Below are 288,358 nucleotides of genomic sequence, written 5' to 3'. Positions count from 1 at the left end.
ATACTTCAATATGGAATTTGGGCATTCCAAACAGTGTCTTAACCAGCATGCCAAACACTTGCCCCGTGAGTGATTCTTTTACCCAACCCCTGCACTCACAGATGAGGAAAATTGGCCCATTTACTTTGTAGTAAAATTAAGATTAGAACTCAAATTATCTGATTTTTTTTCTCCTGGGCTGTAGCTAATATTCTGTATTGATGAATTCTTGAGTTGTGGTCATCATATAATTCACATACAGCAATGTATAAATAAAAATAAACAACCTATGGGTCTATATAACAACACGGCTAATCCTCAGACACAATATGTTACATACTGCATGATTCCATTCATATAACATTCAAAACCAGACAAAAAACAACCTACACTGACATAAATTAGATCTCTGCCCCTTGGATGGGTAGTGAATGAAAGAGAGAATTGAGAAAATTTTCTCCACGTGTCAAAATGTTCTAAATTTTGTTTTGTGAGATAGTTACATGGGTGGATACGTATGTGGAAATTCATAAAGCTACATGCTTAAGATGTATACATTGTAATGTATAGAAATTATACATTCATAGTTAACAGAGAAAACCAAAGCAAAATCAAGACTTAGCTATTCCTAACTCATGTGATGGAGATTGAGCAAAAGAAGATAATTTGGGCCCTCCAGTGATTTTTATCTGAATAATTCTTTTTGGCTGATTTGCTCTATTACACAAACAATGATGTTGCCAAATCTCTACTTCTTTGAATAATTTGGCTCCATCTTGAACAAGCTGTGGGTTGGGCTAATTGACCTTCAAAGTCTCTCCTAGGTCCAAATTTCTGGGAGTTTTGGAAAAACAAATGTCAAAATATATACAGTCTTCGAGGAGTGGGAAGGAACATGAGAGATTTCTGGTTCTTAACTGCTAGTAAGAAAAAGGAGCAAGCTTGCAAAACGGAAATGACTTGTCCAAGGTTGCACTAATAATCATTCTGTGCAGATCTACCGAATTCATCTCGACTCAATACAGTAAATAACCTTTGAGTGCCAGCTATGTGATGAGCACTGAGGTACACACTATGTCGGGTTCTTGTACTCTCTAACATCACAGGTAAAGACTCTAGTGTATCACTTTGTGAAAGAAGCAGTGAGCTTATCTCCCACAAATTCACATGAGGGTACCATAGACAGCATTAGATGGCTTAAAAAGGAAGCAAGACCAAAGTCAAAGCACCAAAATAATGTAAACACATGACATCTTTCCCTGTACTCAACCACACCACCATTAGATGAAGTCTCTCCTTGTCCTAAGGTAGTGGGATCTGGGACCATGATAATGGCAAATAGTAATATCAGAATCTACTAGACAGGAATTCTAACTACACAGCCTAAAGTGATATGAGTCTGAACTTCCCTATTTTGGAAATTTCTACTTCCTTTCTGGTGAAACTTGCATTTTTAAGCAAAGTACTTTTTTTTCTGTAGCAAGTTTAGCTGAACTAATTGCTGTAGCCTTCCTACCACGTGGTTTTAATACCAAACATGATGTACAATTTATCCCTCAAAGCATGCAAATCATACAAATTCACCATTTCAAGAACAGCATAGTTCAGTTGACACAGAGAGAAAGTCAAAACATGGGTCTGTCATAATTCTACCATTACATAGTTACACAAATTTCTCTGTTCTCTGCAATCACTTCCCCTCTCTAAGCCTCCATCTTTACAAATGGAAGGCATTGGACTGAAGAATCGCCAGTATTCTTCTCTGCTCTGAGGTTCAACAAAGGCTGCGAATCATGGGCCCATCAAGAAACTGCTGAGTCCAGTGGAATTTTCAGTTGTTTACGGGAGCACTGTGGGGAACAACGGTGACGAGGGTTAAAGAGGAGGAGAGAGGAAAAAGGAGGCATGACGAAAGGGAAAATGGAGATGATTGGAGAGTAAGACTTCACTGACTTCTGCCTTCTGTTTGTATCCTGATCAGGTCAGCCCGCTAAAGTCCTAGGACCTCACCCTGGCTATCTTCCTGTACTTTCTCATTTTACCTCCCACACCTGTCTTTTCAATACCAGGGTGGTCCATCCCAAAACTACTGCTCTGTGCTCTGAAGGCACCATAATCTGCGCTTTTCTTTCTACAAGTATTCGAGAACCTAAAGGACTTGAAGTCACATACCTCTCACCCTGGAGCCTAATGGAAACCACGTGAACGTATAACCCGCACCATCAAGTCTCCCTGAAGTCTTAACTCCCTGAAGCTCTACATGTCTCAGAATTTTCTTGGGTTACAGATGAAGATTTTTCAACAGAGAGTAAGAGAAGTCATTCATTGTGTCTCTGAGGAAAGAAACAGGAGTGTTTGGAGCTGAGTTACCAGGAAGAACAGTTATTCTGAAGGCACACTTGAGTTCACTTCATGGAAATATAGTGCATTATCCCTTCCTCCCAAACAGGAGTGCACCAAGCATATTTGGTCTTGCTTCTTGACACCACCATCTAATCACACTAAAGAGAATTGAGAGCTTGTAAGAGCTACCTCCCTCATCTGTTCTCCATTACCTGCAATGCAAAAACCAAATTCCTAGTGATGGGCTTTTGGTACGCTGATTAAGATGCCACTTGGGATGCTTGCATACCATTTCAGAGTGCCTGGGTTCCAGTTCTGACTCCACACCTGATTCTACCTCCCTGCTAATGTGCACCCTGGAAGGCAGCAGGTGATGCCCCAAGTACTTAAGTCCCAGCTTGAATTCTAGGCTCCTCATTTTGACATAAACAGAGAGGTAGCTAACAAGGGAGAATTGTCATCACCTGCCCTGAAGCCTCGCTCAAGGTGCAGCCCATATACACCATCCAAACTCCACCTCCTTATGTGCAAACAGCAGCTACTGGGGTCTCACTGCTTAAGAACCTGTGCAAGCTTTAAAAAATCCAATACAACTGCTGACTGCATACCTGTAATGGGCTTTAGTTCATCATAACAAAATTACCATTGTCAACACCCCTACTGCCAGTATGCACTGATGTTTGACCCTTTAGAGACTTCCAAAAAAGAGCAAGGAAATGGGTGGCACTCAAGCCCTGCCCCCAAACTCCACCTGTTTTGAATATTCAATTACACCTCACTTCCGCATCCTCTTTCCCGCCCTCCCCACTCAGATATATAACAGGCGGCCTCAGGGCCTCTTAAGCCTTTTCTCTTCTCAAGCTTATTCATGCTTGGTTATGAATGCATGCATTTTTAAATTTTGTTTTTCCTGGTCACGTTTATGCTTCGACCTTGAATTCCTTTTTGGGTTAAGAGCCTGGACCTAGCCAGGCAGGGGCCTGGGCATCCAGGGAGTGAATCAGTGAATGAAAGACTTTCTCTCTCTCCCTCACTCTCTTCTGCCTTTCAAGTAAATCTTAAGGGGGGGGGGGGGGCAACATTGTGGTACAGGAGATTGAGCTGCTGCCTGTGAGGCATCTGAGCATAGGTTCGAGTCCTGTCTACTTCTGATCCAGCTCCCTGCTAGTGCTCCTGGGAAAGCCAGCCAAACTACATGGGCCTGGGCCACCTACAGAGTAGACCTGGATGGCGTTACAAGCTCCCAGCTTAAGCCTGGCCCAGCCCAGCTTAGCCCCTGCCATTGTGGTTATCAGGGGAATAAGCGAACAGATAGAAGATACCTAATCTTAAACTCCCTAACGTGGCAAGGGAAACTTCCACGAACCTCTTAAATCTCCTTCTTAGCTTGCAGCGGGTCTCCACATGGTTGCTTTGCCTTCCTAACCTGGTGCCCTGAACATAGGGGAGCTTGAAAAATGCAGATGCCCAAGCTGCACCCCGGGCCCATCAAGCAAGGCTCTTCAGCTATGTGGCATCAATACCTTATGAAACTTTGGTAACTATAACCTACTCCTGTAGAAAGTCACTGTTGTAAGTGGGCTGGGCATAATCAAGGGAGCTGGTTAAAGGGGGAAAAAATAAAACTATGCCCCTACCCCTGAAATTCCAAATCATTACAAATTGGGAATTTGCGAAGTCTGTTTCCAACAGTCCTCCCTGAGGTATTCCTTTGCAGATGGCCTGTGAACTCCACTTGGGAAAATCGCTGCTCTTGGCTCACCAGGCTACTCGGTCCTGGTTGCCTAAGTACAATCAAGCACTCCTGCTCTCCTTGGCTTTGCTCTGACTTTTCTCTCTGCCTGGAATGCCCTCTCCTCCCACTGACCTCGGACAGAACTTTTGATCACCTTCCAAATGTAAACTCTTCTCTGACTTTTCCTGACCCTTCCCAGGAGAAGTTAATCACTCTCCTGAGTTTCCATAGCATTTAGCACATGCTTCTGCTAAAGCATTTATCACATGGTGTTATGGCTGTTTCTTTGTGTGCCTGTCACACCCTTTAAACTGTACTTTCCTTTCTTCATTGTGCCAGCATCTAGCACAGTGCCTGGGACATAACTCAAGTTAGTAAATGTTTGAGTTAAGTGAGGTTGTTTGTGGAGTGGGTCATACCAGATATCCATCAGTTTGTGGCAGGACTAGACGCCAGGGTAGGGAACTGGAAAGATCTTAGTGCCAGAGAATTGGCCATGGTGAGATGGGGAAAGAATTGCCAGGTGCAGGAACAGGGTTAAGACAAGACTCCTCTAACATAGAAAGTATACAACAGTTTCTAACACCAGAGTAAATAAAATACATAGGACGGGGACTGAAAATTAAAGTTAGCTATGAAGCAGAACTCCTGGCAGTTGGATGTATTAGAAAACAAGAGGCACTGATAAACTCCTGAGCCAAAACCCAAACCTACCATCAAAGTCTTCATGAGACATACTAAGAACTCCAGGTGATCCTTATGATTTGCCAAGCTGGTGAAACACTTGGTTAAGCCAACCTGCATGCCGGGAGTAGATAGAAAGTTCTAATGTGAAGGTACTCCAGAATCCTCAAGCACTTAATGAAATGTGCTACTGTCACCAAATTCAAAGTCTAATGGGAGATAAAAAGTTCAAAGTTCAGGGGGCAATGGCAAGGGGTCACTCCAAGAACCAGGAGGACCAGGGTTGACTTTGGAGAACTCTTTTCCCCTGCCCTGAATTGTGCCAGTCTTCCTATCTGTCCTGCACACATGAAGCCTATAGATGAGGTAGGGAGTGAGTACAAGGTGAGAATTGTGGAAAGAAGGACCAGATAGTGAGAAGTAAAGCTAGCGTTGACTGAAGGGGTGGGAAAATACATTGGAATCCAGGCAAAGGTCTGCCCTGTCGCTCCTAATCTTATAGCAACAATGTTGTACTTCAATAACACTTCAAACTTCGGAAAGAGAATGTGGATGGGCCGTTACCTGGAGTTAACCAGGCTCAAAGTCGAAAGGCACAGTCTGACTTTGCTCACAGCTGACATTAACTAAGCTTGGAGGAATCCCCAGAGAACCCACAGGCTTGATAATTCCCTAGAAAGATTCATGGAACTCCCTGAAAGCTGTCATACCGGGTTATGATTTATTACAGGGAAATAATTAGATCCAGCCAAAGGAAAAAACACGTAGAGACACAGTGTAGGAGGACTACACAAATGTGAAGCTTCCACTGTCCTCAGTGAATTATGCTTCCAGCACTGATGGGTGACAATACAAATGGAATAGTTCCATCCCAGGAAACTGGGCTTTAGTGTTCAGAGTTAACTAGTGCCTCGTTACACAGGTGTAACTGACAACCTAGGTAGCTAACTCAGTCTTCAGCAGCACTCCTTCCCCAGAACTTGAAGGTTGTGCTCAAGAAGACCTAAGGGATGGCAGGTGCCCCTGGTCCTAGATGTCCTCGAGATGGAGTTAATGCCTACAGAATCAGCTGGATTTTTTCATGGAACTTTAGGGCCCTCGCCCACATTGCAGTCAAGGGGTTAATGCAAGAACAGATTAAAACTATAGATTTACTGAAAGCTTGAAATGGAGGTTAAAACATTCAAGTACATACACCTGTGACTCGCCTATACAAGTATTCCAGGTTCCTAAACTTCAAACTCGGTCGAAACTCTTAAGAACAATTGACTACCTGCTATATGCCCAGTACTATCCCAGGCATTAATCTACTTGAGTGGTGGGGAGGAATACTATATAGATACAATGAGGATTCCAGAAACTAAAAGCTAGTTGAGGAAGATAACTCGGATAAATAGATGGTATTTTCCAAATAGAATGTAATGGTGTATCAAACTCCAATCACTGCTGATGAGACATTGGTGATGAGGTTGTGTGAACAGGACTGTGAAGGCAAAAATAAGTTTTAAATGCTGCCGGAATAAAATAGCTAACAGTACATAATTAAAGGTTTAAATGTGAGGTACAAGCTATACCTGTGAAATGAGCTCAACAGAAAACAAGTAAGGTCTGGAAAAAGTTTCTGAACCAAACTTGAAGTACCAGGATGACTTGCAAGTTCACATGTATAGTGTGTATATAGTGTATATATATGACTTGTCAAGCTGGTGAAGCTAGTATGTATGTGTATATATAGTACGTTTATATATAGTATTCTAGAAACTAAAGCCCTAGGTAATGAGAGAAGGGCAGTAGTACTACATAAGGAGGACAGAAAACAGGATACTCCCACCCTGCTCTCTATTTAACCGTGGGGCAAGATGATGTAAGAAGACAAGGCATGTGGCTATTTGGGAAAGACTCCAGGTAAGAATAACAGCTAGTGCAGATTCTAGAGCCTGGAATGAGCTTTACCTGTAAATTCGAATGTGCTAAGCAGTGGGATAAGAGGCAATCGGGGACTAACAGTCTTAAGCCAGAACAAAGTTTGGCTCTTGGCTGCCAGAGAACCTTCTGGAGGGTTTCCCTTAATCTTATGTGCTCAGAAGCAGAACTGGTGGTAAAATGCAGATGTTTTCTCTTCCTATGTGTACCATCAAACCGTGACTTCTCTAGGAAAGACCTTGGTGGATATTTATCTCTACCCTTTACTCGTCCTAAGTTCCTTTTACTTATCTTCAGAGGACTGGTGTTCCTACTATGGAGTGACCCTCTATTTTTTGAAGGATCCAAGCTCTCAAGGATTCCTGCTTTAGAATACTATAATCATCCCTTCAGTTACTGCTAGACAAGAAAATCCCATGAGGTTCCTCTGGATTTCATTTTTTCTAATATGCACTGTGCATCAGCATATATATCAGAAACCTTTAAAATCAGGAAAGGTCACCCCAGCCAGTACTTGAAAGTATAACACGTGTGTGTCCTGGTATCTGTCTTCACCAGTTCTCCAACCCCATCCTCTATTGGATTAATGGAGAGGGATTAGTGGCTTAACCCTTCGTGATCAGAGTTCCCAGAAGTCAAACTGGGAAATGCGATGACACATTGCCAATTTGGCTATTCCGGAGAAATACTGTCACTAGAGTAAAGTCTTTGACTCTCACTTAAACTGGCTTCCTTGTCCAGGATTACTTGGGCAAGAAAGATTATAAATATCCAGCACTATGCAAGAAGACACTTGGGGGCCAGTGCTGTGGCTCAGTGGGTTAACACCCTGGCCTGAAGCACTAGCATCCCATATCTGTGCCGGTTCTAGTCCGAGCTGCTCCTCTTCCAATCCAGCTCTCTGCTATGGCCTGGGAAAGCAGTGGAAGATGGCCCAAATCCTTGGGCCCCTGCACCCACATGGGAGACCCAGAAGAAGCTCCTGGCTTCAGATCGGCACAGCGCTGGTCATTGCAGCCAACTGTTACTGACTTGCAAATAAGTCTTAAAGACACTTACTGACCTTCTGTGTGCCAGGTGCAGCCTTGGTACTTCCCAAACATACTGTGTTCATATAACTTCCTAAGGTTGCAAGCACTAATCTGTTTTGTAGATAAGGAAACCAAAGTTCATATAACTAAGGCATGCACAACTATTGAAGAACCCACATTTGATGTTAGAGCACCCAAGACCACACCAAAAACCATTTGAAAAGACTAAGGCAAGTAAAAGCAATCTTGGTATAGTGTCCCAAAAGGGGTCGGAGCAGGGGAGGATCCCTTAAAACTAAATCAGACCTGATTCTACGATGATTCATAAAGGCTGCAAATAATGGTAGGGATTCATGACACTGGGTTGACTAGAGGATTCTGGAGCCTTGTCTGCCATTAGTTGCTTCCCAAACTCTTCCATACTTGGATTTTCAAAGACCACCTAATGTAGCCTAAAGAATGGAAACACTACAGTAAATAAACAACCTTGCATGAAAGCAATTCACTTGTCCTGATTTACCTATTGGAGATGCCTGTGATTGACCTCATCTAGGAGTTGGGGAAAGAATGCATTGTCCCCACACCTGTTGCTTTTCCAGGACATATACCTGTCTTTCCATTCAGATCTGACTGGGCCTCCTCTAAAGTTGTCTCCTTCACTACTTGGTCTATTGGTCAGTTGGGCCTCAACAGTTAATTGGGCACCAGCCCTTGGCCAGGCACTTTACCAACTGCAAGGGCATTTCAGAGGCTCAACTTCCCTCCAGAGTTCAAGGGGAATGCCAGGTTGATGGTAAGCTCAGCCCAAGTTCAACACTTTCCACTGCACATGCCCACTTATTCCGTGTGTATTAAAAAAATTGAAAGTATGAGACAATCCTTTCCTGGCATGGCCTGTGACTGAAGTCCCCATTAGTATGCTGGTCTTTCTGCCAAGCCTTTCCTGGAAGTATCCTAGCTTAGGGACTCTGACTTCCTCTGTTTAAACAGTTAGATCCATCCCCACCTCCTACTTGCAAGTGAAACCATTGTCTCATGAGAAGGGTTAGGGCATAAATAGAGGAAATTGGAGCAGGCCTTGCTCTGAGTCCCTGGAGAAGCCAGGTTCTTTCCTGTTATCTATCTTCCCGCTCCAGCCCATAACCTAGGTCCTCCTAGAGGATGTCCTTTTTCCTGTCTCTGGACTAAACAAACCAGGATACTGACTTTTGGTCCTGAGGGCTTTGTTTGTAACCCTGCCTTTACTCTGTATCCTCTGATCTTGACTCTTCCTGAGTTTTCCTCCCCGCCCCCCCCAAAAAAATCAAGCTCACTTTTCCTGCCGTCTTCCTGTGCAATGATCTTGGACTATTGTCCCAGGAATGCAACAATCGCCACCTTACAGATAACCTTGGCATTGCCAGCTCACATCTGACACAGCTGTAAGTTTCAAACTTTCTCCATCCTAGAAAATGTCACCTTTCTCACGCACTCATTCGCAGAACACATCTGCATTTTAAAGATAGTTATTGATCCCTACCAAGTCTTTAGCCAATGATGGTTACTTTTTCAAGAGTCAGTGCAGTCTTTCCTAGACAGAGCATAGACAAATCTACATAGCATACCAGAAGTACTGCAAATACTTGATACGATGCTAAGGTCAGTATGTTTCTAAAAAACAAGCTTTTCTCATCCCTCTTAGTCTCTCCAGACCTGAAAATAGCATCAAAACCTCTCACAATCTCTAAGGAAATTTGACATATTCCTGGTCTTATCTACTAATGTCAAGTTAACTAAAAGAAACTTATCACTTAATGGCAAGAAAAGCATATTTTAGAATAAAAAGCAACTACAAAATCAAAGTGTGGAACAACTTTGAGGCATGATGTATCAAGACAAGTGGGAGAAAGTTGAGGCAGAGTGAACTGATTTGTTTGGCTTTTTGGAGGTGAGTGTGTAAGACTTCTTGCCTAGTCAGAAGCTCTGCTAGCATCAGTTCCACATGCATCACAAAACTCCAATAATCTAAAGCTACCCTGAGAAAACTTAGGGACCAGAAAGGTCTTCATGGAAGCATCAAATTTTAGAGCTGGAAGGAATTTTAAGATTACTCAATTAGATTATGAAAGATAGTCTATAAAGTCAGTACTAATACAGGATAATAAAATGACAGTTAATGCTTATTACAGAGACAGGGAAGTCCTCTTTGCCAAGTATCATGGGCACATTATTTGCTTTCACTTCACAATAGGCCTATGGTGTAGGTACTACCAACTTTATTTTGCAGGTAAGGAAATTGAAACAGATTAACTCTTTCAGGACAGCAGCAGAACTAGGGTACAAATGAAGGCACCCTGATTCCACAGAGGTCTGGTCAATTCAAACCTCAGGTTAAACTGCTGAGACTTAGACATTTAGGAATGACACTTCAGATTTCTACTTATGAGATGCTAGCATCTGTATGGGTCAGAATAACAATGGTTGGGCTAAAGTTAATCTCCAGATCTCAATGACTTATAACAAAGGTTGGCTTTTCACTCATGCTATATTGACTTCGTACTCTCTGTACTCAAGACCCGGGCTAGCGAAGCCTCAACCCTTCAGGATGTTGTTGGTCACCATGGTTGGAGAAAGGAAAGATGCAGACTCATACTTGCCCTAGAGCCTTCTGCCTGATCAGAATACTTACCAATTCTCATTTCATTGGCCAAAGCTAGTAATCTGGACGTACAGGTGGAGATGCAGTTAACTATGAAGATATTATACTAGCATTGGAACACTGCAGAAGTCTGAAAACGGATGAATACCACACTAACATTCACATTCACAAATATGCCTTATGAGTTCACTTGACTCAGTTGTATTGACTACCCTAACTCTAATATGAACTTGTGTAGTTTGAATTCCTGTAGTTCGTGAATAAATCCATGTTTACCACTTTGGCTCTTTCAAGCTGCTGCCTTCCTCCAAGTACAAAATTACATAGTCAACTTTTCAAGCCAAGTTAATAAAAGCAAAACTTAATCCATATTACAGGCCGGCACCATGGCTCACTAGGCTAATCCTCGACCTGTGGCACTGGCACCCCGGGTTCTAGTCCCAGTTGGGGCACCAGATTCTGTCCCAGTTGCCCCTCTTCCAGTCTAGCTCTCTGCTGTGGCCAGGGAGTGCAGTGGAGGATGGCCCAAGTGCTTGGGCCCTGCACCCGCATGGGAGACCAGGAGGAAGCACTCGACTCCTGGCTTCGGATCGGTGCAGTGCACCGGCCGTAGTGGCCATTTGGGGAGTGAACCAACAGAAGGAAGACCTTTCTCTCTCACTGTCTAACTCTGCCTGTCAAATAAGAAAATCCATATTACAACTAATCAGAAAACCGAAGCTTTATGACAGACAACATATGCATGAGTTCATAATGTTTCCTGGCATAGCATGAGCACTCAACAATTTCCTTAAACATTGCGGACTAATTTTTCTACAAGATACATTTATCTCAATGACTCTCAAAGACTGAGGTCTAGCAACACTTCTGGCTCTAACATGGACTACCCTAGACACATGGCATACTGTAAAACTCTAAAGACTAGGTGTGAACTTTGGGACAGCATCTCCCAAGGGAAAATGTTGACAGTTTCTTTCACATAAGCAGGACTTCCTAAGGCAAATCTTTCTAATTAACTAGACCAGTTCTCAAACCCTCTTGACATAATGCTGGTCATCACTACCATTGTCTTTGTCATGCAATTACATATCAGTATAGAATACAGGTCAATAAAAGTTTTTTTTTTTTTTCCCGGGAAGAAAAAGCAAAACCACAATTGATACAATGGAATTTTCCTAATTGTCACTGGAGACTTGGGTGTCCAAAGACAAATTTCAAGAGACTCCACACACAAGTGGACCATAGCAATTGGCATTGTAGATCTTGGAAAACCCATGGGTATGAGAGCAATTCTTCTCAGAATTTTGAAAACATAGGCAGTGCCAATCACATAATCCTATTCATCCCTCTGATCAAAACTAGGATAGAAGAAATGCTAGAATACTTTCTACTGGTTGCACTCATGAAGAAACTTTGGAAGATACCCCACCCCTGACTTCAATCTACCTTACCTGACCCTAAATATGAATATTTCTAATTGAACCCTAGCTTTTTCATTCTGCAGTGTGAAGAAATAATTGCTGGGGGAACTTTCTAGCTGGATACCCTTGAATGCACTTCCGGATGAAGTGGGAGATATGCCAGCTGCCACTACAGTTGCTGAAAGAACTGGGAACAAGTGAAGCTGATTGTAATAATATGTTGCACAGGCTGAAGGAGCTATGGTGATAGAGGCTCAATACTGTCTAAATGCCATGTAGCTAAACAAAGGTAAAGGCCAACATTTGACCCACTGCTCTAACACCTATGAAGACCACTTGCTAATATATTACGTGGCAAGGGAACCCTGCAGAACATCTCGAGACCATTCTTTTATAGTAGCATCCAGGGGAAACAATTTCTTGTTCCTAGAGATTGAGGGGAAATTTATAAGTTGTATAGACCATGATTTCAGACAGAAGGCTCTCAGACAAGAAATATACCAGTTAAATGCTTGCAAATGCTTTTATTTACATCATTAGAGATGTTTCTTCAAGTCTTGTTCTGTCATTTAAAACTAAAAATTCAGATCATAGTATATCAGCATCAATTCACTTAGTTTACTATGAAATGATTACTAGAATCTTATCCTAAAGACTTGCAACATTCCCTGATAGCAAATTGAAGGAGAAGGTAGTACTTCGTGTCTGAAGGGGATTTTCCAACAAAGAACAGGTTATTATAGACTTCAAAAAGATCTTGGGAGCTAGGTTTCTGGGAACACATATATAACAGGAAGAAAACAGAAGGCAAAGCTTTTTCTCCTTCACTTGAATGTTTCAATAAATTGACTAACTGAACCATTTTAAGAAGAAACAAACTTTAAGAGTTACAAGGGCCAGCATTATGGCACAGTGGACTGATTCTGCTTATAACTCCAAATCTCATATTGGAGTGCCAGTTTGAATCTGATACTTTGCTTCTGATCCAACTACTTGTTAATGTGTCCAGGAAGGCAGTAACACATGGCCCAGCTTCTTGAGTTCTTGCCACCTATGTGGGAGACCAGAATGGAGTTGCTGGCTTCAGCTTGGTCCATACCCAGCTGTTGCACCCCTTCGGGAGTGAACCTGTGTATGCAAGATCTCTTCCCTCATGCATGCCCTCCTTTTCAAACCTTAAAATGTCATGCTGTAGTAAGCAGGGCAGTGATTTCCTTTAAATCACCACATCTCTTCACTTGCCCAAGATCTAGGCTAGGCAATATTGAACACAGTAAGAACTCTCCAACTGAACTATTATCTGAACTCTAGATGTGTATGTTAACTTTCTATTAACTCCCAGTTTGATATGCAATATGTATCTGAAACCCAACAAAACTAAAGATGTCTTGCATTCTCTAGTCATCACTATCTCACTTGGAGGTTCTCCATGCCCCTCACTGCTTATGCAAGAAATCTGGGATTCAGCTTTGATTCCATTCATCATTTTAACCACCAAATCCTACCTATCAGTAAATCCTTGCTCAACTTATCAGAACCTAACTGTATCATTTCAACTTACAATGGACTTAAGTCAAATGCATTAAATAGACCTAACTGACCAAACATCATAGCTTAGTCTAGCCTATCTTAAATATGTTCAGAACACTTACACTAGCCTACAGTTAAACCTGACAATCTTATAAAGTACTGAATACTTAATGTAGTGCAATGACTACAAGGCTGGAAGTAAAAATATAATGGCTGTATGCTTGTGCTTTTGAACCACCATAAGATCCAAAATTCATAATGTGAGTGATTATGAGTGGTGAGAACATAGGTGTATCTAGTCTTCCACTGATCCTACCTCTACCACTCACATCTAACTCATGTAGACTCCTGAGCCACTAAGAGCCTCCCAGCTGGCCTCACTGCTTCCATTCTTGACAAGAAATCTAATCTTCAATTGGCATGACTCTTTTTCTAAACTGCTTGTTTTTAATGGGTAATATAAGCCACTAAGACCTCCCATTACTTTAAAATCCAATCTTTTATCATAGGGCACAGTCCTGACCTGGCCTCTACCTCATTTTTAACAACTACACCTGACTCAACTCTGTTCCAGGCCCTCTGCCCTACCCACCATTCCCAGAACCACCAAGCTCATCATAGACTCATCCCTTTACACTTCGTATTCCTTCTGCCTAGAATTCCCTTATCCCAAATCTTCACACTTCTGATTCTTTCAGTCTCTTCAAATGTCCTCTTCCTATCAAGACACTTCTCAACCCTAGTCGACTCTCCAACCCCAGTTTAATTTATCCACAGGACTAATCCTATCTGAAACCATAATGTTCTTGCTTGTCCACCCCTAAATCTAGAATGTCAATGCCACGAAAGTATGAATACTGTTCAACTTAAGCTAGAGGCAGGAATAATAGCTGACATAATAGCTCAATGATAAATATTTATACAACTACCATACAAGGCTTATCTGATAAGTCCAGATGTTCTAGACAAAGAAGCATATAGGAGATCATCTGATACATAGCCACTTCCTGAAGTCTAACAATTGCGAAGGCTGAAAAGTCCTGGAACATGCCATCTGCAAGCTAGAGAACTGGGTAAGCTAGTAGTGTGGGTCAATCCAACTCCAAAGACATTAAGACCAGGGGAACTGGTGGTGGAACCCCCTGCCCGCCAAAGGTCTGAGAATCTCAACAGAGGGAGGCAGCCTGGTGGAAGTCAGAGTCCAAAGACCTGAGAACCAGGAGTTGCAATGTCTGAGGAGGCGGATGTTCTAGCTCCAAAAATTGCCCTTCCCCCTGCCTTTTTGACCTTTGGTCTCTAACAGACTGGTTGATGTCCACCCACATTGTAAAGGTGGATCTTACTCAATCCACTGATTTAAATGTTAATCTCCTTAGAAACACTCATTCAGAAGTAATGCTTTTCTAGCTATCTGGCCATCCCTTAAGCAAGTAAGTTGAAATACAACTGACTTTATAACAAAGATTTATAGCCAGATTTACACCCTTCTGAAGGTAAGGGATGGCTTACTGTCATCCGTTATAAATCAACTTAGAACTAATGTCTCCACACAGGCCCACTTAGGATACTAATTGCCAGCTTGCTGGTAAAGGTATCTAAACAGGATGTGTATCATTTCACATTCTCCTTAGAATCCTTAAGTATTTGAGAGAGAAATATTTCCTTAGGCATGTGAAAGAAGACCTGAAATAAGAGTATGTGGTCTCGTATATAATCCCAGCCAACACTGCTAAGATACAAAAAAAATGTGAGCTGTCCTCCTGTGCTCTCTGCTTTGAAAAGTGTGGAGCCCATTGGAAAAGAGACAAATTCAAAGCATTCTTATCAAATTCCCATAATTACTTTATGAGGCACAATCCGTGCATAGATGGTGACTAAGAAATGCTACAATCAAAACCATATCATGAGACTAAACACACAAGAACTAAAACTGTGCTATCTTTTTCTTGCGTCTGGATGCTACATAGAAAAATGCAGTTCTACTCTGCAGACACCACTAAAATCTTCCCACATATTTTTAATCCCTGGCTTTTGGAGGGCAAGTGGGGTCAGGGAAGGATGGGTGGTGACAAAGTGGGGAAGAATCCTGAATGAAGTTTGGGATTTTAGATAAGCTTTCATCATGAGATGGGAAAATAACTATTTTCTCTTAAGAACAGTCTAATCAGTAAACCAGATAGCTCCTGTAGTCCAGCCAAGCTATCTAGAGGACAGAAAGACCTGGCTGAGATTCCCCCATTTACACTGAAGCTGTGATTATTTTCCTACTTGGAGTAGATGAGGAAAAGAAAGATAATGTGAAACTCATTTTACTTGACTGTCCATGCAAGGCCAATGGCGTGAATACATAGTTTATGTGGATGCAACCCTATGTAAATGATAGGTTTTCACTTGATTTATTGCCAACTAAGAGGCAGGCCATCCCAGGCAACAGCGGAGAGCCAGATCAGAAGTGGTGCTGCTGGGGCTTGAACCGGCACCCACACAGAATGCCAGCACTGCAGGTGGTGGCTTCACCAGCTAGCCACAGTGCCGGTCCCGTGAACATTCTTTAGTACTGGTAGTATGTATGCTATGGTTGTATTGGCATCTTGTACATGTTCAAATGAAAGTTTTTACACTCACTACCCTACCTATGTCATTCTTGGGTCTGGTTTCTCCACCATGTCTTCTAGACCACTGTCTCACCTGACCATGTGGATCATCCTGAAAATGGGAAGAAATGGCCATTTCCAGGCTCCTTGACTTAAAAGTCAGATCTTGCTGGAAAGGCATGAGATGAGCTTCATTCAATAAATGTTAACTGTAAAGCTACCACATGCCAGGCACTGGGCTGGAAGCTAGAGAAATCGGGTATGACATTGCCCTGTACCTTAGCACAGTTTTGTAGAAGGTAACACATGTGAATAACTAAGCACAGTAAGGTCTGCTGGGATCTATGATAGAAGTGAGCACAGTATAAGGTAAACACACATTTGGTATATTCAAGTCTACCCCTAAGTGTCTGACAGCATTGTCTGAAAACACTCTAACACTAACTATGTCAATTCTGCATGGATTAAGAACAAGTTCTTGATTTGAGAGTGGTAATGACCAGTATTCGTCAGTTTGGAATTAGCAAAGAACATGAAGATCTGAAAAAGTAAACTCCTCTCAGACATCTGAATGTCTTTACCACAAACTACTCCTACTGGGCCATAACCCAAATCTGTGGCAGTTAACTCGTGCCTCCTTGACGACTGAAGTGGAGACCTAAGACTTGGCGAAATAACTTGAACAGCATGCCACCCCTCCCCTCTCTGCTACCACAGTGATTCTAGACTTGGTGCAAAGCTACCCTAAGCAACTAGGGACCAAAACTAAGGAAATGGATTTCCTTGAAAAGCAAATGAAATGGAGTTGCCAAAAGTTTCTAGGAGGACATGCCTGGAATTTGGTATTTGATTTGTGTTTCTACAAACCCTGGGCAAGCTGCCCTTCTAAAATTGCCATTAAGTTGAATTTATGACAAAATAATGGTGCACTTCTCATTACAGATTCTCACTATCTGTCTGGGCTTGAGTGTGACCTGCGTGGGAAAATAATAAATCATGAAACCTGTGCTGTTCTTTCATGTGCCTTGGGACTCAAAGGTGGAGGGGGTTGGGTGTGCCAAAATGGTTAAGGTCAGCCTTGTGACTTGTGTCTCAGGAGGGCAGAAAACCCAGTTTGAAGATTCACTAAAGGATCAAGAAAATAATAACTAGTGCGCTGGCATGATTCTGCAGTTGGAATGCCTTTGAAATGGCTACCAAATGGCACCAGAGATTAGGGAAGTTTCTTGAACACAAAATGAGTTATGTGACCTGAGGTGTACTTTAACTCTGCCTTTGACCTGAGTGTCATTGTGACTAACACTTGGCCCCAGTAACCTCCTCATCTGTCAAGTAGGTAGAATAATGGCTGCATTCCAGATGGAGCATGCAAGGCATCAAGAGACATCCTCCAAAAGCTGTCAGTGACTTCCTTAAGCTTCCTTAACTTTGTGATTAATGATAGGTTTTCGTCTAGTTTTTATTTCTGACTTCAATCCTCAGTACCGAATCATGGGATACTGAGAGTTGACATTCTTGCTTAGGTTTTCCAGTACTGCTTCTCACTCAGATTTCTACCCAGAAGTAATGGTAACATCTAATTCATTGACTGTTTCAAACCTCAGGCCAGGTACTGCACTAAACCCTTTACCTGGTCTCCGCAAGAGACCCTTGCCTAATGCGGTGAGCAGCCAAATGTGCTTGCGGAGCTAGTTCATTCTACACGGGTAGGTGCACTTCCAGAAGAAGCACGACAGCAGGGAAGGTATCTTCCCCGGAAAGGGAACCATCCCTAAACGACTGCCAGCCACGGGATCGCTTGAGCCGCAGTCTGCGCTGCGAGGCCACAGCATGACCATGCTACTTTCTGCACGCGACGACATTCTGAGCCCTCCCTCCAGTGCAGGGGAGACTGTCGTGTGGGCGCGTGATTCCGGTTTGGCTCTGCTCCCTTTCAGTGGCAGCTTAAAATCCTTGTCACTATCCCAGGAGGTGGGAATTTGCAACTAAGCTGCAGGGAGACACCTGGGGTTTATAGAAATCAATCCATTAATGGATGGTATTGAGACTCAAATCCATACTGGGATACACCTACTTTTTATGCACTGAAGAGAAAAAAATATAAAGGAAGACTAAACTGCAGCTGTTCAGATTTCTAGAGCAGGAGCCAGCATTGTGGCTCAATGAACAAGGCTGCTCCCTGAAATGCCATCTCTTATCAGCATTGGCTCCAGACCTGGCTGCTCTTTCAACCTAGGTTCCTGCTAATATGCCTGGGAAGGCAGCAGAGGATAACACAAGTGTTAAGATCCAGATGGGAGATGGCGCCATGGAGTAGTAGGTTAATCCTCTGCCTGCAGTGCCGGCATCCCATATGGGTGCCAGTTCTAGTCCCAACAGATCCTCTTCCAGTTTAGCTCTCTGTGGCCTGGGATAGCAGTAGAAGATGGCCCAAGTCCTTGGGCCCCTGTACCCACATGGGAGATTAGGAAGAAGCTCCTGGCTTTGGATTGGCACAGCTCCAGCCGTTACAGCCATTTGGGGAGTGAACCAACAGAGAGAAGACCTTTCTCGCCCTCTCACTGTCTAACTCTACCTCTCAATCTTCAAAAACTTTTAAATCCAGATGAAGCTCTGCGTTCTCTGGTTATGGCATGGCCCAAGCCCAGTCATTGAGACACTTGGAGTGAACCAGTGCATGGAAGATCTTTCTGCCACTCTGCCTTTCAAAGACATCTTAAATTTCTTAAATTTGCTCTATAAACTCATTTTCTAAACTAGACTAAAATTTTTAATTAGAACTCTAATAATCGATTACCTGGAAATTTCCCTTTTCTATCTTTGCCATGATAAACACATTCAATATCTTATAACAAATTGTATCCCTCTAGACTTAGAAATTTAAGTTGGCATTTAAGATAACTCCATTCAGCACTGCCTCTGTTCTTTTGCAGGTTTATACTTTTATAGCTTCAGCTTAAGTCTCTTGTCAAGAAAATTATGTTCCTCAAAGTTCTATTCCTTTAAAGAGTTATTCAACAACTCCTGACCTAAATTATTACAAACTTTATGACTAAACATCCTCTGGGGAATTTATGCTTATAAGGCTTTCTATAGAGATACAAAATAAATCCAGACTTCTGTGCACTGTAGTTTTGGGATCTGTATGTTCTCTCCTCCCACTGTTTTAAACTGTTATTATACATGCTGTCAGTGTGGGCTCACTGCTTATAATCTTTTATAAATTGTCGGGATAAGAGCCTGAGGGCAGATCTGTATGTCTACTTCAGAGTTAAGAGTACAGGCTTCATGACATGTATTCTCACATTATCATTTGGTTTACCCTGAATTCGCAACAGTCTGCCCAACACTTGTGTTTGACCAAGGACATAATGTGAATGTAATCTTGATCTCTTTTTCCAAGTTGTGCAAACACATCCATAGAAATAGATGGATGTAGCTGATATAGATATAAAGCTATAGGATGCCAAGCATGGCTGTTTTAGCTTAGTCTGAAGTTTTAGACTAAGCATAATGCTATATGAAACCATGAGTCTCCAAATTAGAAGCTGTTCTTAAAACTTTGCTTGAATCCCAGAATTCAAGTTTAAATATTACTTACCACAATGCTTATACTACAATGTTCTATGCACAAAAGTTGCTCAATAAACGTTCACTGAAGAAAACTTTACAAAATAGGCACTTGATGCCAAACCACGGAAAGATTTGCTGATACTTCTCCCAAGATCCACCTCTGCTCTTCCTTGAGCTCAAAAGCTAGTAAAACATTTCACATCTGTTAAAATGTTAGCAACGTCAAATTAAAATGAAAATATAAGTCACAGCATTAGAGTATCTACAAATTAATACTTTCATCTAGAATACATCTTCTAAATACCTTAATTCAAAAATTAAAGATGGATAAACGATTCAAACACCTTAGCCAAAGAAATAATTACCAATAAGTACATGAAGAGATTTTCAACACCATGAATTAGAGGAATGCACATGAAAAATGATACCACTACATGTTAGAGCCAAAATTGGCCGGCACCATGGCTCACTTGGCTAATCCTCCGTCTGCAGCACCGGCACCCCAGGTTCTAGTCCCGGTTGGGGCGCCGGATTCTGTCCCGGTTGCTCCTCTTCCAGTCCAGCTCTCCACTGTGGCCCAGGAAGGCAGTGGAGGATGGCCCAGGTGCGTGGGCCCTGCACCTGCATGGGAGACCAGGAGGAAGCACCAGGCTCCTGACTTCGGATCAGCACAGCGCGCCGGCCATGGCAGCCATTTGGGGGGTGAACCAATGGAAAAAGGAAGACCTTTCTGTCTCTCACTGACTCTACCTGTCAAAGCCAAAATTAAAGTTGATCACATAATGTTCAAGGATATGAGGGAAATTGGGTTTGGTGATTTTCTGAAACAATTACCATATCATACACACATCCTCCTAGGATGTGTTTTCTAAAGAAAAATGAAGTGTGCATACATGAATGTTGTTAGCTTTATAATAGTCAAAACTTGGAAATGACCTAAATGTCCAATAACAGGTAAATGTATAGGTATAGCAACCTACTTATCCAACAGGATACTTTTTAGCAACTTAAAATAAACTGCCCATATATACAACAATGTGGTTATCTCAGTCATGCTGAGCAGAAGCCAAAGAATACTGAAGGTGGGTTTTTGACACGATGCTTAGAATAGGACTTGGAATGCCCCTGTTCCATATCAGAGTGCCTGAGCTGAGTCCTGGCTCCACTCCACTTTCAGCTTCCTGCTAATGTACAATGGGGAGGGAAGGGTCTATCTAGAAGATAGTACAAGTACCTTGGGTCCTTGTGGGCCCACTTGGGAGACTGAGTTTGCATTCTAGGCTCCTGGCTTAAGGCTGGCTCTTTGGCTAGTGTAAGCATTTGGAAAGTAAACCATAGACACAAATTCTCCCCTCTCTACTCTTTCAAATACAATGAATTTTTTAAACGATCCTGACTGTTTAGGTTCCATTTTTCTGAAATTGTTTACTGAAACATAAAACAATTTAGTAGTTGCCTGGTGTCTGGGATGGGAAATGGTGAAGGGTAGACTTACCAAAGAAAATTGGAAGGAACAACAGATTTTAGCTACTTTGATTATGGCAATGGACATAAATATCAAATTCTAAGTATACTTTAAATTCGTTCAGTTAATTATACCTCAGTATAGCAGGGGTGGTGACATAGCAAACAAAGGGAAGGGAATAAAAGCAGTTGCAGGATTAAAAGCACAGATCTGAGAAAGGTTGATCCATCAAATCCATCTACTTATTTTATGGGTTGTCAATGAAGGACTAGACAATGGTTACTCCATAGAGACTAAATAGGGACACCAAAAGAACAAAATAACAAAGTTGACATTTGACTCCAGTTTTAATCCTGACTAGAATGCTGTCACACTTATTTCCAGTTAGAGTTCAAAGCATCATAAATCCAATCCCTAAGATTCCTAAATTTCTTCATCCCACTACATTCCTAAGCATGTCAAATGGCTTGTTAAGGCTTCTCTCATAAGTACTAGAGAAACAACTTCTGTTTCCAGAGTCTCATTTCAGGATTCAAGACTCGGAAAACATCCACAGATTTGGGAGAAAGGACTGCCTATGGAGACCTAGCAGTCAGAGGACATGATGATCAATGACCAGAAAGAAAAAGGATTATACAGAGGCCAGTGCCGTGGCTTGCTTGGTTAATCCTCTGCCTGCAGCGCCTGCATCCCATATGGGCACCAGGTTCTATTCCTGGTTGCTCCTCTTCAAGTCCAGCTCTCTGCTGTGGCCCAGTAGGGCAGTGGAGGATGGCCCAAGGAAACGCCTGTCTCCTGGCTTCAGATTGGCGGAACACTGGCTGTAGCGACCATTTGGGGAGTGAACCAACGGAAGGAAGATCTTTTTGTCTCACTGTCTATAACTCTACCTGTCAAAAGGATTGTACAACCCAGCATAATTATATCTCGCTCACATGCCAAAATCTGCCCTACAGAAACTACTTTGGGAAAGGATGTTCAAACTTCCATTGGTCAAATACGTTCAGCTTGGGTTTTCCTTGCTGCCAGTAGGAGCAAGCAAACACAAGAGATAAATTATATATATATACACACACACACATAGTCTTCAAGAGAACAGTTCAAGTAAGAGGAAAAACAGTAACACAGAAGCATCTAAGAGCCTCTTATCACTCAGGGATTTGCAAGTGTTTTCAGGCTTCTACAGCTGCACAATGACCCATCCCAATTCATAGTGGCACAAACAATGACGGACTTGGCTTAAGAACCTGAAGTTTAGGAGATCTCCTAATGGGGACAGCTCAACTCTGCTCCACATAGCCTGGGTGGAGTTGGATGAAATGATGTACCTGGAAGATGCTTGGTTGGTAAGTTGATGTGGCCAAGCAGTTTCTTTCCAGATGAACCTCTCCATTGGGATGTCTTAGGCTTCCTTACCATCTGCAGACTAGATTCTAAGAACACGCATCTCAAGAGTCAAGAAGTGGAAGTAGCTGGCCTTCTGGGATATGGTTTTAAGATCTTAACAGATCAAGGGCCAGTTTGTAGATCTATATCTTGGAAGACTGGCTGTTCTAGTCCTTTGGTTTTATGACTACTTGACTAGTAAAACATATTAAAGAGTAGAGGCTACAGGCTATTCCCTCCATCTGTAGAAGGAAGGAGTTTCAGTGCATTGGGGGGGGGGCACATTTTAAAGCCATCATACCAGAATATCATATAATCACCATAGTTAAAAAGTACCTGGACACTCTGGTCTCTCTTCAAACCCTTGTGCTCTGAGAATGTAAAAGCCTGTGTATCAACTTGGCCACAAACCCAGTATTGTAGACAAAACCATTCTCTGCTGGGATGACTTTCTTGGCACCTACTTTTCATACTTAAGTAGAAATGGTAATAAAACAGCCTGGTCCTGGCACAAAAATGGCTGGATAGACCAATAAAACAATAGAAACTCCAGAAGTCAATCCATGCATCTACAACCAACTTCTATTTGATCATGGAGCTAAAACCAATGCCTGGGGCAAGGTCAGACCATTCAACAAATGGTGACAAAAACTGGATCTCCACATGCAGAAGTATAAAGCAAGATCCCTACCTTATACCTTACACAAATCCACTCAATGGATCAGAGCAAAATATATAAACAGATACCATGAAATTATTAGAAAATATTGGATGGTGCTGGCACTGTGGCATAGCAGGTAAAGCCACTGCCTATGGTGCAGGCATCCCACATGGGCACCAGTTCAAGTCCCGGCTGCTCTACTTCCAATCCAGCGCTCTGCTGTGGCCTAGGAAAGAGGTGGAAGATGGCCCAAGTCCTTGGGCCCCTGAACCCATGTGGGAGACCCAGAAGTTCCTGGCTTCAGATCTGTTCAGTTCCATTGGGGCCATCTGGAGAGTGAACAAGCAGATGAAAGATCTGCTGCTCTAACAAACAAATCCTTTAAAAACTGGGGAAACCCTGCAAGACCTTAACATAGGCAAAGAGTCCCTGGAAAAGAACCCCAAGACACAGGCAATCCAAGCTAAAACTGACAAATGGAATTATCAAGTTGAAGCTTCTGCATTGCAAAAGAAACTCAGCAAAGAGGCAACCAACAGAACGTGAGAAATTATTTGCAAAACTAAGCAACTGATAAAGGATTAATATCCAGAACATATAAAGAACTCAAACTCAACAAAACAATCAACCCAGTAAAGAAATGGGCAAAGGACTTAAATGGGCATCTTTCAAAACAGGAAATCCAAATGGCCAACAGATGCATCTCAAAATTAAAAAGGTCTCTGTAGACTGGAATTTTAAGTGCCCCAAACTTTGACATTCAGTGATATTGCAAACTGATAAAAGCCAAGTTGTCTCTACACAATTGTTTCATGGTAGTATATTTCACTGGAATATTTGTATAATTATGTAATGGCCAGCACCATGGCTCACTTGGCTAATCCTCTACCTGTGGCACCTGCATCCCATATGGGTGCCAAGTTCTAGTCCCGGTTGCTCCTCTTCCAGTCCAGCTCTCTGCTGTGGCCTGGGAAGGCAGTGGAGGATGGCCCAAGTGCTTGGGCCCCTGCACCTGCATGGGAGACCAGAAGGAAGCACCTGGCTCTTGGCTTCATATTGGCGTAGCTCCAGCCATAGCTTCCATTTGGAGGGTGGACCAACGGAAGGAAGACCTTTCTGTCTCACTGTCTGTCAAATAAGAATAAAGTTATGTGAAAGCTGTGACCACTTCCCCTAACTGATCGCTAAAATCTCAGATCACATTCTGCCATCTAGAAACACTTATTAACAAGCTAGCTCCAAAATACTTAGAAAAACTACTCTTGTGGGTCTGAGGAAGTTTTGGAGTCTTTCGGGCATTCCAATAGGCTTTGCTGATTTTTCTGTTAGATTTTCATTGTTAAGCTCATATTTGAAACGAGCTACCAATTCTTGATTAAATAGAACCAAAATTCTCAACCCACGGACATTCTGAAGATGTCAGCATGCTAGGCTCTTCAATTTTGCTCCTTCAAAGAATTGCCTGTGTGATCTTTCCAATCCATAGCTTGTATACCTTTACTTACCCACAAGAAAGGCTACTATCCCTAACATTCATCAGTGAAACCTCTGATCCAGAGTACAACATGTGTTGCTATGTACACCTGTAATTTGGCTTTGTACATAGAGTACTACAGAGGTCATGTGCAGTATGATTTCAAGTCTCAACTTGAGCACATCCTAGCTATTTGACCTCAGATTAATCATTTTTGAGCTCACTTTGTCTGTAAAAAGGGCATGACAAAACAAGGTCATCCATGTAAAAGCATTTGTAATTCGAGCAATCCTGCCAAATGTTGGTGACTACCATGAAAGTACCTCACAAAGTACTAGCTTCTGACACGTTGGGAGTAGGCCAGGAATGCACTATTCTTCCCTTAAAGATTAATAAAGTTCTTACATAACTTCTCAAATTCAAGCTTCTTTAAAGACTGAAGTCAGAGACAGAGCTCGATCTTCCAACCACTGGTTCACTACCCAGATGAACCAGGCAGAAGCCAGGATGCAGGAGCTTCTTCCAGGCCTCCCACATGGGTGGCAGGGACCCAACATTTGGGCCAGCCTCTACTTTCCTAAGCCATTAGCAGCGAGCTGGATCAGAAACAGCAGTTGGGTCACAAATGCCCTTTGGGGATGCCTGTGTCAAAGGGGTTTTGGCTTACCTGCTATGCCACAATGCTGGCCCTGAAAATTCAAACATAATAAATTCAACAGAACAACCAACCCAGTAAAGAAATGGGCAAAGGACTTAAACAGGCATCTTTCAAAAGAAGTCTGTTCTCTTGTTATTTTCTAAAGCTTTGTAAGAGAAGTAGCATAATTAATTCATAGTAAAACTAACTTGATACAAACTCCTAAATATAGCATCAGTAAAACCTGAGAATAACATGTCCTTCAGGAAGATAAATGCAAAATACATGAGCAACCTTAAACAATACAAAAAAGCATATATGTAAAATCATGAACTAGTTAGGTTATTCCAAGAGCTTAAGATTCTAAGAGAACTAGTTATATCACCATGTTAATAGGTTATGGGGGGAAATCCTGACGCGGACAGTGGGATTGAAAACCTAAGAATCCTTGTCTTATTTACTGTGCATCCAAGAAAAATTACTGCTTGATCCATTGTTTTCATAATCATATTACAAACTCATTAGGAAACTTTCATTGAACAGTGTGTCCCATGAACTTTCACAATCACATGGATCAAGTCTATTAACTGTTCGCTTATTACATTACATGATTCTTCGGGAGGAAGGGGGTGGTTCTGTGTCTTGTGTTCTGTAAGAACGTGCAATACTTCTACGTGTCACGAGAACAAACGAGCATCCACAACCTTATTAAACGTCCCAACTGATTCTCTAAATGTTGTACAAACCACTTTGCTGTCAGTGTTACAGAATCACTATGTCCCCACTATTACCTACCAGAAAGGAGATGTTTTACAAAAGGAAGTATCTGCAGGCCATGTTCCTAAAGCTGCACAAAATATGCTTGGTTCTGCAAGTTAGTATGTATGGTTATTACTCACTTTGGTTAAAATACAACACAAAGAAGAAAAATCAAATCTTTACAATGGTTATGTCAAGAGTATGAACTCAGTGCAAGAATAAGAGTCCAAACCTCTTAAGTACCTGTCTTGCTTGAATTATACAAGCTTATGCTCTCCTGTAATAAACTTTGCCAAAGAGCAAAATTCATAGAAATAGGATTAAGAACACTAATGCTTTCACATGAAATTCTCCAAGATACAACCCTGTCATTCACAGGAGTTCCCTGCCCCACCCTATGAACACTGACATTGCTATGTGAGTAGTGCCGTGTAGTGGTCAGAGCACAGCCTGCATAGCTTTTCAGGTTGGTACTTGCTAGGACCTGCTCTTATCAATTTTTGAGAAATGATTCTACTAAATCTTAAAGGTCAATTATTTAAATAGCTTCAAAGCTGGAGGTTCCTAGACCTTCCTCAAAAATGCAGATAATACATGGCATTCGGATGCTTAATACCCCCACACCATGGGTGATCAGGGTATAATGCTCCAGATTATTGGGCTGAAATTCTCAAATGATGAACTGCGTTCCTGCTCCAGCAACTGCCTTAATGTGCCTCCATGCCTTTAAATATATTGAAGACAGACTGATGCGATGGTGCCCTTTACTCGGATTTGGGACTGGCAGTGGGAGGACGTATGGCTGCTGTTCTGGCAGGCCATTCTCAATATCCTAGAGATGCTCTCCTGATCCATGGAGAACTTCTGAGGAGCAGCCTTGTAGAGCTGCCCATACAACGGCTGCTGCAGTGGAGTCCTTCATGTGCTTGTACTTCTGGTGTATCCTACCTCAGAGGGGAGATGCTACCTGAAGCAGGGGATGTGCAGTAGTCTCTGTGCCCCCCCCACCGCCTGGAGCTCTGGTTTGGCAGCTACTATAACTGAGGAGTTATCTTGCTGCTTTTGTTCTTACTGGTTTTGCATTCCAGCCCAGCTTTTTCTAGAGTTCTACAAAGTACACAGTCCTGCATCCACCGGTGGACACAGCTGACATCTCAGAAGGCACCAACAACTCGGAGCCTTCTGAAAGTCAATATTTCATGTACAGGCTCTGGAGAGTCCTTTGCCTTTGGGTTCCTATGTGATAACTGTGCACAACTTACATCTGTTGCTCTATAGTCTAATGCTATTTCCTGCAGCCATAGTTCTCATTCTGGTAGTGGACTTCTGTAGATTCCTCATTCCAATGGCACTGGACTTTGGAGCTAGGCTTCTCTTGCAACACCTTGCTTTATACTTTGGCCATGACTACTTGAAGAGGTCTGTGCAGCAGTTGAGAATGTGAGCTCTCCATTAGCTTGACAGCTTCCATCCTGCTGCTGTGACAGAAGGGAAGGTACCTGCCATCCTAAACCCTTGTGACTAAGGTGCATTAGAAGCTGCTCCTAGAATGACCGCTTGTCTTGGTAATTCTGAAACTGTTGTGGCTGCAGAAGATGACTTCCCCAACCATTTTGTTACCTCATTCTCCAAAGCGCAGCTCAGTTCCTTTTTGGTGCCTAGAATCACAGCATCACTTGAGCCATCATGTTCACTGGGAACCTTCTGTGCCTTCTGAACAGAGTAGACAACTTCATACTACAGTCTCCTGGGCACAAAATGGCCTGCTCACTGGCAGAGTTGGGAGGCTCTGCCCAGGTACCCTGGAGCCTTACAACTGGGTATCCTTGGACGGGAAACTCGGTTTCTTGGCAGCAAATAACCTGTGTCTCACTAGCTGGTAGTCTGGCTCTTATTTCAGAACCAGGTATCAATTACCAATAACATACTTGATGGGCCAGTTCTTCTCTGGCTGTAAAGTCAGTGTAAGGATTCTGTCCAAATGAATAAGCACTTGTAATTCAGCCTTGATAAACTTATGTCATGGCTTTCCTTCTGCTTCGTGCATGGCATTTTTCTTCTGTCTTCATAGGCACATCTGTTGGAAGCCATGTTGGGAGTCTTAAAGAAAATGACAAACTCTAGTCCAGAGCCTTTCTGAGTAATCCACTGCATATCTTTAAATACCTTCTCTGTCAATATCAAGTCTACTAACGTTTTCTGGTCCTGAGATTGCAAAAAACTCACTAGAATCGCATCTTCTAACAAACTGAAAGTCATTGTCCTCCTGGTACATAAGGACTGGCACAAGCTAAGGTTCACTGTCCTTACAACCAGCTCGCATCATGCATTCACTGCCTGTCACCAGTATAGGTTGTGGAATCTTCCCCAGTGAAGTGGATATTCATTTTTCTTGCTATTTACTTTCCTATTACAAAACACTCCTCCATATCCCACTCCCTGCCACTGCCAGGCACACTTAGGGGAAAAATTACACTGAAGTATCCATACTTAAATATTTTCCCCCAAACACTCCTATCTTACCTCACCTAATAGTCACTTGAATATTATTTGTATTCCATTTAGTTCTTGTATTTAAAAAATTTTGAAGAGAACTGGGCTTCAGAAAACTTGTTCAAGGCTCACGTAGTTCATCACTAATACAGCCAATATTCTCATTTTCCTTCTATCACAATATCTCTAGAAGTCTTACAAATGACATCATAGACTCAGAAATCAGACTATATTTTAAAAGGTCTTCTAGGTAATACAATAATTCTATGGTTGAACCCTCTATTTCCTATTGGACAGTTTTAACATAAGTGCTGGTTATTCTAATACTGCAAATGGATACATTAAGAGGATGCTTTCTTGGGGCAAGAATTGTGTGGCGGATAAAACCACCTGCAACACCAGCATCCCATATGGGTGCTGGTCTGTGTCCTGGCTGCTCCGCTTCTGATTCAGCTCCCTGCTAATGGTCTGGGAAAAGCAGCAGAAAATGGCCTAAGTATTTGGGCCAGTGCCATCCATGTGGGGAAACCCAGCTGAAGCTCCTGGCTTGACCCTGGTCCAGCTCTGGCCATCATAATCATCTGGGGGATGAACCAATGTTGGAAAGTCTCAGTGCCTCTGACTTTCAAATAGATCTTTTTAAAGTGGAGATCTTTGTTCATATTTGAACTCCAAGGGAGTATTCCAATGTTGACGGAAGGAGTAATGAACAAATATTTGCATTTTGATGAACCTCTCTGAAAGGGCTGTGTATCCTTGTCTACCCAAATGCTTCCAGTGACAGGGAAGGCACTAATGCATGTGGGAAGCCATCACCTACAAATTACTTGGCTAAGAAAAAAATGGAATGGGAAGAGTGTCAAGGGGAGCCTCCATCTCTGCATATTTTCCTAACAAGATGCCAATGATCAGGAAAGACAGACTTACTGCCTCCTTATGCACCATCTCAAAACAATCTGCACTTGGTAACACTTTTTTCCAGTAATGGCTAAGATTCAGAAGAATACATGGTTTTCAGTAAATAGAGATCTTTCACTCTAGGCCACACAATAACACAAAGTTAACTATGAAAACTGAGTCTGCTTTTGAAGTGAGGCAATGTCAAAAGGTGAAATAAAAATTAAAACCTAAAACTTCTTGGAATAACACTTAAGAACTTCAAAATGTCAGTTCCAGAATATGTTAGGTGCACTAATTCTTCAAACATGTGTAAGCTGCGAGTGCCTGTTTACTCAACAGGGTTCCTAGAAGGTATCTTATAAATAAAATCTAAGATATTTAAAACGCATTTACATAGCTATTTAGTTTCTTGTCATAAATCAACTTAGCAATCCAGATACCTCACAATGTTTTGTAACTTCAGGTTTTCTTTTATGGCATCTTGTAAATGATGGTAGCATTTTTGTCTTCTCTGGAAAAATTACCAAGCCCAAAGATTCAGACATGAATCCAAGGGTAAGTACTGAATTTAATAAAATTGCTTGACATTGATGTGAATCTCCAAGCACTGCTTCATATTCTTATACCTTCACTGTGATTATAAACAACCTGTTTAATTTCTGGCCTCTTCCAGTAGATTCAAATACCTTATTGTACAAGGGAGACAACAGGAGCCCCGAGAGGGGTTGGTGGTTTTCACAGCTTCTTGAAACTAGACTGCTCTGGAGTCAAGGACAGTGGAGACTATTGGAAGTCCCCTAGTGTTCTCTGCCTCTGAATTCTGCTTCTTACCACTTTTTTCACCTTAACAGGTACATAAAAATCGTACATATTTAAGGGGTACTATGTTGATACATATATTGGATAATGGCCATCTGAGATAACTACGTCTCCTCAAAGACCTAACATTTCTTTATGGTGATAACATTCAAAATCCCATCTTGAAGTAAATCAGAATGTTGACCTTATCTATATTTTACCTACTGTGCAATAGAATCCCAGAATTTTATTCCTATATAAATGTGACTTAGTGCTTCATCAACCTTTCCCCATTCCTACCTTGCCCCTTGCCTCTCCAGCCTCTGGTAACCTCATTATACTCTTAAGTTTTACATGCTTCTCACAATTTAAACGTCACAGGCTTAATTCCTGATCCTTAAGCATAAATCAGGGAAGGTATCCTTTGCCCTTGATTTATTCCAAAATAGAGAAACTATTCCACCACACGTCCCAAGTTTCCCTGAAATTCTGAAGAAACATTTCAACTTAATTTCTCCAGTTAGGGCAAATGATCTTTGTCTATTGCACAAGGCAATAAGTGTGAGAACTTCTAAGACCTGTGGAATGAGGCAATAGCCCAACTTTGAACTATTAAGATCAAAAGCTCTGGAGCCGGAGTGTCAGAATGAGCTCAACATGAGACCCTTCTGGGACTACTGCTGGTGTTTTGAAACATACACTTTTCAGCTTTAGGGCCTTCACACACTCTTGAGACTGCTCGTCTCCCACTCTTCCACTGGTTTCTTCCCACAAGGTCTTAGAGTTTAGCTATTACTTCCTTGGAGGTAAAAATCAAGTTCTTATATATGCTCTTCAGAGCACCAATCACAAGTAGAATTAAACTGTTACTGGTGTAGTTGGTTTCTGCCTCCACCCCTTGTAAAATATTGAACTATACAAAATTAACCACTCTTGTGACTTACAATATCACCATCACCTAGCCTGGGGCCTGGTATATTGAAATGTACTAAATTTCATCTGATCAAGTTTTATTAGATACTCACCATCTTCTAGTCTTTGTTCTGACAACTGGTTATACACTAGCAAACCACTATGAAGCTCACATTCTAGTAGGGGAGAAACACAAAAGTCAAATTCCACTTAGTATGTCATCCCATTTCCTTCATATCACTAACTAGACTTGAGGAGATAATACTGTCTTAAACATAGGGATCATGATAGGCATATGTGAAATGGCAACACTCAAGCTGAGATCCAAAGAATAAGATGACACTAAAAAGTAATGGGAAAGAAGTTCCAGGCAGAAGATGAGTGGCAAGTCTAAAGACCTTGTGGCAAGAAAATTTGGTGCAATTAAGGAATAAAGATGTCCCCATAGTCAGATAGTAAGTGGGGGAAGTAAGTGGTCTTGCCTGAAGTTGCAGAAGTAGGAGGGGCCAGATCATCCAAGGCCTTTCAGGTCATGAGGAATAGGGATTTTATTCAAAGGGCAATGGGAAGACTTTGAATGATTATGAGCAGGGATTTGACACATTCAGATCCTATTTGTTTTTAGAAAACTAGGTTTGTTTTGACCTTGGCTTCTGGGAGGGTGATGCAGATGAAGGGGATAAAAGTAACAGCTGCAAGACCAGTTCGCTGGTTGACACAGAAATTCAGGCAACAGATAATCCGGACCACACAAGCAAAAATAATCATGGAAATAAATAGCTGTACTTATTTTAGTCATAAGATTAATAACTAAAGTGGTTACTGTTGCATTGGATGTGTAAAGGAGAGAAAATTGGGACAACTTGGATTTCTGTCTCTACCAACTAAGCAGACAGTGGTACAAATTTAGATAAGACAACAAAAAGTTGGGAAAAACCAAAAGTTCCACTATGGATACACTCACTGTGAAGCATGGATGAGTCCTTTAGGTATACGTTTGATCAGAACACTTCTCAAATCATTGAATACAGTTCTGCTCCCACCTAGGATGTACAACCTGTAAAAGAACAGTATCGATACCCAAACAGAACAACCTGATATCTACACTCCTAAATCTATGCTGCCTTTGAAAAATAAAGGTCATCTACAAAACTCTTATTCATCAGTGAGCTAAGGTTGCAAAATAGGGAATTAAGTTCCAAGGGGTGAAAGGGTCCTCTTGGGCAACTTAGGGACACCAAGTACTCCACCCTTGAGGGACCCCAGGAGGAGAAAGGGGCAGCCATAGGAACGGGAAAGACAAGAACTGCTGAAATTTAATGCAGGTTAAAGAACAAGTGTGAGATAGTGGGCCATCAATTCTCCAAGAACTTCAAGCACAAAGAAGTCTGTACCCCCTCATAAGATTCTTGACAGATCAGATCTCCACCGTACAATCACAAAATGATTGGGAACAGGTAGGAAACTGGAGAAAGCACCACTTGGTGGCACAGGTGTACAAATCCTGCTAAGGTCTGAAAGTAGAGCAGGAGTGCCTACAGAGTTTTTTCACACTGCATACTGTGTTAAGTACAGTATGGTAAGCAGCTGACTGCCCACAGCACAGAATTTTCTCAAAGTAAAATCTGTAGTACAAGTAACCTGCCCATACTGAGACATGACCGTGCTTTTACATGAAATAAAATGGATCTGCCACTGAAGAAAACAGAAATCCTGTCATGTCCCTATTTACATGCAAAGGTTGGCTTGTTTGGGGAGAGGACTTGCTGGTTCTCAGGATCCTACATGATGTAAAAAGGAAGCCTGCTGTCATAGGTTGCACCTGCAGGACCCAGAGGAGCAGGGAGCTTAATTCATGGCTCTGCCAGTTGGGAAGTCTTATCAAGGTTCTGCACAGTGGTCCTGGCCCTCCAACCTCGGGCAAAGAGTCGTCAGGACTATTAAAGTGGTGGTCCTATTGACTTTTAGGTCCCTTTTTATTTTCATGAAAGATAGCCAAGTAATTCTATCAACTCAAACACAAAGAATCTTACAACCTTCATTTTGTCCTGTCTCCACGTGCTTTAGTGTAAACTGGCAGTGTTTTATACTTGTATTATCCCAAAAACTATCAACTGGTAGTCGAGACACACTTTGACTCCTTCTAAAATATGCTTTCTTATTTGTTGTAACATAGCCTATGAGTCCTATGATCTGTCTTTGTTTAACCATTCCTTCAACTTACCTGTTTGTCTTAGTATTTGCAATCCGGTAGAGACAAAGCCACTCCTTAAATACTTAGAAATATTCTCAAACATTCAACTTCACCACTTGCAAAACCTACCTCCCACAAAAATAATCAGAATTCATTCTAATTTTTGTCATTTTTTTTTTTTTTTTTTTTTTTTGACAGGCAGAGTGGACAGTGAGAGAGAGAGACAGAGAGAAAGGTCTTCCTTTGCCGTTGGTTCACCCTCCAATGGCCGCCGCTGCAGCCGGCGCACCGCACTGATCCGATGGCAGGAGCCAGGATCCAGGTGCTTTTCCTGGTCTCCCATGGGGTGCAGGGCCCAAGCACCTGGGCCATCCTCAACTGCACTCCCTGGCCATAGCAGAGAGCTGGCCTGGAAGAGGGGCAACCGGGACAGAATCCGGCGCCCCAACCGGGACTAGAACCCGGTGTGCCGGCGCCGCAAGGTGGAGGATTAGCCTATTGAGCCACGGCGCCGGCCCTAATTTTTGTCATAACAAAAAATATCTTCCAGTTTTCAGTAATGTTCCTTGCTTCAATCTGAGTTCAGCAGAATTGCTCCTAACAGCCATATATCTAATATACATTTCAAAACACTTCTAGCCTCTACCCATTATCCAGTCCCAAAGCCACTTCCAAATGTCTAGGTATTAAGCAATTCTTCACTTGTACCAAAACCACATTGTTATGGATTCCCTGGAGAAACAGAACAAATGGGAAGATAAATGAAGTTGTAGACAGATTATAAGGAAGTGACTCATCTGATAATGGAAGACAAGATGTCCCAGGCACTACAGCTCTAGCAATCTAGAGAACCATTAAAGCTGATCATATACTTCTAGTCTGAATCTAGTATCAGAACCAGCAGAGCCAATAGTATAACCTTCAATTTGCACTTAAAGACTTGAACAAATGATACAAGTTCTGGTCCAAAGGCTGGAGAAGCCTGATATCCATCTTAATGAGGTAGAGGGATAAAATTCTTGTTCTTTTCCAAGTCTACTTATTCTACATAGGATTGGATGAGGTCACCTACAGTGGGAAGGACAAGCTACTTTACTCAGTCTGTAGTAATTCCTTTTTTTGCCTGTTGACTTAGAGATGTTAGTCTGAAATATCTGGGTGGTAGTCCTATCTTGCCGTTCTGTGGTAGCATTCTTCCATTTGGAACTAAGAGTTATAGGTAAACAGAATAAGATCATAGGAACAAGAAGAAAAACTTACCCCTAATGAGTCACGAGCAGTAACTGTATGGTCCCAGCTGCTTCAAGATAGTAGGCAACATGGTAAGAGGAGACTTTCAAAGGTATGATTCCTTAGCAACACTTCTCTTGCTATGAAGTTGAGCTCCTTGGTCAGAAGCTATGCCTCTGAGTGCTTGACAGAGTGGTTAAGACACTGCTTGGGATACCTACATCTCATCTTCAAGTTTCTAAGTTCAACTCCTGGCTCCTCTTTCAGTCCAGCATTCCTGATAATGCACACCCTGGGAGACAGCAGGTAATGGTTCAAATACCTAGATCTCTGCCACCAAGTGGGAGACTGAGTTCTGGGCTCTTGGATTTCGCACAGTCCAATCCTATTTCAGGCCCTTGAAGAAAACCAACAGGTGGACATTCTTTTTTGCTTGCTCATTCTTTCTCTTCAAATAATTTTAAAAACTGGCCAATTACTTTTTAAAATACTTAATGGAATACCACAACAGTAAATATAACATTCTATAAGCCACAAATGATAGTTCTGGCAGAAGCTCTGCATGCAGGGAAAGCAAATCCATCATCAGCATAATTATCTATTCCAGTAAGACCATAACACTGTCCCAAGATGGAAGTGGTCCAATGTATTCAACCTGCAGCCAGGAATGAGAGCCCCAGGGAATGGTGGCCTATGGAAAGACTCAGCATTGGTTTATGCTGCTAGCAGACTGGGTACTTAGCAATAGCCACACCCAAGATGGCCCTAGTGAGCAGAAGTTCCTGTTTCTTCCATTCTTGTCACCATGGTCACTTCATTTATAAAATCATTGGTTCATGGCAGAGATGCTAGGGAAAAGTGACTAGTATACACAGAATAAGTCTATCCATTTGATTATTAAAATCTGAGTTTGAGTTGATGATATTCTGGATATTAATCTTTTGCCAGATAACTTGCAAATACTTTTCTGTTGGATGTCTCTTGACTGTATGGATTCCTTTGTGCAGAAGCTTATGAGTTTTACATAATCCAACTTATCTTGCTCTACTTTTGTAGCCTTGCTGGGGGGGGGGGGGCTTAACCAAGGAATCATCACCTACAGCAATGTCTTGAAGTGTTTCCCCTACATTTCTTACAGAAAATTCATAATCTCAGGTCTTAAGTTTAGGTCTCTGATCCATCTTGAGTTCAAGAACTAGGCAATGGACCTCAATAGTTCCAAAAAGTACAAATGGCCAAAAACATTTCTTATAAAAAAAGCTCAATATCCCTAGCAATCAGAATTGCAAGTCAAAACCACAATGAGATATCTGCTTACTCTTGTCAGAATAGTTACCCAAAAGACTAACAAATTCTGGTGAAGAGAAAGGGGAACTCTTATACACTGATGGTGAAAATGGAGATTTCCTTAATCCAGAAAGACTTGCCATCTGATCCTACCATTCCCATACTGAATATATACCGAGAAGACATGAACATACTTTATCAAAAATACCTATACCACCATGCTTATTGCAGTGCTAGTCGCAGACAAATTAATGGAATCAACTAAGGTATTGCTCATCTGATAAACAGATAAAGCAAATAAGATATACACAATGGAATACTCAGCTATTAAATTCTATCATTTTTTCTGGTGGATTTTTTTAGTAAATTTCCAAATTACAGTTTATGGATTACATTGGCTTCCCCCCCCATAATTTCCCTCCCACTCACACCCCTCCCATCTCCTGTTCCCTCTCCCATTCCATTCACATCAAGATTCATTTTCAATTCTCTTTATATACAGAAGATTGATTCAGTATATACTAAGTAAAGATTTCATCAGTTTACACCCACACAGAAACACAAAGTATAAAAATACTAGTTATAGCATTACTTCACATTGGACAACACATTAAGGACAGATCCCACATGAGAACACAGTGACTCCTGTTGTAGACTTAACAATTTGACACTCCTGTTTATGGCGTCAGTAATCTCCCTAGGCTCTAGTCATGAGTTGCCAAGGCAATGGAAGCCTTTTGAGTTTGCCAGCTTTGATCTTATTCACACAGGGTCCTAGTCAAAGTGGAAGTTCTCTCCTCCCTTCAGAGAAAGCTACCTCCTTCTTTGGCCCCGTTCTTTCCACTGGGATCTCACTCGTGGAGATCTTTCATTTAGGTCCTCTTTCCCCCCCCCCCAGAGTGTCTTGGCTTTCCATGCCTAAAATACTCTCATTGGCTCTTCAGCCAGGTCTTAATGCCTTAAGGGCTGATTCTGAGGCCAGAGTGCTATTTAGGCCATGCCATTCTGAGTCTGCTGTGTATCCCGCTTCCTATGTTGGATCATTCTCTCCCTTTTATTCTATCATTTAGTATTAGCAGACGCTAGTCTTGTGTGATCCCTTTGACTCTTAGACCTATCAGTGTGATCATTTGTGAACTGAAATTGATCACTTGGACTAGTGAGATGGCATTGGTACATGCCACCTTGATGGGATTGTATTGGAATCCCCTGGCATGTTTCTAACTCCACCATTTGGGGCAAGTCTGAGCATGTCACAAATTGTACGTCTCCTCCCTCTTATTCCCACTCTTATATTTAACAGGGTCACTTTTCAGTTACAATTATTCTTAGGTGTTTAAATTTTGTGTTAGAGTTCAACCAATAGTACTAGAACAAAAATACTAAAATGGATAAAGTATTACATTGTACATTGTCGCTCCCCCTCTTCATGGAGGAATGACACAGGACCCTGCGCTGTTCTTTCGTCTGCTCGGCCCTTCCCGGGTTTGCTGCTGGTTCTTCCCGGGTTGGCTTCCGTCCCTTCCACCTCCGTGGAAGGGCGGTTCCCCCTGCCACTTTCCCCACTTCCGCGGGGGAGCAGCACACCGCCAGCCGGCGCTCTCAGGGGCTGCACAGGTGTTCCTTCAGATAGATGTTCCTGGTGCATGTTGTCTCTCTCCTCCTTTATAGTCCTCTTCCACCAATCCCAACTCTGCTACCCACACGCCGAGTACGCTGCTCTCCTCCAATCAGGAGCAGGTCCTGCTGCTTATTGGTTGAACTGGAGGCAGCTGTGTAGAAGCTGTTTCCTCCTCTCCAGCGCCATATTGTGGGAGAGCAGATGCATAGAATAAGTCTTAATTCCAGTAACTTAGTCTAGTCCGAGTTGCTCCCCACAGTACATCAACAGTCAGGACAAGAGCTGATCAAGTCACTAGTCATAGTGTCATAGTGTCCATTTCACTTCAACAGGTTTCCTCTTTGCTCAGTTGTCACCAATTGGGGAGAACATGATATTTGTCCCTTTGGGACTGGCTTAATTCATTCAGCATAATGTTTTCCAGATTCCTCCATCTTGTTGCAAATGACTGGGTTTCATTGTTTTTGACTGCTGTATAGTATTATAGAGTACATGTCCCATAATTTCTTTATCCAGTCTACTGTTGATGGGCATTTGGGTTGGTTCCAGGTCTTAGCTATTGTGAATTGAGCTGCAATAAACATTAATGTAAATTCTATCATTTTTTTCTATCACTTGCATCAAAATGGCTTCAACTGGAGAACATCATGTAAAGTGAAACAAGCATGAACACTTCCTACATGTTCTCCCTTATATTTGTAAGGTAAAATAAAAATAGCTACACACAGGCATTTCTGTTCTTGCTCAGTTTTGCTGCAAGTAGTGTTTTGTCAAACTTTGAATTTTGGGAAAATTGTTAGGAGTTTGTATTAATTTGTTCAATGAATATAAATTTCCAAAGTACAGCTTTTGGATTACAATGGCTTTCCCCCCCATAACTTCCCTCCCACTTGCAACCCTCCCATCTCCACTCCCTCTCCCATTCCATTCACATCAAGATTCATTTTTGATTATCTTTATTTCTCTATATATCAATTTAGTGTATATTAAGTAAAGATTTCAACAAGACACTCTGGCAAAAAAAGACCTAAATGAAAGATCTCTGTGAGTGAGATCCCAGTGGAAAGAATGGGCCATCAAAGGAGGTACCTTTCTCCAAAGGTTGTCTAAAGATCAGAGTTGGTATACTCAAGGCTTCCATAGCCTTGGCAACTCATGACAAGAGCCTCAGGTGATTACTGATGCCATAAACAAGAGTGTCAATTGTTAACAACAGGAGTGCACTTACTCCTCATTAGGATCTCTGTCCTTAATGTGTTGTACATGTGAATTAATGCTATAACTAGTACCCAAACAGTACTTTACACTTTGTTTCTGTGTGGGTGCAAACTGTACTATACTTTTGATCTGTGACTATCTTAAGTTTACTGTATATAGTATAGCTGATACCTTTTCAGTTTACTGTTTATGACCCCTGTCTGTGTTCCTACTGAACTATGGTCGTCTTGATTTTGTGTTTTGAACTCTATTTAGTGCAATATTAAGCCTTTGACTATAATGTGAAGTGAAAATGTTATCTCAAACTTAAAAAATGGGGGTGGCAATGTAGCATAATGGGTAATGCCACAGCCTAACATGTTGGCACCCCATATGAGCACTGTTTTGAGTCCTGGTTGTTCCACTTCTGATCCAGCTCACTGCCATGGCCTAGGAAGGCAGTGGAAGATGGCCCAAGTCCTTGGACCCATGCACCTTTGGGAGACCAGGAAGAACCTCCTGGCTTCAGATTGGCACAACTCTGGCCATTACGGCCATCTGGGGAACAGACCAGCAGATGGAAGACTCACTTTCTCTCCCCCCACCCCACTCCCTCTCTGCCTCTCTTCTGTGTCTAACTGACTTTCCAATAAATTTTTTAAAAACCCTAAATACAAAAATTGTGTTCCATGTCAACGCTCAAAGGGTGATCAAACATCCTAAATGTTCCCCCATTCAGAGGGGTCTGTCCATATATATACCTTCCTTACATTTCCTTGTCTCCAATCTTTCAATCATGATCCAGCCATATCCATTTTATCCAGCCATACCATTGGTCACAAACCGTGAATCAGTATACAATCAAATGCCTGGCTTTTTCTCCTTCCAAGCAAAGGGAACAACTAGGTCACTACTACTTCCTTCTGGCAAGATTTTCCTTTACTGATGTCCTTTATGAATGTTCCAAAAAGAGGCTGTAGTGCTAAAACTGTACATCTTCAACTAGCAACATCATGCAGAACCATTGGAGACCAGGTCCAGGTCTCTTCCTCTGTGAATTGATCATAAGGAACTCCTCATGAACACATGGCTTTAGGTTGCAGAGAGAAGATAATGTATCAGGAGTGAAGATCATGGGCATCTGGGCCACTTCACATAACATAGCTTCTGTTTGACAGTGTTACTGTACATATCAAATCTTATGACTTTGTCAGCGCTCAATTTCAAGATAGGCAGTTCAAGTTCCATGGTAACTCGGTAGCCCATAGTTACACTCTAAATCCCGGTAGTAGTCCAAGAGATTTCTCAAAAGGAGAGTAATTACTAGAGAGAATGATAAAGCTGTAATCCAAAATCCAAAATGCACTGCAATTTACCTAGAGGAGCCTGCCAAAGTCTCCAAACAGAAACTTTATCTGCTGTAGATACTTCAAGTGTCATTGTCCTGTTGGATAATATGACCCAAAATGATCATCTTCCAAAATGGCCTCGTTTTGTTGCATAGTCTTCTCTCATCCTTCCAACCTCTCATAACTAGCAGTATCTCGGGTCACGTGCTAAATGGTCTGGAGAGGTCTATCTTCTGGACCCTTCCAGTGTGGGCAAATAGGTCCCAAGTAACAAGCCTGCTCTAATGCTTCAACTTCCCAAGCCTTTTTATCTGTTGCTCTACATTAAACCAAGGCAAGCCTGTCATTTCTAACTTACTCACTGTGGCACGCATCTTGTTCCATATTTCAGCCAAACTACTAGAGCCCTTTCTAACTCCTTGAGCTTCGATATTAGGTGTAGATTCTGCTTAGCCCATATCCATACATTCAGCTTGACCCAACTTAAATTCCTTTGACTGTTCTTACACTCATTATCCTTTCCTATGATTTTTCAGATTCTATCTGTATAAACTGTACCTGCCATGTGTCATACTTTGTGCCTTACCTTTAGGGGTCTGCTAGGACTTGAGCTGGAGAAGTTAATTGGGTATGGTTAGGGTGGGTTCTGGGGAGGATCAGTATTGTTTTACTTGTCATTTACCTCAAGGGAGGCCATTATGGCTTCCCCAGGCAATGCAGGGTTAATCACCTCAGAAGGGGGTGGAGGGCCACTTTTACCAGAAATGGAGAAGCCATGACCACTAGAGTAGAGTTGGCAGTTGTTTTGGGGCTGAGAGGGAGTTCCTGCTGAGTGTGAGAAGGCTGCTTCCACTGGTGATGAATTTATTTTCAAGGGCCAAAGAGTCATCAAAAGTTAGAGACTTGGTATCCTCAGCTTCATCAGGATCTTCTTACACACTCCTATTTCAACTTGCATGGTCCCATTCTTCCACAATTAATGTTCTGCTTCTAAGAGTAGATGTCCCATAAAGGTGGGCAGCTTGCAATATCCTTCAGCCAGTTACAGGATGAGATTTGACACTCAAGTTTTAAGTCTCAGCCCAGTAGTTACAGGAGAATAAGGGTCTTCTGTGTATACACAGGTTTCGGTCCCTTAGGTTAGCACTTGTATTTTTAATTGCTGAGAAACAACGCATTGTATGGTTATACAATACTTGTTTATCCAATTACTAGTTGAAGGACAATTGAGTCTGCAGTGATTACGAATAAAACCAACATAGACATTCATGGACAAGTTCTTGTGTAGACATGTTTTTCTCCTGGGTAAACCATCTAGAAGTAGGATTTGGGTCAAATGTCGTAAGCGTATGTTTAAGAAATACTTTCCAAAGTAGCTTACCATTTGCCACAAGAACTCTAGGTACCACGCATCCTACCAGTATGTGATGCTGTCAGATTGATCAATTGACTTAATTTTAGTTACTCTTATAAGTGTAAAACTGAATGTCACTGTGGATTTAACCTGTATTTCCTAATTACCAGTAGTGAAATTAACTTCAAGTACTTATGCATCATCAGTATTTTTATTGCCAGTTTGCTTGCTTTATTTCTTAGCCATTTGAGATGTATTTGTTTGAAAGGGCAGAGTTAGATCTTTCCCTATCCGTTGCTTCATTCCCCAAATGCCCACAACAGCCAGGGCTTAACCAGCAGGTTAAGCTGCCACCTGCCATACCATCATCCTATAGGAGCACCAGTTCAAGTCCTAGCTGCTCTACTTCCAATCCAGCTCTCTGCTAAGGTATCTGGGAAAGCAGCAGAAAATGACCCAAGTGCTTGTGTCCCTGCCACCCATATGGGAGATCCAGATGGAGTTTCAATCTTGACCACTGCAGCCATTCTGGGGAGTGAACTAGCAGATGGAAAATCTGTCTCTCCCTGTCTCTCTAACTTTGCCTTTCAAATCTTCTAAATTCTATTTCTGCTTTCTCCTTACTCTGTACCTCCTGAGGTTTGAGTTATTCTAAAGGAATTAAAAGAAGGCTAATCTATTTTAAATTCTTACATAGTTCCTCCCCCTCTATCCCAAATGCAACCCTACTCGCAAGACCATTTTTTAAAGTAATTTGGTTTATTTTTTCATTTAATTTTTATTTAATGAATGCATTTTTACATAGATAACAACTTTAGGAATATAGTTCTTTCTCCCATACTCATCCCCCAACCCTGTTCCCATCCCACCTCCCATTCCGTCTCCTGTCTCTTTCATTATGGATCATTACTCTATGCTAATCATAGACTTCAACTTGCCCCCAAGCCTCCACACAACAGTACAGTTTGGGGAGAGAATTTGCAATATATTTTCATATTACAATTCAATAGGGACAGAGGTCCTACCTAGGGAGCAAGTGCACGGTGACTACTGTTGTTCCTTTAACAATTAACACTTTTAAATGACATCAGTGATCATCTGAGGCTCTTGTCGTGGGATGCCAAGGCTATGGAAGCCTTTTGTAACCACAGCCTCCGTCAGTATTTAGGCACAGCCATAAGCAAAGTGTATGTTCTCCCTTCAGAGAAGAGTGCAAGACCACATTTTAAGCTTGGTCTGCAGTGCCTATCTTCTACCAGACCTAGGACAGTCAGCTTTTCTACAAAGCACTCTCTGATCTATTCCTTCACCCATAAACTGGTTTAAGATTTTTCTTTGCTACCATCACATACTACTTATTCCTTTATAAGACTTATCACATTGTTGTATTTATGTACATGTCTTTCCAATAGACTGTATTTCCTACAGGACTACTTACAATCTTTCTAACCCCAGTGCTTAAAACATGCCTGGTACACTATAGTCACTTTATAAGGTTATGATAATTGAGTTGAAAGGAAGCTATATTCCTCTAACAGTTCTAAGTATAATCCAAGAACATTGAAAGCCATATTAATCAATAGGCCATGAATTTCAGTGACATATGCCAGGAAAGGCCTTTTCTAATCCTACCTTAAAATACATGCATTTCTACTTTCTAGTTTCCTTGGCTAATTCTTATTCCTTAATTGAATACTCTGCCCATTCCAAGTTTACAAAGTTGAGGCCCTTAAATGTCCTACATATGGGCAAGTGTTGTGGTATAGTGGGTTAAGCCAGTACTTACAATATTCACATCCAACATAGGAGTGCCAGGTTGAGTCCTGGCTACTCTGCTTCCAGTCCAGCTTCTTGCTAATGTGCATAAGAAGGCAGCAGAAGATGGCCTGAGTGTTTTTGTCTGCCACCCATGTGGGAGATCTGGACAGAGTTCTGGGCTCCTGGCTTCAGCCTGGTTCCACCTTGGCTGATGTAGTTCCTTTTGGAAAATGAACTGGTAATGGAAGATCTTTCTCCCCTCTCTGTCTTTAAAATGTATTTTTAAAAAAACCTATACACACATGAACACTATTCTCCCTAGCTCAGGAAAAACTGCAGCAAATCAAAGGGACATGCTGTGTTCTTTCCTCCAGTTCATCCATCCTGGAAACACAAGCAGAGGCAGGGAAATTGCATACCTTATACTACTCGTACTCTTGCCCATTTTCCATAAACTAACTTTGAAACCTTAGGTTTCAAGATTCTAAAAAATAAACACCTCCACATAGTTGCTATTTAAAAGGTTTTCCAAGGTTATACTCTTGGAGGCTTAAGTTTATGTGCCTTCAGCTTCCACAAAACCCACGTCAATCTGCTGTTCTCTGCTCCATATGGTCTGGCAAGGAACTCCTCCCTTTCCCACTGCAGGGAGTTAACGCTACAGAAGAAACAGTGAGTCACAAGGACAAGAACCAAATGATGTGGATGACCCCATCACAACAACTCAAGCTGGCATAAACATTGTAACATGGCAGGTGAATTAGACATAGTGCAGTGTTCCTTCTTCCCAGACCTGAGTCACCTTCCTATGGATCAGATGCAATGGCAGCCAGCTTTTAATTGAAATCTTTGGAGCACCGTCATTTATTTTTTCCCATCGCTTACAATGAAGTTTATGCCATAGAAGTTGATATAACTATACAAAGAAAATACGCTTTATCTCCAACCAGCTTTAGATTGTTAATCGAGCCACTCTGAACTAGTTAGTGAAGAGAAGAAAAAAAAAGCTCAGTGATGCTGATCTCCTGCTGAATATAGATGGTTTATGCCAAGAAAATTCTAAAACCAGAGGATTACTAGAAACATGTCTAGAGAAATGCAATGGTAGTCAAATTTAAAGTACTCATAGAAAGTAGGGGGTCTGATACCACTGGAATCAAGCTGAACTAAAATAACTGAAGACAGATGGTGAAACATGAAAGCCTGCTCAACACCTTTTAACACCTAGCAAATTATTAAATGATTAAGATATCTTCCATTTTACAAATAAGGAGACTTAAGCTTAAAAGGATAAATAATGGACTGAACCTTTAATTAAATGAATTTTTCAATTAACAGAACTGAAAGTAGGAATGGAATAGTTTCTTTCAAACAAATCATTCTGATTCCTATCACCATGCCCCATGCAGATATATACTGTAATTTTTCATCTAGGTATCTTTGCTTCATACCTCCCTATGTCCCTACACTGCCCTCTGTTAATCCAGATATCAGACTCCAAATCCAATCCCATTTCTTAAAAGGTCTTTTGAATTATCCGTGGACAAGGACTGTCCCTTGCTGAATCCCATGGCCGCTCTACTCTGTCCACATTGCACTTGTCTTATTCTGCTAGGTATTGGAAGCTGTTTTCCCAACTGTCTTTCCAACTGGTTTATAAGTAACCTAAGATTCTCCAGTGTTCTCCATTTTAAGGTTTGTTTGAAAGGCAGAATTAGAAATGGAGAGACAGATCTTCCATCCTCTGGCTTGCTCTCCAAATGGCCATAATGACCAGGGCTGGGCCAGGCCAAAGCCAGAAGCTTGGAACTCCATCGGGGTGGTCTTGACCATAGGCTAGAGAGCCCTTATAAGGCTTTATTTTTCTTTGCTTTTCTAAAAACAAATTATCTTACAAATTGATAGGCAAAATGCAATCTGCCTAATGGTTCACAATTCCCTTATGTGGTCCTGTATTCAGATCACAAGCTCTATAGAGTCATAGGGGGCTAGAGAGGGTAGTCAAAACTCTCAACTGTCCCACAGTGAATAGAACAATGACATAGGGAAAGCCAAAATGGCTTACAATGAGTGATCCACCCCTTCAAGAGAATTGTCCATTCTTGGGAATTATGAATCCTCATTCTATCCTGAGTCATTGCTACATGATTAAGTCCTCAGATTAATGGGAAACACTTGACTTACTGTGTTCAATAAATTCCCAAGGAAAAGCTAGAAATAGGAAGTGTTTTCAGAATTAAACTACTTAAATTCAAGAGCATCCATCAAACCACTCTGCATAAATAGAGGCATTTAGCACCAATCTGGCGACCTGAGCCATTTGCCCTCTACTGTCCATAGCAAGCAAGAAGCATCTAAGAATACGGAAAGCTCATCTTCTGCTTCTTCAATAGTCCTTACCCTCAGGTCAGTCCCAATGCAGCCTGGAATGGAGCTTTAGAACCAGCAGATATCCCGGGTGGTGGGGGGGGGCTTTGAACACAACCTACATATTTATTGATCAAATTACATTACTATCTAAGCATTTAAGACAAAAGTAGAGAGACTCCAAGACTGCGAAATAGCGACAGGGCTGTCTGCTCTAGGCTAGGTGAAAGAAAATACTAGGAAAAGTGGAGACGGTGCATACTTGGGAAAGTTGCATGGAAAACTGCAGTGGAGATTCTGCAGGAGAGATGCCATGGGATCTGTGTGGAAGGTGCAGACATGCGGCAACAAGAATGGACAGAACAAACACATCCAGCAGCCCTGAGCTGGAGAAAACACTACCTCTGCTGAGCAAGGTGAAGTCAAGCTGCACACTTGTGCCACTGTTGATATAGCCAGAGGGTGAGCCTAGTGGACTACACTGAGTCCAGCCCAGAGCCCTCAGGGGGACAGGGTACATGCTCACCCAGTGGGGAGGGGAAGAAAGCACATCTTTCCCCCATCTCTCCATCTCTCCCCAACCTCCACTACAACTATACCCTGCAATTAGCACCTGCCCTCTCGCAATCATTTTTGGACATAAGTAGGTAGCAGCTGCTGCAGTTCTGTGTATGCACCCAGCAACTAACAGTCTCCATCCTGTTGGCTGGGACAACCACGGTAGTTCAGGTGCAACTGGCAGGACGGTCTCCACTTTGTCAGCAAAGGCAACTGAAGCAGTTCCACTGCACCTACTCGGCATCAGGTCAGGAAAGGGAGGCACTCTGACATAAGTACTGCCTACAGAGAATTTGTGTTTTTAATAGAAAACTTGTACTTCCAAAATTTGTTTATTAAATAAAACTCCTGGATTATAGTCTCTTCCCCCCCCCCCAATAACCACCCTCCCACCCGCAAACCATCCCATCTCCTACTCCTTCTCCCATCCCATTCTTCATTAAGTTTCATATTTAATTATCTTTATATACAGAAGATCAACTCTATACTAAGGTTTCAACAGTTTGCACCCACACACATACAAAGTATAAAGTAGTGTTTGAAGATTAGTTTTACTGTTAATTCTCATAGTACAACACACAAAGGACAGAGGTCCTACATGGGGAGAAAGTGCACAGTGACTCCTGTTGCTTTAACAATTGACACTCTTATTTACGACCTCAATCACCTGAAGCTCGTCATGAGCTGACAATGCTATGGAAGCCTCTAGAGTTCACAAACTTCATCATTTAGACAAGGCCATAATCAAAGTGGAAGTTCTCCTCCCTGCAGAGAAAGCTACCTCCTTCTTTGGCCCCTTCTTCCCACTGGGATCTCACTCAGATCTCTTTAGGTCATTTTTTTGCCACAGTGTCTTCATTGAATCCTGTAATGAATTTAGGTGTTCAAATCCAAGTGACAGCCGGCGCCGCAGCTCACTAGGCTAACACTCTGCCTGTGGCGCCGGTACTCCGGGTTCTAGTCCCGGTTGGGGTGCTGGATTCTGTCCCTGTTGCTCCTCTTCCAGACCAGCTCTCTGCTGTGGCCCAGGAAGGCAGTGGAGGATGGCCCAGGTCCTTGGGCCCTGCACCCACATGGGAGACCAGGGGGAAGCACCTGGCTCCTGACTTCAGATCAGCACAGCGCGCCGGCCGCAGTGGCCATTTGGGGGGTGAACCAACGGAAGGAAGACCTTTCTGTCTAACTCTGCCTGTCAAATTCTAGTGAAAATTGATCCCTGTTAAAAATGGGTATAAGAGGGAGGAGATGTACAATTCGGCACACGCTCCCTCGGACTTACCCCTAAGGGTAAAGCTAAAAACTTGCCATGAGACTCCAAATCCCATTAAGTTGGCAGGCACCAATGCCACCTTACTAGTTAAAATGATCAGTTCAAGTTCATAACTGATCATAAAGATATGATTAAGTGTCAGACTTTCATAAGCCCAGCATGACGTGAAACAAGTAGGGCTCTGGCTGGTGGGTACTGTACATACGTTTGATCCAGGGATTTTACCAGAAGGAAAACCACATCCCCCACTGATCTCTGAATCTGGCCAGGAAGATTGACATGGGGCTGGGCATCTACATATGACTGAGGTACCCCCAATCTCAACAAATCACAGGCTCTGGGGTTCACTCCACTTAGATGGAATACCCACAGGCAGTGTACTCTGGGAACCCCTCAGCCTCTGTAGATGGGTCAGTCTAGCAGGGTGGAGTGGTTCCTCTTCCACCGTGTGACTGTGCAAGCTCCAAGTGCCGAGACTGAACACTGACTGGATGAGAGGAGGCAGGGCATAGCTGGGTCTTTGGGCAATCACTGAGCATCCCCACATGCTAAGAGATCCCTTATTGCCTGGGGTGAGTCACTGCAATAAGATCAGGGCTCACACTGAGGAAAATACAGAGCCTTTGTGCAGTCCATATGGAAGCACGGATAAGTACGTCACCCTCTGAGGGCTAACACCTGGGCATTAGTCACCTATGGAGAGAGGTGACCATACCTCTCCCCTTCTAATAACAAGAGTAGATCTAACATACCCAACTTAGATGTCACCCTTGCTATTCACCCCACCCTAAAGCACAGACTAGAACTCCCTGGCTACACCCAGCATACACATCTGGGTATTCACTGAAAGTGTAGACATTCCATTAAGCCACAGAGGAATAGTTCAAAGATTAAAAGCCATCAGGGGAGGCCGGCGCCGCGGCTCACTAGGCTAATCCTCCGCCTAGCGGCGCCGGCACACCGGGTTCTAGTCCCGGTTGGGGCGCCGGATTCTGTCCCGGTTGCCCCTCTTCCAGGCCAGCCCTCTGCTGTGGCCAGGGAGTGCAGTGGAGGATGGCCCAGGTGCTTGGGCCCTGCACCCCATGGGAGACCAGGAAAAGCACCTGGCTCCTGGCTCCTGCCATCGGATCAGCGCGGTGCGCCGGCCGCAGCGCGCTGGCCGCGGCGGCCATTGGAGGGTGAACCAACGGCAAAAGGAAGACCTTTCCCTCTGTCTCTCTCTCTCACTGTCCACTCTGCCTGTCAAAAAATTAAAAAAAAAAAATAAATAAAAAAAAAAAAATAAAAGCCATCAGGGGAAAAAATCCACAAGTATCTCCACAAATGCCTAAAATAAACACAGGAACTCAAGAAACAAGATTAAGGAAGACAACATGAAACCTTTAAAGAACACAAGTCTTTTAATATTAGAATGAAGATGAAAAGATAGAAATGCCCAAATTCAAAAGATTAATCATAGAATTGCTTCTGAACAATCCTATCAATTAAATCTATGTGACATAAATGAAGTTTTCCCATGAAATTGATTTGAAAGAAATCAAAATGAAACATGAGAAATGAAAGTCAATAGATAATAAAGGTGGTAGAAAGCCTTAACAGACTAGGTGAGGCAGAAGAAATATCCAAGTTAGAGGACAAATTTTTGGAAAATTACTAGTCCAAAAGAAGAAACTAGAAAAAGTAACTGTTGGAGACTCATGTAATACTATCAAATGACCCAACATGGGTATTAGGAATTCCTGAAGGCTTGGAAAGAGAATGGGTTAGAAGGCCTGTTTAGTAAAATTACAGAAAACTTCCCCAACTTGAAAGAAGTCCAAGTCCAGGAAGCACATAGAATTCCTAATAGACACGACCAAAAAGATCTTCATGATGAAGATTATAATCAAACTTACCACAGTAAAAGAAGATTCTAAAATGTGCACAAGAGAAATAGCATTACTTTCAGAGGATCTCCAATTAGACTCACAGCTGACTTCTCATCAAACTCTGCAGGCTAGGAGAGAATGGCAATATATAGTCCAAGTCTTAAGAGGAAAACACTGTCAATCCAGAATACTGTACCCTGCAAAGCTCTTTTATGAATGAAGGTGAAATAAAGACCTTCCATAATAGAATTTGAAAGAATTAGTCATTCATCCAGCCTTACAAAAAGATGCTTAGGATGTGTTGCACAGAAACAGGAAAAGATACTCATTATGGAAGAATATGAAGGCAGGAAATCTCCCAGTAAAAGTACAAAGGAAATCTAAAGTAAACAATAGGAATGTTCATGGAAAATGGCAAGACAGTTGTTACTTATTAATAGTTAGCTTGAATGTAAATGGCCTCAACTCCAGTTAATCTATTCAGCCAGTCTGTATCTTAAACAAAACCCATCTATTTGCTGCCTACAAAAAATATGCCTCACCAACAGATACCCAGAGACTGAAAGTGAAAGGATTGGAAAAAGATATTCCATGTTAAAGGAAAGCAGAAAAGATCTGGTGTAGCCATGCTAATATAAGACAAAATAGACTTACACTAAACTTGTTAAAAGAAGAGCACTAGGTAATGACTAAAAGATCAAGTCAATACACGATAAATGTATATGCACCCAATTCCAGGGTGCCTGGCTTGGTTAAAAGAAATGTTAATGGATCTAAAGGAGACAGACTCCAATACACTAGTAATGGGGGGCTTCACCTACTTTAAGTGGACAAACCAAGACAATCAGCAAAGAAATGGAGTTAGTTGACCCTATAGACCAAATGGACCTAACTGATACCTACAGAACTTTCCATCCTACAGTTGAAGACATTCTTACCAGTGTATTGAACTTTGTCTAGGATAGACCATACGCTAGGCCATAAAGCAAGTCTCAGCAAATTCAAAAACATTGAAATCACACTATGCATCTTCTCTGACTACAATGGAATGAAGCTTGAAATCAATCCAAGAATTTCTGGATCATATGGAAACACATGGAGACTGAACAACAGGCTCCTGGATTATCAATGGGTAATAGAAGGAATCAAAAGAGATTCTGGGAACGAGTGAAGACAAATAACATATCAGAAATTATGGGGTATAGTAAAAGCAGTGTTAAGAGGGAAGTTCATAGTAACTGGTGTCTACATCAAGACACGGGAAAGGCACAAAATAAATGAATTATCAACACATCTCAAGGATCTAGAAAAAGAACAATTAACTAAACCCAAAATTAAGATGAAAGAAATAATTAGAGAATAAAACTGAAACCAAAAATATACAAAAGATCAATGAAATGAACTGGATTTTTGAAGAAATAAACCAAACTGATGCACCATTGGCCCACCTAACCAAAAAAAGACCCAAATCAAAATCGGATGAAAAAGGAAATGTAGCAAACCACAAACAAATCATCAGAAATTACTACAAAGAACTCTATTCCAACAAATTGGAAAACCAGAAATGGACAGATTCCTTGACATATAAACTGACTAAAACTGAGCCATGAAGACATAGAACACCTAAACAGACCAATAAACAAGACAGATTAAATCCAGAGTATGCAAGAGATGGTTCAACATTTGTGAATCAATAAATGTGATGCATCACATTGAGAGACTGAAGAATAAAAACCATTGGACTATCAATAAATAATTTGATAAAAATACACCTATTCATGATAAACTCTAAGCAAATTGGACATAGAAGGGATATTCCTCAATCAAGGCAACTTACCACAAACCTGCAGTGAGCATCTTTCTGAATGGGGGAAAAATTGGAGGCATTCCCACTAAGACCCAGAACCAGACAAGGATGCCCACTCTCACCATTGCTATCCAATATAGTCCTGGAAGTTATAGCCAGAGCCATTAGGCAAGAAAATTCAAAGGGATGAAAATTGGGAAGGAGGAAGTCAAACTATCCCTATATGCAGATGACATGATTCTATAACATATACAGGATCCAAGAGACTATTGGAGCTCAGAATTTAGTAAGGAAGCAGGTTATAAATTCAGTACACAAAAATCAACAGCCTTTGTATACACAGAAAATGCCAAGGCTGAGAACTTTCAAGATGAATCCCACTTACAATAGCTGCAAACAAAAAAAATACCTTAGAATAGAATAAATTTAACCAAGGACATCAAAATCAGTTATAAAACATTAAAGAATTAGATCTAAAAATGGAAACAATCTTCCATATACATGGTTTAGAAGAATCAATATCAAAATGTCTATACCACTGAAAGCAACTTGCAGATTCAATACAATCCCAATCAAAATACCTACTGCATTCTTTAGGTCTAGAAAAAACAATACTAAAATTCATATGGAAACACAAGGAAGCTCAGAATAGCTAAAGTAATCTGAAACAACCAAAACAAAGCTGAAGGCATCACAATATCAGATCTTGAGACCTACTATAAGATATCTTACATTAAAGAGTTCAACAAATAGTATGGTTAATCTTAATTGAGTACAAAGTTAACTCAATATATCTGTAAAGGAATAAGGAGGAAGAAGGGTGGGAGTATGGACAGGATGGGGAGGGTATGGTGGGAAGAATCCCTATGTTCCTAAATTTGTATATATGAAATGCCTGAAGTTCATATTCCTTAATTTTTTAAATGTAATACACTAAAGTCCTTAACTAACCTTCTTAAGCCAGAAAATAAAACTCCTAATCCTCTCCCTCAAGACTTTTCCCTACCTGCCAGCCATTCTCTTCTCATTGAATGGCATTACCATCCATCAGTTAGGCTAGACAGGACACAAATCTAGCAGTTAGTCTTTCTCTTAACTAGCATTTTTCTAATAACTTTTGTTAGTCATGTTTCAGCTTTATCACACTTAATAGGGTTAATACTTTGAAAGTCCTAAACATGTTCTTTTTCATCACTTTTATAGTCCCAGAGAATTCTCCCTAGGCAAGGAGAAAGTTGTGACTTGGAGAAAGTAAAGACGACAGGAAAGTACAGAAAGGCTGTCCTCCTAGCTTCAATGAGATGCGTAGGAGGATAGGGGCAGGGAAACATAAGGAATTAGGAAAAACAAAACACTGAGGTTGTCTAGTCCAAGATTTGGGCATTCTTTGTTGCAGCAGTATTACCCAGCCTATATTGACTGATACACTAGTTTATACCAAACCCAGGAAGCCCTGATAAGCAGACTGATGGGATCTCCAGAGCTTCCTAGAGCTACTCCAGAGGTTCTAATTTTCCTGCCTTTTCTCTGCTTTCTGTGGAGGTGGCACAATGCTCAGACTACTTGTGAAGTTATAGAACAAGTATGGCTCCACATTTGGAACAAAGCAAGGTTATACTTCTCAAAGCTCCTGTCCATCTTGATTCTAACTCCAGGTCCCAGTCTTAACACTGCTTAAAGACTTTGTACCTTCCTGCTCATCCCCTTCCTACCCACTACCACTCATCAGCATGGACTTGTGTAAACCAAGTCAAGGAAAAATTAGCCTTCCTTGTACCTGTCCTCATCCCCTTTCTTACTAGAAGAAAAAAATAGTAACTCTGTTTCTAACAGGACAACATTTTAGAAAGCCTGACCAGCATCTCCTAGAAAGGACCTTTTATCATTGCTTTCTACTGACCACAAACTATGTGACCTCCATAATATCATAACTCTAAGTTATTCTGTAAGATTTATTTCAAAAGTCAAATCTTCCATCCACTGCTTCACTCCCCCAGAGGGCCACAATGGCCAGACCATAGCCAGGAGCCAGACAGGAGCTTCATGTAGGTCTCCCATGTAGGTGTAAGGGGCCTAAACACTTTGGCTATCCTCTGCTGTTTTCCCAGGCCATTATCAGGGAGCTGGATCAGAAGTAAGATCTGGGACACAAGTCTGTGCCCATATGGGATACTGACATCTCGGATAGTGGGTCAACCCATAACACCACAATCTCGGCCCCACAAATGGCCTCTTCAAGAGCAGGACTTGGTGGCTCTAAAATTTAAGCTTCAATATAAACTACATTTTGGTTGAGATCGACTTGCTCCTTCTAATGATGCACACAAACTGAAAATGACATACTCCTTGGCTCGCGATCATTGACAACCTACCACCTATTAGTGATGATTGAATGAGTCACCCAAGGGCTCAATAATGGGACAAGATTTGCAACAATTTTTCGAGGACCAGCAATTTGGCATTTTAAATACTTATATTACAGCAGTAAAGGGGGCTGGATTAGCCTTCTGAGATCCTTTTGAGGTTCTGTAACTATGTGACAAAACTGTTCTAAAGTCCTTAAGTTAAACCTAGGTTTTTTTTTTTGTTAGTTTAAAAGTCTACCATTATTGGAATTGCTAGAACTTAAAGCCCCAAATTTGAAAAAATAAACTCCAATTCCCTTATGTCAAACTACATGTATTTATTCCTAGGAATTTAATTTAAAAAGTGTAATTCAAAATAAACTGATCTTCAGAAGAGATACTTAAACACTGTATAGGTCTTACATGGCATTCTTATAGGTCTTACAGCAACTCAAGTATGTGAAATCCATCATACAGATGATAGGAAGTATGGAGAGTTCAGGAAAAGTTGCTCAGGGTTACACAGGTGGTAACTGGCAATGTCAAGATTTGACTCGGTGATCTGGTTCTTAACTGTTCTTGGTCATTGTGCTGTCAGTAATGTAGGAAACACGAATGTGAACTTCACATTGACTAGAAACTTCTTTCCAGAACTTGAGTCCACTGTTCTGCTTCCAATCCAGCTGTCTTGTAATGTACCTGAACATGAATCGGAAGATGGCCCAAATACTTGGGCCCCTGTCATCCACGTGGGAGACCCAGTTAGAGTTCATGGTTTCAGCCTGGCATAGCCCCAACTGTTGTAGCCAGTTTGGCAGTGAACCAGTAGATCTTTCTCTCACTTTGCCTTTCAAATAGATCCTTAACAAAAATTGGCTCCTGAGAACTTCACAGATGTTCATCCAACCTGTGCACCTCCACCAATGAGAAACTCGCTACTTATCAAGACGATTTTCTGAATAACTTTTTAAAAAGCTCTGTTAAGACAACATCTATTTTCTTGCAACATCCGATTTTGGCTCCACACTTTGGAGTACTTAGTGTGAATCTAAGCTGTCACTCATGCCTGCCTTTCATATATTTGGAGGTTTATGTCATTCCATTCTCTTCCATTTTGCTCTTTAACAACCTTCTTATTCTATTATGCCATAAGTAGTAGTACCAAGAATTATCAACCTTGTGACTGTCCCCTGAGTGTATGATAGCATGTCTATAAATGGGATGCTTAGAATTAAAGTGTGGTCCCATTGGGTCTAGATCAATTCTCGTTTTCAACTCCACATTTAGTTTCTTGTATCTGATATACAAAGTCTCCCTGAGTGAGTGGTATCACATTAGCACTTCATACTGAATTTACCATCATTACTGAACTAAGTGTGAAAGACAGTATAGTTCCAAAAGTGTAGAAAATACATGCACAGTTTAAAAGAACTGAAATAAAAGTGAATATTATATACATAGAATCCACCTCCTCTTCCAGCTCAAAATCTTTCACTGAACAAGAACCTCAAATTATCATGGATACTAGCCAAACTGCTAACCATGTAGGACTGCTTCAAACATAGAAATTCCAAGTCAGAAGGAGTTTCTTGAAGTAACTTTGCTTCTCTGACTTAAACCACACACTGAACAGAATGATCACCTGTTTTGCAAAAGGAGGACTCGGGTGCCTAACTTAAAGCTGAGGCTGATTCTGATTAAACTCAAGGGCAAACAATTTTATTTGCAACAGAGGCAAAGTATTCACATTGTTTTAGCAAAGGGATTTCTCTAACACTTTCAAGTGATCTTATAACAAAGTCAATACCACTTAAAATTTCTTGGTTATTATGGAGTATATTTCTAGCCAATAGAAGACCACAATTCTTGGTGTGAATATAAAGATAACCACAAATTTCTAGAATCAAAATGTAGAAATTAAAAGTTTGTCTCATACACATATTCCTGAAATTCATAAACAGCTTGAAGCCCTTTAAAAATCAGAGCTGTGTTAGTAGATAGGAAAAGCTTCATTTCTTCTCTTCCCCCTTCCTAGCTTCAGGTGGAAGTGCCCAATAATCAACGGAAACGCCAAAGAGCAAATGGAAAAACAGAGGGAAGAGGAAAAAACTGATTAATGCTGGTGGTGGCCCTCTAATCTTTCATCAAACTGAGTAAACATGACAGGGACGTGCCAGTACATGACAACTATATGACAGCAAAATAAAAGGAATAATTCTCGGATGGTGGTGTCTTGGGTTAAAGTAGACATACCAAGGAGGATAGGATTGAGAGTCAAGAAGTACATTTCTTACATTTGGTCAACTGATTTTTTTTTGAGGGTTTCAAAGCAATTCCAAAGTACAAGAACAAGATTTTCAACAAATGTTGCTGGAATCACTGCATAGCTACATGCAAAAGAATATGAACTCTGGCCTCACACCATGTACAAAAATTAAGATATTGAGGACATAAGTGTAACACTAAAACTAGGAAATTCCTAGGGAAAAAAATGTAGGGGTAAATTACATCCTTGAATTTTAAAATATGACAAAGCACAAAAAGTTGGACTTCATCAAAATTAAAATCCTTTGTGCATGAAATGACACTAGTTCTGTGTGTTGCCCTTGTTTTCCATAGAGAAATTATTTGCAAATAATACCTAGAGTATCCATAATACAAAATAACTGATTCAACAATAAAACAATTTTAAAATGAGCAAAGAATCTAAATTCATCAAAATACACAAATGACCAATAAATACATGATTGACATCATTAGTCATCAGTTTTTCTTGGATTGCATAACAATATCATGAATCCAGTGGCTTCCACAGAAATATGTTTTTCATAGCTTTTGGCTACTGGAAGTCTAAAATCAAGGTGTTAACATATTTGCTTTTTCTTGCATCTCTCTGTGCCTTATACATAGCTGTCGTCTTGCCATGTCCTCAGTCTCTCTGCTGTGTATCTTAATCTTTGTATGAAGACACCAGTCACATAGGATAAGGGCCAACCTTAATAGCCTCATTTAATTTAACTATCTCATTAAAGGCTACATATCCTATGCTGGGAGTTAGGGATTCAACATTAATTTGGGGACTGGGAGATAAAATTCAGTCCATAATGGGAACACAAATCAAAACATCAGTAAGATACTACTTCATACCCATTAGGATGGCTAGAATCAAAATCATAATGTTGAAGATGTACATAAATCAACCTATTTCCAATATTGATAGGAATACAAAATGGTACAACTTATTTTTAAAACAGTCTGGAGCGGCGCCGCGGCTCAATAGGCTAATCCTCCACCTAGTGGCGCCAGCACACCAGGTTCTAGTCCCGGTCGGGGCGCCGGATTCTTTTCCGGTTGCCCCTCTTCCAGGCCAGCTCTCTGCTGTGGCCCAGGAGTGCAGTGGAGGATGGCCCAAGTGCTTGGGCCCTGCACCCCATGGGAGACCAGGAGAAGCACCTGGCTCCTGCCTTCGGATCAGCGTAGCGTGCCAGCCGTGGCGGCCATTGGAGGGTGAACCAACAGCAAAGGAAGACCTTTCTCTCTGTCTCTCTCTCACTATCCACTCTGCCTGTCAAAAAAAAAAAAAAGTCTGGAAGTTCTGTAAACAGTTAAACATCAAGTTACCATAATCCAGCAATTCTACTCATTAGTATATACACAAGAGAAATGCAATCAAATCTACACAAATTATATGCTGTTTCTGTTCATAGCAGCATTGTTCATGATAGTCAAAATGTGGAAACAATGCAAATGCCCTTCAGCTAATGAAGGATGAACAAAATCTGTCCTATCCATATACTGAACAATATTCAGCCTTAAGAGAATGAAGTGGAGGTCAGTGTTAAACACAGCAGGTTAAACTGTTGCCTGTGACACTGATATCCCATATCAGAGTTGGTCCAAGTCTTGGCTTCTCGTCCAATCCAGCTCCCTGCTAATATGTCTGGGAAAGCAGCAGAAGATAGCCCAAGTATTCGGGACCCTGCCACCCATGTGGAATACCTGAATGGAGTTCCTGGTTTCGGCCTTGCCCAGGCCCAGCCCTTGTGGCCAACACATGGAAGATCTGTTTCAAATCTTTTGAAGAGAATGAAGTACTGATAAAACACAACACTGAACTTTGAAAGCCTTATGCTCAGTGAAATAAAACAAAAGACCGTATCTTATAAGGAATGTTCAAAGTAGAAAAATCTAGAAACGAAACTACATTGCAGAGCAGAAAAACAGATTGTTTATGACAGAGGGATAGGCAATAGGGAGTAAACAGCTAACATGTGGGGTATGAAAATGTTCTAAAACTAATCAGATGGCTTTTCATGACTGAATATACTGAAAACTACTGATTTTCATAGTTTAAACGGTGAATTCTATGGTGAGTTATATCAACAAAGCTGTAAAAACATATATTCTATCACATGAATTTATTAGTTTCCTATGACTGCTCTAACAATACCAAAAACTTGGTAGTTTAGAACAACACAAACTTAAATCTCTTATGGCTTTAGAAACCAGCAGTCTGAAACTGGTTTCTCAGGGCTACAATTGTTGCTAAGACTAATTCTTTCTGAAGCCTTTAGGGGAGAGTTTCCTTGCCTCTCCCAGTTTCTAGGGTCCACTTCCATTCCTTGGTTTGGGGTTCTTCATCTTGAACATGTGTTGCTCAAATTTCTACCTGTAATTCCATGGCCTTTCACGAGGACCTTTGTGATTGCATTGCACCCAGGATGATCTCAGAATCCTTACTGACATCTGCAAGGTACCTTTTGACAAATAACAACATACACAAGCCTAAGAATTAGAATATAGACATCTTTTGGGGTAAGAAGCCATTATTCAACTTATCACAACTGACATGCAAATTGTAAATGAAATGGGCATTCATTGTAAATGTTGAACCTAGGAATAGAAATACTAAAAGGCCAAAAGCCACTGAAGAAGATGGATTCTCCTTAATTGTCAGCTTAGGGGTGGCCATTTGGTACAATGGTTAAGATGCCACTTGAGGCATCCACAACCCATTTGTGAGTATTGTTTGAGTCCCAGCTCCACTCTAATGTGTACTCTGGTAGGCAGCAGGTGAAGGCCCAAGTACTTGGGTCCCTGCCACCGACAGAAGAGGCCGGGACTGATTTACAAGCTCCAGGCTGCAGCCTAGCCCAGCCCCAGCTATTGTGAGCATTTGGCAAGTAAACCAGCAAATAGAAAAATCTCTCCAGCTATACTATGTGGTGTTCTATCGCTCTACCCCCATTCGCTATCATAGAGCAAGCCCCTACCTGTCTTCAATCTCAGATGTCACTTAATTGAACAACTTCTCTGATCCCCTTAGTCCAGTAAAGAGCCCACCATTGGGCAACTGTAGCACCATGCACTACACCATTGCAGAAGGTATCATAATGACTGTATTTGTCAATCTGATTAAACTTGAAATTCTACAAGTGGAGTTAATATAATTCATTGTGGCCTCCCCAGCACCTGTAGTACACTGTATTAGGTGCTTAATAAATGTTTAGATGTAAACCAACAGCTTGATATGTATCGACTACTTAAAAGTGCTTTACATGTGTTAACTCATCTACTCCACAAAAGTGAATCCATTCCCCATTTATACAAGAGAAAACTGGCACAAGAAATTTGAGGAGATTATGGAGGTGACAGAGCTAAATGTTTCAGAGCTACAATTTGAACCTGGGCAGTCTGCCTACAGAATCCGAGTATTTAACCACTATATTATATTTCTAAGTGCACACAGAGCATGCAAAAATGCTGTCCTAGATATTCTGAGGAACACAAAAATGAGAAGGGAATAGAAGTATATAGACACTAAAATGCCCAGCAGAATTATGCAATAGGAGTCTTTCTCACTTCTAAAACACACAAACAGTAACAAAATCTGTTTGAGAGGGGATTTGTTCAGAAAAATATTTTAGTGTAAGAATTCTTGAATTCAAATGTTTGTGACTCAATTACACAGTGGCATTTGATATGTATGTTGGAAAACAAGTTATTCTGGGAACTAAATCATGTTTTAAACTGCTGCATTTATGCTTCTGAAGTATTTTTGTATAACTTTCCTAACAGGACCAGCTCTGACACTTCTTAACTTCCATGCAAGGCCTATTTTTTTTACTTTAAAATATATTCTCTGATACTTGAGTCTACAAATAAGATTTCACTCACTATTCCTCAATCAAGTCAGTTTAAGGGAGATGTTTTCTAAGCACATTGAGTAACAAAGTAGTTACCTAAGCATTACCTCCCACTTCAAAGGTGTTATTTTCCCATTACAAGAATACTTAATGGCGATTTAACTAGTTCATTAAGATTATTTAAGACAGAAAATGAAACACCAAATAAAAACCCACTTCATAGTCCACTGAAAGAAATGTTGCTGTTAGTATGATTCATGAGTCTCAGTCCCCTGCTTAACCAGTGCTGGTTAAAATAGCACACTTCTCAGTGGACACAAGCATCTTCTAAAACAGTGACTGCTTACTGTCTGTTAGCCAGCTTTTCACTAGTAAAATACCTAAGACTTGCTACCTATAAAGAAAGGAACTTTATTTTTGACCCATGGTTTTGGAGGTTCACAGTCCAAGAACAGGCAAGCCCCTTCAGTCATCTGGTGAGGCTGGAGGACAGCAGTGGTGGAGCATGGCATATGATCCTGCTTCCACACAAGCCTGGAAGAGGAGTGGCTGGGCCCAACTCAGGCTTTACACAAAGCACCCTCTCCCCAGTGCTACCTGGGGGGGGGGGTATATGCACCATGACACAAAGACCTCCCACCAGGCTCACCTCTTATACGTGTACCTGGATTAATTGTCAACACTCCATTTTTTGACTTTAGATCTTAAATATCTACCTGAGCTTAAGGGTCATATCCTATTCAGACCACGGCACTGATAATAAATCCAAAGGTTCTTTCTAGTCTATATAGATTATCTTTCTAACAAGTATAAAATACTACAAGTATACTATCTGCTTTAGTGCAAACTGTTAAATAGCCTTGCATGCACACTGATAAGACATCTGAGTGAGCCTGATTTGGTCTCTAAAAAATTAAAGGTGTGTTCCATGATGCTTAAATGGTAACACTCAGGATAATAGAATGCAGAGGAAAAATGCAGAAACTCCTTCTCTAAGAAATACATAAGACTTTTCCAATCACTCCAGTGAAGTACAGCTGATAGGATTGAATTGGAATACCATCTTTGCAACTGTAACATTCTGAACACATCAAATCATCAGAAAATGTTTCACTACACCTAATTTGGAACTATTCACAGAAAACACAAACAGAAAAGGCCAAATTTAAGCATAACTTTAAAATTTAACTTTAAGGAATATACATAACAAAATGTTGCGTGCAGATGATTAGAATCAAGGTTTAACAATGATAGCAAGGATTTGAAACTTTTACACTTCGGAAAAATTCATGGTTTTAAAATGTTCCATATTTTTAATATTTTTGTAAATCTTCATCTGAAACCCAAAGTTAAACTTTTAACCTATCTTATGTAAATGATATTTTCAACTTAAATTCTTAATAGAATTTGTATCTCTAAAACTACCATACCCATTTCAACATGTCTGAATTATATATAAGAGCCACTTGTGAATATGTGGTTATGGAGTCTTCAAAAGTATGATTCTTAACACAGCAAAGTTTCAGTAAAGATTTTAAACTCTCAAAATTTTAAACTTTCAAGAGAAGTAACAGCTGAAAAAAACAATGCTGGTGATTAAAAACAAAATAATGTAAAACGTTTGAGTGCCAAACTTGAATAATTTATTCATTAACTTTGTTAGCTGAAGCGAAAGTAATTTTGAATAGTTACTGTAAAAGGTCAGATGGAAAACAAATTTCATCTGTGTCAATAGGTTAACAAAATGTTATGCTTGCTGACTCTGTATAAAGAGGGCAACTCGGAATATTTGACCTGATTAGCTCATCATCAACCCATTAGGTTTTTCTTGGAAAACAAATCGGGAACCCATTTGCACTATTTTTGTTAAACTTGTGTGTACTATTGTGTAGCTACTAGTAGGTACTTAATGTGTAATTATTGGAATATCAAAAGTGCAGGCTTAAAATCTTAGGAATCCTGGTGGTACCTGAGTTCCACAGGAAACCAAAAGGGCAAAATATTTCATACAAATATTACCTTCATTACTGGATTCTTATAGATGTCTAAATTTTTATGTATCTCCAAAGCTCAATGGCATATGCAAATAAATGTATACTTACAATGTGTTAGGATTTGTATAATAGTTCTAGTGTTTCCCAAAGGCCCATATGTTCAGGGCTCATGCCCAGAGTCTTACATTAATGGATTAAGAATGGAACTTAATCCAGTTACAGGGGGTTGGAAATTAGATTGGAGTAGTTTGTTAGGGTTGGGCTCTCATGGCATCATGAGTGCTTTGTAAGGAGATGCCAGCTGGAGGATAGACGAGCTTTCCCCTTGCATCCTGGCTTGGCATGTGGCTGTCCTCCACACATGCCCTACCATTGCCAGTCTCTATCCTCACCACACTGCACCATGGGGACCATCTCATCTTGGACGAAACTTCCAAAACCAAGAGAAAATAACATCTTCCTTCCTGGGTAGCTCCCCTAGGTACTTACTGTAGCAATGAAAAGTTTACTGTAGTTCGTAAACAATTACATAAATAATCCTTAGATATTGTGGGTTAACAGAAACGTATATTCTAAGTTTTTATCTAAAGCTTCTGTTCACCTGACCCTAACAAGACCCTGAAATTCTCAAGACTGGAGACTGCATTCTGTGTCACTACCGGTGTCTGAGTTGGAAGAAGAGCAGCTGAGATTCCAACTGGCACTCAGAAGGGATGCAAGGATCATAGCTGGTGACTTAACCTGCTGTGCCACAAAACCCCACCCCCCAAAAAAATACTTAAGGTAAATGACTAGTAACTTTCCAGATAATGAAAGATACCAATCCACATATTAAAAAGCCCAGAGTCACAAACCAGATAAATATACATCTAAGGAATATACATTTCAGGAAAAGTAGCAAACTTTTACAAGCAAACTGAGGAATGGATAGATTTCCATATTAACCACATTTTCATATTTCTATATTAATGCTCATGATCTATGGTGTCCATAGCCCAGATGAGTTTACCCCTCAAAGGGGGCAAACAACTCACACCTTTCATAACCAATCTAATCAGTCCAGAGCTCCATTCCCCCACCTCCGATAGTTATACAAATATAAAGCTTTAAGACCTAATCTCATTTAAAAGGCAGATCAATAGCAGGGAGGGGGGAAGACAAATCTTCACCCACTAATTTATTCCCCAAATGGCTCAATGGTTGGGGCTGGGCAAGACCAAAGCCAAGAGCTTGGAATACCATCTGGGTCTTCCACAGGAGTGGAAGGGACCAAGTACTTCCCAGGCATACTAGCAGGGAGCTGATTTGGAAACATAGCTGGAACTATCACTCTGATAAGGGTTGCCAGTGTTGCAGGTGGCTGTTTAACCACCTATGCCACAGTGGTGGCCCCAAAGTTTTAAGTGGAAGATGGAATTAAAAGATAACCTTGGTCTGGTCAAGAAATACTTGAAAGCCTATAGGCTTTCATAACACATTTTCCATGAACTTCTTAAAGGTGTCTTGTATATATGTGTGAGGCAGATAAGCAGACATGCTAATGAGAAGGGCCACAAGACACTACTCTCCACCGAACCTATCCAAGTCTATCCATTTTTGCAGTATGGTGGTTAGAATACCCTGATTAAATCAAGTCCAGTTTATAGTCACAGGTACAGAGAGCTCAAAGGTGTACAACTCCTAGATGTTGACCACAAATGCCAATTAAGAGCATCATAGCCACTCTTGAATTTGTAGTTGTTAACATATACTGATATTATAAGCACTGAAGCTTGTTATTTCCTAGTATGCACTTTAACTTCTGGAAGCAAGTGTTTGACTTGGTGGTTAAGACCATTGTGCCCCACATTGTAGTGCCTATGTTCAGCTACCTTCTAGCTACAGCTTCCTGGAGTTCTATCTAGTTTTTCATGTGCTGATTTTGGGAATCATTCATGATGGCTCAAGTAACTGAGTCCCTGCAGCCCACATAGGAGACCTAGATTGTGTTCCTGACCCCAGAGTTTGGCCCGAACCCATCCCTGACTGTTGTGGACATTTGGGAAGTAAGTCAGTCAATCCATCCATCTATCTTCATCTTAAATAACATTTTAAAAATTTTAAAAAACCCTGATTAAATTGGGAGCCCAGCCAAATCAAAGTCCAGTTTATAGTCACAGGTATAGAGAGCTCAAAGGTATACAACTCCTAGATGTTGACCACAAATGCCAATTAAGAGCATCACAGCCACACCGCCAGCCAATGTCTCTCACACTTTAGGGATAAAAGATCCAAACCAGGAAGAAAGAGTGCCACATGCTCTCGCCTTCCTGGTTCCTCTCCTGGAATACACTTCAACAAATTCTGCTTTATTACCCCTACTTTTCTCTCTGAAATTCATTACTGTCAACAAAAAATCCAGGCAAGCTGGCCACCACCAATGACTTCAAAAAACTTTGTGAAAAATGGAGTTTAATGTTTATTTTTGTGCAAACTTCTTGAAGAACCCTTGTACCTCAATATTCATCTGACCCAATTATGCCAGGGCCAGGACTAAACTCAAAACAGCCTAGACTATGCTGGAAGTACTTAAATAGGGTAAGTGGTTTCAGGATTAGCTAGTTTAAGTCATTCTGTGATAGTTAATTCTAGGCATGAATTTGAGTGGACAGGGTTACTGATGTTATTGGGTTATTGATTATAGACTTCCCACTTTTCTGAGAAAGCAGGAACTTAAAACATTGCACTGTGGTGGCCTGACTGAAAGCCCATCCAATCAAAACTTGCTTTGCCGACATTTCTATATACCAGCCCCACCTTCCTAATCCATAGACTTTCCCCGGGCCACTAACCAAGGAGTCTGATTTGATTACCCTTGACTCTTTACTTGGCCACCTTGTAATAAGCTTTCTCTCAAAGACCATGGCCTTTTTTTCCCTTAAATTATTTTTATTTGTTCTTTTGAAGGATTTACTTATTTGAAAGGCTAGGTTACAGGGAGAAAGTCAAGATTTTCCCATTTGCTTGTTCACTCCCTGAATGACCGCAACAGCCAAGGATGGGCCAGGCCAGGACCAGGAGTTTCTTCTGGGTCTCCCACGTGAGTTCAGGGCCCCAAGAACTTGGGTCGTCATCTTTTTTCCCAGGCACACTAGAGAACTGGATCAGAAATGGAGTAGCTGGTTCTCAAACAGGTGCCCATGTGGGACTTTAGCATCACAGGCAGCAAATTAACCTGCTGTGCTATAATGCTGGCTCCCTTTTTGTTATATTTGAAAGGCACACAGAGACCTTCTGTCTACTGGTTCATTCTCCAAAGCCCTGCAATGGACAGGGGTGGGTCAGATTGAAACCAGGAGCTAGGAACTCATTCCAAGTATCCCACATGGGTGGAGGGACCCAACTACCCAAGCCATCACTACCTCCCAGGGTGTGTACCAGCAAGAAGCTGGAATTGGGATCAGAGCCTGGACTTAACCCAGATACCTGATGCAGGCATTCTTGGTGATATACTAACCACTTCACCAAATGCCTGTGCCGTGACTGGCCTTCAGATACACACAGGCAGATGGACTTGTCTTTTCTGTAGCAATATTTTATCAAATATTAGATATGAGAGTGCTCCTGGATTAATATTTAAACATGTATACTGAATAAAGCAGATTGCCCTTCTTGATAAGGCTCATCCAGTTAACTAAATTCTGAACAGAACAAAAAGGCTAAGAGGAAACTCCTTATGCCTGACCACTTGACCTGCGACATTGGTCTCTCTCCTGTTTTTACACTCAAACTGAAAAATTGGTGGTTCTGTGTCCTCAAGGCTGCCAGATTTGGGAATGGATCACGTACCATTAGCTCTCCTGGTTCCCAGGCCTTTGGGCAACAACTAAAACTAGCAGACTGGAATTGGTTGTCCTTGGTCACCAGCTTTCTTACTGCAGCTCTTGGCACTTCTCAGGCTTCATAATGACCACAGTCAACTCCTTATGATAAATCTGTCTAGCTGGATATCTCTCACACTACTGGCTCCTGTTCCCTGAAGAACTTTGACTAGTACACAATATCTTCTGCAGAAACTACCATATGGCCTTTGCCCATGTTCCCCTTCCATTCCTGCCTGCTGACCAACCATGGTTCTACCTCATGTAGTGCTGTGGCACAGCTATGCCCCTTCTTGAACTGTGAGCAACAAACTATCTTTATAATGGCAGTGATTACCTAATCTGGCCTAACTATATCTGAATCATAAAGTCTACATTTTAAAGCAGTTACCTTGACAGACTTAACAAGGAGAAAAACAGTCAACTTATCTAACAATAGAAATTAGAAGAACAAGAAATATTTTTCTATCAGATGGTACTTCTAATTTAGAATTCAATACTCAAGAAATAATTGTATATAGACATCAAGAAATACACCAAAAATGAGTAAGATATTTAAGATGACCATAAAACTAGTTTGTCACCAGCTTGTACATTAAATTTCAGAAGAGGGCTATATTAAAAGGAATACAGTGGCTTATAGGTGTCAATTAAGAGCCATTTTTATTCTTAGGTGTTTAAATTTTAACTGAAAAGTGATCCCTGTTAGGAATTTGGAAAACATTATGTTGAGTGAAATAAGCCAATCCCAAAGGGACAAATACCACTTGTTCTCCTTGATAGGTGACAACTTAGCACCAAAAAGGTAAACCTGTTAAAGTGAAATGAACACTATGAGAAACAGTGACTTGATCACCTCACCCTGACTGTTGATGAGCAGCTTAATATGTTATCCCTCTTAGTATTTTTTTGTTTGTTCTACTTAATACTTTTGGTTTGAATACTGTAATCAATACACAATTCTTCTTAAGTGCTGAAACTTAACTGAAAAGTGATCCCTGTTAAATGTAAGAGTGGGAATAAGAGAGAAGAGATGTGCAATTCGGGACATGCTCAAGCTGACTTACCTCAAACGGTAGACTTAGAAACATACCAGGGGATTCGAATTCAATCCCATCGAGGTGGCATGTACCAATGCCATCTCACTAGTCCCAGTGATCAATTTCTGTTCACAATTGATCGTAATGATAGGACTAGGAACCAAAGGGATCACATAAACAAGACTAGTGTCTGCAAATACTAGCTGATAGAATCAAAAAGGGAGAGAATGGTCCCACATGGGAAGTGAGATACACAGCAGACCCATAGAATGGCAAATGTCCTAACAGCACTCTGGCCTCAGAATCAGCCCTTAAGGCATGTGGATCCAGCTGAAATGCCCATGAGAGTATTTCAGGCATGGAAAGCCAAGACACTCTGGGGGGGAAAAAAAAAAACCTAAAAGATCTCCATGCGTGAGATCCCAGTGGAAAGAATGGGTCATCAAAGAAGGAGGTACCTTTCTCTGAAGGGAGAAGAGAACTTCCACTTTGACCATGGCCTTGTCTAAATATGGTCAGAGTCAGTGAACTTAGGGGGCTTCCATAGCCTTGGCAGCTCATGACAGGAGCCTAGGGTGATTACTGAGGCCATAAACAAGAGTGTCAATTTGTTAAGTCAACAACAGGAGTCACTGTGCACTTACTCCTCATGTAGGATCTTTGTCCTTAGTGTGCTGTACATTGAGATTTAATGCTATAACTAGTACTCAAACAGTATTTTACACTTTATGTTTGTGTGGGAGCAAACGGTTAATCTTAATGTATGCTAAACTGATCTTCTGTATATAAAGAGAATCAAAAATGAATCTTGATGTGAATGGAAGGGGAGAGGGAGTGGGAAAGGGGAGGGTTGTGGGTGGGAGGGACGTTATGGGGGGGGAGCCATTGTAATCCATAAGCTGTACTTTGGAAATTTATATTCATTAAATAAAAGTTTAAAAAAGTTAAAACTGTGCCAAAAATTCCTAGAGTTCTTTATATACATAATAAAATTAGATTGACATCAATCTTATAAATGCCCTGCAAAACAATGGAGTAATACAAATATGTATATACATTTGTGGAATACATATTCCTTACTGAAGGCAAAAAGAATGACTTTTACCCAGCTAAACTGATCTTAAAATATGTATAGCACAACTGAACTTAAGCATGCAAAAACTTAAGACTATTAAAGCTTTGAAGTAATGTGTCAATGACATGTGAATAGATAGTAAAAAGTAAGCATCTGGGGATTGAATAATATTATAGAAACTAGATTTAAATGAGGGGTGGGGTTGTGTGTAATAAGTTACCACCTGGGATTCTTGCATCCCATATTGAAGTGCCAGTTAGAATCCCAGTTAGCGTTCAATTCATCTCCCCACTAATACAGCTGAGAAGTAACAGATGGTGGTTCAAGTAATCGTGTTCCTGCAACAACTAGGGAGCCCTGGATGAAGTTCCTGGCTCCTGGCTTCAGCCTGGCCCAACCTGCTGATGTGATCATTTTGGGAAGAGAACCAGTAGATGGACTGACTGCTCTTTTCCTTTCTCTTCCCTTTCCCAATTCCATCACTCTGCCTTTCTAAATCTTATTAATGGGAAATACCTTTTAAGTAACTGGCACTAGGGTAATTATACACAAAAAACAATGATTAAAACTATCATACTAAGTTGCATGGGGGGAATTTAGACATTTTAAAACTAAATATAAACAATACATTAGTCAATCTAAAAGTCTAAGAAGCATTCTCAAATGAGGCACAATAAGCAATTGTTAAATTTGACTATTGTAATATATAATATTTAGTGCATGTGCATTAATCTGTTACTTAAGGTATTTAGTGTTTACATTAGCCCTGTGAGGTAAGTTCTACTATAATTTTATAGACAAGGAAACTGAGTGTGAGGCTAAGTAACTTAAAGGGCACACAAGTAGCTTTAGAGATTCAACACTAGGCTATCTGATTTCAAAGCTGAAAGCAGAGCAAAAGTGAGACAGATCTTCCATCCATTATTTCACTCCCCTAACCAAATGCCTGCAACAACTGGAGCTGCGCCTGACTGAAACTAGGCACTTTCTTCAGGTCTCCTATATGGAGGAATTCAAATACATGAGCTATCACCTGCTGTCTCCTGGATTGTATATTAGCAGGAATCTAGAATTGGAAATAGAGGCAGGAGACAATCCCAAGCACCATGATATGTGATGTAAGCATCCCAAGAAGTGCTTTAATCCACTGTCACTACATCTACCCCTCATAAGCTGATAATCTTATCTACTATATAATACCCTGCTCTACTTAGTTTTAAAATAATCACTAGACTTGGGTAAAAACACATCATATCAGATACCTACATAACCATTCTTATGGTAAAACTGTTCACAATAGCCAAAATTTAGAATCAACTAGGATGTCTATCAACAGATGAATGGATAATGAAAATGTGGTTTACATACATAATGGAATATTATTCAGCTCTCAAAAATGAAATTCTACCATTCACAGCAAAATGGACACAACTGAAGACATCTTGTTGAGTGAAATAGGCCATACACAGAAAGACAAATATCACATGCCCTCATGTGGGAGCTAACTTTTAAAAAAATGCCTGTGTATCCATATTGCCACAAATAGTTTTGTGAAACTTCATCTCTTGTAAAACCAATGGTTAAAGAATATTAGTTTTAATAATCCGATCACTTTAAACTTGCTGTATATGGATGAGATGGTCACTCTTATGTTTAACTATTGTCTATTACCACTAAACCAGTATCTTTTTGCTTTTTTACTTATGAAATATTAAGCCTCTTTAAATTTAAAATGTTATCTCAGAAGCTAAAAGGCAGAGGAAAGAATGGAAGGCAGGGAGAACAGGAAAGGAATACTATTACGTTCTTGGAACTGTATCTGTAAACCATACTGAATCTGGAAAACTAAATGTCCAGACTTGTATATAATAGCTATAATACAAAATATATCAATGCCTAAAAAATACTAACATCCCTATAAGAAGTAGAAAAGCAGCCCAAAAAGAAGTGAGCAAAGTTTATGAACAAGCACTTCAGAGGAAGAAGCTTGAATGGCCAATATATGTATGAAAAGATAATAAACTAATTGGTAATTGGGTGAAACACAAAAAATAAGATGTTCACACTCAGCAAATGAGCAGAAATTTTAAAAGTTTGACAGTTCTGGAGATGGGGCTGGCACTGGTATAGTGGGTTAGGCTGAAACTTGCATCCCATATGGGCACCAGTTTAAGTCCTGAATGTTTCACTTCTGATGCACCTCCCTGCTAATATGCCTGAGAAAGCTGTGGAAGATGGAGCAAGTGCTTAGGCCCCTGCTACTCATGTGGCAGACCCAAATGGAACTACTGGCTCCTGGTCTCCAGCTTGGTCCAGCCCAGGCTAATGCAATCATTTGGCGAATGAAGCTGTGGATGGAAGTTTTTCCTTTCAAATTTAAAATCTTTTTAAGTGATTGTGGAGACATTAGTGTTGCATACTGCCAATGAAGCATAAAGTAGTAGAGCCACTTAAAAAATCTGACAGCATCCATTAAAACTCGAAATACTCATACCTCATAACTCTAACTCCAGGACTCCTTCCTGCACCTGTCCTAGTTTTTTAGGAGATGCTGACAAGCATATTAATTGCAATGTTACTTAAAAAGCAAACTACATGGCCATCAATGGAGGAATGTGATTATATATGCCTGGGTGCATATCTTATGGAATATTGTGCAACAGTTAAGAGAACCAACACAATCTAAATGTTTCAAGATAAATAGATGGGAAAACTATACAAATGATTGAAGTAGAAACATCCCTAGAAGCATAGGCACCAAACCCCTCACAGGTCTGAGGCTGGGGTTTTAGTAGGAAGGAAAGCAAGCAAGGGAGTAAAGGCAAAGGGGCTTTGATTTTAGTATACTTATTGTTCTATAAAAGTGAACATATTCATATATAATGAAAAACTTCTAGAAGTTTAAGAATGGGACCCAAGATGTGGTACAGCAGATTAAGCTACCATTAGGGGCACCTGTTTCAGTCCTGACTGCTGATCCAGCTCCCTGCTAATGCACCTGGGAAAGCAGAAGAAAGCCCAAGTGTTTGGGCCCCTGCACCCATATGGGAGATCTGGATGAAACTCCTGGCTGCAGCCTGGCCCAGTTCCAGTCGCAGTCATTGCAGTCCATTATTTCTATCAGTTAAAGTATACTGTTGTGTGCCCAACATCTTTTGACTCAGCCATGTTTAGAATAATAGTTGTAATGACTGCCGTATGTTTCAATGCTATTTAATGAGAAACCGAGTTGTTGAAACAAGCACTTTTAAAAACACAACACTAGGCTAGCCATTATCCTTTGTTTAGCTAGATAATGAAGTTCAGAGAATATTTATATACAAGTTACCATAAAACTTGAATTCAGTCTAGGCTTACTCTGTATCATGTTATGTCAAAGTTGAATTTCAAAGTTTACAGAATAAGACAATTTTCCTATAATATTCAAAGGTTTGTTTTAATAATTTCAACAACTGTTGACTTGCAGTTTGAGAATATAAATTCTTGTTAGAGGAAACTGCATTTTTCAGAACACTGGACCTAGAGAATTGTCTTTGTTCCCGCAAAACTATAAACTGTACTTGTCAGAGTTTGCATTTGCTAAGTTTATAGTAGTTAAACACACCCTCTAACCTTCTCCCCAGTCCAGTCCTGTGACAGTTAACTCAGCCAAACTGGATGGTATTTTTTGGATAGAGGAAAAGTATAATTACTTTTTCTTGCAGAACTAACACTTGGAAGGAAATTAAGCAAATGATTCAAGCAGGTTATTCTGAAGGTCCAAAAAAGAATCCTTTCCATTATCCATGCTTCACCAGAAATTTAAAGTAAAAATTATAAATGGAAGAATGTGAGAACAGCAATTAACATTCTGCTTTTCTCTACAAAAGTTCTGTATTGACAAAGATCTAAACATAAAAACAAAAATAGGAAATGGTACTAAAAGCATAAGGTTTCCGATAAATCTCTTTAGTACAGAAGGTCTGACTAATCTTCTAAAAATATGGATGATTCAGCTTTATGTAAATAAAGTCAATCATCCCAACAAAGTCAAAGTACAACCAATAGAATGGAAGACAGCATTCACAATACAAATTACAAAGGACTAATCTCATAAAGCAGATAAACACATAAAATATAATACTGAAAAATGGGTAAAGGTTATGAACAGAGATGACAGAAAAGGAAATGCAAAAGTACTAACTTCCTAATTGAAAGTCAGTTGTACTTTGTTTTCATTTCATCAGATGAAGTTTGATATGGGGAAATGGGGACCTTTCTTGCGATGGGAATTTCACTTGGTGCAATCTCTATGGAGATCCACCAGGCCATGTCTACCAACATTTTCAATGAACATGATTGTCAGTCCTCTATTCCACTCCTAGGATTATCATTCTGATTGTACATAACTCTGCACATTTGAATATAAACAATTCATGGTATCACTATTTGTAATAGCAAAAAGCTAGAAACAACCTAAATTTCCATCAGTAAAGACTTTAAATTAGTGTATTCCTTGGGTGGGATACAAAATGCAATGATGGAATAATAAGGCACTTTGTACCTTGCCTTTTCCATGTAACAGTCATATGTAAGATAGGCTGTGCTTGTGGGTCACCGTTAGGCCATATCTACATCAGAACATGTACATGTCAAGTTAGAAAACAAAACCTGATAGCAGTTGTAGGACTTCAGGACTTTTGAGTTTTGCACCACATGCATATAATACCTACTTTAGAAATTCACACTTGGGATGGGGGAGGATATATAATACACGTAAACAGTTGATAAATTGAGTAATTTAGGGACAATGTAATTACCCTAGATCAATGAAAGACTATTCAAAATCGTTAGATTAAACATGATAGTGATTATAGACCTCAGAGTCCATAGCTGGGCAAGTGAGAATAAGTTATGTCAAAATATATCATGTGTTCTCTCTGATCGGCGACAACTGAGCACCAAAGGGGAAACCTGTTGAAGTGAAATGGACACTATGAGAAACAGTGACTTGATCAGCCCTTGTCCTGACTGTTGATGTGCAATGTAATACTTCATCCATTTCAGTATTTTTTTCTAATACTACTGGTTGAACTGTTATTAACACAATTATTCTTAGGTGTTTAAATTTAACTGAAAAGTGATCCCTGTTAAATATAAGAGTGGGAATAAGAGGGAGATGTACAATCTGGGACATGCTCAATCAGACTTGCCCCAAATGGTGGAGTTAGAAACGTGCCAGGGGATTCCAATACAATCCCATCAAGGTGGCATGTACCAATGCCATCTCACTAGTCCAAGGGATCAATTTCAGTTCACAATTGATCACACTGATAGGTCTAAGAGTCAAAGGGATCACACAAACAAAACTAGTGTCTGCTAATACTAACTGATAGAATCAAAAAGGGAGAGAACAAACCATCATGGGAAGCAGGATACACAGCAGACTCATAGAATGGCAGATGTCCTGAACAGCACTCTGGCCTCAGAATTAGCCCTTAAGCATTAAGATCTGGCTGAAGAGCCCATGAGAGTATTTTAGGCATGGAAAGCCAAGGCACTCTGGGGGAAAAAAAATGACCTACATGAAAGATCTGAGTGAGATCCCAGTGGAAAGAATAGGTCAAAGAAGGAGGTACCTTTCTCTGAAGGGAGGAGAGAACTTTCACTTTGACTATGACCCTGTTAGAATAAGATCGAAGTCGGCGAACTCAAACGGCTCCCATAGCCTTGGCAACTCATGACTAGAGCCTAGGGAGATTACTGAGCCATAAACAAGAGTGTCAAATTGTTAAGTCTACAACAGGAGTCACTGTACTTATGTGGGATATGTCCTTAATGTGCTGTCCAATGTGAAGTAATGCTATAAGTAGTACTGAAACAGTATTTTACACTTTGTGTTTCTGTGTGGGTGCAAACTGATAATCTTTACTTTATATACAGAAGATCGATTTAGTATATAAAGATAATTGAAAATGAATCTTGATGTGAATGGAACGGGAGAGGGAGCAGGAGATGGGAGGGGTGCAAGTGGGGTGGGGAGCCATTATAATCCATAAACTGCACTTTGGAAATTTATATTTACTAAATAAAGTTAAACATAGAAATCTAGAAAAAGGAAAAATATTTAAATCTAGAATTTCACCTACCTTTCTCTTTGAAGTTCCCTGGAACTTCCAAAGTACCAAGATACTGAGGGCAAGGGATGGAGCAGATCTAGTGACTCCCCTCTCTACACAGAAACCCACTGAGATACCCACTATCTTCAGTCATCAGTCCAGACAACTCAGCATGTTGTCTTCACAGCTATCCAAATGGGTGCTTCAGAATCTATAGTTCCTCCTTGCTGCTTCCATACTGTTGAGTAGAACAGGATTCATTGCCCTCCTATTTTCATGTTACACCAAGACACATGACTGTGAAGTTGACACGTTCATATCTTAAATATTCAAGTTACAACTTGGCCTGTTCCCCAGCCTAAGCTCTGGTACTTGCCCAGCTGACAGCCTGGAGAGCAGAGGCCCTCCCCTTAGGACCCCCAAATACCCTCCTTTCACCCCTTTAACTTCTTTCCTCCTAGCCCTTTATCTTTAGAATCTTTCTTATGGTCAAACAAGAAGAAACCAAGCATTGTCTCAATGTCTCAAACATTTTGTCTATATCCTGAATGCTCTAGCTTTATAAAAGGCTCAGACTTTTAGAACACATGATTTTTTTCTACCGTGTTATATCATCTACCCACAAAAAGGATCTCAGCGTTAACTATCCTCCTCAAGTCAATTTCTGGAAGAAAATGCAGGCTAGCATTCAATACTTAATGTTAACCTATCCCTAATACAAGGAAGATGTTAAAATGGTAGGGACTTGGGGTCAATGTTATGGATCAGTGGATTAAGCAGCTGCTTGCAGTATTGGCATCCTATATTGGAGCACCAGTTAGAGTCCTGACTATACTTTTAAACCAGCTTCCTGCTAATGCACCTGAGAAGTCAGTTAAAAATTATTCAAGTACTTGGGTCCCGGAGACCCAGCTGGAACTCCTGGCTGTTGCGGGCATTTGGGGAGTGAACCAGCAGATGGAAGATCTGTGTATCTACATGTTTCTCTGCTGCCTTTCAAATATTTTTTTTAAATAATGGCAGCTTAAAATCGGATACTTCATTGACTCTGTCGACCTCGGGCATATTTCTCAATCTATTTCATTAGTAAACGAGAACAATTATAGCACTACCTCCTTGAATTGTTGTAAAGATCATAAGTTACTCATTGGCAGCCTGCTATATACTATGGGCTCTATAAATGTAAGCCATTATTATTAGACAGTAGTATCAATTAATCTCCAGGTATCTTATAACAATGTCACTGGTAGCCCCTTGCCCTTGCTATAGTATAAAATAGCAAACTTTCATCCTCAGATGGGCTTAGAACTTTGAGAGGGAGAGGTGACAAAGATGAAGGCTAATGCCCTGGGTGTTTATAGAAAACAGGTGACATTCTTTTCCCACCTGGTCTGTGAAAGCTGCCTAGTAGGACTGGGTAGAAAAGTCCTAACATTTAACAGTTCAACCTCATATTCCTTCTTAAGGTCCTTTATATAACTGGATTATTGGAAAATTCTTCCTGCTACAGGGCAGATCTTTTGACCAATATGCCTATATTTTACTGCTACTGTATCTTCACCTTGCTCCTGGTCTCTCTGAAGGGGAGATAATAATAGCTGGGAAATGAGTTCATCCACACTGCTTACTCCCGCTCTGGTTAGCATATATATAGGAGAAGTAGTTATTTCACTGACCTAGACACCTATGAAATTAGTCACTACTCAACATTCCTCCTTGTGCAATACACTGACATCAAGCCTCATGGAAATTTAGTCTCCATAACACTTAGCGCAAAGCTAACACCTGGAAGAGAAATTCAGATCCTACAAAATGACAAGAGATAGGCACCTCAAAAATCACTTGAATATAAAAGTGTAAAACTAAGCTTCTGAGAAAACAGAAGTCCTTAAACTTTTCTGCAAAAATTGATTCTGCATGATCACACTGAGTAAATATCACTGAAAGAAAATTAGTTAAATCAACACTTGATTCATTAAATCAGTAGTTAGCTACATTTTATGTGAAATGAACTTGTTTTAAATACCTTTTGCTTCACTTCAAATATGCTAATTAAACCCTTTCTCACTATCTTAATATTTTATCCCTATTTAAAATGTAATCCTCAGGGCCAATGTTAAGGGCCTACTTGCAACACTGCTACCCCATGTTGGAGCACTGGTTTGAACCTTGTCTGTCCTGTTTCCCATCTAGCTCCCTGTTAATGCACCTGGGAAATCAGGATATAATGGTCGAAGTACTTGGGTCCCCTATCCATGTGGGAGACCCAGATGGAGCTCCAGGCTTCTGGTTTTGGCTTGGCCCAGGTCTATCCACTGGGGTCATTTAGGGAGTGAACCAGTAAGTAGAAGATCCTACTACATTCACTCATTCACTCTGCTAATAAGATAAATCTTTTAAAATAAAATGGATGCCTCTTAAGGAGAGTTTCTAGTATCCACTTTATACTCCTAAGGACTTATTGCATAAAAAAGCAGAACTCCAAGACTTTCAAACTCAAACCTGGAGTCCCTATCCTTGTCTGCAGTTGAGAATCTCACATGAAATGAGTCTTCATATTTTCTAAATCTCAAAGCAATACACACTAAAAAACTAGGTACAATGTGTTCAACCTTTGAACAATAGGTTGCTTTACGACCTCAAAACATACAAATTCCCTTGAAGCCATAATGTTTTGAAGAAACATGGGATCTGACATCATAAAGCTACTTTTCCATTTAGATGGTTGCTACTCTAGGTAACTCACATCTTAAATTTATATCTGGAAAACAACAGATTCAGGATTAGGGTTCACTATAGCTTTCTGACTGGATCTAAACCCACAGTAGAAATGGATTCTCTTCCCCACGTACTATCTCCAATAACACAAAAAACTAAAATCCCAGACTAGTTGCTTTGACTTAAAACCATACATTCAGAGTATACCTTACAGGGTAGCTCTGTTGGGCTAACTACACCTCTGGGGGCCAGACAACATGCCATGTGTCTGATTCAGATCTTTCTGTGTGGTTGACAGCTGGAAAAGTTTCAGCATGAAGACAAAAATGGCCTTTCTCAAGTCCTGAGGAAAAGCAGGGCAAATTTGTTCTACAACAAGTCACTTTTTAGATCTGAAAACAACCAGACTCCATGGCTTCTGGCCTAGCTAACTCTTCTCAGATTTCACCAACCAGAATTTAAGTTTTTTGCCAAAGACACCTTCAAGATTCAATACCAATTAAACTAAAGTGCTATGGCAGAGAAGGAATTGAGACTGGCTCCAATGTTATTGTCTAACATCCATGACTAATATGGTGAAGGGTCATGAGCAAGACTAGAATGAAGAATCTAAGATGAATTGCTTAATCCGGGGTTCAAGAGTAGAATTTGAGAGGATTATGATCATGGGTGGAAAGTTACATTTTCTCACTAAAATCACATTTTCTTCAACTACAAATATAAGCAATAAACCATAGCAATACTAACAGCATCTATGACTTTGTCACCAATAGAAACCACAAACATCTTCATTACCATAGTCATTACAGATATCTGAAAGTCACTTACATGTATCTTTTTCCAAAATTTCAGGAGGAACTAACTGGTTAAAGTTGCACGTGACTTTTGTCTTCCTGTAGATATTCATCATGCAACATAGGCAATGAACTAGCGTGCAATTCTGTACTTCATAGGCATTCAGCCACCACATTCTCACACTGTTCACACTAAAGTCTATACATTCTCACTTAAAGGACTCCATGTTTCCTTCTGGTATTCCCCTGCTATAACTATTGGTCACTTACTGAAAGAGATGAGTTAGACTAATCCAGAGCTTAAAGTTCTCATTCAGGATAAGCAATTAGCCTTCGCACTAACACTGTCTATAATAAAAATGACTAACTTTGCTATACTTTAGATAAAATATAAGCATTTTGTTAAATAAGTTGCAAGATGACTGCCACAAATTTAGCATTTTAAATCACATATAAATACAAGTTTCACCAAACAAAAGGGGCCTACAGAACTAGAACAGTTAGGAGCTACTGACAAATCACAGCAAAAGCTACACAGTCAAGGCAAACTGCATTCTTCAGTAAACTTGGAACTACTGATAGTCAATGCCCGTGATTTAGTCCAGATAGTTTTCATTGAAACTTCACATACTTCTTACATATCAATAAACACAGAACTTAAAATCTGTCAAACTGCTAATAGTTTTTCTTTCAAATTATTGCAATCACTGAGCAAAGATAGGAATAGAATGTGAAAGAAAATTCTAAAACTCCCTTCTCTAACCACCACCCAGCATGTTATATAGAAGTACAGACACTGGAATCAATACAGAAACACATGAAATCCCACTCCATCCTTCTCAGCTTCATTCAGCACTGCCAAAACCACCAGGTCTCATGTTAAACCACAGCCCCCTCCTTAACTAAATAGAGAGTAAACAGCAGGAAGAATTTTAAGGCTCAATTTAGAATGGAATGACTCTAGAAGAATCCATTGGTATTCTGTTTACAGTACTCTGTTCCTATCTAATGTCATTTACCAGTCTGTCTTCACAACTCGGCACACATGTTCATGTTACTCAGTAGGAGCCCTACCCCTTATTGACCTCTGACAAATACTCCTGAGCCCCCTTCTCACGCCTCCCCCTGCCTTGTCTCAAACCTTAGCTTATGACTGAGGGAGTTCTTGATTTATGACAAACTTTCTCACTTTCATGGATTGTTTTTCTCAATGCTTCTGTTTCTTCAAATTAGAAAATTGACTTTCAAATCAGTTAACTCTTTCACTTGCATACTCTAACACATAAATGACTAGCAGACACATGGGATGTATGTCCTCAAGGAATTGACAATCAAGAGGAATGCAAGACAAATTCTAACTGGCAACACACTGTGATAGGTGCTATAGCAGAGGACTCTACAAAGTGCTATGGAGACACAGAATGCAGAGATGGGAAAGAAAAACTGGGAAAAATAATGGTAAGTAAGGAATAGGAAAGTACTTGGAAAATAGAAGAACATAGTGAATGGTAGTACTTGGGAACCCCAATTTCTAACCAGTAACCAGGCTTTTACCCCCCAGATTGGGCATTGAAGATCATTGCTCAAGGAAATCGACCCACTGAAGAGAAAGAAGGTGGTAGGGTGGGAAGATAAGATATTAGAGAGGTTGGGGGGGGCGGGGCTTGTTCTCCCAAAGAAATAGCCATTTCTATCAAACAAACTTGAAGCACAAATACAGTGCCTCCTAACTACTACCAAGATCAACACACATTTGAGAAAAGACTCTAATATTAGAGAAGCAAAAGCAAACCAAAATGCAGAAGCAGACACTTGGAAAAGAGCTCAAACTGGAAACAAAACTTTAAACTTAATCTCCTGTAAAATAGGATATTGCACTCATCAGCAAAAACAAGATAGTAAAGCACTCCTAGAGTAAAATTATAAGATAAATGAAAAATGCCAAAATGTTAAAAGGTAAACTCGAAGAATCTCTACTAGAAAACGGAATAAAGGGGGCTGAAAAACATGAAACAAAGTTCAAGGATCAGCCCAGGAATTCCAAGAGATGACAAAATTATTACCAGGAATAGAGAAGGTGTTATGAAATTTCATGCTGTTGTACACATAGAAGATCCTAAATATGGCCAAAGGTAATGGCTTTATACACTGTTGAGATTCCAGTGGCACTAAGTTTCTCAGTACTAACACCACAGCATGGAAGACAAAGTACAACATCCTCAAAACTCCAAGGAGGGGCTAGCACTGTGGCACAGCGGGTTAAAGCTCTATCTGCAGTGCCAGTATCTTATGAGTGCCGGTTCAAGTTCCAGATGCTCCACTTCTGATCCAGTTCCTTGTTAATGTGCCTGGGAAAGCAGTGGAGGATGACCCAAGTCCTTAGGCCCCTACCCCAGTGTGGGAGACCTAGATAGTTTCAGGCTTCTGGCCTCTGTGGCTCAGACCTGACTGTTGTGATTATTTGGGGAATGAACAAGCAGATGGAAGATCTCGAGCACACGCTCGCTCGCTCTCTGCAACACAGCCTTTCAAATCTTTTTTAAAAAAATTGTTCCCTCAATGAAGTGCATATTGAGATCCATAGCTAAATATATTTTACCTGAATGACAATTGCCAAAGGATAGAATTAGCATTCAGCCAAAATAGATTAGTCATCGTAGAATAAACTTCTGAGATACTTTAGAAAGAATAGTTTTTCAATTTATTGTAACAGTTATTGCAAACTTATTGACTTTAAGCAATCTTTCTTTAAAACTTTGTAAAATCATGTTAAAATTCTTGACATTACAATTATTAAATTGCTCTTCTAGTCACTACAGTTCCTATCTGTAATGCTAAAGGATCATTTTCAGTAGAAGTCAATACAAAAGCAAAATATTTTAGCTTACTCTGCCAGTACAAAGTGCTGCTTCAGTTATGTTGACACCAATTTATTAGGGTTTGTGTTTTTTTTTAATGGTAGCTTTCTCCTAACAGTAGGAAGAGACTTGTCTTGCCTCTTAACTACTATACTTGAAGATTTACTCCATGGGGATGATACAATTTCACTGAAATGGTCCCCACAAATTGAAGTTAATTACACTGCTTTAGAATGACTTCGAAATATTTTCAAAGTACACTTAAGTGTTGTCATCACTTATGTTCTGAATAATTTCTACTTATTGCTGTTTCACACAACTACTTACAAAGCCTCATCCTTAAGATTGATTGTAGAAATGAAACCATATAATTGAGTATTAAGAAAATAAAAACCTCATAACTCCTGTGCATACCAGCTTTTGTTTCATGCTTATCAATACCACCATCCTTGCCTGGAGCAGAATTACACAAGAATCTCTACAGCAAGTATAAAGAAATATGTGCATTTGCAACACAACAATTTGGTGTCTTTATAAGTTTAGGCCATTAAACTACTTCCTCTGCAAGTGGCCATCAATTGTTATCTAGTCCTACTGTGTTGATTTAGTTTTTTTGAGTTTTCAATTTAGTCTGTCTTCTGCTCAAGCAGGCTTTTTGATATAAGTTTCTATTCCATCTTGTTCATATTGTGTGAGCACATTAAAAGGCAGCTCCATGTCCACATTTTTTATGTAGCTTGCTTCCAAGGAACAGTGAAAAATGAACATTTTTGTTGTACTATCTGATAGTTCATTTTCACCCAAAGTAAGTAAACAAAACGGATTCCTCAGTCATTCACATTCCTACCGTAGTTTCTCCATTATCGGTAAAGCATAAGACAACTTAAACGGAATATCCCAAAAACTGTTAAAATAATTCAAGAATAAGTAAAACGGGTTGGCATTGTGGTGCAGCAGGTTAAGCTGACATTTGCAACACCAGCATGCCATGTGGGTGCCAGTTCAAGTCCTGGCTGCTCCACTTTTGGTCCAGCTCCCTGCTATCTGGGGAGTGAAGTGGTGGATGGAAGGAAGATCAGTCTCCCCCTCTTTCTGTCCTTTTAACTCTGCATTTCCAATAAATATTTAACAAATCTAAACAGACCAATAATCATACAATAAAGTAGAAAAGATGACCAGAATCACTGGAAACTTTTGAAAGTGGATCATGTGTATTTGTTCTCAACTCTGTTCAGTGACATATTTACCTTAATCTATCAAGGTGGGAGGATTTAAATTATAGAAATTTGCAATAGCTATAAAACATGGCTTTCTCTTCAGAAGACCAGTTGTCCAATATTTGCCAGCATATCCCTGGAACTACAGCAGAGGTCCAATGGTTTCTTAGTAAAATCTTGCAATCATTCAAGAATAATTACTATGTTATATTCCTTACTATTTATATTTCTTCCCATATAACCTCTATTTTCTTAATTTCATAGCAAGATTCTTTGGAGAAAGTTTTCTATACCCTTTGTCTCCAGTCCCTCATTCCACATTCTGTTTGGAATTCACTCCAATCAGGCTTTTAATCACCACTATTCTGCCAAAATTGCTTGGGTCAATATTGTTATGATCACAACACTTGATAAATTCAATGGTCAGTTCACATTCTTGTCTTGACAGTCTGCACTACTTGATACAGTTGAGTGGCTAGATCATCACTTTGTCCACTTCTATTTTTAAGTGATTCTTTTCCTTGATACTTTTAAATTACTGATATGCTTTGGATATAGTTTCTTAAGGGTTCATGTATTGGAAGCTCAGTCCCCAGTGCAGACCACGGTATAAAAAGTTACAGAACCTTTAAGAGAAGACTGACAGAATGGACTGGGTCATGATGCTTACAGATTGAGCCAACTCTCAGAATTGACTAACCCATTTGTAGTCTCTGCCTTCTTACTGTGTAATCTCTTCCACACATGCTGCCACCGTTATAAATGCAAACAGGCCTTCTACAAAGACTACATTGATGGGACTATACCATCTTGGACTTCCAACCTCTAAAACTTGTGAGCTAAATAAACTTCCCTCCTTTATACTTTACCCAGATCCAGGTATCTTGTTATAGTAATAGAAAAATGGACAAAGGCAACTGCCCAAGAGCTCTGTTCTTACATCCCCTCTCAATTTATACCAACCCTAGCAGATCTCAACTTCAAAACATGCATGTTTTAGGCTGAATCTATTCAGCATGGACCTCACTCTCAAACCCCAAGTTCACGTACTCAGCTGCCTATTACACTACACTGATCATCTAATTAGATATCTGATATGTCTAGACATAGATCTTCTCACAATCAAGTAGGATATTTATCCTCTCATAAGCAATTCAAATATTTAAGTCCACTTCTAACTTTTTCATCACATGCATGTCCCCTGTAGTTCTTGAAGACCTTCACATGCATGGATTTCAACAATCTTTTGCACCAAAATTTTAATTCCATTTCCATGAAACTTCACACAGGTGTGATTACATCACGGATTTTTCTACTATCAGTAAACTTCGTATTTTCTCTGGATTTCAGCCTGAGAGTACTTTACAAATAATAGCACAGAGAAGTGGGACACAGAAAGCTTGAGAAAGCAAAGTGAAAGTTATAAAGAGTTGCCAGAAAAGAGAGCTGTATAGAGTAATAGTCCCATACTCTTGTAGAGGTTCCCTTGCCTGGATGAATACTGAGTTATACATGCAAAGATTAAAAACTCTAAAAGGTCTGTTGGGGAACCATGACTCAGTCTGGGAGATCAATGCAAATTCCAAAGCTCTCACAATGCTGGGGGATGTTCAAGTTCTAACAAGCCATAGTGAAGAGACTTTTGGGGTTCCAGCTAAATTGTCAGGATATTCCTGAGATGTCATCTTAGGTAAAGAGTTACTCTATCACTAAAAGAGGTATTCTAGACCCACTCGAAGCTTTAAATCAAGAAGGATCTATCTTCTGTGTAAACTTCCCACCTTTTAGAACAAAACACAACATTGTTTAATGGAGAACATGCCCTCAGCCATACTCAAAATTCTCAACAGCATTATACACTGTGCAAAAAAAAATGGCCTACATGAAAGAGCTCTGAGATCCATTGATTCCTTTTTCCCACTGGGAAGAGGTACATTCCTCTGAAGGGAAGGGAGAACTTCTACTTTGATTATGGCCCTGTTTAAATAATGAGTTTGTGGACTCGAGGCTTCCATAGCCTTGGCAGCTCGTAAGAGCATTGGGTGATCACTGATGTCATAAGAGTGTCAACTGTTAAATCAACAGGAGTCACTGTGCACTTACTCCCCATGTAGGACTTCTGTCCTTAATGAGTTGTACTATGAGAATTAACAGTAAAACTAATCTTCAAAGAGTATTTTATACTTTTGTGTGTGAGGGGTGCAAACTGTTCATCTTAGTATAGAGTTGGTCCTCTGTATATAAAGACAAAAAATCTTAGGGATGGGAAAGGGAGTAGGAGGTGGGACAAGAGTAGGGGTGAGAAGGTTGGTTTGGGGGGAAGAACCACTATATTCCAAAAGCTGCACCTATGAAATTTATATCAAAAGCTTTCTTAAACTTTATAGATGTCCTGCTTACAATGAAAAGTTACTACACACATACAGAGGTAGGGAAAAGCCAAAACTAAAGAATGTGAAAGGGAGGAAAAAGGGTTAGAGCTTGGGTGGGAGGAAATTATCAATGTTCCTACATCTGTATATATGAAATACATGAAACTTGTATAATTAAAGTTTTAAAACAGGAACAAGTCAATAGAATCTGTACAACGTTGGAACTGAAATTTTACTTAATATGCTCAGGTGTTAGCTGAATTGAACAAGTGTAGAACTGAAAAATTGGGATAAAGGAATAGAAGTCTCATAAATTAAAGCATCAGAAATGAAAACATCACTATAGGCTTTATAGTAGACTATTACAAGAGAAAATATTTTTTGTAGATAAAAGAAACTATATAAACCAGAACATAGAATGAGACTGAGATCAATGAACACAACCTAAGTGGTCTATGGAACAGCATCGAGTTATCTAACAAATAAGTAATTGGAGTTTTTAGGAGAGAGACATAAGAAAAACCATAAATTGTCATAAATATTAAAAGTTCAACTGACTGTAGCCAAACAAAAACATACAGAAGTATATTACAACTAAATTACTGAAAATCAGAAAAAATCTTAAAAGGTGCAAAAGAAAGATTATAAACAGATGAACAACTTATCAGACAAAATTAGATGACAATAAAATACATCTCAAATACTGAGATGAAATATGATCAGTCAGTGAACTCAGGGGGCTTCCATAGCCTTGGCAGCTAATGACAAGAGCCTAGGGTGATTACTGAGGCCATAAACAAGAGTGTCAATTTGTTAAGTCAACAACAGGAGTCACTGTGCACTTACTCCTAATGTAGGATCTCTGTCCTTAGTGTGCTGTACATTGAGATTTAATGCTATAACTAGTACTCAAACAGTATTTTTCACTTTATGTTTCTGTGTGGGAGCAAACTGTTAATCTTAATGTATGCTAAACTGATCTGTATATAAAGAGAAATTAAAATGAATCTTGATGTGAATGGAAGGGAAGAGGGAGTGGGAAAGGGGAGGGTTGCGGGTGGGAGGGACGTTATGGGGGGGGAAGCCATTGTAATCCATAAGCTGTACTTTGGAAATTTATATTCATTAAATAAAAGTTTGAAAGCAAAAAAAAGATTTTCTACATAGATCAGCATAGATTTTCTACAACCTATAGATATAGTAAAAGATATTTGGATACACGAAGTCAGAATTTGTAAATAAAGATCTGCACCTCAGGCTTGAAGAAAATTAAGCTAGGAAGAAACTTAGAGTGCCAAAACATAGGCAACATAAATTCTCATTTGTCTATATGAAAAATTAACTGATTAAAAACAAAGAATAGAATTTTGTGGTATCTGTAATATGTATAACAAAGACATAATCTAAAATGTGTTTGCAAGCAGTAGACAAGTCTGGCATTGTGACATAGCAAGTAAAGCTGCCACCTGCATTGCCAGCCTCCCATATGGGAGCCAGTTCGTGTTCAGCTGCTCCCCTCCCAATCCATCTCCCTGCTAATGGCCTGGGAAAAGCAGCGGAAAATGGCCCAAATGGTTAGGCCCCTCCTACGCACATGGGCAACCAGATGAATCTCTTAGCTTCAGCCTGACCCAGTCCAGCCTTTTGGGAAGTGATTCAGAGAATGGAAGAACTCACTTGCTCTTTCAAATAAGTATCTAAAACTTAGATATCTTAAAGACAATGAGGAACAAACTGTATCAAAGATCATACAGAATATCTACTGCAAAAGGAAATTATTTGGCACTTTTGAGTGGGGGGGGGATGAAAGGTTGAAAGTTCTCAGTTTATATCTTGAAACTGTAGCATATTAATCCCAAAGTATGAAAATTAGGAACTTAATAACTAACAGCAATAAATGAAATAGAAAACAACTTAAACTAGAAGTTCTTGGTAAAAACTAAGCTTAAGATTTTCCAAGATCATAAAAGGGAAAAGACAGAGTACCTGGAATTAAAGGGCCTAAGTCACTAGATCTTGCAAAACACTTAAAGAATAATGGAATATTAACAGATAAATGTCAATTCAACAAGCCAGAAAAGGATACATTCCTTGACACACAAACTATGAATACTGATTTCTTTTAAATACTTTTGTGTCAGTTTACACCTTTTTAAATGTAAAAGTTGAATTTGCAATTAAAATCCTGCATATAAAACTCCATGAGGCCTGCACTGTGGCATAGTGGGTGAACCTGCAGTGCCAGCATCCCATGTTGGTTCAGGTTTGAGTCCCAACTGCTCCACATCCTATCCAGCTCTCTGCTATGGCCTGGGAAAACAGTGGAGGAAGGGCCAAATCCTTAGGCCCCTGCACCCGCATGGGAGACCCGGAGGAGGCTCCAGGCTTTGGATTGGCATAGCTCCAGCCATTGCGGCCATCTGGGGAGTGAACCAGAGGATGGAGGACAGTCTCCCCTTCTCCACTCCCCCCTTCCCAATCAACCCTTATCCTGACTGTTGGGAAACAAGTATTTTATTCCTTTTTAGTATTTTTTGTTCTATTTAATACCATTGGTTGAACTCTTTAACACACAATTCTTAGGTGTTTAAAATTAACTTAAAAGTGGTCCCTGTTAAATATGAGTGGAGATAAGAGATGGAGATGTGTAGTTTGGCACATGTGCACTTGGACTTACCCCTAATGGTAGAGCTAGAAACATGCCAGGGGATTCCAATTCAATCCCATCAAGGTGGCATGTACCAATGTCATCTCACTAGTCAAAGTGACCAGTTTCAGTTCATAATTGATCATAATGATAGGATTAAGTATCAAAGGGATCACATAAACAAGACTAGTGTATGCTAATAACTGATAGAATTAAGGAGAGAATGATCCAACATGGGAAACGGGATACACAGCAGACTCATAGAATGGCAGATGTCCTAAATGGCACTCTGGCCTCAGAATCAGCTCTTAAGGCATTTGGATCTGGCTAAAAAGTCCATGAGAGTTTCACAGGCATGGAAAGCCAAGACACTGTGGCAAGAAAAATGACCTAAATGAAAGATCTTTTGCGAGTGAGATCCCCTTGGAAAGAACAGGTCATCAAAGGAGGTACCTTTCTCTGAAGGGAGGAGAGAACTTCCACTTTGATCTTATTCAGACAGGGTCATAGTCAAGAGTTGGCGAACTCAAGAGGCTTCCATAGCCTTGGCAGCTCATGACAAGAGCCTTGGGTGATTACTGACGTCATAAATAAGTGTCAGTTGTTAAATCAACAGGAGTCACTGTGTACCTACTCTCCATGTAGGATCTCTGTCCTTAATGTGTTGTACTATGTGAATTAACGGTAAAACTACTACTCAAACAGTACTCTATACTTTGTGTCTGTGGGTACAAACTGTTAATCTTTACTTAGTATATACTAAAGTGATCTTCTGTATATAAAGATAATTAAAAATGAATCTTGAATGGGATGGGAGAGGGAGTGGGAGATGGAATGGTTTGAAGGTAGGAGGGAGGTTATGGAGGGGGAAGCCGCTATAATACAAAAGTTGTACTTTGAAAATTTATTAAAGTTGAAAAAATCTTCAAGAAAACCAGGAGCAGAAGTTTCCAATGATGAATTCTCTCAAACCTTTAAGAAACAGTTAATACTACCCTAACAAAAGATCTTTTGTTGGAAGAAGAGGGAATCAATCCATAAATGACCAACAGAAAATACCAAAATTAAACAACACTGTAAAACAAGAAAATGACAGCCCCTATTCTTGATGTAGTCTCAAAACTCCTTAATAAAATATCAATATCAAATCCAACAGCATACAAAAAGGATAATACCTCCTGACCAAGTAGGATTTAGCCCAGGAATGCAAAGCTAGTTTAGTATTCAAAATTATAATTTACCACCCTAACAGAACAAAATGATCAGCTCAATTACCTCAGAAGCCACAAAAGCATTTGACAAAATTAATACTTTCTCCTGATTAAGAAATCTCAGGCAATACTAATAGATTATAGCAAATATACAGAAATAGTAGTATTCTATTACTAATAATCTCAATGTTAGCCTTTACATGCCTAAAATGTATTCATAAAATAGTAACACATTATCTTTCTAAAATATAATTACTGATTTTACTCAACTGTCAAACACTGTACTACAAATCATTTTACTTGAATTAAAGATTATATATAGCACAAACTCTAGAGCAATCATTAAAATAATACAAACAGAAAACTAGATAGTAGACAAATTACCTCAAAAAACCAGGGGGACAAGCCAAATTTAGTACAAATATTAAAAGTAGACCTAAATATAACCACATCAATAAAGATAAATGTACCATTTGCCAGTTAAGACAGTGATTGCAAAATAGAAATATTTAGACAATTCAATAAACTAAATATGGTATACAAAAACTTTAACAGTAAAAGAATAGATGCCTTTCTCCTATAATCAAAAATAAAGTATGCCTGCTAGCTATATTAAGTAGCATTATTCTGGGAAAGTTGACCAATGCAATTGGATAAGAAAGAATTAAGCAGCCAGCATTGTTTCAGGAGGTTAAGGTGTTGCGTGCACCATATGAGCACTGTTAGCCTTCTGGCTGCTGCTTTTCCGACCCAGCTTCCTACAATGCATCTGAGAAAGCAGAAGATTACTCAACCACTTGGGCCCTTGCTCCCATGTGGGAGACACGGATAGAGTTCCAGGTGCCTGGCTTCAGCCTGGCCCAGCCCTGGGTGTTGCAGCCTTTTGGGGAGTGAACCAGCACCAAGAAGATCTCTCTCCTGTACCTCTACCTTTCAAATCTGTTTTTAAAAAAAAAAGAACAAATACTAGAAATTTATTTGCAGATGCCATCATTCTTTGGAGTTTTATACTTAGATAATCTGAAGCAGTCAGGATTTATAAGATTAGTAGAATGCTAATTACAAAATAAATAGCAGGAGGAGTCAAGATGGCGGAATAGTGAGGGCGCGCACTGATAGTCCGGGAAAAGATAGTTTAATAAAAGTGGAGTTACTGTAGACTCAGGAAAAGGCTTGGGGAAAAAATTAGAGGAAACTCTTCCAGATCTAGTGGATGTGACACGGAGGACCTACGGGGAGAGCAAGGATGCCCATGGTGCGGGAGCCAAGGTGCAGAAGCTGAGCCGCGGAGTCTGCATGCCAACGCTGGAAGGGGAGGTGAGAAAAACCTCAGTAACCCGAGTCATTGGCGGGGAAAAGCAGAAAGAGCCTAGAGGGAATGAGGCTTGAAGCCCCGCTGGGGAAAGTTCACCAGGCTGACTGGAGGAGAGAGAGAAAAAAAACGAATAAAATAAGGGGAACCGGCACGGACACTAGCCTCTCTCTCCACGCACCTTACAAAGCCGAGCAAGACAAAGAGCAGGCACCATTTTGGACATACTTAAGCTGCACCCGCCATCAGCCAAGCAGAAAAACCTGACTCTGGTGGGGAGAAATAACTGGAGGTTAGAACCTAGTGAAAGTTTGGAGTTAACAAACTGATACTGTGAAAATCTAAGGGTGGGTGAGAGAACTCACTGAGTACACAAACTCGGTAACCTTGTCAACCCGGTGAGAGACTGCTGAGAAATTTGAGACCACACTGAGGGCTGCATAGACCCTTTGGTCCTTGGGGTAGAGCAGACTAATACCCAAAGGGGCCAGATTTCATACATCAACTACCCTCAATTCCACTCAGCTGTGCGGAATTACTTCCCTTCTGAGTCAAAAAAAAAACAGGCGAGCAAGAGAACAAACTGGGTGAGTCACCTTTGACATACCCTTAAACCTGAAGAACCAAACAGAGCTCTCTGGCCACACCCATCACAGCCTCTAAGGATCCATCAAAAGCAGACAGTCCACTTAATCTAGAGTCACATTATAACGAAAAAACACCACAGCGAAGAAACCAAAGAATATCTCCAATATACCAAACAACAAATGCAGAAACCAAGGTAACAAGAATAAGGAAGACACTATGATGGTCCCAAATGAAAAAGACACCCCAATTCAAGATTATGAAGATGATGACATAGAAGAAATGCAAGAAGTGGATCTCAAAAAATTGATAAGAACATTAAGAAGTTCTCAAATTCTTGAACTACAGAAATCCTTACTGGACAGGATAGAAAATCTCTCATGAAAATGAAATATTAAGGAGGAATCAAAATGAAATGAAGCAACTAGAACATGAAACTGTGATAGTGACGAGAAATAATGAAATGAATAACTCAATAGATCAAATGACAAACACATTAGAGTTCCTTAAAAACAGAATGGGTGAAGCGGAAGAGAGAATATTGGACTTAGAAGACAGAACAGGAAAGGATACAGTCTCAAACCAAAGAAAAGAAGAGGAAATTAGAAATATAAAATATTGTCAGGAATCTACAGGATATGATTAAAAAACCAACATTCGGGTTCTAGGAGTTCCTGAAGGCATGGAGAGGGAGAAAGGATTAGACAGCCTTTTTAGTGAGATACTAGCAGAAAATTTCCCAGGTTTGGAGAAGGACAGAGACATCCTAGCACAGGAAGCTCATAGAGATCCTCACTACAACACGTTGTAATTAAACTCACCACAGTGAAACAAAGAAAAGATCCTAAAATGTGCAAGAGAAACGTCAGATTACTCTCAGAGGATCTCCAATTAGACTCACAGCAGACTTTTCATCAGAAACCCTACAAGCTAGAAGGGAATGGCGAGACATAGCCCAGGTACTAAGAGAAAAACTGCCAGCCCAGAATATTATATCCTGCAAAGCTCTCATTTGTGAATGAAGGTGAAATAAAGACCTTTCATAGCAAACAGAAATTGAAAGAATTTGTCACCACTTGTCCAGCCCTGCAAAAAAATGCTTAAAGATATGTTACACACAGAAACGCAGAAACACGGCCATCAATATGAAAGAAGGTAAAGGAAGAAAACCTACCAGTAAAAGATCATGGGAAGCTTAAAGCATATACTAGAAAGTATCTTTGGGAAAATGGCAGGGCAAAGTCACTAATCAATAGTCACATTGAATGTTAATGGACTTAATTCTCCAATTAAAAGGCACAGACTGGCTAAAATGGATTAAGGAACAAAACCCATCTATTTTCTGCCTACAAGAAACACATCTTTCCAACAAAGATGCATGCAGACTGAAAGTGAAAGGCTGGAAAAAGATATTCCATGCCAACAGAAATTAAGAAAAAGCAGGTGTAGCCATATTAATATCAGACAAAATAAACTTTAACACAAACTATTAAGAGACAAAGAGGGGCACTATATAATGTTTAAGGGTTCAATTCATCAGGAAGATGTAACTATTATAAATGTATATGCACCTAATTACAGGGCACCAGTTTATTTAAAAGGTATGTTAAGGGACTTAAAGGGAGACTTAGATTCCAACACAATAGTACTGGGGGACTTCAATACTCCACTCTCAAATAGACAGATCAACCAGATAGAAAATCAACAAGGAAACAGCAGATTTAATCGACGCTATTGCCCAAATGCATCTAATAGATATCTACAGAACTTTCAATTCTACATTTAAAGATTTTACATTCTTAGCAGTGCATGAAACCTACTCTAGGATTGAGCACATACTAGGCCATAAAACAAGTCTCAGCAAATTCAAAAGAATTAGAATCATACCATGCAGCTTCTCAGACCACAGTGGAATGAAGGTGGAAATTAGCAACTCAGGAATCCCTAGAGTATGCAAATACATGGAAACTGAACAACATGCTCCTGAATGAATACTGGGTCATAGAAATCAAAAGAGAAATCAAAAACTTTCTGGAAGTAAATGAGGATAACACAACATATCAAAACTTATGGGATATGACAAAAGCAATGTTGAGAGGAAAGTTTATAGCAATAGGTGCCTACATCAAGAAATTGGAAAGGCACCAAATAAATGAGCTTTCAACTCATCCCAAGGATCTAGAAAAACTGCAGCAAACTAGACCCAAATCTAGTAGAAGAGAAATAATTACAATCAGAAGAAATCAACACAATTGAATCCAAAAAAAAATTACAAAAAAATCAGCCAAGCGAAGAGCTGGTTTTTTGAAAAAATGAATAAAACTGACACACCATTGGCCCCACTATAAAAAGACCCAAATCAATAAAATCAGATGGAAAAGGAAATGTAACAACAGACACCACAGAAATAAAATCATCAAATTACTACAAGGACTTGTATGCCAGCAAACAGGGAAATCTATCAGAAATGGATAGATTGCGTGTGTCCAGGAATATATCTAAATTGAACCATGAAGACATCGAAAACCTAAATAGACCCATAACTGAGAAAGAAATTGAAATAGTAATAAAGGCCCTCCCAACAAAAGCCCAGGACCAGATAGATTCACTGCTGAATTCTACCAGACATTTAAAGAAGAACTAATTCCATTTCTTAAACTATTCAGAACAATCGAAAAAGAGGGAGTCCTCCCAAATTCTTTCTATGAAGCCAGCATCACCTTAATCCCTAAGCCAGAAAGATGCAGCATTGAAAGAAAATTACAGACCAATATCCCTGATGAACATAGAAGCAAAAATTCTCAATAAAATTCTCACTAATAGAATACAACAACACATCAGAAAGATCATCCACCCAGACCAAGTGGGATTTATCCCTGGTATGCAGGGATTGTTCAGTGTGTGCAAAACAATCAATGTGATACACCACATCAACAAACTGCAGAAGAAAAACCATATGATTATCTCAATAGATGCAGAGAAAGCATTTGACAAAATTCAACACCCTTTCATGATGAAACCCTAAGCAAATTGGGTATAGAAGGAACATTCCTCAATACAATCAAAGCAATTTATGAAAAATCCATGGCAAGCATCCTATTGAATGGGGAAAAGTTGGAAGCATTTCCACTGAGATCTGGTACCAGACAGGGATGCCCACTCTCACCACTGCTATCCAATATAGTTCTGGAAGTTTTAGCCAGAGCCATCAGGCTAGAAAAAGAAATTAAAGGGATACAAATTGGGAAGGAAGAACTCAAACTATCCCTCTTTGCAGATGATATGATTATTTAGGGAACCCAAAAAAACTGACTATTGGAACTCAGAGTTTGGCAAAGTAGCAGGATATAAAAATCACCGCACAAAAATCAACAGTCTTTGTATACACGGGCAGTGCCATGGCTGAGAGAGAACTGCTAAAATCGATCCCATTCATAATAGCTACAAAAACAATCAAATACTTTGGAATAAACTTAACCAAGGACGTTAAAGATCTCTACGATGAGAATTACAAAATCTTAAATGGAAGGGGATACCATGCCCACGGATTGGAAGAAACATCAAAATGTCCATTCTCCCAAAAGCGATTTACAGATTCAATGCAATCCCAATCAAGATACTGTCGCTCCCCCTCTTCGTGGAGGAATGACACAGGACCCTGCGTTGTTCTTCTGTCTGCTCGGCCCTCCCCGGGTTTGCTGCTGGTTCTTCCCGGGTTGGCTACCGACCCTTCCACCTCTGTGGAAGGGCGGTTCCCCCTAGCCACTTTCCCCACTTCCGCGGGGGAGTGGCACACCGCCGGCCGGCTCTCTCGGGGGCTGCTCAGGTGTTCCTTCAGATAGATGTTCCCCCTAGATGTTCCTGGTGCATGTTGTCTCTCTCCTCCTTTATAGTCCTCTTCCACCAATCCCAACTCTGCTACCCACACACTGAGTACACTGCTCTCCTGCAATCAGGAGCAGGTCCTGCTGTTTATTGGTTGAATTGGAGGCAGCTATGTAGAAGCTGTTTCCTCCTCTCCCAGCACCATATTGTGGGAGAGCAGATGCATAGAATAAGTCTTAATTCCAGTAACTTAGTCTAGTCCGAGTTGCTCCCCACAAGATACCAAAGACATTCTTCTCAGACCTAGAAAAAAATGATGCTGAAATTCATATGGAGACACAGGAGACCTCAAATAGCTAAAGCAATTTTGTACAACAAAAGCAAAGCTGGAGGCATCACAATACCAGATTTCAGGACATACTACAGGGCAGTTGTAATCAAAACAGCCTGGTACTGGTACAGAAACAGGTGGATAGACCAATGGGACAGAATAGAAACACCAGAAATCAATCCAAACATCTACAGCCAACTTATATTTGATCAAGGATCTAAAACCAATTCCTGGAGCAAGGACAGTCTATTCAATAAATTGTGCTGGGAAAACTGGATCTCCATGTGCAGAAACATGAAGCAAGACCCCTACTATACACCTTACACAAAAATCCATTCATGGATTAAAGACCTAAATCTATGACCCAACACCATCAAATTATTAGAACATTGGAGAAACCCTGCAAGATATTGGCACCGGCAAAGACTTCATGAAAAGGACCCTAGAGGCGCAGGCAGTCAAATCTAAAATTAACTATTGTGATTGCATCAAATTGAAGTTTCTGTACTGCAAAAGAAACAGGAGAGAAGAGACAACCAACAGAATGGGAAAAAATATTTGCAAACTATGCAACAGAAAGGGTTAATAACCAGAGTCTACAAAGAGATCAAGAAACTCCACAAAAACAAAACAACCCATTTAAGATATGGGCCAAGGACCTCAATAGACATTTTTCAAAAGAGGATATCCAAATGGCCAACAGACACATGAAAAAATGTTCAGGATCACTAGCAATCAGGGAAATGCAAATCAAAACCACAATGTTTCACCTCACCCCGGTTAGAATGGCTCACATTCAGAAATCTACCAACAACAGATGCTGGCGAGGATGTAGGGAAAAAGGGACACTAACCCACTGTTGGTGGGAATGCAAACTGGTCAAGCCACTATGGAAGTCAGTCTGGAGATTCCTCAGAAACCTGAAGATAACCCTACCGTTTGACCCAGCCATCCCACTCCTTGGAATTTACCCAGAGGAAATTAAATTGGCAAACAAAAAAGCTGTCGGCACCTTAATGCTTATTGCAGTTCAATTCACAATAGCTAAGACCTGGAACCAACCTAAATGCCCATCAACAGTAGACTGGATAAAGAAGTTATGGGATATGTACTCTACAGAATACTATACAGCAGTCAAAAACAATGAAATCTGGTCATTTACAAGAAAATGGAGGAATCTGGAACACACCATGCTGAGTGAAATAAGCCAGTCCCAAAAGGAAAAATATGTTCTCCCTGATCGGTGACAACTGAGCACCAAAAAGGAAACCTGTTGAGTGAAATGGACACTATGAGAACCAGTGACTTGATCGGCCCTTGCCCTGCCTGTTGATGTACAACTTAATACTTTATCCCTCCTAGTATTTTTTGTTGTTCTACTTAATACTATTGGTTGAATTCTGTAATACAGTTATTCTTAAGTGTTGATACTTAACTGAAAAAATGATCCCTGTTAAATATAAGAGTGGGAATAAGAGAGGGAAGAGATATACAATTTGGGACATGCTCAAGCTGACTTGCCCCAAACGGTAGAGTTAGAAACATACCAGGGGATTCCAATTCAATTCCATCAAGGTGGCATGTACCAATGCCATCTCACTAGTCCAAGTGAACAACTTCTGTTCATTAATCATAATGATAGGACTAAGGGTCAAAGGGATCACATAAATAAGATTAGTGTCTGCCAATACTGATAGAATAAAAAAGGGAGAGAATGATCCAACATGGGAAGCGGGATACACAACAGACTCATAGAATGGCAGATGTCCTAAAAAGCACTCCAGCCTCAGAATCAGCCCTTAAGGCATTTGGTTCTGGCTGAAAAGCCCATGAGAGTATTTCAGGCATGGAAAGCCAAGACACTCTGTCAAAAAAAAAAAAAAATGACTGACTGAAATGAAAGATCTCTGCAAGTGAGATCCCAGTGGAAAGAACAGGTCATCAAAGAAGGAGGTACCTTTCTCTGAAGGGAGGAGAGAACTTCCACTTTGACTATGACCTTGTCTAAATATGATCAGAGTCAGTGAACTCAAAAGGCTTCCATAGCCTTGGCAACTCATGACAAGAGCCTAGGGTGAGTTAATGCTGTAACTAGTACTCAAACAGTATTTTTCACTTTGTGTTTCTATGTGGGTGCAAACTGTTAATCTTTACTTTATACAGAAGATCAGTTTAGTATATATAAAGAGAATTGAAAATGAATCTTGATGTGAATGGAAGGGGAGAGGGAGCGTGAAAGGGGGAGGGTTGCAGGTGGGAGGGAAGTTATGGGGGGGAGAAGCCATTGTAATCCATAAGCTGTAATTTGGAAATTTATATTCATTAAATAAAAGTTAAATAGCATCCAGTACTGTCCTGCATTCCAATTCCAACAATGAATTAGAAAATTATATTGTTTTGCCCATAGGAAATAAATCACCTAAGGAGTCAAACTCTTAAATGTACAAACCCTTGTGAGGTGAACCACAATATTATTGAAGGATGTAACAAATTCATCTAAATGGAGAACTATATTATCTTACCATTAAGAAAACTTAATGTTGTCAATATGTAAAGTCATCCCAAACAAATAAACTTGGTGCAATCCCAGTAGGTTTCATGACTTATTTTTGGGAACTCAATTATTCCAAAGTTCATCTGGAAGAATAACATATGAAACTAAGTATGAGATCTTAAACTGGAGTAATGAGACAGCTTGGTCCTTCCAGAAAATGTGTTCATATACAAAGTGATTACCACAACAGTAGAAGTACTAAAAGTAAAAATTTAAAGTTTAAAACTTCCTATATAAGCATAAGATTAATGTGTTAATCTGTAAATAGTGATAAGCTAGTTTATTTTCCCCCAAATTATGTTTAATTCATACTATATTCAACACAAATTCCAGACTTACCAGAATTTGATACAAAAATAAGATCTATAACCCTAAAGAAACTTATATGTGGTTATATAATCTTGATGCAATAAAGAGAATGACTCAAGGTATAAACTATCAAAACATTAAACATGCTATAAAATATTAATACAGAAACTACATTAAAAATGTGCAAATGACTAAGAAAAGTATATACTACATGCCATTTAACAAAGCACCAAAAAACACAAACATTATCATGAGGCAATAATAGGTCTTCAAGAATTTTCTATTTGGCACCTAAGAATTAAAAGTGCAATTTAAGAGGCAAACAACATTAGAATATCAAAGGGGCAAATATGATACACATTAGTGAGTATAGAAAAATAGAAACACTCATACTGGTAGAGAATATATTTGTATAACCTTCTTGAAAAGCAGATTGAAATTCTTAATTTTATAAATGCAGTTAGGATACGTAGAGGAATTAATCCTAATTATTAATCCTAACTAATCCTAGGATTAATTCCTAACAATAGCAATGAATCTCTCTAAATAGATATCCATGATTAGAAAATGCCAGGGCAGCCCCAAATGGTAGAGTTAGAAACATACCAGGGGAATTCCAATTCAATCCCATCAAGGTGGCATGTACCAATGCCATCTCACTATTCCAAGTGATCAATTTCAGTTCACAATTGATCATAATGAAAGGACTAAGTCAAAGGGAGCATATAAACAAGTCTAGTACCTGCTAACACTAACCGATAGAATAAATAAAGGGGAGAGTGATCCAACATGGGAAGTGAGATACTCAGCAGACTCATAGAATGGCAGATGTCCTAAATAGCACTCTGGCCTCAATCAGCCCTAAAGGCATTCGGATCTGGCTGAAAAGCCCATGAGAGTATTTCAGGCATGGAAAGCCAAGACACTCTGGCAAAAGATCTCTGCGAGTGAGATCCCAGTGGAAAGAACAGGTCTTCAAAGAAGGAGGTACCTTTCTCTGAAGGGAGGAGAGAACCTCCACTTTGACTATGACCTTGTCTAAACAAGATAAGAGTCGGAGAACTCAGAGGGCTTCCATAGCCTTGGAAACTCATGACTGGAGCATAGGGAGACTACTGATGCCATAGACAGGAGTGTCGATTGGTAAAGTCAACAACAGGAGTCACTGTGCACTTACTCCTCATGTAGGATCTCTGTCCTTAATGTGCTGTGCATTGAGATTTAATGCTATAACGAGTACTCAAACAATATATTTCACTTTGTGTTTCTATGGGGGTGCAAACTGTTAATCTTTACTTAATGCATACTAAACTGATCCTCTGTTAAAAAAAAATCAATTCCCAACTTGACCCTCACTGGGATTAAACATGACAATAGGTCTGCTCTGATTTCATCATCATTTAAAAAACATCTATTTCACTTTATGTTTCTGTGTGGGAGCAAACTGTTGAAATCCTTACTTAATGTATACTAAGCTGATCTTCTGTATATTAAGATAATCGAAAATGAATCTTGATGTGAATGGAAGGGGAGAGGGAGTGGGAAAGGGGAGGGTTGTGGGTGGGAGGGACGGTATGGGGGGGAAGCCATTGTAATCCATAAGTCGTACTTTGGAAATTTATATTCATTAAATGAAAGTTAAAAATAAAACAAAAAAAAATGCCAGGCTATAGATGGCTCTCTGAAATTCTCAAACTAAAAACAGCAATGCTTTTCAGTTCTCAATGTTTTGTTAAAACTAGAAGACATCTATAACCTTGAACTACATAATCTAAGAACTGCCTGCAGGGAAGTTCAAACAAGGTTGCAGGGAAATACCTAGAGACATCCGTGAATACAGATCTCAAATATATTCAAGCACAGTTATCCAGAGTGTGTGCCACAACACAAGGAGCAAAACTACAAGCCTTGTGGGAAGAGAATGTCTAGGTCTTCAGAGGGAACTTCTCTGGACCCCTCTGAATTTTCAGAATACTCCCCATAGACTATTCAGGAGAAGAGGCCGAACAAAGAGACACATTTTTGTGAGGCAAGGCATCACTGAGATAGTGAAAGAAAGGTATCTTAAATTATGGGTAGTCCAACAAACAGTATCGCTGCCCTACTATATTCCCTGAAGGAACCTCTTCATTCACAAATGTCATAACCCAAAACGAACCCATCCAGTATCTGTGCAAAGTTATTCATGGAAAGGAAGAAAAATGTTGGGGCCAGCATCGTGACTCACTTAGTTAATCCTCCACCTGCAGTGCCGGCATCCCACATGGGCTCTGGATTCTAGACCCAGCTGCTCCTGTCCAGCTCTCTGCTGTGGCCCAGGAAGGCAGTGGAGGATGGCCCAAGTGCTTGGGCCCTGCACCTGCATGGGAGGCACGAAGGAAGCACCTGGCTCCTGGCTTCAGATCGGTGTAGCTCCGGCTATAGCGGCCATCTAGGAGGTGAACCAATGGAAGGAAGACCTTTCTCTCTCTCCCTCACTGTTTAACTCTGTCAAATTAAAAATTTAAAGAAAAATGTTGGGAAAACAGTGGCAGTTGATTAACACCAGAAAAACATTGCCACCGTTTGTATAAAAATCATGACCAAATTTATGTTCATGTTTATAAGGCACTTAATGAACAAAAGACTTAAAGCAGAAAACTGGTGATGAAACATGAGCTTGAAAGACAAAAGAAATGCATCCAAGAAATTAAAACAGTATAAGCAGCCATCAAAATCCCACTAAGGGAAGTAAGAATAGAATTGAGAAAAGCAAGCAAAACATTAGGACGGACGAGGGGAAGATAAGACAAACACAAAAACAACTAATCTTCTAATTCACAAACATGGAGCTGAGAACATAAAAGTATAAAGTTACAGCTAGGATCACTTAATTTTTTTGTCATACAAATTTCATGCATTTCATACAGATTTGGGAATATAGTGACACTTCCCTCTTTACCTTCCCTTCCACCCAGGCTCCAACCCTTCCTCCTCCTCCTCCCCTCTCATTCCCACTCTTAATTTTTACGAAGAACTTTTTTACTTAGGGTTAACTATAGGATCATTAAGGATCACTTTAGTTTGCTAGAACTGTCATAACAAAGTGCCTCAGACTGAATGACTTAAGCAGCAGTAATTGTCAATTCTGGAGGCTAAAAGTCAAAGACCAAGATATTGGTGGTGTTAGTTTCCCCTGTATCATCTTATGGCCTTCCCTCTGTACATGGGTGTCTTAATTCCTTTTTATAAGGATGTCAGTCATTCAGCATTACTGCTTGCCTTAATGACCTCAGTTTAACTTGATTGCTCCTTTCCAAGTTTTATATCCTAGTACAATCGCATTCTGAGGGTCTTGTTGGTTAGAACTGCAACATATCTGAATTTGATGGGGGACATGATTCAACCCATAAAAGATCCTAAGAAAGGGAATAAAATTTCAGGTGTAGTTTAATTATACCTGGAGAGACAAAAGCTGGAGCACAGGGCTCATCAAGGATAAAGATCACTAGCAAACATCCCAGCTGTCTAATTAGGCCCCCTAAAAGACCACAGCTTAAGAGGTAGGCCACATTCGAAGAATCTATCCTTCACATACACTGAAATCCATCCTTGAACCAGTTCAATCCCAGACTGGATTTAAATGGACTGCCTGTCACAAGAAACTACAAATTCTGACAGAAGGGAAAATATTCAGATCCTGAAACTGATTTTTCCATAGGCAATACACATCACTCAACTAGATTGCAAAGTATACCAGGAAGCACAAATAGCTAAAACTGAGAAAATAACCAATAGAAATGCTGGTGATCCACAGTGACTCTTCGAGATGCACTACCCCTGTTCTAGAAAGGGCCTCAAAAATATCAACTGGGCCTGCTGAAACGAAGCCCAACAATTGTGAAAGGAAGACATTAAAATGATATTCAACAGGGGCTGGCGCAATGGGTTAAAGCCCTAGCCTAAAGCGTTGGCATCCCATATGGGTGCTGGTTCTAGTCCTGGCTACTCCTCTTCTGATCCAGCTCTCTGCTGTGGCCTGGGAAAGCGGTAAAGGATGGCCCAAATCCTTGGGCCCCTGCCACCCACGTGGGAGATCGGGAATAGCTCCTGGCTTCAGATTGGCGCAGCTCCAGCCATTGCAGCTATCTGGGGAGTGAACCAGCAGATGGAAGACCTCTCTCTCTCTCTCTCTCTCTCTCTCTCTCTCTGACTCTACCTCTCTGTAACTGTCTTTCAAATCAATCTTAAAAGATACTCAACAGTCCTTAATGTGTTGTCCAATGTGAAGTAATGCTATAACTAGTACTGAAACAGGATTTTACACTTTGTGTTTCTGTGTGGGTGCAAACTGATGAAATCTATACTTTATATACAGGATCGATTTAGTATAAAGATAATTGAAAATGAATCTTGATGTGAATGGGAGAGGGAGGTGGGAGGGAAATTATGGGGGGGAAGCCATTGTAATCCATAAACTGTACTTTGGAAATTTATACTTACTGTTGAATTTTTTAACTTATTTAGTATCAATTGTACAATGACCAGCATATATCTCAAAACTATGGAACATAGACGGCGCCGCGGCTCACTAGGCTAATCCTCCGCCAAGCGGCGCCGGCACACCGGGTTCTAGTCCCAGTTGGGGCGCCGGATTCTGTCCCAGTTGCACCTCTTCCAGGCCAGCTCTCTGCTGTGGCTAGGGAGTGCAGTGGAGGATGGCCCAGGTGCTTGGGCCCTGCACCTGCATGGGAGACCAGGAGAAGCACCTGGCTCCTGCCTTTGGATCAGCGTGATGCGCCGGCTGCAGCGCGCTGGCCGCGGCGGCCATTGGAGGGTGAACCAACGGCAAAGGAAGACCTTTCTCTCTGTCTCTCTCTCTCACTGTCCACTCTGCCTGTCAAAAAAAAAAATAAATAAATAAATAAAAACTGGAACATGCCAGGAAGTGGGAAAACGTGATCCCTAAACAGGAAAGGCTAGTAAATAGCAATATAGAAATAACCTAAATGAAGCTAGCAACTAAAGATGTGAAAATAGTTATTGTTACTATGCTCAAGTATTTAAAGCAAAGTATACAAAGAGAAATGAGTTCTAGAGGCAATTTCAAACATAAGAATAAATTAAGCATATCACCAATAAATTCATGAGAACTTTATTATAAAGAAACCTTTAAAAGAGACACGAAGAGGAACAAAGTATGATGCTATTTGAAAAGACTTAAGCTAGACGTACATGTTATAAACCCTGGAATAATCACAAATCGGAGGTTTAGCCAATAGTGGAGATACAATGAAACTGGGAGAATTATTTGATCTTTTCTCCTTTCCCACCTTGTTTTGGTTGAGAATAGATTTAAATGCAACCATTTCAGTCATACATTCCATATAAATTGTAAATTCTCTAGGTAAACAGACATTTCAAAAATAAAGGAATACCTTAAACCTCAGTCATGAAATACAAATTTGAGAATAACTTTTTAGATAAAAGAATTTGCTAATACAACCACCATGCAGGGATGGGGAAACGATCACTTTCACACACTGATAGGCAGAAAATCAATTGCTACAACTTTTGAAGGTGAATTAACAATAACCATAAGGACTAGAAATGCGCACAAATTTGACTCAAATGTTACTTGTAGACATGCATGATATGTGTATCACTTCATTAATGAGCAAGAATATAACAATCATTGTTTATAATTGAAAATGATGGGAAGCAATCTAATTGGTTATCAAGAGAATGGCTACATGGGAGGAAAATGATGGGCAAACGTGCAAATTTAAGACTAGTGCCATTAATAACAATGAGGCTGCTCTATCCAGGCAGCTCCAGATTGTGCCCCCAGTTAATATGTGCCTGACAAAAGATCTCTTAGAAATAACCAAATTTTGTACATGTGTAAATCTCCTAATACAACATATTAAGATTTGTATATGAACACTCAATACTTTTAATACTTACATTATAAAAACACAATATGGTACCTGGCTTTGCAGTGTAGAGGTATGGCCACCACCTGAGATGCTGAAATCCCATATGGGCACTGCTTTGAGTTCTGGCTATTCCACTTCAAATCAAGCTTCCTGCTAGTGCTCCTGGGAAAGCAACAGAAGAGAGCCCAGGTGCTAGGGCCCCTGTACCCACTTGGGAGACCCAGAAGAAGCTCCTGGCTTCTGTCTGGCACAGCCCTGGCCATTGTAGCCATATGGGGAGTGAACATACAGATGGAAGATCTCTCTCTCTCTCCCTTTCTAACTTTCAAAAAAATCTTAAAACATTTTCACAAAATATAAGCAGAAAAAGCCCAAATTTGTGTTCCAAATACAATTGATATTGTCTCAGTACAAGCTTAAAAGTCTCATGAAATGTCAACAAAATGAAATGTGAATCCTGAATGTTGACACTGAGGCATTGCACTGGACATAAGGCTGCCACTTGAATTGCCTGATCATCAGAAAGTGATTTAATCATTTTGCCTCCTCGTATAATTGTCATTCATACATTGCTATTTTATTGTTGGAGGAAGAGATTGGTCTGGACCTAATTGTGAAGCTACAACATGTGATAGATCCTTTTGTTCTTAACAATAGGAGTTATGAATCTCATAAACAAAAGCCTCCAAAGTCTATTGGTTTTAGTGTGAGGAGAATTGGGTAGAAAGGAGAAATAGAGGGCAGATCAAAAGAAAAATATAAACATATTTACAGGGGCTGGTACTGTGGTGTAGCCGGTAAAGCCGCTGCCTGCAATGTTGACATCCCATATGGGTGCTGGTTTGAGTCCCAGCTGCTCCACTTCCAGTCCAACTCTGCTCTGGCCTGGGAAAGTAGTGGAAGATGGCCCAAGTTCTTGGGCCCCTGCACCCATGTGGGAGACCCGGAAGAAGCTCCTGGCTTTGGATCAGCGCAGCTCCAGCTGTTGTGGCATTCTAGGGAATGAACCATCTGATGGAAGACCTCCCTATGCCTCTCCTCTGTGTAACTCTTTCAAATAAATCTTTATTTGTAAATATCTTTTGTTCTTAATGTCAAGGCATGAAGTTCTGGGATGATTTAAGATGGGGACAAAAGAGAATGTTGATGGGAAGCAGTCCACACAATACTCATAGAATGACAATGGCTCTAAGCAGCACTCTGACCTCAGAATCAGCCTGTAAGGCATTCTGGTCTAGCTGAAAAGCCCACAAGAGAACTTCAGGCATGGAAAGCCAGGAAGGACCTTGGTGAGTAAAAGACACCCCAGTGGAAAGAAGTGGTCATGAAAAGTATTTTTCTCTGAAGGGAGGAGAGAACTTACATTTTGTTTATGGCCTTGTCTAAATACTAACAGTTTGTGGATTCAAAAGGCTTCCATAGCCTAGGTAGCTCATGTCAAGAGCCCCAGGTGGTCACTGATTTCATACATAGAGTGCTAATTGTTAGTGCACAGTGACTCCTGTTAATTAACTTCCCATGCAGGACCTCTGTCCTCAGAGTTGTATTATGATTATGTCTAAATGCTTAAAATATCATTCCTTGGTGCTTCTTTAAAGTTCATTTTTTCTATTCTCTATGTGTGCTTTTTTTCACTTTTATTTAATATAGATTTCCAAAGTACAGCTTATGGATTACAATGGCTTTCCCCCCCACAGCTTCCCTCCCACCCACAACCCTCCCATCTCCCGCTCCCTCTCCCATTCCATTCACATCAAGATTCATTTTCAATTATCTTTATATACAGAAGATCAGTTTAGTATATATTAAGATTTCAACAGACTGAACCCACACAGAAACACAAAGTGTAAAATACTGTTTGAGTACTCGTTATAGCATTAACTAACACTGAACAACACAAGGACAGAGATCCTACATGAGGAATAAGTGCACAGTGACTCCTGTTGTTGACTTAACAATTGACACTCCTGTTTATGGCGTCAGTAATCTCCCTAGGCTCTAGTCATGAGTTGCCAAGGCTATGGAAGCCTTTTGAGTTCACAGACTCCAATCTTATTTAGACAAGGTCATAGTCAAAGCAGAAGTTCTCTCCTCCCTTCAGAGAAAGGTACCTCCTTCTTTGACCTATTCTTTCCACTGGGATCTCACTTGCAAAGATCTTTCATTTAGGTTTTTTTGTTTGGTGGGTGTGTTTTGGTTTTTTTCCCCCCAGAGTGTCTTGGCTTTCCATGCCTAAAATACTCTCATGGGCTCTTCAGCCAGATCCAAATGCCTTAAGTGCTGATTCTGAGGCCAGAGTGCTGTTCAGGACATCTGCCATTCTATGAATCTGCTGTGTGTCCCGCTTCCCATGATGGATCATTCTGTCCCTTGTTTATCAGTTAGTATTGGCAGACACTAATCTTATTTATGTGCTCCCTTTGACTCTTAGTCCTTTCATTATGATCAATTGTGAACCGAAATTGATCACTTTGACTAGTGAGATGGCATTGGTATATGCCACCTTGATGGGAATGAATTGGAATCCCCTGGCACATTTCTAACTCTACCATTTGGGGGAAGTCCAATAGAACATGTCCCAAATTGTACATCTCCTCCCTCTTATTCCCACTCTTATATTTAACAGAGATCACGTTTCAGTTAAATTTAAACACCTAAGAATAATTGTGTGTTAGAGTTCAACCAATAGTATTAACTGGAACAAAAAAAAATACTAGGAGGGATAAAGTATTAAGTTGTTCATCAACAGGCAGGGCAAGGGCCGATCAAGTCACTGGTTCTCATAGTGTCCATTTCACTCAACAGGTTTCCTTTTTGGTGCTCAGTTGTCACCGATCAGGGAGAACATATTTTTCCTTTTGGGACTGGCTTATTTCACTCAGCATGATGTGTTCCAGATTCCTCCATTTTCTTGTAAATGACCAGATTTCATTGTTTTTGACTGCTGTATAGTATTCTGTAGAGTACATATCCCATAACTTCTTTATCCAGTCTACTGTTGATGGGCATTTAGGTTGGTTCCAGGTCTTAGCTATTGTGAATTGAACTGCAATAAGCATTAAGGTGCCGACAGCTTTTTTGTTTGCCAATTTAATTTCCTCTGGGTAAATTCCAAGGAGTGGGATGGCTGGGTCAAACGGTAGGGTTATCTTCAGGTTTCTGAGGAATCTCCAGACTGACTTCCATAGTGGCTTTACCAGTTTACATGCCCACCAACAGTGGATTAGTGTCCCTTTCTCCCCACTTCCTCGCCAGCATCTGTTGTTGGTAGATTTCTGAATGTGAGCCATTCTAACCGGGGTGAGGTGAAACATTGTGGTTTTGATTTGCATTTCCCTGATTGCTAGTGATCCTGAACATTTTTTCATGTGTCTGTTGGCCATTTGGATTTCTTCTTTTGAAAAATGTCTATTGAGGTCCTTGGCCCATCTCTTGAGTGGGTTGTTTTGTAAAGTTCATTTTTTTTTTTTAAATTTCAAGTTGCAATGACTTTGAATAGCCCTTGTCTCTACTGTTTTTTTTTTCATGCAAATTGTTGAACTCTTAGTATAGTTGGTCATTTGTGTATAAAGTTAATTGAGAATGGATCTTAATGGAGAATGGGACTGGGAATGGGAGAGGAAGGAGGAGGAAGGGTGGGAGAGTGAGTGGGAGGGTGGATATGGTAGGAAGAATCACTATATTCCTAAAGTTGTACTCATGAAATGCATGAAGTTTGTAAAAGGTTTCTTTAGGGATTATAGAAGTATGTTAAAGAGCCAGCTGAGAGGTCTAGAAGTGAAGGATGGGACAGGTGTTAAATACCATTTAAGATGTCCACATCCTGTAGAAGAATGCCTATGTTCAACTTCTGACTCCAGCTCCTGACTGTAGCTTCCTACTAGTGCAGGCCCTGGGAGGCAGCAGTAATGACTCAAGTGGTTGGGTTCCTGGCACTACATGGGAGACATGGATTGAGTTCCCAGCTCCTGACTTCCGTCTCTCAATCATTTTGGCCATTTAGGGAGTAGAACACAAGCTATCTCTCAAGCATATTTTTTAAATAAAGGATAAATAGGAATCATTTGGAGTAAGGCTCCTGAAGAGAAGACTGAACATGCTGACAAGACTCAATTGAATCAGAGGAGGGACACTAAAATAGAACAAATGTATGTAGATGGTAACAATACTGTAGAAGCTAAAAAGTCAAGGGATTACCCATTGGATCAGTTTATCCACAGTGGTGTAAGACATAGCAAGGTTATATATTAAAGTCTTAGGCTTATATGGTCTATGAGTAGGAAAGAAACTCTTATATGATTCCTACTCATGTAGGAACTCTTGAATGTCTCCATAACTCACAAATTGGAATGCACAAGAGTATGTGGTATTAAACCAGAGGCCTATGTTTCAATGGTGTTAAAATTTATAGAAACCAAAACTGGTAACACTTGAATAAAACTTTGTACTTATGACAACATGGGAGGCAGATCATGTAATAAATTAACATGCGACTCTAAGAAAATGATTAGAAAACAGAACATAGGAGGCTGGCACCGTGGCACGGTGGATTAAGTTGCCTCCTACAATGCCAGTATCCCGTATTGGTGCTGGTTTGAGTCCCAGATGTTCCACTTCTGGGATTTAGCTGACTGCTAAATCACCTGGGTACTTGAGACATCTTATTCTGCTTTCCCAGGTGAGAGACCCAGATGAGTTACAAGCTTCTGGCTTTGTGGCCAGCCCCAGCCATTTGGGGAATGAATGAGCAGATAAAAGATCTCTTACTTACTTGCTCACTGTCTGTCATATATTAAATACATTTAAAAATTTAAGTATGTATTTGTATCATGACTTAGTTGCTGTTAGCTGTATGTAGGTACTTCCAAAGTTAATAGAAAATGCAATATGATGAAAAGACTATATGGATCTTAAATCTTTTGCACTAAAATCAAGATCATTTAACTTTTTTGAAGTATTCTTGTGTTTGTCAAGTGTTATGGGTTAAATGGTGTCCTCCCAAAACATGTGTTGGTGTTGTAATCCCAAGGCACCAAAATAGATAAGTTTAAGTGAAATCCCAATACAACCGGAATCATGGTAAAAATGGGAAATTTGAACATGGAGCGACACAGAAAGACTGCCATGTGAAAATGAGGGCAGAGATAAGGAGATACATCTGTCAGTGGAGGGATCCAAAGATTATCTGCAAACCAGTGGGAACATGGCATGGGACAGTGAGAGCATGGCATGGGACAGACTCTTCTCTCAGCCACACCGATTACACCTTCACCTTGGACATCCCAGCTTCCAGAACTGTGGGGTGGTATGTTTGTTATTTAAGCCACCCAGTTTTGTGGTACTTTATTCCATTAGCTATAGAAAATGAATACAGGAAGACATAAGAAAGTTACACACTCAGAAAAGAACTGACTAATGTATAAGCAGGAATAAAAGGGAGGAAGTCCAGAAATTGAGGGACTTACAGGCTTAGAGAAAGCCAACTGCTTTTCAGTCCCATATGGTAAAATACACAACTGAGCAAGTGCTGAAGCAAAGATCAAGTCAAGGGGACAGGCATCACATTCATGGTGAGATTTTCACAATAGGGTAAGTTCAGATTAAGATTGTAATGTCCAATAAATTGTCTTCATGGTGTGAAATGGCTTAAAAGAGATTCAGGACATGTATCTCCATTGTCTGAACAGTGGAGAGATGAGTCAAAGAATGTTCCACCCCATGCACATAATCCCGATTGTACAGGCATTGAAACTTTGAGCAAATCTGGTAAATCACAAGAAAGGGAAGTGATCTTTTTATTTTTTTTTTTTGTTTTGTTTTAAGAGGGGTGGTGGTGCAGAGGGAGAGACAGAGCTCCCATCTACTGGTTCACTCCCCAGATGTCCACAAGGGCTGGAACTGGACTAGGCTAAAACCAGAAGTCAAACTCAATCCATGTGCTCCATGTGGTGGCAGGGTCTTAATCAGCTGTCACCTGCTGACTCCCAGGTTTATACAATAACAGGAGATGGAACTGGGAGCAGAGCAGGCGCTTGAACCCAGGCACTCTGAGACATGGGCATCCTAACTGGTGTCCTAAGCACTAGGCGAGGTTCCCAAGGAATGGTGTTTGGATACAACATAAGCTTTAATGGTGGTACTCCTCATTAAAGGAGTTAAAATAATTACAAAACAAGCTGCACAAACAGGCTGTTTGGTTCACAGCTGGACTCCCAGCACCTAACCCTGAGCACTAGACCAGTAACTGCTCAACAAATATTTGTTAATTGCAAGAATAAATGAGAGGAAATGCCAGGAGATGACTGGCCTTTATTGCATTTCACAAAGAAGACAGGAGCCTTTATTTTGAAAGTTTATGCAAAACTGTTGATCTTAGTACAAAGTTCTGTATATAAAGACAATTAAATCTTAAAAATGGGATGGGAGAGGGAGTAGGAGATGGGATGGTTTGTGGGTGGGAGGGTGGTTATGGGGGGGAAAACTGCTATAATCCAAAAGTTGTACTTTTGAAATTTATACTTATTAAATAAAAGTTCTCAAAGTTTATGCAAGACTATGCAGAGGGCTCTTTGGCCCTAGCCACTCATGAAGTGTCCTGCCATTATTTTATCATTAGCTTTCTAACTTCTCCCAGAACTAGTCCAGGTGGCTCTTGAAGTCTACAAATTTTTGTGACCCACCCACACCCTTATTTTTCAGCAGGTTAATACTAATTCTTTGTATTTACTGAGAGGACTGAAAGCATTCAACATAAACACTCTATTTGAATCTTATTGTCATCTCAGTCCCTGATTGGCAAAAAGATTGGCGCCATCTAGCATCCACACCACGGATGAGGACAGAGCTTGGCTATCCCTGCAGGGAGAACGTGTCTGTGCCATGGCGTTCACGTAAAATGCTGGTTCTCTGCTGAGCTTTGGGTCTGTTGTCTTCTGCCTTGCTCCTCCCCATTCTCTGTTTCTTCAAGAACTCTTCCTTGGGATCCTGGGGTAAATACTTCCAGATGTAGAAAATGCCCAGTGTTCCAGCTCTAGCTGCTAGATTAAAAGCATCCACAGTCCATGTGAACTTCCAGTATGCATTGCATAGGAAAGGAAACAAAGGCATTAGAACGAAAACTCATTTGGCAAACTTGGCCGAAGCTGCGCCTCAAAGTCCCCGACCTTCACCTTGTTTGTCTTCACTTCCCGGAGAGCACCTTTATTGTGATACCTAGTTCTTCCAAAGCCACAGGAGTATTTCAAGAATAGTGTCTATGCTATCTTCACGCTCACTATCATGTATTTACCTAGAAGTCCTCTGATCACATCTGTCCCGTGGATCTAGGTGAAGTGGGCTTATGCCTTCAATTCTAGCCTGCAGAAACCCAAAGCTTTCCCCTGGACTTCTGCAAACTCCCACGACAGGATCTTATGGTCATTTCTGCTTTGTTCTACATTATCAGTCCAGAAGTAAAACCCTGCCCTTCAGTACTTCCTATAGAAAAGCCTCCAGTTATGCAAAATAGATTGTGCTGAACATGGGGGAGCAAGGTCACAGAGCAAAGTTCTTACATCTGCATTCAAGTTACCCCTGCTTACCCAATGTCCTTGATGGCATCACTTAGGTTAAGGGTCAATAAAGGAATCCTATCCAGCCCCCAACTTCATACCTTCTTGTAAATTCCCCTCTGTTCTCATTGCCCCTCTCTCCAGAATACCCCAACACTTGAGGTTGTCTTTTCCACCTCCAAGATATTTTCTGAGACAAATACTGTTTCTTCCAAAACAAATCTTGATGAGCTGTCAAATTTAGATGATCGGAATCCATGTCAATTTCTGGAGAAAATTTAGAAATTGATTCTAGTCTTGCCTGTCCTTGTTTTTTGAATACAGAAACAAAAGTTCAGACATCTTAAGTGCCTTGCTTGGTTAGCTCTTTAGAATACTGTTTACACAGACCTCCTGATTCAGAATCACGTGGATGGTTTTGTTTTCGTTCTGTTTTATTGCTGAATCTGGGGCTGCATCTTTGATCTACTGAGCCAGGATCTACCAAATAAGCTCCCCAAGTAATTTTCAGGCCCCCAAAACCACTGCCTTGGATGTATAATTTCATTCCTAGGAAACAAAAACAAAACACAAAGATGTTACAAATTTAACTTAAATCTAAGCTATCGGAATGACAGCCTGGATTCATGTAACACCTGAAAAGACTTTAGACGCCTTTTGACATAAGACAAAATAAATACTGGTGTCACCTTAGTGGAAAGAATAGCAGACTAGGAGTCAAGGCTAATTGTGTGACCTTGAGCAAGTTACTTAACATCTCAGGACTTCACGTTCCTTCGGGAAAACGCCACTTGCTCTACTTAACTCCAAGGACTATTTGAAGGATAAAATGAGATCATGTATGTGAAAACACTTGTGGGAGGAGGGGAAAATAAATAGCTCTCTACAACTGCTAGGTATTATTTCAAAGTCCTGCTTGAGCCTGGAAAATATCAATCTTCTGCATGTTACCAGTGTGCTAGTAAGGCAGCCCGTGGAGTTTTTCAAGAAGCCTGTAGGATCCAAGTTCGGCAGCTCATTGCTAGGGCTGAGTAGCCTGAGAGGGGAATTCTTGATTCAGAGCACCATCTGTTTGTGATTAAGGTTTCAGAGGCTTGTGCCTGAACTAAAGGCAGTGCTACAGCCGGTCACAGCAGCAATCCCAATTGTAAAACAGATTCTGTAGCTAAAGTGAATATGCAAGGTAAACATGAAAGTGTTCTGTAATTACATGACACAAAATGATACTTGCTTAACATGCCTCATAATACACACAGAGAGAGAGAGAGAGAGAGAGGGAGGGAGGGAGGGAGGGAGGCCAAAGGCAAAAGCCAATGTAAGAGATTCTCAAGCAACAGTCACTACCACCAAATACAGAAAGCTCACTTTTGCTCTGTTAATTGCCAAATATATTTGCAGAGTGGGCCTCCCTGGCATCTACCCCTGATGTGGTGTTCTTGACAAATTCAAGTTTGGTTCATTTGGACCCTGGATCCTTGGAAAACAAAGATCCTATTCCAAAACTATGAATTCTGTGTCAAAGATCTGACTATACTTAAAACAAGCAGTTTATTCTAACTCGGAAGATATGATGGGCTGTGAACAAAGAGCCACGATCTGGGCCAGGCCAGAGCAGAGTGCTCCTGGGACTCCCAGGTCAGCCAGGTGAGAAGCTCTGCAAGCTGTTGGTGGCTGGGAGTAGAATGGGACTGAAAGTTTTCATTTGGGTTACTTTGAGAAAGTAAGGACTTTATGTCTGTAGAAGGTAATGTGGGCTTTGTTCAAGCTGAACTTAGAGTGAAAGCCTAGTGCAGAATCTCTAAAAAAAATTCAAAAAGGGCCAGACGAGAAGTTTAAGAATTTATTGAACAAGCTGCAAGTTTTAGCCAAGTAAAAAACATGATTCCTGCACTGAGAAATCCTGGTTTTTATGGGGAACTTGAACGGCCTGTCTGGTTTAAATCTCTTCTTTCTAGAAGCACTTGAAGCAAAAGCAAGGACAGTTGTGTCTCTACCCAAAACAAGTGACCAAAAAGAGAAGAGGGGCCAGTGTTGTGGCATAGTGGTTTAAGCTGCAGCCTGCAATGCCAGCATCTTGCATGGGCACCGATTCCAGTCCCGGCTTCCTCCACTTCTAATCCAGCACCCTGCTGATGAGCCCTCTTCCACTGCTTTCCTAGGTTTAAGTGCTTGGGCCCCTGCCACCCACATGGGAGACCCGGATGAAGCTCTTGGCTTTGGCTTGGCCCTTTCCTGGCTGTAGTAGCCGTTTGGGGAGTGAACCAGCAGATAAGAGATCTGTTTTTTCCTTCTCTTTCTGTAACTCTGCTTTTCAAATCTTTTTAAAAAGAGAAAGTCACTGGCTGACCGATAGAATCTATGACAGTTTTGTCTAAGAAAGATGATCCAGGAATGCAAGGCACTAGGCCTGTAGGGGCCACAGAGACCAAAGGAAGAAGCAGGGAAGATGAACTAGAAGCATTAATGTTCAGTTAGAAAAGGACTAAGAGTCAAAGGGAGCACATAAACAAGTCTAGTGCCTGCTAATACTAACCGATAGAATAAATAAAGGGGAGAGTGATCCAACATGGGAAGCGAGATACACAGCAGACTCATAGAATGGCAGATGTCCTAAACAGCACTCTGGCCTCAGAATCAGCTCTTAAGGCATGAGGATCCGGCTGAAAAGCCCATGAGAGTATTTCAGGCATGGAAAGCCAAGACACTCGGCGGGGGGGGGGACTAAATGAAAGATCTCTGTGAGTGAGATCCCAATCCCAGTGGAAAGAACAGGTCATCAAAGAAGGAGGTACCTTTCTCTGAAGGGAGGAGAGAGCTTCCACTTTGACTATGACCTTGTCTAAATAAGATAAGAGTCGGTGACCTCAAAAAGCTTCCATAGCCTTGGAAACTCACGACTGGAGCATAGGGAGATTACTGATGCCATAAACAGGAGTGTCAATTTGTAAAGTCAACAACAGGAGTCACTGCACTTACTCCTCATGTAGGATCTCTGTCCTTAATGTGCTGTACATTGTGATTTAATGCTATAACTAGTACTCAAACAGTATTTTTCACTTTGTGTTTCTATGTGGGTGCAAACTGTTGAAATCTTTACTTAATGTATACTAAACTGATCTGTATATAAAGAAAATTTAAAATAAATCTTGATAAGAATGGAAGGGGAGAGAGAGCGGGAAAGGGGAGGGTTGCAGGTGGGAGGGAAGTCATGGGGGGGGGGAGCCAATGTAATCCATAAGCTGTACTTTGGAAATCTATATTCATTAAATAAAAGTTAAAAAAAATTACAAAAGTTCAGTTAGAGCTTTACATTCCATGAGAAAATAGATGGAAACCTTGTAAATTAAATCTAACCATAAACCACTCAAGTCCATCTTACAGACATGGTTTCAAGGCATCCAAGAGACTAAAAATACAAAGTTATAGGATGAGGTTAGAAACATCACTTTACAAAGAGTGAAAAGAGCTGGGTTCTAGTTGTTGGTTCCTAGCTGAGGCGAGATTTCGGGTAGGACATTTAGCCTATCTAGGTATCTTCTGAAAGCCTGCAGTGGGAGGATTGGGAGAGTAGGGTGAGGTGGAAAGATCTCCAGGGTCCCTTCCAGCCATAACAGTCTATGTTTCTAGTAAGCATGAAAAATAATTGAAATAGAAACAGCTTTATATCCAAACATTACTGGAGACTACCTCTGGGGAACAGAATCAGGACAGGAATAGACAGAATTGGAAAGAAAACAATTGAACGCATTCAGTGAGGGAGAAGTACAGAGACAGGATTTTTAAACATGAAAAGAATTCTATTTAGTGCATAAAATAGAGGAAGACTAGAAAACATGAAATCATGGCTAACAGTCTAGGCGTGGAGAAAAAGGAGTGAATGGATCTGGCAGAGCCAGCAGAGGGTTTATTATTTCCCCCTCTTTCTCTTGCCTTTGTCAGAAAGGCTCATAGGAAAGCCCATGCAGATGGCTCAATTCCATCTGGGTCCTTTTTGTCCTCTGAGGACCAACTTGTGCCTAGTCACAGGTGAAGGAAGTATGGAATGGGTGCTGCCTGGAAGTCCTATCTTCAGCCTCCTGAATCCAACAGTCTGATAGAATACAATACAACATCTGACTTTTTCTGGCCCAGTGTGATGAAAGATGAGTGCTGCTCTTCCTGGAGGGGTCAACATCGTCACTGTAGCCTATTTCACCTTGGTTCTCCTCCTTGTCACACCATCAGCTTCAGGGTTGACAAGTGTGCCTTCCAAGCTGCACCAAAGTCAAAAGCCCATGTAACCAAACTGCCTTATGAAGTTTTTCCTAAATAGAGTAATACTGTCAACAGGACCACAAGTCTCATCTATCTGGAGATGGGGCTATCTTCATGTAGCCTTTGGCTTCTGTTGGTGCAGTTCCAATGGAGTTGCCCTTCTGATCTTTTCCCAACTGTACATTTTCAGCATTCCAGTGAAAAGTACAAAACGCAGGCTGATTACTAGGTTGTGCCCTGGGGACCATATCAAGTCCGTTGTTGAGGGACGCAAGCAAAATCCTCTGGCATTCCAAAGAGAAAGCAGAATAAGCACATGGAGATCAGATTCAACAGTGTCTAAATCACCACTGAAGAGTGGTAACGTTGGGCCTGTGCCATGGCTCACTAGGCTAATCCTCCGCCTGCGGCACCAGCACACCGGGTTCTAGTCCTGGTCGGGGCACCGGGTTCTGTCCCAGTTGCTCCTCTTCCAGTCCAGCTCTCTGCTGTGGCCTGGGAGTGCAGTGGAGGATGGCCCAGGTCCTTGGGCCCTGCACCCGCATGGGAGACCAGGAGAAGCATCTGGCTCCTGGCTTCGGATCAGCGTGGTGCGCCGGCCGCAGTGGCCATTGGGGCAGTGAACCAACGAAAATGGAAGACCTTTCTCTCACTGTCCACTTTGCCTGTCAAAAAATGGTAACGTTGCACTTGTACCATGAAGGAATATGGTATCCACTTCCAAGCTACTTATTTTCTCACCTTCTTGCTCTGCACTCCTAGCAGCAAGCTTCAGAGCGTGTTAACTTAAAAATGAACTGATAGTTTAGAAACCAAACTAAGAAAAAATTCATTTACAGGATAAGCCAACCTTAGAGTGGTAGAGCTTACACCTGCAGCTAAGAAAGACAAAGGTGAAGTTCAACATGGAAACAGAAGATTAAAATGCGCTTCTCTGGGGGCCGGCATTGCAGTGCAGTGGTTAGGACACCTTTTGGGATGCCAGCATCCCTTATCTGAATGCTTGGGGTTGGAGTTCCTAATCTCGCTTCCTGCTAATGTGCACCCTGGGAGGCAGCAGGAGATGACTCAAATGCTGACCATTTTCTGACACCCATGTAAATGACCTGCATTGAGTTCCAGGCTCCTTGCTTCAGCTGGCCCAGGCTGGGCTGTCGCAGGCATTTAGGAAGTGTACTGGCAAGTGGAAGATCTCCTATCTCTGCCTCTTTGTTGCTCTGCCTCTCTAAATATACATAATAAATTAAAAACCTTCAGATTTCTATCTAGTATTCAGTATTGGTCTTAAACCAGTTTCCCACCATAATTTTGCCTTTGTTTGTAAGAAGTTATGATTACCCTAAAATTATTTTGGGGGTAGGCATAGATAATATTGTCTTAACCTACCATCTAGGTTATCCTTACTCTCCTTTGACCTCCTCTCTTTGTCCTGTAACATGAGCAGTTACTCCTATTACTATCTTTTTCATCTACTTATATGACCAAAGAACTTTTTTAATAACTCATTAGTGATACTAATCTCTGAATCCTAAAATCACCTGTGAAATGAAACTGGAAACAGCAAATGTGGGGTCACTGAGGGAGCATGACTCCTTCCCTGCTTCCCCGTAGGAAATAAAACTTCACCTGCAAAGGAGGATTTTGTTTCATTTCCTACGGACACGAGTTCTGAGCTGAGCATGGCGAAGGTGCTTCCGGCATTCTTCCCTACCCACCTCAGTGCAAGCTTATCCTTCAGCTCCATGTTCCCACCAACATGTTGAAGTCCCCTGAAATTAATAAGTAAGTGTAGTAACGCAATTCACAACTTGAAAAGGGGCATATATTCGATGAATACAGAACTTCTGGATGCTATGTCCCAGATAGAGGAAAAGGACCTAAAAATGCAACATCTATTCTACTACATTGTAAAACGACTTACAAGTTGGTTTAAGTGCTATATCTGCGAACTTCAGGGAGAGAAGTTTTAGATTTGGTGCAGCTATTGCCCCCTGATTACCAAAAATCACTTCCTGGAGTTTGTGTCTCAGTCTCTATTACAACTCAGTAATTTCTCCAACAAAAGTCTACCAGTTTCTATGGTAAAAAAAAAAAAATACTATGAGGAAATGCTGGATTAGGTTTAACAAGTTCACATTCACAGCCTCCTTTTGAGCTGATGATGCTCCTTAGCCTTGTCTGACACTTTATCTTGGAAGTTCAAAAGAGCAAGGGTTCATAAGTAAGACAAGGTCAGCTTTGTGCTCCATGTTAACACTGATTGTGTCCAAAATACATGTTGGGGCTGGTGTCGTGCCGTAGCATCCCATAAGGGCACCAGTTGGAGACCCCGCTGCTCCACTATCTATGCAGCTCCCTACTGATGCACGTAGGAAAGAAGCAGAAGACCGACCAAGTATCTGGACCCCTGCACCCATGTGAGACCTGGAACAAGCTCCTGGCTTTGGCCTGGCCCAGCCCCAGCTGTTCTATTTACAGTGGATGGTTTGTGTGTATGTGTGTGTGTGTGTGTGTGAGATCCTCTCTGTAACTCTGTCCTTCAAAAAGAGCTGAGTAGGGGCCAGTACCGTGACACAGTAGGTTAATCCTCTGCCTGCGACACCAGCATCCCATATGGGTGCCAGTCCTAGTCCTGGAGGCTCCTCTTCCAATCCAGCTCTCTGCTGTGGCCTGGGAAAGCAGTAGAAGATGGACCAGGTCCTTGGGCCCCTGTACCCATGTGGGAGACCGGGAAGCTCCTGGCTTCAGATCAGCATAGCTCCGGCTGTTGCTGCCATTTGGGGAGTGAACCAGTGGATGGAAGACATTTCTGTCTCTCCTTCTGTCTGTAACTCTACCTCTCAAATCTTTTTTTAAAAAACTGATTAAAAGGAGATATAACTTTTAATCCCCAAATTTATGAAGTCCAGAACACCAAAAATAGAGAACTTGATAACATTAAAAGGAAATACTATGAAGCTCACATCACAGAACACTGTCCTTATCTAACTTTGTTTTCCTTTTTAAAGAGGTACCAAACCCACAGAAGCAAAATCAAATGGGTTTTGTATAGCCTTGGCCTTTTCCTAGAGCCCAATTATTTGTTCTCAGAAACTCAAACCACTTCACTATACCCAAGCAGACCAGAAAGTTTGCAGGTAGAACTGAGCCAAAGAGTCTGGTTTGGTTACACGAGCCAAAACATGAGTCGACCCATTTGAGCTGACTAGACACATAGACAAAAGAAAATACTCGATTTATATATCTGTGTGTACATGTTGGTCTGCGTGATGTTTGTATGGTCACTGGGGCTGATGGGGGCAATGACAGTGTTTTTACTGGCTTGTCCTTTGCTTGGCTCTTTACTGTTGGACAGCAGCGCAGCTAGATCACGACTTTCATCTGCCTACCTCATTTCTTGACAAGCAGGAGTAGAAATGGCAGTACTTTGTTATTTCTGCAGTTGATACAACTCTGTAGAGGTTCCCACCCCCACTCAAAGGATCCTTCTTCTAAACTCAAATATATTTCCAAGTTGTGTGTGGTATTTGAGGTAAAGAGAAAAGGTTATTATTCATTTATTCAACAAATGCTTGAGCTCCTTGATATTTACATTAAACTGTGCTAAGCAATGTTAAAAAAAAAAAAGCCTAACACATAAAACTTTAAATTACAATTATATCCTAAGAAAATATCTTAATGTCGTGTACCCTTTTTAAAGCCTTTTTGTTTTAAATTTTTGTCAGATTGATTGGAATTATATACTACTCTGGCTTTAATTTTATGACTTAAAATTTATGTGAAGTTGGAAAAACAAAATTGTAAATAGATTTAGATGTAGATCCAATACAGATATAGATGTATAACACTGTTATTCACAAGTTTTTTTTCTATATGCCATATAAAAGTATTTGCACATGAAAATATGGACCTAGAGAAAATAGTGGGTGGCCCCCACTTTCAGGACCACCTCTTGTTCTAGTCGTTTTCTGTCCTTTTAGGGTCCATTTCACTCACAACAACCCTGACTGCCAAGGATCCTCCACCCTGCTCCTTCTATCAACAGTCTACTATGGTCGTTGCAAATTCCCTCTCCTTCCAAATCCACTTTCCTAAGTGTGCAGCTCTCTGAAGATGGCTATTCACATATGCCAATTTTGCTAAAGCCTTAATAAATGCTGGTACATTACCAGCAGGCAGCGTGGTGTGCTGGCTATAAGCATTAGTCCTGAATTGAGTTGGACAACTGTGTGGAATTCTGGCTCAAACACTTACCAGTTCTGTGATCTTGAACAGCTTAACTTCTTCGTGTCTGTTTCCTTTTAGGTCATACTGGGCAAAGGGATGTAATGGATATTTAATCTATAATACCTACTTGTTTCACCATGATTCCACATACCACTAAGAAAGATACTCTAAATTATGCTTATCATGTCATTTCATTTTAAAAGCAATTAAATACAATATTACCAATATCATAGGAATTATAAGGTTATCAAGTATTATAAGTATTAACTAAGAAAGCCAGTGCAGAGTGCTTAGCACAATGCCAGGCATAAATTAATCACTCATTTGCTAATTTTTTTTTGACAGGCAGAGTTAGCAAGAGAGAAAGGTCTTCCTTCCGTTGGTTCACCTCCCAAATGGCTACTACGGCTGGCACGCTATGCCAATCTGAAGCCAGGAGCCATGTGCTTCCCCTGGTCTCCCATGTGGGTGCAGGGCCCAAGCACTTGGGCCATCCTCCACTGCCTTTCCAGGCCACAGCAGAGAGCCGGACTGGAAGAGGAGCAACCGGGACAGAATCTAGCGCTGTCTATTTATAACCAATTAACTATTTTCAGGAAGTCAGTCATCTTTGTTACATGAACAACATGCTGTAATCTAAATAGGAGCGAGATTGACTAAAGCCCTTTCTATACGCTTTCTTTATTTTTTTATTTTTTGACAGGCAGAGTGGACAGTGAGAGACAGAGAAAGGTCTTCCTTTGCCGTTGGTTCACCCTCCAATGGCTGCCGCGGCTGGCGCATCGCGCTAATCCAAAGCCAAGAGCCAGGTGCTTCTCCTAGTCTCTCATGGGGTGGAGGACCCAAGCACTTGGACCATCCTCCACTGCACTCCCTGGCCACAGCAGAGGACATCCTGGAAGAGGGGCAACCAGGACAGAATCTGGCGCCCCGACCAGGACTAGAACCCGGTGTGCCGGGGCCGCAAGGCGGAGGATTAGCCTAGTGAGCTGCGGCGCCAGCCCCTTTCTTTCCAAAGACAGTTTGATCAGTTGTTTTATAGATCCAAGACCTGGATTATTCTTGGCAATATCCTCCTGCTTGGGCAGAATTCTGTACTAGCACTTACCCAGAAACAGTGATTCCAGCTTGCAGTCCTGAAGCTGTAGCGATCATATTCTTCCTATATTTAACACAGCCTACTTCTGTGCCACCCTTCCCATGTACTCACCTGGAGTATTACATTTGAGGATTGTCTACTAAATATTGCACTGCCTTGAAGAATGAATTGTGCTTTATTCATCTTAGCACATCCTTTGCCCATCCTTTTTCCACCTCACAAAACTTCTTACATGATTGAAGTCTAAACTTTTCATTAAGTGTCTTCAGCCTTATAAATTTTTTGTACCAGAAAAACACACACAAGACCACACAAGTTCGACATTAAAAGTCCAGAAAGACTGGACAATGAATCTACTTTTAAGCATTTCTTGGTCAAGAAGGCTTGTAGGAAATAGAATATGCCAAACAGAATTGTGACTATTTTATCACAAAGAGCTTTCAATAATTGATATGTGGATATCAAGGGAGAAAATCTACAGGAGGTCAGAGAAGTCCTCTAAAAGGATAATAAATATAATTTCTAAAAGAAGGTGAGTCTAGGAATGCTACTCAGAATACCCCCTCAGAAGCTCAGTCCTCCCAGTGTTATGTCTTCAAGAACTTCGGAGCAGTCTGCTTTCCACTGATAAGACTCAAGTCTTTCCCTAGATGTTGACAGTGGGACCCAGGAATCTAAAGATACTTTAAAAATCATCCAATGATTCCAGTCAATTCCCTCATCTTACAAATGAGGAATCTAAGTGCCAGATGAGCTATAGGACTTGAAAAAGTTTACAAAGCTTGAGTGTCTTTAAAATATTTTTATTGGGCTGAATTTTTGTAATTAACTTCTTACATGTAATACTTACACATTTTTAGGGCTAAACTGCAATATTTCAACATTATACACAGTTAAAAAATAACCAGGCAAGTACTCCCTTATCTTCCTTTAATGTTTAGAACTTACCAGCATCTCTCTTCCAATTCTTTGTACATCACATAACACATTATTGTGAACTACAGTTGCCTCAATGTACCATAAGACTCTAGAATGTGTTACTTCTTTCTGATTGTAATTTGGTAACTGTTATCCACTCTCCCTCTATTTCCCTTCCCTGGACTGAATTTTTAATGCAATTTTGACAAGGACACAAAATGACTATTAAATTTAGGTCCAACATATTTTATTTATGGAAAAACATGCACTTGAGAGTGACCACAGAATAACATTTCAAATCAGGTTCAAATAGTAGGCTTTGCACAATGACATTGGTCAAGATGCTCTGACCTCAACTGTCCCATTGCTTGTATGGATCCTACTGTGTGTCTTGACTTTTTTCTTCCATCCAACACTACAACTTTGGTCTGGGCTTCCATCACCTTTCTCAGGTTGTACAACAGGATTTGAACTGTTTTCCCTCCCGTAAGCTTCTCCAATATTTCAGTTCACTTTCCTCTCTGCCATGGAATTACCCGATATAAAGCCTTGTTCTTTACATTATCTCTTGCTTTAAAGCCTCCATAGAATCCAAATGTGACATCTGAGAATACTGGTCTGAACTTGAAACCCTTTTCTGAACATCTGCTTTCTACCTTGACACAACATTACACAGTGATTTTGTGCCATCCTAATCCTCTATTCCATTCTAACCTGAAAACTCAGTTCCTCTGCCAGCTTCTTTAAGATTGATCGACTTGAGACAACACTACAGAGAACGTGGAGGAGAAAGAGTTCACTCTCCAAATGACCACAACAGCCAGGTTTAGGCAAGGCCAAAACCAGAAGCCACAAACTCTTTCATCTTTCATATGGATGGCAGGGACTCAAGCACTTGGGCCATCTTCTACCTCTCCAGGCACATAGGCAGGAAACTGGATCAGAGGCAGAGTAGCTGGGACTTGAACTGGGACCCTGATAATGGAATGCTGGCCTCCCAAGCTGAAGCCTAACCTATTACCCTACAAAGCCAGCCCTCTATGCCAGCTTCTTAGTGAAGCCTTCCCTGCCTTCTCCATAGTTAGTAGCTCTCTTCTAGTAAAGTCGTTTTTATAGCATCACTTGGCTTGAAGAAAACAGATTGTCAAACATGTTAAAGAGGAGGGTGAGGGGGCCGACACAGTGGTGCAGTGGGTTAAAGCTCTGGCCTGAAACGCCAGTATCCCATATGGATGCCGGTTCTAGTCCCAGCTGCTCCTCTTCTGATCCAGCTCTTTGCTATGGCCTGGGAAAGCAGTAGAAGATGGCCCAAGTCCTGGGGCCCCTGCACCGCTTGGGAGACTAGAAAGAAGCTTCTGGCTCCTGGCTTTGGATCAGCACAGCTCTGGCAGTTGCAGCCAATTGGGAAGTGAACCAGTGGATGGAAGACCTCCCTCCCTGCCTCGTCTCTCCCTCCCTCCCTCCCTCCCTGCCTCGTCTCTCCCTCCCTCCCTCCCTCCCTGCCTCTTCTCTCTGTGTAACTCTAACTTAAAAAAACAAACTTGAAAACAGTAGGATAAAAGTTATCAGGTTTGTGGATTTAAAGAATCACCCTGGCTCCTAGGTGAGCAAGAGCACATGGCAGAAGGTTTGCATGGGAAATTGTTAGGCCTGCTTGACCTTTGGACAGTGGACACATGGAGATATAGAGATGGTAATAGATTAGATGAGAGGAAGAAAGAAGAGGATATCAAAAATAACCCCTATGTTTCTGTCATGAATAACCTGGTAGTGTGCCATGTCCTTCACTGACATCTCGCCTCCCCAACATCAACTGTGTGTGTGTATGTGTGATCCCCAAATTCTTATTACTAGCTCTGATCTCATGCATACTGCATTTCCAACTGCTTATTAGAAGATGCACTAGAAAAAGGCCTGGTTGTTTTTCATGTTATGCCTATTTATACTTTTATTTTTGTAGTGGGGGGACACAGATCATGAGTTTGTTGAAGTGAGGGCACACATCTGCTCCCAAGCACTGTTATCAATATATGGGAGTAGGGAGCAAGGTCTAAATCTGACCTCTTATTCTGGAAGATACTGGCATATAAATGGCAATTCCACATGAGATTGAGTCATCCTGGGGAGAAGCACATGGAGTAAGGATAGGAACTGGAATGCATTTTCTGTTTTCTCCTTTCTTCCCAAAGTGGTTGAATATATACGGATACCTCAAAGTTTGTGGAAAATGGAATTAAACCATGAATTTGCTTTGCAAAAATATTTTGCAATCCATTCAATTTTTTCATAAAGTTTTTCAGTAACTTTTTGAAGACCCTGCATCCCTGCCACTCATATTTGCTGCGTCTACTTCCTTACCACTCCTGCCTCCTTATTTCCCACACTAATTGGCTCTGCTCTAAAGAAATTGCTCTTGGGGCCAGAGTTAAGGCATAGCCAGCATCCATGAGTGTCCGTTTCCCAGCTGCTCCACTTTCAATCCCACTCTCTAATGGCCTAGGTAAAGTCACAGAAGATGGCATAAGAGCTTGGGCCCCTGCCACCTACATGGGAGATCTGGATGAAGTTACTGGTTGCAGACTGGCCCAGAGCTAGCCATTGTGGCCATCTGAGGAGTGAACCAACAGAATTCTTATTTTTTTAAAGATTTTTATTTATTTGACAGGCAGAGTTACAGACAGACAGAGAAAGGTCTTCCTTCCGTTGGTTCACTCCCCAAATGGCCACTATGGTGGAGCTGTGCCGATCCGAAGCCAGGAGCCAGGTGCTTCCTCCTGGTCTCCCATGCGGGTGCAGGGCCCAAGCACTTGGGCCATCCTCCACTGCCTTCCTGGGCCACAGCAGAGAGCTGGACTGGAAGAGGGGCAACCAGGACAGAATCCGGCACCCATATGGGATGCGGGCGCCACAGGTGGAGGATTAACCAAGTGAGCCACAGCGCCGTCCCCAAACTAGCGGAATTCTAACTCTTTCAAAATAAATCCTTAAAGTCTTAATTTGCTTAAACCCCTACTTCTCAAAAGCATTAGGATCTAATGCCCTTTTTTTTTTTTTTTTGATCTATCAATTGTGGCAGTTACTAAAATGATTTTTAGTTGGCTTCTGTAATTCCATCTTCTGGTTCTCTTCCTTGCCTTCCAATTGCTTCATTTCTCTGCCTCCTTCATTGTTTTCTATGTGGAATTACCTAAATGTCAATGCATCCTACAATTTATACCTCAGATTATTGCTGCTCCATTTTTGACATAGTTAGACAATGAGAGAGACAGAAAGGTCTTCCTTCCATTGGTTCACCCCCAAAATGGCCGCCATGGCTGGCACTGCACCCATCCGAAGCCAGGAGCCAGGTGCCTACTCCTGGTCTCCCTTGCGGGTGCAGCGGCCCAAGCACTTGGGCCATCCTCCACTGCCTTTCTGGGCCACAGCAGAGAGCTGGACTGGAAGAGGAGCAACCGGGACTAGAACCTGGCGCCCATATGGGGTGCCGGCACCGCAGGCGGAGGATTAGCCAAGTGAGCCACAGCGCCGGGCCCCTGCTATTCCATTTCTAAGCTCCTTGGTAATCTTTGTCTTCTACTTCAACTGTAATACATACACACACACACACACACATACAGTTTTGACCTGTCTTGCACACACACAAAACTGAGTTCTGTATTTCCAACTGCTTACTAGAAGACATACTGCCATCTCAAGACTAATTCACCTAAAAGAAACCCTATGTTCTTATTGAACCTAGTCTACACCCCAAATTTCTTAACATTATACCATCAGTCTAATACATAGGCTTCAAATAATCCTTTAAGCCAAAAAAAAGTCATCAAATTGCCCTTTACTTTCTAGAACTATTCATCTCAAATTTAAAATGATTCCATTTTCTCATATGTTTTTCCCTATCACTTTAGTCACTGCTATATGAGCACTCTAGATTTTTATCATTGTTTAGGCAAGCACAAAATTTCTCTAGTTGTCCTATTTTCAACCCTATTGCTGTCTGTTATCTTCCTAAAATACTACTAAACCATTTCATTCCTCATGTCAAAAAATTAGCAGCTCCTTGTATCTACAGGATAAAGCCTATATTTCTTGGCTTGGTCTTCCCAAATCTAGTTTCATCCCACATTTCAAGCTCTAATTTCCACAATCTCCTACATTAACTCTGGGTTTAACCCCTTAATAGGTCTTCTCACTGGCCCCATACACAGCTTGAATTTTCCAGCCTTAATACATCAAAGCTCTCACTTCTGTGACATCCTGCACACTCCTTAAATTAATTTACCCTTTGGGGCCACAGTTTAGAAAACCAGAAGCCCAGTTGGGCTTCAATTCAAGTCCCCGCTGCTCCACTTCCAATCCAGCTCCCTGCTAATGTGCCCGGGAAAGCAGTGGAAGAAGTTCTTGGCTCCCGCCTTTGGCCTGGTCCAGCCCTGGATCTTGCGGCCATTTGGGTAGTAAACCAGTGGATGGAAGATTCATTCTTCCTCTCTAATTCTACTTTCAAATAAAACTTTGTAAGGTATGTGAATTTTTTTTAAAAAAGGTCAACACCAATCTTACCTCCTCCTTAAATACTCTGGCCATCTCCACCTAGAAATGAATATTCACTTGTTTGGAATTGTCCCTGCACTCAGTAGGTCTTAAACACATTTACTCCATTTTCTCAACCACTGATTGTCTAGTGTGGTGGGCTATTACTGATTCATAGCTCAGATAAATGTTTATCAAATTTAAAGATTCCAATTTCTCTGACATCTTGAGCTTCCATGATTGTTTACATCCCTTGTCTCTACTGTTAAGGAAAAGTGGGTTTTTTTCTTCATACTATTTGAACTCATTACTTAGTGTAGGGTTTATTTTATGAGTATAAACTAAAAGTAGCTCATAATAAAAATTGAGAGGATGTGAGAGGAAGGGTGGGAGCATGGGAGGGAGGGTAGGGTGAGAAGTATGACTGTTAAATCTATACGTGGAATAGAATCAAATTTTTTAAAAGTGTCACTAAAAGGAAGGGATGATGGGAATTGGAGTAGGGTGGGAAGTATCATGGTTTTAAAATTGTATATAAAATATGAAGTTTGTTTCCTTCATATAAATTCTTAAAGCTTAAAGGGAAATTATAAATCAATCTTTAAAAATTCTATACTTACAGGGCCAGCACTGTGGTGCAGTGGGTTAATGCCCTGGCCTGAAGTGCCGGCATCCCATATGGGTGCAGGTTTGAGACCCGGCTGCCCCACTTCCCAACCAGTTCTCTGCTGTGGCCTGGGAAAGCAGTGGAGGATGGCCCGAGTCCTTGGGCCCCTGCACCCATGTGGGAGATCCAAAAGAAGCTCCTGGCTTCAGATTGGCACATCTCCGGCTGTTGTGGCAATCTGGGGAGTGAACCATCAGATGGACGACCTCTCTCTGCCTCTCCTCTCTCTGTGTAACTGACTTTCAAATAAATCTTTTAAATATTCTATACGTATTTGAAAGGCAGAAAGAGGGAGCTCTTCTGTCTGCTGGTTTACTCCCCCAAATGGATACCACAGCCAGGGCTGGGCAAGGCAAAAGTCAGGAGCCAGGAACTCCATCTGATTTCCCCCTCATGAGTGATGGGACTCCAAGTACTTGTGACATCTTCCTTCCCAGGCATACTAGCAAGAAGCTGAACTGGAAGCAAAGCAGCCAGAACTCAAACCAGCCTTCTGATACCAGATGTTGCTGTGCTCCATAAGATTATAATTCCTTACAGAATTTTACATTCCCAAAATTCTGAGTCAACTGTAATCATTATTGCATCACTATTAATTCAAAAACAGTTCCAGGAAACTCCAGACCTTAAAAGCTGACTAGATGGTCTTTATATTCTTCTAATAGTCATATATCCTGTAGTTCTAAAGTAGAAACATGAAGGAAAGGAATTAGATGTCATCAACATACCATATTCCAAACAATATTTTTATAAGAAAGGCAAAATTGCAAGTTACGACAAATATCAACCACATTTCATTGACTTGTGACACACGAACTTCATACGAATCGGTTCTATATAACAGCAGAAACCATCACTTTGAAAGAATGGTAGCTGACATAATCCAGCTGAAGTCACAAACAAAATATGCTCACAGAATCAACTAGTTTGAGAATATAGATTGTTTAGGAGATTATGCTACTTATTAACTGGAACCTCATCAATTTAATCACTTCTGTTTTCTGGCAAGTCAACGTCTACTAAAGAAAACGCATACTTCATTAAATTCTCAGTAACTTTGGATGCTCAAACTTCAACAAAATTGTTAAACATCTTTTGGGACTGTGTGCTTTGTAACCTCAGCAGGTCTGATTTTTTTGGACCTCAAGGTGTCTTCCACATCTATAGAGCCTGAGGCTCAACCTCATTTTCCTCTGCAGAATTTGATAAGAGATCAGTTGTAAATGGGGGTCAGATACTCCATTGGATATGTTTAAAAATTAACTGAAGTTTCTAAAGTTGTTTCAGAATGAATCCTGCTTTGCATTTGCTTTGGTTCTAAGATGTTTTCATTGTTTATGTCTTCAAGGACAGTTTTTTCTGTGGTGTATACCTCTGCCTGGAATATGTTGTGCCAAACATAGTGAAGCCTCTCAATAAATACTCATTAAACTGAATTCTTATCCCCGGAACAAATAAATTGAATCCAAGAAGGATAGGCTCTGAATTATTGGGCTCTCTTTGAAGTAGAAAATTTGTTTCAGAAGTCAACTAGGTAAAGAACTACAGTTCTCTCAGAATGACTTTTGAAATGAAAGCTGACCACAAGGGAAATCACTATGACAGGCCTTAACTCTATTGGATTTAATCACCTATGAAAGATCTTCCCTGTTGTGCACATCAGGAGGCTTATAAATTGGATGCAGGCAACTCAATTGCTTTCAAAAGTCAGCACTCCCTGAAGGAATTGGAAAGAATGGTTTCATAATTCCTATAGTAAGAGGAGCCGGCATAGTAAAATCATAGCAACTGGGGTTAGGTAGGCCCCCTTTCCCATGCAGATTCCCCAGTAAGTGTTTTTGTTTCTTGGTTTTGTTAAAATAAGATCCAAGTTATGGTTTCATAATTTCCCCATCTCTAGCCCTGAAGAGAAGTTACTACAGCCCTTAAACTGGAATGACTCCACGAGCTGCATAGCAAACCTTTGTCCAAGATTCAAACCAAACTGAATGCTTGAGGGTTTGGGTTGTTTTGAGTTTTCTAAACTTCAAGCTTAAATTTTCATGAACCTTATTGCACTTCCTGATCTTTTCTGGGAGAGAGAGTGGAAAAATTGACCTCTTTGGTGCCACTGTTAGAAGCATAACTCCGAGTTATGAATAACTGAATCGAGAGAAGATAGGCCTAGATAGGAATACAGTAGATGGTCAACTGGAATTTTTAAATTCTCAAACTTCTCTTCAATTCTTTTCTCCTAGGACCTCCTACTTAAAACACTTGTGGTAGAACTGGAGTGCTGTGTTCCTAAAAACCATAGTCATAATTCTTAAAGCCAGAACTTCAGTGAATTAAAATATTTATTATAACAACTAAGTATTAAACAACTATGATGCCATCCTCAATGGTATATTGGAAAACAGATGATAAGAGTGATGGATTGTGGGGAGCAACTCGGACTAGACTGTTACTGGAATTAAGACTTATTCTATGCATCTGCTCTCCCACAATATGGCGCTGGGAGAGGAGGAAACAGCTTCTACGCAGCTGCCTCCAGTTCAACCAATAAACTGCAGGACCTGCTCCTGATTGGAGGAGAGCAGCGTACTCGGTGTGTGGGTAGCAGAGGTGGGATTGGTGGAAGAGGACTATAAAGGAGGAGAGAGATAACATGCACGAGGAACATCTAAGGGGAACATCCGGATAACATCTGAGCAGCCCCCAAGAGAGCTGGCCGGCGGTGTGCCACTCCCCCGCGGAAGTGGGAAAAGTGGCAGGGGGAGCCGCCCTTCCACGGAGGTGGAAGGACAGGCAGCCAACCCAGGAAGGACCAGCAGCAAACCTGGGAAGGGCCGAGCAGACAAAAGAACAGCGCAGGGTCCTGTGTCGTTCCTCCGCGAAGAGGGGGAGCGACAATGGATAACATTAAAGTTTTTGAGCTTGGATGATTCATTGAACTCCATAGATCTTTGGGGACAAAATAGAAGTGCATTTGGTAAAGAGGGTTGTTGCAAGAAGCAGAGGAAGTGGCAAAAATGACTTCCTTGCAGTCATTTGGAATGAAGACACTGTAATCTATGGATGGATTAGAAACAATGAAGTGCTGAGTCATTCCCAATAAATTTCCTGCAGTCCCCACTCCTGGCTTGAGCAGGTACTAGTACAGAGACCATCCCCATCAATGAAAACTTCAGAAACTTCTAATTCTTGTCTAAAAGGACTTCAAGGAAGATAAACCCACCTAAATCAAGGCGAAAAGGGCAAATGTAACCACAGTATCACTAGCACTGTCTCATTCTTCAATGCTGTGATGAAGTTGCTCGTATTGAAATCCACATTACAGCTAAATGTGAACTCAAATGCATGTGAAGTTGCTTTACATTATTTGTGCATAATATAAACACCCTCCTGATGAAGTCAGATCTTCCTTAGGAAAGGTAAAGGGGAGCATTTGAGGACAAGCCAAATGTTAAATGATGTTCTTCGCAAATCCTCCTGCATATTATCTCAGAAACACTGGGAGGTATACCACTTCATTTCTCTTACAATTGAACCCCCATAACCAAATATAACCTGGATATTTCTCTAAAGAGCTTACCCAAGGCAAAGCTGATACATCAGATTCAGATTCTTAATTACTGCCACTGACAACATTTGGAGATAAAAATACCTTTATTCAAATCCTTTGCAAATATAACCTTCAGTAGTCATAAGTATCCACACAGCATATTCAAACCAAACTGATCATAGGACAATCAACAGCTGTGGGGAGTTCTCAAGTCACAATGGGAAACTGCTAGTCAAAAATAGGAATATTGAAAATCTAGGAACTAGATCCAATTATGCATTGGTACAACAGGAAGTAAGTCTCAGTCCAGAGCTCTGGAATCATCAGAAATTAGTACAAGATGGCAAGGGGTAAAAAGAACTGGGCATTAAAAGTCAATTTCTTAACAGGCATTCCTACATCAAAGCATATTTTCTGATATAAAGTAGTAGGAGTGAATTATCTTTGGTTCACATCTTTTCCTATGAGTTTATAAAAGATTTGGACAATAAGCACAAAGAAAAGTAAATACTTTTAACTACCTGTAATCCTACTACCGAGAAATAACACCATTGATATTTTGGGGTATAAGCTTGAAGACCTACAAAGACCCACACACACAAGTAAATTTCGTTGGTATTTTGGGAACTTATTCAAAAATTATTTTGTCTTTTACCTAGTTGAATCATATTCCCATGTCTATAAAAATAACTACATATATATAAATCGTCAATCTTAGGGACCACATAAATATGGTATCTTATGGGTGTGCTGTAATTACTTAAAACAATTCCCTATTGATAAACATTTTTCAAAAAACATTTTGGTATATATTCTGATTAGTTCCTTAAAGTATTTCTAGGTATATAATTCCTTGGTAAAAGATACATATTTAACAGGTATCTTCAAATTGTCTTCCAAAATACAAGGGTACTTCAAATATTTATGGAAAACAAAAGATTCATTTTGGTGTGAAAAGGTTTTGAAATCAATGGATAATTTCATAATTTTCATAAACTTTTAAATTCACATGAGTGGGATCTTTATAATTTTTTTATATCCAAATAAACTTGTACCATAATTCCACTAGAATCCTTATTGCCCCACATCTTCACCAACCCTAGGTTTTATCTTTATATCATTCCCAACCTAATTGGCAAACTTATAAGAACTTACATTTAATTTACACTTATGTGTCTTTTCATTTATCACTATGGCATCTTGTTCTTAGTTTTGTTTGGCGATTAGAGTACTAACAGGGTATGAATATATTCTGTAATATGTTGATTATATCTAGGTCCATCTACCATAAATTTAACTATTTGATTCTTTGCAGACCTCTTATAGTTTTGTTTTTCAGTTTAGATAATATTTTATCTGCGTCTCCATACAAGGACTAATATTCATAGGGTTTTAAATTTTCCCCAAATGCTTAGACATCATCAGTATCTATTGAATAAAATGATTTTTACTCATTGTTTTGAATGCAATCTTAAGTTTATACTAAATGAATATTTGGGTATATTTCTGAGTTCCATTCAATTCTTTTATCTAGTTCAGTACATACCACTCTATTTTAAATACTATAGACTTAAGTTTTATTGTATGGAGATAAGGCTAAGGAATCAGAATTCTTCTCCCCATAATATAGGCTGTTTTCTCAGATAATCAAGGTTATTAAAAATCATGGTTTTGTTGTGTTAAAATTTTTCAATAACATGGGAGAATAGGTATTTTAAAATGTTTATCTACTTGAAAGAGGTGGGTGGGGGTAGAGGGAGTGGATGCACCATGTGGCACAACAGGTAAAGCAACAATCCAGTGATGCCAGCATCATTTGAGCACCAGTTTGAATTCTGGGTGCTCCAATTTCAACCTAACCTCCTTATAATGGCCTGGAAAAAGCAAAAGATGGCCCAAATGATTGGAGACCTGCCACCCATATGGGGAGACTCAGAAGAAACTCCTGGCTTTGGGTTGTAAACAAATCTTAGCTACACTTAACCATCCATTTGTGGGTTCATAACAGCTAGGGCTAGGCCAGTCTGAAGCCAAGAGACTGGAACTTGCAGGGAAAAGGTGATCCCATTTTGGGGGCCTTGCACTTGAGCCATCATCTGCTGTCTCCCAGGATGCATTAGTAGGAACCTGGGCCAGAAGCAGAGTAACTGAGACTCGAATTGGTGCTCTGATAATGGGATGCTGACTTTCATGTGACAGCTTATCCTGTGTCACAATGCCTGCCTTAGAATTGACATTTTTATAAGCTCACCTTTTCAATTTATTCAAGTATTCTCTTAAATTTCTTAAATATTCCTTTTATACAGTTTGTGTCCTGTAAGTTTTTAAAGCTTTTAAAAGTATTCTATGGATAGAATATATTCTGTTTTGTCTTCAAAGAAGGAGGTACCTTTCTCTGAAGGGAGGAGAGAACCTCCACTTTGACTATGACCTTGTCTAAACAAGATAAGAATCGGAGAATTCAGAGGGCTTCCATAGCCTTGGAAACTCATGACTGGAGCATAGGGTGATTACTGATGCCATAGACAGGAGTGTCAATTGGTAAAGTCAACAACAGGAGTCACTGTGCACTTACTCCTCATGTAGGATCTCTGTCCTTAATGTGCTGTACATTGAGATTTAATGCTATAATGAGTACTCAAACAATATATTTCACTTTGTGTTTCTATGGGGGTGCAAACTGTTGAAATCTTTACTTAATGCATACTAAACTGATCCTCTGTAAAAAAAAAAAAAAAAAAAAAAGAAACTATCAACTCCCAACTTGACTCCCACTGGGATTAAACATGACAATAGGTCTGATCTGATTTCATCATCATTAAAAAAAAATCATCTATTATTTTTCACTTTATGTTTCTGTGTGGGAGCAAACTGTTGAAATCCATACTTAATGTATACTAAGCTGATCTTCTGTATATTAAGATAATCGAAAATGAATCTTGATGTGAATGGAAGGGGAGAGGGAGTGGGAAAGGGGAGGGTTGTTGGTGGGAGGGACGGTATGGGGGGAAGCCATAGTAATCCATTATTCGTACTTTGGAAACGTATATTCATTAAATAAAAGTTTAAAAAAAAATATTCTGTTTTATCACTCTGACAAGTAGGATCTTATTTTCTATAGAGATTCTCAGTATACAGGTAATCAGGGTCTTCAACACCACCCCCAGCTGAATGATTCATTAGATAACTGATAGGACTCATAAGCTGGTATATGCACAATTGTGGCTTACTACAGTGAAAGAATACAGAGTCTCTGTGCATGTATACATACAAATATATTCATGTGTGGCTTAATGATGCAATTATATCACTGTGCAATCATAGTGTGCTTATGCAAACTTAGATGGTGTAGCCTATTCTAAAATATTTCTACTTTTTCAAATTTAGTTTAAGGCACAGACACTTTAGCCTAGGATTATCCAGATCAGGGTCATCAACATTGCTACCCTCCAGTTCCACAGTGTATCCCACTGGAAGGTCTTCGGGGGGCAATAACCCACATGGACTCATCTCCTGTGATAGCAATACCTTCTGGATGACACCTGAAGGACCTGCCTGAGGCTATTTTATAGATAATCTTTTGAGAGCTGCCACCTACTTATAGATTTAAATTATAAGAAACAGTCTATAAGACAGCAAATAGTTGTTCATTCTCATGTATTATATACAATACAAAGCTATAGGTGCTATACATCTTTGACTGGTAGCACAGTAGGCTAGTTCACACTGGTCCCATATCAAACACATAATACTTTGACATGAGGCTCCATTATAATTCTACAGAGCTACTCTGGTAGCCCTGTTGACCAGACTGGTATGCAATATATGACTGTATATATGCATGGGGCAAGGGGGAGGCTTCCTAGCAACCTTAGTTCACTTGTGAACTATGACAACTTTGTCTCTTTTCCAGTAGTTTACTTGCTGGAATTTCTGGAATAATGATGACTAATAATGGCCATGTATGTCGTATTCCTGACAATGATGGAAATGTTTCAATGTTAATTATATTGTTGTTGGCTTTGGTCATTTGAGCAAAGCTAGTCATTAATATTTTGAGATTGTTACATAATCTAGAATAACATAAATGAGCATTTATGAGATATTCTAGTATTCTGTGTCCTTAAGAACTAGGATTTTTATAAGAGAAATGACACAGGTATATAGAGATTCAGTTGAAAAATCCCAGTGGTTGAACTAGATGCATCAGTATGAATTTATTAGAGCAACTAAAAACAAGACACTAAATATCTATCTACTGAAGAAATCTAGAAACAACGACCATCCTCATTGCAGTGAGCATTTCTATTGCCCAGGGGGATTGTGGCATTAGTTCCAATTCTCACTCGACTTCATGAAGAGATGGCAGACTCTAGGACTAGGATAAGAAATGTACAACAGGAACTTGGAATATCATGTCATGCCAGATGAAAAGCTACCAAAGACACAAAAGTCCATGTAAAGAAGCCCCCACAGGCCAAAGGTAGGGCAACTTGAACTCCAAGTTGAATGACAATTTCAATTGATCTCAACATTTGATTTGCTTCAGTCTAGGAGCTCATATTGATTCTTAGAGAAAAGTCATTGATCACCTTTGGAGAGTGAGAACCAGTTCATTATTTGGACATTATAAATGAAAGAATCAAATACTTATCCTGTATTTCTTATAAAGTATACAATCAGATAAAACATAAAGGGAGGCATCACTTATAAATGGATCCCAAATAAATGAAATAAGACTAGAGTATCACTATTTTAAAATGTCCAATTGAGTATCTAATTGCTGATAACATTGCCTCATGATGTTAAAAAAAAATCTTAATTTTCTTAAATATTCTTGTCAAAAGGAAATTATTCTGTGGATACTGCTAATTTACATTAAAGAGGGCAAATAAATAGGTTGAACTTCACCATGAATGTATAATCATCAAAATCCTAACTCTAGGAAATTCTACAGGTCTAATATCTTGGGTTTTCCAACAAATTACAAGAAAAAAAAAGGGAAGCTATATATTAAGAGCACTTAAAAGGCACAGTTTTTGTTAATGAGAAAGACTAAATTTTGGTGTTTAAGTGTACATACTTGTTAATGTAAATAAATGAAATTTAAAGAATTACTATAAAATTAGTTTCTACAATTAGTGGGTATTGAGAATAAGATGCCCAGAGGGGCTTGTGGGATCTTTGAAGAGTTTTATTTCTTGACTTGGGTTGTGGTCAAGAAATGGAACATTCTTGTGTTTCATTTTACAATAACTCATTAAGCTATACATTGTTTTCTTGGGTATTTGTTATTTTACAGTAAAATGGCAAAAATCACACTACTTGCAAATTGGTTAAATATTAATTGCCTTATTAAAATTGGTGCATAGAACACATTGCTATATTTTAAAGTGAAGTAACAACTATAAAGAAATCAAGTTTGCATGATATCCTGAACAAATGTATTAATAAGCCACACTACTTTAACATTATCTTGGATTAATGAAGAAACTACAAGATCAACTTCTATTAAAGAAAGGTCAATCTGATTCACGTCAACAAGACTTGTTTAGTGCCTACCATTGTGCCTGATTTTTCTTTCCTGACTGAATGACACTTCAGGTCACAGGAAACCATTGACCAGCTATGGTCAAACAAAACCTACTAAAAATACTTCCTTCACTTAATCAAAACAAAGTATATTTCCTTACTTTCCTTAAGTTATTTAAGTCACATTCATGAATGTTGACTCATCAACTCCACAGCAGCCTCCCTCTTCAAATGTTTTTCCACCTGCCCACTCTTAAACAATAGCTGTTGTACAGCAGATAAGATTGTAAAGCTACCAACATAACATTTATATCCCTAACTTTTCTTACTAGCATTTCCATACTACTTAGAGTGTCAACTGGATTCAGCCAAAACCTATTTTTCCTTGCTATAAGGGATGATTATATGAGAGAAGCAGAAGTCACTTTGTGGAGCTTTAAGGAAAGGAATTTGGAGAAAGCTGTTGATCCAGCTAACGTGTCTTCTTGCCTATATCCCTTGCCTACTTCTTCCAACTTTGAATACAGACACAATGACAGGAGCTACAATAATTACCATGTGACCTTAGGGAATAAAATCCAGTACTAAGTATGGCCCATAAGAAATAAAGTGGGGAACTAGACTTGGTGATATTGTGGAGCTTCTAATGATCATTTCCAGACTCCTCTTTTATAGGAAACTTAAGTTCAAATTTATTTAAGTGCCTCTATTAGGAACTTCTATTCTGTTAATTACAAAGGGATACAATTATCATTCTGATTATTATGGAAGTCAACAGTGTCAGCATCCAACAATACAAGCACACATTAATATACCATTCTAAAGAAGTTAGGATGAAACTGTAAAAATCAATAAAAAATAATTCTCATAAACTACATATCCCCTTCCATATTAAGGAAGAATTGCTAAGAGTTAGCATAATAAAACTTGAGTATGTGAGGAGAGGAAACAAAAATATAAAAATGGTAAAGGGACAATCTTCATGGTTCATTTTATAAATTTCCATGGACCATCAGTAGCAGTAGCAAAAATATTGATTAGAGATTGTGTGACTTCAAATCACACTGAACTAAACACTGAATAAATTTGATCTCTTCCTCTTACGAAACATGTGCACATGTCACAACATATGAAGGACTTTGACACAAAGATTGCCATCAACAAGAAAAACGTAATCTTTGGCAAGTGTGAGAACACATCATTTCTTTCCATCATTGGCAAGACTTTGGCTAGAATTCTCTAGGATCAGCTATTGCTCAATGATGGCAACTGTGTACTTCCAGAATAACTGTGGCTTTAAACCACAGGGCAGCTGACATAATCTTTACTCAGTGTCAGGAATAAGAAAAATACAGAAAACAGCCTTCACATTAGGAAATTTATTAACTGCACTGAAATCTTTGTCTACAGATCTCAATTATAAGTTACTATATAGCATTCTGAGTCTGATTTGTCAGTATTAAGCTGGTGGTAGTGTACACATTAGTCAACAGTCATTTAAATAAAGTCATTACTATACACCCAGCACTACAGATATTATAGTTATTTGTATGATTGTTTAATGACTCCAATTAAAATACAATCTCCGTACATAAAGGTCAGAGGCTGTGTTGTCCACCACTGAATTCCAAGACCTAGTGTTGTGCCTAAAATAATTTGATATAATTAGATACATAAAAAAAAATATAGAGGAAGGCATTGTCACACAACAGGTTAAACACCACATGGGACACCTGCATCCCATATTGGCGTGCCAGTGGCTGCAATTCTTGTAATCCAACTTCCTGCTAATGCACCTGGGAAAGAGCAGATAATGGTCCAAGTAAGAGAAAGGGATTGAGTTAGATTCCTGGCTTTAGCCTGGTCTACCCCTGGCTGTTGTAGGCATTTGAGTGAATCAGCAGATGGAACAGATGAAAGATCTCTCTCCTGTCACTCTGCTTTCAAGTAATAAAGCTTTTTTTTTTTTTTAAAGTATAAGAATTACAATATACAATCCCTTTCATTTCCCTGCTGGGAAGACAAAATAGAATGATTATCTAGGTAAATCTTCATGGTTCCTACTATTTACAACAGTGCTGTTCAAAATAATTTTCTACGATGACGACAGATGTCCTATCTACACTGATATAATAGCCACTAGCCACATGTGGCAAATTATACTGGCCACATTTCAATTGATAATTATACATTACCCCATTCTCATTCTATGTAGGCTATATTTAGTAAAGATTCCATAGAATTTCTTGGAGTTGGAGGTAGAAAATGGGGACTTGGGTCTTGACATTAAATTATCCCTTTTCCTCTACCATTACTACTCGAAAATGTGTACAACCAAAAAATCTAGGATGTATGGAAGCAGGTAGGGAAAGGCAATAGAAATGAAATTTTAAAGATCTAGCATAACTAATAGTAATAAGTTCTATGAAGAAAAATAGGGATAGGTAATGGTACCTAGTAAGGGAAAGGCCCCACTGAAAAAATGTTTGAGCCAAGACTTGGAGACAAAGGAAAAAGGGAAAGCGAAGATGTATGAGGAAAAGAATTTTGGGAATGGAAACAGTAAGATGAAGGAAATTGCACGTTAAAAGAATAGCAAGTCAGCCAAAATACTTACAGCAGAGTAAGCAAGTGTAGGAGTATAGTAGAGACTAGAAAGGACACCAAATCAAGGAGAGGCCTGGAGAATACTAAAAGGGTGTTTAATGTAATCCTAAGAATAATCGGAAACCTTTGAAGTGTTTTTAATGGATAAGTGAAGTTATCTGATTTGTGTAATTAAAAGGAAACCACTGAGGAGGTGGTTTCAGCCTAGTGGTGAACATGCCCACACCCTAGACAGAAACGCCTAGGTTCAAAACACAGCTCCAGCTCCTGACTCCAGCTTCCTGCTAAAGGAGGCAGCAGCAGGTGATGGCTTAAGTAGTTGTTTCTGTTACTCCCATGGAAGATGTGATATTTGGGAAGTGAAGCAGCAGGTGGGATCTCTATTTGGGGAGTACACCAGCAGATGAGATCGATTGATCTCTCTCCTCCCCTTCTCATTTCCATGTCTCTCAATTAAAAAATCTGAAGGACTGTCAAGTGTGGGTGGCCACAGGTTGGGTGGGGGAAATGAAACAAGACAGAAAAAAAATCTTCTGCCTTCAGTTAGCTTACATTCTAATTTTATGTTATAATAGCCAGGAGCAAATGCTATTCAGTCTTACAAGGGGCTTTTCATACTCCCATCACTGAATTACCCAGTACATCCCACCTGTTCAGAGCTGATATCATAGACATTTGCAACAACCTATCATAGATACACAGGTGCTTCTCACAGAAATGTCGTGTATTCTGAATTAAGCAATGTGGAAAACAGAAGTTCCTAACGGGCTCTACTTATTTAAATCTCTAAAGAATAAATGGACATTTCAGCAATCTGTGCCAGTAACTCATGTTTCACAAAAAGGTCTTGAGATTAATAAACTATTACAGTACCAAAAGGTACTATAGGACTATAAAGACACATGATTTCTATTGTGTGATTTGCACGTTACCCAGAAACCTCTGGATTTCTTGGAAAGGTTAATAGAAATATCAGTTTTATTTTAAAACAATAGTAGCATCCCACAGAGAGGCCATATTTGGGGTTACAAGCACAGGTTCTTGATATGGGGTCTAGCTGAATCTAGCTCCCCTACTTGCTAGATCTATGACCTACAGCAACTGAATTACTCTACTTCATATGTTTGTTGTAAAAATTAGCTAAAGCATGACCTGTGCTTAGGACAAAGCCTGGTGCATAGGAAATGCTCATTAGGTGTTGCCTAACAAATATAGCGACATTTATAGAGCCCTGTTTTGAGTGCTAACATATCCTCAAAACACCCTTTTGAAATAGGTTTGTCATCTGTATCTTTTAGGAGAGGAAGTAAGCACAAAGAGGTTGAGGCACAGTCATGTGCATATAATCAATGGAAAAACTGAGATTCAAACCCAGATACTCTGCATCCATAGCATGTACACTTAATCTATGCTGTTCTGCATTCCACATGCTAGAATTGATCATAAAAGGGAGCTTTAAAAATTCATGGGAAAATGGAGTTAAAAGATGTTTTGGTACAAAAAATCTTACTCCATGTACAGTTTTTTCATTACGTGCATTCTCTATGAACTTCTTCAAGATCTCTCATAGGCATGGATTTCAATTTTTTTGACATGAAGGATTCATAGCAAATCCCTGGACCCTACAAATATAACCTTATTTGGAAAAATGGCCTTTTTTTAAAAAACATTTTATCTATTTGAAAGGCAGAGATAGAGAAATTGATCTTCCATCCACTGGTTTACTCCCTAAATAGCTGCAATGGCTGGGGCTGGACCAAGCCAAAGACTGCTATTTCATCCAGGTCTCCCATATTCTTGAAGGGGTCCAAGCACTAGGCCATCATAGCAGGGAGCTGGATCAGAAGTGGAGCATCTGGGACTCAAGCCAGTGCCCATATGGGATGTTGCTGTCACATGTGGTAGTTTAACCCTCCACACCACAATGTCAGCCTGAAAAAGGGTCCTTGTAGGTGTGACTAAGGATAATAAGATGAAGAGAGAATCCTGGCTTATCCTGTTAGATCCTAAATTGTTGCAGTGGATTCGTTTCTGGGAGGAGGAGTGTGGTGGAGGCAAGAGTACATGGAGTCACCACACAGACCCCAGGAGTCAGGTGAAAGCAGGCCTGAGACAAGCAGCCTGCAGACTCGTTTATTTCAGTTGGTACAGCAGCTTATATAGCCAAGGCAGCTAATCTGGTCAAGGGGCAGTCTATGCCCTAACCAATCACACCCTGTTGCCAGGCAGTTTCTGTTGCCAGTGGCCATCTTGGCATGGTCTTCTCATTCCACCACATTTCCCCCTTTTCGTTTATTTTTGAGCAATAGGAGGTATGATTCTTGGCCGTACCATTGTTGGCCCCATTTCCATGTGGTCTCCGTATGCGACTGTGCCTGTCTTAGGTTGTCCCCCAGGGGATCTTACCCGTCGTTGGCTAACCAGTGCTCAAAATGGGAGACCACAGGAGTGCTTTTTCAGATGGGGGTAGGAATGAGGAACAATGGTAATCAGGAATGGCTTGACTGCACACAGGCTGTGGGCCATTTGAGTGGCTGACCAGAGTTAGTGGGGTATAAAACAGTAACGGGATGTGGCTGTAGGCAGTTCCTCAGGGTAGGATGATAGGGCGGGTGTGGCTGCTAACAAGGTGGACTCTCAGTCTTGTTCAGCTGGTTTTGGTTGGCTGTCAGTTGCAGGCTTAATGTTTCTGGCTGGTACCCAAATAGGCTGCCCCACATTCTCTGGAAAGACACAAACATATCCTCGACCCTTGGTTAGCAGAGGGTGTGGTCCCTTCCATTCTCCTGTCAGGGGTCTTTCCACCTAACCACAGGGGCTGGGGCAATTGCAGCTTCTGCCTCTTTGGTAGCACCTTCCCAAGCTAACTGTTTGACCAAATTGTCTTGATCGCGGCCGGGCGGTGATCTTTTCTCTACTGCCTCCAGGACTCTGCCGAAGAAATTGGAACCATTCACCGGGGCCTTGAACTAGGTTTTTAAAGAGCTGACTATAATTAGGATTTATATTTTTTAAGGCCCTAAGTGCCAAATCTCTGACCTGATCAAAATAGGCAACTATTCCAATGCGGGCCTGTTCATGAGGATATATGTAGGTGCTGCGGCTTGTAAGCATAACAAAGGTGACTGCTATTCCATAGGCAGCATTATCCCTCACCACGGTTTCAGCCCCTTCCTCATAGGAGGCTTTCCACTGTAAGAACTGTGGTCTCAACAAACATGCTTTGACAGTGTAACCCAGTCAAAATGAGTTTGAAGGTTCACTGCCCATTGTGTGAGCACCTGTTCAAAGTAGGCAGAGTCGGGACCTGACTCTTGAAGCCTTTTTTGGCATAGTAAGGTCATTTATGGGCGTTGGAATCCAGGGCCTGAATTCTGCATCTGCTCCTACATTAATGGCAAACGTGCAGGTGGGATGGGGTCTAGTAGCTGCCCTGAGAGCCTGGGGTGCCTGGGGACTGCCACAAATGTGGGGATCCCGAGTGCAGATGGGATGACCTCACATGGGTTATTGCCTCGGTCATCTAAGTTTATCCCACGAGTATTTGGGGGGTGGCTGACCAAGCATTGCTACCTTGTCTGCTGTCATGTCATTTTCACCATCAGAGCGCTCTCTCCCTAAGTTATCAACTGTTGTCTGTGAGACAGGGACTTGGAGTGTCAGGCTCTTATCAAATTCATTATGTTTGGTAATCTATGCAGGATTCTGGCGGGGGCGGGAGGGGGAGTATCTTTCCCATGTTTGAGTGCTTAAGAGTGGCATGCCACACCAACTCTAGCCAAAGGAAAGACACGCACAGCACTGCTGCCATAACAAGGCAAATTTCTAGCACCTCAGTGACTGATGGCATTCTGCAGGGGGTTCCCTATGTTACACGGACAGTGGTGTATGAGAAGCGGTGTTATGCTTCTGGGTGGTGTGTGCCTAACCTGAGGTCACTTAGACCAAGGACAGGACAAGCAAAGGGAGTGTAGGAGAGGGTTCTGTGCTCACCCTCACAGAACCGAACAGCACACAAAACACCAAGGGGCCTATTTGCCAAAATCCAGGGGGGACCTTGCCGAGTCCGACACGCTGTCAACTTAGCGTGCCACAAATCCTTATAAGTGAGAGGCAGAGGGCTACAAGGGGCACACAAAGAAGAGACAAACAATGAAAATAGACATTTTCAAGCCAGTGAATGACAACAGAAACCAAAAGCTCTAAAAATAAGGAAGGACACTCTCCTAGAACCTCTGAAGAGTATAGCACTGTCCATATATTGATTTTGGACTTCTGGTTTCCAGAGCCATGAGAAATTTCAAGCCACCAAATTTGTAGTCCTTGTTACAGAAGGCCTAGGATTTTTGTCTTATTTTTATCAACTTAAAAGAGCAACAGAGAAAGATCTCATGTGATGGGTTCACTCCCCTAAAGATCTACAATCCTTAGGATTGAACCAGGCCAAGTCTGAAGCCCAGAATTCCATCTGTGTCTCCCACATGGGCGGCAGAGGTGCAAGCCCTTAAGTCATATGCTGCCTTCCCAGGATGCATTAGTAGGAAGCTGGATTGGAAGAGGATGAGTTGGGACTCAAATAGGCACTCCAATATGGGATGCAGGCCTCCCAAGAGGCAGTTGAACCCACTGCTCCACAATGCCTTTTTTTTTTTTAAGATTTGAGAGCTAGAGTTACAGACAGGGAGAGACAAAGAGAAAGGTTTTCTGTCCATTGGTTCACTCCCCAAATGGCTGCAACGGCCAGAGCTGCGCCAATCCGAAGCCAGGAGCCAGGTGCTTCTTCCCGGTCTCCCATGTGGGTTCAGGGGCCCAAGGACTTGGGCCATCTTCTGCTTTCCCAGGCCACAGCAGAGAGCTGGATTAGAAGTGGAGCAGCTAGGACTAGAACCAGTGCCCATATGGGATGCCAGCGCCAGAGGTGGAGGATTAACCTGCGCCATGGTGCCGGCCCCACCCCCAGAGGTAGATCTTATTAAATACTCCATCATAACCTATAAGCCATGCTACCTTATACCCTCTGTTCTCCTGAGTAACACAACATCATTCACACATGTATCTCAAATTTATTGAAAATTTACCACATGCCAAACTGTTCTTGATACTGGGGATAAAATGGACACTGGGGAAGATGGACAATAAACATGTAAACAAATAATTCTAAACAAACACATGAGCAAAATAAGGAATGAAATGGAATAAGGGAGGACTGTGAAGGGACTACTTTAGCTGGTATGCTCAGAATACTCCATAAAACCATGATATCTAAGCTGGGTCTGATGGTAAATACCCATTCAAATAACAGGGGGAAGATGATCTTGATGGAGGGAACAGCAGGATGAAGGCCTCAAGCCCAGAGAAATTTCAATATGACAGGGTGTGAAGAAAGGGGAGAGAGTAGTAAAATTTTGTAGAAGATGCACAGGCCAGTGTTGTGGTGCAGTGTGTTAAGCCGCCACTTGCAATGCGAGCATCCTGTATGCATAGCAGTTCAAAGCCTTGGCTGTTCCTCTTCTGATCCAGCTCCCTGCTGATGTACCTTGGAAAGCAGAAGATGATCTAAGTACCTGAGCCCCTACCACCCATATGGGAGATCTGCATGGAGTTCAGGCTCCTGGCTTCAGTCTGGCCCAACTCTGGCTTGTGGCCATTTGGGGAGTGAACCAGTGGATGGAAGACTTCTCATTCTGTCTCTCCGTCTTTTTGAAGGAAGGAAAAGAGTGAACAAGCCAGGCCACACAGGACATTTATATCAATTATCTATTGAACAGCCTTTTTCTTCGCTTCCTTTCTCTGGCCTCATGCCAGGAGGAGGCTGGCTGTAGCCCTGCACCCCCAGGGCACATGGCCTTTGGCCCACGCACCCTAGGCTTCCTGGCCTAGATGCTCCTCCACGTGGCTGGTTCCTGGTGCTTGGTATGAAGCCAGATTTACCTCTCTTAAATAAAGCTCTCACTCTCCTATGCATCTTTCACACTAAATAAAAGCTTAAAATGTAAAAGAAAAAGTTGTCTATTGAACAGTAATATATACTGTAAAACATGTAAATCTTCAGATGGCAAACAACAATAAATGTTTATGACTTACGATTTGAGGTCTACTGAGAGTAAGGTAGGCAGTTCTACTAACCTGAGCAAGACTTAACATCTGGTGATCATCTGGATCTGCTGTTGAGGATGGCCTCAGTTATGACAACTGGCGTAATAAGGTTCTGCTCCACATGGCTCTCTCCAGAAAGTTAGCAGAGAAATGTTTTTCATTGTGATTGCAGAGGTTGCAGAAGGAATCCCCATTCTGGAAGGCCATTTCAAGGCCTGTCTGAATGGTATCTGGTATCTCATTTGTTAAAGCAAGTCACATGTCTCAGGCCAGGTCAGAGTGGGAAGGTCAACATGCCCACAGTAACAAGGCACTGCAAAGTTTTAAGGCAAACAAAAAAATGAAGTCATCAAGGAAAACATCTGCAGATACATTAGACCTAGATAAACTACAATTATAAAAGTCATTTTTAAATAGGATGAGAACATATTACAAATATTGTAGGAGTTAAGAAAAGAGGATTTGGCTGTAGTACTTAGTGAAAACTGTAATGAGAAGGATCTTGAAGGCTATTTTAGATTCAAGGATAAAGGGACAAGATAAGGGAATTTAAGAACAGGGTATATCCTGAATAGAATTTGAAAGCAGAAAAAACCCTGTACCTACATACATGGAATGTCTAGACTGGCATGTATGCCAACATCAAAAAGCTTTCTTCTGGTCTAATGTCTATCAAAAACAGAAGAAAATGGAGTAGAACAAAGGAATCACACATAAACCCTACATAGTAGAAACCGCTAGATTTGCAAATGTTTTGAGAGTCTAGAGATCTCAATATAAGAGGAATGTCTGAAGGTTAAAGACAGGCCATCAGAGCACAAACATCAAATTCCTAACATGAGCCACAATGAAGACTCAAAGTAGTATTTACCATCACAGAAAGCCTGAAATTATGAATCGATGTGTACCATACAACAACCCTTGTTGGTAACCCAATGTTGAAAGCTAACAGCAGATTGTTATTCTTGAAGCATGCTATCAGATGACTCAAATTACTAAGAATCAAAACAATATCCAAGAATTATCAATATAAGGCATCTGAACAACTTAGCCATGAATGTCATGAATACAATTTCAAGCATGTTATGGTAAATCTTAATGTTACTTATATTCTGATTTTTGCCAAGGAGGCTTTAGGGCAATTCTCAAGACATTAGTCTACATATAGCACTAAAAGTTGATGTAGAATTCATTAGAACTGGCTCTGCATTTAGCTGCAGAAACAATTAATTGTTACATGACACTAAGAATAGCATACTATCCAATAATGAGACTTAGGGAAATAGCCAGGTCACTATTCAGACAGATGAATTTAAATTTTTATACGACTAACTAAAAAGAAGAAACTAGATGCAAGACAGGCTTATATCAAAAGCATATTGCAGCAACAGATATTTAAGTCTGTTAATCCATATTTAGCAGGTATAGCAGAATAAAGCTTAAGGATACCAATGTTCCTGCCCAACCGGTCTTTTATTCACTGGATTGATTAATGTAGAACACTACCAACTCCCTCCACATCTACCACTTCAACATTCTGCAAGCCTACCGTGTTGAGCAAGGTGAGGAGATACCCTCCCCATCCCATTATGGAGAAAAATGGAAGAGCTTTACTGCTTCTACCATTCTCCACTGGGACTCATATCCGTAAAGAATGTTTAAGTACTTCTTAAGTCTCTGCACTGGAAACCTTCGATCTCCTCTAAATCCTCAAATTAAAGACACAAGTTGATTGTTCCCTGAATTTGAGTTGACTCCATTTTTTTTTTTTTTTCAAAATCCTTAAAAGCATAACCTTCTAATTCTATTGCCAAATTGAGTGGCCTAAATGCCCATCAGGAGCTACCCTTCCCTGTCAGCTACACACACACACACCCTTCTAAATGAATGCTGGGACTAAATCTTTTTGCCAGCCAAACCTACCACACCAGCTGCTCTGATGCCCTTTCTGTCCATTCAGATATGAGCCCCTCTAGTCATCTATCTTCACATTTTCATCTGTAAATACCTGTTTCCTTGCTTCCTTCTCCAGTATTTATACTAAGCCTTCTGGGGAACACACCACTGATCTTCTTGCCACCATGCAAATTTAAGAGTTGGAAGAGAGGATCAAACTCCTTTTTAGTCCACACCACCAGTAGCATGTAAAACCTTATTACTTGAGTTCCATACATTCAGCAGTGCCATCTCATCAACATGCAATAGTATCTTCTATATTTAAATATTCCCTTGTCCACAACTTCCATCAACAACCCAACTTTTCTGCATTCTTCAGTAGAAACTGTTGGCATATTGCTTATTTGCAGTCTCCACTTAGTCTCTTATACTTAAGTCTTCTCTCATTAGGGTTCAGTCCCTACCAGGACTGTTGATTTCTTCAAGATAACCAGTAAATACCAATCAGTGAAATTAAACATGAATTCTTAGTTCTCTTCTTACTAACACAGTAGTATTTGGCATAGTGATCATTGTACTTTCCTGCAATTAGTTTTTCTCCTTTGTTCATTTGAAGTAAATTCATTGGTTTTTCTGAACGTTAAACAACTTCACCTGATTATGAAATAGCCTTTCTATATACCTGGATTCTTATCATATTTTGTTGAGTTTTTACATTTATGCTTTTGAGAAAGACTGGCCTGCAATTTTCCCTTTTCATGTTTTGGTACCAACTTCATGCTAGACTCCTAAGAAGAGCTGGGAAGTTCATCAGTCAATTTAACCAGAGAAGTATAATGACATGTCTATGCACATACATAGAAACCTTTACATAACTTGTTATATGGATTTGATCTTGTACAACTGTGGGAGCTTAATTAAGCAGTTGATGCAGGGTTGTTCCATCTGGTGCTGGAGTCCACAGGGTGGGGAGTTGGGAAGGAAATACAAATGTGAATCGAGGAAGAGCAATGACAAGCTAGAATCCAACAGCATGAGTTGAAACTCATGAGACTGAAACTAACATCAATGTTACAATGTTAGTCTTCAGGTGACCAAGTGCCCATTGTCCCAGAACTACACACACACACACACACACAGTCACACACACCAGGGTTCAAAGAAAACACAAAGTGGTTCCAGGGGAAAGTAGGACAGTTACAGGCATGATTGCTGCCCCAGCCAATGAGATGAGCCTGAAGACAAACATTATGTATGAACCCTAAGTAGCTTCTGCTAAACTTCCACCCTAGAAATCACATATAAGAATGTCTCTCGTGGCCCATTCCAATGGGAAACATACAAAGAAATTCTAGAAAACTTAATTAGCCTAGGCAAGTTGACATACGCAATACCATAAAACACTTAAAATCTTAGCAATTTTCAAGGATAAAGCACAGTGGTATGAACTATAATCACAATGTTGTACAATATATCTCTTGAGCTTATCCCTACCAACTAAAAATTTGCATCCTTTGCGTATCTCCCTAACCCCCACCCCTGCCAAAGAATGTTTTTTCTGTTTTCTGATGTTGTGAATTTGGTATCATTGCCTGCAAAGATTTATTAGTGAATTCATCTGGGCCTGCAGTTTTCTTCATGACAAAGCTTTTCTCTTTTTCTAACTTATGGATTCAATTCCATTAAAGGATATAGAAATGTTTAGATAATTTGTATATATGTATGTGTGCACCAACCTTGTGAGTTTTGTTTCAGTAGCCCTGAATTAACTCAGGAGTCAGAAAATTACAGCCTTCAGGTTATTCATTTTTGAAAGTTTTTATTGGGATACAGCCATACTTATTTTATATTGTGCATGGATGCTTTTGTGCTCTAATGGCAGGATTTTTGATGTGATAGTACATCTTAGACCCCCAAATACTTGCTATCTGGCCTTTTACAAAGTTTCCCTGTTCTTTTGTTGTCCTGTTATGTTTTTTAAAATTTAATTTATTTGAAAGAGCAAGAGGGAGAAACACACATCTTGCATCTGCTGGTTAATTCCCCAAATGGTCACAACAGCCGGGTCTGCAACAGACTAAGCCCAAGCATTTCATCCTGGACTCTTAATTGAACCATTTACTGTGGCATTGAGGCATATTAGCAGGAAGCTGAATCAGAAGCAAAGTAATCAGTACATGAATCAACACTTGAATATGGGATGCCAGCATCAGCAAGTAGCAGCTTAACCTACAGTGCCACAACACAGGTCCCAATTTGCTAACTCTTGATCCAGTCCAACTAAACTGTCAAATTTGCAAAAATATTCATAATTTTCATTTCCTATCTTATGTTCTCTAAGATTTGTAGTAGTAATTCCCTTTGCATTCTTGGTATCAGTAACATTCTTTCTTGCTAATCTTGCTATAAGCCATTTACTAGTTTCCTGGTTTTGTTAATCTTTTTCTACATCTGATTCCTATTTCACACTTCTTAGTATAAATTTTTACTTGGGTTTATTTTTTGCTGCTTTTTTAAACTCACATAAGCTTAGGTCATTTTTTTCAATTTTTTTATATTGTAGGGTAGACATTTCAGAGCAACGAATTTCCCTGTGAGAACCACATAAACTTATGACATATTTTGTGGAATTCAGTTAATCTTAAGCCCAAAATATTTTCTAATTTCTATTTTCTTGAATCAATATTCAAATGTGTTGCTTAATTTCCAAATACTTATTTGTAGTTTAATTACAGTATGATCCCAAAATGATGTCAAACATGAAGTGTGTTAAGAAATAGAATATCGGAGCCGGCGCCGCGGCTCAATAGGCTAATCCACCACCTAGCGGCGCCGGCACACCGGGTTCTAGTCCCAGTCGGGGTGCCGGATTCTGTCCTGGTTGCCCCTCTTCCAGGCCAGCTCTCTGCTGTGGCCTGGGAAGACAGTGGAGGATGGCCTAAGTGCTTGGGCCCTGCACCCCATAGGAGACCAGGAGAAGCACCTGGCTCCTGCCTTCGGACCAGCGCGGTACGCCGGCCGCAGTGCGCCAGCTGTGGCGGCCATTAGAGGGTGAACCAATGGCAAAAAGGAAGACCTTTCTCTCTGTCTTTCTCTCTCACTGTCCACTCTGCCTATCAAAAATAAAAAGAGAATATCAAAGTAATCTTAAAAATCAAACTATATACCCTTGGCTTCAATGATACTATAAAACTAGGCAACCTGATATACTACTAGGCAACCACGGGACATATCTATTTACTAATTTGCAAGTACATATAAAAACAATATGGTATTCCAATTAAAATAAATAGATCAGTGAATAAATTAGAATCCCAGAGCAGGTCTGTAATATCACTCAATTTTTGTCAAAGGCACCAAAGCAACACAATGGGGGATGGAAAACCTTTTTCAACAAATATCTATATGGAGGGGGGGAAAAAATCCTAACCCCTGCCTCACACTATTCACACAAACTAACGAACTAGATTAACCTAAAACCATAAAGATCTTAAAGTATAGGTGATATTAGGTCTTCAGAGGCAGGAAAAAAAATCTTAAGACAATATATGTAATAACAATGCAAATTGGTAAATCATTTATCAAGAATAAAGTCAGGAAAAAGACTGAGATAATATTCACAAAATACTAGTGAGAATTACAAAAAAGCTTGAACATCCCTGGTCTTAAATACGAGCAAAAGATTTAAGACACTTCACAAAAGATGAATACCTATTAAGCACATGAAAAAGTGTTCAACATCATTAGTTATCAAGGAAATGCAATTAAAACCATAGGGAGATGTCACTACTCATCTACCAGCATGGTTAAAATTAAGATCAACAACATTAAATGTTGGTGATCAAAGCTCTAATGCTTTCTTGGCTGAAACCCACACAATCACTTTAAAAATAACTTAGCCATGTCTTATAAAGTGTATGTGTGTGTGTAATTTTATAACAAGTTCTATTCCTACAAACTTACCCAAGATAAATAGAAACAAGTCCACAAAAATACTTGCATACAAATATTCATAGCAGGGGTTCGCTTGTGGCACAGTAGGTTAAGGTGGCTCTGCTTCTGATCCAGCTCCTTGCTAACCTCAGTGGTAAAGTAGAAGAGGGCCATGTACTTGGGCCCCTGTACCCACGTGGAAGACGCAAATGAAGTTCCTAGACCTGGCTTTTTGCCTTGTGCAGTCTTGGCCATTGCAGTTATTTGGGGAAGTGAAACAGCAGATGAAAGATCTGTCATTCTGCCTTTCAAATAAATCTAATGAGTAACGATGCTATGTATTTTTTAACAGCCAAAAACTGGATACAACTCAAGTCTATCAATAGGAGAATGCAAAAACCAATTGTGACATATTCATATAACTGTAATAAAGGAAGAAAAAATGATTCACACAATATTGCAAATACCAAATATGCTGAGTGAGGGAGGCCTTGTATTGGACTATATATTGCATGACTTCTGAAAGGCCAAAACTAATTCATAGCAGAAAAACTCAGAACAGTGATTACATCAGAGGAGTGGAGTAGGGGACAGATAGAGGATGATGCTGTAAAAGAACTCTGAAAAAGTAAGAATTACCTTTCTGGGGTGATGGCAATTCCTTAAGAAATTTGGGTTATATATGTGTACACAGTATACACATTTGTCAAAATTCAAACGTATAAAAGAAGGCTTTAAAGGGTTCATGGAAAAGTGAAATTTAGAGAAAGTTACAAATGTTATTTTTCAACATGCGCTTAATCAAATTCAAGACCTTTTTGGAAGCAGTGATACAAACCATGTAGTCTCTTCCTAAAGAGATGAGGGTTCTGGGAATTAGCCTTGTGAATGCAATCTTTGAGTACTGACTGAAGAAAAACAGGTGCTCTTAACAAATTTTTCTTGTAAAGATTATTTATTTGAAAGGCAGAGTTAAAGAATGAGGACAGATCTTCATCTACTGGTTTACTCCCCAGATGGCCACAATGGCAGGGACTGGGCCAGGCCAAATCCAGGAGCTTCTTTTGGGTCTCCCACATGGGCGGCAGGGATCCAAAGACATGGCCATCTTCTACTTTCCCAAGTGCATTATTAGGGAGCTGGAGCAGCTGGGACTCAAACCTGTGCCATCTATGGGACACCAGTACTGCAGGTGGCAACTCAATCTGCCTCACCATAGCAAGGGCCCAAGAATCTTTTTTCCTAGGATTAGCGAACAAAATTAGTTAGGAGCCAAATCAGGACTGTAAAAGAGATGCCTAATGATGTATCACTAAAACTCTCACAAAATGATCCAAGTAATGACGGGTATTGTCATGATGGAGAAGAACTCTGTAGTGACTCCTTCCTGATGAATTTCCTGCTAAAGCTTTGGATAACTTTCCAAACACACTCATAAGAAGCAGATGTTATCATTCTGTCCTTCCAGAAACTCAAGCACAAGCCTGTTCCCCTGGACCTCTCATAGTGTCCCATGCCAGAGCAAACTGGAGCCCCAAACCATTGCCTGGCCTCTGTCCATAGGTTGTTGGCAATGAAGTGGGTGCACAGTAGAAAAAACAAAATCAATTGTTGCCATGACCACTGCTCTTGACCATTTTTGTTTTGACCAGACCCAGACCACTTCTACCTCTTGGTAGCCATTGTTTTTTTTTTTTTTTTTTTGAATATAAGAAATGGCACAGGTTTGGTTCCCTGCTGCTCCACTTCTGATCTAACTCCCTGCTAACACATCTGGGAAAGCAGTGGAAGATGGCCCAAGTCCTTGGGTCCCTGCACCCATGTGGGAGACCTGGAAGCTCCTGGCTCTGCATTAGCCCAGCTCAACCATTGCGGCCACTTGGGGAATGAACCAGCTGATGGAAGACCTTTCTGTCCCTCTCTCCAACTCTGCCTTTCAAATCTTTTTTTGTTTTTTTTTTCAGTTATTTGTAAACTGATTTCCTTAAGGGATTGCCCCATCAACTTTTCATAATAAATGAATTCACTATTCTTTCACCCAAGCTTTATACCTTCATAATAAATTGGATGTTTGTCCCTTCAACTTTAGCAGAACTCATGTTGCTTTAATAGGAGCCCTTCTGAAACTGCTGCCTTATTAATGACTCAAACTATAGCATGCCCAGATATGTCATAAGAAATTAGCACAATTTTATTTTGAAGCAAAAAATTAATCTATGCATACTTTGTATTACATGCATTTCCCATGAACTTCTTGAAGTTCCTTCTGCAAATGATTCATTTTATTTTCTGTAAACTCAAAAGGAAATTAAACATTAAATTCCATTAATGTTATAAAGTTTTTAATGGAAAGCATACTGATATATGCAATATTTTGAAATGTATTAAGATTAATGGTGGGATAGAAGGATACAAGTAAAATGCTAGTATTAGAAATGAGGTAGAAGAATATGGGCTATTCAGTTAAAAATCTGAGAAGGCACTTTAACAATAGGAGTGAACAATCTTAAATTCTACACTAATAATTAGCCATTAAGAAATTCAAAGTTCTCAGTAAACCAATGAGCAATTGCCTTTTGAGTTAAGGTGAATTTACTAGCATCTCATAGCAAAGATACCTTAATAAAAGGAAAAATCTAATATGAAATGATTTACAAATATAGTGTAGGATTCTTCAGGAAATGAAGATTGCATTTGATATTACTTTTTGCCTTTCCAAGGCTTTTAAACCTCCCAAGCCCATCTGGCAATATTCTTTTCCTCAAATTCCTTTCTACCATTTGGGGACATTTCATATTTAGCATCAATGAAATCCATGCTCCATTGCACATCAGAGTAACCAATTTTTAAAAAGTTATTTAAAAAACTGGAAACTATCTCCATAATTAAATGGTTATGGGAAAACCTCATAATGTTCAAAGGCTATGATAGTTTAAGCAAAATAAAGGAAAACATTAACTAATTTTTCTAAACCATCAAACTATTTTGGATCTGATCCCAATTTTGGGTGAAGATGAGCCAAACCAATTCATACAGTGGAAATTTAAAACAAAGTACATAATGATTAATATTTATCACATTCCCAGAACAGCAGTTATGAGACAAGATCACCATTAACAAGGACTTGTACTTATTAGCACCTCTGAAGCAGGTTTAAGCCCTAGGAAACAAACTAGGGTATAACCAACATTAAAAAATAAGGAAGCTCAGACCAAATAAACAGGGAGGACTTCAGAGTCTTTTGATAAATACATTCAGAAAACATTTGCCTAATAGGATTTAAATATTCCCGAAGAGAATCAGTAACAGTAATTGTGTCCAGCTCTGATACCATATGCTTCAGTGAAGTGGCATGCTACACCATTAAATTCCTGTAACTAAGAAACAAAAGGTGAATATTCCTAGAGCTGCTGGAGAAAGCAAATTGGTCATTAAAGGAAAAAACAAAACACACGCACAAGCTCAGATAGTTTAACAAGACAAAGAATAAACTTGCCCCTTCTACGAAGTTTGTAAACATTAATGTAAAACCCAAAGTCAATATAAGAAAGAGGTAGGGCAGGTGGTTGATACTAAAATGCCACTTAGGATGCCTACATCCTGTATCAGTGCCTAGGTTCAAGTCTCATCTCCACTCTGGATTCCAGCATCCTGCCTAATGCCAAGTCTGGGGAGGTAGCTGATGACGAGTTAAGTAATTGGGTCCCTACCACTCATGTGGGAGACCTGGATGAGTTCCTAGCTCATACAGTACAGAGGTGCTCTCTTGTGCACTTCCACTGTTTCTGTGTGTTTCAAATTTTTTGTTTTTTTTTAGAAAGGGAAATTACAGATCAGTCCCAAGATAATGAATGTAAAATATACTAAATCAAATTTCCCAAATAAATCCAGTTATTAGATTTCATGAATAAGATTAGAAAAAGCTGTTATTGAATGCTTTTTCTGTATATATGGAGTTGAATTAAGATTCAACAAAAATTGACAAACTAATAGTAATCCAAAAATGGAAGAGAACATGCTGTACTGTACAGGAAGAGTCTATGGGAAATCTACAGGAAACATGCTCAGTGGTAAAATATTAAACATTTTCTGTAAAATAAGCAATATTGCAAAGATGTCATTTCCATTTCCTACTGGTTTTAGCCAGTGTGTATAAAACAAACACACATGTGGAATACAGACAGACTTACAAAAAGCAACAGAAGCCATTATTTACATCAATTGTCTTCATGGGGAATTCCAAAGAATCATCTACTCAGTTTTTTCTGTCATCACTACACATAAACCAATTATATGCACACACCAGCTATAGTATTAAAGGTCATTTTTAAGGATATCACTTAAATTACCAAAAACGGGGAATGTAATTGTAATTCTGTCCACAAAGATATGTAAGATCTTTATGAAGAAAGTTACAAAATGTTATTGAAAGATGAAATACCTAAGCAAATAGAGAAAATTACCATATTGATGCATAACAACATATCTTAAGGGGAACAGCTCCTCTCCAAAACTAACATATTAACCAACACAATCACCTTAAAACCCCATCGCGTTTTCTTACAGTACAAAAGCTGATTTAAAGGTTTATATGGAAAAGAAATGGTCAGGAATAGTCAAGAAACTACTGTGGAGGAAAAACTGGTGGGTGAGGAGAGAGCTGGGAAACTGGACCTACCAGATATTAAAAAATAAGATATGTTAAGATTATAGGTTTGGTGGATTAGAGAGGTCAGAAACAGATCCATCCATTTATGGAAACCCTATATACTACAAAGAGGTAGTACAGACCAGGTGAACTATTCTGTTACAGAATTTTGTGTTTTCCAGTATCCTATCTTACAAGCTTCTAGATGAATTAAGAATTTAAACATGATATGAAAGTCAAAACATTTAAGCTTTTAAACATATGGAAATACAAGTATGTTAAAAATCCCACTGTTGAAGGATTTCTAAAAAACAATAACCACTAAAAAAGCTATTTGGTTTACAAAAGGACACCATGAAGGAGTTGAAGAGTCACAAGCTGAGTAAAAATATTTAAAAGACAATTAACTAAATATAAAATTTTTTTACATAAGAAAAAAGAAATGGCTCAAACATATGAAAAACACTCAAACCCTTTGGTAATTAGAGAAATATAAACCAAAAAGACAACAATATACCCAATGGCACAGAGCATGCGGAATTTTCAAACCTTACAGGTGGAATACCAATTGGTTACTCCTATGCTGGAACATTTTAGAATTAGTAAAGCTGAACATAGACATTTCATGACCCAGGAGTCCACACCTAGTAAGATATCTCATGAAAGCTCTTACACGTGTGTACCAGAAGACATATACAGAATGTATTCTTACTCATTGGGGTCAAAATTAGAAATTCTGAATCAAATGCACACAACATACACACATTATTCAAAACTCATGTATGTGCTTCATATTTATGGAGCACATAAACACTAGTTTCATGACCTCTTTTTGTTACTAAATTCATCAATAGACCAGCATCATCCTTTTTAAAATGCAGACAAAATACACCTGAAAGGTCAGTTCTAGATGTAACATGACTGGCTTTTTTATTCACATTGACAAGTATATATACTTTAATTACCAAAGATTATATCAAGTATCTATACAAGAATCTTTTTAAAGTTTATTTCAATTTAATCAGGATTAAAGGGAAACAAAACTTTCATCCTTATCATTGTTGAGTAAAGTAACTTGAGTTTTAATATCTTGCTTAATCAGAAAATACACAGAAGGAAACAATAACAGAGCCTGATGTCCTGTGGTCTTCCTTAATAACAACCCATTTTCAAGAGACTATAATCTACTCAACAGAAAGCATTCTACCTAGGATTTTAATCAGATTCTGAGAATTCACACTCAAATATGCCATTAAACCCAAAACAATGCAGGTATTAGCAGCTATGTAAAAGGTTAGCCTCTGTGATGAGTCATTTCTGAAATCAAAGTGTAAGCACTTGAAGTGTCTTCTATTCAAGCTGAAAAATATATAAAGGTAGGGATTCATTTACCAAGTGGGTTGACTGCAAATTCGACTCTATGCAAACATCAAGCTAGGAATGGCAAAAATGAGCCTCTCTTCCTACGTGTTATTACTAACTTTTGCTTTGTTTTCTCAAGGTATTTTACTTTCGGCTTCCAAGTCCATACGGAATTTAGAAGATGCCATGGTACTTAATACATTTAGGATGGGAAAAGCCTTTCAGAAGGAAGATACCGCAGAAAAATCAGTCATTGCTCCTTCCCTGGAACAATATAAAGATGATGAGACCATTTTCATGAATGAGGAAGAAAACAAAAATTCAAAAGTAAGTAGTAATGGGAATTGTCCTCTGTTTCAATGGAAATTTAAATGACTTCTATAAGTTCTTTGAAAAATAAAATTGATACTTTTATTTTTCAAAGAGAAGTATATGCAAATAGTCCCAATGTGCATTAGGACAACTGATAATTTCATATATACTAGGTTTCTTTCCCAATAAACTTGAATGTAAGGTATTTTTAAGGAGTCAAAAACAGTGCAGAGCATTTGTAAGCAGTAAGAATACTATAAATTGTGATAGCTCCATCTCTAGCAAGACCGCTAAAATACAAATCAACCTTCTTTTTACAGAACACAGGCTCCAAACATAATTTCTTAAATCATGGTCTGCCACTGCATCTGGCTCTAAAGCCTTATCTTGCACTAAAAGGATCAGTAGCCTTTCCAGCTGAGAATGGAGTTCAGAATACTGAATCAACACAAGAAAAGAGAGAAATTGGGGATGAGGAAAACTCTGCTAAATTTCCTATAGGAAGGAGAGATTTTGACAGTGAGTAGTATTTTTAAAACCAAGTTTTATATCAATATCATAAAACTCTTGAGTTTAACTGAACTTGGATCAAATATTATTTCTGCCAAAAACATGAATTAAAAAGCATTCAACTGGTTATTGTAACTTTGATTCATCTGGTACATTCTTTTTCCTGCTAAACAATTTAGACTTTTTTCCTTCAGTGCTCAGGTGTATGCTGGGAAGAGTCTACCGACCATGTTGGCAAGTCTGAAATCTGTTGGTCCACATCATCCTTTCAGAAGAAAACAAAACTGCTTAGTTGCCAGTAGAAAGAGAAGCCCTTAATGTTACCCTAACTTGTGTATTATTTAAATTGCCTGTTTTAAAAGATAGTGTTAAGATATATCAATAACCTAAATGATATGCTTGTTTTGTGCATTAAACTTTGTGAAAATTCTGCATGAACTATGACTTGCTAGTTTTTTTGAGAAATGTCTAACATAGTAACCTTACATACACTTCAGACCAAAATAATAAAGTGGCATGATTTACACCTTAATCTCTAAAAATTCAGTATTTTTGGTTAATGGTTTTATATAAACATAAATTTAAGCACATTAAAAACAAAATCAGAGTCTGAAAAATTGAGTTAACTTTGTTTGGCCAGCAATCAATTTGTCCTTGGCAGTACACTTGCCTTTTGGTACTTTGCCTAGTTTGCCATCTAATCTATTCTGTGAATTGTTTGGTATCCTAGCTATCTTTACGCTTTTATGTTGAGATGGTTCATTTCCATTTTCATAGAGAATGTTTTCACCATCCAAATCCACCTGTTTCCTTTTTGAGCTTTTATTTCTTGTCTGACTACTTGATTTTCTTGACACTTTTTCACTTGTACGTCTGTCCAGATGAACACTTTCAAAACTTGTTCCAACTGTTGATCTTCCAACAGATGAATTTACACCCCCTGTTATGCAAGATGAAAAGGGGAAAGATTATATAATTATTGCTCATGAGAATTTTTAAATACTTTAAAAATGATTAAAGAATCTTAATCGTGATTTATAATAAAATTACAAGTTAACAAATAGAGCTACATGATTCACATTTGTTTTCATTTCTTTTTAAGCTACAAATGATTCCCTACATACATTTAAACTCTGTCCTATTCTCCATAAGTTTATATGTAGATTTGACTTCTAAATAAAACCAGACCTTGAAAAATAAACCTTTACACTTCATAGTACTTTGAGAGGTAATCCAGTTTTACTTAATTACTCAAATCAGATCAATTACCAGAGAGGTCGTTTTCCATGTTAAGAACACACAAAGGTTTTGATGCTGAAGTAATATTCCATTTATCCTTGCTTATCAGGCAGTCATCCTTATAGGTACAAGCAAACTGGGATCTAATCAAGGATTGCTTCATCTGGTAACAGAAAAAAATTTATTTTAATCTAGATACATACCCATTAGTAATCAAGGTATCAAAAAAATTTCTCTTACAAATACCACTATTCACTAGGAACATTTAACATTGTTGCATATTTTGCAAAGTTTCATCATTTCAGCTAGCACCTTAGTTCTGTACAGCTTTATGTATACTTGATTGACTTTTTGAAACTGTTTACAAGAACAATTTTAGACTCGTCAGAGGCTCTTGCTATACATTCTCATGTGTGGGCTGCTTTGCAGAGTGAGTTTATTATGTCAAGTAATAATACCCATGATAAAGAACTTATTTTCTGTGATGTTTAAAGAATGCAGAGTACAACTCTTATGGGAAAAAATACATATTAAATTCAGAAAATTAAACCGGAAAAGGAAGATATGCTAAGATGAAAATGAAAAGTCAAAACTTTAAGATGAGAAAATGCTAAAGGTGTTATTTAGTTAAAACTTGAATTTTTAGGAAAACAATTCAAATATACCATTATAGGATGGTCTGACCAAGTGATTTAATGGTCAAAAACTCAAAATATACTCGTGTATCTATTTCAAACACCATACATGGGACTTTTTACATATTAAATAGGAGAAAATGAAATCAAGTTAAATTCTCAACCATTGAAAAGGATACCAAAAGTAGATTTTGGAATGTATTCTGCAAACATAAAACCAGTGAGCTGTTTTAGGAGTAGAAATTTCAGAACAAAGGTACCTACACAGATGATGCAAATTTCCACAATTACAGCTGATGCCTAATGGTATCCAGTTCGATTTCTCTAAATGATTAGAAGTCTCCTCAAATTCTTAAGTTTGATGTCCAATTCAATGAATTAACACTTCAGAATATAACATTTTGCTGAATGTTGCTTACCGAATAGTTACTGATAAACTCATGAAATCTAAAAGAACATGGCTTTGTTATTCAGTTATTGTATATTATATGATCAGAAAGATCAGTGCATTAATGTGAAATTTACTGCCCAAGGTTTAGAACAAATTAGAATAGTCCCCTCTACAGTTGCTTCATAAAAGCAGTTTCCTTAGGATAATTTTCTATCTGATTAATGGGGTCTGAGAATATTTCCCAGATCATTAAAAATTATGCTTTATGGGCCTGAATGAAAAATTATACAACTGGAGTTATCTTCCATTCAAGCATAAAAGTGCACAAAATTGGAAAAGAGGTGAAAATGTAAAGATCTAAAGGCTATTACTCTCAAAATAGGTGAAATAAAGTAGGTTGCCAATCATAAACAGGTTTGCATCTCAGTACCTTCATCAATTCTCAAGAATGCAACTCTTTTACAAAGGGCATATTATGGTAGAAACTATCTGAAAACTGATGTTAAGTGGCTCTTGCTGGACTTTATCCTTTTTTTTTTTTTTTTTTTTGACAGGCAGAGTGGACAGTGAGAGACCAGGAGAAAGGTCTTCCTTTGCCGTTGGTTCATCCTCCAATGGCTGCTGCGGCTGGCGTACCGCGCTGGTCCGAAGGCAGGAGCCAGGTACTACTTCTGGTCTCCCATGGGGTGCAGGGCCCAAGCACTTAGGTCATCCTCCACTGCCTTCCCAGGCCACAGCAGAGAGCTGGCTTGGAAGAGGGGCAACCAGGACAGAATCTGGCGCCCCAACTGGGTCTAGAACCCGAACCCAGGGTGCTGGCGCCGCAGGTGGAAGATTAGCCTATTGAGCCGCGGTGCCGGCCTATTAACATAGAATTAAAGCAATGTATAAAGCTACTAAAATTTTCTTAATAAAATCTACATTAAATCACACCATAAATACATTACAATCCATCAAATTTTACTTGCATCAGCAAAACCAATACTAACCATTAACACTATCTTTTCATATGTTTATTAAATTCCACCTGAGTTATTGTTTATAAGCCATATGTTTATAATTGCCTATAAAGAGTTTGGTAAGGCCATTAAGGTGAAGAGATGCTAAGGGGCTATCTTGGGTCACTCCCTTAGTACTCAAATAGTCTTAGCATCTACAGGTGTCTTGGAAGGTCTGACCCCCCCCCCCACAATAAGATCTTTATCAGCATTATCCATAAAATGCTCTAAGTAAAAATATAAGTATAGTAATTAAGAAAGACGACTTATGTTTGCTCAATGTCGCATTAAGCATGAAGAAAAAATCTTTAGGAAGCTTCGCAATTTTTATCTTTTTAAATGTACAATTTAAGTAAAAACCTTTGCTACTTAAACAGTTAACAAAACAAGTGACTTCTTTCTCTTTTAAGGAAGGCCTCACTGCAGAGAAATTCCAGAGACCTTAGTAACCACAGGACAATTTCAGAAAATTCGAGTTAGTAGGCAACATTTTAAAAATTTTTGTATGTTTGTTAGAGAAACAGAGATAATGAGAGACAGTTCTCATTCACTGGTTCACTCCCCACGTGCCCTCAGCAGCAAGGGCTGGGCCAGGATAGACCAGGTCTGAAACAGAGCAAGGAACTCAATCCAGGTGGCAGCAACACAATCACTTGAGCCATAACCTGATGTCTTCCAGGGTGTACGTTAGCAGGAAATTAGAATTGGGAGTGAAGCCAGAAATATGCACCCCAAGTCAATAGATTCCTAAAATACTGAGAACAGGTTTAAATGTGAAAATATAATAACCACTTTATTTACCATAAAAATTATATCAAAACATGAGAAAGATAATTCTGTGGTGATCTTAGAATACTTATGTCCAAAAGAAATAACTAAGAGTAGCTAAATATTGAAGAATATTGAAGAGTTTTTTCTTTTATTAAAAGATTATGTGTGTTCTTTCATCTGCAAAAATAATTTTTTTCAAATCAGTTACCACTTATTAAGTTCCAACTATGTGATAGGCACACAGTATATTGAAGAGATTACAACAATGGCTTCCATAATCACAAAGACATACTACTAATAAAAGCTGCTACTGACACACGCTGGAAGGGATAACAAATTAGGTAACAGAATCAAGATGAAAAGATTTCAGAAGGCTAGATCCATAAGCAAAAAGTAAGATGAAAATGGATGGGGATAAACAAAGTCCTGTATTTAAGTTAAATATCAATTACAGATATACAGGATGAAGAGAATCTGACTAAAAAACATATGAAAAAGACCTAGAGATTTTAGTGGATGATGAATGTCACTGGTGCCTACAATGTGACATCCAGCCAAGAAGGCAGCACAAAAAGAAAAAAATCTGATGGGAAAAGCGACAAATTTGCAGTCAAAATACCTGGCTTCTAATATTGGCTCTATTACTTATAAACTACATACAATCTTAGATAAACCACTAAGCCTGTCAATTATCCACACATAAGTGGGAATAATATTTACCTCACCAAATTTTTAGAAATGTGCATATTAAAATATTGAAGTCATATAAACTCGAGAGCTATGTATATCTATAGTTAATATTGTAGTCACACATATGAAGAGGATATTCTTATAAGATGTTGGATTAGATCTTTCAGGAGCAGGCCAATTCTAAAATGATTCTAAAGACAAGTCAAAAGGTAAACTTATGATCAGCTTCTTCACTTTAATTACTAAACAATGTAGGCTACCTGGACTTATATTCATAACTTAAAAGATTGCTTTGCCTTTGTTCATAAAAGTTGAATTTCTCTGCACAAGATTAGTGGCTACATAGAATTGAGATTACTTCCTGTTGCAAATCTTCCAAATCTCTCTGTGTATTTGATTTGGAATCACAAATAAGCAAAACAATTCCCTCTTGAAAGTGCTTTTGAAGTACTAAACAAGCAAGAATAATGTCCAGATTCAGACGTGGCTGTTAAAATCATTTTATGTTCAAGTCACATGAGAGAAATGGATTGAAAGTTTTCCTTTGTAGAATGCTTGCCCCCCTTTGGAAAGATTTCTATCCACAGTAAAATTGCAATGAACTTCAAATTTGCCAAGAATTGGAAAAGTCTTTTTGCCACAAGTTCTTTTTAAATTGAAATTATTAGTAGGTTCCCAGTTTGAGGAAAATAGTGCTTCACATAGGAAAGCCTGACTCCAGTTAAATTAAGATGAATGAGTCAAAACACTGAAAACTCAGAGACATCCTAAGAGTTGTACTATTAAGAAAACTAAAGTTCTAAGCCCCCTTTATACTATTAAATATATAAACAAGTTTGAAAAATTATTTTCAAAATATCCATTAATTATGTAACCCCAGTTAAGTTTTCTAAACATATCTGTCTACTCTTACATTATCACACTTTCAAAAATGATAAATGATGGATTCTAGAACTGAACAAGGATTGAGAAGAGGGATATAGAATGGCCAGTATAGCAAACACCTGTCACTCAGTAGGTACTCAATAAATCCCAACTCCATTATTTTTCCATTTGAATGAAAAACATTGCTCATATCCTTAAAATCTTTGCTTAACATCACCTTCTCAAAGAGACCTCTAATTATCATTGTATCTAAAATCAAAACACACTTAAAGGAATATAGTCTCTTTAACCCCTTTCCAGTTCTATTTTACTTCATAGCATTGATAGTCTTGTAATACACCTTATCACTTACTTGTTTATTACCTGCTTCAATTAAAATATAAACTCCACAAACAGTAAAACCCTAAGTTTGGCAATTGGTGGCTTGTTCTGATCCTACTATGCTATCTCCCACCCCACCCCCCTACAAACACCCCACACATGCACACGCACACACACAGGGCACAGTCATGCCCACCAGACAAATATGACTCCCCCTTTTAGATCCTGCTCCAGCTTCCTGGGAACCTAGGACACTGGCCTTTAGCTCCAGGCTCAAAGGCTGACTGTCCTAAAGCAAGAATGAAGGGGAGTGGAGTATATACACTTCCTAATGGGCTGAAGAGAGTTTGGAGGAGACCAGGAAGTTCCATTGACATTCTTGCATCTTGGCTGCACAAAATATTAGGGGAAGCCTTGTCCATTGCAACAGGGAAAGCTGTTTCTTTGTCCAGATATATCTCCAGTGCCTAGGACAGAGCCATGCTTTAGGAAGGAAGAGAGGGAAGGAGGGAGGGAGGGAGGGAAGGAGGAAAGCTCTAATAGATTGTAACAAGTATATGCAAGCAGAAGCTAGATGGGCACAGAAAGCCAGTCTAAGCAAAAGCTGGGAGGTAGAAAATTATCTACAGAACAGACCAGACTCTGCTTTCCTTAACACAGTGTAGAGTAACCACATGATAACACATCACACCTCGCATTAGTTCTCCCACTTCCAGGTATGTCCTCCCAGGGTTTCAACTGACAGCCCTGTGGGAATCTCAATCACCCGTGGCCTGAAAATCTAGAATATTCACCCTCTCTTTTCCGGGTTTTTCACAGTGTCTCTTTTGCCTCCTACCACACTTCATTTCCAAATGAGAGGCCAGCCATGAATCTAAGTTTGGTCCTACTGTTCAAGCAGAGCCTTGTCTTAAAATTCCAAGGATAGGCCGGCGCCGCGGCTCACTAGGCTAATCCTCCGCCTAGCGGCGCCGACACACCGGGTTCTAGTCCCGGTCGGGGCACCGGATTCTGTCCCGGTTGCCCCTCTTCCAGGCCAGCCCTCTGCTGTGGCCAGGGAGTGCAGTGGAGGATGGCCCAGGTGCTTGGGCCCTGCACCCCATGGGAGACCAGGAAAAGCACCTGGCTCCTGGCTCCTGCCACCGGATCAGCGCGGTGCGCCGGCCGCAGCGCGCTGGCCGCGGCGGCCATTGGAGGGTGAACCAACGGCAAAGGAAGACCTTTCTCTCTGTCTCTCTCTCTCTCACTGTCCACTCTGCCTGTCCAAAAATAAAAAATAAAAAAAAATAAAAAAAAATAAAATTCCAAGGATAATGGGTGATTTTAGCGTACCAGACTGAAGCTCCCTATCTCCACACAGCTACAAACTTCAGCATTTGTGTTGTAGGTTAAAATAACTGTGTTTAAGGCTCCTGAACTTTCAAAATTCTTTACAGCCTCTCAAGATACCCAAGAGCTATATTGGTTTCTGTCTCCCTCAGGAGAGTTCCTTTATAGGAGTCAACACCAATGGCAAGAAAACAGTTGACAAGAGACTGTGCACTCCAGAGGACTTCTTTCTCTCCTTAGTTAACTTCTTTGCTTAAACAGCAATCTAGCGCCTTTAACATATACTTCTCCCATCTATCTGCCTTTTATTTTGTTATTGTAGCAGAAACGGCACTCTGCCATGGCATACTGCATCCTAGAAACTGAAGCCTCCAGATTTGTGAGTGACTGCTTGATTCTGTTCCCTCCCTGTCTGACAGCAACTTTTCTCCTTGGAGTTACAGTTGAAGGTTGCCTATTTTCTGCTATGCTTCATTTTTCTGCAGTCCAAGGAATGGTGTAGAGAAAAGTTAGTCTGGAAAAATGTCTCATTAAGCAGTCTCTTAGAAGAGTTCCCTATGTATCACACATAAGAAGTTTCTTCCATCTAGTTAGGTAGGCACTGTAACTCATTCATTCAAATGGCAGGTTTGGATAATTTCCCTAATTCATTCTGTAGCACTAGCGCCTTTACTTGTCTCAGCATATAGTGCCGGAGTTCCCTGTCCACATTTCTATCCAGTTGCCACTTCCAGCATTTCTCTGACAAGTAAGGGTAAAAACAACAAGAATACATAGCCCGTTGGCTTCTCAGTTACCTGGGGACTAGGGCTAATCATGCTGTGCAGCTTGATGCTCTGAAATATTTCTTTCCTTGGCCATCACTTGTGAAGTTCATTATATCTGATTATATTAATTGCTTGCTTTGGTGATTAGTTTTGTCAATTTTTATTTTGAATTCAATTCACACATTAGGGAAGACAAATTTTATGAGTAAAACTCAGTCTCCCATTTTAATGTAATTGTATTCAAAGTTTTTTAACACTTTAGGGGTTAAATTTTGGTTTCTAACCTAAGAATTTTCAAACACCAGCAGCACAGAACTGCCTGTCTGCTTATGAAGGTAACGGAGGTCTAGTTTCTCACACTAAATCTCAATTTTCACTGTCTAAAGTGCTCCATTTTTTAAAGATCCGGTATTTTCCTAATCAGGTCACTTAAGTTATTAAGTGAATAAATTATGATTCTGACGAGCAATTACAGCAAAGAATAAGGAAAAGACCCGTATGTATATGACTGTTTAGTTGTACTGATATGCAAAATACTAATAAACCAAGCTGGAAGGGACAAAACTATCAATTTACAGAGATTTCAGGAGGTTAAGTATAGAAGAACCTTTTAATGAAAAATTTAAGGGCACTTTTAGTAATTTATTTAAAGTGCTCTGAAAGTGGATATATGGAGTGGAGAAAGAATATCCTCCAAAGGTTCCTTCAAAGGGAATTAATTTAGCCATATTAAAATAACTATGAAAGCTCAGGAAGAAATCTCCAATTTCCTTCAAAGGGGAGTTAATTTAACCATCATAAATGAGTTTCCTAATAAACTATAGTAGGAAATAAAAGTTGAGGACCTAAAATAAGGATGCTAATTTACAATTTCCAAAGTGGTTTCCTAGAACTTGGGATTTGAGGAGCATTATCTGTTTATGAATGAGGAAACTAAGAAGAGTTAAGTGTGCCCATATAACAAAGACAGGGATATTTCACAACTGAGTGCACCAAAATTCTCAGATGTCTAATATTTTCTATCTTTGAGATACTCATTCCAAGACAATATTCTAAACATATATCATCTATTCTTTGAATTACTTAAAAAAAAAAAAAACAGTATTCTAAAAGAGTAAAAGTAACAGGGCAATGAGGTAGTAAGTTGCTAAACTACTTTTCCATAGGGGCTTTGGTAATAAATTTCAGCAATATTTTCTATTATTCCCACAAGTACTCTACCTGGCAATGGTTCAGTTGTATACCTGGCTAAACTAAATTTTCACAGAGTATTGTAAAACATAAACACCAACTCTTTCCTTTCTCTATTGCCATTTAGTTGCACAACTGTATAGACTAAGCCAGTCCAACTGCTAAGTAACAGAAGCAATGTAATTATAATCTCACTAGTATTTAACCAGTTTTACAGACTGGCATAAAATATTTCACGGTAATTATAACAGCTGGGATAAAGCACTTACTTAGAATTTTGATTTCCAGACTTATAAATGAGATTAGATTAGATGATTTCTAATATCACCCAAAACTTTCTAAATGTGTATAAAGCTTATAGTAATTAGTTGAACCATAACAATTTCTACAAAGACTTTTCATCCTTCAGATAGCTTTTTTCATTTTTATTTACTTAGTTGTAAGAAATATACCAATGATCTTTAAATCAAAATATTAAAATTTGTTGGTATCAACTGAAGGAAAACCAAAGGGCTTATATGTCACATTTCTGCTTCCACCCAACTCCAAAGGACAGATGCTTTCTAAAAAATTTTATGCCTTGCATATAAGTACATATACGATTAACACAGAGATGACAAACTTTAGTCACCAAAATGATGTATAAAACTCAGTGATGTAATCTACATGCATTACTAACAAGTTCTAGTAACCAATATAGAGAAAACAGTTAATAAATAAATGATTTCTGAGTATACAGCTGAAATAGAAAACTAAAAGCTTTGCTAATTGGGACTAAATATCCAAATGGAAATACACAAATGATGAGTTAACAAACAGCACCCATATGGGATGCCAACAGAGGCCCCACCAGCTACGCCACAGCCCTGATCCCAAAAAAATTTTAAATACTTGAAGAAACATATTATTGACTACTATTAGGCACAAAGATTTTATATGACACAGAAAAACTTATTTCAAACTAATGAAAATTCAAATGTCTGCAGACAGGTACAAATTTTAAATTACACAGTATTTTGAGATTCAGTTTAAGCCACTAAAAATATAAATGAGAACGCTATCTCTTATTTTCCCCTTCATTCATTCAACAGATTTTCAACCCTTAACAGCAATTAGAAAAAAGCAATAGCAAATAGAAAATTTCATTCCTTATTTTAACGTTAAATAAACTGGAAACAAATTAGTCAAGACTATAGAAATGAAAGTTTCTGCATTTCGGTATGTTAACTGATAGCTCATTTTCCTTTGCATTCCTATTGTGCCATATACAATGTATATTTATAATATTGAGTTCAGCTATATATATCTATTTCTTCTAAAAATAAAACCTATCTATCATTTTCATGGCAGTACATGAAGTTGTACCTTAATGTTTTTCTCCTGCATTGACTTTTGGACGCGTTCTCTTAAAGGTTTCAATGATGAATTACTCACTTGCGAGGGAGATCTATTTAAAAAAAAATAAAGGCAAACATTTATTGCTATGGTTTGAACGTTTGTGTCCCTCCCAAATTGAAATTAAAACTTAATCTACAATTTTTAAGGAGTTCTGCCTTCATGGACAGAATCAGCATCTGTAAGAAAGCATTTGAGGGAGACTTTTTGCCCTTTCACCTTTTCTTCCTGGTGAAGACAAAGCAAGAGTATGCAGTCTATGAGGGCCAATCCTTCACTACACAGTGAATCTGCTGGTGCCTTGATCTTGGATTTCCAGCATCCAGAGCTTTGAGAAATAAATTCTGTAATTCACAAATACAATCATCTACCATTGAAGTGTCTTATTAAGCCACCCAGAAAGGCCTAAGCCACTAATAAACCAAAGCAACTTTAAGTTTCCCTTTAAAAAAAAAAACAGTTACAGGATAAAAACAATTGAATCTATGTGTTTATAATAGTTCATGAAAGAGCTGGAATTCCTATTTGAGCATTAAATAATAATAATTTGGCTAATTAATTCAGTAAGTATTTCTTGAGCTTCTACTACTTTTAAGGCCCTATACAAGATATTGTACAAGAGAGAAAGTTGATTTGCTTATTGGCCACAGATGTGTTTGGGCATCTGGAAATAGGAGTAAAGAAAATAAGCCATCTACACAAGCTAAAATTCAAAAGAGTAGGAAAATTCAAAGAGAAAAAGATAGAAATAGGAGAGTCAGAAGGCACAATGGAGATCTTGAGCCAATCTGTTTTCCTCAACCAATTAACCCTTTTTGGCTTACTACAGCCAGAGTCAGACCCTTTTGATTCAAAAGACCATTATATAATACTTAATAATAATTAAAGTCTACCCTAAGAAGGAATAGCTGACAAGCTTATACTGACTTAAATTTATATACCACATTGTCCTGCATTTTATCATATTAGTGCAGACCATTAACACAGACTGGGACTTGTCTGCACAATGGAAATGCTAATGTAGACTCCAAACTGTAAACAATTGAAATGTGTTTGGCAACATCATAAAGTACAGGAAAATCTTTTTCAAATCGACTTGAGGATTAATTTTATTTGATAAAATTCTAAAAACAGAAAATTATTTTCTCTAAGAAAATGGTAGAATTCAATCTGAAAGAATATTAAAAATCATTTCTATTTCTACCTAAGAGCAACTTTTGCTAGACTAAGCTAAATAGAGAAAAAAAATGTTCATTTTCTTTATACTGTTTCCTATGATTCCAGTACAAGGTACAAGTAAATGCTTGGTAACAGAAATTTTTGTTGTTAGAAAAACATTTGGGTATTTTTGGGTAAAATGTAGAATTACATCATGGCCAGATATAAAAGACTGCTCATGGGAAGCTAGCAAAGAGAGGAGATCTAAAGGATTTAAATTTTATATTTGAATGATAGACCATAGTAAAGTTTCTCTTAAAATAGAAGAGAAAGGATCCTAAGACATAGGAGAAGGTACATAAGGCAATCATGAAGAGATTGCACAATTTTAGACTTACAACCAGTTTCCTAAAAAATAGTACCAGTAGAAAATAGAAAAGATCAAAGAGTAGGATAATTTTGTAAAAATGCTCTATATTGTACTACATACAATCTAAAACTTTTAATGTCTCAAAGTAAATGTTCACTTAAAAATATGACCAACTAACTTAACAACTGGCCTAACTATTGCTAAACAGGTAAGCATCTGCTTATGACTGCACTGTATCTCCCACCCCAACATATATATGTTGAAGCCTTAACTTGGAGATAAGACTTTTAGGAGGTAGTTTAGGTTAAATGAGATCTCAATGGCTGGGGCTCTAATCTGATTTGGCTGAGTGGCCTTATAACAAGAGGAAAGGAAAAGCCAAGTAGATCACGCGAGCACACAGCAGGAAAGCAGTCATCTGCAACCCAAGAAGAGAGCCCTCATGGGAATCCAGCTGGGCTAGCACCATGATGACAGATACTGGCCCAAACAGCAGCAACCTGCTGTTGTTTAAATCACTTAGTCTGTGACATTCTATTAGGACAGCCCACCTAGACTAAGTATCAGTGTCTTACACATACAGTAGCTCCTTTTAGGCATTCTTTTGGTGATTTCCAAAAATCAGGATCACATGAAGCAGGTGATCATTCTTCTGACAACAGTGGCCTAACACGATGTCTCAATGCCTATCACCATTCACTTCACTTCATTTCATTAGGCAGGCATTTTAGCATCTTACATCATCGTCATCATATCTTACCGAGAAAGTAAGATATTTTGAGAGTCTACACTCGTATAACTTCTATTATTCTAATTTATAAATTAAACTTTTTCATAGGTATCTAGGTACATATGTTTGTACAGGAAAAATCATACTATATTGGATTCAATACTATATCCGTGGTTTCAGAGATGTACTGGGGGAAGCGGATACCACTGTAATAATCAGCACTGATGTAATTTGTAGTATTTTTCTTCATAATGTGAGAAAGAAGCAGTATATGTCAACCCCATGTATGTTTGATGTATATGATCTCTACTGTTCTTAGGCAGAATAGCAGTCCTTGGAGCACAGGCCTGGCACTTTGGAGAAAGATACCCTTGCTACTTGCTAACTGAGCTCCCTTGGGCAAAGTATTAACATACCTCTCAAGTCTCTAACTCTTCATTTATGAAAAGGGGTTATTGTAAGGGTTCAGATAAGATAAGTGAAACTATTTACCAAAGTTCTTATAACAAGGCAAATAAATATTTCAAAACAAAAAATAAAAGCAAAAACCAAATGCTGAATCCCCAAACACCTGCACCTGCCATACTCACAAAATACTACCTTTTGTATATAGCTTCTTCACATTTAAATGTTCACTCCCTTTTAACTTTTATTTTCCTTCTTTAGACTTTTCTGTAGCACAGAAGTTTCCTACCATAAGCATATCTTTTACAATTAATTACAATTTTTTTACAATTAATGTTTTTTTAAACGTTCTCTAGAGTTAACATTCACATACATATGTAATGTCCACATTACTTACCTAAAAAGTGTAAGCACAGAAATTCTGTTAGGATGAATTGTGTTTTCATCATCATATAAAAGCTCTGCTTTGTTTTTTGTAGGAGCACTGGCTGCTTCTTCATCCAAAAGAACAAGTAAGGTTTTCACAGTATCTCTGCCACAGTATGCAGTGTCATGGTTTATGGCAAAAGATTTTGGCTAGAACAAAACATAATTTTAAGCATAACAGTCATTCCAGGTAGGTGAACTGGCCACATTTCCATTTCATATGCCACTGTTCCACTTCCACTGTTGTTGAAGTAACAAAACATCAGCTACGAGAAATGGACATAAGGCATGTGAACGTTTCTCTCCTAACCCATACTTAAGTCAACCTTATCACTTTCCAGAAGTACAAAATAGTATCATCAAAGGAAGCTATCAGGCTCTGGCCAAACTATCACTGGGCTTTGAGTCAGAAAAATGTAGCCACCATCTACTTGTGTGACCTCAATTTCATAATTTAAACTCTGAGTTTTTTTTCTATTATACTAATGAGAATAAATCCAAAAATGAACTATTATTTGACATTCATTGATGATCACTGATAAGTACAAACTATGTCCAAAGCTCTATGTCTGAAATTAAAGCTACAAAGGAGAAAGCCAGTCAAAACCCATGATCTGGGGCAGGTGCTGGAGCTTCCCGTATCTGAATGCCTGGGTTCACATCTCAGCTCAGCTTTTGAATCTAGTTTCCTGCTAATGGACACCATGACAGGCAGCAGGTAATGGCCCAAGCACTTGGCTCCCTGTGACTCATTTGTGAAACCTGATTCAAGTTCTAGACTCCTAACTTCAGCCTGGCCCAGCCCTGGCTGTTGTTGGTATTTCAGGGAGAGAACCAGTGGAAAGTGAACCCAGTGTCTCTGCCTCTCTGGGTCCACGCCTTTACCATAAATATTAAAGAAATATTTTTGAAAAAAGAATATAAAGTGTCCTTGATAAGACTGAGATAAAATACCTTGCTTTATTAGCCAAGAATAACAGCAATATTACTTACATTTTATAAAACTCATGAATGGCAATATTTACAATATGAGTATATTCCAGCATAAAAATGTTATCAAATTTGAAGCGGGGTCACAAAGTAAGATACCGTAACAGACCAGTTTAGAAATGAAGGGACTTGAACTAAGATAAAAGTAGCAATAAAGAAAGCAAATTAAAAAGAGAACAGAAAAAAACCTTTGTGACTAGACAGAGTAATAAAAGAAAAAAAAATGACAACATAATATTTTATTTAGATCCATGAGAGGATAAATTCTGAGGCATTTCTGGTTGGGTTTAATAGCAACTTACCTATTGTATGTACTGTATAACTCTGAGGAAGTTGCTTAACTTCTCTGTGTTTTAAGTTTACTCACTGGCAAAGTAGGAGCACTCAGAGTGCCTAACCCGCAGAGTTGTTGGACACTGTGCCTAGATTTCAAAGCTGCCTTTTCTGGACATCCGTTGTAGTGCTGCCAGGTTCCTCAGCTTTCATCAACATGGTCTTGGCCTCCTTTCTCTCTACTTGGCAGGCCCAGGCCACCAGGTGAAGCATAATGTACATAGCTTATATAGCACCACTGAAATTAAAACAAACTGCCTATCACAATCTGGTGCTTAACACACATTTTCCCTCAGAACCAGAGAATTCCATACTGCTTAATAGTAATTTCACTGAGTTTTATCTGATTGCATTCTTCCAAGATTTCTGATTTGGTTGAAAACATAAAATTAAGAACCATGTTGCTTGTATCTTTATTTCATCTGCCAAGAACTGGGAGACATGAGTGTTCTTAATGATCTGAAATTCAAACAGTTCCTGACTTATAAACTTGTAGTAATTACCTGGCTGACATCTGAGCCAAGCTCATGGGGATTAAGACACATGAAGTATATGAGGCAACATGGTAGAATTTCTCCCTATACCCTGTTTTCAAAGTAAATCCAAAAATACACATTGTTACAAAAAAATAGCTAAAAATTGTCTCCAAGGGCTGTGAAAGAATAAACACAGAAACAAGCAAATCAATAAAAGACAAAAGTCTTTCTCTATACACTTGCTGCCAGTGTTCTGTTAATTATGCTAACTACAATGAGTAGATTATAACTCATAACCAAAATTGTGTTTTACAAAGACATGGTAGTCCATTACACACATAATACTGTGGTTAGATTCTATTGTATTTGACTATTTGCATAAAGAAATCAAGAAAGGAATAAATGTTCTAGGAATAGACAGTTAAAATACTGCCAGGTATGGAGAAAATTGGGTTGCAGGAGATTGGGAATGGAGGTAGGAAATAAGAGATCAGAGTGCTATAAAGGAAAAGTATATTGCTAAATGGAGGCAATTTCTAGCAGGACTGTTGCTGTCCTATAGAAGGCTTAGTATTGGGGTCAGAACCAGAGAAATCAGGCTTTCATTTTATATTTGAGTAAATGGAAAAAAGAATTATAAGAATAATTATTGAAAAATACCACAAAACACCTTAATATCCATCAGGAATTATAAGTATTTAGTCTAAAAGAGATTACCTCATTTTAACACAATTTGTCTGAAGATGTTATGATTTACCCAAGTGAAACATAATCTTATCTAATCCTATTAGTAAAGTTTAATTTTCAACTGCATCTTAAAAGGTAGGAAACACATTCTTCTGACTTAAGTAGCAATAGTAAACCAGTTCTTCAATAAATGGAAGAGATAATGTTTTGTAAACAAGGATAATGAAAAAGAGAGCTTATTACCCGTGCAGGACTGATGTCAGTGGTGCTAACAGCTACGCCTCCTTGTTGAGAATTGATAACATTTTTAATCCTCAATTCCAAATCCTGAGCAACTTCCTCGACTGCTTTATAAAAAGCATCCCTGCTGTTCTGGCCTTTCATCAGCTGCATCTTTATCACGGACAGTATCCGACCCCCTGCAATGCTGAAAATAGAAATAAGATTGCCTCATAATAGTATTCTAAATGGCAACATGCTTATAAACTTGAGAGTGTAATTCTTAGAGTTAATCAACACTTTTCAAAGGATATAGCTTTGATCTTATAAATCAGTGAAGTACTTAAGAAAAAGGTGAGAGCCATTGGAAACAAGTTTAAAGCTTGTCTAAAAGCAAGTGATTTACAAGTTACTTCTTCCTTGATTTGAAAGCTGATGGGAAATAATTTAGTTACATATGTAGTAATATTCAGATACAGTTATGAAAACATTACTTAAAATATGTACATTTACACACAACTAAGATAACAAAAGCAGCTCTTATTCAATATCCAGAATTCTCCATTATTTTAATTTAACCTTAAAACCTATTCAATAAGTTGTTATTTTTACCTCTAAATCACAAATGAGAAAACTGAGACTCACAAAGATTAAATAACTTGTCCAAGAACACATGGCGTTCCAGGCTAGGGAGAAAGGAGACTAACCCGAAACATGTGCTACTGCATTCTGATTTGTGAAGGGTTATCTTATACGAAAGGAAATTAAGCAAGTTAGTACTGATCCAAAGCAAACCAGACTGGGTACGGCCGACCGACAAGTGTTTTTAAAACATCTGAAATCAATATTTCTCCATATCAAGCCTGACCCTGATTTAATGTTGCACCTCCTCCTCTAGAGGACTTACCAGGGAACAAAACATACAGGAGAAAGTGTGAGAGATATTCAGGAGGAAAGATCTTGGTCTATTCCAAGAAAGAAAGCAGAGATGCCTGACAACAGAAGAAGCCTCTCTTTAGAAGTCACGGGATCTCTAGCACTTGCAGGTATCCCTGAAAGGCTACATAGTGAAAACAGAAAAGTGGTCTGGTCTCAGGGGTATGGCTGCCTGGGCACGAATCACAGCTCTGCCGTTTTGTGCCTTGGGTACACATTTACTTCTCTTAGTAGTGCCATAAAGGAAATTATGAATCAAAGTCTTCACCCTCACTGCCATAATTATTGCCAGGCTTTATGGGTCAGAGAGCAGCTAGGTTCCCTACAAACACTGGCAATAAAAGGTATGTCAAAAAGTTCATGGAAAGATGAAATTAAGTTATTTCAGTGCAAAAAAATAGAAATCTAGGTATAGTTTTTTCATAACATACATTTTCCATGAACTTTTGGAAGACCCCCTCATATGACTGTTCACATCTCATTAGTTGGTCTAAATATAAAAAGAAAATTAGGAGAAAATCAGAGACTCGGTATACTATGGTAATGCATTAGACCAGAGGCTCCTAATTTTTCCTGATTCTTGAAATCGCAGTCAATGGTTGTTTACATCAACTCTAGATTCTATCCTACTAAATCACCATATCCAGAGAAGGGCATTGGATGATTGCAATGGTTTAAGAGTACTGCAGGTGATTTTCATAGTAAGGGGCTGGGAAACTTTATGGAAAAAGTGTCTCCTTAAGAAAGGAAGCATACTGTACTCATCTTATTACCAGTTTACACTTGACACACAGAAGAGGTGATTTCTGTCTGTTGAATAATGAACATTATCACATGCAAGGATCTAAAGTTCTAATGGTAAGAAAAAAGATAACTACATAGTAATTATTATAATATTGTGATTATTATTATTTGCAACAATAAAGTATTTAGGGGGTTTGTGCTTACTCCATGGTAGACCAGATACTCTAGGCAAGCATCTCACTGAGCTTGGCAGAAACAAAGGAAAATTTTCAAGTGCTTCTGAACCCTTCCTCAGAAAGGAACAAAGGAGCTGGAGAGGTGAGCTGGAAATAAGCAGGATGAATAATGTTTTCTTGAGGACAAACATCCTAGTACAACTGTGATTGGTACACAAAGCCCTGGGCTAGCAGCAAAGTGGGAGGGCATAGCCAGAGACTGTCACATTCAGTCTGAACCTTCCAAGTGGGCAGGGGCGAGTAGGCCTCTTTAGATTTATTCTATGTAGTTCATATTTTGAAACTATTTTTAAAAACTTTTCCTCATTAGAGATAATGTAGAAATACAATTGCTTTTTTCTTTTTCTTAATTGGCCTGGTATCAAGCAACACAGTTAAAACTACTGCTAATTTTAGTAGGTTTCCTTGATTCTTGGAATTTTCTATATATAAAATCATGTTATCATCAAATAGTTTTATTTCTTCCTTTTCAATTGTTAAGTCCCCTATTTCTTTTTCTTGCCTAACCTGACCAAATTGGACATCCAACACTATGTTGAAAAGAAACGATGATAGCAGGAACTCTCATCGCATTCTTATTCTTAAGCTGAATGCTAAAACATTTTACCATTAACTAGGTTTTTGTAGAAACCCTGTAGTCAGGTTAAAGCCCTTATTCTTGGTTCCTCTTAACAGAGAGGTTAGTCCTAGAGGGGGGTTGTGTTTCCTTTCAGACCCCCCACCTTGGCAGTCCCTGGACTTTGTCCCTCTGTCCCCTCAGACTTTAGTGACTATAAGAATAGAATCTCCAATTCACTAAATTCAGCAAATGCTCTCAAGATAAAAGCTGGCTTTCCTCCTTCACCTAGTTTTTGACCTGTATTTCCATTACATTTGCCTGCTCAGCAATGCATTTAAGAAGCATTTTTAAACTATGTTATCCAGCATTAGTATTTTCGATGAGGGTCCATCAGGGGACCTAGTCTGCCATACTTCTTGTAATTAGATGTCTGAATACTCTAGGAATTCTTTTATGGGCATAAAAACTTTATTTCCTTTCATTTTCATTTGAGAACCCAGAAATGAATTGGATGAAATGTAGCTAAAAGGAAAACATAATTAGCACTATGTGTTATTTCTGGGAATTAATCTCTAATGGAAAAGTTCTGGAAAACTTTCAAATGGTTAATAAAATATGGAAGACTGCCTTAGTGTCAATTATAATAACAACAAATGGTTCAATTTATATTAGGAAAAAGTCACCTTTGACATCCTTTTCCCATTTCTCCTACAGGAACAAAAATGCAAAATTTTAAAGATGATGTAACTCACCAACAGAACTGTATTTAGGAAGAAATTCATAAGACTTACATTTCAGGGACTAGCATTCTGATGTAATAGGTTAAGCCACCACCTGTGATGCTGGAATCCCATATGAATACTAGATGGAGTCCCAGCTGCTCCACTTCTGATCCAGCACCCTACTAATGCTCCTGGGAAATCAATGCAAGATGGCCCAAGGACGTGGGCTCCTGTCACTCATGTGAGACAGGGATGAAGCTCCTGGCTCCTGGCTTTGCCTGACGCAGCCCCAGCCAATGTGACCATTTGAGAAGCAAACCAGTAGATGGTAGTTGTCTCTGTCTCTCTGTATAATTCTGCCTTTCAAGTAAACAAATCTTTAAAAAAAATTCTTATTTCAGACATTTGCCAAGATCAACATTTTTATCTGTGGCAAAATACCCCAAACCTGAGTGCTATGACTACTGCTATATATTTACTGTTAAAGAGTCAACCATTGGCCAGCGCCACGGCTCAGTAGGATAATCCTCCGCCTGCGGCGCCAGCACACCAGGTTCTAGTCCCGGTCAGGGTGCCGGATTCTGTCCCAGTCCAGTCCAGCTCTCTGCTGTGGCCAGGGAGTGCAGTGGAGGATGGCCCAAGTGCTTGGGCCCTGCACCCACATGGGAGACCAGGAGGAAGCACCTGGCTCTTGGCTTTGGACCAGTGCAGTGCGCCGGCCGCAGTGGCCTCTGGGGGGTGAGCCAACGGTAAAGGAAGACCTTTCTCCCTGTCTCTCTCTCTCACTGTCCACTCTGCCTGTCAAAAAAGAAAAAAAGTCAACCATTAACTCTTTTATATCTGGCAACATAGTGGCTTAATTAAAGTTCTTGCTTCTAGAACCTAGAAATTCTGGAAATTTTAACTCAAATGACACCAGGACACTTGTGCCATGCACTAGGAATGCAAAGTGAATAAAAATCTTTTTCTTTAAGAGGTCACAATGGATCATGAGATACAATGAAATACTTAAAGCTGAGGGAGAGCTGGAATGCTGAAGCAGGAGGAAGTATTCAGAAGATACATTAGGATAATTTTGGATAAGCACTAAGAGGGGAATTTAGATGAGAAAGAGGAAACCAACTGCAACTCCTGACTTCTAACTGCATCACACCAGGGCCCTTGGGCAGAAAAAGAAACAGGAAGCTACTGACAAAAGTCACAAATCCCCTGGCACTAAGTAATAAATTCAGACAAATGGCCAGTAATAATTCCTGGTAACATGCTTGAGAGGCAGTAGATGGCCCAAACACCTGGGTTCCTACCACCCAAGTAGGAGACCAGGATGGAGTTCCTGGCTCCTGGTTTCAGTCTGTCCTAGTCCCAACAGTTGTAGACATCTGGAAAGTGAACAAGCAAATGTAAGGTGTCTGTTCATTCTCTCTCTCTCTCTCTCTCTCTCTCTCTCTCTCTCTGTGTATGTGTGTGTGTGTGTGTGTGTTTGTGTCTGTCATTCTGACTTTCAAATAAATAATCTTTAATAAAAAGCTACAAGTGATTAAAAGTGCCACATAAAACATATTAAAAATGTTTCAGAAGCATTTTTAAAAAGAAAAAAAATTTTTAAGGTTTATTTATTTATTTGGGAGGCAGATTACAGAGAGAGGAACAGAGAGAGAGAAATCCTCCCTCCACTGATTTACTCCCCAAACATCCATGACCATGGCTGTGGCTGGGTCAGGCTGAAGCCAGGAGCCAGGAACTCCATCCAGGTCTCCCACATGGGTGCATGAGCCCAACTACGTGGGTCATCTTCCAGTGCTTTTCCAAGACACATTAGCAAGGAGCTGGATCAGAAGTCTAACAGCCAGGACTTGAACTGGTGCTGTGTGGAATGCCAGCATCAGAAGCACTGGCTTAACCCACTGTACCACAATGCCAGCCCCCAAGAAAAAAGTTTAACATTAGATTATACCAGATAACTTCAACCAAATTTAACATTCTATTAATATATATTTAGTCCAGTATATAATGCAGGTATATAATAAAAGTTTGTATAATAAATGTGAACTATAGAATTTTAAAATTCCAAAAACAGGGAATTAAATTATATAAACTGAAACCTCTAAGACTTTTTCAGGTAAAAGTATATAGTATGCATTTTATGGTGGCATCTACTGGCAAAGTATAGAAATGCAGCCAACCATAGCTAAAATGGCTTCAAAAAAGCTGGCAGAGAAGCAACAAATACGAAAATCAATTTCTTACAAAATTTATCTTTGTCTATTCCTCTTCCATCCCTGGACTCAGAAGTTATTGTCATTCCTCTATTATAAGTAATACAAGCTTACCATCAGATACAAAACACATTTTTATCCCTATGTTTTAAAATGAGAAGATGAAAAGGCTAGAACGAGAGACTGGCAGGAGTTAGATCATAAACAGTCTTGCATATCATATTGAGGGTTTCTTGGAATTTTATCCTTTGCCTAAAATGTTACCATTGAAGGATTTTAATCATGGGAGTAACTTGCTGTTTCAGAAACATCACTCTGGCAGTAGTGATGATAACAGACATGGACAACACAAGACTGGAGGTAGAATGGACAACTCAGAGACAAGTGAAAGAGTGCAGGCAAGAAATGATGACAGCCTGAAAATAGATAGCACAAATACTGCAAATAAGATAGTAGCTGTGGGAATAGAGATAAGGAGAAGAACATATACAAGTCAAGAAAGAAGAACTGATGGATTTGAGTGAATGAAGGGATAGAGAAAGAAGAAATGTGACTTTAGGATATGTATGAGAAGTGACCAGAGTAACAATAAGTGGATTCTCACAAAAGATCAAAGGAAGAATAAAAAAGTGAATGAGTATGAGTCAGTCAAGTATAGACAAATAAATAAATAAAAATTGAGTGTCTATTTTGGGCCAGAAATTATGCTAGGGCTAAGGAATATAAATGAAGAAAACAATAAACCCTCATGGAGCTTGCTATTTCCTGAGAAACACACATTAAATAATTAGAAATAGAGAAGTGGGAAAAAGGATAATTTTTTTTCAGTAATTTGAAATGTATAGGAAGCATGAGGAATTAGAAAAAAACAGAAAAGATGGCTTTTTTTTTTCCTTATATTCTTTATGGACTGTTCCAAAAGTACTATTCTAGGAAGATACCGAAATTGTAAGACAAAAGGTATAACCAGTGGAGCAATACCCTAGTAAGTTTTCTACAACCCCTATCTCTGGCTCACTTCAAGTTCATCCCTCAAGATTAATCTTGACTACAACACCCATGCAGATAAGCATTCTTGACACAAATATTATCACCGGCTCCCAAAAAACTATGTCAAATCTCCTTTCCTCTATACACATTTATTACAAAATGAATATAAGCACTACAAAAACACAAGTCATGAAGAATAAAATAAAGATTTCTCAAGGGGACCATTAAATGCCCACTTGACATCATTTATTATTTAGATACCCACTTTTCAACATCTTCTCTACAAAACAGAATAATTATTCATTATGACCAGACAAGATAACCAAAATAAGTGGCTGCTGAGTTAAAGAAGTCTATTCTCACCCTAAATGCCTCTAAATAATATATTCATTTTTAAAGACTTGTATTTATTTTATTTAAAAGTCAGAGTTACACAGAGACGAAGAGGCAGAGAGAGAGAGAGAGAGAGAGAGAGAGAGAGTATTCTATCGGCTGGTTCACTCCCCAGTTGGCTGCAACAGCAGAAGCTGGGCCAATCAGGAGCCAGGAGCTTCTTCTGGGTCTGGTGGGTACAGGGGCCCAAGGATTTGTATCATCTTCTACTGCTTTCCCAGGCCATAGCAGAGAGCTGGATCGGAAGAGGAGCAGCTGGGGCCTGAACCGGTGCCCATATGGGATGCAGGCAGCAGCTTTACCTGCTACACCACAGCGGCGGCCCCAACAATGTATTTCTAAGCTGCTGATCACTTACTCAACCAGAAATCTCTCCAAAATTATAACTAATTACTTCGGATTGAATATACACATTTACCTCTGCTCCCTGCCAAAATCTCACTAAAATGAGATAAAAAGAAAGAGTTTTACATTTATAAAGAAAAGGAAAATGGGAGAGAAGAAAACAGCTGAAGATGGCAAAGACATTTCATGGAACTATGGAAAGATGAAAAGGAGGCATACAAGTGTTAACTGACTAACCAGAAGAGAGATGGCTAAAACCTAAGCAATAACTAAGAAGACATCAGTAAAAAGCACTATCAGAAATTCTTAGGAAGTGAAGGCAATCCTGAAAGCAATACAGGCAAGCGACTTGAGCATCTGCATAAGGAACACTTTCACTGCTAAATCTCTTCTATTCTGAGCAGCCAGGCTAGTTCCCTTCTCCCACCTTGGCATGGACAGTGAGATTACTGTTAAGAAACTAAGCCAGAGAGGCTCCAGACTAAGGAGTCTTAAGGACTAGAACTAAAGGGACTACATATGGAACTGTGAGATTCAGCATAAACCTAGGCTACTTCAAATTCCAAAGTGTTTTGTATATCTGCAATTTAAATATGAATACAAGCAAGTGATTACCTCTAGATCACTTGTAAAAGAATTAATAAATCTGAAGTATTTGAATTCCCTATCCCTCTCCCCTTTGTTATGTATAGCTCTATAATATACATATCTAATCCTAAAAATATATATTTTTTAAAATTTTCTGTTACCTCAGGAAAAAGTGGACAGCCAATAAATTATCTGGAGTACAGAAGATGTAGCTGATAGTATCTATAAGAGAGATGCAAAATCCTCTTGCAAATTTACTTTTTTGTAATGGATATCCATATAAGAGGACAGGATGCAAGTCAGAATAAAGTCCTAAAAATTATTCTTCTTAGAATCATAAAATGGAAAGAAGTTATATAAAATGAGATATAAAAATTAAAAGAATGAGTACCAGGATCAGAACTGAGTTCAGATTCCAGCTCTGCTATTTAAGAACAAAGTAACCTAGGTAAATTCCTGGTCCCAGTTTAGTTTCTTCATCTCTAAACTTGCAATTATAATAGTACCTACCATGTTAGATTGTAATAATAACAAATGACAATCCATGTAATGAGTTTTTAGCATAATTTCTAACACATAATAAGTGTTCAATAAATACCATCTATTTTTGTTATAACTAGGCGATGGGATACCAATTAAATTGAACCTGCTCCACACCCTGATTGCTAGCACATACAACCCACTTCTGCTCCCCAATTAATCTACAACTTACCATCTACAACACCTACATCACAAATGGGAGTCTATCAGATGAAAAAAAATACTCTAAACTCCAATATCATATAAAAATAAGACCCAGAGGAGCCAAAGATCAAACATAAGAAAAAGAAAAATCAGTAGCAGAAAACAGAATAGTGATTTCATGATATATTTGTCAATTGTCTTCTTCATACTTGATATCACGTTCCTTTATTGCTATATAAAAAGTTTATTGAAATTCTTTAATCAAACATGCCCAGTCCTCAAAAATCTGTTTCTTAGAGATAAAGAAATATAACCCTCTTCTCTAACAAAATGTAATTTGGACATGCCTTTTGATATGGGCAATAATTTTAGAATCACAGATATATGAAAATTTAGGAGGGAAGATTACATGGTTATAATTCATTCACCTAGATATTTTGTTTCTTCTCCCTGCCATTTGGTCAGATACTTGGTCATTTCAGTATCTCTTTTATTCCTCCTCCTTCTTCAGTGCAGTTTTAATAAAACATATTTGTAAATTATGAAAAGTCATTACCTTGGATTTGATATTTCTCCAAGAATCTCATCTAATTTGTCAATGAAATTAATAAAATTAGACAATCCCTTTGCATGTGTCCTTAAAGGATCAGACGGTGATGGTGCATATCCTTTCCCTCCGAGCTCTATTGTCCTAATAAATGATGTAGCCACCTATAAAATAAATGAGTTATTTACATTTAAAAATAATTTAGTAATTTAAAAACTATAATTCTCTTCATGAAGTTACTATATCCATATAATTCTGGGTATGTCTTTTTCAGAAGCTAACAAAGAAACAGCTGTTAGGCCAGCACTGTGGCGTGATGGGAGAAGCTACTGCCTGAAGTGCTGCATCCCATATGGGCATCAGTTGGAATCCTGGCTGTTCTGCTTCTGACCCAGGTCCCTGCTAATGTGCCTGGGAAAGCAGCAGAGGATGGCCCAAGTCCCTGGGTCCCTGCAACCACATGGGAGAACTGGAGGAAGCTCTTGGCTCTGGTCTGACCCAGCTCTAGCCATTGTAGCCATTTGGGGAGTGGGCCAGCAGATGGAAGATCTCTCTGTAACTTGGCCTTTCAAATAAAATAAAATAAAATAAAATAAAAAGGAAAGAAACAACTGTCATGCAGAATTCGTGCTTGGGGCTGGCACTGTGGCACAGTAGGTTAACGCCTTGGCCTGAAGCACTGGCATCCCATATGGGCTCCAGTTCAAGACCCGGCTACTCCACTTCTGATCCAGCTCTCTGCTATGGCCTGGGAAAGCAGTGGAAGATGATACAAATCCTTGGGCCCCTGTACCCACATGGGAGACCTGGAAGAAGCTCCTGACTCCTGGCTTTGGATCGGCACAGCTCTGGCCATTGCAGCCAATTGGGGAGTGAACCATCGGATGGAAGACCTCTCTCTCTGCCTCTCCTCTCTGTGTAACTCTTTCCAAATAAATAAATCTTAAAAAAAAAGAATTCATGCTAACAAGGGTGTTGGCAATGACACTCAGCTGTAGATGGAAATTGAGGAGCTAACAATGAAGAAGAAATTTTATAGAACATATTCATAAAAACATATCAATGACTATAAACAATTTGCTATGAATACATTCTTATGTAGATGAATTATTGGCTTTTGGAACTGGTAAATGAACAAAGACATTTTATTTATCAACTAATTTGTTGTGTTAAACTAGTAAATTGGTTGGGCAACTCAACACTTTAAAATCTGTTTCTTTAACCTGTAAAAGAATCACTAAATTCCATCTAGCTTTGACATCCCAGGTTTACTTGATCATGTGGAGTTCAAAAAGCTTTGCTTTTATAATCATGAAAATATTTGATAGGTATATAAAAGGTATCCACATCATAAATGAAATGTTCTAAAGAAATATTTTTCCCCAAAAAAGTATTTTAGTGTATTCTAAGAAAGACAAATTTTATAAAATGTCAAAATAATTTCAGAGAAAAAATGTAAACTAAAAATGGATATGATCTAATAGTTTGGAGGTCATTTATTGGTTAGCCCAGAGGACTTATAATAATATGACTTAATGTATGTAAAGTGTTTATGTGTAGTGCCTACTGCTATCAAAAAAAAATAATTTAGGGGAAAATAATATGGTCACATAACTTAAGAAACAATAGATTAAGTAACAAGGTTAACTTGCTTTAAGTTATAAGCAGATGTTGTGATACCAGAACTTCTCAGAGTTCTTGATATACTAATATGTATTATGTATAACCAATAGGGGTACATATGACTCATTTTTAAACTTTTTGCCCATGAAAACATTTATCCAAGGATCATTTCACAGAGATATTTTGCCTTCAGAAATATTTATTTAGGGAGAATTCATCAGGGCCAGCACTCTACAGGCTATGTGTGAGGAAATACTGCCTTAGAGAAATTCTTCCCTGCCAACCTTGAAAGATAAAGTAAAAAACAATACTGAAATTTCAAATACTGAGATATACATAAATTAACTGCTTAAAAGATGTTTCATCATACAGTTATAAGAACTCTACATTAGGGGACATGGATCTACTGCTCACAGTGTTTTTAAACAATCTTGAAAATAGAACATATCCATACCAAAAAAATTGACATGTGTTTCTCTCGAGCAGCATGTTTCAGATCTGTGAAGGCTTCTCTTCCAAGTCCTCTGTCAGGAATATTAAGAATGTGAGCCAGAGCCAGGTCATTCTTTGAATTCACTAGCAAGTTTAAGTAAGAGAAGATAATTTTTTTTGCCAGTGTCCGCATCTGTACAATAAAATATTCGGTTATGTTTGTTATTATAATTGGTCCCAATGCATAAATAATTTCACTTTACATGCTATAAAAATGCATATGAACATTCAATTACAATACTTCTCAGTTCTTTTAAAAAATTATCACATAAACCGAAAAGTTAGGATAGACAATCAATATATTCTTGCTCATAATATCAATTTGCTGTCAATAAAAAAAACTGAATAACTACCACCAGAAAGGTTGGAAAGTGGTTTTTAGAAAATGATATGAAAAACACACTCCAAATATACATTTCTGATGAGGCTTCATTTTATCTACTTTATCATTTGCCACTAATAATAGTCAATAATAAAGAACCTTGGGGCTTAAGGGATAAGCAAGTGCCACTATTTGATCCTATACCTATATATCTATATCTCCTATAACAACAGATATAAGACCTGAAGTTAAATGTTTAAATTTTTAAGAATTGCTAGATCTTAATTTTGATAATATAAAACAGCAAACAGATGATTAAAATACAGATTCAATCAAATGTGAAGCTAGTAATAAAGTGTATTTGATGTTGACATTAACTGGCTTAAAACAGAGCCTCATACCATTCAAGCACAAGATAAATAATATTTGGGATAATTTGGTAAAGACAGCTGATCTTCAAAAAGTTCATGAAAATGCATATTATGAAAAATTTTACATGAATTTCAAAATTTTTTGCAAAGTATCTTTTAATTCCATTTTACACAAACTTTTCAAAGCCCCCTCATAGACTGCATTTTTCCTTCATGTTGCAAATTGATAACCCTTAACATTTAATGATGTTTTTCATAAAATTAGCTTTAGTAGTTACCCAAGGCTTTGCAATTTCTTTCTTTTTTTTTTTTCCTCAGTAAAATATTTTTTTTTAGATTTTTTTTTTTAACTTTTATTTAATGAATATAAATTTCCAAAGTACGGCTTATGGATTACAATGGCTTCCCCCCCATATCGTCTCTCCCACCCACATCCCTCCCCTTTCCCACTCCCTCTCCCCTTCCATTCACATGAGGATTCATTTTCGATTCTCTTTATATACAGAAGATCAGTTTAGCATACATTAAGTAAAGATCAACAGTTTGCTCCCACACAAACATAAAGTGAAAAATAATAGATGATTTTTTAAACGATGATGAAATCAGATCAGACCTATTGTCATGTTTAATCCCAGTAAGAGTCAAGTTGGGAATTGATAATTTCTTCTTCTTTTTTTTTTTTTTTTTTTTTTTACAGAAGATCAGTTTAGTATACATTAAGTAAAGATTTCAACAGTTTGCACCCCCATAGAAACACAAAGCGAAATATACTGTTTGAGTACTCATTATAGCATTAAGTCTCAATGTACAGCACATTAAGGACAGAGATCCTACATAAGGAGTAAGTGCACAGTGACTCCTGTTGTTGACTTTACAAATTGACACTCCTGTTTATGACATCAGTAATCTCCCTATGCACCAGTCATGAGTTTCCAAGGCTATTTCTAACACTGAGGGAAAAATGATTTGTGAATCCTAAAGGTAACAACTTTAAAATATTAAGGAAATTTTTAAAAGAAAAATCATGTAAAGATACAAAGCACCCAATAAGCAGACATAGCTAGAGAAATTAATTTTAAAAGAACTCCAGCAACAGGGTTAAATATTACAAATTTGTGACTATTCAAGGCCCCAAAATTCCAGTAATGGAAGAGAAGGGAGTGGTCATAAGAAGCCTGTAGATAACAATTAAGTCTGTGGTTTCCTGGACCAAGAGTATACTAAAGTCCTATGGCTCTGTCTGTAAAAAATAGAGGTGATTAAAGGCGCAAAGGGCCAAGATGGGAGTATAGCAAAAGGACGTTCAGAGTCGCACAGGGAAAAATAGATAGCTAATGAGCAGAGGGGATACAAGCCAGTGACAGAATCATAAGAAGTTCCTGCAGAGTAGCCCAGGAGTCCACCAGAGACTGCTAGGTCCACAATAAGGGAGAAATGAGGAAGGAGAAGTGGTGAAGACACAGCAGAGACTGAAAAAGGAAACTGGTGCTCTCCCTTCTCCGCAATGAACAAGGTGAGAAGTCATGAGTCCATGGGATGAAGGAAGTCAGAGATCTCTATGATGAGAATTATAAAACAATACAGAAAGACGTAGAAGAGACAAAAAAAAAAAAAAAAAATGGAAAAACCTTCCAGGTTCATGGATGGATTGGAAGAATCAATATAAAAATCTCCATTCTTCCAAAAACAATTACAGATTCAATGCGATACCAATCTACCAATCAAAATACCAAAGATATTCTTCTCAGATCAGGAAACATGATGCTGAAATTCATATGGAGCCAAATTCATATAGAGCCTCAAATAACTAGAGCAATCTTACACAACAAAAACAAATCCAGAGGCATCACAATACCAGATTTCAAGACATACTACAAGGCAGTTATAATCAAAAACAGCCTGGTACTGGTACAGAAACAGATGGATAGACCAATGGAACAGAATAGAAACACCAGAAATCAATCCAAACATCTACAATCAACTTATATTTGACCAAGGAGGTAAAACCAGTCACTGGAGCAAGGACAGTCTCTTCAACAAATGGTTCAGGAAAAACTGGATTTCCACATGCAGAAGCATGAAGCAAGACCCCTACCTTATACCTTACACAAAAATCCACTCAACATGGATTAAAGATCTAAATCTATGACCCGACACCATCAAATTATTAGAGAACATTGAGGAACACTGCAAGATATTGGCAAAGGCAAAGAGTTCTTAGAAAAGACCCCAGATGCACAGGCAGTCAAAGCCAAAATTAACAATTGGGATTACATCAAATTGAGAAGTTTCTGTACACCAAAAGAAACAGGGAAGTGAAGAGGCAACTGACAGAATGGGAGAAATTATTTGCAAACTATGCACCTGATAAAAGATTAATAACCAGAATCTACAAAGAGATCAAGAAACTCCACAACAACAAAACAAACAACTCAGTTAAAAGATGGGTGAGCGACTTAGACATTTTTCAAAAGAGGAAATCCAAATGGCCACAGACACATAAAAAAATTGTGGGGGAGGCTGAATCTCGAAAGGCTAGAGAAACTTCCTAAGCCTGCCTCGAATTTGAAAACCTGTCTTTAAGTTTCAAATCCCTGGTGGTAAACCACCTAGCCCAGGGCGCTTTTGCCTAAGGATCATTGAGGTGGTATAATAGGATTGGCTAAAACCTTTTTGCATCACATCACCCCACCCCTTGCCCCCAACTGCTCTGTACCACAGCTATATAAACACCTCCCTTTTGCAATAAAGTGAGATCCTGGTGACTCAAGTCCCCACATCTGATTGTCCCAGGGGAGGCTGAGTGGCATGTGGCGCACTTCCCCTCCTCAGCCAAGGCAAGCTGTGGGCAGCCTGCCTAATTCTCCAGTGAAGAGGAAGAGTCACCGCAAAAAATGTTCAGGACCACTAGCTGTAAGGGAAATGCAAATCAAAACCACAATGAGGTTACACCTCATCCCAGTTAGAATGGCTCTCATACAGAAATCAACAAACAACAAATGCTGGAGAGGATATGGGGAAAAAGGTAACCTAAGCCACTGTTGGTGGGAATGTAAATTGGTAAAGCCACTATGGAAAACAGTAATGGAGATACCTCAAAAATCTGAATATAGACCTACCATATGACCCAGTCATCCCATTCCTGGAAATTTACCCAAGGGAAATGAAATTAGTAAACAAAAGAGCTAAATGTACCTCCATGTTTATTGCAGCTCAATTCACAATAGCTAAGACATGGAATCAACCTAAATGCCCATCAACCAAAGACTGGATAAAGAAATTATGGGACATGTACAGTATGGAATACTACACAGTAGTAAAAAAAAAGAAAAAAAAAAAAAGAAATCTGGTCATTTGCCAAAAAAAAAAAAAAAAAAAGGATCAATCTGGAAAACTTCACACTTAGTGAAATAAGCCATTCACAAAGGGAGAAATAATATATGTTCTCCCTGATCTGTGAGAACTATAATAGCACACCTAAAATGAATGCTGTAGAAATGAAATTGACACGTTGGGAAGCAATGACTTGAATAGCTCTCATCTTGACTATCAAGGAACAATTTTTAACTTTTTTTCTTTGTCACACTGTATGTTGAACTCTTAACATAGAGTTAATCATATGTATATAAAAATTGAAAATAGATCTCACTAAATAAGAGGGAATAAGAGAGGGAAGAGGAAGTTGGTAAAGCTGTATGGTTTTGCATACTTTTCTACAGACTCTCTTCTAAGTGTACAGTTTAAGAACTTGTCATGGGACTTCAAATTTCATTAAAATTGGTGGTAAATTTTCCATCTTAATTGTTAAGGTGATCATATTAAGTGTTAAAGTGAACATATAGATTGGATTAAGTATTAAAGAAATCATATAAATAGTATCAAGTGCCTGGTAATAATAGTAGACAGAATTAAAAAGGAGGTAACGTCCAACATGAGAAGTAGTCTACACAGCAGACTCATAGAATGACAATCGCTTTAAGTAATACTCTCACATCAGAATCAGCCCTTAAGACATTGGGATGTGGCTGAAAAGCCCATGAGAGCAGTTCAGACATGGAAAGCCAAGACACTGTGGGAAAAAATATCCTACATGAAGGATCTCTGTGAGTGAGACCCCAGTGGGAAGAAAGGAGGGGCCATCAAAGAAGGATCTACTTTTCTCTGAAGGGAGGAGAGAATTTCCACTTTGCTTATGGCCTTGTCTAAATACTGACAGTTTGTGGTCACAAAAAGCTTCCATTTCCTTAGTAGCACATGGCAAGAGCCTCGGGTGATCACTGACATCATAAATAGGAGTGCTAATTGTTAAATTAACAACAGAAGTCACTGTGCAATTACTCCCCATGTAGGACCTCTGTCCTTAATGACTTCTACCATGAGAATTAACTGCAAAACTTGTTCTCAAACATTACACTGTGTGTAGGGGGGGTACAAACTGTTGAAATCTTTACTTAGTATAGAGTTGGTCTTCTGTATATAACATTAATTAAAAATAAATCTCAATTTAGAATGTGATGGGAGAGACAGTAGGAGGTGGGATGGGAGTGGGGGTGAGAGGGTGGGTATAGGGGAAGAACCATTATATTTCTAAAGTTGTACCAATGAAATTTGCATTCATTAAATAAAAATCTTTTTAAAAAGTTCATGGAAAATGGAATAAGATTATTTTGGTGCAAAAAAAAAAATGAAATCCATTTATAGGCTTTTGTCTTAACATACATTTTCCATGAATTTTTTGAAGCTCTGTATTAGGTACCTGATCCTTAGTGGGTACAAAGCCAGGGTTTGAGCTCCTCCATCTACAACTTGATCTTCAAGCCTGGCAAATTTTGTCCTTCTAATCTGTGATGCTGGGCAAATGTCAGGGAAAAACATCTTGGAGTCCTCACAGTTGGAGTGTTTCTTTTAACTCATGGCTGCAATTGGAAATCTATCCCTATCATTATGGTCAGATAACATGGCAGTTATGGTTTCACTGCTCTTGTATTTGCAAGTGGGTTTTAAAGAGGCTCTCTGGAAAAGCAGTCCACATAAGTACAGTTATGTTGTCCAGAAGCAAGGGCCTAAATTGAAAAAATCCACAAGATTGAAGCTTTTACCAAGATACCAAAAATAAAGACACTGTTCTGTATATTTGTTTAATAAACTGATTCTATCCATACCACAAAGTATTTGCAATGTTTGTTTAGAAATTGGATAATTTAAAGTTTCTGACAATCTAAAGTTTCTTTTCCTAACCCTTAATTCTTACTGAAATGCAGATGTTCAAACTTCTTGAAGAAAGTCACTTTTTCTAAAGTGAAAGATTAACAATTTGTACAGGTATTTTAAAATTCTTTGCCAATATATTAATGCTTAAATATAATGACAAAGGTGGACTAGAACAAATACACAGGTAGAATTTTTTTACTTAACTCAATGATTTTCTTTTGAGGCCTCCATTCTATTTTATTTTTTCATTACTTCAGGATTTCTAAAGCAATTGTTTAGGACTTCAAGAGCAACAGAATGAAATAAGGAAACAAAAATATTGTTTTTCAAAAATCATCCCATTCCTCTACTTGAAGACTACAGCCCTAAAAGCCACTTTAGAACTTTACTAGAAATATATTGACTTTCAAAAGTGCCTTAGAAAAAGAAAAATTAGAAACCATAAGTAATAAGGATGGCTAAGAGGATGGCTGCTACTTCAACAGCTCCCAAAAACTCTAATCCATCAGTTAACTAGTAGATACAATTCCAGTAAAAAATACAATCCAAGGAAGCAAAAAATATAAAGTAGAAGATTAACACAATAAAGCAAACTATCAGTGTTTTTTTTAAATGAAGATCTTGTATGCTTATAAAGAAGACCAACTAGTCCTTTGTCTTAAGTAGCCCATTTAATGTTTTATATTTCCGTAAGCCAAAATACTAACCTTAACACTTTTTACATAAACAAATAAATTCATTTCTTTCTAGACTTTTTAAAAAAGGTGTAAGTTATTGTTTGCTTCCTGTAGACAGAGTAGAACGGATGAAAGAGAAGAGATATGTAAGTGATCCACTCTTAAAAAAGGAATGTACTCCTTAAGTACCAGTGAGAAAAGACCAGGTTTTAGTTAGCATTATGTCAAAATTTAGAGCTGGAGGGAAAAAGAGAGAGATGTGAACAATTAATTTCAAACAATAGAACATAGTTACAAATCTGTAAAAGGAACCAGATTTGATAAGCAAACATTCAAAGCTTAGGATAGTTTCCTGTTACAGAGAAAAAATTGTTCAAAAAGTCTAACAGGGAATGTGAAAAAGACACAGAAACTAAATTGAAGGGGCTCCCTCTATTTTAGCATCAAAGATTAGTAAGTGTAACTGATTTTAGAACACCAAATACAAATGTATGAGTTCATAGTTATATACATGAAAAAAGATAAAAAAAAATAGCTATTATACCAACTCCTAAATTGGTAGTGATAGTTACCTTTCTTTAAATTTTTAATAGTTTGAAACTTACTTTATTTGAAAGATACAGAGTGACAGAAAAGAGATCTCCCACCTGCTGATTCATTCCCCAAATGCTTGCAAGGACTGGGCCTGGGCCAGGCCAAATCCAGAAGTAAGAAACTCAATCCAGGTCTCCCATGCGGATGGCAGGGAGCCAAGTACTTGAGCTATCACCTACTGCCTCCCAGTGTGCAGATCAGCAAGTAGCTGTAATCAGGATCCAGAACAAAGACTCAAACCCAAGCACTCCAACATGGAATTCAGGTGTTCCAAGCTGTGTCTTTATGGCTGTGCCAAATAATTGCTCCAACTTAAACATTTGCAGGAACTATACGTCATTGCATTTGAAAAGATGAAGCTTTTCCTTACTGAGAAATGTCAGGTAATTAATACTAAGGCATAAGAGAAATAGAAAACTAACCATTCTACAAACGCTAAAGGAACAACTGATTCAGGCAAGGATCATCAATGTAAGCTCAAAATCATTAGGTAAAAGACTGTTCGGAAATAGGATATTTACTCAGTGCCAAAGTATCACTGCACATGTCTTTGATGACGGCAAAGAAAAAACTACATCTTGCCGGCGCCGTGGCTCAATAGGCTAATCCTCCACCTTGCGGCGCCGGCACACCGGGTTCTAGTCCCGGTTGGGGCGCCGGATTCTGTCCCGGTTGCCCCTCTTCCAGGCCAGCTCTCTGCTATGGCCAGGGAGTGCAGTGGAGGATGGCCCAGGTGCTTGGGCCCTGCACCCCATGGGAGGCCAGGAAAAGCACCTGGCTCCTGGCTCCTGCCAGGATCAGCGCGGTGCGCCGGCTGCAGCGGCGGCCATTGGAGGGTGAACCAGCGGCAAAAGGAAGACCTTTCTCTCTCTGTCTCTCTCTCTCACTGTCCACTCTGCCTGTCAAAAAAAAAAAAAAAAAAGAAAAAAAGAAAAAAAAAAAAGAAAAAACTACATCTTTATACTTGAGAGACATGGCAATCCCAGACAACCTGAGTTTGACGCAATACAAAACAAAACATTCAACCTCAGTTATAAAGTATTTCTTCCAAAGCAGTAAACCTAAATCTAAGCAAGTTTTAGATTTAATTTCCAGTTTTCTTAGAAACACATCGAACAGAGGAACAAGTTAAATAATATAAGGAACTACAGAAAAAAGCAAAAAAGTGGAGGAAAAAAAAAAAACCAAAATGGGGGATTCTTCTAGTTAAGAGTCTAGGGCCAAGCATTTGGTATAGCAGTTTAGATGTCACTTGGGACAACCACTGGGGCTGTCAGAGTGCCTGAGGTCGAGTCCCAGCTCCACTCCAGACTCCTGCTTCCTGCTGATACACACCCTGGGAGGCAGCAGGTGTCAGCTTAGGTACTTGGTCTTTGTCACCAACATGTGGTAGGCATTTAGGGGATAAACCAGAGCATGGAAGAGTTCTCCCTGTCTCTCAAATAAAATCATAAAGTTCTTAGCAAAAACGTGACAAAAGACAAAACCATTTTGGGATAAATGGAGAAATCTGAATATGGAAATTAATAAATATCGGCCGGCGCCGCGGCTCACTAGGCTAATCCTCCGCCTAGCGGCGCCGGCACACCGGGTTCTAGTCCCGGTCGGGGCGCCGGATTCTGTCCCGGTTGCCCCTCTTCCAGGCCAGCCCTCTGCTGTGGCCAGGGAGTGCAGTGGAGGATGGCCCAGGTGCTTGGGCCCTGCACCCCATGGGAGACCAGGAAAAGCACCTGGCTCCTGGCTCCTGCCATCGGATCAGCGCGGTGCGCCGGCCGCAGCGCGCCGGCCGCGGCGGCCATTGGAGGGTGAACCAACGGCAAAAGGAAGACCTTTCTCTCTGTCTCTCTCTCACTGTCCACTCTGCCTGTCAAAAAAAAAAAAAAAAAAAGAAACAAAGGAAATTAATAAATATTAGGAAAAATTAGTTTTCATTTTAATGTATGCTGAATGCTATTGTGGTTATGTTCTTATTTTTAGGAAATGTACAAAGAATCTTAGAGATGAAGTGCCATAAGATGTCTGCCACTTACCTAATACTTTTTCTGGCATACGTAAAAGTATCAATATAAAGCATACGATTAAATCCAGGAAGTACACAGGGTTTTTTCGGTGGGTGCAATGATAAAATATATTTTTTCGGCCAGCGCCGTGGCTCACTAGGCTAATCCTCCACCTTGCGGCGCCGGCACAAAGGGTTCTAGTCCCGGTCGGGGTGCCGGATTCTGTCCCGGTTGCCCCTCTTCCAGGCCAGCTCTCTGCTGTGGCCCGGGAGTGCAGTGGAGGATGGCCCAAGTGCTTGGGTCCTGCACCCCATGGGAGACCAGGAGAAGCACCTGGCTCCTGCCATCGGATCAGCGCGGTGCGCCGGCCCAGCGCGCCAGCCGCGGTGGCCATTGGAGGATGAACCAACGGCAAAGGAAGACCTTTCTCTCTGTCTCTCTCTCACTGTCCACTCTGCCTGATTGGAGTTTGTGAACTCAAGAGGCTTCCATAGTCTTGGCAGCTCATGACAAGAGCCTCAGGTGATTATTGACATCATAAATAAGAGTGTCAAGTGTTAAATCAACAACAGGAGACACTGTGCACTTACTCTCCATGTAGGATCTCTGTCCTTAATGTGTTGTACTATGAGAATTAATGGTAAAACTAGTATTCAGACAGTACTTTATACTTTGTGTGTCTATGTAGGCACAAACTGTTGAAATCTTTACTTAGTGTATACTAAGTTGATCTTCCGTATATAGATAATTAAAAATGAATGTTAATGAAGAATGGGATGGGAGAGGGAGTAGGAGAAGGGATGGGAGGGAAGTTATGGGGGGGGACCGCTATAATCCAAAAGTTGTACTTTTAAAATTTATATTTATTAAATAAAAGTTTTCTAAAAAAAAAGAAAAAATGTGCTGCCTGAGAGGAGAATCTACCCCAGCAATGCTTCCTGAAAAGTGAAGGTAATTCATGCAATGCATTAACTTACTGGAGAACCTGGTTTTGAAAGTAAATATATTCTAGACCTTTTCCATATAAGATATTTAAATATGTTGAATTCTATGTTATTGCTTTTCCTAATAATTTTACAATCTCATTTGTCCATGGTGATTTTATTAACCATAGAAACTTTCATAAACAATTTCCACAGTTGGGATGGCACGGGGCAGGGGATCAGGGGCACTATATATATTTAGAGACCTAACATAGTGTTCAGCTGAAGGCAAATTATCTTAGATCAAACAAACCATTATGTGGCACTGCTTTTCTGAGTTGTGTTTGCACAACCAATCCTATTAGCAGAGATCAAATTTTTCAGTTGAATATATTCTCCTAAGAATCAACCATCTAAAACAGTAAATATAAAGTACACCAACTAGAAAGATTCAAAAAAACTGTCAACCTGGAGCTTCAACTACTTTGTTTGAATGATACCTACTTTCATGCCTTCTGTTACCTTAGCCTTGAACCACGAAAACCCTGATAATTATCATGTTCTCACAAGCTGTCAACGTTATCACTCTTTGGAAATAATGTTTTAGTTAAACAAAAAACTAGTAAAATACATTTTTAAAAAGAACAAAACATTAGTAACTCAAATGTATCATCAAATGCACAGTGACCAAAAGGGATCATATTCTGCTTTGGGTTATTCACAATTTATCAGTACCTTTTCAGTATCCTGGTGGTGCTCACTCATTGGTGACGTTGGTAAACAAAGGTCAGTTTCATCATCTACCGTACACTGTCTGCCAGACAGAAAATCCCGTAGTTGACTCTATGGGAAATAGAAAGTATTTCTAATAAAATGCTATGCCGACTATAAAAAAAAAGTCACATCTAGCTGTATTTCATGTCATTGATGTTCTGGTAAACAGAGTATCACCCGGCATTTGTTGGTATCGTATATTGTATTAACCTTTAAAATACAATGTCTCAATTCTTTTCCAATGACACCTGTACTCAGTTTTACAAGTTTAGAATTAAAAGATGATCCTGGAAATTTAGTCTGAGCCTTCTGTTGTTTATGGAAGAACAAAATTAAAAACAAAGAAAAATCTTACAAAAGCCCCCATGGTTTGTCAAGAAAAAGGTCTGTCAATCCTTTTTTATTACTCATAATCTAATTAGAATAAAAGTCTTTAACAAATAAATTGTATAAAGTAGGGAAGAAGTGTTAGCAGCAACACTAATCTACATATAGCCCACAATACAGTCTTTATTTTGTAATGTATACAAGTAAATCTAAGGGCCCAAGCAGCACAGTATTTCAAACAAAATAGCAATTTCCATGGGAAAAAAAAGTTTCTAAAAAGACATCTGCCTTCACCCTGCCATTCTCAACATCTCCATTTATTCTATTCTTTAGAAAGAGTCTAAGATTATATAGGACACGCACACATACACGGCCCATTCCTGATCATAAAGCTAGAAGGGGAATACAAACAGAATTAACAAAGCCCAGTGAAATCATAAATTACTCTTCCTCCAATATACTGCAAATTCTTAAAGGCAGTAACTCATCGATATATATTTCTTAAAAAGTAAGAGGGTTTACCATAATTCTACAGATATGAGGTCATGCTCACACATAAAACAACCCAGGACTTTGGTTTTCATAATATTCACAATTGTTCAACTTTCTCAAAATTCAAGGTCACTGAAAAAATTTTTACTGTTATAGGTAGTCTTGTGGTTCAACGTTTTCATAAAAGATGTTAGAAGCAAAAATGTATTGTTCTATAAACACAATGCTGCCCAATAAAAGGACACTAGTACTTTCTGGTTAAAAATTGTTTTCATGAACATTTGCAAAGTGCATTGTTATAGATAAGTGGCTCTTAAAAATATGGCACAAGGATTTCTGCGGTCCCTAAAATCTGTTCCAAGATCTTCCCTTTTCCAACTATTTCTCAATATGAAGCCAAATTTTCTTGATATACTTGAATAAAAATACTTCAAACAGAAGTAGTCATGAGAATTCAGCTATTTTCTACACTGAAGATATTTGTAAAAATGTAAAATAATGACACTATCCTAATAATTTTTTTTAATTTTTTGAAGTTGAAAGCTATTTGTCATGTTATTGAAGTTAACAGGCAATAAGGTTACTATCAACTTTTAAAATAGACTGAAACACTTCTCAATTTTAATTTTCAATATAATATTAACATAGCCTACATAATCAAAATGTACTTGTTATTGGAAATAATTTCTCAACGTATAGGCAGGTCCTAAGACTGAAAAAGATGAACACCAAGTCTCTAGATAATAAAAGCAGACTTCTGAGGTAAGCATAAAAATTCTCATATATTTGCTATGATACACTATTAATTTTACAAATTTATATCTTTACTGATTTGATAAATTACCATTCTGTTTTTATCCTCATTAATTTGGAGAATATACTATATTTTTCCATTGAATTAATGTCTGTCTCCTTCTCTAACTCTGCCTTTCAAATAAATAAATCTCTTTTAAAAAAAGGTTTATTGAGTGATTTTCAGGATACTAATTTGGCTCAGAATTTATCCAATGTGCCACTGTCCCACTGTGTTGGGAACTTTTTTTAATTTTTAGTTCTCATGAAAAGTTGATTTTTCTGTAATAAAAATTGAAAGGAATTACTCTGTCAGGAGTGGGGAACATCCAGCTAGTTGGTCATATAAGGCCCTTGAAATCATTTGTTCTGGTTCTGCCAAGTCAACCACAAATAGGGCTCAAAATTCAATAAACCTATACCAGGTAAATTTTTTAAGCTGACAATTTTCCATGGCCAGTGAATGATATTATAAATACGTAAATGGCCCTTAGCGGAAAAAAGGGTCCCCAGTGCTGCAAGTTCTATTTGTTAGGCAGTTACATAAGAACATTTTCTGCTACTTCATGCTTTCATGTTTTCTAACTTGAAAAACAAACAGCATTTGTATAAATTTTTATTTCTTTTGCACCAAAGTAATCTTTTAATCCCATTTTCCATTAACTTTTTGAAGTTCCCTTGTAAAGCATATCGGCAGATGAAATCTAACCCAGCTCCCAGCCTGCTTGCAGGCCTCTTGTGAGGAACTTCACGGCTCCCTTTTGTGGGCACCTCCAATGAAAGGCAGGTGCTTCCAGGGTGAACAGCATCCTTGATCTGGAATACTTCCCTGGAACCTGCAATTTTAGAGTCAAACTTTTCACCTGTCTCTTAAAAATAGGACACCCTAGACCTTTCTGACCCTTAGAATTTATTATGTCCTATTTTCCCATTCTGTCTGAGATGTCATTTAGGAGTACCTCTTTTTGATTCCAATCTAGCAATAGGCTTTGATTTACATCCTGGAGAACAGACAGCCTTTCCGGCCCACACACCTGGGCCGGACAGAAAAGCCACAGAGAAAAAGACAGGGCTGGAAAGTAAGTACTCGTTTTTAAAAAGAAAAAAATATTCTCGGACAAAGTGGAATCAATCATTTACAAGAGTCAAATCTGGTTCTGTGTTTAGAGACAGTGTTTTCAGGAAAACTGGTGTTTCTGCGTGGACTACACTTGGGAGGTCTGATGCTGATTGTTGGCGTGAACCTGAAGTTCCTGGGACTTGAGGGTCTCCCTGATTTGGACGGTGAGTTGGTGCTGGGTGGCCTCTTCGATGTTCTGAAGCAGGTGCCATTCCCATTGCCTGACTCGCTCCATTACGGCCGCCAGCTTCTTCAGGTTTCGTCTCTTCCTCTGGGATGTGTTGGAAATTCCTGGCAACCCTGAGATTCGTGGCCAGCTGCTTGTGTGGAGGGATTCGCCCTGCTGCCGCTGCTGCTGCTGCGCCAACAAGGACGCTATGGGCAGATCGCCCCCAGGAGCGGTGAGGGGCTCGTCGGGCCGTGAGTGCCCGCTGGAGCCGCTGGAAGCCCAGATGGTTGAAAGCCTCCTCCTTCTGAAGGTGGTGGTCCAGCTGACCCCTGCCAGGCAGGTGCGGAGGCCCGGGAAAGAGTGTCCAGGCACTGGGGACCCACCCGCAGGACCCTCTTCATTGAGGTCCAAGGCATCTCCGGGGAGCCGCAAGCTCCAGCTGAATTCCGCTTCCTCAGGGGTGCTGTGTTTGATGAGCTTTCTCAAGGGTGGCCTTCTTCGTAGGAAAGAAGGGCTCTCCTGCTCAGACAAGTTCAAACCCAGGGGCTGCCCCTCCAGCTCCATCCTGTCCCCTGCCGGGGCAGCAGCCCGCCACCGTTACACTAGGCAAGCACGCGCGCGCCCTTGAACCTGGTGCCTGAGTTACTGGCGGAATGCCATTGGACCTCACAGCTGTTCCTTCTTGTTTGTGCAATGTGGGAACTCCTGGTTTACGTGCTATCCTTGAAACGTCCTTACGTACGTTGTGTTTTCAGCCTTTCAGGGCACTGCCTTTTCCTTCTAACAGCGCCATTTCGCTGGGCATGTGTGCTGTCAGCTGACTCATCCCCTGGTTGCTGGGAATCCTCAGTTGGTTTGCTCCGCTTCAGTGGTTCTCTGGGCTCAGCTCTGACTAGCGAGATACCTTAAATGAGGGCAGTTCTGCAAGTAATGGAAGGATGAATGGTCTCCTTGCCTAGGCAGCAGCAGTGGACAAATGGGCTGCCAGTCATGGCTGAAGCAAGGAAGCCTCAAAAAAGTTCCTTTGTGTTCTCCCAATCCTTACTAATAGGAAGAAGTCCATCCATTCGGCTCCTTCTTGGTTTGAGGGTTAGGGAATCCTGGCACACTCACAGAGAGGGTCTCTGTTTACCTTCCCCAGAGGGTCCAAAGTTCTCTAAGGTTAGGCCTTTCTCAGGATCTACCGTTTCTGCTTGTCAGCCTGGGTCTCTGAGGCTTTCACGTAGGTGCTCAATTCCTGAAAATATAAGGCTGTACCAAATCTCTCTACATTCCAGTTAGAATCCAAGACCTTATGCTCCAAGATGTCACATAGGCCTTGTAATTCTTGTTCCTCAGGAAACAAATTTTAAGGTAGGGAATAAAGAGGAAAGAAGCAATGTTCAGTTTACCATATTCCCAGAATTGCCCTATCTTAGTTTTATCTTAATTTATCTTAATACTTGCTTTATTTAAACCACAACAAATAAGAAACTGTATCAGTAATAAAAATGTAGATCATGGGGCTGGCACTGTGGCACAGTAGGCTAATCCTCCACCTGTGGCACAGGCATCCTAGATGGGCGCCAGTTTTAGTCCCCGCTGCTCTTCTTATCCAGCTCTCTGCTATGGCCTGGGAAAAGCAGAGGACGGCCCAAGTGCATGGACCTCTGCACCCGCATGGGTGACCGGGAGGAAGCTCCTGGCTCCAGATTGGCCCAGCTCTGGCTGTTGTGGCCACTGGGGAGTGAACCAGCAAATGGAAGACCTTTCTGTCTGTCCTGCTCACTGTCTGTAACTCTACTTTTCAATATATAGTAAATTTTAAAAAATGAAGGATTATGAAATTCAGAACTCTTTGGAAAAAATATATATACTTATATATATTTTTATTTAACACACCAGATACAAATTAGGGTTAGATTTTGAAAAATGAATCTAAGGATCTATTTTCCTGTCCACTTTCTCCTCGATGGAAATTTCCCTAGAAGAAACAAGTATCAGGAACCAAACTGTTAGGATTTCAGAGTTTAAATGCAAAAAATATTCTACTTCAGGTACTACCATCTTCAGCTCCAATTACATTCCTGGTATTCTGCAAAGGAGACATGTTTATATTTGGAGACAATCCCCCACATGGACAACAACAAATGTATACCTGTATTCAAGTAAGTATGCATGGATTTCAAAAATATTTTATGCCAAGACAAAATTCCAGTTTCCAAAAACTTTTTGCATTATTCATATTGTAAGTTGATTCACTCAAATGAGGAGATTTATTAGAAAACTTAGATGGAGGCACAAGGTACAATGAAAACAGTGTGTCCAGAGACCTCAGGTAGACTATACTACAAGTTTATCAAAAGATCGTCTGTGTTGTTCTGACAATCCAATAACTAAGCATGATTAGCCTCCCCAAATCACGTAAAAAGTTATCAGGAGCCAGCACTGTGGTATAGCAGGTAAAGTCATTACCTACAACACTGGCACCCCATATGGGCACAAGTTCAAGTCCTGGCTGATCAACTCCCCAATCCAGCTCCCTGCTAACATGCCTGGGAAAGCAGCAGAAGATGGCCCAAGTCCTTGGACCCCTGCATCAACATGGGAGACTCATTGGAAGCTTCTGGCTGCTGGCTTTGGCCTGGTCCAGCCCTAGGTGTTGCAGGTATTTGGTGAGTAAACCAGTAGATGGAAGATGTCTGTCTCTCTAATTCTGCTTTTCAAATAAATTTTAAAAATTAAAAATTTTTAAAAAGTAATCAAAAATCCTCTCTATAAGCAAGCAAATGGAAGAATAAAAACAAAACTCCATCTTCATTCGCAAATGTCCTTACCATAGCATAAATGTATATGTGAGAATCTGCATGTGTATGTGTGCATGTTTTTGAAGAAGTTATAACAAAGCAAAGATTTCCATGATAGCCCAATTAAACTGTTGGGCTATACATTCCCTACCACTATCCACTCTTCCCATTTTCCTTAGCAATAGTCTTTTTATTTATCCTAGCATGTTACTACCCAGAATAAAGACTATATTCCACACCCATCCTTAGCTTGCCACAGACATGTGACTAAGCCTTGGGCAATGAGATAGAAGCAAATGAACTATGCCTTCCTAAGAGAAGAGTACTGCTCTTCCTTACTACTTCTTGCTGCAAGGAACAATGATGTTAAGTCTGCAGCTTCAGTAGATATTTTGGACCACAGTATGGTCTTGAGGGCAGGGGCCAGGAACTAACATGGAAACCCAGAATGATAGGAAAAGCTTGGCTGTCTGAGAACTATGGAGTCATTTTCTCAGTCTTGCTTTTGCATCTCTGTATTTCTCTTATAGAAATACACTTCTGTGTTTCTCTAAGCCACTGCTATAGTGGAGGCTTCTAATATATTCAGCTAAAACATTATCCCCAAGGATTCTGTGGAAATATAATTTATAAAATTTTTGAATATTTTACAAAATACAATGAATGTCTTCTAATTCCAGCTACATTATTCAGTTATTACCACTATTTACTATTTTATTGGTACTCAGTAAATGGTAAGAACAATTTTTTCAACATTTTTATAAAACTAAATATGTCCAAATATATTCTAAAAGTTTTTTTTTAAGACTTATTTTTCTGAAAGGCAGAGATACAGAGAGAGGGAGGAGGGAGGGGGAGAGGGAGAGGGAGAGGGAGAGGGAGAGGGAGAGGGAGAGGGAGAGGGAGAGAGGGAGAGGGAGAGGGAGAGGGAGAGGGAGAGAGGGAGAGGGAGAGGGAGAGGGAGAGAGGGAAAGGGAGAGGGGGAGGGGGAGAGGGAGAGGGAGAGAGGGAGAGGGAGAGGGAGAGAGGGAGGGAGAGAGGGAAAGGGAGAGGGGGAGGGGGAGAGGGAGAGGGAGAGAGGGAGAGAGAGAGGGAGAGAGGGAGAGGGAGAGAGGGAGAGGGAGAGGGAGAGGGAGAGGGAGAGGGAGAGGGGGAGGGGGAGAGGGGGAGGGGGAGGGGGAGAGGGAGAGGGAGAGGGAGAGGGAGAGGGAGAGGGAGAGGGAGAGGGAGAGGGAGAGGGAGAGAAAAGAGATCTTCCATCTGTTTTTTTACTCCCTAAAAGGCTGCAACAGCTGGAATTGGGCCAAGCCAAAGACAGGAGTTAGGAGCTTCTTCTAGGTCTCCCACATGTGTGCAGGGGCCCAAGCACTTGGGCCATTCTCTGTTGCTTTCCCAGGTGCATTAGTAGAGAGCTGGATTAGAAGTGGAGCAGCTGAGATTTGAACCAGCGCCCATATGGGATGCCAACACTGCAGATGGAGGCATAGCCTTCTACACAACAGTACCGGCTCCTCTAAAACAGTTTATGAATTCTAATAATGACAAAACTAAGTTGCAAGGAATATTACTCCATTCAGTTTTTTTAATTTACACACCATTAAAAAAAATAAGCTGTGCAAAAAAGGAATAGTCTGTTAACTCTTGGATAGTGTATGATTTATTTTCTTTTCTCAGGAAATATATGATACTCTGATCAAATAAAGTAATATTAATCCATAAAGTCATTTGAATCATTTCTACAATATATATGTCAGGTCCACATTAAACAAAGAAATAAACCATAAAGCAATACTTGATATAATTAAAAAAGAAATAAAGTATTTGAGATTGATTTCTTTGCCTTTTTATATAACCAAATAACAATAACAAAAATTCTAAAAAAAAAAAAAGTATTACTAAATATTCTCTCATGTAATATCTACTTTTCAGGTAGCCAAAGTTTCCATCTTGGCATAATCCCCAAAGCAAAAACATTATCAAATTACTATAACTGGTGATACCATAGTTTAAAATTAAAGTAAATCTAATTGAATTAAAATATAATTGTTTGAAAAATACTTACAGGTGATATTTTGTCATTTTCACAATTAGAAGTTAAAACTCTACATTTTTGATAAACATCAATCAGATCTAACATATTACTGTTTTTCAAGAAGTCATCATAAGTCTTCCTAATTTCCTCATAATGGTCAACCACGTCCATATTTTCAGCTGGTAAGTTCAGTTTCTCATTTAGTAAGTACTTCCAGGTCAATAAAACATCACTGAGAGAGACTGTAAATTCTCCACTGTGCTGAAAAACATAACATAAAAATAAAGTTGGGTTTCAGAATATTCATTAACTTATAATCAAGGCAGGAAATACAAATTGAATTTTGTTATAATAAAGCCTAAAGTTTTGATGATTCTAAAAAATATGAATGAAAAATCATGGCAAGCTTGTACATGACAAAACTGGCAAATATAGTCATTGTCTTATTCCCTGAACTACTCTAGATTTCTTTAAAAATATTTATTTATTTGAAAGTCAGAGTTAGAGAGAAAGAGGGAGAGACAGAGAGAGAGAACTTCCATCCACTGGTTCACTCCCCAGATTATCACAACAGCCAGCACTTGGGCCAGGCCAAAGACAAGCCAGAAGCTTCTTCTGGTCTTCCACGTGGGTGGCAGGGGACCAACACTTTGGGCATCCTCTCAGGAGGGTGGTCATTTCTCCAGGCCATTAGCAGGGAGCTGGATTGCAAGCAGAGCAGCCAAGTCTTGAACCAATGCTGCTTTACCCACTTCAACTCAATGCCAGCCCCTCTAAATTTCTTCTAACCAAAGTAAAGGGATGGGTGAGCAGTGGGCTATATTATTTAAATAATTTTAGTTCTTTTAACTATTGATCACATTTTTAATCTTATTTTAAACTGTCAATGCAACAGTGGATCTCACATACCACACTATTCTAAGTGGTAGTCTTAAAATATTGTCACAGAAACCAAATTTTTTAAATTATGCTTCATTTCATTACTGTTATCAAGGACAATGAAAGGTCAGTGCTTAAAACCTTGGGCCAGAAAATGCTTGTTCATGGGCATCCTAAACTGTAACAAATAAATGCTAAAAAGCCATGGTCAGGTTTCTAAGTTGTCAGTTGTTACTAATCAGACAAATTGTTCTTTTTCTTTTTTGACTAGCTATTTTTCCCAGAGGTAATATCTGGCTACAGTGACATATAGTTGCTTAGAGACTCACTAATGTTACCAACATGTTCATGTCAATATTTTATCTAACTGTAAAGCTTTCTTTAAAGTCTCTTATTCAATATCCACATAATAAATTCTCTCAGGGGACATGCTGAAGCTTTGTTTTTTAATTGATTGCATTCTTCTTCCACATTAATATCCCAGATACTAACGATGGTGCCTTCCAAAAACGGCCAACCCTAATTCAGAAAAAAAAAAAAAAAAAACTCTAATGCACCATAGGTAAAAACATGTTTAAGTACCCACATACAGTTTTGTGAAACATAATTATAGAAAGTAATCAAACACATTCAAATAATATACCACTTTCTATATATGTGATTCTTTTTTAACAGCTCCGACACTTTAGGGTAGTAACTCAACCCTGACTCAACCCTACTTGAGAATAATCAAGTGCTTCTACACATTGACACAGAGATATAATTGGCTGCATGGAGGCACAGTTCATTGGCTAAATTTCTTGTCAAGAAACTGGAAGTTCTGATACATCTGTACAGCATAAAGATACTGTGCACATAAAGATACTATGCACAGACAACAATCAAGTCCTCAAATTCACAGATGTAGAAAGCCTGATTCCCCTTCATGAAGATAATGTGAAGGAGTGGGACAAGAAGGCAGTATAGCAACAAGATGTTCCGAGTTGCACAGGGCAAAATAGTTAATAAGCAGAGGGGATACAAGCCGGCCATGGAGTTGCAAGAAGTTCGCCCAGAGAAGCCCAGGAGTCCAACAGAGACTGGACAGGTCCACACTGAGGGAGCAAAGAGGAAGGGGAAGTGGCGGAGGCACAATGGAGGCCTAGCAAAGGAGTAGCGGAGACACTGAAGGAGGAGATTGGCACCACCCCACCCAGCAAACCAGGTGAGAGGTGGCAAGCCCAGAGTCACGGATAGCGGCAGGCAGAGGAGCTTGGTGAACTGCACTTGAAGCTCCAAAGGGAAAGAAAGAAATTATAGGGGAACAAGCAGAGAGGTTGGGCACACATCGGTTCCCGTCCCCTCAGTCAGACCTTCAGCTGGTGGGGAGAAGCCATACTGATTGCTTCCATTTTCAAATATAAGCAGGGGGCTGCTGCATTTGCCTCCCATGCACACACCCATCAACTGCAGGGGCCACCTCACAACACCCCCACCCAGGAAGGAGGATCACAACATTTCACAGTGAAAGCAGGCTATACAACAAGGAGTCATCCTAAACATCAAGAACCCGAGCTCTTCTTTTTCTTCCCGTCTCCTGATCTCTGTCTCTTGATCTTTCTCTCTCGCTCTGTCTCTTACACTCTCCTTCTCTCTTTTTCCTTCTTCGCCCCTTCCCCTTGGTCTGTCTGATTTCCCCCAGTAAACCCTTTCCCCTACTCCGATGTTTGGTGTGTTTTGAGGTGGCCTTTCCTTTCATTGGTGCTGGGACTCGGATCCAGGCTCTCCCATCGACATTGCTCTACCTGAGATGTGTTGGGATCCTGGATTTCTGCCAACCACAAAACTCACCACAGAACGCTCTGCAATCTCCATCCACACACGGGCCCTCCCAATTCTGAGGCAAGATGTGGAACAGGAAATTCTCACGGTGACTGCTACAATGGATTGTGTTTCTACTCTTATCTCAAAGTCCTGGTGCTGGGCACCACATCCTCTAGGGACAATATGTCCAGGTGACAGTGGGTTTGGGTGACAAACCCACCCTCTGTTCCCATATCCTCTAGTCAGATGGCCATGATCTTGGGGATGCACGATATCCTCCAGTCCGACTCTACTAGTCGCATGGGAGCTTCTTCATCCTGCGTTCTGTCTAATCCTCCTCTCAGTTGTCTCCTACCTTGACAATCTGTCAAAATAGCAAGTTTAACCCCAACATTATTGGGATCTCTACCACTTCTATGAGCGTTCAGAAGAGTAGGAGATTTCCTACGTCTCAGCCTTCTATCTCTGCTGGTGTTCTCCGGCTCAAACTCTGTTAACTTCCAGAGCTCTTGCTAAAAAGCCAAAACTCCAGCTCTCACTCTCTTGCTGGCTATATCTCCCCCTCTTACCCAGGAATGCTATACTCCTACCCATCCTTATCTCAGAACCATCCCCTGTCCTAGGTCTACTACCTCTGCCTTAAATATGAACCACTTTAACATCCTCTCCCCAGAGAAGTAAAGGCAAGTTTGGGAACTGCTCCTCTCTATGCCTTCACCCTCATCTTCCAACCAGTCTTTGCCCCTCTCTCTCCTGTTCTAATCTTATCATGAGTGTAGCAAGGGAGTGATGATTCCATCCTTTTGAACTCAGTTTTCTGTAAACAAGTCACCTATCCCACCCTTCTGATGGCTCTTTTGTTCTATCATGAGTAAGCCAGACAGGATAATTAAGTCTTTGATCCACCCTTGTAACAAAATATGGAGCTGACCTGCCAGGACTCTTCAATTCCTACAAACTCAATTTCCTAGTCCCACCAAACCAGCTGGCTCACTGGGTTAATTACTACTGCCACTTGAAAGTAACTAGGGTTGAAATTCAATATTTGTGGCTCGCTAAGCTAATCCTCTGCCTGCGGCGCCGTGCTCCCCAGGTTCTGGTCCCGGTTGCTCCTCTTCCACTCCAGCTCTCTGCTGTGGCCCGGGAAGGCAGTGGAGGATGGCCCAAGTCCTTGGGCCTTGCACCCATATGGGAGGCCAGGAGGAAGCGCCCGCCTCCTGGCATCGGATCAGCGTGGCGCGCCGGCCGTAGTGGCCATTTGGGGGGTAAACCAACAGAAGGAGGATCTTTCTCTCTGTCTCTCTCAGTTTACCTCTCAAAAAAAAAAAAAATTTCAATATGTTACCTTATTTAAAAGTGCTATTTTAATTTGGAGATTTTTTAACAGGTTATTTCAAAATATAAGTCAAGAAAATTGGCAGATGGAAAACATCACAAGTATAGAAATGTGTGCTTGTTCGGCCGGCGCCGTGGCTCAATAGGCTAATACTCCACCTTGCGGCGCCGGCACACTGGGTTCTAGTCCTGGTCAGGGCGCCGGATTCTGTCCCGGTTGCCCCTCTTCCAGGCCAGCTCTCTGCTATGGCCAGGGAGTGCAGTGGAGGATGGCCCAAGTCCTTGGGCCCTGCACCCCATGGGAGACCAGGAGAAGTACCTGGCTCCTGCCATCGGATCAGCGCAGTGCGCCGGCTGCAGCGGCGGCCATTGGAGGGTGAACCAATGGCAAAGGAAGACCTTTCTCTCTCTGTCTCTCTCTCACTGTCCACTCTGCCTGTCAAAAATAAAAAAAAATAAAAAAATAAAAAATAAATAAAAAAAAAAGAAATGTGTGCTTGTTAAGAAAGGTTAAGAGTTGGCCAGAGCCATGGCTCACTAGGCTAATCCTCTGCCTGCGGCGCAGACACCCTGGGTTCTAGTCCCGGTTGGGGTGCCGGATTCTGTCCCGGTTGCTCCTCTTCCAGTACAGCTCTCTGCTATGGCCTGGGAAGGCAGTGGAAGATGGCCCAAGTGCTTAGGCCCCTGCACCCGCGTGGGAGACTGGGAAGAGGAACCTGGCTCCTGGCTTCGGATTATCACAGATCCAGCCATTGCGGCCATCTGGGAAGTGAACCAGTGGAGGGAAGACCTTTCTCTCTGTCTCTCCCTCTCACTGTTTGTAACTCTACCTCTCAAATACAGTACTAATGGGGGACTTCAGTACCCCACTTTCAGCAATGGACAGATGAACAAGAAAGAAAATCAGCCAAGAAACACCATAGGCAAATAGACCTAGCAGATATCTACAAAGACTTCCACCTTCCAGAGATTACACATTTTTCTCTCCAGTGCATGGAATTTTCTCTAAGACTGACCATATGTTAGGCCATGAAGTGAGTCTCAGAATATTCAAAATAATCAAAATCATACCATGCAACTTCTCAGACCACAATGCAATGAGGCTGGAAATCAACAACTCAAGAATCTCAAAATCATTTGCAAACACAGGGAGAATGAACATGTTTCTGAATGAACAGTGGGTCACAGGAAAAATCAAAAGAGAAATCAAAAAATTTCTGGACACAAATGAAGAGGGCAATACAACATATCAAAACTGATGAGATATAGCAAAAGCAGTGTTAAGAGGAAAGTTTACAGCAATTGGTCCCTACATCAAGAACCTGGGAAGGCACCATATAAATGAACTCTATGCACCAAAAAAGATCTAGAAAGACAACAGCAAATCACACTCAAAACTGGTAAAAAAAAAAAAAAAAGGCAATACGAAAGATCAACAAAATGAAGACCTGGTTTTTTGAAAAAACAAAATTGAAATACCATTGGCTTAACTAACCAAAAGAAGGAGAGAGAAGTCCCAAATCAATAAAATTAGAGATGATAAAGGAAATGTAACAGCAGACACCACAGAAACAAAAAAATCATCAGAAATTACTACAAAGATCTGTATGCCAACAAACTGGGAAACCCAGAAGAAGTGGATAGATTCCCAGACACATACAACCTACCTAAATTGAACCCTGAAGGCACAGAAAATCTAAACAGACCCATAAGCAAGACAGAAGTTGAATCAGTAGTAAAGACCCTCCCAACAAAGAAAGGCCCAGGACCAGATGGCTTCACTGTGAATTTTACCAGACATTTAAAGAACTAACTCCATTTTCTCTCAATGTATTCAAAACAACTAAAAGGGAGGGAATCATCCCAAAGTCTGTCTATGAAGCCAGCAGCACCTTAATTCTTAAACCTGAAAAAGATACCAAAGAGAAACAGAACTACAGACAAATTTATCTGAAGAACATACATGCAAAAATCCACAACAAAATTCTGGACAATCGAATCCAACAACACATCAAAAGATGACTGACCAGGTTGACCAAGTGGGATTTATCCCTGGTATGCAGGGATCGTTCAACATTCACAAATCAATTAATGTGATACCCAACATTAACAAACTGAAAAATAAAAACCATATGATTATCTCAATAGATGCAGAGAAATCATTTGACAAAACACAATACCCATTCATGATAAAAACTTTAAGCAAATTGGGTTTAGAAGGAACATTCCTCAACACAATCAAACCAACCCATGGCCAGTATCACATTGAATGGGGAAAAGCTGAAAGCACTGCCACTGAGATCTGGTACCAGACGGGGATGCCCACTCTCACTATTGCTATTCAATACAGTTCTGGAAGTTTTAGCCAAAGCCATTAAACAAGAAAAAGAAATAAAATGGATACAAATTGAGAAGGAGGAAGTCAAACTATCCCTATTGGCAGATGATATGATTCTATATATAGGGAATCCTAAAGGCTCCACTAAGAGACTATTAGAACTCGTGGAAGAGACAGGTAAAGTAGCAGGATATAACATCAATACACCAAAATCAATAGCTTTTGTATACACAGACAATGCCACTGAGAAAGAACTCTAAGATCAATCACATTCATTAGCTACAACTAGAACAATCAAATATATTGGAATAAATTTACCAAGATGTTAAAGATCTCTATGAAGAGAATTTCAAAACATTAAAGGAAGAAAACATTCAAAACATTAAAGAAAGTAAAATCTTCCATGTTCGTGGATTGGAAGAATCAATATCAAAATAACCATTCTTCCAAAAACAATTACAGATTCAATGTGATATCAATCAAAATATTAAAGACATTTTTCTCAGATCTAGAAAAAATGATGTTGAAATTCATATGGAGCCACAGGAGATCCTGAATAGCTAAAGCAATCCTGTACTACAACAACAACAACAATAATAATAAAAAGAAAAAAAAAAGCCGGAGGCATCACAACACCAGATTTCAAGATACACTACAAGGCAATTATAAACAAAACAGCCTGGTACAAAAATGGATGGATGGATAAATGGAGCAGAATAGAAACACCAGAAATAAATCCAAACATCTACAACCAACTTATATTTGACCAAGGAGGTAAAACCAAACCCTGGAGCAAGAACAGTCTCTTCAACAAATGGTGCTGGGCAATCTGGATTTCCACTTGCAGAAATCCAGTATGAAGTAAGACCCCTGCCTTACACCTTACACAAAAATCCACTCAACATGGATTAAAGATCTAAATCTACAACCTAACACCATCAAATTGTTAAAGAACATTGGGGAAACACTGCAAAATATTGGCACGGGCAAAGAGTTCTTGGAAAAGACTCCAGAGGTACAGTCAAAGCCAAAATTAACAAATGGAATTATTTCAAATAGAGAAGTTTCTGTACGGCAAAAGAAAACAGTCAGGAAAGTGAAGAGGCAACCAACAGAATGGGAGAAATTATTTGCAAATGGGTGAATCTGGAAAACATCATAATTAGTGAAATAATTCAGTCCCAAAGGGACAAATATCATCTCTTCTCCCTGATCCATGAGAACTAATAGAGCACCTAAAATGAAATCTGTAGAAATGAAATTGACACTTCAAGAAGGGATGGCTTGAACTTCCCTTGTCTTGATTGTCGAGGAACAGTTTCATTTTCTTTGTGTTTTTTTTTTTTTCATTTTTTTCTCTTCACTATTTGTTGAACTCTTAACATAGTTAATCAAATGTGTATAAAGTCAATTGAAAATAGATCTCACAAAAAATAAGAGTGGGAATAAGAGAGGGAGGAGGAAGTTTGTACCTGTGAAGCTGTATAGTTCTATATAAATTTCAACAGACTTACTTCTAAGGGTACAGTTTAAAAACTTGTCATGGTACTCCACATCCCATTAAAATTGGTGGTAAAAATGCCATCTGAATTGTTAAAGTGATCACATTAAGTGTTAAGATGAACATATAGATAGGATCAAGCATTAGAGAGATCATATAAATAGCATCGAGTTCCTGGTAATAATAATAGATAAAATTAAAAAGGAGAGAATGTCCAACATGGAAGCAGTCCACACAACAGATTCATAGAATGACAATCGCTTTAAGTAACACTCTGACCTCAATATCAGCCCTTAAGGCTATTTTGGCGAAAAAGCCCATGAGAGCAGTTCAGGCATGGAAAGCCAAGACACTGTGGCAAAAAGTATTCCACATGATGGATCTCTGTGAGTGAGATCCCAGTGGAAAGAAATGGCCATCAAAGAAGGATGTATTCTTCTCTAAAGGGAGGAGAGAACTTTCACTTTGCTTATGGTCTTGTCCAAATACTGATGGAGTTTGCAGACTCAAAAGGCTTCCATAGCCCAAGTAGCTCATTTCAAGAGCCTGGGGTGGTCACTGACATCATACATAAGAGTGTTAATTGTTAAATTAACAACATGAGTCACTGTGCACTAACTCCCCATGCAGTACATCTGTCCTCAATGAGTTTGAGAGTTAACTATGAAACCAGTTCTCAAACTGATTGTGTGTGTGTGTGTGTGTGTGCAAACTGTTGAAATCTTTACTTAGTATAGAGGTGTTCTTGTATGTACAAAGTTAATTGAAAATGAATCTTAATGGAGAATGGGAATGGCAAGGGGAGAGGGAGGAGGAGAGGTGAGAATGTGGGTGGGAGGGCTGATATGGTGGGAAGAGTAACTATATTCCTAAAATTGTACTAATGAAATTTATATTCCTTAAAAATTAAAGAAAAAGTAAAAACAAACAAAAATCAGCCCTATAAATCTTTTAAGTCCTGGCTATTTATTTGAGGAGCCTGGTTTTAGTCACTAAACCACCTTACTCCTGGCTTGTTAAACCCAGTAAACATCTTCCTGTTTACAGCCTATACCACTGTCTTCATTTTGCCATTGACATGCATTCTAGACAAGAACCTTCAAGTATTCTATCTGATTACATTTTAAGTCTACATCTTGATAGATTTTGTAATAATCACGTTTGTTAATCAATTACTACACAGACTTATGACAAGGTATTCAACTTGCCTTTAAACAATTACCTTATTCATCAAAGGGAGGCAACTAAGAAAATTATCCTTATTGTTGTTAGGGTAGTGGCTAATGAAAATTAATATTTCATGAAATTAATTCAACAAACAATCAAAAAATATCAGTAACTCTCAAATTTGGAATCGTTAATCCAAATATAAGACAGATTTGTAATTTCCCAGCACTTCATCAAAAAGCTGTACATTTTACTTTCTAACCCCACAGGTTGCATACCAGAAAATTTCCAAATGGTATTTAAATTAAACAAATCTAGTTATTTAAGAGTTTCAAACGATATAGTTTTATCTCAAAAATTCCTAAAACTGTTTTTAGTATAACATCTTTCATGTCTAAAATAAATTAAGATTTTACCTAATGTAATTGTACAATTTATTCTATCCCTGTTGACTTCTACTAGTTAAACTATGCAAGCTCTTGATCTTGTGAGAAATGGTTTTGACTAGATTAATAATGTTTATACTGGGATTGTAAAAACATTTTAAATCCAAATAAAAATGCACTCCAGATATCAGTTTTCATGATCAGGTGCCCACCATGACAGCATATTCTATTATTCAAACCAGTAACAACTGATTGAGAGAGTCTGTGGTCAAATCAGAAAATGTTTTGCTAGGAAAACATGCCAGCTGGCTAATATATGAAGTAAGATCAAAATGTTCAATGCTTTAATTCTCTGATGCACATAAGGAGGATTGTATTTCACAGGAAACAAAATGAGAAAAGCAAATTATACATTTTTCAGAGCACTTGTACTCTAACATCATATCAGTTATTTTTATAATAATCCAAATTTTAAATAAACTGCCAATTTTTAACTAACTAGACTTTTTATTATTATCACTAGAGAAAACTTAGCAGGTCTTCTTAAGAGCACCAATTTGCTAATGTGACCTGGGGTAAAATACTAAAATCTCCATGAGTCCATTCCTTTTGTGATAAAACCAGATTGTACAGACTAAATAACACCTGATAAATGGTATATAATCAAACATCTCTTTCCTTTCTCTATTCAAAGTAAAATGATTGTAGGGAGTCAAATGGTGGCTAAATGTAACACAATTTTTAAAACCTGTATCTTTTTATTTGTTAGGTCACTGTTGGGCCATTTCTAAATCTGTCAGCCATAGGTTCTGTCATTGTGTTCCATGAAGTAATAAAATTAACAGTCATCTTTTTCATACAATAGAACATTTAAACCCTTCTTAATAAGACTGTGTAATGTGAAAAATATCCTTTGTAGCATAACTGCCAGATTCTGTGAATGATACTGTACCTGGCAGGGAGTCTGCCTGCCCTGCCCACTCAGGAGGTTGAGAGGGCATGGTGTGCTATGTCTCCTGGGAAGGAGCCCACAACCTGACTACTGGCAGGTGGCGGGAGCCCTAGGCACTTTTTCCCACCCCCACACTCTGTTAAAGGGCCCTGTAATTGCCAATCAGGTAAACAGCTCCCAGGTGTGGCCCAGATCCATTAGGAACCACCTGGAAAGCCAACCTAGCTACATGAACCTCAAGCTGATTGGAGAAGCATAGCAGCGCCAACATCTGTTCTAACCTATAGAATTAGTGTTGCCCTGAATTAGTTACCCCCCTTCTGCCTGTCCTTTAAAAGGTGTACGTGGTCATTAACAAAGCAGACATGTTCACTGAAACTTGTCTCCGCTGCTTCTTGCTGAAGAACACCATTGCCCCACCAGTGTGTGGCCCTCACAGGTCAAGTCCACAAGATTCAAGCTATTAAGGCAATTTCAAAGAAAGAAAAGGTCAAAATATTATTCATCAGCTAATGAGATCAGATATATTTGTCATTTAATGAAGTCAATATTCCTTCATGAATCTTTAATAGATTAACTCTACAGAAGCATAAGATTCAAGCTAAAAAAAAATCCCCCCCTCAAAAAACATGCCCAAAACCTAAAACCTGAAGATTATTTTACTATACCCTCCTTGTTCCCATGTAAGCAGTTAAACAATAAAAATGCTATTAGCAAGACTGTGTCAGGTATTCAAGTTTTGTTGTAGTAAAATTCAGTTGTAAGGGCTCTACTTTAGGATTCATGCTATCAAGCTTTAGAGAATTACAATCCTAAAAAGAACTCAAACACAAGGTGCAAAACACAGGTATAGGATATACACTCTACATTACTTATAAATGCACCTGCAGCAATACAGTTATGTTGTTTCCTATTGAGTGCTTGAAAGTCTGAGCACACTTGAGGATTACTGAGCTAACTCTGTATGTGGAGAGTTATGAAACCATGAACAATAAAGATTCCCCTTCCTTGCTTAACAGTGACTTTCCTTATCTACTATATCTACATACCATATTAGTTACTGTCCAGTCTGTCACATAGAAACCTATATAGAAATAACCTTTGAGGCCAGCGCCGCAGCTCACTGGGCTAATCCTCCGCCTAGTGGCGCAGGCACACCAGGTTCTAGTCCCGGTTGGGTCACCGGATTCTATCCCGGTTGCCCCTCTTCCAGGCCAGCTCTCTGCTGTGGCCAGGGAGTGCAGTGGAGGATGGCCCAGGTGCTTGGGCCCTGCACCCCATGGGAGACCAGGAGAAGCACCGGGCTCCTGGCTCCTGCCATCGGATCAGCGCGGTGCGCCGGCCGCAGCACGCTGGCCGCGGCGGCCATTGGAGGGTGAACCAACGGCAAAGGAAGACCTTTCTCTCTGTCTCTCTCTCTCACTGTCCACACTGCCTGTCAAAAAAAAAAAAAAAAAAAAAAAAAAAAGAAACCTATATAGAAAGCCTATAACAGTTGTCTTTGCTAACTTTTCTGAGCTTTCTTTTGGGTCTGGTGGTAGGGGGTCCCAGTAAAAAAAGTCAGAACCAGCCATAGCCATGATGGCCACTCGAGTCTGCACAGATCCACACAGGCAGCTCTGAGAGTTATAATTTCATTGGCCATCTTTGAAAATGAAATGCATGTAAAAGCATGCTTTGCTAATGTATATGCCTAAGGTACTTTCCATACCCCCTTTCACCCTATCATGTCTCATCCATCCTATTTCCCCCAGTTACACTCCCTGTAACATAACCCTGTAATTTCCCAAACCCATTTTTGAACAGGGTAATAAATTTGGGTTCTTCTCCAATCCTTTTACCTGGCTGCCTTGAAATAAACCTTCTCTTTCTTGAAAAATGTGGTTCCTTGTGTTTGCTTCTTGGGAGCAAGAACAGGGTGAACCCACTGCTTAGCAATAGTTGAAGTACAACTAAACTACAGCTTACCATTGCTGCTGCCTGTGTACACACACACACACACACACACTGTGAAAAGATTCGTTGCCACTCACCTCACCACTACTTTCCTAGCCAGGGTCTGAACTTTCAAAGTGAATTACCAAGTAAAAAGTTGGCCAGTAACACAGACCCTGAGTTATAGCTACACAGACAATTCCTGAAGAAACATTGATTTGGATTGAATTATTTCAATGGATCAAAATTTTCACAAGGAGACTAAAATTTTTTTCAGAGTATATTTCACTTAGCTTATTGAGAAATTATTTAAAAATTACTAACAAAATGAGATTATTAAAATATATACTGATTTCAGAATTACAACTTCAATCATTATCCTATTGATCTGTCTATGTCAATTTAATTTTCAGGTCCAGCCAAAAAACCCTAAAAGGAAAGAGGTAAAAATTGGTCTCCATTACAATATCAACAAAGTACAGAAAAGGAAAGTATCTAAAATACATCTAGTACTCTTTCATAGAATAACAAAGAGTAAAAAAAAAAAAAAACCTCTACAGTAAAATAACAAAGAACATGGACAGAACATTTAAGAAAAGAATATATATTAATCTCATAAAATGTGCTTGAAAATACTGCTTGTTCAGTTTTATGGAGAGTTTGAGAAGGATTGGTATTAGTTCTTTAAATGTTTGGTGCTATTCACCAGTGAGGTCATCATCACATTCTGGGCTTCTCTTTGGGAACTTTTATTTCTAATCAAACCTCCTTATTTGTTATTGGTTTGTTCAGATTCTACTTCTTCATGATTCAGTAATGGCAAGTTTCTCCCTTTTCTCTATCCTATTCAATTTGTTGGTATGTAACTGTTTTTTGGTTTTTTTTGTTTGTTTGTTTGTTTTTTTGACAGGCAGAGTGGACAGTGAGAGAGAGAGACAGAGAGAAAGGTCTTCCTTTGCCATTGGTTCACCCTCCAATGGCTGCCACGGCCCGTGTGCTGCGGCCGGTGCACCGCGCTGATCCGAAAGCAGGAGCCAGGTGCTTCTCCTGGTCTTCCATGGGGTGCAGGGCCCAAGCACTTGGGCCATCCTCCACTGCACTCCCTGGCCACAGCAGAGAGCTGGCCTGGAAGAGGGGCAATCGGGACAGAATCCAGCGCCCCGACCGGGACTAGAACCTGGTGTGCCGGCGCCGCAAGGCGGAGGATTAGCCTAGTGAGCCGCAGCGCCGGCCGGTATGTAACTGTTTGTAATAACTTATGACCCTGTGTATTTCTGTGGTATCAGTTGTAAAGTCTCTTTTTCTAATCATTAATTGTCTCTTTTCTTTAAGTTATGCTAAAGCTTTGTCGACTTTATCATTTCAAAAAAAAAAAAAAAAGAAAGAAAACCAACTCTCAGATTCACTGATCTTTCCCATTGCTTGGTTAGTCTCTATCATTTATTTTTGCTTTTATCTTTATTATTTCCTTTCTCTGGCAAACTCTGGATGTACTTTATTCTTTTTCTAGTTCTTTGAGGTGTAACATTAAGTTACTTGAAATTTTCACCTTTTTCTTATATGCATGTAGTACTATAAACTTCGCTTTTAAAACTGCTTTTGCTGAATTACATAAGTTTTTTTTTTATATTTTTTTTTTATTTGACATAGTTAGACAGTGAGGGAGAGAGACAGAGAAAAAGGTCTTCCTTCCATTGGTTCACCCCCCAAATGGCTGCAACGGCCAGAGCTACGCCGATCCAAAGCCAGGAGCCAGGTACTTCTTCCTGGTCTCCCACACGGGTGCAAGTACTTGGGCCATCCTCCACTGTCTTCCCGGGCCACAGCAGAGAACTGGACTGGAAGAGGAACAACCAGAACTAGAACCTGGTGCCCATATGGGATGCTGGCACCGGAGGCGGAGGACTAACCAAGAGAGCCACGGCGCGGGCCCCCAGAATTACATAAGTTTTGGTATGGTATAGTTCCATATTCATTTGTTTCAAAATAGTTTTTAAGTTTTCCTGTTAATTTCTTTTTTGAATCACTGGTTTTTCAGGAGCATGTTAATTTCTAAATTTTTGTGAATATCTGTTTCCAGTTTTATAGCATTCTGATCAGAAAAAAATGCTTGATGTGATTTCAATCTGAAATCTGTTGTTTTTCTTTTTAAGATTTATTTATGTATTTGAAAGAGTTACACAGAGAGAAGGAGAGGCAGAGAGAGTGAGGTCTTCCATCTGCTGGTTCACTCCCCAGATGGCCACAATGGCCAGAGCAACGCCAATCCAAAGTCAGGAGCCAGGAGCTTCTTCCAGGTCTCCCACGTGGGTGCAAGGGGCCCACGCACTTGGGCCATCCTCGACTGCTTTCCCAGTCATAGCAGAGAGCTGGATTGGAAGTGGAGCAGCCAAGACTTGAACTGGCTCCCATGTGGGCTGCCGGCACTGCAGGTGGTGGCTTTACCCGCTACGCCACAGATGAAATTTCAGATGAAATTTGTTAAGATGGCTTTTGTGGCTTAACATAGGTGACCTACCCCAGAGAATGTTTTGTGTATACATAAGAACTTTTGTAAAACACTTTAGGAGGCAGAATAATTTTTTTTTTTAATTTGACAGAGTTATAGACAGAGAGAGAGAGAGAGAGAGAGAGAGGTCTTCCTTCCATTGGTTCACTCCCCTAATGGCCCCTATGACCGGCAATACGCCGATCTGAAGCCAGGAGCCGGGTGCTTCCTCCCAGTATCCCATGCGGGTGCAGGGACCCAAGCACTTGGGCCATCCTCCACTGCCCTCCCGGGCCACAGCAGAGAGCTGGACTGGAAGAGGAGCAACTGGGACTAGTACCCTAGCCCCCGGTGCTCCAACCGGGACTACAACCCAGGGTGCCGGTGTCACAGGCGGAAGATTAGCCAAGTGAGCTACAGCACCAGCCTAGGAGGCAGAATAATTCTAAACTTATTTTATGATGCCAGCTTTTTCCTTTCTAACATAAGGTCATTACAAAAAAAGAAAATCACAGACTGATATCCTTGAGTAACATAGGTGCAAAATCCTCAACCAAATACCAGTATACCAAATTCAACAGAAAATCAAAAGGATCATTTGTCATGAGCAAATTGAATTTATTCTGTTGATTCAAAAGTGGTTCAGCATATGCAAATTTATAAATACTATATACTATATTAGCAGAATGAAAGATAAAAATTATATTATCTTGGGGCTGGCACTGTGGTGCAGCGGGTTAACGCCCTGGCCTGAATCGCCGGCATCCCATATGGGTGCTGGTTCGAGACCCAGCTGTACTACTTCCAATCCAGCTCCTTGCTATGGCCTGGGAAAGCAGTAGAAGATGGCCCAAGCCCTTGGGCCGCTGCTCCTGCATGGGAGACCCAGAAGAAGCTCCTGACTCTTGGCTTCAGATCGGGGCAGTTCTGGCTGTTGCAGCCAATTGAGGAGTGAACCAGTGGATGGAAGACCTCTCTGCCTCTCTTCTCTCTATGTAACTCTGACTTTCAAATAAATAAATAAATCTTCAAAAAAAATTATATGATCTCAATAGATGTAAAAAAGTATTTGACAAAATTGAACATTTTTTCATGATAAAAACTCAACAGATTAGGTATAAAAATGCATTGAGGATTAAGAAGCATGAATAGAGAACAGATGTGCTGTTTTTGAACAGGGGGAAACAGCAGAAGAAAAGTGGAGGAAGTGCATTCCCATGGGAGAGTTGGAGAGACGTTTACCATGGAAATCCAACAATAGAACGAGGGACACCAAGGAGCAGCATGGAAGGTGCAGACACACAGCAGTGAGCAGGAATACCACTCACAACCCCCAGAGCCAGGGCTGGAGAAGAAGCCAGCTTTGGAGAGCCAGGTGGGAACAGACTGTGGCAGACTGTTGACTCCCCCAAAGGAATAAAACAACACTTAAATAGAATGTGAAGACCAAGAGATTGATGAAATGCCTGAAAAGGAATTCAAAAGAATGAGCATAGGATTACTCAGAAGCAATGAGAAGCAAATTCATGAGTTAAAGAAATCATACATAACATGGATGAAAAATTTTCCCATGAGATTAAGATTTTGAAGAGAAATCAAACTGAGATATTAGAAATGAAGAATTTAGTATGTCAAATAAAAAACACAGTGTAAAGCCTTAACAGCAGAGTAGGTGAGGCAGCAGAAAGACTATCTGAATAGAAGATAAATCTTTGGAAGTATATCAGACAGACCAAAAAAAGAAAAAATTATGAAAAGTAAAAAATATTTGAGATTTATGGCATAGTTTCACACAACCCCACATACAGATCTTAGGAGCTCATGAAGCTGCAGAGAGAGAATGGGTTACACGGCCCATAGACAGAACACACATTGTTTACATAAATGCTAGGCCATAAAGCAAGTGTCAGAAAATTTAACAAAACTGAAATCATGTGATGCATCTTTTCTGACTGTGATGGAATGAAGCTGTAAATTAACAACTCAAAAATCTCTAGAAACTATGCAAACACATGAAGACTAACCAATATGCTCAGCCAGTCATAGAAAGAAAAAATCAAATCAGTAGGTCAACATAAACAGTGGGTCATAGAAGAAATCAAAAGGGAAACAAAAAAATTCCTGGAAACAAATGAAGATGACAATACAACATATCGAAACTTATAGGATACAGCAAAAGCTGTGTTAAGAGGGAAGTCTGTAGCAATTAATGCCTACACCCAGATATTGGAAAGGCATCAAATAAAGGAGCTATCAGTATATCTCAAGGACCTAGAAAAATAACAACAAACCAAATCCAAAATTAAGAGGAGGAAATAATTAATTAAAATTAGAGAAGAAATCTGGCTAAGTGTGTGGATTTATTCTGTTCTATTGATTTATGTGTTTTTATACTAGTTACCATATTGTTCTGATTACTATAACTTTGTAGTATATTTTGAAGTCAGGTAGTTTTATGCTTCTTTGTTCTTTTTGCTTGACTGTTTTGGCTATTTGGAGGCTTTTCTGGTTCTATAGAAATTTTAGAATCATTTTTTCATTTTTCTGTGAAAATGTTATTGAAATTGCAATATGAATTACAATCCAATTCTAAGATTCATATGGAAACACAAGAGACTCCAAATAGCTAATGCAATTCTAAACAACAAAAACAAAGTTGAGGGCATCATAATACCATATTTCAAGACATACTACAGGACAGTTATCAAACTGCCTGATACTGGCACAAAAATAGACATAAAACCCAATAGAATTTAATAGAAACCACAGAGGGGGCTGGCGCTGTGGCTCACTTGGCATCCCATATGGGTGCTGGGTTCTAGTCCTGGTTGCTCCTCTTCCAGTCCAGCTCTCTGCTGTGGCCCAGGAAGCCAGTGGAGGACGGCCCTAAGTTCTTGGGTGCCTGCACCCACGTGGGAGACCAGGAAGAAGTACCTGGCTCCTGGCTTCGGATCGGCATAGCTCTGGCCGTGGCGGCCATTTGGAGGGTGAACCAATGAAAGGAAGACCTTTCTCTCTGTCTCTCTCTCTCTCTCTCACTGTTAACTCTATCTGTCAAATTTAAAAAAAAAAAGATACTAAAAAAAAAAAACACAAAAAAATAGAAACCACAGAAATTAACCCACACATGTACAACCAACTAATCTTTGACAAAAAAAATCTAAAATTTATCCCTAGAGAAAGGACAGTCTCTTCAACAAATAGAGCGGGGAAAATCAAATCTCCATTTACGTAGTATGAAACAAGACCCCTACCTTACACACCTTACACAAAAAAATCAACTCAAAATGGATCAAGGGTCTAAATCTACAACCTGATACCATCAAATTATTAGAGGAGAAAGTTGGGGAAACTCTGCACAAGTTTGGCATAGGTAAAGACTTCTTGGAAAAGACTCTAGAAGAATATGCAATAAAAGCAAAAATAGACAAATGGTATTACATCAAGCTGAGAAGCTTTTAAATTGCAAAGGAAACACTTAGCAAAGTGACAAGGCAACAGAAAGGGAGAAAACACTTGCAAACAATGCAACCAATAAAAGATGAATATCCAGAATCTATAAAGAGCTCAAGAAACTCAATAACAACAAACAATCCAGTTGAGAAATAGACAAAAGACTTGAACAGATATTTTTCAAAAGAAGAAATTCAAATGGCTAAGAAACACATGAGAAAACGTTCAGGATCACTAGACATCAGGGAAATGGAAGTCCAAACCACCATGAGATTTCACCTCACCCCAGTTAGAATGACTATCATCCAAAAATAAAAAAACAATAAATGCTGCTGAGGATATGAGAAAAAAGGTACTCTAATCCACTCTTGATGTGAATGTAAACTGGTAAAGCCATTTCGTAAGACTGGATGGAGATACCTCAGAAATCTGAAAATAGATATATGACAGCATCCCCATCCTGGGAATTTACCCAAACAAAATAAAATCAGCATATGAAAGAGTATCTATACCCCCATGTTTATTGCAGCTCAATTCATAATAACTAAGATATGGAATCAACCCAGATTTCCATCAACTGATGACCGGAGAGAAATCATGCTATATATATAGTATGGAATACAGTCAGCCATAAAAGGATGAAATCCTGTCTTTTGCAACAAAATGGATGCAACTGAAAACCATTACACTTAGTGAAATACGCCAGTTCCAAAAAGACAAATACCATGTTTCCCCTGATTTGTGGTAACTGATAAGAGTACAAAAAGATGCAATGTATATCCGTGAAACTGACATTTTGAGATTCAATGATTATTTCCAGCCCTTGTCTCTACCACTGAGGAACAGTGTTTTTTCTTCTATTTGTTGAATTCTTTACTTAGTATAGTTAATCTTATTAGTATAAAATTAACCAAAAGCAGGTCACTGTAAAAATTAAAAGACAAATAATAAAGGAAGGAGGAATGAGGGTGGGAATGTGGGCCAGAGGGAGGTTAGGGTGAGAAATATCCCTGTGCTCCTAAATCTGGATATAGGAAATGCATGAAATTTGTTCACCAAATTAAACACAATGAAGGTTATATATGATAACCCCATAATATTCAATAATGAAAAACTGAAAGCTCTCTAAGATCAGGAATATATATATAAATACACATACATACATAGTACCAGAAATTCTAGCCCAAGCAATTAGATAAGAGAAATAAAAGGTAAAAAAATTGGAAAAGAAGAAGTCAAACTGTCCCCTTTTGCAGATAACATGATCTTATATACAGAAAACCATAATGACAACACCAAAACACTGAGAATTGAACAATTTAATAAAGTTGCTGGTATAAAACCCTGATGAAACAAATTACAAATGGTTATTCTGTATTCACAGATCAGAAGAATTCAAATGTTAAATGTCTATACTAACCAAAGCTTCATCCAGGTCTCTGGCTCATGGCTTCAATCTGGCCCATCCCTGGCCATTGTGGCCATTTGGGAGTGAACCAGCAGATGGAAGACCTGTTTCTCTCTGCTTCTCCCTCTCTGTAACTCTGCCTTTCAAATAAATAAATCTTAAAAAAAAAAAAAACTACTAGAAATAAAGGAAACAAATTTTTTAAAAAGACATATAAAAGGTCAACATATATATGAAAAATTACTCAACATCAATAATCATCATAGAAATGCAAATTAAAATTGCAATGAGATAATACCATTTTAAAAGGTGTGAAGTAGTATCAAAAAGTTGAAGATAAGCATAAACAGACATGGAGAAAAGTGAACCCCTCAACATTGTGTTGGTGGAGATGTAAATTAGTACAGCCCTGACAGGAAACACTTTGGAGATTCCCCAAAATATTAAAAATAGAACATATGATCTATCAATCCCACTACTGGATATATATCCAAAAGAATTAAAATCAATATGTTGTTCAGTGTAGCCTTAATAACAAAAGCCAAGATTAGAATCAACTCAAGTGCTCACCAAGGGATGAATAAAGAAACATGATACATATACTAAATGAATAATAAAAGTGATCCCTAAAATTGAAAGAAGTCCTGTCGTTTGGAAAAACATGGATGTACCTGGAGGATATCATGTTAAGTAAAAGAAGCCAGGCACATAAGGACAAACACTGCATGAGCTCACTTATATGTGGAAAGTAAAAATGCTGAATGTGTAGAACAACAGAGTAGAATGGTGGTTACCAGGGGCTGCTACAGGAGGGGAATCAGAGACATGGTAGACAAAGAACCCAAAATTTCAGTTAGAAGAAATAAATTCAAAAGGTCTCCTGTATAGTATAGTATAGTTATTATAATTAATAAGACTGAATTGTCTCCTTTAGAATTACTCAAAGATTTTATATATCACCACAAAACAGATATATATGAGGTATATATATGCACGTTATTATCTCAATTTAGCCATTTCCCACAATGCAGACAAATTTCAAAGCAACGTGTTATTTATGTTAAGTATATGCAATTTTTTTGTCATTTAAGAAATAGTTTTGAAAAATTAAGTGATCTCCACAAGGCTTCTCAATGAAAAGGCTGAATTGGGCTGCATATCCACACAGACCCTTATTCTAAAGTATTATTTAACACTGTGCCTCTGTTTTATTAATATTACACTGTTAATATTTTTCTAAGTCAATAAATATATATCTGCTCAAGCTTCTTAATGATCGCACACTATTCCATTGGGAGTTTACAATACTATATGAGGGGCCAGCGCTGTGGCATAGCGGGTAAAGCCACCAGCTGCATTGCCAGCATCCCATATGGACACCTGTTCAAGTCCCGACTGCTCCACTTCCCATCCAGTTCTCTGTTATGGCCTGTGAAAGCAGTAGAAGATGGCCCAAGTCCTTGGGCCCCTGCACCCATGTGGGAGACCTGGAAGAAGCTCCTGGTTCCTGGCTTCAGATCAGCTCAGCTCCAGCAGTTGTGGCCATTTGGGAACTGAACCAGTGGATGGAAGACCTCTCTCTCTCTCTCTGCTTCTGCATCTCTGTAACTCTTTCAAGTAAATAAATAAATCTTTTAAAAAATACTATATGGAACCAACCTCCAAATAATGTACATTTAGACTGTTTCTACTTTATGCCATTAAATATAATCCTGCTATGAAAATAAAAAGGGACACCTGAGCATTCAAATAAGCATTTGTACATGTGTAAACAGTCTGGATATCAAATTAAAATGAAATAGTATTTTTCTCTTTACTAATAAATTTTGAAAATATGTAATATGCAGAGATCAGAAAATTTACTCTCAAATACTGCTGATATAAATTCTCATAGCCACAGGCAAGGTAAAGATGACTTTCAAATGAACACCTTGGTATGGAGCCTCTTGCTCGCTGCACAGGCATTTCATTTCACAGCAGAACTACTAACCGGCAGAACTGTTTATAACACCAGAAACTTCAAACAACCTAAAGATCTGGCAATGAATTAAATATAGCTGTCACATAAAGGAACAAGTACAGCTGTTAAAATGGATATATTAGATCAACTGTTCTATCATTACCTGCAAAGGTCTTGAAAACAATGTTGATGGAAAAACAAGATGCAGAAAGAACTTATACCATCTGTTATCATTTGAAAATAGACACACTAACAGGGCAATTTGGCTGACTATATCTGCAGACAAACCTCTCCTGGGAGAGAATAGCTAAAACTGCAGGAGAAAACAGAAAAACTTTTTTTTTTTTATAAAACTACTGAATTGTCCATAAGAGAAAAGAAATTACAAAGGTCAAAACCAATGACAATGTGCCAAAAAAGAGGGGTAAGCAAACAGAGCTTATGTCTGACACTGGGTTTTTATAAACTGAGAAAAGAGGCAAAGCTAAGTCTCAGAAAGACTGGAAAGCAGATCAGAGACCTTTCTGCCCACTCTGTCATATAAAACAGAAGCTTCCAAAAGGGTGAACACTTAATACAGTCAATAAGAAAAAATTCTGCCCAGCACAAGGTGATGGTAGATAAACTATCCAGTGAAGTGATTTTTGAAGTAGCTTCGCTAGGGTACTTACCTCTCTAAATACGCATCTTAGATTTTGGCCTAAAACTGTTTGCTGAGATAGGGGAAAGAAATCATCTACCACAGCAGGAAACGGGAAGTTTATTCCCTAGAAAGGGCAAAAGAGGGCCTCTAGATTGAAGAGTGCTATCGAGGGCAGGGACAGCAATCACGTTAACAGTCTATGTTCTGAATTTTGGCCGTTCCCACCAGGTGCCTGACAAATTGGCAGCTAGATTTTACATCACTCATGCAAGAGGAAATGCAGCTCTTTTCCTAGGAAACTGTCTTCCCTAAAGGAGTATCAGAAGAACGTCGACATCAGAGATTTCCCCTAACATCATGTTAGAAGCTCCACTCTTGCTCATCTGATAGGCATTGCAGTCTCTACTTAAATACAAGTGTGTGGCCAAGGGTCATCAGGACGAAAGGCTCTAAGAGAAGAAATGAAACGCCTTACCAAACAAAACTAGCTAAACAGGAAACTTGAAGGAAACAGATTGTGCAAGCAAAAGAAATCACAACAACCTAGTATAAATATTCTCAACAGGAAAAAAATATTACACCTTGAAGAACAGCATGACTTGAAAAGAGACAACAAAAAAGAGCTTTTCAAGACAGGATTGCAGGATTCTCAGGACTAAACTCACACTATTCAAATCCAAATAATGGTTGGAAGAAAAGTAAAACAAGGCAAAAGGATAAACAGATACATTCATACAATGGAATATGGATTCACTACTAAAGAAAAATGAGCTATTAAGGGATGAAAAACATAGAAAAGCCTTCAATGCATATCACTGCCATTAAATTTGTTATATGAAATCCATGAAGTTTGTATTCCTTAAATAAAATTTAAAAAATATTATTGGGGAAAGAAGCCAAGGTGAAAATGCCATTGATTATATAAATTCATTCTATTACATTCTGCAAAAGATAAAACTATGGAGACACTTTAAAAAAATTTTAAAGATGAATGGCTCCTAAGAGTTAAGGGAACAGAGGAATGAACAGGTAGAACAGAGATGTTTAAGGAAATGAAATTATCCTATATTACACATTATAGTATATACACCTTATAAAGCATTTGTAGGAACACATCAAATACGCAACATAAAAAGTGAACTCTCAAAAATTGGAAAGGCACCAAATAAATGAGCTATCAATGCATCTCAAGGATCTAGAAAAACTGCAGCAAACCAAACCCAAAACTAGGAGAAGAGAAATAATTAAAATTAGAGAAGAAATTAACAGAATTGAAACCAAAAAAAATTACAAAAGATCAGCAAAATGAAGACATGGTTTTTTGAAAAAATAAACAAAACTGAAATACCACTGGCCCAACTAACTAAAAAAAAAGGAGAGAAAAGACCAAAATCAATAAAATCAGAGATGAAAAAAGGAATGTAACAACAGACACCACAGAAATAAAGAGAGTCATCAGAAATTACTATAAAGAGTTGTATGCCAGCAAACAGGGAAATCTATCAGAAATGGATAGATTCCTGGACACATACAACCTACCTAAATTGAACCATGAAGACATAGAAAATCTAAACAGACCCATAACTGAGTAAGAAACTGAATCAGTAGTAAAGATCCTCTCAACAAAGAAAAGCGCAGGACCGATGGATTCACTGCTGAATTCTACCAGACATTTAAAGAAGAACTAACTCCAATTCTTCTCAAACTATTCAGAACAATCGAAAAAGAGAAATCCTCCCAAATTCTTTCTATGAAGCCAGCATCACCTTAATTCCTAAACCTGAAAAAGATGCAACAGAGAAAGAGAATTAGAAACCAATTTCCCTGATGAACATAGAAGCAAAAATCCTCAATAAAATTCTGGCCAATAAAATGCAACAACACACCAAAGATCATCCACCCAGACCAAGTGGGATTTATCCCTGCTATGCAGGGATGGTTCAATGTTCGCAAATCAATCAATGTGATACACCACATCAACAAACTGCAGAAGAAAACCATATGATTACCTCAATAGATGCAGAGAAAGCATTTGACAAAATTCAACACCCTTTCATGATGAAAACTCTAAGCAAATTGGGTATAGAAGGAACATTCCTCAATACAATCAAAACAATTTATGAAAAACCCACGGCAAGCATCCTATTGAATGGGGAAAAGTTGGAAGCATTTCCACTGAGATCTGGTACCAAACAAGGATGCCCACTCTCACCATTGCTATTCAATATAGTACTGGAAGTTTTAGCCAGAGCCATTAGGCAAGAAAAAGAAATTAAAGGGATACAAATTGGGAGGGGAGAAGTCAAACTATCCTTCATTGCAGATGATATGATTCTTTATTTAGGGGATCCAAAGAACTCTACTAAGAGACTATTGGAACTCATAGAAGAGTTTGGCAAAGTAGCAGGATATAAAATCAATGCAAAAAATCAACAGCCTTTATATACACAGGATATGACATGCCTGAGAAAGAACTTCTAAGATCAATCCCATTCACAATAGCTACAAAAACAATCAAATACCTTGGAATAAACTTAATCAAGGATGTTAAAGATCTCTACGATGACAATTACAAAATCTTAAAGAAACAGAAGAGGATACCAAAAAATGGAAAAATCTTCAATGCTCATGGATTGGAAGAATCAATATCATCAAAATGTCCATTCTCCCAAAAGCAAATTAGAGATTCAATGTGATGCCAATCAAAATACCAAAGACATTCTCAGATCTAGAAGAAATGATGCTGAAATTCATATGGAGGCACAAGAGACCTTGAATAGCTAAAGCAATACTGTACAACAAAAACAACGCCTGAGGCATCACAATACCAGATTTCAGGGCATACTACAAGGCAGTTGCAATCAAAACAGCATGGTACTGGTACAGAAACAGACGGTTGGACCAATGGAACAGAATAGAAACAACAGAAATCAATCCAAACATCTACAGCCAACTTATATTTGATCAAAGATCTAAAACCAATTCCTGGAGCAAGGACAGTCTATTCAATAAATGGTGTTGGGAAAACTGGATTCCACGTGCAGAAGCATGAAGCAAGACTCCTACCTTACACTTTACACAAAAATCCACTCAACATGGATTAAAGACTTATATCTACAACTCAGCACCATCAAATTATTAGAGAACATTGGAGAAGCCCTGCAACAATCAGGCACAAAGACTTCCTGGAAAAGACCCTGGAGGCGCAGGCAATCAAAGCCAAAATCAACTATTGGGATTGCATCAAATTGAGAAGTTTCTGTACTGCAAAAGAAACAGTCAGGAGGCCGGCGCCGCGGCTCACTAGGCTAATCCTCCGCCTAGCGGCGCCGGCACACCGGGTTCTAGTCCCGGTCGGGGCGCCGGATTCTGTCCCGGTTGCCCCTCTTCCAGGCCAGCCCTCTGCTGTGGCCAGGGAGTGCAGTGGAGGATGGCCCAGGTGCTTGGGCCCTGCACCCCATGGGAGACCAGGAAAAGCACCTGGCTCCTGGCTCCTGCCATCGGATCAGCGCGGTGGGCCGGCCGCAGCGCGCCAGCCGCGGCGGCCATTGGAGGGTGAACCAACGGCAAAGGAAGACCTTTCTCTCTGTCTCTCTCTCTCACTGTCCACTCTGCCTGTCAAAAAACAGACAAAAATAAAAAAAAAATAAAAAAAAAATAAATAAAAAAAAAAAAAAAAAGAAAAAAAAAAAGAAACAGTCAGGAGAGTGAAGAGACAACCGACAGAATGGGAAAAAATATTTGCAAACCATGCAACCAATAAAGGAATCTACAAAGAGATCAAGAAACTCCACAAAAACAAAACAAACAACCCACTTAAGAGATGGGCCAAGGACCTCAATAGACATTTTTCAAAAGAGGAAATCCATACAGCCAACAGACACATGAAAAAATGTTCAGGATCACTAGCAATCAGGGAAATGCAAATCAAAATCACAATGAGGTTTCATCTCACCCCAGTTAAAATGGCTTACATACAGAAATCAACTAACAACAGATGCTGGCGAGGATGTAGAGAAAAAAGGGTACTAATCCACTGTTGGTGGGAATGCAAACAGGTAAAGCCACTATGGATGTCAGTTTGGAGATTGCTCGGAAACTTAATATAACCCTACCATACAACCCAGCCATCCCACTCCTTGAAATTTACTCAAAGGAAATTAAAATGGCAAATAAAAGAGCTGTCTGCACCTCAATGTTTATTGCAGCTCAATTCACAATAGCTAAGGCATAGAATCAACCTAAATGCCTATCAACAGAAGACTGGAAAAAAGAAACCACAGGATATGTACTCTATAGCATACTATACAGCAGTGAAAAAAAAAGAAATGCAGTCATTTACAACAAAATGGAGGAATCAGAAAAACATCATGCTGAGTGAAATAAGCGAGTCCCAGAGGGACTCCCTGATTGTTCTCCCTGATTGGTGACAACTGAGCACCTAAAAGGAAATCTGTGAGAAACAATGACTTGATCAGCCCTTGTCCTGACTGTCGAGGAACAACTTACTACTTTATTTCTTTTAGTATTTTTTTGTTGTACTTAATACCATTGGTTGCCTCTTCCAGGCCAGCTCTCTGCTGTGGCCCAGGAGTGCAGTGGAGGATGGCCCAAGTGCTTGGGCCCTGCACCCCATGGGTGAACCAATGGCAAAGGAAGACCTTTCTCTCTGTTTCTCTCTTCACTGTCCACTCTGCCTGTCAAAAAAAAAAAAAAAAAAAAAAAACCAACAACATTGGTTGAACTCTTTAATTAACACACAATTATTCTCAGGTGTTTAAAATTAACTGAAAAGTGATCCCTGTTAAATATAAGATTGGGAATAAGAGAGGGAAGAGATGTAGTTTGGCACATGTTCACTCGGACTTCCCCTAATGGTAGAGTTAGAAATGCGCCAGGGGATTCCAATTCAATCACATCAAGGTGGCATGTACCAATGCCATTTCACTAGTCAAAGGGATCAATTTCAGTTCATAAACGATCATAATGATAGGATTAAGTGTCAAAGGGATCACATAAACAAGACTAGCGTCTACTAATATTAAGTGATAGAATTAAATAGGAGAGAACGATCCAACATAGGAAGTGAGATGCAGAGAGGACTCAGAATGGCAGATGTCCTAAACAGCACTCTGGTCTCAGAATCAGCCCTTAAGGCATTAGATAAGGCTAAAAAGCCCACGAGAGTATTTCAGGCTTGGAAAGCCAAGACACTGTGGCAAAAAAAAAAAAACACCACCAAACCTAAATGAAAGATCTCTGTGAGTGAGATCCCAGTGGAAAGAACAGGCCATCGAAGAAGGAGGTACCTTTCTCTGTAGGGAGGAGAGAACTTCCACTTTGACTATGGCCTTGTCTAAATAAGAACGGAGTTGGTAAACTCAAGAGGCTTCCATAGCCTTGGCAGCTCATGACAGGAGCCTTGGGTGATTACTGACATCATAAATAAGAGTGTCAATTGTTAAATCAACTACAGGAGTCATTGTGCACTTACTCCCCATGTAGGATCTCTGGGCTTAATGTGTTGAACTATGTGAATTAATGGTAAAACTACTACTAAAATACTCTATACTTTGTGTGTCTATGTGGGTGCAAACTGATGAAATCTTTACTTAGTAAATACTAAGTAAATCTTCTGTATATAAAGATAATTGAAAATCAATCTTGATGAAGAATAGAATGGGAGAGGGAGTAGGAGATGGGAGATGGGATGGTTGCAGGTGGGAGGGAGGTTATGGGGGAAAAAGCCGCTATAATCCAAACGTTGTACTTTGGAAATTTATATTTATTAAATAAATGTTTTTAAAAAAAGTGAACTTTCCTCTCTCTCTCTCTGTATCTACACTTTTCAAATAAAGAAATCTTTTAAAAATGTTTAATTATTGTCTATAGCCCTTGTCTATACTCCTGTGGAACAGTGGTCTATTTTTCATTTGTTGAATTCTTTATTTTGTGGAGAATTCAGCCTGTGACTATAAAGTAAACTGAAAATATGTTTTTGTTAAAAGAAAAAAAAAAAGGCAGGCAGGCAAGGCAAAGGGAGAGGGGGTGGGAAATAGCATTATGGGCTTAAAATTGTACATATGAAATACAAGAAATCTGTTCTCTTTATATAAATTTTTCTAATTTAAAAAAGAGTATTGATTTTTTAAAAAAGATTTCTTTATTTGAAAGTAAGAGTTACACAGAGAGAGAGGAGGAGCAGAGAGAGAGAAAGATCTTCTATCCTATGGTTCACTCCCCAATTGTCTGTAATGGTAAGAGCTGCACCTATCTGAAGCCAGGAAACAGGAGCCTCTTCTGGGTCTCCTCCACAGGTGCAGGGGCCCAAGGATTTGGGCCATCTTCTACTGCTTTCCCAGGCCATAGCAGAGAGCTGGATCGGAAGCAGAGCAGCGAGGTCTCAAACCAGCGCCCATATGGGATGCTGACACTTCAGGCCAGGGTGTTAACCCACTGCACCACAGTGCTAGCCCCTAGAGAGTACTGGAATAAGATGGCAGAATAGGGAGAGAGTGCAGTCTCAGGGAAGAGTTATGAAGAAAATGGCAGAGGAAACTCCACACAATTAGAGGGACATAGCAGACCTACATGGAGGGTGTGGACACACACAAATCAAGACCCCAGCAGCTGAGAGCCTCCTTACCTGCTTTTGAGAGTGAGGTAAGACCAGACTGCAACAGTCCATGCCACTGGCGATAAAGCTGTAGGAAATGCCTGGAAGGAATCCCACTTGAAGCCTGATGGGGAATAGTATACCTGCCAAACTAGAGAAAAAAGGAGGGACGGCACATTTCCCTCTCCACAATCATCCAGCAATGGCACCCTGTAACTGGCTGGTAGAGAACGGTGCCATTTAGGTCATACATAACAGCAACACCAGCTCATGTCCACACCCAGCAACCAGCAAAGCGCGACCCCTGAATCTGGTGGGGAGAACTGACGGGGGCTGGGTGCTCATGACTGTGAGAGGCTTGTGTGCTAGGACTGTGAAAACACTGAGGCTTCTGGGAAGGCTCAGGGTATGGCTGGGACTTTAAGCAGTCACTGGGGGAGGATCTACGTGCTCAGGGCTCCCTGGTTCCCTGGTGAGGAGCATTGCTGGGGAGTCTGCTTACACTGAAGAATGCACAAATTCTTTGTGTGGTCCTTGTGGAAGTACAGACGAAATTATACCCACTGGGGCTAGCTCACAGGCACTGATGTCATCTGAAGAAAGGAGGTGAGCTGAGTCTAAGCCCACACAGAACAAACCTCCCCTCTGCTTAAAAAAAAAAAAAAAAAAAAAAAAAAAAAATTTACAACACCCAACCTAGGTGTTCACCTTAACACTCCCTTCATCTTGGAGCACTGGCCACACCCACCACATGCCTCTAGGTATTCCCCGAAAGCAGACAGATTATACATACAGATTATAGTCCAAAGATAAAAGCCACCACAGAAAGAAAAACAAAAAAAGAAACAAAGGCTATCTCCACAAATGCCAAATAATAAAGGCACTAATTCAAAAAACAAGACTAAGGAACACAATATGATGCCTCAAAAAGAATACAACACTTCAAAATCAGATTGTGAAGATGAAGATTTGAAGAAATGCCAAGAGTGGAATTCAAAAAACTGATCATAGGATTACTTAGAAGTAATCAGATGCAAATGAAATCTGTACATGACATAAAATTTCTCCCACGAAACTGAAATCTTAAAGAGAAAGCAAAATGAAATCTTGGAAATGAAGAATTCAATAGAACAAATAAAAATGCAATGGAAAGCATTAACAACAGAATCAATGAAGAAAAAGAAAGAACATCCAACTTAGAAGACAAATCACAGGAAATTATACAGTCAGACAAAAAACAAGATGATATTAGAAAACTAAAAGTCACTGTTGCGAATCTACAGGATACTATCAAATGACCCAACATATGGGTTCTAGGAGTTCCTGAAACTGTGGAAAGAGAAAAAGGATTAGAAGGCCTTTTTAGCAAAATATTAACAGAAAACTACCCTAGTTTGGAGAAAGAGACATCCAAGTACAAAAAGCACATAGAAAGCCAGCGCCACGGCTCAATAGGCTAATCCTCCACCTACAACGCCAGCACACAGGGTTCTAGTCCCAGTTGGGGCGCCGGATTCTGTCCCAGTTGCCCCTGTTCCAGTCCAGCTCTCTGCTGTGGCCCGGGAGTGCAGTGGAGGATGGCACCTGCACCCACATGGGAGACCAGGAGAAGCACCTGGCTCCTGGCTTTGGATTAGCACAGTGCACTGGCCGCAGCGACCATTGGAAGGTGAACCAACGGTAAAAGGAAGACCTTTCTCTCTGTCTCTCTCTCCCACTGTTCACTCTGCCTGTCAAAAAAAAAAAAAAAAAAAAAAGGCACATAGAACTCCTAATACACATAATACACATGACCAGAAAAGATCTTCACCATGGCAAATTGTGATCAAACTTTCCACAGTAAAACAAAGAAAGTATTCTAAAATGTCACGAGAGAAACACCAGATTACTTTCAGAAGGTCTCCAATTAGAACCACAGAGGATATCTCATTTGAAACCCTATAGGCTAGGAGAGAATAAGATACACTATAAGTCTTAAGAGAAAAAAATTGTCAACCCAAAACTCTATATCCTGCAAATGTCTCATTTATGAATTAAAGTGAAATGAAGACCTTCCATGACGAACAGAAACTGAATTTGTCAAAACCCATCCAGCCCTGCAGAAGATGCTAAAGGATGTGCTGCACACAGAAACAGTCAGGAAAGTGAAGAGGCAACTGACAGAATGGGAGAAATTATTTGCAAACTATGCACCTGATAAAAGATTAATAACCAGAATCTACAAAGAGATCAAGAAACTCCACAACAACAAAACAAATAACCCAGTTAAAAGATGGGTCAATGACTTAAACAGACATTTTTCTTTTTCTTCTTTTTTTTTTGACAGGCAGAGTGGACAGTGAGAGAGAGAGACAGAGAGAAAGGTCTTCCTTTGCTGTTGGATACCCTCCAATGGCCGCCGCGGCCAGCGCGATATGGCCAGCGCACCACACTGATCCGATGGCAGGAGCCAGGTACTTATCCTGGTCTCCCATGGGGTGCAGGGCCCAAGGACTTGGGCCATCCTCCACTGCACTGCCTGGCCACAGCAGAGAGCTGACCTGGAAGAGGGGCAACCGGGACAGAATCCGGCTCCCCGACAGGGACTAGAACCCGGTGTGCCAGCGCCACAAGGCGGAGGATTAGCCTAGTGAGCCGCGGCGCCGGCTCAGACATTTTTCAAAAGAGGAAATCCAAATGGTCAACAGACACATGAAAAAATGTTCAGCACCACTAGCTGTAAGTGAAATGCATATCAAAATCACAATGAGGTTTCACCTCACCCCAATTAGAATGGCTCTCATACAGAAATCAACAAATAACAAATGCTGGAGAGGATATGGGGAAAAAGGTAACCTAAGCCACTGTTGGTGGGAATGCAAACTGGTAAAGCCACTATGGAAGACAGTATGGAGATACCTCAAAAATCTGAATATAGACCTACCATATGACCCAGTCATCCCACTCTTGTGAATTTACCCATGGGAAATGAAATCAGTAAACAAAAGAGCTAAATGCACCTCCATGTTTATTACAGCTCAATTCACAATAGCTAAGACATGGAATCAACCAAAGACTGGATAAAGAAATTATGGGAAATGTACAGTATAGAATACTACACAGCAGTAAAAAAAAAATGAAATCCAGTCATTTACAAAAAAAATGGATGAATTTGGAAAACACCATACTTAGTATAATAAGCCAGTCCCAAAGGGACAAATGCCACATGTTCTCCCTGACCTGTGATAACCAATAAGAGCACCTAAAAGGCAATCTGTAGAAGTGAAATTGACACTTTGAAAAGCAATGACTTGAACAGCCCTTGTCTCGATGGCCCAGGAACAGTTTTTTGTTTTGTTTTGTTCTTCCGTGGAAATTGTTGAACTCTTTACTTAGTATAGAGTTGGTCTTCTGTGTATAAAGTTCATCAAAAATGGATCTTAGTAGAAAATGGGACTGGGAATGGGAGAGGGAGGAAGAGAGGTGGGAGAGTGATGGGAAGGTGTGTATGGTGGGAAGAATCACTATATCCCTAAAGTTGTACTTATGAAATGCATAAAGTTTGCATTCCATAAGTAAAAGGTTTCTTTGAGGACGGGGGAGAATTGCATCTATAAACTGTATTGAATCTGTTTCTTTGTATTAATATGTTAACATGAGATTTGTGTTATCATTTGCAGTGACCCTGAAAATCTAATATATTAATACATTTCTTTTAAAAAATTTAAAGAACTTATCCTTGGAATGGATATAACCATTATTTCTAATACTGATTATGGAACAAAAAGAGTAAATGTCATTCAACAATAATTGTTATAAAAAAGAAACAATAAACAAAAAAGAGTGAGCATATTGTACAGCAGTTAACAAACTGGTTGGAGCACCCAAATACCCCATCAGCATGCCTGGGTTCAAATCTGGGTTCACTTCTGATTTCAGCTTTCTGCTAATGCACAACCAGCAGTACTCAGTACCTGAGTCCCTGCCACTCATTTAGGAGATCCAGATTGGGTTCCAGGCTCCTGGCTTCAGCCTGGCCCAAGCCCCACCTGTTGCAGGCATCTGGGGAGTGAAGCAGCAGAGAGGAGATCTGTCTCTTGCCTCTCTCTCTTTTCTCCCTCTCTCCTTCTCTTTCTCTGCCTTTGAGATAAATAAAAAATTGTCTTTGAAAAAAAAAAAAATTGGAGGAGGCCCCGCACTGTGTTGTAGTACATTTAGCATCTGCCTACAGCACCAGTATACTATACAGGCACCGGTTCAAGTCCCAGCTGCTGTACTTCCAATCCAGCTCCCTGCTGGTGACCTGGAAAAGCAATAGGGCCCTTGCACCCACATGGGAGACCTGGAAGAAGCTCTTGGCTTCAGAAGGACCCTTCTCAAGCCATTGCGGCCATTTGTGGAGTGAACCAGTGAATGGCAGACCTCTCTGTATCTGTATCTCTGCCTCTCAAGTAGATAAATAAATCTTTAAAAACATTTTTTTGAGGAGTTAAAAAGTGGAATTTAAAAGTAGAACAAAAAGATAAAAAGTAGAAGGAAATGAAAATTAGAAAATTAGGCCTTTCAATAAAAGGTAGCTCAACATTTAATTAATAGAATTCCAGAAACAGAAAATTAAAGATATATTTTATAGCCGGCGCCGCGGCTCACTAGGCTAATCCTCCGCCTTGCAGCGCCGGCACACCGGGTTCTAGTCCCGGTCAGGGCGCCGGATTCTACCCCGGTTGCCCCTCTTCCAGGCCAGCTCTCTGCTGTGGCCAGGCAGTGCAGTGGAGGATGGCCCAAGTCCTTGGGCCCTGCACCCCATGGGAGACCAGGATAAGTACCTGGCTCCTGCCATCGGATCAGCGCGGTGCTCCGGCCGCAGTGCGCCAGCCGCGGCGGCCATTGGAGGGTAACCAACAGCAAAGGAAGACCTTTCTCTCTGTCTCTCTCTCTCACTGTCCACTCTGCCTGTCAAAAAAAAAAAAAAAAAAAAAAAAGATATATTTTATAAATGCCAAGAAAATTTCTAAGAACAAAAGGATACATTTTTCTATATTAAAAAGCCTGATTGGGACTGGCATTGACACTGGCATCCCATATGGGGACTGGTTTGAGTTCTGGCTGTTCCACTTCTGATTCAGCTTCCTGCTAATGGTCCAGGAAAGCAGTAAAACATGGCCCAAGAATTGGGCTCCTGCCACCCACATAGGAGACCTGAAAGAAACTCCTGGCTTTGGCTTGGCCCAGCTTTGGCTGCTGTGGCCATCTGGGGAGTGAACCAGTGAATGGAAGTGCTCTCACTTTTTCTCTCTCCCCTTCTCTCTGTAACTCTGACCTTCAAGTCTGTAAATAATTCTTAAAAAAAAAAAAAAAAATAGAAACAAAAGCAGAACAAAACAATACCATCAAAAAAAAAAAAAAAAAAAAAAAAAAAAAAAAAAAAACCCTACTTCTTTCTCAGGAAGATACTAGAGAATGGGCTCCACCAAAACAAGAACGCAAATCAAGAAAAAGGAAAATATAGACGCCAGTAACCAGAGCACAACATAGAAAGGATATCGTGTTGTTGTGAGAAAGGTAAACACGAAGACAGACAGGAGGATGCCTAAAGATAGAAACAAGCATAGAAATTAATCCAAATTTGAAGCAAGTTACAATAGTAAAAGATCTTTTCAAAAATATTAAAGATAGAATAGTTAAATGTGTTTGAAAGTATTGAGAGGAGATTTATAAAACTGGGAGAGATTTTGGAGGTAATTAGTTAAAACTACAAAGAGTCTAAGCACACAAAACAATTACTAACTGAAGGGGGGAAGCAACTAAAAAAAGAAAGAAAACTACCAATAACATTAAGTAGTCACATAACATTCACTCTGAAAGTTGGTCCAACAAGAATGACAGTATAATCATACTTGGAAGGTGGAAGAGAAGGAAGGGTAAGAAGATTGTATATTGTGGTGGATACAGGGCTGCATGAATGAAAAAGCCAGGATTTCATGTGTTTCATCCATGACTATATTCATAGTACACAGAATCAAGTGTATGTCAAAGTAATCATCCAATAAACACTTGATTAATGAATGTAAGTAAATACTAAAACAATCAACTATGACTTAAGAGAAGTTTCATCTGAGGAGCAGGAAATGGGGAGGTTGAGAGAGTGTGGAGTGCATACCAACTCTTTTTGAAACTGACTTCTTACACCTACTTTTGATAAATATTTTCACATTTTTTGAACAGAAAAGGAATTTCCACTTTAGGAAATTCAAAATCCCTACAAATATATACCCACTCATCTTCTGCTAAACAAACCTGCTTTTACTCAAACATTAGCTCACCATTTAAAAAATACCTTTAGTGATTTCAAATATTCTGTTAAATTAGTATAGTGACAGCATCATTTCCATTACTTTCTCATTACAAACATACACTATTTCACATACTTTATGATTTAATACAGACTTTTGTAGGACTGTCTGCGAACCTAATCATCACTTGTGTTATTATTTCCTTTGTAGACCAGATTCCAAGTTTCAAAAATAGGCAAAAATCAACTTTCATAACATAATTCATTTATACTTGAAACTAATTAGGAATCATTTCATGATTTAGAATTTGAAGACAAAGAACCCATCTCCTCTAACTTTTCATAAAATTTCCTTTAGTTCTTAATTTAGAGACAATTATTACTATTTTTTTAACATTGACTCATTTTTTTGAAAGCCAGAGTTACAAATAGAGAGGGAGAGAGAGAGAGAGAGAGAGAGAGAGAGAGAAAGATGTTTCATCTGCTGGTTCACTCCCAAGATGGCCACAAAGGCTGGGTCAGGACCAGGTTGAAGCCAGAAGTTTTTCCAGGTCTTCCACAGGGTAGAAGGGGCCTAAACACTTGGAACATGTTCCACTGCTTTTCCCAGGTCATTAGCAGGGAGCTGGATCAGGAGTGAAGTAGCCAGGACTCGAACCAGCACCCACTATACCACAAAGCCTGCCCCAACCAAATACTACTATTTTTAGGTAATTCAAGATCTTCTCTCAATTCTTATGAGTAAACACACACATCTTACAATTTGTTTTCAAATTCTTTAAAAAAAAAAAAAGATTTATTTATTTTAAAGGCAGAGAGGAGAGACAGAGAGACAGAGAGACAGAGAGACAGAGAGAGAGAGAGATCTTCCAACCCCTGGTTTACTTTCAAATGACCACAATGGCCAGCAAGGGGTCAAACCATAGCCAGGAGCCAGGAACTTCCTCTGGATTTCCCATGTGGTTAGTGGGGGCCCAAGTACTTGGGCCATCTTCCACTGCTTTCCCACATTAGCAGGGAGCTGGATAGTAAGCGGAACAGCTGGGACTCAAACTGGTGCTCATATAGGATACCAACATCACAGCTTTGGCACAAGACCAAATTCTTACCACTGATTTGGGAAGTTGACATTGAATGGAATAATGGAAGAAAAAAGATAAAGATACAATTCCTGCTAAAGACTGTCACATACTAGAACGTGTTACTAAGGAAAGACGAAGGTGGTAGAGAACACAAACATTTCTACTGGAATTCTATCGCTGTTTCAAAGTAAATCTCCTGGCCCGGTCCCCTTCACTACCACTACTGCAACCTAAGAAACTAAATAATAAAAACCAGTTTCCTTTCCTTATTTATTTTGGTGGTAATGGCAAAACTATTCTTCATTCAAATGATCTAGAACATCATTCCTACCTCTGTTTACTGTATACCATCAGTCAACTAGTCTACTTCTTGACATGTTTTTCAGACCCATTCTTTCCTTTCCATTTATCCCAATATAATCTCACACCTGTATCTGCCACAGCCTCTTCATTGATCTCCTTTTCTCTAGATTCTTCTCTCAGGAGTCACATATCTATATTCCTAAACTACAACTTCATCATGCCATTCTCTGATCAATAGCTTCCATACTCTTTCTTTTTTAAAAAAGAATTATTTTATTTATTTGAAAGAGTTACAGAGAGGTAGAGTCAGAGAGAGAGATCTTCCTTTCCGCTGGTTCACTCCCCAAATGACCACAACAGCTGGAGCTGCACTGATCCGAAGCCAGGAGCCAGGAGCTTCCTCTGGGTCTCCCACGTGGGTACAGGGGCCCAAGGACTTGGGGCATCTTCCACTGCTTTCCCAGGCCACTAGCAGAGAGCTGAATCAGAAGAGGGGCAGCCGGGACTAGAACTGGTGCCCATATGGGATGCCAGCACTGCAGGCTGGGGCTTTAACCCACTGCACCACAGCGCCAGCCCCCCATATTCTTTCACATGATACCATCAAAGCCCAAAAGACATTCTTCGGAGAGATGCTGGTCCTTGATGAAAGCCATTTCAAGTGAATCCCTAACTATCCCTTGAATGACTAATGACACTGAGAGACAAGGTGTGCCTTTCACTCATTTTCCCACAATCCTGCAAATTAGGGACTTGAACTACCATCTTCACTGAATGGAATCTGTTCCTGCCCCTGGCAACTTATTAATACATTCTGAGTTGACTGAATAAACACTAAATCAGATGCTATCAAAGGCATTGCTTCCATGGAAAAGAGAAATGTGATAACTGAATGAAGGAAAATAAGAAAAACGCAATGATGCTGCATTGGAATTATAGGTATAGATAAAATCTTCTGAAAAATGTAAGTCCTTGTTCCAGCCACTCTAAAGGCATCAAAGTAGTCACGGTGATAATGACTACACTAAGATATCCTGGTTTCTAAATACATTCCCCATTAAAAGAAACCAAGGCTCTTTGGAAAAAATGTCTAGTTCTAGGACTGGGGCAGAAAAAGAACAAAATGAGCCTGGAATATCTTATGTCACAATGTAAGAACTAATCAAAATGGAATAAATACATGTCAATTGCCAGCCGAAAGGGGCTCCTGTTTACCAATTCTGAGGTAATTTAAGCAGCAAAATGAGTAGTAACTATAATAGATTATAATCCATAAATTTTAAAAAAATTGCTTTGGCTTAAGGTAACAATTAAGGTAAAAGAAAAGCTCTTTATAATGCAAAATCAGTTAATCATGGAAAAAGCATGGTATAGTTCAAAAGTCACTATTATGTAACTTACAGTAATAACAGAGTTCAGGTAAGAATGCTAAAACCAGTGAACGAAAGTTTCTTACACAAACACTCTACACAGATCAATTCGTAATTACAAAAAAAGGAACAAAAAAGTCCATTTTTTTTTTAAAGAAAAATATTTTTTTTATTTGAAGGGCAAGAGTGACAGAGAGTAAGCAAGAGATACTCTATATGCTGGTTCACTCCCCAAATGGTTGCAACAGAGGGGTTGGGCCAGGCAAAATTCAAAGTTAGGAACTTCATGAAGATGTCCCACATGAGTTGTAGGGGCCCAAATACTTATGCCATGTTCTTCTGCTTTCCCAAGAGCATTAGCAGGGACCTGGATCAGAAGGGAGCAGCTGGGACTTAAACTGGCCCTCTTGATACAGTACATGAGCACTGCAAGCTCTGGCTTAATGAGCTGTACCTCTCTAGCACCATAAAGTTCCTTTTACACTGAAGAAATATGGCAGACTTAAATCAATTGATCTTAACCAAGTGAAAGGTGACATCATCAGTAATGTGACCAATGATATCATGCTCTTCCCAATACAATGCAATCAAGGGATGTAATAACTTTACATGTTATTTTTTCCCTTTTCTAAGATTCATTTTTATTTATTTGAAAGACAGAGTTACAGAGAGAGGTAGAGACACAGAGAGGTCTTCCATCCCCTGGTTCACTCCTCAAATGGCTGCAATGGCCAGAACTGAGCCGATCCAAAATCAGAAGCTTCTTCCAGGTCTCCCACACGGGTGCAGGGTCCCAAGGACTTGGGCCATTTTCTACTGCTTTCCCAAGCTATAGCAGAGAGCTGGATTGGAAGAGGAGTAGCCGGGACTAGAATTAGCACCCATATTGGATGCCAGCACTTCAGGCCAGGGCTTTAATCTGTCGTGCCACACACCAGCCTCTCCATGTTGTTTCTGTCAAAAATATATAACATACACAAGAAACAATAAAAAAAACTCATTTTAAGGGACATCCTACAAAATAAACAACTTGAACCCCTGAAAATGCCAGCCATGAAGGGCAGAAAGGCTAACCCACGTTCAACGATGTTCAAGGAGGCTATAGGGACACCAATTTAACAGCAATTTAGACTTTGGATTGGAAGAAAACTGTCATAAGGAACATAATCAGACAATTGGTGAAATTTGAAGACAAGCTATATATTAAATAATGGAATAACATCACTGCTAAATTTCTCAAACTTAACAACTATACCATGATTATATAAGAAAGTAGCAATGAATGTAAGAGATAAAAGTTGAAGTGTTTAGAGATACAGGCTCGAGATGTCTGCTCCTACCTATCCAAGAGTATACAGGCTAACAATATATATGCACATGTACATGTTTGTGTACAATACATACCTATGTATACTTGTTTACTCTTACAGATTTATGTATGATGTAAAAATTACATTCAAACTAAGAATAAAAAAATCAAAAAATAAAATAAATAAATATTATATTCAAGGGGCCAATTATGGCACAAGTTAAGCTGTCACCTGCGATGCTGGCATTCCAAATTAGAGTGCTGGTTCAAGTCCTGGCAGCTCCACTTCTGAAACAGTTCCTAGCTAATGTGCCTGAGAAAGCAACAGAAGACAGCCCCAGTACAAGAGACCCTGCCACTCATGTGGTAGACCTGGATGGAATTCCAGTCTAGTAGCTTTGACCTGACCCAGTCCCAGTCATTGTAGCCCTTTAGGGAGTGAACCAGTAGACAGAAGATCTCTTTCTCTCCATCTCTTCTGATGCTCTGCCTTTCAAATAAATAAATCTTTTTCAAAAATAACATTGAAAATGGCAAAATGCTAATAACTGGTAATTCTAAGTGAAGATTATACAGGAATTCAGTGAACTGTTATAACTTGTCTGTAAGTTTAACTTTTTTTTTCCAAATCAGTAAGTCAAAAAAGTATCTTGAGGCTGGCGTTATGGTTCAGTGGGTTAAGGACCCTGCCTGCAGTGCAGGCATCACTTATGGGCACCAGTTTTAGTCTCAGCTGCTCCACTTTGGTACAGCTCCCTGCAGGTATGCCAAGGAAGGCAGCAAATGATTCCCCAGTGCTTGGGCCCCTGCATCCATGTCAGAGACCTGGATAAAGGTCCTGGATCCTGGCTCAGTCCTGGCCGTTCCAGCCATTTCAGGAATGAAACAGAGGTTAGAAGATCTGTCTCTTCACTCTCTGTAACTCTGCCTTTCAAATAAAAAAATGTGTTTTTAAAGATGTATTTATTTATTTGAAAGGCAGAGCTACAGAGAAAGAGGGAGAAAAAGAAAGATAGAAATGGGGGGGGAGGGGGAGGGAGGGAGAGAGGGAGAGAGAATATCTTCCATCCTCTGTTTTACTCCCCAAAATGGCCACTTCCTCTCCCCACCTCCTGAAGTACGTGAAAGTAAACATATTCCAAATAAATAAAACTATTTAAAATGAAAAAAGATCATAAGCTTCCTAAGTTTTAGGTGTTAAAATACTCTTCCTTTTTCAAAGGAATATTACATATATATATATATTAACCATTTTTCTCAATGGCCTTATTTTTCAAAATGAGAAATAGCTAAATCTATCAAATTCCAATATTTCTTGGGAATTTTACTGGTGAGTGAAACCTAAAAGCCTGGAAATTACAAACATATGAAATTATACTAATTCATCAGAATGCCATCAGATCCACTAAAACCAATTCTAACTCTTCAAAAATAGTCCTGTCTGGTCAGTTGGTATCTTTATCAACTTCAAACCATGATTTTGATCTCCCTGGACCCTTCTTCTGAACTTTCCCTTCCTTCATCCCTCCTCTAAATACTTCTCTTCCCTCGTCTCAAATCTTTCTAAAATCAAGAAGCCTTTCCTTACCACTTTAGCTTACAGTCATCTTTCTCTCATCTGAACACCTCTAGTCCTTTACCTAGGGCTCATTCCAAACAAGAGTTTGGCCCAAGCTACCTACCTAACAACACATTGGGGAGGTTTTTAAAAGGAGGTTTCCAGCATCTCAGTATAGATCAGGAGAATCAGAATTTCCAGGATGGTACCCTGGAAGTCAAGCTTTTTAAAAAATCCTCCTAAACGATTCTGCTACACAATCTGATTTATGAATAATTAATCTAGTCAACAGAGCCTGAAACTAAACATAAAATTATTAAATTAACATTACTTAAATTCATTTTCAAGAACTTGTTTTAGGACACAAAGGATGTCTTATTTAAACAGAAATAATTCTGAACAATAATCAGAATAGTTGCGAGTTTATATCAAGACTTCCCATCAAACATCCTATGTGCATTCCCTATGTTCATTATATGTATGAAGGCCTTAATTTTGAAACAAACTGTTTCAAATCCAAGTGTAATATTTTAACTCAAATATCCAGAGGTATTTGTGAAAATTATATATTATCATAGGAGAACAAACTGTAAAGAAATTGATGTACTTAAGTTTGTTCACATGGACAGCAACCAAAATTAGATTTAAAAAAAAGAAAACCAGTTAACCTAAATATAGTTTACTAACCTGTTTGTTGTTCTCTGCCATGGAAAGCTGCAATGCCAAGAGCATGGAGTCTGCGCCACACACAGTAGTTCTCTCAGAGTTACAAAGAGTGTGCCAATTCCTTCTGAACTCCTTAATCATATCCAAGACAGACTTCTGATTAAGCACAGCCATTCTTTAAAGCAGGAAAGAATACAACGTTGAAGTGCCTTATTTTAATTGGAAATTAATGTTTAACATGTGTAGCAAGCACAAATAGAGAAAAATAAGCAGTGAACCCAAGGTCACTTCATGTTTACCAAGATTGCTTTTAATTAAGTTTAGAAAAACAGAATAATACAATTTATGCCCAATCATATTTTCCTCTTCTTTAGTTTTCTTAAGCCAAATCTTTTGAAATAACAACCTCCAAGCTGCAATTCTGAAAATTCACACAAAACAGACATGCAAATTCTGCAAACTTAGAATTGCAGACACAGACAAAACTAATTAAAGCTGTATTTAAAAACATTTGTTTTGAAGTAGAGGTAGTATCTATGGTAGATCACTCAAGGAAAAAAAAGTTCCTATATCGTCCCAAAAGGGTTCTGTTTTTCCACCCCGTTGAGTCGGGGCCAGCCTTGTGACTTGACTTGACCAATAGAATGTGGTGAGAATGTCATTGTAAGAATTCTGAGTCTAGGCTTTAAGAGACCCATGTAGAAGAGTTAATATGGTAGGAATGCTGGGTATCCTTCAAACCAAAGTTACTTTATCCCAAATACTTGCTTTCCTCCCAAGTCTGGAATTTGGTACATGCCAGACAGAGGATTCCTCTGTGTTTGGCACCCACTGGAAATCATGGCACTGAGTCTCTAACAAGCTTCCCTAACAGACAACACTCCACCACAAGCTGCAGAAGAATTCAGCGTGTCCCGGTGACTCTACAAGGAGAGGACCTTCGGTCTTCTGTGCCTGGTCTTCCCTCCACCTTGCCCCATTAGCCTTTTACTTTTGCTGACTTTGCTTTGCAGCCCTTTGCTGCAATAACTCAGACCTGCGACTATCACTATAGGCTGAGTTCTTTGAATTGTCTTAAATGATCCAGTGGGGGGAGGTCTTGGAGGTGCTGTCTTGCTGCTCTGAGACTGCCCTATGAGGTGAGAAGCTTTCCACCTGGCTGTCCAGGTAGAGCTATCATCATCACACAGAAACCAGGAAAGAATACCCACCCTCTTTACTTAGCTTTCAGCCAGTTGTGAGAACGCAGTGAATAAGCAAGCACTCTGATTGGCAGGCTGAGCTATTAAAAAAAAAAAAAAAAAAAAAAAAAAAAAAAAAAAAGCCAGTCATAGAAGGCAGCAGAGATAATAAACACTTTTTTTAAAAAAAAAAGCTAGATTCCAAGATGCACTCGAGCCAAATTGTGAGACAGGAAGTTGTGGCTGGGAGGCAATGTGAGATGGTGAAATAACTTTATTTTCCAGTCACAGCTGTGTTCAGATCCAGTCCTCTCTCCCCCTCCCGTGTGTTGGCTGCACATCCTTTCGCATTTAAAATCTGATGGGCATTAGGTATCTTCACATGTAAAAAGGGAACGGTAATTCCTACCTCATAGAAATGGGCTCATAATCCACTCGTGCCAGGCACTTAGTAGGTGCACAATAAACAAAATGTGGGTGCTGTGAACTTCAGATAACGCCCCAGACCCACCTAAGCTCCAGAGCGAAGCGACTGCCCAAAAAACACCTAGACGGTCACAGGCACTCGACTGTCGCCGAAATGCCCTCCCCAGCCTGAATCACCACTTCAGGTGCCACAGGCAGGCATAGACGAAACCAGGACTCACCCGGCTCGGTTCACCGGCAGACGCGGGAGGCGCAGAACCCACCAAGTCCAGGTTCCCCCCGGCAGTCGTCCCGCAGCTACCGCAGTGCCCACGGGTTACATTTTAAATCTCGCGGGAGGGCCTGGGAGCCAATCGCTGCATTCGCCCTCCGACCCGGAAGCAGAGCCGGCGCACGCCTCCTCTGCCTGCAGCGGAGACCAGGTTGCTTTTGGTGGCTTCTCGGCGCTCTCCGGTGCGTATCCCTGTGGGAGCCTGAGGCGCAGCGCTCTGCGGCTTCTGGTTTCCCTACGCTTCCACCCTGTTCCTGGGAATTCCTGCCTCCCATCTCGGGCTCAGGGAGGTGGGAGCGGAGTCTCTAGGGACTCGGCTGGCCAGGCGCGGGGGCTCACTGTCGGGACTTCTCTTGGCCCTTCACTCCTTGTAGGTCTGGAGAGGCCAGCAGTCCGCCTTGTGCGGGAGGCCCTAAGGACGTAGTGACCCCAGGCATTGCTTTAATGAGTAATAGGTGAGGTGCTGGGACCCGGTTTCCTGACCTCTAATCTCTTGCGTGGATATCTAATCACCCAGAATAAATGTGCAGTCCTTCTGCCTATTCGTTGAGGTTCATAAGCCCCCCGGACGTAGGATTCACCTGATTCTCAGTAGATAATCATCAGATGCTGTATGCTTTTGTTACTGAGTTCATCAGTTTGCCCGACAACTCTGAATTTGGGTTTGGTGTAATGAAAAGAAGAAAACCTTTAAAATCTATATTTTAAAAATCTATATTTCTCATGTGGGAATGCTACTTGCAAACTGCACACACTAGGCCCTGAAGGTTGGGTAAAATTTTGTGCCTGGTTTTACAAATGTTGTTTTTATATTACGCATTTTGGAGCTCCTTTTAACTGCTTATATGGTAGCACTTTTCACGCTGGATCAAAACCATACCTAAGTTGTGATCTTCAAGGCAGGAAGCTGTGGTTTCCTTCTCCAGCACTGGTACCCAACACAACAAAGTCAATTCCTGGCTCTGCTTTTGAGCTTGGTAAATTAGTTAACTGCCCACTTGGTAAATTAGTTAACTTTTCAGTTTCTTCATCTGTAAAACGAGGATGTGCACATATTGGCTATGATAGTATCAGTAAAATGCTTAACATGACACCTAATAAATAGTACTCTATAAATGTTAAGTCTCAATTTTGTGAATATATTTTCTATTAAAATTATTCCATTTTCAAATACTCAGGATATCTTTTACATAAACAGAATTTTATGATATTACTATTCTGTGGGTATCTCTGATGAGTATGGTTAAAAGAAGAAGATTGTGGAACAAATGTTCAGCCATTAATAATTAGATTGGCTGTTTTTTCCTGCAGTTTTTGCCCCTTGGGAAGTACTTTTAAATGTTTCTTTTGAATTGTGTGTAGCATTGCAATGCCAGAACCATGTTTTGATTCATTTGCTGAATAACACTTTGACCATTGCTAATTGTGTCTGTGCTGTAATCCACAGTTTTGTGACGTTGTGCAGTAGAAGGCTGTTTTATTTTTACATCTGCTCAAGTTTTGACATACAATATGAAGCAAAATGCCACAAGAAATGCTACTTACACTGTGGATTGTGAAGATTATGTGCACGTGGTGGAATTTAACCCCTTTGAGAGTGGGGATTCAGGAAACCTAATTGCATATGGAGGCAATAACTTTGTGGTCATTGGCACGTGTACATTTCAGGTTAGTGTGAAAAACTGCAGTGAATGAGAGTGAACATATTTCACTGATAAGAAAACTTACATGAACAAAAGCTAAACTTTGAAAGTGTGTATTGAGTTTAAATGCTTAAAAAAAAAGATCCACATAGAAAGACATCCCAGCAATATTTGGTTAAGATTTGTGTAAAAATGCAGATGGTGATAAAAGGAATGTGAAACTCCTCTTTTGACTCATGATTAGTAATGAATGATTCATGTAATTGAAGTACATGACTGACTAAACATTATAATATACAACAAAAGCCGCAATTGAGATCCAATGAATTACAGTTTTTCTGCATTCTGCTTTGACATAGGAAACAAACTAATAATGAAAGTCTAAAAAATTATCTTCCAGGAGATTTTACAGGTTTCCTATTATTCAGCTTTCCTATTTGTTTTCGTACATTTTATACCTCTAAAACGTACATCTGGAGTAAACAAAGTATGAGATCGTTATTAACTGAACAGGCAGTTGGGCATAGCCACCAAGAGCATGAATTCTAGAACAAAGTATTTACTTCTGCTTTTTATACCTCATAATAGCTTGGCAACCTTGAGCAGGTATTTAATCTCTCCTATAAAGATGAGAAATAATATTCCATTAATAGAGAGTTTTATGAGGATGTAATTAGTAAGTATATGTATGTATAAGATTCCCAGAAGGCATCTGGCATGTTGTGATCTATGTATGTTTCATTGTCATTGATATGGGCAACAGTGACACTCAGTCTCAGACCCTTTATATCACCAAAGTTAAGATTGCTTTGTGGTGAGCACACCATGTTCTTTCACAGGAAAGCTAGTCTGCATGTAAGACAAACTTTTGAATAAGCACAATGTTCAACCCTGAGGAGTCTCTGGTCAGTTCATTGTTCACCAGAGCATTATTCATAGAACTATGTTACTCAGATTAATAGATGAAGTAATGCAGCAGTGACCAATTTTCAAAGACTTAAGATAACTTCGTCACTGAAGTAGTAGTCTATTATTGTAGACATTTCCTCTTTTACTCAGGAGCAATCCTGCCTCTACAATGTTCTTTGGTTTTTATTTTGTTTATTAAATTTATTTTCACTTAGTTGAAGGAGAGAGTCCCATCCACTGGTTCACTCTCCCAGTGTCTGCACTGGCCCAAGTTGGGCCAAGACAAAACCAAGGGCCTGGAACTCAATCAGTCTCCCACATCATAGCAGAGACCCAAACTGCTGCCTCCCAGAATACACATTCGGAGGAAGCTGAAATCAGAAGTGGAGCAAGAACTCCGACATAGGCTATCTGATAAGGCATGTAGCTTTTCCAGTTGGCAGCTTAACCATTGTGCCAAATGGCATCCCTTCTTATGTTTTAACATCAGAAATGCAGTTTAACATTTTATAGGACCATAAATTTATAAAGTTATACAAAATTGAGATGCATTCATATGAGGGTACTTCCAAAAGTTCAAGAAAATTTGTATATCTTATTAATTCATTTTTTTCTATGAATTTTTTTCAAATCCCATCATATCTATCCTGAAGTGAAGTATGATATCAAGATTTCAGTTTATTGGTATTTAGGTAGAATATCGGAGCTCTTGGGCACATTATCTCATCCAGTGGAGGTAGAAATTTCTAGCTTTTGGGCTACATATGTCCCTCAGCCTGATTTCAGTTGAGCTACCAGGTTAGGATCATAAAAAATCATATGATTTAAGACAGAGTATAACATCCTCTTGAAAAAGACTAAGGAGAAACCCTTTGTTTAATGCAGGTCACCAGTTTACAAAAGAATAAAGCAGTCCCCATAGATAAAACTAACTTTTTACTTCATTACTTTTTAAAATTAATAACTGAATGTATAATTTTTTTGAAGACTTGTTTATTAGAAAGGCAGAGTGTTAGAGGGGGAGAGAGAAAGAAAGAGATCCTCCATACACTGATTCACTCTTCAAATGGCCACAATAGCTGGAACTGGGCCAGGCTGAAGCCATGAGCCCAGAACTTCCTCTGGGTCTCCCTCTTGGGTGGCATGGGCCCCGTCCTTTGAACATTTTCCACATTGAAAGATTTTTACATTCCTATCAAAAAGGCAAAGTGCATATTAGGTACCAAGAGGGTAAAACAAAGACTTCAAGGAGGGGGCCGGCGCTGTGGCACAGTGGGTTAAAGCCCTGGCCTGAAGCACCAGCATCCCATATAGGTGCTGGTTTTAGTCCTGGCTGTTCTGCTTCCTATCCAGCTCTCTGCTATGGCCTGGGAGAGCAGTAGAAGATGGCCCAAGTCCTTGGGCCCCTGCACCCGCGTGGGAGACCTGGAGGAAACTTCTGGCTCCTGGCTTTGGATCAGTGCAGCTCCAGCCATTGCAGCCATCTAGTGAGTGAACCAGCAGATGGAAGACCTCTCTCTCTGTCTCTGCCTCTCTCAAGAAAAAAAAAAAAAGACATAAAGGAGATACTTAATGTAAAGTAGTGCAAGAAGAAAATCACTGTAAAAAGCCCTGAATGGAAAGGAGGCAGAAGGAATACGAAAATGTCTAAGAGTCTTCATTAATGAACTGATGCCTCTAGTGGAATGCAAATGAGAACATTCAATTTAAGTGGAACATGAAGCTGAGGAAACTGAGATGCTTTAGATAACAGACTGTAACATTGTTTATGGGGTACCTCCTGTATTTTAGGCTCTGTGCTCAGAATCTAAGCACTGTAGGTTGAATTAATGAGGCAAGTTGAAAGATTTATTTGTTTTGAAAGGCAGAGTTATAGAGTGGGGGGGTTCCTCCATCCACTGGTTCGTTCCCCAAATGGCTGCAACAGCCAGGGTGGGCCAGCCTGAAGCCGGGAGCCCAGAGCTTATTCCAGGATCTCCCATGTGGATGCAGGGGCCCAAGCACTTGGGTCATCTTCCACTGCTTTCCCAGGCACATTAGCAGGGAGTTGGATCAGAAGTGGAGCAGCTGGGACTCGAACCATTGCCCATATGGGATGATGGCACCACAGATGACCCCTTAACCCACAATGCCACAGCACCATCTCCTGATAAAAAGTCTTAAAATGATAGGCTTCTAGAGTTAGATGGGAGGATTGTGATTTGTGGTTTTTAGTCACCTTATTGTTCACTGTGAGTCTGAGCATTGATTAAACTGCCAAAAGGAGCTAATTTTGTGCTATTTAGATATATGTGAACCTCAAATAAAAATGTAGTAGCCGTATTATAAAAAGTGAAGAGAGTCCAAAATATCTCACATGTAAACAATATAAAAATTAGATATTATATATTTTCTTCATGCTATAATTTATACAGTATACACATACCAAATTGAACTAGCCATATTTCAAGTACTTAAGACCTCACATGGGTATTGGCTTCTCAGAAATGCTCTTTGATTCAACCGAGATAATACATTTGATAACAGATTTCAAATTAATATTAAAATGTTTAAACTCTTGTGGAAGAAGTATTGGACTCAAAATGGTAAGTAGGTTAAAGTTGTTACTTCTGTTTGATTGCTGTGGTAGCTAACAGAGCTTAAGTCTGATAGTGATTCTGTTTCTTGAGTGTGTTCACCCAGGAGAGATCAGCTCTGGCTAGATGCTTTCCCATCTTTAGATCAGACTTACTACTCTGTATGGTTTGAGAGACAGAACTTGAAGCAATGAGTAGAATTTACACAGAAACAGACTTTGACTTCATGTTAAGAACTCTTCCAGTTAACTAGCACCACCTTCCCTTTGAATGAGCCCCCAAAGAAGTAGCTGGTTGCCTCTTGCTACAAGCATTCAGGGAGAGGTTGTGCAAACTTTTCTAATGTTAAGATGCATTAAAGCATTAAATAGAAGATTTGGACTAGGTGAACTCCACAGTCTCAAAGCTAAATGTCTGCATTTGGACTTAAATGGGTGTGGTGGGAGGACCTACCAGTTTCAAACCCTTAGAATATCCCTTCCATTGACCTGGCTTTGCCCCAACCTCAAATATTTTGGAGCCTTGTATAATCATTTGTATTATAGCAAGTTTTCCAAAGTTTCTTAATTTCCTGCCTATACAATACCGCCTACACCCCAAACTAAACCCAAAATAGCCTTCGTCTCTGCCTATACCACACACATGCTCTGGCCTTTTAGTTGGCTCAGGGGCAAGCACTGCTGCCAGGAAAGAAGTTTTCCTGGTAATACATAAAGCTCAGGCTACACAGTCCCTGCAATTTCTTTATCCCTGTGACCACCCAATAATTCCACTTATTCTTTGGGTAACAGAGGACCTAATTGTCAACACTATTGTTACAGTAGCAAAATAATGTGTTCTCATATAGAAACCTCATTTTTAGAAGATTGATTTGTCAAGTGTGGAAAAACAGATGTAACCCAATCTATGAAGTCAGCTATGATTAGGCTCCTGAACTTTAAAATTGCTTAGTGGTTGCTGCCTTGGCATATCTGGCTGTTAGCTGTACAGCTGTTATACACCCAAATTATGAAATAATAAAATTTGACAGTGTTTCTTTCCTTGATGAGTATATTTCTATTTCCTTCTTTTGTTTATGGAACAGTTTTTTACTGTTAACTCTAAATTCACCTAAAATTTAAAGTTATTTTCAAAGGGTGAATTATGTAGAGAAAGACATGTATCTGTGAAATGACTTTACTAATCTCTCAAAGGCTATTCTGGAAAAATCAACACATCTACTTGAATTCAGTTATGAGTACACTTTGTAAAATTTGCATTTAGATTCAAGCTGAATGTATTCTTTGAACAAGTTTTCAGTTAATTCCTATTTTGATAGACATATGCAATCCATTAAATATGAAGTTTCACCTGTCGTAGATTTCCCCCCAATGATATTTATAATCCTATAGATTTTCGTAAAAGGTAACTATAGTTAAAACAGAAGGCTTCTTGAGCATGTTTGTTATGAAAAACTTTGCTATACTCTATACCCAGTTGCCTATTGATTTAAGTAGCAGAACAATATTTTTAAAATTATATTTTTGCTTATCAAAATATATATAAGGTATAAGAAATAAAAGTAGGTCCCTCTGTATGTACTATTGAGCTTAAGATGGACATTAGCAAATTTTTAAAACTCTATTGCTGTTGTATAACATTGTATTTATTAGATTCCTCCATTCCCAGGGACACTTATTTTTCACTGCTATATTGTATGATATAAATATACCTCAATGTATTTGTCCAATATTGTTACATACTTGTGTTACTTTTAGTTTTTTCTGTTGAAAATATCACCAGTATGCATATTTTTACCATGTTTTCTGCTTGTGTTTTTGTGTACTCTCTTTTTTTCCCTCAGTGATGGTTTAGAAATTTTACATGCTGCTTTTTTAAGTGATTACCAAAGATATTTGGACATACATATTTAGTGAAACAAAATCAAAATTAGTATCTTTGGGCCGGCGCTGCAGCTCACTAGGCTAATCCTCCGCCTGTGGCGCCGGCACCCTGGGTTCTAGTCCTGGTCAGGGTGCCAGATTCTGTCCCAGTTGCTCCTCTTCCAGTCCAGCTCTCTGCTGTGGCCAGGGTGTGCAGTGGAGGATGGCCCAAGTGCTTGGGCGCTGCACCCACATGGGAGACCAGGATAAGCACCTGGCTTCTGGCTTTGGATCGGCGCAGTGCGCCGACCACAACGCACCAACCATAGCAGCCACTTGGGGGTGAACCAACAGAAAATGGAAGACCTTTCTCTCTGTCTCTCTCTCTCTCACTGTCTAACTCTGCCTGTCAAAAAAAATTATTATCTTTAACTTCTTCATGAAGGAGACAAGGACCTTTCCCATCTGAATTGTCACTCCCTCTGACTTACTGTCCAGTATTTTAGTTTTCTCATCTTTCTCTTTGTTTTATCCCACAAATTAGATAATACTATTTTTTGTGGCTAATATTTGCTTACATTTACCACCCACCTGTTTGCCTGTGAGTTTTTTACTCACTGCTGCTTATATATCAGGCATTTCTTCTGGGATCAATTTTCTTCACCTGAAAGCACATCCTTTACTAGAAGAATTGCAAATTTTTTCTTTGAAGGGCCACAGTAAGTATTTAGCACTTAAAGTCTCTGATATATGTTATTTTTTGTTTGCTTGCTTTTACTAATTCTTAACAATAAAAAGATTCTCAGCTTATGGGCCATTATAAAACTTGGTCATAGGCCAGATTTGGCCCGTGAGCCCATGTTTGCCAGCCAATGCTTTAGGAGACCCTTTAGCGAATCTTTATTAATGCTAACTCTTGGTTTTTTGTCTTTCTGAAAAGATTTTAATACAGCCACATTCCTAGAAGTTACTTTTATTGTGTCTATAATTCCAGTTATTTTCAGTCAGTCTTTTGAAGATCCCACTGTCGTCTGCTTTCTGTCAAAGAAGTCAATTGTTGGTCTACTTAGCCAGCGCCGCGGCTCACTAGGCTAATCCTCCGCCTTGTGGCGCCGGCACACCGGGTTCTAGTCCCGGTCGGCGCGCTGGATTCTGTCCCGGTTGCCCCTCTTCCAGGCCAGCTCTCTGCTGTGGCCCGGGAAGGCAGTGGAGGATGGCCCAAGTGCTTGGGCCCTGCACCCGCATGGGAGACCAAGAGAAGCACCTGGCTCCCGCCATTGGATCAGCGTGGTGAGCCGGCCGCAGCGCGCCAGCCGTGGCAGCCATTGGAGGATGAACCAACGGCAAAGGAAGACCTTTCTCTCTGTGTTTCTCTCTCACTGTCCATTCTGCCTGTCAAAAAAAAAAAAAAAAAAAAAAATTTGTTGGTCTACTCGTTCTTTCATCAGAAATCTTGGCTTTCTAGTTTCAGTTGCTAAGATATCTCCATCTGTGTGTGGGGGAGAGGCAAGTTTCTGAAGGTTCAATACATTGTTATCTAACTACAGATTTGTTTTTATTTTAGCTGCCCTGATTTATTGTCCTAAGTGTGGCTATTGAAAGATCTCATCAAGTATGAAGAATCCTTTGCTGTTACCTTTTCAAATACTGCTTCTTTCCCCCATTCCCTCCATTCTCTGCTGTGACCCAGATTAGATTTGTAGTTGAAATTCTTTGAAAGAGAGAGATAAAGAGAGAGAGAGACAGAGCAAGTTTCCATCTGCAGGATGACTCCCCAGATGGCTGCAACCACCAGGGCCATGCCAGTCTGAGGCCAAGAGCCTGGAGCACCATCTGGGTCTCCCGTGTGGGTGGCAGGGGCCCAAACACTTGGGCCCACTTCTGCTGCTTTCCCAGGTGCATTAGCAGCAAGGTAGGTGAAAATGGAACATCCAGGTCTTGAACCAGCACCCATATGGGATGCTGGCATGCTGGTATCACACGTGGTAGCTTAACCCACTATGCCATTAAGACCAGCCACTGAGCAGTTTTTTAAAATATATCTTCTGGCTGCATCTAAGCATCAGTTTTTTTATTTCAAACATGCTTTCTTCATCTCTAAAGGTTTGATTTCATTCTTTTGATTTTTTAATTGATAAATATTACATGTGTTTACAGAGTACTGTGTGATGATTTGGTATACGTATGCAAATTAGCTTGTGAGTAAGGTAACTAACATGTCCAGTACCTCCCATCATGTGTAATGGTGAGACATTACACCCTTTGAGTAGCATCTTCTCATTCTCTGTGGCCCATCCACTCTTTTCTGGTAACCCACCATTCTACTCCATATTTCTATGAGTTGAGTTTTACTCCCTGCACTTCAGAAAAATACACTATCTAGACTTTATAATAGTCACCATACTGTGGTAGATCGCAAAAATTTGTTTCTCCTTTCTGGCATACGTTGTACTCTTTGACCAACATCTCCATCTCCGCTTCCACCTCTTCCTGTTTCTAGTCACTAATGCTCTATATTCATGAGGTCAACTTTTTAGATTCCACATACAAAAGGTCTTCAAAAACTTCATGGTGGATGTGTATTATTAGAGAAATAGTGTCTGGATTTCAAAAAAAAATTCTTCACCGAAATAAACTTATAATTGCATTTTAAAAGAACTTTTTTGAAGTACCCTTGGATAAGTAAGATTTTGTCTTTCTATGCCTAGCTTATTTCTCTTAGCATGATGTCCTTCCAGGTTCATCCATTTTTGTTGCCAATAAAAGGATTACCTTCATTTTTAGGCTGAATAATAATATTTCCTTATGAAAATATTAGAACATTTACTTTATCCATTTATCCATTGGTGAACACTTCAGTTAATTCCATTTCTTGGCTACTATGAGTCATGTATCAGTGAACAGGGTGGTACAGCTCTCAGTTCAACATACTGATTTCAGGTCTTTTGGCTATGTATTCAAGAATGAGATTGCAGAATCAACCTTCAAATAGCTCTGCTAATTTGCATTCCAACCAATAGAGTATTAGGGTTCCCTCTTCTCAGCCCTCTAACACTTGTCTTTCATATTTTTATAATAGCCAATCTGACAGGTAGAAGGCATTGTGGTTTTAATTTACACTTCCATATTGATCAGTGATACTGAGCATTTTTTTCACATATCCTTTGGTCACATGTATGTCTTGAGAAATGTCTGTTTGGGTCCTTTGCCCATTTTCTAATCAGGTTATTATTTTCCTGGTATGTTTGAATTCCTTAGACATTTTGACAGTTAATGCCATATCAGATGTACAGTTTGCAGGTACTTTTATCCCATTCTATATAGGTTTTCTCTTCATTCTGTTATTGTACTGGATGGATGCGTTCTAGTTTGGTGCTCTCCCATTTGTTTCTGTTGACTGTGCTTTTGGGTTCATATCCAAACCAGTAACATAAAGCTTTCCCCTCTTTTCTTTCAGTAGTTTTGGCTTGAGATCATACGTACATCTAAAACTTTACTCCATGTTGAATTGATCTTTGTGTATGGTGTGAGATAAGGGTTCAATTTCACTCTGCATATGGATATCCAGTTTTTCCATCACAATTTTTGAAGAATCTATCCTTTCCCCATTGTATGTTTTTGATACCACTCTCAAAAATCAATTATCCATTAACTCATGGGCTTATTTCTAGACTCTTTATCCTGTTCTGGTGGTCATTGTGTCTGTTTGCTACTCCTTTATTTCCTTGAAAACCTGTCTTTATTGTTTTTGTTCACGTTACTTTGTTTTTATGTGTGAGAGTACATGTATTTAAGGTCACATTTAATTGAACTGTATCTATGGGAACTTTTTGAGGCCTGGTTAGGAGTAGTTAATCCATACAGAAATTCTGCCAGATACTGAAGACCACTACCAATATATACCACTTTAAATCAGTTCTTGTTTTTTTCTGGATCACATAATTAATGTGAATTCAAACTAGTGCTTGCTAGTGATTGAGATTTCTTAACAGGTTTCCTTTTCTTTTCCCTGGACTTTGCCCTGCCACATGTTTTGCATGGCAGTTTTTTTATTTTTTTATTATTTTTTTTCCTTGCTTCCCTGATGAGGGCTCTGGATCAAGGCATAAATCTCTGATCTGGCATGGTTCCTTTTGCAGACACCAAACTATGTCTTATTTCCCTTGCAAACTGAAGCTTGAAACCATTACATGTAGGCAAATGTTCTGAAAACAACTGCATGCTCTGGTACTCAGCTGTTTCTATGAATATGGATTTTTGTAGTAGGGTTGATTTTCAGGTTATTGTCTGCATTGCTTTAACTTTTTTTTTTTTTTTTTTGAGATTTATTGTATTTATTTGAAAGAGTTAGAAAGGGGGGGAGAAATAAGGAGAGAGTTATGTCTGCGGGTTTTCTCCCCAAATGGCCGCAATGGCCAGTCCGAAGCTAGGAGCCAGGAGCTTCTTCCAGGTTTCCCGTGTGAGTGCAGGGACCCAAGGATTTGAGCCATCTGTGGCTTTCTCAGGCACATTAGCAGGGAGCTGGATGGGAAGTAGCTGGGTTGCTATCTGGCCTCTATGTGGGATGCCGGCATCTCAGGTGGCAGATTTACCCTCTATACCACAATGCCAGGCCCACTTAACTTTTAAAATTCATTTCTTCCTCACTTTTTCATGAGAAGAATACAATTCATTTTAGTAGGACTAAAATAGGAAAATAAGCTGACCTTATTAAGAATTTATACCCAGATTTAATATCCAGGACTAAACCAGATTGTCATTTGCATATTCACTGTTCAGTAGACTAATACCAGACGAATTACACATATAGGAACATACATACTACATGAAAATTGTTGACACTTACAACTTTGAAGCATCATAACATGCCTCAGTCTCTTCAGCATAATCAAAACTTCATGTTTAGTGTGTACTTTTTGCATTATCAATTGGTAATCTGTATATGGTAATTCATTTACTTAGAATGTTCTGATTCTGAAAGCATTCCATTTACATTGATTATGTAATGAAATATGTTTGCCATTAGTAGTAAAATGTCTCCTAAGATAAAAGTATAACATTCACTTTTTCGTTTTCATTGCCGAAGTTATTTCATAAGGCTTAGACAACTTTGAATTTTTTCAATTTAATCACCTAGTTAAAACTCAGTATCTGCTGGTTTGCTTTTGACCTTTCCAAAAGCATGCACTTAGCCTCCTGATAAACTACTATAATGAAATTCAATGTGTTGTTTGTTCTGATAACTTATTAAAACATTTACTATGTATGCTAGGAGGAAGAAGCAAATGTTGAAGGAATTCAGTATAAAACACTGCGGGCATTTTATCACGGAGTCAGGATCGATGGCATAGCTTGGAGCCCAGAGACTAGACTTGATTCATTACCTCCAGTGATCAAGTAAGTTTAAAAGCATCAAATACAGTATTTATTAATGTTCTTTGATTGTGTTAAGTGATCTGAAGTCTTTGATCATAGGACCTTTTTTTCTTCCATTTTCTCCAACTCCAGATATTAAATATTTTGACATGTGCTCTTAGTTACTAATGTAAGCTTATTATCTGAATTTCTGGTTTAAATATGCAGCCATTGCAGTACTGCCTTAGCCATGTGTTTGATCCAAACTATAGAGATCCTTACCTGATTCATTTGAATCATTTGAAGTTTTAACAAATTCTTCACTGACTTTAACACGTTAATTATTGCATGTACAACTCTGATAAAATAACTAAATTTGATTAAGTCATTAATGAGCCTTTTTGACCCCTACATAGGCCAAAGTCACATTTTCATGTTTGACAGTATATAAATCTGTACTTGTACTCCTCTGGTTTCAGTCTTGTGGAAGCATTTTTTTTTTTTTCAAAGATCCATTTATTTATTTAAAAGTCAGAGTTACACAGAGAGAGAGAGAGGTCTTCCATCCAATGGCTCACTCCCCAGTTGGCCGCAACGGCCAGAGCTGTACTGATCCAAAGCCAGGAGCCAGGAGCTTCTTTCGGGTCTCCCACACAGGTGCAGGGGCCAAAGGACTTGGGCCATCTTCCACTGCTTTCCCAGGCCGTAGCAGAGCTGGATCCAAAGAGGAGCAGCCGGGTCTCGAATCGGTGCCCATATGGGATGCCGGTGCTTCAGGCCAGGGCTTTAACCCACTACCCCACAGCCCAGCCCCTTGTGAAAGCATTTAAAACGAATGATTGCCTTTGAGAAAAACTTTAATAATGGCTGCCAAGCTCTTCTTTAACAGGGCAAGAAAATGTTAGGTTACTTAAGGTTTATTACAAAACTCTAGCTTTGCTTCCTTCAAATGTCCATTCTGAAAGGTACTTCTTTAGGTAAGTAGTACTTGGCAAAGATGTTACCTATTACTGAGCTAACTTGTTTTTTTAATGGATAGTATACACACAAAAAATTCTCAACTCTGAAATGTACAGTTGGATCAGTTTTGACAAGTGCATTCACATGTATAAGCTACCCCTATTAATACACAGCCTTTCTCTAACCCTGGAAAGTTTTATTTTTCTTCCCAGTTAATCCCTACACCCAACTCCTATTGAAGCAACTATTGACCTGATTGATCTTTTACCAGAAATTAGTTTTGCATATTCTAGAACTTCCTATCTATGGAATCATGCAGAGTGTGTTTTCATATAGCTTTAATGTTTTTGAAAGTTACCTGTGTTGTTGTATGTACCAGTGTTTCATTCCTTTTTATTTTTTTAATAAAAACACAGCTTTTGTGTTTATTCACTTGTAAATGGATAGCATGGCAGGTGTCAGGCTTAGCTATCATGACTAAAACTGCTGCGAACATCCCTTTATACAACTCTTGATAAATATATTTTTATTTTTTTTATAAGTAGAAGTGCTGAGTCACAGGTAGGTATATATTTACATTTTAACAAAGTGCCAATTTCTAAAGTGGTTCTATCATTTTCTGTTCCCACCAATAATGTAAAGATATTCAAGTTGCTCTCCCTACTGTCTAATTTTTATTATTCTCAGTCGTCTTAATTGTAGCTATTCTAATTGACACATTTCCTGACAATAAAGTTGAGCACTTTTTCTGAGTTTCCTCTGTAAGGTGTTTATGCCTACAAAGGTATGAAATTCCTTTTACTTCCTAGAAGATTTTACAGATTTTAACTAGCTAATTTAATTTTGACTAATCTACACAACAGCTTTTGTCATACCCATGTGACATTGCCAACAGCTTGTATGCTGTTCATTTCCCTTTATGTTAAAGTAAGTGTTCACAGTATTTGGAACTAAACAAAAGCAAGTCTCTGCACTCCTATCAGAGTTTGAAAGCTGTGGAAACAGCCTTCTTTCCTTGGTTTTGAGTTGTTCCGTGATGTTTCCTTTGACCTAGAGAGTCTGCCATTATATTCTATAGTCCTCTCATTGCTTAGTGCTTGTATTCCTGTCCTTTTAATAAATGTACTGTTTCGGCCGGCGCCGTGGCTCACTAGGCTAATCCTCCGCCTAGCGGCGCCGGCACACCGGGTTCTAGTCCCGGTTGGGGCACCGGATTCTGTCCCGGTTGCCCCTCTTCCAGGCCAGCCCTCTGCTGTGGCCAGGAAGTGCAGTGGAGGATGGCCCAAGTGCTTGGGCCCCTGCACCCACATGGAAGACCAGGAAGAAGCACCTGGCTCCTGGTTTCGGATAGGCACAGCACGCCGGCCATGGCGGCCATTTGGGGGGTGAACCAATGGAAGGAAGACCCTTCTCTCTGTCTCTCTCTCTCACTGTCTAACTCTGCCTGTCCAAAAAAAAAAAAATAAAGGACTATACGTACAGATTCTTTTCCTTTTATATTTCTAAATATACTTTATACTTTTATAATAAATATATAATTTATCTGAAAACATTTTTGCTGTCAGCTTGCTCTAAAAATAATGTCTTTAAAATTAATGGCTGGTTAATGTTTTCGAAATTTATTATTTATATAGTTCGAAAAAGGATTTGAAAAAGCTTACCATAAACAAGAATGAACATATTGCCCCCACCCGCCAAATGATGAAACAGTACATTTATTTTTTTATTTATTTATTTTTTTGACAGGCAGAGTGGACAGTGAGAGAGAGAGACAGAGAAAGGTCTTCCTTTGCCGTTGGTTCACCCTCCAATGGCCGCCGCGGCCGGTGCACCGCGCTGATCTGATGGCAGGAGCCAGGAGCCAGGTGCTTTTCCTGGTCTCCCATGGGGTGCAGGGCCCAAGCACCTAGGCCATCCTCCACTGCACTCCCTAGCCACAGCAGAGGGCTGGCCTGGAAGAGGGGCAACCGGGACAGAATCCGGTGCCCCGACCGGGACTAGAACCCGGTGTGCCGGCGCCGCAAGGTCGAGGATTAGCCTAGTGAGCCGCGGCGCCGGCCTACATATAGTACTTTTTATTCATTTTTTAATACAGAATTGTGGTTAAATTTTAAGAACTGTACTTCACATTTTTCTTGGTATTACAAAATAAATATTTTTTTATTTATACATACTGATCCATCAAGATGACTAAGGTGTAACTTAGCATCAATCATAACCATCATTAACTTTGATCTTAACATTTAGAAAGAAGCCCTTCCTGGTGGTTTATCTTCGACCTTGTAGTTTAAGTTTAATTCTGTATTTCCCTGCTTTTCTACTCTTTATTCATCTAGACTTTCTTTTCTTTCACAACTGCTGGGAAGTGAATTGCTTATGTTACTTAAGTTCTCTGAGGGCTTTTGGTTTTATTAAAGGAGGACTTAAATGCTCTTAAAGCAGCGAAGATTTAGAGAAATGGAGCAACATAGGACGTCAAGTGCTGATTTATTATAAAATTCTATACTTTCATTATTAAAGAGACAAATCCAGAATATACTACCAGTTCTTGTGTTCTCATTTCAGAGGATAGAAATGGATTTATTTTTGATTTTTTTGATTCCAGATTGTGTACTTCAGCTGCTGATATGAAAATCAGAGTATTTGTTTCAGATCTCCAAGATAAAAATGAATATATGGTATGTTAACAGGGAGTGTTCATAAGTCTGTAGAGTTTATTATTTTTTGCTTTGTAAATTTGGTTTAACTCAATTTAAAATGACATGGTGATCTTTAAAGTGTATAATTTAGGGTCTCATTTATTATAGGCTGTACTGACTGTATTTTTTTTTTTAAGGTTTATTTTATTTGAAAGGCAGAGTCAGAGAGCTCTTCCATCCACTGGTTCGTTCCCTACACGGCCACAATGGCTGGGAGCCAGGAGCTTCCTCCAGGTCCCCCACTCGAGCCAAAGGGCCCAAGGACTTGGGCCATCTGCCACTGCTTTCCCAGGCCATGGCAGAGAGCTGGATCAGAAGTGGAGTAGCCACGACTCAAACCGGCACCCATATGGGATTCCAGTAATACAGGCGGCAACTTTACCTGATGTGCCACAGCATCGGCTCCACTGACTATATTCTTAGTAATCGTACAACTACCTTCTTAGTAATGACTGTACATTATAAATCTTATATCACTTATTAATAAAATATTAGGAACAGCTAGTAAGAGAATTAGACATTCACAGTTGGGCATGGTAGACTTAAAAAGACATGAACATGTGAGAAGTAAGATTTGAACCTCAAGGGAACAAATGATCATAGCACAGGCAAAATTGCAAAGTGGTTAAGAACACAGATACAGGAGCCAGGTCTCCTCCACTAAAAGCCCAGCTCTACCTTTTGGTAATGATGTGACCTTGGTCACATAACCTAATCTTTCTGCACTAATTTCCTTATGTATAAAAAAAATGTAGAAAATGTATAATATATAATGTAGCATTTGCCTCATGATTTATGAGCATTAGCTGAGCTAATTCATGTAAAACACATGTTATATAGTAGCCTTATATATGTTCTTTCTATTCATATGATAAATAATCCCTAGACAGAAACTGTATCATATTTTCTTTTATGAATGTATTGCCAGGGCTGGCATTGTGGCATAGCAGGTAAAGCCACCAATTGCAGTTCTGGCATCCCATATGGGTACCAGTTTGAGTCCTGGCTGCTCCACTTCTGATCCAGCTCTCTGCTATGACCTGGGAAGGCAGTAGAGGATGGCCTGGGAAGGCAGTAGAGGATGACCTAGGTCCTTGGGCCCTTGTACCCACATGGGAGACCTGGAAGAAACCCCTGGTCCTGGCTTCAGATTGGCATAGCTCTGGCCATTGTGGCCATCTGTGGAGTGAACCAGCAGATGGAAGACCTCTCTCTCTCACTCTCACTCTCACTCTCACTCTCTGCCTCTCTTCTCTCTGTGTTAACTCTGAATTTCAAATAAATAAATAAATCTTTTAAAAAAAGAAAAGAGAATAGCCATGAATTGTATATCCTGGGATTAATATAGTATGCTTATTGACTAATTTAAAGTTTCACCATGAATAACGGAGCATAAAAATGGCACATAAAATTTGACCCAACAGAAGTTAATATGCTTACTATAATAGGCAAACATTTAACATTCATTTAGTTTGTCTTTTTTTAAGACTTATTTATTTATTTATTTGAAAGGCAGGGCGACAAAGAGAGGCGGGGAGAGACAAAGAGAGAGATCTTCCATCTGCTGGTTACTCCCCAAATGGCTGCAACAGCTAGGTCTGGGCCAGGCCAAGGCCAAGAGCCAGAAACTCTATCCTAGTTTTCCAAATGGGTGGCAAGGACGCAAGCAATTGGGCCGCCTTCTCTGCTGCCTTCCTGTGCATTGTAGGAAGCTGGATGGGAAGCAGAGTAGCCTGGACTGAAATCTGCACTGTTCTATGGGAGGCTGGCCTTACAAGCTTACAAGCAGTTGCTTAACCTACTGCTCCACAGTGCTGGCACCTACTTTGACTTTTAGACTGTACTGAAGCTTTAGTGGACCTGGGTTTGTTAACATTTCACAGGAGTGTTTGAACCAAATCTTTTTTTTTTTTCATAATACATTTTAACATAGAAGTACCAAATGCAATCAATTTATTAACCTTAGAACTGAGATCAGATTTGAGTTTTTGAAATAAAAGAGGAAAGAAGAAAAGACATCCATTAAAATATTTAAATATCAAAAAAATTTACTGTTAAAAATATTTAAATATCTGACAGGCCTACTTTGGAATTCAGCTACAAAGATTTAGACAAGTTGAACCTTGCCTGCTCCACCTTGCAACTTCTCATTTGCTCCTGGTATGGCCAGAGGAGGATTTCAATGTTGATTGTGACGATGGGCTTAGAATGCTCGCTGTCTCCAGTGCCAGCAATCACAGTGAGCAAGTTAATAAAAACTCTAGAAGGTGAAGTCCATACCATGTGTGTCTGTTATGTAGTAATAAGTTTGCAAAGCAGATGTAAAAAGCCTAGAAAAACTTACCATAGCACCCCTAAAAGTTTTTCTAGCTTTAACTTTTACTCAGGCTTTATATAACAAACCAGAAAGGAGGTGATATGAGGACAGGTGCAATAAAGTATGTTTTTGTAAGAAATTAATGCTAGAAAAGGACTTAGCTAATAGCAGTGTGTTGAATGATCAACTTCTTTCCAAGATAAACCTAGAAAACCCAGTGTGTAAATCATAGTTTAAAAATAGATTGCCTAAGAAGTATTTATAGAAAAGAGATGTATACCATGAAAGCTTTTAAGGCAGTGAAGTAAAAATATTAGTTAGGAATATTGCAGATCATTTTCCTGTTTTATTAGTTTTTTTTCCCCCTCCTCTGTCAGGTTTTAGAGGGCCATTCAGATTTCATTAATGATTTGGTATTTGATCCCAAAGAAGGCCAAGAAATCGCAAGTGTAAGTGATGATCATACCTGCAGGTATGTTGCTTATGCTATAACATTTTTGAGTTTTTATTTTATTGTAATGTGAATTACATTTTAAAAATTAGAGGAAAATGTAACTTTCTTATAAACTCCACAACATTATGAAAGAAACATACTTTATTTAAATTTTAGGTGTGACACAAGCATGAGTTTCAAAACCAGGGAATTGAGTTATTATCCCACTGAATGGAAACTTCCCTTGCTGATTCATGATTATCTCTCTGCCTCTTATTTTAGATTTATATATTTATAAAATCAAAATATGAGAGTACTTCAAAAAGCTTGTGGGAAAATTGAATTTAAAAATGAGTTTATTTTGGAGCAAATATTTTTGAAGTCTATGCATAGTTTTTTTCATAATATGCATTTTCCACAAACTCTTTGAAGACCCCTTGAATATATGCATTCAGATTTTCCAGTATTGGACAGATCCACAGGATAATAAGAAGCAGTTGCCATACTGTGAAATTCCTGCAAATTCTGTAAGGTAAGTTAGGGGTTAACAGTGAACTGTGAATCTGATGTACTACATAACACTCATGGACAGTTGAGTATTTTGACAAATTCAGAAGTCTCTCAATAAGGTTTTCTGTAGATATGGTATATTTCAATATCATGTTCTTCCATTCCATTCTGTACCATTTTAATAGTTCCTAAAGCTGGATCTTATCCCAAGTAGAGCAAGCTGAAGGACAAGAGTAGGAAGGGGAAACAAGCTGAAGGAGTGAAATGAGTAAATCAGTCAATAGAAGTGTGTCCTGGCTTTGTTTGCTTCAACAATACTGTGAGCAGCAGCACAAATGCACTGCCTGCTGTTTCACATAGTTTTGATGTCTTAAAAGTAAGTTAAAATAATCAGTAGTTATTAACACTACATACATTTAATAGAATAATTAAGTATGTATCACATTAGAAGTAAAGCTGCTAGCAACTGTTTCAAAAATTTTAATCTAGGCCAGCACCGCAGCTCACTTGGCTAATCCTCCGCCTGCGGCGCCGGCACCCCGGGGTTCTAGTCCTGGTTGGGGCACCGGATTCTGTCCCAGTTGCTCCTCTTCCAGTCTAGCTCTCTGCTGTGGCCCAGGAAGGGCAGTGGAGGATGGCCCAAGTTCTTGGGCCCTGCACCCGCATGGGAGACCAGGAGGAAGCACCTGGCTCCTGGCTTCGGATCGGCACAGCGCGCTGGCGGTAGCAGCCATTTTGGGGGGTGAACCAACGGAAAAAGGAAGACCTTTCTCTCTGTCTCTCTCTCTCAATGTCTAACTCTGCCTGTCAAAAAAAAAAAAAAAATTTTAATCTTGCTGTAACTCAGCTTTTTCCAGTTATAGCGTCAAGGCATTATTTATGTGCTGCCTTTTAAAAATTTCATGTCAGAGACATGAAAGATTTATATGACTTTAAGATTCCAGGGTCCCAAGTATTATAAAAGTAAGTGTATATGGAGACCTGAAAAGTAAATGGGACCATTTTTGAAGGTAAAAATTGGATCACTAGAAATAAATAGTGGCATTTCAGAACTAAAACAATGGAGATTCCTAATCTCAAGTATGTGAAACAATGAAACCTGAAAGGTGGGACTTGAGTATCTTTATAAGCCGAGAAATAACCTTGGAATAGTGAACAACAAATAAAGGGACCTAGGGTTGCTCAGTGGTCTGTGAATCTTTTTGTAAACTAAGAAAATGCTCAAAACATTCTGGGAACTGGTAGAAGGTTCCAAACTATCTATTTTACCAAGTAATAAAGAATTTTAATAATCTGTTTCTGTTATTTTATAAAAGAAAGGGTATAATTACTTTAAAAAGTAAGAAAGCCTTAACCTTAGAGGAAGTCCTTTCATTTAAATGAATGTAACATTTTTAAAACTCACTGCCTGACCCCTAAGGGTCTGATTTCACTAGACCCTGAGTAACAGTATGATTGCTTAGCAGACAGTCTTTCTCTATTCCCTCTCACATCAAAGGAGATTTTCCCACCCATTGGGCATAGCTTTATAAGTTATTTAGGCCAGGGTAATGTTAGCAAGTGTGACACAAGCAGAAGTTTTAAATGTTTTACCTGGTTTGACTTGACCTCTTGTGCTCTGTCATTTGCTAAGGTGAACATGTCCTAGATAGCTACCTGTCCCAGAATGAGAAACACATGGAGCAGATATGGACCCATCTGGCATCACATTACAAAGCTTTCCAGAGCCATATGAGCAAGGAAGCCGCTGAGATTCTGAGGATGACATAACAACATCATTCTAGCATTAGCTGGAAAGCTAAATTTAAAATTCATCACCTTAGCTCTCCAACCAGAAGTAAAAAAATAATTCTGATTGACTATCAGAACCCAATGTCTTATGCCAAAAGCTAAGCAAAATAGACAAGATTAAAACACACACACAGAAGATACAAATACATTAAAAAAGTATAAAGTAATGAATAATAGTGAATATGATATACTGTCACAGGAATAAAGGAAAGAGGGAATTAGGAGATGGACTACAATAAAAACACATTTTAATACAACCTTCTTTAGTAACTTAAAGGATAGAATTACCAAGCTATAAATAAAGGTACCAGCCAAATGATAACTGCGCAGTTTGAGCAGAGGAAAGAGACATTTACACCATGACACCTGTTCAGTAAATCTGTGTCAACAATAAACTAAATCTCTGTTGGTGGTAAGGATACATTAGTATCTTCCTGTGATCCTAGTCACAGTCAAAGCCTAACTCACCTTGGGAGTAGTTTTATATGGTGGTGGTAACAAACTTGTAAAAAAAATTGCTGAATAGAATAACTAGATAGAAGGCCAGTAAGAAGGCCTTGGTAAAAGCAGCTATTAAGAGGACCCATTTCATTGCACGATGCATGGGTTTAATGCTAATTATATGTAAAAAATTTAGCACATGTTGAGAACTAGTTATTTTTGGAAAGGTTTTCTCTAATAAAACTTATCAAATGAAAAAAAAAATGTGCTCTTAGATAGCCAATGAATCAAACAAGAAATCACAAAGGAAATTATAAAATGTTGTGTAATGAGTGAGAACAACAGAAGAAGGACTTCAGATCAATAGCCTTACTTTAAACCTTAAGGAACTTAAAAAAAAAATCGAAAGATACAAGAAGGAAACTAGTAATAAGTTAGAAGGTAAACAAAATAGAGACTACAAAACAAAAGAGTGAATCAAAACCAAAAGTCTTTTTTGAAAAGATCAACAAAATTCACAATCCTTTAGGATGGGGAATGCTTTTCCTGCCAAGGGCCATTTGGATATTTATTTTTAAAGATTTATTTATTTATTTATTTGAAAGCACAGTTACAGAGAGGCAAAGGCAGAGTCCACTGGTTCATTCCCCAGATGGCTGCAATAGCCAGAGCTGCGCCAATCCAAAGCCAGGAGCCAGGGGCCCAAGACTTGGGCCATTGTCTGCTGCTTTCCCAAGCCATAGCAGAGAGCTGGATCAGAAGTGGAGCAGCTGGGACTCAAACTGGCTCCTATATGGGATGCCAGCACTGCAGGCAGTGGCTTTACCCACTAGGCCACAGCACCAACCCCATTTGGATATTTATAATATCATTCATGGGCCATACAAAATTATCAGCTTAAAAATTAGCCTGCTATAGATTTATTGAATTTTAATTTCCAGCCACGGTTGCCTTGGCAGGGCCAAACCAAGTGATTTCACAGGCCTTACATGGCCCACAAGCCATATACTTGTACTCCACCCCTGCCAGTTAACCAAGTAACTTCACAAGCCAATGTACCCCTCCCCTTGTAGCTAACCACACATAAAGACTACTCCAAATAGTAAGGTGAGAAAAAGAGGGGACATTACTACCAACCTTGCAGAAATTAAGAAGATTCTAAAAGAATGCTATGAATAATTATATACTAATAAAGTAGATTATCTAAATGAAATGGATGAATTTCCAGAAACACAAAATTGACTCAAGAAGAAAAATATGAATAGGACCTGTAACATAAAGAAATTGAATCAGCAATCAGAAGACTCCCGATGTAGAAAAATCCAGGGCAAAATGCTTTCCTAGTGAAATTCACAGCATTTAAAGAATTAACCACCAACCTTTTCAAATATTTTGAAAAAGGAAGAAACACTTTCTTACTCATTCTTTGAGTGAGGCCAACATTACACTGATAACAAAGCCCAATAGAAGTCACAAGTAAACTACAGGCCAATATCCATTTTATGTTTAGGTGCAAAAGTGTTCAATGTCTTTCATATAAAATTAGAAAAACCTTAGAAGAAAACATAAGGGAAAACCTTCATAATCTTGGATTTGGTAATGGTTTCTTAAATATGAGACTAAAAACAAAAAAAGAAATAGGACTTTATCAGAATTAAAACTTGGACATCAAAGGATAATGTCAAGAAGGTAAAAGACAACTCACAGATGCGGAGAAAATATTTGCCAATCATGTATCTGATAAGGGTCTAATAACTCGAATGTATGAAAAACAAATCAACATCACAAAGAAAGCTATATTTAAAATGGGCGAAGGACTTGAGTAGATATTCAGAAGAAGATAGACAAGTAGCCAACAAACATATGAAAAGATGCTGAATGTTATTACTCATTAAGTAAATATAAATCAAAATCATAATGAGACCACTTCACACTCACTAGATTAACTATAACCAATAAATTTAGAAAATAACAAGTTTTCAAGGGAGTTAAGATTCCATGTAGGTTTTTTTGTTTTGTTTTGTTTTGTTTTGTTTTTGAAAGTCAGAGTTATACAGAGAGAGGAGAAGCAGAGAGAGAGAGAGGTCTTCCATCCAATGGTTCACTCCCCAATTGGCCACAATGGTTGGAGCTGCGCCGATCTGAAGCCAGAAGCCAGGAGCTTCTTCCAGGTCTCCCAAATGGGTGCAGGGCCCCAAGGACTTGGGCCATCTTCTACTGCTTTCCCAGGCCATAGCAGAGAGCTAGATCAGAAGAGGAGCATCCAGGACTAGAACCAGTGGCCATATGGGATGCTGGTGCTCCAGGCTAATGCATTAACCCGCTGCACCATAGCACCGGCTCCGAAGATTCCATGTAGTTTGTGTTATATAACCTGTGGAAGTTTTTAAGGAAACAGAGTGAGCAGTCTGTCAATCCCAGTACCATCTTTCTTAACATTCTGTAATACCTACTATATATATATCCTTAAATGAAATTCATGGAAGACATAGCCTATCAAAATAAAAAACTGTAAAACAATGGGTTATAATACCTTAATTGTGTTACACTTTATAAAAGGAAAAGAGTTAGGGGCTGACACTGTGGCACAGCGGCTTAAAGCCCAGGCCTGAAGCACTGGCATCCCATCTTGGTGCCGGTTCAAGTCTCAGCTGCTCCTCTTCCAATCTAGCTCTCTTCTGTGGCCTGGGAAAACAGTAGAAGATGGCCCAAGTCCTTGGGCCCCTGCACCCACGTGGGAAACCCAGAAGAAGCTCCTGGTTCCTGACTTCAGGTCAGCTCAGCTCCGGCCATTGTGGCCATCTGGGGAGTGAACCAGCGGATGGAAGATCTCTGTCTTTCTACCTCTCTCGGTAATTCTTTCAAATACATAAAAATAAATCTTAAAAGAAAAGAGTTAACAAGTAACAGTGCAGTGCTTCTGTGCTTAGATACAACTACATATACATAGTGAGATAGTCTCTGTTCTGCTTCACAATGATGAGGATTACAAGAAAAGTAAGACAGCAGGAAAATGTAAGGCAGAGGCAGGTCTCAAGTTGCATAGTTCCAGGGATATGATTGGCTTAAAGTACAGTGTAAATAGTGCCATCTGGAGTTTTATAGCATCATAGCCTTGAGCAAATCTTAAGTGTTTGAATAAAAGCTCATATTAGTAGTGATAGACAAAATTAAATAGGATGTAGGAATGAGAGAAATAATATTAATCAAAATAGGAAAATGTGACAACACAAATTACAGGATGTCAAGTTGAAAAAATAAGGCAGGATCATATTCTTCAGATAAAGCCATTTTATATGTACAGTACCAGAATAAATCACTGTTAGACCATAGAATGACATATTACTGAAGATTGCAGCAATCTCCTCTCTTGAAATGTTCCCATCTTTTGATGGGCTCTAACATTTCTTGTCATTCAAAAGTCATGTAAAATAGCAAGTCTGGCTCCCATCCAGTTAATGCCCAAGGCACCCTAATCATTAGGATGACCAGAAATGCCTCTTTCGTGCTAGAAACATTGGTTTATGATTTTATGGATTGATATCTAAACAGGCAATATTCTGCATGTTTATATTAATTCTCGGAAACCTTATATGATAGATTCTGTTATTATTTCCTTTTAACAAGTGAGCAACATAAGTAGTCTGGCTGTTAAGTACTGGACTGTCTTTAAGCTTCTTTATATAGTTTTATGTTACTGAAAAAGCCAGCATTTGTACTAACTTGCATGTTGTAATCAAAATCAAGCATTATGTGGAGCTGAATAAAGTCTACAGAAGTGTCATCTTCTGCTGGTGAAGAATTTAAAGATACTTTTGCCAGAACATCCTACTGGTGATACCTTGAAATGAAAGTACTGGGATCCTTCTTCATAACTCATTAGCACAGTTTTTCGAATGAGGACAGAATAAATGCAGCTGCCACAGAGAACTCCATGGACTAAGTCGGACTTAAGTAAAAAAGAGCTCAAATGCAGCTGAGAAACAGAATTTTTCAGAGGGCAAAGCAAGTTACTCTGGAGTAGGCTCTGTTCACCTTTCACTAAAAAGGTATTTGGGAAAGTTGTTCATGCTTTCCTAACTCAGAGATCATCACAGGATTTAGAAGAGTGGTGGTAGATACTCAGTGACTGAGTGGGTGATGAGAGGAATACAACTTTGTGTCTGTCACTACACTTTTATAAAGGTGACAGTTCAGCCTCTAAAAAAATGCAGCTGAAAAATGTGCTTAAAGAAATGCCCTGGCCGGCGCCACGGCTCACTAGGCTAATCCTCCGCCTTGCGGCGCCAGCACACGAGGTTCTAGTCCCGGTCGGGGCGCCGGATTCTGTCCCAGTTGCCCCTCTTCCAGGCCAGCTCTCTGCTATGGCCAGGGAGTGCAGTGGAGGATGGCCCAAGTGCTTGGGCCCTGCACCCGCATGGGAGACCAGGATAGGTACCTGGCTCTAGCCATCGGATCAGCGCGGTGCGCCGGCCCAGCACACCGGCCACAGTGGCCATTGGAGGGTGAACCAACGGCAAAGGAAGACCTTTCTCTCTGTCTCTCTCACTGTCCATTCTGCCTGTCAAAGAAAATTTTAAAAAATAAATGAATTTAAAAAAAATTTTTAAAAAAATGCCCAAGTAATATAGGATTACTAGCATTTGGCCTCATGTTCTATGCCATTTTTTATGGTCTCTGATCATTACCATATACACACACACACATAACCACATATACATGTATACACAAATATGTGTGTGCATGCATTCCTAAACAGGGTGATATTACTGATGTTCATCTCTCTGTTTTATTTGCATATTCATAGACACAGGAAAATGTAAATATTAATGTTCATAATTATGACCTAGTATCATCAAAATAAGGTTAAAATTATGTTTGAGAGGTAAGGAAGTACATATTCATTTAGATTTAATACTTCCTACCTACAAAAGAAGCTAAAAGTACTATTTAAGTAGTTAATGGGTTAAGCTTATTATTTTAAAAACTCACTAATATAGAACATCTCATTCCCAGTCAGTGCCAAATAACAGATGTTCTTGTATATTAGAAACAGTACTATTCTGTAAGAACAAGTCAGAGCAACAAGTATTTATTAAACACATTTGTATAGCCAACATTTAGTACTTTGGGGAATACAAAAGAAACAGAAGACCCTGTACTCAATGTAACAGCAAAATATGTCAGAAATAAATCCCTTTCCTCCTCCTCCTCACCTTTCAATAATCTTGAAGTATTAGATAAAAAATTATGGTGAAGGAAAATTGACTTCTGAAAACCAGAGAGTTCTTAGCTTAAGATTAATCGAAGCATGTCATGTGCCATTCACTTTCTGTATAAAACATAGGGTATTTGTAGTTCCCATGTACTAGCTGAGATCCTGTTTTAGAAAAATAGAGGAGAAATTTTTTTTCAGAAATATATCTAAATCACTGAATAAAGAACTAAATTACCTAAGACAATCACTAAGCTGATCATATAGTGTTTTGAAAAATGTCACAAGAGGAAAAAGAATGTTTATCAGATGTCCTCTATGTACCACATGCCAGCTTAAGTTCTTTCTTAATTTTCTGTTTATGTGCATTAGAGAGTCTTTACCATCCATAATTACAGTGGAGTGTACCTCCTCCTCCTCCCCCACCCCAATTGGAATCACAAAATATGTAATATATTTACAAAGAGTCCTTGTGGGAAACAAAAAAGGAGACTGAGAGCCTTCTGAAGGTAGGCCAACGCAGCATTCCTTGGAAAATAATCCACATTCAGGAGCACATAAATCGTAGCTAAATAATTCCACGTACAAAATGAAATCAAGATCATTTTATGATTCATTGTAATGTGATGGTCAAAGAATTCAGGAAATAAAGTTCCCTGCCTATCTTCTAAAACTCCATCTCTTTTTTTTTGTTAAAATTTGAATCAATGTCAGTTACTGCATAGTTCTAGGAAAAAAATGAGTTCATATTGAATTTGTTAATACCTTGCCTCCATTGAATGCGATGTAAGGATTCTGTGTCTTTAAAAAAAAAAAAAACTACCCCAAAATTATACTAAATCTGTGGATCACATTTGCAGATGTTTCTACATTCAATGCAATGAAATAATATGTTAGTGAAAGATGGTAATAGAGGAAAGTCAGTAAGGTGATGAAAGAATTTTCTAAAATCGTGCATGATCATGTACTGGTAATACCACTCTCTAATATTCAACACTTAGTTCTTTCTCATATGCCCTTGTAGATGAAATACAAAACCAGTACTTGATAATGTGTGTTCCCAAACCAGTGAGTGTAGTAATTTAAGCTTGCTTTATGTGGCCGTCATGTGGGGTTATAATGAGTTGTATAAATGATAATCATGTCCATAAACATCTTTAAGGTTTATTTTGAAAAGCCATTGATGTGAATGATAAGGAATACTTCTCCTCCTTTATGGCTTTACTATTCAGCAGATAGTGAAATTTTAATGGTAAGGTTTCTCAATTTTTCTTAGAAATAAGGAAATGCTAGTATTTCCTAGGTAGCATTAGTTCATGTCAATGCATATGTTAAAGGCGTATGCAAAGTCCTTCTACTCTGAATTCTTTAAAGATGAAATCATTATATAAGATCTGTTTGAAAGCTGGTATTACTTCACAGCTGAGAGTTTTGTTTTGAGGTTTATTTTTAAATGTGACAAAATTTCTCAGTTTCTATCCTTCAAAAAAGCTGTGTTTGTATAAGTTAAATGAGATGTTAATAATTCACCTCAGAAGGGGCCTCAGTTTCTCACCTCTGTGATGATCAGCTCGTAGTTTCTGCTGAACTTGTTGATAATCTCAAGCAACAGTGTGTTAATTTATGAGATGTTTAACCCCCTCCAAGGCTTCTTGAAGAAAAATAAATTATTGTGTGTATGATATACTTGGTTTATTAGTGTTATGCTTGAAAGAGGCCACTTTTTTTTTTTAATGTTTATGTATTTATTTGAAAAGCAGAGTTACAGAAAGAGGAGGAAAGACAGATGTTGCATCTGCTGGTTCACTCTACAGGTGGCCACAATGCCAGGAGCCAAGGTCTTCTTCCAGGTCTCCCGTGTGGGTGCAGGGGCGCAAGGACTTAGTGCATCATCTGCTGCTTTTCCCAGGCCAGGAGCAGGGAGGTGGATCAGAAGTAGAGCAACCAGGACTGGAATCGGCACCCTGCAGGCTATGGCTAACCCACTGTGCCACAGTGCCGGCCCCTACACCACTTCTCCTCCAAAATACAGCCATTGATTACTAACTAATTTTTGAAGTTATTTTAATTATTAATGGGTAAAATAATAGTATATGCAATTGTCATTTTTACCTTTTTAATTCTTATTCTGCAATCAGTAAAATTTCAAATTATTCATTTCTTTTATTAATACTGCTAGTAAGTAATACTACTACTTGCTCTGTAGTCTCAACTATTAAAAAATTAATTTTTTAAATATATTTGAAACAGTGACACATACTGAAAGTACCCTTTACAAAATTCTTGTTTCCAACTGTCAAGCCATTGTTGTCTGTACTTTTGAGGCTTTTGCCTAGCTGTCAGAGTTCTCCATGGCCTGTGCCGAAAACTGATGGGGTGTATTCACCTCTTCCATCTGCTATACCCAGATCTGTGCTCTTGGTGATATGGTTCCACATCTCTGGATTATTGGAAATGAGAGGGGAAATCCCATTTTACTAGCACAGATTCAGTGAAATTTATGACGTGCCTCCTCATTGGTGTAACTGTATCTATATTACTGCTTTGTTCTTTCATATTTAAGTCATCAGAATGCTGATTCATGTGATCAAGACAATGGCTTTTAGAAAGATTGTGGTTTATAATTTTTGCTTTACTAGTTAGAGAGGGCCAAGTGGATACAGATGTGTCATTTAATGTCATCCATTCCTTCTTTTGTCTGTTGTCAAAAACATTTGGTAGTAGAAATTTCCTCCTACAATGAACTCCCTAGCAGACAATAAGCTGCCAATTAAAAATGGAGAACAACCAAATGAAAAGAACAGAGTATTACCCAGGAAATTTTCTTTTGAATTCTCAGAAGGAACATTTCAGTCTACTAATTGTCAGTTTAAAAGACCCTTGAGAATATCTAGGATATCCCCAATATGCCAATGCCCCATTTATAGGACCTTTTTATTAATAAAATGGGATAATTATATTTAAATGCCATATGGTAGGAATATTTAATGTTCTGCTGAAAAGAACTCGGCCAAAATGAGGCAGTAATTTTAGCAATAAACTACTAAAAGTAAAGTAAGTATAATTCATAATCTCAGATCCAGCTAGTTCTTCATCCCTCCATTTACAGCTAAATCTAAGAATTTTATTTAGGGACCACAATGTTTAATATGTCAGCAGATAAACTTCATCTTAGAAGCTTTTTGTTTGAAATTTCCCTTGCAAACATTTAAATATGTACACACATACATTTGATATAACTTCTGTGGTTTTTTTAAAGTAATTTAACCTGATAAAATTTATTCCATATTTTTATGCTTTTGTAAATGGTCTGTTATCTTTTCAGTGTTTGATCATGTTTGCTAAAAAGTCTGTGAACCCTTAAAGCTTATCCCTATGATGCACACTTTCCTGAAAACTATGTTTCTGTGGGAATTATATACTTTAAACAAAACAATTTATTGGCAAAAAAACATGTAACATTAAAACCTGAGTTTCTGAAATTTGATTATTTTTCCTTTTACAATAGCACCCCGTTTATCTGACATGATCTAGACTGATAGTTTTTTTAGGTAGCCAAAAAGTCAGTCAACTTAGGAAAACATTTTAAAACACTGCCCACCTATTTTATTTTAATGTACTATATGTATATGAAAAGTCATTTCTCATTCTTTGATATTAGGCTAAGGCTTTTTTTCTTAGGCTATGGGTCTGTTAATTGATGCTGGACCTCTCTTTTTTTGCTTAAACTACATATCTAATACAAAGTCTTCAATGAAAGCAGCACTTAAAGCAGTCTTAATTCAGAATACATTTAGCTCTTCATATTTATTATTTAGTCTTTTATAACTGTCACATAGTCAAGAGCAGTTTTTTTTTTTTTCTTTTAGAAATTTACCTTTAGTTAGTTGCTATCAACTTAGCTTCATTAAAACAGCTCTTTCATACTCAGGTTTTCTCAGTTTATATAATATTATGAAATTACACTAGTAGGCTTGGGTTGACAGCACATACCATGATTTGCTAAGCAAAGAACCTATATTCCCTGTTGGTACACATGTAACAAATGCACATAGTGGCTGATTAGGAAGTAGCCTTATAATCCTTGTCAGTTCTGCAAAGGGAGAAAGAAGAATCTATCAGAAGGAGGAAATTAAGAGAGCTTATACTGTACATTGTGTTCCCTGAATTTTAAAACTTAAAGATTTACTTATATATGTATATGTGAAGATAAAAATGTTAAATTCCAGAAAAAAGAGATGATTTGAGAAATGTACCTTAGAAAATAAGACCAACTGAAAAACTGTACCAGACAAGTGATTGTTTTCAAACTACTTTTTTGTCAGAAAATAAGAAGAAGTTTTAGCATTTTTCACTGGTTATTAAAAAGAAATATGAGGGGGGAATGAAATATGAGGTCCAACCAATTTGGGAATTTATTTCATGATACCTACTGCTAAAAGCTAAACATGTTTATTAAGATATTTTGTAGCAATTCTGTACCTAGGTATGGACTCTACAGCTGGGGTATGTGTGTGTGTGTGTGTGTGTGTGTGTGTGTATGTATGTAAGGCGACAGTGAAGATGGTATATTGGTCTCTATACTCATTAACTGTTAAATCAGATTTTCAGTTCTGCAAATGACATAATATTTCTTTCAAAGTTACCATAAGTGGTATACTTTTCGCTCAATTTAAGTCTTTATAGGTGTCTTATTTATAGGACAATGAAACATAATGTGTTAAAAGACATGTGGAAGAAGCTTTAAAATAGCATTGTTGGTAATGAACAAAAATTGGAAACAACATAAATGTCAACAATAGAATGGATAAATGTGTTGTATTTAATTAATGGCATACTCAAACTACAACACTCAACAGTGTTGGTAAATCTCACAAATTTAATAATGAATAAAAAGTCAGACCAAGAACATAAGTAACATATTATCCCATTTTTATAATGCCCCAAAAACAGTCCAAAGCTGGGTATTAGAAGGCAGGACAATGGTGAAAGAAAAGGAAGTATGACTGGCTGGGAGCACGGTGTGGCTCTGGACTTCTGGAGATACTCTTGTTGGCTTGAATGCTGTTCTTCAGGGTATTGTCTTTCAGCTGTACACTTAAGATGTATGTGCTTTTATTATGTGTGGTACACTTTTTATCAAAAAAGTAAAAGACATGATTTTATCTGATGAGACTAATTAAAACTAGATGAACCATATAGTCAAGACACAGAAAAATGAGTTGAGCTCTACAGATGGATTTGAAAAGGGCTTAATTATGGAATCTATCAAAAAGGGAAATAAGATTTAACAACTTAAATAGAACCATCTGTAGCTAATTTAGTTAGGATAACTCGTTTCAGCCTAATTTGTTGTATTTTGCATACTTAGTACTTGGATTATGCAACCACTGCAAATTATTGAATAAGCATATAATTATAAGCCATAAATCATTTTATCCTAGACCCCTGAAAAGATGATCAGGGTCAGCCTCCTCATGTTTTTTTAAAAAAAGAGTCGGATTCTATTCAGGTTAAAATGCCATTTAATAAAGTTAGGTTAAAATTTGGCCCATTGACAAGAATGCACTTTATTAATTTACCTGTTTTTATAGAATATCTCTATCCATATTTTCCATCTCTTTTGTTTCTTTCATTTGATATAAGCCAACAAAAAATCAAATACATGTTTAGAATAAGATCAAAAGAGTGGAGATTTTAAAACATCCTCTCCTGAGACTCACTGAATTTGCAAAACAGATTCCCACTATTTCAGTAGTGGTAAGATACATGCTAACCCATCACTTTATTATGCAAAAGGAAATTGAGAAGAAAGAAATAATTCAGTTGCCATAATTAATAATCTCATTCATTGTGGGGAGTGAAACACAGTTGCATAAACCCTTGGTAACTATGATTCCCCTCTTCAATTAAATTGTAATTGTCTCCCTTATTTAGTAAATACAGATGAAAAAATTGATTTAGCAATAACAAGAGTATTCCTTTAAATTACTTAATTAAGCAGGTAATCATTTTGAAAACATTTGTGATCATTTATATGTAACTGATATTTCAGGTTAGAGACCCTATAATTTCTACAAGAAGAAAAATACTTCAAGTAATGTGGTTTGACATAGAATATTTTTTTATTTATTCCCCTCACCAAGAAACCTTTTATTTAAGGAATATGAACTTCATGCATTTCATAAGTACAATTTTCAGGATATACTGATTCTTCCCACCATACACACCCTCCCATCACTCTCCCACCCCACCCCTCCTACTGCTCCCTTTCACATTCTGAGTCCCATTTTCCGCTAAGATCCATTTTCAGTGAACTTCGTATTTATACACAGAAGACCAACTCTATACTAAGTAAAGAGTTCAACAGTTTGAGCGCACACACACACACATACACACAAAATGTTCCTCAACAGTGGAAACAAGGGCTGTTCAAAGTCATTGCATCTTGAAGTTAACTTCACTTTTTTTTTTTTTTTTAGAAACTTAACTAACTTTAAAGGAGCACCCAAGAATGATACATCTTTTGCAAGCACTTAGACATGATTATAATGCAACTCTTTAAGGACAGAAGTCCTGCATGGGAAGTTAGTGCACAGTGACTCTTGTTGTTAATTTAACAATTAACACTCTTATGTATGATGTCAATGATCACCCGAGGCTCTTGACTTGAGCTGCCTAGGCTATGGAAGCCTTTGAATCCACAAACTCCATCAGTATTTAGACAAGGCCATAAGCAAAGTGGAGGTTCTCTTCTCCCTTCAGAGAAAAGTACCTCCTTATTTTGATGACCACTACTTTCCACTGGGGTCTCACCCACTGAGTTGACATGGAATATTAATGTTGCCTAATGTCTACTTTCTTTGAAATTAAATTATTGCCTAGCCATTAAATTCTTGATGATTATGGAATTTGTTTTATGCTTCCTAAGGGATATGAATTGTACAACCTAGAAGAAAAAGTACAGGCCATTTTAATGAATGGGTTCAATTCTTAAGGACCAGCATCCTGTGGGCACTTTGCCACCCATCCACCCACTTCTGTCTCCTGCCATGCTAACTGTGCCAAACTCTGTGCCAGCACTATATTAACAAGTGCTGAGTGTAAAGAATGATCTGAAAAACATTTAGCAGTCTGGGTGGGGAATAGCAATTCTCACAACAAAATCCATAACTGATATTTCTGAGTCTTATCTTCTCTGGGGATAAGAAAGCAGTTGATCTAGAGGGCCGGTAAGCAATCTGTCAATAATATGTTGCTATGGATTTGCAACTACTTAGGAGAGAGGGAGGAGGTGGAGGTAGAAGCCTGTTTTCTTCAACCTACCATTAATCTGGTAGCTATCCAGCATCACCATCTTTAGGAGTGCAAACTATAGAAGTGAGCCAAATCAGAAAAGGCATAAAATGGGAGGTAGCCACTGTGATGGAAACCCAGAGCTAGAAAGAGTAAGCAGTGTGGAAGATGGCCATGATACTAGCTGCTTCGTAAGTTATTTTAAATATGTAAGAGCTATAGTGTGGAGTTTTTTGGGGGAGCTATTAAACACCTCTGTTACTGTTAATTGGAACGACTACTGAAGTAGGGGTGCCGCAGTTAGGCTGTTGATTGATCTAGAAACTTCAAGATTTTGCCCACAAGATAAGAATATTTAAAGAATTTAACTTGGTTACTGTGTTTCACCATTGGTTTTAGATTAACTAGAGAATGTGTATGACTCTTTCTCCCATGCTTGAACATGGTGAAACTTAAATTCATCATACTACTTTCAAATGTCCTAAAAGTAGTATTATCATTTTCTTTAAAAGATATGCATTAAGTATAAATATCTACCTTATAATCTGTACTAGCTTTGAATAAATCCAAAGAAGTTTCACTTTTTCTTAGTAGGGATATATCAAGAATATTTAACATTATATTCCTTTTTTATTAGGGTTTGGAACATGGAAGGAATGCAAACAGCTCATTTTGTTCTTCATTCTCCTGGAATGAGTGTATGCTGGCATCCTGAAGATACTTTTAAGGTTAGTGTCTATAACTTAGCTTATTTTTTTTTTTTGAAAGTAAAAAGACAAACAAACATAATACGTATGCAAATAGTGAATTAAATAAATCTTTAAAAAAATAAGGTGCTGGTTGTAGCAGGTTAAGCCACCATCTGTAATACCAGCATCCCATCAAGGCCCAGAAGTTAAGTAACTTGCCCAAAGTCATGTGGCTAATAAGTAGAGAATTGACTGGTTCAAGTCCTGACTGCTTCGCTTCCAATCCAACTCCCTATTAACTCCCAAGTGGGAGACCTGGATGAAGGTCCTGGATCCTGGCTTTGGCCTGGCACAGCCCTGGCCATTATAACCATTTGGGGAGTAAAAGGTGGATGGAAAATCTGTTTCTCTCTGTCTCTCCCTCCCTCTTTCACCTTGATTTGTGTTTAGTGATTTTACCCCGTAATCCTTTTTCCGTGATGGAAAGATTGAGACAAAGTCTTCTATCTTTGACTTGTTGAAATTGATATAACATTTTGGGTATGTGTATAATCAGTCCTCATTATTTTCTGAATTTGTGCTTACTAATTCACCTGCTCATTAAAACATTGACATCCCCACATCAATACTGTGGCACTTTTGTATTCACAACCTGTACAGAGCAACAACAACCAAAAAGAATTATGTCGTTTACAAAGATAAGAGAAAAGGAGACTCAAGATCACGCACTAGATTAAGTGATAGAACCCATGGTTTTTTATGGCTATTCCCATTCTTCCCAATTCACCGGTAGTACTTTCCACCCCCAGGGATGTGTTCACCCTAATATAACCAGAATTTAAAAAAAAAAAAAAAAATTCTTAAAAAAATGAAAACTTTACATGAAATACTAGGAATTTTTGAAAGCATCAGTTAATCATGCACTTAGATATTCATGGCAATATCTGTATCTTATTTCCCATAAATTGGGTATCCTAGTGTTGAGTCTAAGAAACAAAGTTTACACAATTACTATTTTTGCAGAATTTAATTTATCCCTTTAAGATCTATTTTATTTATTTAAAAGGCAGAATTAGAGAGGCAGAAGAGATAGTGGTTCACTCCCCAAATGGCCACAATAGCTAGGTCTGGGTAAGGGCAAAGCAGGAGCCTGGAACTCCATCCAGGTCTTCCATGAGGGAAGCAGGGGCCCAAGCACTTGGGACATCTTCCACTGCTTTTCCAGGTGCATTAGCAGGGAGCTGGATCAGAAATGGGGCATCCAGGATGCAAAACAGCACTCATATAGGATGCCTGCACCACAGGCAGAGGCTTAACTTACTATGCTACAATGCCAGCCCTGAGATTTTTTTTTTTTTTTTTTTTTTTGACAGGCAGAGTGGATAGTGAGAGAGAGAGAGACAGAGAGAAAGGTCTTCCTTTGCCATTGGGTCACCCTCCAATGGCCACCGCAGCCGGCGCACCGTGTTGATCCGATGGCAGGAGCCAGGTGCTCCTCCTGGTCTCCCGTGGGGTGCAGGGCCCAAGCACTTGGGCCATCCTCCACTGCACTCCCAGGCCACAGCAGAGAGCTGGCCTAGAAGAGGGGCAACCGGGACAGAATCCAGCGCCCCAACCGGGACTAGAACCCGGTGTGCCGGCGCCGCAAGGCGGAGGATTAGCCTAGTGAGCTGCGGCGCCGGCCAAGCCCTGAGATTTATAATTAATTTGTGCCTTTGATAAGTGAGTCATAGATGTATAAAAACCAGATAATGTATTGAATGTCTTAAACCTGTGGTATCCTAACATAAAGGAAATAGTGAAGCAGTAGTTGCTGATTTTTGAGTGTCAAGCATTATACTGAGTGCTTTACATACATTGCTCATTTACTCATCACAACAACCCTGTAGCTATTCTTTATCCTCACATCTCCATGTTAGAAATGATGAAGCTGCCAATCACATGGCAGAGGCACTCAGCTCTTAGGTGAAGGAAGCAGCCTTGCTACCCAGATCTGCTTGTGTTCTTTAACTGTGTCATGCTGCTTCCCATTCCAGAAACAAATTGTATGAAGATGTTATATCTGTCTTCAGAAATACATGTTTAGCTATCCTTTCTAGATAGCATAACTAACATCAATTAACGGTAACTTTTCTCATAATAAATCTTTAAATTGATTTCTTCTCCCTAGTCATGATGTGTCATCACTTGAAAATGTCCCTTTCTTGAGTTTCTTTTGCTAATTTTCTCTTAAAGTTTTTTATATTTGATAGATTTTTACAAAGCCTTCTCTTATTTGCATTTTATCATCCATCTGTCATTTATGCAGATATTTACATTTCACTGTATAACACTGACTTTCTGATTTAGCTGGTAAGATAAGTGAATAAATTTCCTTGTGTTGTTCTATCTCACAGTTGATGGTCGCAGAGAAAAATGGAACAATCCGGTTTTACGATCTCACGGCCCAGCAGGCCATTCTGTCTCTGGAATCAGAACAGGTGCCACTGATGTCAGCACACTGGTGCTGGAAAAACACCTTCAAAGTTGGAGCTGTTGCAGGAAATGACTGGTTAATCTGGGATATCACTCGGTCCAGGTACTTCCTTAGTATGTTTTTTACAAAGCAAAAAATATATATATATATATATCAGTTAACTATTGCTAAATGAGCCATTGGGCCATTCTTGTACACCTGGGCTTCAATGTAGTGTGAAAACAAGGCCCTCATGTAGGAGGGCCAGGACTATGGATTTTTACAACACGTAATCATGCTTTGCACATTTACTTTGGAAGAAACCCAGAAAGGACAACACAGACAAGGAAATCTTTGATCTGAGCAGTATTTGCTTTTTTTAGAAAAGAAGAAAAACATTGACTTTGTTGTGCCTCGTGGTGATTCTAAGTAGAGTTGAGTGCATTTCATGTATTTTAACTGTGTGCTTATTTGGAATTTTGTTATAGTTTAAGTATATTGAGCATTCTGTCTTTTAAAGAGAAAGGATCTTTAAACCTTAATAAATCCATCTACTCAGTTCCACCATGTGACTTACAAAATGCAAAATATTATCTTTCAGCTATCCTCAGGAAAAGAGACCTATTCACATAGATCGAGCCTGCTTATTCAGGTAATGGACCATTTTCTTGGAGTTGTAGTTTACCTGATTTTTGTTTAAAGATTTTATTTATGGGGCCGGCTCTGTGGCACAGTGAGTTAACACCCTGGCCTGAAGCACCAGCATCCCATATGGGCGCCAGTTGGAGATCCGGCTGCTTCACTTCCAATCCAGCTCTCTGCTCCGGCCTGGGAAAGCAGTGGAGGATGGCTCAAGTTCTTGGGCCCTTGCACCCACGTGGGAGACCTGGAAGAGGCTCCTGGCTCCTGGCTTCTGGCTCCGGCCGTTGCAGCCAATTGGGGAGTGAACCAGCAGTAGCTCTGACTTGCAAATAAATAAATAAATCTTAAAAAAAAAAAAAAAGATTTTATTTATTTAGTTGAGAGAGAGAGAGAGTTACAGTGAGAGGCAGAGAGAAAATGGTCGTCCATCCACTGGTTCACTCCCAAATAGCTACTGTGGGGAGCAACTCGGACTATACTGTTACTGGAATTAAGACTTATTCTATGCATCTGCTCTCCCACAATATGGCGCTGGGAGAGAAGAAAACAGCTTTTACACAGCTGCCTCCAGTTCAACCAATAAACTGTAGGACTTGCTCCTGATTGGAGAGCAGCGTACTCGGCGTGTGGGCAGCCGAGTTAGGATTGGCGGAGGAGGACTATAAAGGAGGAGAGAGACGGCATGCACCAGGAACATCTAAGGGGAACATCTAAGGGGAACGCCTGTGCAGCCCCCGAGAAAGCCGGCCGGCAGTGTGCCGCTCCCCTGCGGAAGTGGGGAATGTGGCCAGGGGGAACTGCCCTTCCACGGAGGTGGAAGGGATAGTAGCCAACCCGGGAAGAACCAGCAGCAAACCCGGGGAAGGCCGAGCAGACGAAAGAACAGCGCAGGGTCCTGTGTCGTTCCTCCACGAAGAGGGGGAGCGACAGCTACAACAGCTGAAGCTGGGCTGATCCAAAGCCAGGAGCTTCTTTCGGGTCTCCCATGAGGGTACAGGGGCTCAAGCGCTTGAGTCATCTTCTTATGCTTTCCCAGGCCATGGCCGAGAGCGGGATCAGAAGAGGAGCAGCTGGGACAAGAACTGGCTCCCATATGGGATGCCTGCACTACAGCGCTGGCCTTCCTTGATATTTTGACTTTCTGCTCTGCCACCTCTGGAATATTTTCCCACTTCTTCTCCTTTACCCTGGATTTTTTTTTCCTGATTGTTTTATAAGTGGTTATTTTGCCTTTCCAACTGAGTCTGCTTTTGTCTTTTGGTCTAGACAAGGAATTGATTGATTTTCCAAATATTTTCTTTAAAAATTTTATAAAAAAATAAAATGCTGCCACTCCAACAGTTTTGAGTATAAGTATGATATTTCCTAATTGCTCTGTGCTGATAAAGATGTGAATGTGGACGGACCCACATCTATGTATATAAACTTCATTATTGTACTTTAAATGAAAGCATGCTATAAATCTGCGATATGATTTTTTTTCACTTAAGACATATCTACTTTATGCTCTAGTATTCATTTTTCATGGCATTCCATTATATAGTATAGTCGTTAAGTTACTTCAGCTTTAAATAACAGGAAAATAAGCAATATAGACTAAAACCAATAAAACTTGTATAATATATTTCATAAAATCTGAAATGTCTCCAATAAAATTGTAGAACTTGATAATATCAGTATTAAGAATAAAATATAGTCAACTTTGTGTTCGGATGCCCTAGCATATAAGATGCATCCTCATATCAGGGATGTAAGCAAATATACATCTTTTAAATACACACAGTCGACTAAGTGGTACTTAAGCCTGGAGGAGGCGATCTCTGTGTTGGTTTACCAGCTCATCAGTGACCTCAAGAGCTCAGACTTTTTTCATCCTTTCCCTCTGTCATCCTCAATGGGGGGGCTTTAGCCTTGTTACTTCACAGTATATCCAACAAGGGGTTAATAGATTAATAACCAGAATTTAAATAACTCAATCCAGTTAAAAACAAATAATCTTATTTTAAAATGGGCAGTAGATTTAAACAGACATCAAAAGAAGACATATCAATGGCCAACAAATACAGGAAAATATGCTCAACATCACTAACCATTAGGGAAGTGTAAATGAAAACCACAGTGAAATACCACCACACTCCAATTAGATTGGTGGTTATCAAAAAGACAAAAGATAACAAATGCTGGTAAGGATGTAGAGAAAAGGGAATCTAGTACAGCCGTTATGGACGACACTATGCAGGTTCCTCAAAAAACTAAAACTAAATGATCCAGCAATCCCACTATTGGATGTATATCCAAGGAAAATGAAATAATATTGTCAAAGAGACATCTACACTTCTGTGTTTATTGCACCACTATTGACAGTAGTCAAGAAACAGAAACAATCTAAATATCCATCCATTAATGGATAAGGAAAATGTGTTACATATATAAAATATGATATTTATTTAACCATAAAAATGTTGAAAACTTGTCATTTGCAGCATCATGGATGGAACTGGAAATTGGAGGTCATTATGTTAAGTGAAATAAGCCAGGCAGAGAAAGACAAGTACCACATGACTTCACTCAAAAATATAAAAAAGTTGACTCATGGAAGTTAAGAGTATAATGGTCACCAGAGGGAAGGAGTGTAGGGGAAGAGGGAGATAAGAAAAGGTTGATTAACAGGTACTAAGTAACAGGTTTAAGAATTTCTGATGTTCTATTACACAGTAGGGAGACTATAGATGATGATAATGCACTGCATATTTCTTTGCAAAAAAAAAAAAAACTAGAAGAAAAAATTTTGAATGTTTCTACCATAAGGAAATGTTAAATGTTTTAGGAGATAGATATGTTTACCCTGGTTAGACATTACCCAGTGTAGACATGAATAAAAATGTAGATTTTTTTTTATGTCTGCTAAAAGTAAAATAAAAAATTTTAAGTACTATTTAAAAAAACAAAAAGTGGCTAACGAGTCCCAGCCATCATGCCTCATGCCACCTTGTTAAAGTTAGAGGACAGCAAGAAGATTCTCCTTCCATTGTGGATACCTGTAACTGATTTACTGCTTCCCCAGCCCCCACAAGTGTATCTCATCTGCTAAGTTGGACACACTATACCAGAACAAAGTTGGGGTCCAGTCAGCACGAGAAAAGGGCTGAATAGCAACTGGAAGACAACTAATTATGTCTGCCACACTTAAAAATATAATAGCTCCTTTTTTTGTCAAGGAATCACTTCTCTTATATCTTCCCACTTAACTTACAGTGTTAAGACATATTATCAGAGCCCCATAACACTAGTTCATTTAATTAACTGCAGTGTCCAGTCTGCCTTAAATTATTTATATATTCTAGATGTTTATATCATCTCAAAGAATTTGAACACATGAGTGTATCCCTAATTTTATAAGAAATGTCAATAAGGCATACTGTGAAATATTTTGTATCTGCTATGTCTCTTACTACACCAGTAGCCCTTTGCTATAAGAAAGAGACTGTGTTAACCTCTGTAACTTTGAAATCTAATGCAGTGATACACAGTAAGCACTTACAGAGAAAATGTTTATAACTTAAATGTAAAGCCATTGACAAATTAGGATTATAAAATTACTGCTTTTCTGCCAAAAGGAATAACCTGTTTCAGAATCACTTAGATATTCATAGCATACTGTTCTTTTATGTTGTCTCTTTTCTTAGGTGGTCTAAAATTAGTGAAAACTTGTTTGCAACTACTGGTTATCCTGGCAAAATGGCAAGCCAGTTTCAAATTCATCATTTAGGACACCCTCAGGTAATGTGGAAATACTTTGTGAGTACATGTTTTTAAAATTTGTTTCTGGCCGGCGCCGTGGCTCACTAGGCTAAACCTCCGCTTTGTGGCGCCGGCACACCGGGTTCTAGTCCCTGTCGGGGCACCGGATTCTGTCTAGGTTGCCCCTCTTCCAGGCCAGCTCTCTGCTGTGGCCAGGGAGTGCAGTGGAGGATGGCCCAAGTGCTTGGGCCCTGCACCCCATGGGAGACCAGGAGAAGTACCTGGCTCCTGCCATCGGATCAGCGCGGTGCGCCGACCGCAGCGCGGTAGCCACGGCGGCCGTTGGAGGGTGAACCAACGGCAAAGGAAGACCTTTCTCTCTGTCTCTCTCTCTCACTGTCCACTCTGCCTGTCAAAAAAAAAAAAAATTTGTTTGTAGGTTTTCTATCCTTAGCCCCCGAATTTGTAATTTAAACCAAAGACATTTATGTCTGTTGTATGTTTAAAAGAAAACAGTTTTTTGATGTTTAAATTACCAGTGGCAATAGGAATTTTTTGCCAGTATTCATGTAAGAAGCATATTTCTTCTGTTGCTTTTATATTTTCTCCTTCTTGTTTGGTTGATGCAGACTCCAAAAATGTTTACATGTGAGCTGTACCAGTTATTCATAGGGGGACTGTATTCCTTCCAGCCAGCTGCAAATGAATAATGTGTAGGTGACCTCTGAGGGAACATTGTTTTACATTTCTACTATAAACAAAGATAATTTATCAAAGCATTTCTTATTTTTGGAAGTAGTTTTTATTCATTAACTTTGGGAATTTATTGTACTTCTTTAATTCTTCATGTATTTTATAGCCCATCCTCACTGGTTCTGTGGCTGTTGGATCCGGCCTTTCCTGGCATAGAACTCTCCCACTCTGTGCAATTGGAGGAGATCACAAGCTGTTGTTTTGGGTGACTGAAATGTAAAGTAAATTTTCTCTGTTCTTTAGATTCATAAACTTTGTATTTTTAGTACACATTTTCGAGAATTTCTTATTTTTATATTAAATGTTACTGTAAACTCTAAAAATGTCTCAGTTGTTGCTTTTGTTAAATAAAGTGCTGATCATTTGAAAAATTATTTTCTTATTGTCTTTTGTGAGTGGATGGATGGATGGATGGATGGATAAGTAGGTAGGTATAGAAATTTTTAATTATTTTGTAAGACTGTATGATTGACTTAGAAGCTCAGCTCCATAAGAGATGACTGTGGAAAAGTAATACTTTGTTTATTTTATCAGAGGATTATTCAAAGTGTATTCTGTCTTTATTTTGAGTATATGTTTTCCTAATTCTCAGGGCCACAGACATTTACAGAAGGAGAAAAAGATCTCTCCTCAGTGTACTCTGAAAGTGATTAAATGTATATTTAAGTTTGTTTGTTTGTTTGTTTGTTTGTTTGTTTTGACAGGCAGAGTGGACAGTGAGAGAGACAGACAGAAAGGTCTTCCCTTGCCGTTGGTTCACCCTCCAATGGCCACCACAGCCGGCGCACCGCGCTGATCCGATGGCAGGAGCCAGGTACTTCTCCTGGTCTCCCATGGGGTGCAGGGCCCAAGCACTTGGGCCATCCTCCACTGCACTCCTGGCCACAGCAGAGAGCTGGCCTGGAAGAGGGGCAACCGGGACAGAATCCGGCGCCCTGACCGGGACTAGAACCCGGTGTGCCGGCGCCGCAAGGCAGAGATTAGCCTAGTGAGCCGCGGCACCAGCTGTATA

At 39.4% G+C, this 288,358-nt stretch overlaps 4 protein-coding genes and 1 pseudogene across 11 annotated transcripts; 3 read left to right on the top strand and 2 right to left on the bottom strand.

Moving 5' to 3' along the window:
- Positions 1–150,319: 150,319 nt before the first annotated feature.
- On the top strand, positions 150,320–150,447 carry LOC127491229 (small nucleolar RNA SNORA42/SNORA80 family; annotated as a pseudogene).
- Positions 150,448–154,407: 3,960 nt separating this feature from the next.
- Positions 154,408–246,078, bottom strand: PARPBP (PARP1 binding protein). Of its 8 annotated transcripts, none has more exons than XR_011380230.1 (12): positions 245,010–245,122; positions 243,203–243,356; positions 201,789–202,019; positions 194,002–194,109; positions 183,131–183,301; positions 181,063–181,217; positions 172,118–172,301; positions 170,681–170,949; positions 169,360–169,538; positions 166,270–166,351; positions 156,957–157,089; positions 154,408–156,627 (listed from the first exon to the last, which is right to left on the bottom strand). XR_011380230.1 is itself a non-coding variant. In XM_070052776.1 (12 exons), exons 3-12 carry the CDS (start codon positions 243,353–243,355, stop codon positions 156,290–156,292), a joined length of 1,734 nt encoding a protein of 577 aa, XP_069908877.1. In that variant the 5' UTR covers position 243,356; positions 244,393–244,463; positions 245,940–246,078; the 3' UTR covers positions 154,408–156,289. The 8 variants fall into 8 exon arrangements, 7 of the variants coding, with proteins under 7 accessions (XP_069908877.1, XP_008255204.2, XP_069908878.1 ...); XM_070052776.1 differs by lacking the exons at positions 170,681–170,949; positions 245,010–245,122 and adding exons at positions 244,393–244,463; positions 245,940–246,078; XM_008256982.4 differs by lacking the exon at positions 170,681–170,949 and adding an exon at positions 244,393–244,463 and having other exon boundaries at positions 245,010–245,113.
- Positions 154,944–156,021, top strand: PMCH (pro-melanin concentrating hormone). Its single transcript, XM_002711228.5, has 3 exons — positions 154,944–155,192; positions 155,498–155,696; positions 155,882–156,021. The coding sequence occupies exons 1-3, from the start codon at positions 154,944–154,946 to the stop codon at positions 155,929–155,931; spliced, it is 498 nt and encodes a 165-aa protein (XP_002711274.1). The 3' UTR covers positions 155,932–156,021.
- LOC127491066 (coiled-coil domain-containing protein 201) lies at positions 196,857–197,543 on the bottom strand. The gene has a single exon (XM_051845826.2). The coding sequence runs from the start codon at positions 197,502–197,504 to the stop codon at positions 196,857–196,859; it is 648 nt and encodes a 215-aa protein (XP_051701786.2). The 5' UTR covers positions 197,505–197,543.
- On the top strand, positions 245,133–287,717 carry NUP37 (nucleoporin 37). The gene is made up of 10 exons (XM_051845824.2): positions 245,133–245,241; positions 246,507–246,727; positions 257,322–257,446; positions 260,970–261,042; positions 263,758–263,852; positions 279,704–279,794; positions 282,152–282,333; positions 282,812–282,862; positions 286,539–286,632; positions 287,453–287,717. Exons 2-10 carry the CDS (start codon positions 246,572–246,574, stop codon positions 287,564–287,566), a joined length of 981 nt encoding a protein of 326 aa, XP_051701784.1. The 5' UTR covers positions 245,133–245,241; positions 246,507–246,571; the 3' UTR covers positions 287,567–287,717.
- The last annotated feature ends 641 nt before the right edge of the window (positions 287,718–288,358 follow it).

The sequence above is a fragment of the Oryctolagus cuniculus genome, chromosome 11 (genome assembly GCF_964237555.1).
Source record: "Oryctolagus cuniculus chromosome 11, mOryCun1.1, whole genome shotgun sequence".
NCBI lineage: Eukaryota > Metazoa > Chordata > Mammalia > Lagomorpha > Leporidae > Oryctolagus > Oryctolagus cuniculus.
This window is presented reverse-complemented; position numbering and strand designations above follow the sequence as displayed.

Excerpts from the sequence above, each read along its gene's own strand:
- NUP37 (XM_051845824.2), top strand. The coding sequence starts at position 246,572 with ATGAAGCAAAATGCCACAAGAAATGCTACTTACACTGTGGATTGTGAA. Across the intron at positions 246,728-257,321 it reads TTGGCACGTGTACATTTCAG|GAGGAAGAAGCAAATGTTGA; the intron begins GTTAGTGTGAAA and ends TATGTATGCTAG. Across the intron at positions 261,043-263,757 it reads AAGATAAAAATGAATATATG|GTTTTAGAGGGCCATTCAGA; the intron begins GTATGTTAACAG and ends CTCCTCTGTCAG.
- PMCH (XM_002711228.5), top strand. The coding sequence starts at position 154,944 with ATGGCAAAAATGAGCCTCTCTTCCTACGTGTTATTACTAACTTTTGCT. Across the intron at positions 155,193-155,497 it reads AAGAAAACAAAAATTCAAAA|AACACAGGCTCCAAACATAA; the intron begins GTAAGTAGTAAT and ends TTCTTTTTACAG. Across the intron at positions 155,697-155,881 it reads AGGAAGGAGAGATTTTGACA|TGCTCAGGTGTATGCTGGGA; the intron begins GTGAGTAGTATT and ends TTTTTCCTTCAG.
- LOC127491066 (XM_051845826.2), bottom strand. The coding sequence starts at position 197,504 with ATGGAGCTGGAGGGGCAGCCCCTGGGTTTGAACTTGTCTGAGCAGGAG.
- PARPBP (XM_051845816.2), bottom strand. Across the intron at positions 172,302-181,062 it reads GGAGAAATATCAAATCCAAG|CATTGCAGGGGGTCGGATAC; the intron begins GTAATGACTTTT and ends TTCTATTTTCAG. Across the intron at positions 166,352-169,359 it reads TCTGTGCTTACACTTTTTAG|ATCTCCCTCGCAAGTGAGTA; the intron begins GTAAGTAATGTG and ends TTTTTTAAATAG.